This window comes from Amblyomma maculatum, chromosome 1 (assembly GCF_055883805.1).
Source record: "Amblyomma maculatum isolate TAMU_Amacu chromosome 1, ASM5588380v1, whole genome shotgun sequence".
Taxonomy (NCBI): domain Eukaryota; kingdom Metazoa; phylum Arthropoda; class Arachnida; order Ixodida; family Ixodidae; genus Amblyomma; species Amblyomma maculatum.
The window spans coordinates 229487460-229775817 of NC_139344.1; the positions used below are offsets into that span (position 1 = coordinate 229487460).

At 44.0% G+C, this 288358-nt stretch overlaps 7 protein-coding genes and 1 long non-coding RNA gene across 14 annotated transcripts; 5 read left to right on the plus strand and 3 right to left on the minus strand.

The window, feature by feature from the left end:
• The first annotated feature begins 1700 nt into the window (after nucleotides 1–1700).
• Pgi (glucose-6-phosphate isomerase) lies at nucleotides 1701–20815 on the plus strand. 2 transcript variants are annotated; one of them, XM_084590504.1, is made up of 15 exons: nucleotides 1701–1982; nucleotides 2653–2884; nucleotides 5016–5150; nucleotides 5352–5495; nucleotides 5574–5645; nucleotides 5745–5843; nucleotides 6776–6836; nucleotides 9938–10017; nucleotides 10290–10373; nucleotides 14533–14695; nucleotides 16729–16805; nucleotides 16947–17075; nucleotides 19742–19817; nucleotides 19889–19955; nucleotides 20056–20815. In XM_084590504.1, exons 1-15 carry the CDS (start codon nucleotides 1843–1845, stop codon nucleotides 20174–20176), a joined length of 1680 nt encoding a protein of 559 aa, XP_084446630.1. In that variant the 5' UTR covers nucleotides 1701–1842; the 3' UTR covers nucleotides 20177–20815. The 2 variants fall into 2 exon arrangements, with proteins under 2 accessions (XP_084446630.1, XP_084446631.1); XM_084590505.1 differs by lacking the exon at nucleotides 1701–1982 and adding an exon at nucleotides 2292–2420.
• A 1456-nt stretch (nucleotides 20816–22271) lies between these two features.
• Nucleotides 22272–23352, minus strand: NHP2 (NHP2 ribonucleoprotein). Its single transcript, XM_084590506.1, has one exon. The coding sequence runs from the start codon at nucleotides 23239–23241 to the stop codon at nucleotides 22675–22677; it is 567 nt and encodes a 188-aa protein (XP_084446632.1). The 5' UTR covers nucleotides 23242–23352; the 3' UTR covers nucleotides 22272–22674.
• A 908-nt stretch (nucleotides 23353–24260) lies between these two features.
• Nucleotides 24261–29643, plus strand: LOC146205857 (uncharacterized). Its single transcript, XR_014704265.1, has 3 exons — nucleotides 24261–24486; nucleotides 24915–24979; nucleotides 25877–29643. It is a non-coding gene; the product is annotated as an uncharacterized LOC146205857 (long non-coding RNA).
• A 21972-nt stretch (nucleotides 29644–51615) lies between these two features.
• Nucleotides 51616–117476, plus strand: LOC146205858 (terminal nucleotidyltransferase 4B-like). 2 transcript variants are annotated; one of them, XM_084590507.1, is made up of 9 exons: nucleotides 51616–52171; nucleotides 99164–99287; nucleotides 102101–102147; nucleotides 103493–103613; nucleotides 104588–104683; nucleotides 106359–106710; nucleotides 108493–108616; nucleotides 114246–114407; nucleotides 115433–117476. In XM_084590507.1, exons 1-9 carry the CDS (start codon nucleotides 51813–51815, stop codon nucleotides 115848–115850), a joined length of 1803 nt encoding a protein of 600 aa, XP_084446633.1. In that variant the 5' UTR covers nucleotides 51616–51812; the 3' UTR covers nucleotides 115851–117476. The 2 variants fall into 2 exon arrangements, with proteins under 2 accessions (XP_084446633.1, XP_084446634.1); XM_084590508.1 differs by lacking the exon at nucleotides 51616–52171 and adding an exon at nucleotides 80463–81321.
• A 5691-nt stretch (nucleotides 117477–123167) lies between these two features.
• Nucleotides 123168–145013, minus strand: LOC146205859 (malonate--CoA ligase ACSF3, mitochondrial-like). Of its 3 annotated transcripts, XM_084590511.1 has the most exons (8): nucleotides 144442–144856; nucleotides 143901–144171; nucleotides 143607–143690; nucleotides 141217–141471; nucleotides 138371–138537; nucleotides 138150–138295; nucleotides 131099–131332; nucleotides 123168–123601 (listed from the first exon to the last, which is right to left on the minus strand). In XM_084590511.1, the coding sequence occupies exons 2-8, from the start codon at nucleotides 144156–144158 to the stop codon at nucleotides 123225–123227; spliced, it is 1521 nt and encodes a 506-aa protein (XP_084446637.1). In that variant the 5' UTR covers nucleotides 144159–144171; nucleotides 144442–144856; the 3' UTR covers nucleotides 123168–123224. The 3 variants fall into 3 exon arrangements, with proteins under 3 accessions (XP_084446637.1, XP_084446636.1, XP_084446635.1); XM_084590510.1 differs by lacking the exon at nucleotides 144442–144856 and adding an exon at nucleotides 144993–145013 and having other exon boundaries at nucleotides 143607–144171; XM_084590509.1 differs by having other exon boundaries at nucleotides 143607–144171; nucleotides 144442–144849.
• Nucleotides 145014–145588: 575 nt separating this feature from the next.
• Nucleotides 145589–184130, plus strand: Tango10 (transport and golgi organization 10). 3 transcript variants are annotated; one of them, XM_084590512.1, is made up of 6 exons: nucleotides 145589–145724; nucleotides 146462–146597; nucleotides 150614–150848; nucleotides 162049–162297; nucleotides 166898–167085; nucleotides 177858–184130. In XM_084590512.1, exons 3-6 carry the CDS (start codon nucleotides 150666–150668, stop codon nucleotides 178636–178638), a joined length of 1401 nt encoding a protein of 466 aa, XP_084446638.1. In that variant the 5' UTR covers nucleotides 145589–145724; nucleotides 146462–146597; nucleotides 150614–150665; the 3' UTR covers nucleotides 178639–184130. The 3 variants fall into 3 exon arrangements, with proteins under 3 accessions (XP_084446638.1, XP_084446639.1, XP_084446640.1); XM_084590513.1 differs by lacking the exon at nucleotides 146462–146597 and having other exon boundaries at nucleotides 145589–145720; XM_084590514.1 differs by lacking the exons at nucleotides 145589–145724; nucleotides 146462–146597 and adding an exon at nucleotides 145893–146067.
• Nucleotides 184131–206953: 22823 nt separating this feature from the next.
• Vps35 (Vacuolar protein sorting 35) lies at nucleotides 206954–254995 on the plus strand. The gene is made up of 17 exons (XM_084590515.1): nucleotides 206954–207182; nucleotides 207586–207784; nucleotides 207896–208019; nucleotides 213932–214117; nucleotides 218485–218541; nucleotides 218648–218864; nucleotides 224721–224914; nucleotides 228087–228183; nucleotides 229211–229359; nucleotides 234061–234268; nucleotides 238043–238198; nucleotides 238286–238408; nucleotides 238700–238879; nucleotides 240666–240905; nucleotides 242224–242367; nucleotides 251617–251823; nucleotides 253764–254995. Exons 1-16 carry the CDS (start codon nucleotides 207180–207182, stop codon nucleotides 251794–251796), a joined length of 2457 nt encoding a protein of 818 aa, XP_084446641.1. The 5' UTR covers nucleotides 206954–207179; the 3' UTR covers nucleotides 251797–251823; nucleotides 253764–254995.
• Nucleotides 254996–262846: 7851 nt separating this feature from the next.
• Pdp (pyruvate dehydrogenase [acetyl-transferring]-phosphatase 1-like protein, mitochondrial) lies at nucleotides 262847–269025 on the minus strand. The gene is made up of 2 exons (XM_084590516.1): nucleotides 268495–269025; nucleotides 262847–268257 (listed from the first exon to the last, which is right to left on the minus strand). The coding sequence occupies exons 1-2, from the start codon at nucleotides 268642–268644 to the stop codon at nucleotides 266980–266982; spliced, it is 1428 nt and encodes a 475-aa protein (XP_084446642.1). The 5' UTR covers nucleotides 268645–269025; the 3' UTR covers nucleotides 262847–266979.
• Nucleotides 269026–288358: the final 19333 nt, after the last annotated feature.

Genomic DNA, 288358 nt, shown 5'->3' on the forward strand with positions numbered 1-288358 from the left:
GCGCTTAACCCACTTTCAAATTCGTTCACCCTCTGAGCCTTCCGGTGTTTCGGCAGCTCGTACCATCTTCTGCCTTTCACGTTTTCCTTTCAGCTCTTCTTATTGTTTGGCCACATTGTCAGTATCAACCGCTTTGCTTTGATGTTTTGCATTGATAGACTGCCCAGAGTTTGGCAAAGTGTTTTATTAACGTCTTTATTTCAGGGCATGGAACTGGAGGCATATATACGTCATTGTGTCACAGTTCTGATACGAAAGAAGGGAAATCTGGCGCCACATGAAAACCCGTTAGTGATGCGCACGGGCCAATGGCGCGCAAGAAGCAGTAAGGGAGGGGGACCTGCTGTTGGTATCTGTTGTGCGTGCCGTCGTCCCACTCTCCGCTTCGGTGGCTCGACAGCGACTAGCATCACTGTGGCTATCAAACAAGTGTGAATACAGGGATGGCTGAAAAATGTTGTTGGTGTTGTTATCCTCATAACAGATGGCACATACTCACACAAAGGGATCGGCCAAGAATTGAGGTGCAAAGGAGGAGGAGAAAAGGAGAGCGGAATAGGCAGGGATGTTAACCAGAAATAATTCAGGTTGGCTACCCTGCACTGGGGAAGGGAGGGTAGAAGAGGAGAGGAGGTGAGAAAGTCACAGTCTGTCAATCAGGCTAGTTTCTCTTAAAAAGCGAAGTGCCTTGTAGGCTTTGAGCGCAGAGGACTTTTGTGGCCATGATCGCAAAGAGATTTTTTAAAAACGTATTGGGTGCAATATTTGGGATCACGAGCAATATCTTCCTCTTTCGCTGCCACAACCAACGTCGCCCTGCTCCTCTCGAGTAATCGCATCGCTCCCTTTCTCCCGCTTTCGGAGAGAAAAATAGAAAGGCAGTGCCAGAATGCCTTCCGGACGAATCCCAATCTGTATCCTTGCCTGAATGTTAGTGGTTGCATTTGTGTCTTGCGCGCTCCAAATCGAATGCTGCTTCATCATTACTATCATGTAAATCCCACTGACCGCCACTTCCCCCCCCTTTTTATTTTTTTAATTTGGTGCAGTAAAAATGAAATTCGGATATATTCCAGGAGTGCAGTATGAGGTGGGTAAGGACTGCCCAGATGGCGCTTTGGGTCTCCTCATGAGAAACTGCGTCCAATAGAATATTGTAGAAAAAAATGCTTATTTATGTAATATTCACACACCTTGGACCACTCCTATACTCACTTGAATGTTCACAAGAAGTGAAGAAACATGCAAAACAAGTGTGCAGGTAATTTCGTCAGAGAGCCCGAGACAGGCACCAGAGTCTAGGTACTATCGTTGTGCTATACTGTGCGCCAATTGGTGGAAAGGGTGTGCCATGCTGTGCCGAAAGAAGTTTCGCGAAATTTGCACACTTGGCTTGACGAGCATTGCTTTTTTGTGTGAACAGTTTCGCTGAACACTTTCCAAGTCTGTACCGCGCACATGCCGTCGAACATCGTCCTCGGCTTGTCGAAAAATAAAAACTGGTGCACCGGCTCAATTTCAACCATCGGTCTACTTTACACAGTATTCGACCACGCAGCTACGGCCCTCAATTCGACTTTTGTCTAATTTACGCGTTTGAACCTCCCTCCAAAGACGGCGCAACAGTAGTTGTGGGCGGAGTTAGCCCTTGCGCCGCTTTCGCTCTCCCCCTTGGCGTGCAAAAAAAACGCGCCGCTTTCTCGCCTCTCTCGTTTGTTTGACAGTTGGTTGGCTTGGCTGGCTGTCTGGCTTGGGTGAAGCGCCGGTCGTCGGGGTTGAGCAGTAGTGCAGAAGACGGCTGCATCGTCTGAAGGGCTTTCTCTTTGCCTTGAACTAATAGTCATGGCCACATTCGTTCAAGACCACTTTCTAGTTGAAGATCCTGCCTTCAAGAAGCTGCAAGAATATTACAACAGCAATGGGAAGAAGCTCAATATGCCAGAACTATTTAAGAAAGACCCGGAACGGTTCAAGAAATGCAGGTGAGACGTGTTTTTGCTTATTTTAGTTGCTGTAGTTAATGTTGATTCTAACATCCAAGGTCTTAATTTTTTTGTGTGTGTTCGTTACAATATCCTATGTATCTCCAGCTGGCTCTGCTTTGGACGCATACATCTTGTCCTTGTCTGACCTTGGGGTTTCCAGTGTACACTCAGGTTTATGCTACTTCCTTGACGCGAGGAAACAGGAACTCGACCGAAACCTCCGCTCGTCTTTCGGCCTTGTATGCTTGTATCGCGCGGATCACCTTCTCTCTTTCTCTTTGCTATTTTTTCCGTTTTTCGTGCGCACTCTTTCCCTCGCCTGTCGCGGTTGAAGCACATTCAAATGAAAGCAGTTTTCGGTTTACTGACTCCGGCAAACTCGCCTTGTGAGGTGCTCATTCCTTTCGGCACAAAACGGTTGCGAAGTTAAAGCAGGTTCGCTTTTTTCTCGTGCTTCTTCTACCAATCAAGTTTCTTTCTGTCAATTTATCGTGGAGTCGCTGCATTATTTATTCTTCATTCTAGCAATTGTAAATGAGAGCTGTCTCGACACTTCAGACGTGCTTTGTTTCGTTTTCCTGTCATATGTTCGATTACCTCATGTTCCACCTTGTGCATGTTATAGTGCTGTCATATTTGAATTTCCCCATATTTTCGCTTTTTTCAGCATTAAACTTGATACTCCTGACTCTGGAGTACTTTTGTTTGACTACTCCAAAAACCTCATCAATGAAGAAGTCTTGGCAAAACTGTTTGACCTCGTCAAGTCCCGTAAGGTCACACTCGCCCGTGATGCAATGTTTCGAGGGGAAAAGATCAACTTCACTGAAGGGAGGGCTGTACTTCACGTTGCATTGCGCAACCGCAGCAACACCCCCATTCTTGTCGATGGAAAGGATGTAAGTAATGGTTGTCCATTGCTCAGATCCGTAATTTGGTGTTGAAATCATGCTTGGACTTTAATTTTTTTTCTTTCTTGGTTTGAGCCATAAGCTTGACATATGAGAGTTATGTGTCTGTTGCTCTGAGTTGTTGCTGTCAAACTTTTTTTGTAATAATTGAGTGCTTCCTTGATTGGTACCAAACTCTGGTTGTAACTTTACTGAAATGTTTTCTCGTTCGTTTTTAGCCATAGCCAAAGCTCTTGCTTCTCTGATGAGTGAAACTTTGGAGAGAGGCTAGGGGATCATTCTTAGTTGGCATCTCCACAATTCACTTTGCTAAACTAACTGCTTAATTATAAACAGGAGATCTAGAACTTTCTGTTGTACGGGAAAGTTATCAAAACTACTATATACACTGCTGCATTCCAGTTCTGCTGCCGCTTCCATTGTGCTAGCACTATCACCAGGTGCACACAAACAGTTTGGTGAGTGGTATGCATGGTGACACACAGGGAGCCCTTATTGGAAAGGTCTATAAGTGCACTGCAGTCTATTCATTTTTTTTTTTTCTAGACATTGGGTATACTGACCGGGTAATAATCAGTCCCCATCGGCATCCACAAACTGTGCTTGTAGCACTTGCTGGGAAATTGCTTCTTCAGCCAATGGTTGGGCAAAGAGCATTGCAAAGGAAGCCAATTTCAGAATTGGGAAACTATCCTACTGATCGATGTTATTCAGAAGCTGCAGTGACTTGATTAAAAATTATCAAAATCCAATATGCCTACTGCACTAAACCAATAGCATTTCTTTTTGTCATCAGTATAAATGAAATTGAATTTTGCTCACATGACTCCAGACTAAAATCTGACGCAACTAAAGTCTGTAGTGACTGCCACACAGAATTCCTCCATGACAAGGAGTAGTATGCTTCTTCAAGGAGGAATGACCAAATGACTGCACATTTCATCATTCTTTTGGTTGGTGCCGTTTATTTTTCATCATGAAGAAGTATAGACACCCAATTTTTGGTTGCATGTTTTGCTCTTTTCAGTCATGACATTACTAAACACGAATCGCAAAGTGGCATTTGCCTATGTCTGCTAAATAATTTATAATCTAATTTATTCTCCAACTTTTTTCGGTTTAAACAGCCCAGCGATGGCTATTACTTCGGAAGTTTTGTGTAGGTCATGTAAGGGATAAAACAACCGCGATAAAAACTCTTCTTTTACGTTTAGATCCACTACAATGCTAAGCTGATAATGAAACAGGAGAGCAAAACTATAGATTGTTAAGCGGCTGTAGGCGAATAGCACTTAGTGGCCCATGTTCAGTAATGTCTTGTGCATCATTCATAAGAAGAAAACATGCATCTGAAATTTGGTGTCTATACTCTTTTATAGCTTTTATTGTTAACGAAACAAAAGGCTAACTGCCAAACTAACTTGTAAGCTCATTAATGTAGACACCTGTGGTCTGTTTAGAAAAGCGAACACCAAAAGCTGATTTTATTTACTGTTATGTCAGCGGATTAACACAGGACGCCTCACAAAACAAGAGCTGGTAACTATAGGTCATGGCCTATAGTTGCCAACTCTTGTTCTTTAATTTGTACCCTACCTTAATTAAAAATTGGTATGTAGCTTTTAGAAGCTGTGGTTACAGTGCTTTATTATTGTGATGCAGTCTGGTGTAGTTTGTGAATTGCTCTGTATCAATGTATTTATCTGTCTTATATTTTCACGCTGATGGTTGTGTGGTGAATAACCAGTGAAAGGTTAAATTTGCTTTGATTGCCTTTCCCATGCCTAACCTTTTTTTTTTTCTTTTTCAATTATTGAAAATTGTTTTTTGCGTATGAAACCTGGTTGATGTATTGAGCAGGCTGATGGTGATTTTGTGTTATTTTGATCGGGTGACATCACTTGACAAGTTTGTTTTGATGCTTAGTGTCAGAATGTCTTTTTCTTGGTAGTGAAATAACTATCAAGAATGATTTTTATGATGTAATCTCGATACTCTTCTGCTGTTTTTATCCTTTTTGGGGGGTTGGGCGGGGGTGGCAGGGGTGTCTTGCAAAGTGAATATTCTTCTGTTGCCTCAGCCTTCATGCCTAATGTGCAAGTAAAACATTTTTGTGCAGGTAATGCCCGGTGTCAATGCCGTGCTGAAGCACATGCGGGAATTCTCAGACTCTGTCCGCAAGGGTCAGTGGAAGGGCTATTCTGGGAAGTCCATCACTGATGTTGTTAATATCGGCATCGGAGGCTCTGACCTTGTGAGTTTTTGATAAAGTTCAGTAGGTGACAAATAACTCGCTACAAGACTAACACCTTGACTGATGGCTCTTGTTCTGTGGCTCAGTGTAATTTTATGTGTTTGTATCAAACTTGCAGTGTTTATACTGTAGGTTATTGTTGGCCATGTTCCCTTGGGAGGGACTCATGGGTGATATTGACGCTTACTGGTTATTGTACAGGGCCCACTCATGGTAACTGAGGCACTGCAGCCATACCAGTGCGGTCCAAATGTGCACTTTGTCTCCAACATTGACGGTACTCATCTTGCAAAGACTCTGAAGAAGCTGAGTGCAGAGACCACTTTGTTTATCATTGCATCAAAGGCAAGTTCTGTACAGCCTGCCTCCTTGACTGACAGCAACAGCATAGTGTGGTTAATCTTTCTTTTTCTCACTCCCTAGACGTTCACCACTCAAGAGACTATTACTAATGCTCAGTCAGCAAAAGAATGGCTGATGAATCATACGAAAAATGTAAGAAACTGTATTGTATGCAGCTGTGTTCATATGTACCCCTGAGCACTCTTTTGCATGGTGGGTTGATTTTAATATGTATTGGCATTGTTATTCCAGCCAGCTGATGTGGCTAAACACTTTGTGGCTCTTTCAACAAATGGGCCAAAGGTCAAGGAGTTTGGAATTGATGAAAAGAACATGTTCGAGTTCTGGGATGTAAGTATTAGCATATGTTGTCTTATCTGTTTCGTTTTCGGTTTCAACATATATTTTGTGCCAAGGGTTAGGAAATTAAATATTTGAGATAAGACAGGGAAACCAGTTGCATGCAGCTGCCAGCCACCTTGTGCACCACAGGCAATTTTTGTTCCTGAAATAATTAATTAATTAGGTTAGTTTTTTCAATTTACCTTATATTGACTTTAGGCAATAAATGTGATTTGCAGAGTTGGAGAGCACCTTCAGAAACTCCCATTTCATTTATTTGCAATATAGAAAATTACAGGTATGTCTTTTTTTCCGAGCTTCCAAAGAAAGCTCGCGAAATACAAAAACAATCATGTGGCAAGAACGTTCGCACGCCACGATTGTACTGCTCTCAACCATAGCTTGAGTGAACAAAATCAGCTGGGGCCGTGGCTGCATGGCCCCATTTGCAGCAACAGGCTGATACATCTGCGGTGGTTTCTTCGCCCGCGTGAGCCAGTCGGCGCATATGACTGTGCAAGTTGGAGTGACCGCTGCCAGCTGTATGAGCGGGTTGCAGCCATCTCCAACTTATCAGCCTAATGGTAGAACTGGGTCGTCGAGACATGGTCGCAGGTGATTTTGGTATCGTGGCGTGCGAACACACTTGCCATGTGATTGTTTTTGCATTCTTGCGGGCTTTCTTTGGAGCTCAGAAAAATGATATCCCTGCAACTTTCTATATCGCAAATAAATTGAATGGGTGTTTCTGAAGGTGCTCTCCAACTTTGCAAATCATTTATTGCCTAAAGTCAATATTAGGTCAACATTAATTATTTCCAAAACAAAAAATTGCCTATGGTGTGCAAGACAGCTGGCAGCTGTATGCAACTGGTTTCCCTGGCCTATCAAGTTAGCTGGGACACCTGGTATATCGCTTTAACATATTTTCTCTGTTTCAGTGGGTTGGTGGACGGTACTCTCTCTGGTCTGCTATTGGACTCTCTGTTGCTCTTTTTGTTGGTAAGAACATATACCTGTAAGAAAATAGTTCTTTTCGTGATTGTTCGAAATGGTTTTGGATTTAAAACTACTGCTGTGGTAGATTTGGAGCCTTTCGTAAAAACATATTCAAAGGGTAGATTAATCTGTTTATAATCAAGGCACCTAGTTGGCCACAAGTCCGTGAAAAAACTGATTTCAGCATTTTGCATGGAACTTGGTTAGTAGCCATATTTTATTTTTTTGATAATGTTGTGTTCACTTCAGACATTGATGATATTGTGCTCATTGACATCGGTAGGATTGATGGAAATTACATTATGTGAATTATCTGGAATCTCTTGAGAGGCGACAAGTCTGTCGATGATTTGACATGCTTTGCATCCCCATCTACTTTAGCAACCTGGCACACAAATCACTCCAGCTCTAGCAGAAATGTGCTTGGGACTCTAGCACCTGTCAGGATCAGTGCTACTGTTTTTGCAAAATCTTTAAATGAGCTGCTTCTGAAAACACCCAGAGCTAAAGTGGGAGCAAGGCTATGAATATAGTGCATTTGTTTAGATTGTAAGCTCTACTACTCGGCCTGCAATTTCATATTCCGCCTCTCGTCTGAATGACATGACCTGATTAGGTGTAGGTGTCCATCGAAAAGTGACAGATACCCACTTTCCTTTTCCCAAAAACCGACTTGAACAAAAAATATATTTAAAGAGCTATGAAATTAAAAGGCTGTATTAGAGACTTTATCGCATCTACTGTTAAGGCAAAGCTCCAGCGCCCCCCTAATTTACACCGTCAAACAGTGGGTACATTATATTTTCCAGTCTTGGGACTACTTGCTGACAGGTCTCTGCTGCCGCTCTGACAGGAAGCAGCGTGATGGTCACATGACCTTGCGAGCTCCCTCCATTTGCTCTTGGCCGCTCTTAGCAGACAATGCCAACCATCAGTCACCACACCTCAGTTCTTTCGCAGTCACGCCGTACACACGTTTATCTTTTGGCGCATATGTAATACTAAAGATAGATAACAGAGGCACGAATCAATCGGCGATCTTCGCGAACGGTGTGGGACATGCCTGTATGGAAGCGTTCTGCAGACCTCAGTTTGGCAGGGTTTTCTTGCCGTCACTGCTCACAAAGTTCTTCCAAGGGCCTACTTAGCTCACTGCGCTCAGAAGCAGAAGAAATTGTTTGCAAAAGCATTTGCAACAAGCGCTAGCTGCTTCAGCACAAAGCGGGTCGCTTGCGGCGCTTTAAGAAACTGCGCACTGAAAAGATCTCGAAACAGGTGAAAAACTCCTGGACAGCACAAAAAAGCAATCCATACTCGGGGCTCTGGACGCTTCCATGTGTAGTGAAATTCAAGACTAAAAGTGAAGCCAAAACATTCAAGCGTCTCACAGTTGCTTAGAGAGATTGTTTCATTGTTTAGTGCATGATATCATACTCAGGAACACGAAAAGTACTCTGAATGCACTCAGGGTCTAACTCAAAATGGCCGCCGGCTCAGGAGCTTTACTGGTGGACAGAGCTTCTGGGCTGTCCAAGGAAAATCGAAAGCCGGACAGCTGTCGGCAAGCAGTCCCGAAGAGTCCGGGACTGATAATCGAATGTACTCAGTGTGCGATGTTGCTAAACCATGCAAAACCATGTTTAACAGAGCATATAACTAGGTTCAAGCCCTGCTTAAACCCTCACCTATATATATATATATATATATATATATATATATATATATATATATATAATAATCTTTTTTTCTTTTTTTTTTTTTTTTTTCCATTGTTCTTTGAGATACTTGCAGAAAACTTTCCTACTAGGAACTTGAGTTGTGAGATAAAGCCAACTTCTATGCTAACCACAGTGGGGGCCGAGTGGTTTGGGCATCTTCTTCACTTGTGGGATGTGAAGGGTTTAATCCTGAATGCTGCTAGGAACCCCTGTGGGGATGCAGTGGGTACAAGCTTTATCCAGTCCTGGTACTTCACTTCTTGGGAAAAATTATCTTTGATGTATGCTTGATCAATTGACACACAAATAATGCACAAATGGCAGCGTCGAATTTGTTCCTGCTAGACTAAATGCTGCCACCTAAAGGAAAAGCAACAGTGGGGAAGCCATGGGACAAAAACCTTATTAGAGGTTTGGTTCTCAAAACTTGATTATGTTCTGATTACAGTCTGGTTTGAGCAACTAGGCCAGTCACTATATGTTCTGTATTCTGACAGCAGTGTTGGAACTGCTGCCCAACTATCATCAGCGTGGTTTTTCAATGCTGATGATTTGTTACACTTAAAAAATTTTGTTAGTGTCCTTACATGGTGTAGAAAAACCCAAGTAACAATGACGAAGGGAGTGATGATTCTGTGATTAAGATGCAAGCAGGTGATACGTTGTGGTGAAGTAGAGCCTCCGTCTGTCTGTAGTGTTGTGTGAGGTCGTGGGGCTTCATTTTTTTACTCTTGTGACTGAGTATAACCTCTTTCAAGTAGCAGCCATGCCAAGAGGTATTTTTGGTTATAACTGCAGTTAAAAAATATGTGCCTGACCTACTTCTATTTTTATTTTTTTGCTTAATGTCAAACACTCAACCTCTAAGTATCAGTTGCAGAAGGCAGGGCTTCATATGCAGGATACTGCAAAGGGGCCTTGCATGTTGCTAAGAACTTCTGTACAACTTACAGCATGTGTTTCAGTATAAATTTCACGACTTGATTTAGGCTTAATGCAGTGTGACTTGAATAGACCAAAACACATTCGAGTGTGTAACAGTTGTATTGACCTGGAGCACAGATTTATGGAAGCATTTGTATACAAGTTATTTGGTTTCTGGGTTTAGCAAGCTCTGTAAAAGAAATTAGGTATGCTATTTTTCGTTTTGGCTTTCACAAAGAGCTGCAGAAGTACTAGGAAGCAAATAAGTTTAAGCTTCTAAATAAGCCAATGGCTGGATGGTTTTGCACCGACGTTATCATTTGCAGCAGTTCGAACTACTTGAACCGTTCTTTTTGTGTGCAGTTTGGGCATGGACAATTGTTTTGAAAGGACACCTAACTTTACATGCACTATTACCATACACATGCATGTTATATTTTAAAGTTTGTTTTCTTTTTACAGGTATGGACAACTTTGAGCAGCTGCTTAGTGGTGCTCACTTTATGGACCAACACTTCTTGAAGGCACCAGTGGAGGCAAATGTAAGATCATAAGTTAGTGTACCTTTGGCACCCTGCATCAATAATTTTTAGGCAGTATACATTATTGCTAGGCTGCATGCCATTTATTTCTAGAGCACAAGGATGTCATTTCTTAGCTTTAAACTACACTGGCTGGTTTACACATGCAAAGGCTTAACTTGATGACAAATGCAAAGAAACTGGGAAATCTCTGCACATGGGTCTGCTGTTGCATAGTATGTGCTTAATTGAGCATTCATGTGCAGTGCAAGATTGCTTTCCACCGTTTGCAGGTACCAATTATTCTTGCTGTACTTGGGGTCTGGTACCACAACTTTTTTGGAGCAGAGAGCCACGCCCTTCTGCCTTATGATCAGGTGCCCATTAATTAGATTATTCCATCTTTTTGCTGTCTGTTTGGGTTAGCAGCAACTGCTGTGATAAGTCTGCCATACCATTTGCCTTCGTGTTCATTGTTCACATTTTTTTTTTTTCGGAGAAAGCTCTGTATCTGAAAATAGTACTTAAGTGTGTATTTAGCTTACTAGAATGTGCACTGTGAAATTCAGCTGTTCCTTGCAAGTAAGAGGCTCAACAATGCAGTCTCTGATGTATGTTTGGGCACTAAAACGTATAAATTATAAGTAAAGATTGTAGTTTTCAGTATAAAGTGCATTTTATGCCAAATTAATTTTTTGAAATTTGGTTTTAATGAAAAAAAGGTCAGTATCCTTCAGATGTGTGCATACCTTGCTGGCTAATGAGTACAAGTTATTGTTGGTCTCAAGGAGAGATTGCCAAAGTCCAGAAGCCAGGAGTGCAATGAGACGGTAGAATCACTGGAATGTAGTAGTGCTGTTGTCCTTTTGAGGCATTGCTTCCCATCTTTGGCAAATGCTAGCCCCGTTCACTCACTGACTGCCATGAACTGATTAGAGAATGGAAAAGCTAGATGCGGTAGTAACCTTCTAGCATAAGCGTGCCAGCTCTAACAATCAGCGCTGTGACCCACAACTTGCGGTGCGATAAGCTGCCACCATGGTGGGTTCAGGCCAAAAGGAGAAAATTTCAGTTGCATGCTTGAAGCAGCGCTTATTGCGACTGAGTAAATATGTACAATGGCAAGGCAACACTTAGAACAACCACTGTAACGATGGAACATCCCACCTGCTTACGGGGGTAGAATAAAACACAAAATGGGGAAGCATACGCAAAATTCGGAGAGGAATGTTCTGCTCACCTTTCGGGGCTTCGTGCTTACAGCCCACAACATTTAGTTGTGTACAATGGCTGGCCAATTTGGTGAAGACGGTGGTGTTTTTGGCTGAATGAATGAGGGCACTTAGGAGGAGAGAGCTCTTCTCGAGCTGTGCAGAGGAGGTCCCTCCGGTTGTACAAGGGGAAAGAGGGAAGGTCTTGGTGTCGTTATCGTGGCAGTATGAAAGGCAGTGGGGCGGCGGGTGTGCCCTCCCTTGCAAACCTTCTGAATGGAGTACATACAAGATTGTGTGATAATTATGTGTGGCCGTTGCAGTGGGACATGGGATTAGTTTGTGTCCCCGCAATTTACATGTAACCTAATTTTCATGCTGGGACTTTTTTTTTTGCAATGGTAGAATTTCGTATTCAAACCACTACTCTGAATGAAATCGTTGTGCGTAATATGTTGTACATAAAGTTCCCTAAGAATCGAAGTTAAGCTGTTCGTGACTTCTTGGCACACAGGGGTGCCGCATATATCGCCCCACCAAAAACAGTCCTTTTACAAAAAATATAGTTACTGAAAATAAAGGCACAAATTGCATTTTGAAAATATAGAAAGAAAGGTGTTCAGTTTTTATTGTTCTAAATTTGCCCAAGTCGAATCCCTTTCTATAAGTAAAATTAATTCAGGCAAATTCAATAACATTCTCATGTAGCAGTGCTAAAATGGTAGTTAGCCTCTTGCCGAGGCCAGTCCAGGTTTCCCATGTTTAATGTTTCAGTGCATGAAAGCAGGGTGCTACTATTGAAAAGGATTCGCCACTGGCTGTTCTCACTTTGTTAAAAGCGCTGAGAGAGTTGCCAAGTAGGACAGTTGAGAATCTTGACTAGACTATTTTGGCAGTTGTTATTCAAACAAGAGAATAATCACTGTTTAATGCACCTGAGTGCTGTCGTGCAGTCAGAGAGAATATGTATAGGTTTCTTAGGTTTTTGTACATTGTCAAAAAAAAATATATATATATATCTTAGCTTGAACCTGGTTTCACAATGACACTGACACAGCCATGCTACTAAGCTAACTAGGACTGCTAGTAGATGGCATAACCAAAACGGAAGTGATAAACTTGAAGTGATATCAGCCCAGTTGGCTTAGAGGAATTTTTAGGTAAATGCTAGACTTCATCTTAGATAATTCCTCAAAACCATTGGATTAATGGTTAGTTAATTGGAGTAATTGGTTTAATCTGCCGCAATTTTTCTGGTGTAACTCGAATTGATATTGTTCTTACGATTGGATCCGCCTCCAGATTGAAGAATGTCCTTGTGATAAAGAAAACTAAGGAAAATATCTATGGAGCGCTTCACAGCTAATAATCTCACCTCTAATTTCCGCCCTGTTATCTCTGGTGCTCTGCAGGGCAGCGTGCTCAATTCCTTATTATTTCTTATTTATATAAATGATCTATTTGGTATTATTTTTTCCGGTATTCTAATTTTTATGGGTGATTGCATTATCTACTGCCCTTTTAAATCTACTAATGACCACCTGGCACTGCATTCTGATCTTCATCTCAAATGACCCTTAACATATTGAAGTGCAAAGTCATCTCATTCAGCTGCAAACGTAACAATTCTAGCAGTACTTACTGTAATCAAGACGACTGTCTCTGTTATCTCATTACAAATACCTTGGTGTTAACCTGTCCTTTGATCTTTCATGGTCTTTTCATATTAAATTCATATGCGCCGTTGCCTGAGTCATTAAGGTACCTACACCGTAATGTCAGAAATGCTTCTGCTAATATTCAGGGAAGCTTACCTTACTTTTGTTCAACCACAACTTGATTATTGCTTCCTCAATTCGGTCTCCCTATCATAACAACATGATCACCACATTAGAATCCATCCAAAATAGGACAGCATGATTCATTTTATGAAACAACTACTGTTACACTCGGATTAAAATTGATCTTTCATTTACAATCTGTATCATGCTGTGATAGTGCTTTTCTAACACTATTTCACAAGTATGTACAGGACTGTCCTAAGTATGTGTGAACACGCGCGGAAGTGGTGCTCTCTTCAAAGTGCGATTGCGCCTGATCCGGCCATGCATTGAAGTAATGTGGCTGGACATGGGAAGCATCACCTCCAGGACCACCTGTGCCTACTCTACTTTGCTTCGATAAGCAGCCCCAGCTTTAAAAAGAGCAACCATCTACTCGTGTGTTAGCTCATATTTTGGACGGCTCTGCACATCTCAATAGAGCAGGTTTATTTCACCTCGATGTTTCATCCCGCACGTCCAAAAGATCGCTCAATCACCTCAGTTTTGCAAGAATATATGGTGACACGTTAGCTTTATATATTGATCGGCACTTCCATGAGCCATCATATTATCATTGTGGAATAACCTGCTGGACAACCCCACTTCTCCGTGTAATGCAGATGCATTTCATCAAAAACTCGTTGCACATCACACATTTCACTGAAGTTGTAGTGTTTTCTTTTATTCACTTTGCTGCAGCTGTTAAATGTTATTTTGGAGGATTTTTTTGCTTGTTTATCTGTTATGCTTTCAATTTTCTTTTTTTCCTCTGATCTCTGCCTTAACAGTGCCATATGAAACAGTGATAACATGTGCCACATGCATTTAATTTTTTGTTGTGCTTTAATCTGGTGGCATGTATTTCTTTTTGTTATTATTATTTGCATGTTATTTAATCTGCTCTGCTGCGCTGTGATCATGTTGTCATGTAGTAGCCTATGAATGCTTGCACTACTCAGCAGCACTCAATTTAAAGTCATCAAAGAAGCATATAGATAAACCGTCCAAAGGAAACTGGAACAGCCTGGAACAATGTGGAAGCAGTCCCATTTTGCTGCAATCGTTTGAGATAAATATGGGCACGTCTTGTGCTACAAAAAAAAGTGATAAAGCTGTGTCTCGTCGACACTGAGATTGAACAAAGAGCACAAGGTCGTTCTGTGCAATACAAGCGAAGTAAAAGGTCGTCTGCCAGTGGTTTTTGACGGCAACAAAGAAAGATTGCTATGATTCGCAGCAGTCTGGTCGTATTGTTTACTGTGTATTGTATATTTTTCCTTGTTAGAATTTTATGCCCTGCTTGCACAGAGCCCAACAGGCCTGTAAAGTATTTAAAAAATAATCAAAGGTAGGTTGACAGCCCTGCTCAAGATGTGTTGCAGCTGCTGTTAACTGTTCCTTTTTTTATTCATAGCTTGAATGTCTCTGTTATAGCTTTGGATTTGTTAAAGAAACTGTTATATTATACGAACTGCTAATTTAGACCACCTTGTTCTTGTCAGTATATGCACAGGTTCGCAGCCTACTTTCAGCAGGGTGACATGGAGTCTAATGGCAAATACATCACCAGAAGTGGGAAGAGAGTAGCATACACAACTGGTCCCATTGTGTGGGGTGAGCCTGGCACCAATGGGCAGCACGCGTTTTACCAGCTCATACATCAAGGTATGTAAATATATATCTTAAGAGAAAGTACAACCCTTCAGATGATACTGGCATCATGTTTTTGGAGAAAAAAAAAATTTGGGAGCACTGATTACAGTTAGCACCAGTGTGCTGGAGCTATAACTGGAAGGCTCAGAGTGACTTCATCATTTAGACATGTCAGTATACTGTAACTGGCGCAATCGAAGTTTTGCATTCTTTATGTTAAAGAAGGAGCAGCCGTTCAAGTCTGCATCGGTGTCATGACTCAATAATATAAAATTGTTAGTTCACATCTTTATATTGTCACAAGTGAAAATGGAGGAGCAGCCCGTTAGACAGCCTGCGATCACCAGCGCACTTTGGTCTCTTCCTTTTCCCACGAGGGGCTACACCAGTTCCACAATACATGTGGCATCAACTCCCTCCTCAAAAGAAGAATCATCCAGATTCTAAAAGGATAGAAGGGAAAAAAGAAAAGACTGTACATGTGGCAGTATGCCTTTTTCTGAAGGTACTTTTGCATGTTGCACTCTTTTAAATCTGCAATAATTAAGATTGTTTACACGAAGAAGAAAAATGATTGAGCTTTTGTCACTAAATCAGATGACTGCCGACTCTTTGGGTGCAGTATACACTGCTGTAGGTGCAGTGTTTGCTAGAGCCATTGTGTGCTGTCTAACCTACATGCGGTAGTAGGTATAGACTGAGCTCTTGAGCACACGTTTTGTGAAAACTTGTGAGTCACTCAAAAACTCACTCAGCCATGTCCACACTCTTGTGGTGTGACAGGGGTGGTTAGTGTTGAAATTGATGAGATTTAAGCGTATGCTAAGCATGCCTGCCTATGCTATGCACTGAGGATATGCTATTCTGTGATTCTGTGTACCATAGTAGATTGTGGCATTAGCATTTCTTGTTTAGAATTCAAATTGGTATATGGGCTTACTTTTGCTTGGGGTGCAATTTTCATATCACTGCAGTTAGATATCTAATGGTCATACTGCCAAGTAGTAGGTGCACCAAGTTTCTGACTGTCTTCATCGAAGCAGCTTTTTATTTATTTATTTATTTATTTATTTATTTATTTATTTATTTATTTATTTATTTATTTATTTATTACAGAGGCCTTCAGCGCCCGAAGGCACTATTGCAGAGGGGGAGATGACAAATAACATTGCTAAAAAGGCCAGAAATACAATAAAAATACATAAAAATGAAGAAAATAACACTACACAAGTGATAATGCAGAATGAAAAACATTCATCGAAAGGGGGCAACTGCGCGACGAATAAAGTGATGAAGAAAACACTCGCAAGAGAACTGCGCGCCATGTCACGCATCTGATAAAAAAGCCCGAAATAAATTAAAAAAGCCCGAAATAAATTTTCCATGCAGCACTCAGTGGTGCCAGCTGGCAGTCTGTTCCACTCATTGATCGTCGGAGGAAAGAACGAGGTTTTATATACATCTGTCCGGCCTTTTATTTCTCTGATCTTCCACTGATGCTGAAGTCGTCTAGATAAAAAGTGAGGTTGAAGCAGGTACCAGTCTTTGTCAATGTTGAGCTTTCCAAAATAAATGCGATACATGATCTGCAATCTGAAATGTTTTCTGCGGCGAGCTAAAGATTCCCAACCAAGATGGTGTTTAATAGACGTGACACTAGATGAAAAGTTATAATTGTTGCAACAGCCTTCTGGTGTTACCACCGGTGCAGCCACGGCACAAGGTGTTCATTTTGAAATTTCAGTTGTGTTGCTCTCTATCGTTCATTCGCATCAGCAGTATAAAATACCCCTTCAAATATGTGTCTGACTGTGTTTTAATATATAACTGTTAGTCTGTATCTGTAATTTGCAACTGTATACTTTTTCCAATTTTCACTGCACAATAAAAATGACTAAAGATGTATTTGTGCTTCGGCTGCCTATTCCTTGCCACTTTCAGAGGGGTTAAGTACTTCATCAATTCAGGCCAAAATTACTTTACTTGTTGGCTAAGCTTCTAGTTCTTATGGAAACAGGTGAATACTTGCTCTTTTCTTTCTTTAGGGACTCGCTTGATTCCTTGTGATTTCATTGCTCCAGTCAAGACACACAACCCAATCAGTCATGGAATTCATCATGAGGCAGGTGTCTCCAAATGCTGCATGCCATTCTTTAGAAAGTACAGTGAAGTAGCTGCAAGTGCCTTTGCTTTAACAATTGGCGGGGCCTATATATATATATATATATATATATATATATATATATATGTTTTTTTCTTTCAGATTTTGTTGGCTAACTTCCTTGCTCAGCCAGAGGCTCTCATGAAAGGCAAAACAAAAGAAGAAGCAAGAGCTGAACTGGAGAAGGCTGGGATGAGCACAGATGTCTTGGAAAAGATTCTTCCACATAAGGTCCCTTTTTGTGTGTCTTTGTACTGTAATTTGCTTGTGGAATTGTTCCTAAGGGTTGCTCCTCAGTGTATTTAAGCCTTTACACACAAACTAAGCCATGCATATTGCAGTAAGAGAGATTTCCATCTGTTGAGTGTGAAGTGAGAACTTCATTATCGGTCTTTATTTAAGCAAGATCAAAGCATAGAAGGCCAGTGTTATAAAATTATGGCTCCTCTTTCAACAGCAGATAGTTCATTTTCAATTTTATGTAAGTTTGTTGTTATAGGGGTGCATACTTGCACTTAAATTTTGTGGAACACAGCATATGCAGGATGTATGTAAGGCCCCTAGTTAATTGAGATTCTGTGCAAAATCGAGGATTTCAGCATTTTTTCTGCAATTATGCATTAGAAGCTGCACCCTCATTTTTAGAAGATATTGTGCCTGTGCTCATTATTGGGATTAAAATAGTGATGGAAGTTTAATTAACTTTATCATCTGAATTTTGTTGAAACATAGAATGTGGTGAAGAATGAAGTTACCTTTGCCTTGCTTACTCTTGCTAGTGTGTAAAGCACTGCGATTCTGCCCGCACACTTCTATGGGATGAGTTATATAATACTGGCATTTCTTGAAAGCAGTTTTACCACATTTGCTTGGATATAATGAGTTTTCTCCTTTTCACAACACATCTGCTTTAGCAAGCACCTCTCGTTATATTTGGAACCTAACTGCGAGCATACCGCAGATTTTTTTGCTGTTATAATACCCACAGAAACGCCACGACTGATTTTGCGAGATGCGAGGAAATGCCGCTTCTCAATGATTCTTTGTTGAGGCAAAGTGCCTGGCCTCTTCTGCTTTGAATGTCACGCGAGGTAACGTGCTAGAGGCGTCTTGCACAATATTGCCAATTTTTTGTTATTGCTTTGCGGAATTTAAAATGTTCTGCTGTAGAGGATTACGGGAGTAACCAGAAGCAACCTGGAAGCCAGAAAAAAAAAAATTTCTTTCACTGCAACTTGGTTTGCTTTGAATTGGGATAATGTATAATATAGCAATTATATCAACTCAAGCCAGAAATCGTTTCAGCACTCGTCTGTCCAGTGGCGGTACCTGAGGTCGAAATCATATGGTCTCATTTCTAAAGAGGAGCCCATATCTTAGTTCTGCGGTCTTGTGATGAGGTAGCTGCTCTGTTGTGTCATAGTTGCTTATAATTTGTTAACTACCTTTTAGAATTTTCCTAATAGATGTCCAGTACAGCTCCAGCAGAGATGCACATTTTTCCATGACTATTATCACCTTTTATGCACGCCTTTATTGTTATAATTCAGTTTAGCTTAATACACAGTAAATGCATTTTCTGATGCAAAATAAAGCAGCTGCTTCTATCCCGCAACTCATATATAAACAACTGTGAATTACTATGAATCTAATTCAAACTGTGCAGAGTTGCACAGTGCCACAGCGAGTATTGTCAGATTTACGACCGCGGCCGTGCATTATTGGTTTGTCATCCTTGCATGACAAGATGGAACACAACAGAGTGCAGGCCTGGGATATGTCTGTGGCACATGATTGGCTGTTGGCAGGGCAGAGTTGAGATTTTTTGAATCTAAGCATCCCCTCTCACATTGGGCATCGTGATTGTGAAAAAAGGGGTGCAGTATTTACTTTTTTATTAACAGTTACATGTAACTAGTGGTTGCTGGAGCCAGTAGTTGCTGGAACCAGCTGTCTAGTTAGCACCGGAATGTTATAACATTATTTATTTGTTTGGAAATATTCTTACAGTGTCCTTTTTTTAACCTTTCTGAAACTGTACAATCAAGCGTTAAATATTTTCTGTTGGATGTGCAAAAAATATTAATGTGTGCAAATTTCGCTAGAATATTAGTTGTCCTGCAGGGCGTGATATGCCAATGGAGAAACCACAACTTCAAACTGCACTGTGCATGTGATGACAAGAGGGACAATAGAGCATTGCAGTAGTACATACGACTAACTGAGCTCTATACACTGAATTTCAAATTGATACCATGGGTTCATGCTTATCTGCTCAATGTCCCAACGTGTACCAATATGAAACACACTACATCTCGTTGTTTTTATGCTTAAATGAAAAATGTTGTTAATTTTTTAGAAGGAGTCGTTTTATTGTTAAAGCGAAATTCAGATTTGGCTTGCTTTGCTGTAGAAACATTAATAGGAGTCTGTTCAAACCATTCTTAATTTATTTTTGCACACTATAACTGCACTGAAACTGGAGCACTTCTTCAAATCACCACAATAATGGTGTGCAGTGTTTTGCTCTACAACATGTAGGCACGTTGAAGCCAGGAATGAAAATGTATGCCTTTTCTTCATCTGCTGCATTCTCTGATATCCTTTAATTACACCCCTCACAGGTGAAATCGGTCCTGTGCACTCTGTGTGGCATTTCTCAAAGAGGGTATTTCTTGGGCTGCCAGTTATGAACATTACTGAATTATAACTACGTTTAGCAAGGGTACTCGGCAAAATTTGTGTTAATGTGTCTAGCAACTTTGTGAAACTGGCAGTGTCTTGCTTGATGCATGGCAGCATGGAGCAAGCTACCTTGTATATTCAGTTCATTTTTTCTGTTGTGCTTGACATGGTTTGAACATGCTATTTTCTTCTTTGCTATTGCTCTTTCGTAGGTTTTTGAAGGCAACCGACCAACTAATTCAATTGTTGTGGATAAGGTAACGCCATTCAACCTAGGAATGTTGATTGGTAGGTACAATGAGACATGAGGTAGTTGTGTTAACCATTTTTCACCTGCTTATTACCCACTTCTTTTCCAGCGATGTATGAGCACAAAATATTTACCCAAGGCATCATTTGGGATGTGAACTCCTTTGATCAGTGGGGGTACGTTTTGTTTTGCGTAGACTGCCTCATCATCTGTTTGTGTGATGCATTATCCACGTACTGAAAGTATGTAGTGCTTAAATCTTGTTTTATTTTCCAGTGTTGAACTCGGCAAACAGCTAGCCAAAGCGATTCAGCCAGAACTGAAGGGCAACAGTCAAGTATCCACTCACGACTCGTCCACAAACGGCTTGATCAACTTTATCAAGTCATTCAACTAATAACTTATCACTGGTGGCATGGTGACGCTGAATATACTAAGTAGTTTTCTTCAGTTTTTCCACCAGCACCTAACTTTTGTCAATAAAAGATGTGATGTGCAGTTTTGAATAGAGCCTTATGGGTGGACTTCAGTACTGCTAGTGAAAAAGTATGATTTCCCATACAGTGTGATGGCAGGAATAAGCAGCTGCACATTTCCCGGAGCATAGATTCTTTGCTGCAGTCTTGAAACTGACCAAAAAAAGCCTGCATATGTCAGAGATATGAAGTCTCAGTGAGCATGTTCTTACAGTCGGAGATGATCAGTGGGACAAATTAAGCCTTGAAAAACATTGGAAAGTGCTGCTTGGTACTGTTGGGAGAAGAGTTGTAGAACAATAAAGCAATTGCTCAGCCTTTGTTTTACATGACTTTTTTAGCGTCTACTTATGAAGATGGTAATTTTTGCAATAGAGGGCTGGTGTAAGAAAGAATAGGGCTTGTGTGAACAGTCTGTTTATGGTGAGTGCAGTGCAAGTCTGCCTGGCATATTTGATCTGTTCTGTTGGCAAACTTGAACAGTGGCTTTATCACTAGCGTGCTCATTATATTCCTCTCTATTGTAGCAACAGAAAAATAAAGTGTTGTGTCAAGCATACCATGCTGGCTTTCTTTGTTGAACTGACCAATTTTAACGTTGCACTGAATTTTCAATCCCAACATTATTAACTGCATGCTATAATGTAAGCTATAGAAGACATGATTAAACCAGTCAGCCAAGCTCTCAATTGCAAAATGCTGTTGTGGAAAAAATGACAGGCAGCATATTAAGTTCACTCGAGTATGCTGGCTTAGCTACTGATCCATGCCACTAGCCTAGTTAGCATGGCCATGTCAAAATAACGAGGCTGTCTGCAATATTACAAAAATTACCTAGAACTCCTTTGGCACAGAAATGTAGCTATCTATAGGTGGTGTATGGAGAAAAACGTTTTAATATGCATAAAAGTGGTAAATGCTTGCTTGAGACAGATCTGTCTCTGCTAGCATACAGATGATGTACAGCCTCGTCAACTTTTAGCTATAACACGATCACTGCTTTTAAAGCGCCATTACATTCAACCCTGACATGTAATAAAGTGAAGTGATAAGCCATCTGCATCGAATGCAGTGTTGATTGGAAAGTAGTGACCGTGTTATAGCTAGAAGTGGATTAACCTGTACAGTATTGTAATGCTCCTTCAAGCTTAATATGCAGCACTGAACACAATATAGTACAGCTGCTGCATTAACATTGCTTTGTATTTCTGCAACCAAGTTAGGTGTACATATTTTACCAGAATATGCAACGTGAACCGGGTATACCAGATGAGGGTAACCAAGCTTGTAAAAAAAAAAAAAAAGAAGACGTCCTAGCCCAGTGAAATTAAATAGGGCTGCGAGTGTGGAGTGGCCTATACACTGTTTCACAAGCTGTTTGCAGCACTACGAAATGCAAGGGTGATATGGCCCAATCGGGATGGGGCATACTATGATTGTTCTAGCACCCAGTAGCCCAGACACATAGTGGGCCCCACCCTCATTGACACAGATTGCCTTTACTTTTCATAGCGGCTGAAAACAGGTTCGAGCATAGACTGCAGTATTTTTTAATTATTCATTGCTGGTTTAAAAGTTTCCCCTGCGGTATAAATCCTTATTTACTGGCTTTAAAGGAAAGCTACCGTACAATTGCTGGTGCACTTCTCTTGCCCAGTACGCAAGCAAAGCAAAGCCTCTATCTACATGGACACTACTCTAGGATGAAATACATTTTACGAGACTCATCTTGGGATGCTAAAGTAGCGCTGCTGTTGCGTGCTAGTTTTAGAACTGTCGAGTTATTTTCTGAAGCCGGTAACAAAAGCTATGTTACATTAATGAAAATGTGGCGAAAGCGCATTTCAGTTGGCTCTTTCAAGGCAAACTTCTGTAAGTGTGCAGTGTTAGCCATAGAAGGTGTAGCCACACTGCAAGAACATTTAATGCATGTCAAGCAACACTTCACTGTAATAAAGCACAGGAGCTGAACTCCTTAGCCTATTATATGCAGATGGAATGGAAGCCTACAGCATGAGCAACATGGGAGCATTGCTGCAGTTTATTTGGGTGCTTTATGTACAGATACAAAACAGCTGAAGCAACAAATGGCTAATTTGGGAGTTGCACTGCTCACCACTACCAATATGAAGGTGCTGCCAACATGCAACATTTTCACACAGCATAGCTTTGCAACACTGCACATTTCTGGGAATGCTTTTCACAAAAACCTGCATAACAGCATCAATTATGACATTCAAAGCACACTTCTGAAACGTTATACATTCCTGAAAAGGTCATTATAGCAGCTTTCTTAGCAGTACAGATTTATGACAGTCAATATAAAGCAACTTGACACCGCCAACTACGACGTCGTCAAAGTGCGAGACGCAAATGAACGAGTTATTTTGTGAGTGTCCACAGAGCACGTACGTGAACTCTACACCATAACATATTCGTTCTGTATGACTTGAGCACACTCCGCCATCAGCTCCTTGTAATCGGCGTGTTCTTTTACCATGACTATGACCAGCGCTCGCTTCATACCCACTGCTGCAGCCATGTCACGTCGTGATGGCGTGAAGATGTAGGGCAGGCCTCTCTCTTCACAGATGCCAGGAATGTGACTGAATATGTCGATAGGATGGACATCACCAGCGAATACCACCAAACCAGTTTCTCCTTTGCGGATCTTCATTTGCACCTCTTTCAGGCCAGTCATGAGGTAGCCCTTATGTTTCCCCGCCTTTTTGATCAACTTGTACAACTTTTTCGTGAACTTCTTCGTAGCCATGGGCTTCGCAATAGAGTTGACAAATGCCAATTTTTCTTCATAAGTTAGAGAATCCTGCCCACCGTTTTCGACGGCACGTGTAGATTCCTCCAAGCCATCCTCCACATTTGCAGTCCCGTCATCTTCCACTTTTTCTCTCTTGATTTTCTTCGAAACCTTCATGACGGAATCTTCGTACGTATCATCAGTTCGCTCGCGTTTGATTTTTGGCATACTGAACAGGAGCAGCGAGTCTACTGTGCGCACTAAGCAACCAAGCCTCGTTGTCGTGATGAACCACGTTGCAGACGTGAAACAAAACACAAATGGCTGCTTGTGGCTGCAAATGCTATTGGATGGATGCGACTAGCCTTACTCTTTGTATCGGGTGGCAGCCTGCGCCACCTAGCCTATAGTCCTTTTTTCTGCCTTGTGAGTTACTAATTTTTTTTAATGTCCTGTTTTTGCTTTTGTATTCTTTCCTTTCACTTAAAACGACGCCCAGCCCATGTTCTATATGGACGCCCACAAACGGAGGTTAATCTGCCCACCCGTTTCACGTGTTCGCCATCACCGAATCCTGTCTACTAAAATGCAGCCCCGACTTTTCACCCTATGTTATACAGATCATAACAAGCTCCTGCAGCACATCCCGTTTGTCCGCCGGCATAACAATGTCGTCTAAGTACAGTCCTACTAAGTACAGTCCTACTAAGTACAGCCCTTCATTTGTCTCATGTGTATTATGAGCCCGAGTCTGCTTTTAATTTTTGCCGATTTTGTTGTTTCTCCCTCTCATGTTAATACTGCCTTAGAGTTAATACATTATTCGTCTACATGTTTTGTAGTTTCCCGCCAGATGAACATGAATACACTGTGCCGCTGCTTTATAAAAACAAAGATGTTTAAGTAAAAATAAATTAAGTATGTTGCAGTTGTTATAAAAAATTAAAAAAACAATAAAAGGGTCAAATGGTTTGTATACATTGGTACTGAAGACAAAAACCGGCCCTTGCCATAGAACTACATTTTTGGTCGGAGAAATAAAAAGGCGGACAGGGGAAGAATGCATTTCTTATAGTAGCATTTCTGACCTGAACTTGCAGAGAGCCGGCTCCGTGAACTGCGCATGCGCGCCCAGGACCAAAGTGGAAAGGAGAATATGTTGCTCTTCTGGACGGATGTGACGTCAAATAGCTTTTAGTGCTTGTTTTTTTCTAGAAGTAAGCCTCCAAACCCAGATGTTCACTGAGCCGCCCAAAGTATGGCCTAAAGAAGGAAGGCTGGCGCGCTTTTCAGACAACGAGCATTTGCGCTTTGCGAGCCCTCGGCACCCTAGGTTGTCTTTCATGCGTCGGTCTGCTGCAGTTTGCGGGGCATCATCCCGGTAGATGCAAACTCGGTGAAATGCGGATTCAGTTCGTGGATTATAGCCTTAAATTCAAGGGCGCAGCCCTCGGTGCAGTCCTACTGACTGCGGTGAGTCGTACATACATGCCCGCGAACTCTAAGTAAAGTATTTGTCGTCTTTCTGCCATCGCCTTCCTTGCAGCTTCTTTAACGAGTTTTTGCACGGCAGCGCAAGCATGCGTTATCCTCAATTATTGACGTGGCGTAATCGCGCGACAGTCTCCGGGCGAAGGCGTGAGGGGACTGCGTAATGGCGTCCACGATCTCGTTTCATTGCGCTTGGAACAACTTCCATTCCTGCTGCTGTGCACCGATCGGTCGCCGGTTGCTGTTGTCTTCCGGATGCACTGGAGTATTGGGACATATGAGGCGACTGAAAGATAACGTAAAACTATTTCTGAGTTCGCTTATATTTTTTTCGGCAGTATAAGGCATTTTTGCGTGCGCCAGCGTGAACGCGCTGGTTTATAATCGGGGTTTTATTGCCTTCCTCGCAGCTTCAACCGATGGAGCGGCTCGGCCCATAGAAAATGTCGGGCTTCTTTCGGAAAACTGTTGGAAGGTAAGTGGCACTCATCTGTACAGACCATACGTGGTAGTGCTGCAATACATGAGTAATATCTGCGGACTGCTAAAAGGGGGGTTGCTGGCCAGCTGAGAGATAGTTTAAACGTAAGTAGGCTCTGTGCGGACTGAGCCTCGAAGTGCAACAAGCCTACTGCACAGCGTGAAATGGCTACAAAAGTATGGTTATATACATGACCGAATTCATGTGCTTATTTGCTCAGACCTTCCACTGTCAAGTACACTTATTTCGGTGTATGCAGCAATGAGGGTGACTTCATTACTCCTCAGCTAGCATAGGTTCATGCCTGTGACAATATCTGTCCTTTTACTGCCGAAATAACCGCATTGGTGGAACTTACTGAGCTTGTTTATATAGATTTAACACTTTGGATGTATGTTGCTACCGCAGAGTTCCCTAATATATATACCTTTTGCCTGCTCCAACATAAATAGTTGGCAGTGCTTGGCTTCAAGCTGCTGCCAAGGCCATTGACAGCTTATTTGAAAAGAGAGCAATAATTAATCTGAGCTGGCATGTTTTGTGGGAGAGTGAGGCACCATTGAGAGTACCTCGTAATCCTGTCAAAGAGCTTGGCAGTTGCTGCTATAAGCACTCTCCATTGCAGTTACATGCAAGCCGCAGCATATTGGGCACTTACTGCACAAGTGATTTAACTTAGATTCTCTTTGTTGCTATTTCAGTGTTTTGTAAGTGTGCTAAATATTTGTATTTGTGCTAGCATTGACTGCCAGTCTCGTTGCTACCTTTTTCCTTCTGCAGCAGGCACTCTCACTTGCTTTACTCGAACCAAATTCTATTGTGAGTGAGTTTGCTGAATTTATGCAAACTAAATGTAATTCCAGTATTACTCTCATTTATTTACATCTGCAGAGGCAACGAATTCTTGGTGGCGACGAACGAGTTCCCTCTGCCAGTTCGATTACACCGCCACCTCAGTAGTGCAGTGAGCTGCGACTGGAGTGACCAAATGGATACTCTCACTGCTTCCACAGGTTTAGAGCGTGCTCCCAGTTAAGTTTAAAACACCTTGCTTGCAATGTATTTAATCTTGTTGTATATTGTCACCCTTGCATTTGCTGATATGGTATTATTTGAAAATCATTCTGGGTGGTTTGGAACACATGATTTGCAGTGGGGGGAGGTGGGAAGCACAAATGTGTGACTGCAATTTTTTGCCAGTCTAACTTCTAGCCTTGCGAATTAAAGTAACAGATTAATACCTGAACAGGCCTGACGTTTATTGGAGAGTTTGTCATATAGAAGAAAACTTGATCCCTTGTGGAGGTAACACAGCTGTGGTTCTCCGAGAAAAAGTTATCCGTGTGTGATGGTGTCTAAAACATGGCATTGTCTTAGGTAACTTGGCATGGAATCGGCCACTTCTTGTACTCTCTTGACAGCATCTATTGTACTACGTGCTAGGTGACATGCCTTCAGGGATAAGGGTAGATGGAGAATACCTCAGTAATCTGCAATTTGCTGATGACATTATCCTGAAGCAGTCAGGATGACGGTAGTAATGTGAGCAGGTTGTACGTCATGCTGGTCATGGAGGAAGTAAAAAAGCCTTAGAAGCAATGCAAAGGGGGAAATCGGCTGGTATGGGTAGGCAACTGCAGATCTTTGAAGAGTGGTAGGGAGATTGTGCTAGAAAAACTGCTTGCTTTGTGTGTGTAGTGCCTCACGACCTCAAGCGTATTAAAATCTTGGAAGGATCCTAACAGTACCATAATCTATAAAAAAGGGGCTGTCAAGCACTTGCAAACTTAAACTGATCGGGTTACTGTCCATTGCCTACAAGATAATAGAATTGGGAAAATCTTGGACTTTCTATCAGCTGAAAGAGCAGCTGGCTTTCGTAAGGGCTGCCATGTTTTTTAATGTGTCTGCTCTGCCGCTGTTGTGTGCTGGATTGTAGCCTACATCCACATCGGATAGGAGGCTGTGCAAACAAACTGCTCTTTACAGAAGGGACATAATTTGAACTGCCCATATCATACAATGCAGCAGCAGTAGTGAAAAGTGCTCCACAAGAAGTGACTTATTGTAGAATGGTTGCTTTATTGCGGTAGCGTAAAAGGCGTCACCCTTGAGAAAAATCGCAACCATGCCTTTGGCAGGTGACATGGCCACGCACTGATTGGTTGTCTGGTTCTGCGATGTCATGAGCCCACATGATATGGCCGAACTGGCTGGAGCTCATATTGTGGAAAAGCGCAAAAGAGACAAAGAATCGAGAAAAGAGAGGACGACGCTATCTGGAGCTGCTAACTCAGGCAGCTCCTTTGAGGTGAGAGGGTGAGGTGGAATAGAACCCTCAGAGACCCTTGGATCTAGTATCAGACATGCTACTCCACATTCATACAGCTTGGCTAAAACAGAGCTTTATACCCATGTTGGGTGGTCTTAAGCACAATGTGGTAGATTATGGTTGTATGCTGATGATTATGTGTGAGATAATACCGGCACAAATTAAGGGATTAGGGCTTATACCTTTCAGGACCGCTTTAAGCCAATCGTTCATATCTGAATGATGGTTCTCGCACACTGGCAGACGTAAATTTTCGTGTTTGGAACATGTAGCCCCATTTAGGCAGATAGTATGACAAAAGTAGTTATAGTAACTAGTTCACAGGGATGGAAAGGCACAGAATCTGTCACTTGATTCTGTGGGCACCTGAACTGTGTCGTAAGGGAAGGGAGGAGGGAGTCAAAGTGGAAAGACAGAAATGGGTGCCGTAGTGGAGGTCTATGGAGTAATTTTGACCACCCAGGGATCTTTAACGTGCGCTGACATCACATAGCACACGGGTGCCACTTCGTTTGCATCGAAAGCAGCCGCCAGCGATTGGGTTCGGACATGGGTACTCCGGCACAGTAATCTCGCATCTTAACCACTGCACTACCGCAGTGGGGCTATTGTGACAACCATAGTTTGTTTGTGTGCAGCTTGTTTATTTTTTTTTTATTTTATTTTTTGTTCTTTCTGGCACAGTGTGACATTAAAAGAATTATTCGAAATAAAGAGGTCTTTGGCGCCATTCACACAATTCTGCTGCTTCTACTATAGCTTTCTTTTTATGAGAGCAGTAGCGAAGTCTCTTGAAGACAATTTTACTAGCTCTCAGTTCAGCTCAGATGATGAATCAGTCAAATGCCATCCTCGAACTTCAGCTAGTGGCCAAGAAAAGCTTAGTTTCGATCTCTGATCACTCTTGGTCAGTTACACATGCTCATTTTGTGTTCCCACTGTCCTGTTTCCATTCGCTGGGTTTCAGCAGCAGTGAAAGCTTGGTACTACTTGATATGGCTTCTCCAGAACTTCAAGTGTGGAACTTCTTCAAGCAAATCGAGTGAAGTTTGAACACCGAGCTCCTATTACAGATTTTCAAATTTGATGGCAAACTCTCCCACCTTCTGGAAAACATAACCAAATAATCCAGTCATAAATCCTGAAAGGTTTGAAAATGCCACTGCTATAAACTGTAAAAATTAGTAGAGAAAGGCCGAGCTTAAAAATGGATGTTTTCAGCAACTTAGCTATATTTCTGAGAGAACAGCACACCTTCAAAATGAACTTCAGAACATAAATTATTACTTCTTTGGCAGTTGGGCTTCGCTGCATTTTGTTAGTGTGATTTGGAGAATAGGTACATGAGACTCTCAACTGCTGCAGGAAGTCAAGAATGACCACTGCTTCCGAACAGCACTACGAAAAAAAGAAATCTGCCGATAGGTGCACCATATCTTTACTAGTAATAAAAGAGGCAGTGTAGCATATTTTTAGTATTCTGAATTATTTTTCTTGCTGTCTTATTTTGATATTCATGCCCCCTTTTCTTTCACTTTTTGGATGTTTTCTGCAAATTGCGGAGAAAAAGGTTTTTATGTTATGTATAAAGCCAAACACATAACATAAAACTTAGGACATAACTTAGGACAGGTAGTAACCGCAGATCCGGACCACGAAAAGGAAATAACAAGAAGAATAAGATTGTGATGGAGCGCATTTGGCAAGCACTCGCAGATTATGACTAGCAGCTTACCGGTATCGCTCAAGAGGAAAGTATACAACAGTTGCATCTTGCCTGTACTCGCCTATGGGGCTGAAACGTGGAGGCTAACCAAGAGAGTTCTACTTAAGTTGAGGACAACCCAGAGGGCTATGGAACGAAAAATGGTTGGGGTAACATTAAGAGATAGAAAGCGTGCAGAGTGGGTCAGAGAAATAACTCAAGTTACCGACATTCTAGTGGAAATTAAGAAGAAGAAATGGACATGGGCAGGACATGTAGTGCGAAGAGAGGATAACCGATGGTCGCTGAGGGTAACAAACTGGATTCCAAGGGAAGGAAAGCGTAGCAGGGGGCGGCAGAAAGTTAGGTGGGCGGATGAGATTAAGAAGTTCGCAGGGGTCAAGTGGATGCAGCTAGCACAGAACCGGGTTAAGTGGAGAAATATGGGAGAGGCCTTCGCCCTGCAGTGGGTATAATCAGGCTGCTGCTGATGATGATGATGATAAAGCCAAAACAAAAACATGGGCATTTATTTAATTGAGGATCTAAATACCTGCATTTTAGTATTATCTAATAGCAAGATTGTGTAAATAATAAACAAATTACATGGTGCTGAAGGAGTTGAGGCAAAAAAAAAAACTTCATTTTCAAGCTGTAGTTTAAGAAATGAGCATTTTTCTGCCTTTTGTATATCCTCAAGATTTTATTACAATTTCTTGTTTTTATATTCATGTTTGACAATACTTTGTGAATATTTTACCCAGTGCTGAGAATTTATCTTATGTATTATGCTTATATTCACAATATTCACTTGTTTATAGGGCATTTAAATAGCTGTATTTTAATTGGCTCATGTGCATCATGTACAGAAAGTGTGATCAGAAATTGTCATCAAAAAACGTCCTTCATACTGGAACTTGCGTGTGAAGAGCTCTGGCAGGTGCGTGCTCTGTTGCCGTGTTGCAGAGAGGAGGAAAGGAGGCATCCTGGCTGTGCAAACCGCCGCAGAGAGGTGACAAAGAGGCTAATGGCAACCCCATGCATACTCGGGCCACTTATGCGCTTATACACAGGACCGCGGAGGATGGGCGTGTGGTATTCGATCTGTCATTTGACGTGTGTAACTAGAAGGCTGCATTCCCTGCACCGTACCTATTAGTCACATATTCTAATTCTGGTGCCGGGTTGTGTTCGCCTTAGCGATCTTAGAGCTCTTACGCACTTCCTACAATTTTTTTTTTTTTTGTAGGTTGCAGCAAAGTTCTTTAAAGACTTCATTTATAAAATAGCAAGGTGCATGTATGCGATCAAGGATCTTTGAGGGAAGCTACAGACGGGAGCTGTTGACGCTACCATGCTATACTCTTAAAGACAGATCTCAAGTGTCTCCTAAATTTTTATAACAAAACGAACATCCGCACAGTGTTTGCTGGAGATGCTTACAACCCTGCTATCCTGTCCGAAGACAGGGGTACATGCATTACTGCCCGCCATATGCAAGGCCAGCCACAATTAAACATTCGTTACCAGAGTAACATGATTGCCTGGCTTTTTTGTGTGTTCACTTCCTTAGCATACTGTAGCATAGTCATAGTAGTGTGCACCTTTCCAATAAGTGGTCACGGGGTGTCACCATATTACCTGCTGGACTGCTTTGTGCATTTGGTGCTAGCACAGTGGAAGCAGAGCCGGTTTGCAGCAGTCCAGAGAGGAGGAGCAAACAATATGGTGGCATCGAGTAACTTATTGGAAAGGTGTATATAGACTGCTTGTTCCTGCAAGATGCGAGTTAAACCGCTCTCATACGAACAGTTTCGATCCTCATTGAACTGGATCTACATTCAACTGATTGTAGATCGAGGTTGTCACACGGCAACTGTCAAGTGCAGTCGAGCTCGAGTCTGCTTGACTCAAGGTTGCTTCCTCAATCGCTCTCGAGATTTCAAGCACACTCAAAAGCGGTCATTGACACCCTCGTCATCAACGAGCTCTAAAACTTGAAAACGAATAAATGCAATAGAACTGCACATAATAACACATAAATGTATTAAAAGGCATGATAGAACATTCGTAGAACGGCTAATTTTATAATATTGACACCGTAGTCCACCGCCAGTGGAAGCTAAGGTGGCGTTCTCTTCGACTACGTCAGCGTGGAAACTGTGGAGCGGAAGAGAAACTGCACTGTAGCACTAGACCGCTGGGAAGATAGGTTAGATGACCTGAGGCGCCAAAAGCAGAATGCTGCTGTGCACACTGAAGTCGTGCTATCATTACCCCAATCTTAAATTTCTTTTTGAGACTCATTGCGACTGACAGCAGACGACGAACCACGTAGGAAATTTCTCAATGCTCACTGAAAACGCCCGTGTAGCACCGGATGCTTCAATCCTTCTTGAAAGCCTGAATGCAGATTGAGTTCAATGAGGATCGGAAGTGTTTGTGTGACAGAGGGATTAGTGTAGTGCAGCTAAAGCTTTATGTTAGCTGGTGTGCACAAGTTGGGTGGCCAAGCTGTGTTAAATGGTATTACAATGCATATTTAGAAAACAAAACAGGGCACCCCAAACGGTTTATTCAACTTCTCAGATTATTTGGCATTACACACATTGTCTTGAAAGCAGTCCACAATATGGCCAGCACAACTTATGTCCATGCTTATTTCAGATTGTTCATTTAAGAGAGCTAACATATTCAAAGGCTACTGACCAGGCTGACATTTTAACCAAGCCCGATAAGGCGTTGGACATGGTCTCTGCGAAATACTGCAGCGATGCACACACTGGAAAGCAACAAAATGCAAACCAAAGCTCTCATGGTCCTTTTCAGACAGCCAAACCTTCTCATCCTTTGCGCTGGCCATCGAACTTTGTCGATGAGGTACCAACAGATACTGCATCCATTGGTTTCTCTCTAACTGATGGGCGAGGGGTGTCACTTGGTCTGCTGATGTCACGCACTTTTTTGTCTTGCATTTCGTTTTCACTCATGCATACTCTCACACAAGAAAGAAGGCTTTTAGTTTCTTGCCCTTGTCTATGCATGCTTCAGAGTGTTCTGTGCACTGTGCTATTCATACACCAACGGCTGGACTCAAGTGGCAGCGGCGCGCACTTTCATACAGCCTGCGCATTCGCCGCAGATATAATGGCAGCTCTTCTAGGCAAGCAGTGCTCTCTTCCCCGTGAAGTGTGTGCAGGATTTACCCAACCCTGGTCACTCGCTTTTGTGGCGGCGCCCGGTGCGCCCCTGCGTTCGCGCCTTCAAGCGTTCAAGTGTTCAGTTTACGGAGTGAGCGAAATACTTAGAGAAATTATGTAGTCTCAATTTTGTGTGCGCAAAAGCGGTGCAGTGTAGGCTCAGGCAACAGTACTATTTAGCACATTTTGATCGTAGTAATACTTACTTTGTCTTATTTCTTACAGTGCACAACATGTGCTAATTACCATCTGAATACAACAGTGATTTGGGTTATCAGTCTGCAGTAAGGCAAGTAGCAGCATACTATTGTAAGGTCAGTCCCATTATGCTGCACAAAAGCTGATCTTTTTCTTCCTGCTGTAACTTTGTTTCCTTCATGATATGAGGGGAACTGTCAAAAATGCATTGACATGGCTACAGAAGCACAGAATTTATCACATGCGCATTTTTGGCCTCTCGGGCCTGTTCTGCCATGTCTGTTACAATTAGTGGCTGAGCACGGAGGATTACCTGTTTTGCCTACATGCATTATTTCAAATGATATGCCAGTGTGACGGCATCTTTTCGCTTTTGGGCACATTTCTGTCTGCTTCTGCACATGTACCAAAATTTCGGGCGCCTTCACGTGTCTGCAAGTCAGGCTGGTCGTTGACCTGTTTTAAGTTGTTAGTGCAAATTAAAAAAAAAGGGTAACCTGCTCTTATTGCACTTTTTGTGCACTTTGAACAGCGCATTCACTGTAACTGCTTTTCCTGTTCTGAGGCGTGCGCAACATCACCTCGAAATAACAGGAGACATTCATCACCATCCTCATATAAGGATAGTAGGAAAGCCTTCCGACCCTTGTCTTTGCCTGCCACCTATGTTGCTAAACTCTGCGGCTAGTTTGTAACGAAGCTAACTTCATGACAATAGTTGAGCTTCTCGGCCGCAGTGTACTTTTGGTATTTCCTTCGGTCCGGACCCATACGTATGTTTTCCGCCACACATTTGAACTTTATTTCCTCTGAACGACGTGCCCACGCCTGCAAGTTTGAAAAACTTGCGGTGTTTCCTTTCATCAATTTCCGAGTGATAGAGAACTCTGTTCCAATAATTTAGCTATTATTTTATGCGAGTTTTTCCCTGGTTTTGGCTCTTCGGCAAGATGCTGATACACAGCCAGAGCCTGTAAGGATGGCTCACGGCCGGCACACCTATCATCTATAACTCTCAGTACAGCGGCGAAAATCACTGCAGGTCGCTCTGAATGCTCAAGTTTATGACATCTCATTGGCAAGAATCACAACCGGGTGAAAGTGCAGGCTTGCAGCCGCAGGCTTGGCCAGCCTCCGCTTTTTTTTTTTCCAGCTTGTTGCACACCAAATGACGGCATCACTGAGTAGACGCGTCAATGCCACACAGTGCCATGATTTCGCAGCTGTAGCAGACAGGAAGCACCCTCCATGCGTAGGTCGTAAAGAGCGCACCGTCGCCACTCGAATCCAGCCATGGTACACCATGCATAACCATGAATACAGAAAACACAGAACATCCATACATGCGCAGGCTTGGTTTCCGAAGAAAGGCCAGAGGCCTCGCACCTATGCTTCGGCCACCCATTGAGCTCAGCCTCTCCCCCCCCTCCTCCTCCTTATTGGCATTGTAGCTGGATGAGCCAAAGCTCACTTCTCAACCTTCAAACAAAGGTCACTGGTGGTGCTTGGGTAGCAGAAAGCAAGCAAGAAAAAAAAAGCTGCGGCGGTAGCTTTTTGATGGAAGGCAAAAAGCAAGGCACCAGTGTTTGTGCAATGTCAGTGCACCTTAAAGAAAGAACTCCAGGTGGTCGGAATTGTCGGGGACCTTCACTATGGCGTCTCTCATACCTGAGTCATTTTTGGACGTTAAACCCCACAAACCAACCAGCAAGACAAAAAAAATGCCTGTAAAAGTCGGGGCCATAATGACTGCATTTGATGCGTTCTCGTAGCTGTTTTTACCCAGCACAGGGCAGCGTTTTCATTTTGTTGACCGAACCAACATGGCGGGCATAGTTTCTCAAAGCACTAAGAGATGGCGCTCCGCATTTCGCGTATTTAGGGAGCCTACATGTACCAGCCCTACGCGTATTGTCTCTTGTGGAGGCTAGTCAACCAGGGAGGAGGGAGAGACTCTTTGGTGATGGAAGGGAAGCAGAGAAACATACCGGTTTTGATGGTTGTAGCTCTGTTATTAACGAGTCTGCTGCAAAAGTATTTTTGGCCATCGCGCATTCTGAAGGCGCTGCCTCATAGACAGCAGGTTTGAACACATTTTCGAATTTAGGGTGGTTCATAAACAAGTTCAGTTTATGGAATGGCACCTGAAAACGAAAGGAATGACTGAAGCAGGAGAAATGATAGCACCTTAAAATAGAAACAAAAGGTGGATGGGTTTTAAGATGCTTTGCAGCTGTTTTCCACTTGCCCAAAGGCAGTGCAGAGTTTTGGCCGGTGTGCAATGAGCAGTTCGGCGCATGGTTTTGCTGATGGCATGGCAGCTGCGTGCTGGTTGGTGACATTTTATACACAAGGTCTTGTAGACTTTGCGTCTAGTTGGAAAAAAAGAGGATTGTAGCAAATGAGCATTTATGCTGAAATAATTTTGTGAGCAGCTTCAAAGAGCAGCCTTTTTTGAAAAATGGCTGCTTTCCATGAAAACATGGCATTAGATTTTTGCTTTTCTAGATGGGCTTTTAAATTTTGTTTTGATGGTTTCTTGCAATCTTTTGCTTGTTCTTCACGACAAATGTATTTACTTCATAGCTTGCAATAAAATGCTTCCATTGCGAATAAGCATTCCTTGTGTGTTGTGCTCTTTGGTCTCATTATTTTGAACTGTAGTAGCCATGACAATCGGAAAACATTTGGTAGAACAGCATTGCATCATGTCTACATTATATTCCTGTAGAAAAAGAGAACGGGCATTGCAGTTGATGTCGATGAGACTGAAATCAACATTTGTTTCAGCTAAACTGTTTCCTCGATTTCGAATCTGGTTTGGGCTATTGCATGTCTAAGGCCCCAGCCAAATATTGCCCACTGCCTCAATAACAGCACGTGCTCAAGGACCTAAAGAAACTACAAGATGAAAGTTTATTTTTCAACCCTTTGTGATGAGAGCAACACTTTACAACAGGTAGAGGTATTGACATGGCACACAGGGATCGGGAATGCCAAAACCTAATGCGGTCTATGAAAGACGGCAAGCATGGGAAAGAGCTAATTAATTTTGACTGCTTGGTGTCCTTTAATATGCACTGACATTGTATAGCCCACAGGTGTCTCTACATCATGCCTCTGCCGAAATGTAGCCATGTATTTAATCTTAAAACCTTAGGATTAGCAGTCGAATGCATAGCCACAAAGTCACTGCTGCACATAGGTAGGAAGGTTTCGGACGTAGGAAGGGAGTAATGTTTTTAAGCCAGGTAGTCACTCTGAATCTGAACCATGAGAAACATTTCCCCATGAGCAAAAAGAGGTGAATGTAAATTTGGAAGGTGCTGTACATATAATGTAATAAAAGGCAGCTTGCTATCATGTGATCATTTGAAAGGCTGAAAAGTGGATATTAAAGCATTAGTTTAAAATACCTAAGCAAAGGACAGTGCAGCAGGTTATAGAAAGTGAAATAATTTGGAAAACCTTCACAAACACAGATGTGGATTAAAGTACAGTTTCAAGGTAATCATAACAAGGAAGTAGTAATCAGCTATTATTGAAATGAGCAGGCCCTATTTGCCCTGGGCAGGTGGCGTCCTTGGTCCAAAAAGGTGAGGGCATAAGCAGGTCCTCATCTGATGGTTTGTGTGGGTGGTACTTCTATGCTGCCGCAACACCATACCATATGACACACAGTGCTCGGCATCTTGCAGTAGAGTACCTGCAGTTGAGATTGCAGCACATGGTGCACATCTTTGAGTATGAAGATGCAGAAAACTGAAAAGAAGCATTAGAGTGGGACATGTAATCCAGGAAATAGGGCTTTTCAGCTAATCGATTAGGTTTCGAGGGAGTGAAACAAGCAAGGGATACCAGACACTGGGATGAAGAGATAATGTCGGCAAATGAGCCAAGGTTGGCGGCTGCAGCTAACGCATCAAGCAGCGATGATTGCAGACCATTAATTCCCTTCAGCATACCTAATGCAGGCAGTGATGATGAATCAAAACTCTGTTGCCAATTTATGAAATAACTATAGATATGTAACTGCACTGTGGGAAGCCCACTTAGCTTCTTGATTTTTCTTCCAAGTTTTTGTTATGAATGGACAGAGTGAAAATGCGCAAAGGAAATAAATGCCAGACTAGGAGTAAGTGTAGTCCTTCATTGAATGGCTCTAGTGTCTCATTGCTGAACTGTGGTTTAAAAGTTACTTGTGGCGAGATAAATGAGTCATATAGCCTCTGGGAAACTTGCAGAGAGAGCTGAACTGAGAAGAGAGAACTCGAGAGAACTGCAGAGACTTGTGCGAGCACCGTACAACCAGCCGGTTCAAATGGCGCGCCGTTGCAACGGTTGAGTGACAGCGCTGCAGGTGGCGAAAACGTCCAATACCAACAAAAATTAATTCAGTAAAAGGAAACCTTTAGATAATTAAAATTCGCACTTGTAGTTTATGCGTCACCACTTCCGTTGTTTAACTGAAACTGTATAGTTTCATTTGCAACAATTTCAGATACGATGGTGCGTGCGCCATTATCATCATCATCGCCCCCTCCGCTAAATTATTTGAGTTGCGGCGCGTTACATGAAACGTTTTAAAAAAATGTTTGACGCGTTATTGACTCTGGTTATTCTCCTTCCAGTGCTTTACGGAGCCTGTGTTGCGCTTTATCTATTTGTTGCTAATGCTAACGAACCATAAAATGGCTCTCAGGCGACGCACTTCGCACGGTGAGCATCACTTTGGTAAGTCGAATAGAAAGCCAGCTGATTGCTTTTTGGAAGGAAATGAGTTAATATATTGATTTGTGGAACATTAACGTACTCGAGTGCCATGTTGGTAAGCATGGTGCCTGCGTTAGAGCCGCGATTCTTCCGCGAATCGCTGTGTGAAATTAGCTGGGAACGATTTGTTTCGGGACGTTTAACTGTGTATAACTTGCCCAACATTGCAGCAAGGTTACTTTCTTGCTGCACTTGAGGTTGTCTGAGCGAAGTTCTGAGCTTGCCTGCGCAGAACTAAATAAAGCGCTCCGCTGAAAGTGTTTAGGCATTGTGACTACAGAGACATCGAAGGCTTACGTTTGTGTCAGAAGTGCTTTGAATTAATTTTTAGTGTGAATGTGAGGCATGTAGCTTTCCCCTAGCAGTCGTAAGATCACCGAGGCCAACGTCAGTTTTGCACTTGCATCGGACGCACCTTTTCAGCACATGCTGCATGTATGCGCCTGTTGCTGCTTTTATGCATGAAGACTGTGGTAATAGTTTGCAGACTAGCTGTGTTTCAAGTGTGTTGACCGCTTCTTAATAGTGTGTAATGTTGATTTACTAGCTTCGCTTTTTTTTTTTTTTTTTTTGACAAATGATAAGGGCCTGACACGCTGTCCGTCAGTCCCGAGACGAGTGGTACGCTGAACAGCAAAGTAAATGTACTTCATTACCGAACGGGGTCACGTACTCGTTAGCTATGATTTTTATTTTTATAACTGTAGTGCACAACGTAGATGTAATGTGGGATCGCTTGGTTCTTTCCTAGTGTATTCTTGTAAAACAAATAAACTGGCCAGAACAGCATAGAGATGTGGCTTTAGGGAATGCATCGAAACAGGCTTGCCAAATGGCTTGCCTCTGTTCTCATTCTTGCTCAGATCCAAAGGCAGTACATTTCATTTATCAACTTAATTTTTTTGTAAGTTCAGTGTTTGACTTTACAGTAGTTGTCTGCATGTTAGGTAATCTGCCCAAGTATAGATGACTTGCAGCACTGTCACATTGTTGGTGGACCAGAGCCATGAACGAACCCTGTTTGCCTGCCTAGCCTGCTACTAGCTACCTGCCCCATGGAAGATACCTATACCTGATTTACTATCATGGAGTATGTGCAACAGCCACCTGATAGCTCGCAGCTGCAGCCATGTTGTTTTTATGTTCTACACCTGTGCACTGCAGCGTAACGCTCTATCACGCATTTTAAAAAGGACAGTATTTAATGGCTACATTTTCATCTACAATAATCTGTCACGGTTCCATCCACCAAGGCTGCACGACATTCATAGGTGCCCTAGTGAGGCTCAGAGGAGTTTTGAAAATTCTTGTGCAGTATTGTTGAATTATTACTTACAAAATATTGTCCAGTGAACCAGTTATAACTGTGAATGTATTTATTTTTTTCTAAATTACTATCCACGCAATGTTATTATGGCATTGCGAATGCACAAGATTGTTAGTCTGCTAGAGTTTCCAGTTTGTACAACCCATAGCCATTTAAACAAGAATTGCAATGGTGGCGCTGAATGGCAGCACTTATCTGCGAGAATGGCTGATGCATTGTGAGGGCACCAGACATTCCCCTCATCATCTGCGGAGACTGTCATCGATACTACGAAATCACAGTGGTTGCCAGTGTTCACGTGCGAACTGCTCGGGGTCGCAGTCGTCAACAATTTCAAGCCACTACAAAAAGTGTGAATTGCATTGATTACATCTTTGCATGACAGCCGATGTAACCAGCATGAACTATGTCTTATTACAGGTACCATATGCCGTTACTTGCTGTACTGTACGACAGCACAGAGCACATGTGTGATTAATGGGGTAAATAAAATAAATAAATCCTGTCTCCTCTGGGAATCAAACCTCCATCCCTTGTATTCCTCACATACTGTACTTTGTTTATGGCAACAGAACATGAGTCAGCACATATGCATTCTTGCAGTGGAATTATCTAGGCATAGCACTGCTAATTTTTGTTCTAATGTGGCACCTTTTATGGAGTTCACCGATTTTTTTTTTTGCATTGTTCATATAATAAACACATAAAAACTCTGCAGCACTATGAAAATTTACCCGGAGCATTCAACTCGTGCTACAGTATGTGCAGTAAAGCTACCTTTGTCTTTGTGTGCAAAATGAAAATTTTTACGAAAGATTTACATTTTGCATGTTGATTTGATCAGAATATATTGGTTTTGAACATGATTGGAAGAGGCTTTTCAATACCTGAGCTGTTTCATGTGCATGGTTAACTACCATGCTGAACTTTGTAGTCAAGTAAAATATGTGCATAGTGCCTATATGCGTACAATATATGCATAGAGGCAGGTAGAGTGATTGTTTAGGTGTACTGTAATTATCAGGCTGTGCTAGTATCGTTAAAGCTATGATATAAAAATTTGCATTAGGTTTGTAGAACTTGTATTGTGAACAGTGGTTATATGGTGTCTGTGTATTTTATTTTAGCATAGCCGTGATATTGGTGCAAGTTCTGTCAAGTTTGGTTTTGTTTTGATTTTAACAACTTTGTTTATTGCCACTTGTGGACAGCCTTATCACACAGCGCTATTCAGGTTCTACTAGTGTCAAGATCATTGATTTCACTTTCTTTAATAGACACTGAGGGTTCACTGATACATACACTACCAAATTTTTTTGTTTCAACTGCTTCAATTGTTTTCCTTCCCAGTGGTGTTGTACATTTTCACACAAAAATTTGCTTTCAAAGTGCAGTTGTCGACTTTCTTCCAAGTTGTGTGATATGCTGTGAAAAATGGCATGCGTGTCATAAAACTTGTTCCAGATTTTTTTATCGAATTCTGCATGTACGAGTTTTTTCAACCTTCTATGAATGCTTTGTCTCAAAAATATTAAGTATGCAGGCTAACGTAGGATTAGGCTGTATTCTGGGTTCTGTTGTGACGGGTAGCAGCTCAGCAGTCAGATTCTTTTACTGGACTTGCCTGAGGGTACGAGTTGTGTGAAGCCTGCACACAGACCCATATCATGCCATTTGACGTAAACTTTACGTTCGACCGCCTTCAGTTCAGAAAAGGACTGTATTGGTTTACTACGACAAACATTACCCCAGCTTGTTTTAGGCGGAAAAAAAAAAAAGTTTGTGCCATGGTCGCCATGTTGCATGTTCTCATACACTTTAATTTCAAATTTGTAAAATTTGTTGTTCTCATCGTAGTTGTTCCAATAATATCCCAAGTTTTCTAGAAGTAAAGGAACCCAAGAAAATTGTTTTGGAGATTAGACAATATAAGCCATGCCAGAATAAAATTCTCAAGTTTAGAAAATTTGCTTTTTGCAGCATTTACAGCTGTCAAATACAGAGTAAGGTTGTTCTAGTAAATGTATGACCTGTATTAAGAAAAAAGTACCACTCGGTGGCATTTATTTTGGGAAGTTAAATCACAGCACTCAGTTCCTTGCTCGTGTACAGCCGCCCAAATCTTCAACTAGACTGCACAACGCCCACTTTCAACAGTGATGCTGTTTAAGCTGGAGGTTGTTTCATCTATTGTGCGCAGCTTAATGTGTTCGCAGTAATGTCACCATTACCGGATGTGACATCATGACGTCACATCCAGTCATGTCTGATAACCAGAACTGAGGTCACCACATGACATCATGTCCAGTCATGACCGATGACTTCACCGTGCGATTCACGCATATATGAAGCTAGCCTTGCCAGGCATCCAATCCAGGCATCCGTGCTGCGCCTTTCATTTGTCGCTTCCTCAAACGCCGTACCACACAGGAATCAGCAGTGTTTTAAATTGGTTTACAGGAAAGAAAAGGCATAATATCTGTCACACTTGTCCGCCGACAACAGATAGCCACGATGAGTCTCAAAGTATAATCACGGATAACTTGAGGCAAACAGAAACAGCATTATTGTGTCATCAGTCTTATACACGACTGCAATCTGCCTTAATTTTTTTCTGTACCACTGTGCCTTGGCAGGGATCGAACTTGCAGAGAGGTAAAAATAAGGCAAGGCCTCGGTGAGCCTCTGGTTAGACTTAATCTTTACGCAAGTTAGCTCTTCTTTAATGAGCAGAAGAGAAAAGGCGGCCATCGTGCACATTAGTAAAGAGTTCGGCAGCTGTACATTCACTCTCCTAATCACTAATCCCTTACTTTGTACAATCTTTGCCAAAAGTAACCAGGCTGCATGTTTAGCTTTTAGCTTGTATCCTAAGGTCAACATGAATTCCTAAAGGATCACAACTTGAGAAGTGAGGACTGCAGCTTGCCTTTACTACTTTGCACAGATTTACAGTTTCAGAAGTGGTACGAATTATCTGCTACTTGACTGAAAATTGGAGCATGCAGCCTGGTTATTTTCGGCAAAGGTAGTACCTCCATTATCTTATACATACTCTTTAGCATAGAGTCATGAACTACCACATTATATGAAAGACTGCCTGACACAAATATAAAGCCTCCCTTAACCTAGCCGTATGAAGGGCCTTTGTGGCCTACGGGTAGCATGTCTGACTTGAAATGCAAGAGTCCTGGAGGGTTCGATTCCTTTCACCTACCCATCTGATTCAAGAAGCTTGAGTTGGCAGCTCCTGCCAAATCTGCCATATAATAAGATCAAGTGACTTTGCACAACCCTGCCACCAATCAATTCCCGGCTATCACCCACAATTTTTCATTCACAACCCTGATACCAAATTTTCTGGTGAATGGCAGCCTTTATCGCTGTCATATTAACATGTAACAAAAATTTGGTGTCCTTCAAGTGGTGGCTTTAGACAGCTTGTGTTGTTCGTCCCTTTGAGACCTTGATTGGCAGTTGGCAAAGTAGAGACAAGAGGGATGATGAAGAGAAGGTAGCAGGCAGAGGGTGGAGAATGGGTACAATGTGTCGCACTGTGATTGTAGATTAGGTGGCACAACCTGCTTGCATGGTCGCAACCCATCAGCGGCATTGAGAACAGCAATGCTAACTCCTAGCACATACTCCCCTGCACAGATCGTATTGATTGTCTATACTTTTTCTTGGACAAGTTCTTCTGAATATCTCGTAGGATGTCACTGCTAAGATTTTTGCACGGCCCCTGAAGGCTAGGTATTGCTGCAAAGCACCTTGTCCAGAAAACGGAAACATAGAATGACCAGCTTGTTCAGCTTGTTTCTGCAATGAGCACAAAACTGGACTCCATTCCACTCGTGAAATATGGAGGAGTCTCTATGACCGGTTATCATTGTACAGTAGAACCCTGCTATAGTAAAGTGAAACTGAAGTCCCATCATAGTAAAGGTGCTTTTGGTAAAACTAGGTTATACTAAACAACGTCTGGCCACGGCGTCGACTTCCCACGAAATGACATTGCTGCACACGCATTACTTAGAATCGTGAGGAAATTTTTTTCTTAAAAAAAATAAGTAGTGCATTTTTTTTTATGCTTTTACCGCTAGGCTCATCAGCACTGAGAAGAAGCCAACTTTAAGGCCTTGGAGCCGTGAGGGAAAGCATGCAGCGCGTAGGGGGAAAAATGTAAAGCTGACTACAAACACAAAAAGAAGACGGCCGGTCACTTAAAAATAGAGTAAAAGGGAAGCGAAGAAACGGCCGAACATTCACACAACACTGTTCAGCACGAAGGAGTAGTGGCAAGAATTGGAGGCGTGGCTTGTGCGGTTTTGCAGTGCTGGACTGTCGCGCATTTTTCATCTATTGCCTCTTAAAAGATGGAAACAGCGGAAGATGATGCCGCGCTCACGCAATGCTTTGGTTCTCAGGTGAAATCAAGCTCGGCTATATTCGTATCCATGTTGCATTCATGCTAAACAGGTACTTCTACAAGCGGTAAAAAAAAAAAAAATGAAAAAGGAAATGGCACAGAGACGATAAGAAAGACATGGAAGGCATTTTAGAGTGTTCTTTTCATAAAGCAACAAGATGTGCTTAGTAAGCAGACTTTAATTACAAGATAGTATCTTCAGGACCATGTCATCACTAACAACTGATATAGTAAGATTTTAGCCGGTCCCGGTGACTTTACTATAATGGGGTTCTACTGTACTTATCAGTTCGCAAAGAGCACTTCCTGGCAGAAGGGCAGCTCAACACTGTTAATGTGGAAAAGCACTCACCACTCTGCTCGTGCTCAAACTGAAACCCACATCTGAATTTGATTATGCTTCCTGCAGGAACGACCTTTAGTCTGCATCTCAAGTGAGCATGGGGGTATCATGATACTTATTTTTATTTTTTGTAACCACAACCTCGAGCAGACTAATTCGCCAAAGCTGGCAGCGCTGGTTATGTATACGTTCGCCGCTGGCTCAAGCCTGCACTGCAGTGAAGTGCAGGCACAGAGCAACGCTGGAGAAGAGCATAGGCGTTCAAATTGCAAAACTTTTCTTCCCGAGTCAAAAAGAATTCCATTTAAGATTCCGGGGGAAAAAAAAAATGCTACAATGGCCCTGCACAATATAATACCATTTACCATATACCAGCTAGTACCACATCACTACTCTCTACAGTGACTTTCTGTTAACTAGTGCCAAGTTACTGTATATCTGGCAGAACCACATGAATGGTTTGTGGGGTTTAACGTCCCAAAGCGACTCAGGCTATGAGAGACGCTGTAGTGGAGGACTCCGGAAATTTAGACCACCTGGGGTTCTTTAACGTGCACTGACATTCCACAGCACACGGTCGCCTTGCTTTTCGCCTCCATCGAAAAGCGGTTGCCGAGGCCAGGATTCGATCCCACATCCTTAGGAAGCGCCCTAACCACTGCGCCACCCCGGCGGGGTAACACATTAATGTGTCATGACAAACACAAAATAACATAAAAGGAACAGCCAAGGTCGTAATGAGCGACTGCAGGTGACAAATGCATCGGTCCCTGGTACTCGTGCTTTTTTAACATTACACTATGCAGCACTGAACTGAATGCTCATACGAGCAAAAAGTAAAAACTCTGGGGGCACTTTGGACCACTAAAGAGCAATGAGGTGAAGGCCTTTATTGCACGGTGGTCTGATGCCCTCCACTATGGCACCTCCTTCCTCGTTTTCCTCATGGCTCGATTCAGGTGTTCGTGGAGAAGTGTGAGATACTACGCCTTTTCTTTCCTGTAAACCAATTTGAAGTGCTGCTGATGCTTGCTGTACTGCGTCTGCCTTTGTATGCTGTGTCATGTGGCGTTTGAGCAAATGCCAAATGAAAGGCGCTGCACTGACGACTGGATCGGGTTAACCTTCACATGTGCTCGAGTCGCCTGGTAACGTCATGACTGAATGTGATGTAAGTTTCGGCCATGACATCATAGTAATCTCTGTCATTATCATCACTGTCACTATCATTATCAATCAGTATCTATCACTAAGTTCTTCACTGACAGATTTAAAGGTAAACAGCACAACCATGCAACTGCTCACAAGATTCGAATGACAGCTTTCGCATGTTCGAATGGGGACGGAGGAAAGCAGTGGCAATGTGAGTGGCAAGTATGTATTTCCTGGGGCGGCTGTGCTGGGCAGACAGAGCGGGAACATACGTGAAGACACAGGTGCCTTCACGGCCAGTCAAGCTCAAGCAGTGGTGGCATGACTGCACAATTTCCCAGGCAAGGTGTCTCTGGCCACCCTCCTCACACCTCTCATAACCATGTTGCGCGAACTGCAGCGGAGATGGTGGAGGCTGCTGCCACAGTTGCCCTATCAGTGCAATTGCAAAATGTTTTTTTCCAAAGTTTATGACTACGAGAAATAGGGGTTTGCTGTAAACATTCCCACGGTGATTTCACTTATATGTACTCCTTATTTTGGTTTCCACTCTTCTTCACGCAAAAATTTCACAGAACCAAGAAGTAAAACTGCAGACCTGTCGTAGTTAGGTTATAACTGGGTTTAAATGTATTCAATGTGGTAATCACCGATAGATTAAGAGGAAACCTAGACTTTAGTGAACAAAAAGGCCAGGCTGGATGTCAGGCACACCACTTGACCACAGCCGATGTTCACGGCATCAATCAGATGAAAGAGGAACCACAGAATATACCGTATTTACAGGTAAACAATTCCGTAATGAATATATGATGCGAGGGAAGAGTTTGTGTCGAGAATAAAAAAAAAAATTCTGTCACGATTCCAACACAAGCTCACGATTATAACATGAAATCGTAACATTAAAGGCAACCATAGATGGGGATGTGACAATAAAGGAGACTGCATTTAAAAATCCAAAGGAAAAGTATCCGAGTGGTTTATTCACTGTCACTACTCAGTTACTTATCGCTGTTCATGAACATGCCCCCACTCGTTTACCCCTTCTTGATTAGACACGATTTGCTAAGCACTACATGCTTTCTTCTCTCGCTTAGAATCCCGCATCGCTCCCTGCATGTTTTGCCCATTGACCATGATCTAATGATATTAAACAGGAGAATTCGAACCCTCAATAACTACACCTTTTTATTATTTTCTTTTTCACTTCCACCTTCTGGTCTTTCTCCATGGTTACCTTTTTTTTAACCTTGCCTCATTTTACAGCCTTGAAGTTGCCAGAAATTTGCCTTCTCCTCGCAACTGGCTTACCTGGTAGTAAAGCTATCTTGATGACCAGCAAAAAAAGAAAAGTGTTAAATTCAGATATTGCTTCTAAACATAGCATGAAGTGCTGTTTCAGTGATGCAATTTCTAAAAACGTAACTCGTGCTATAATCGTATAAATACGGTAAGCAACCCCTACATACAACCTGCTTATATTACAAGCATTTGATTCAGTCTATGCATCAATCATACATGCATTACATAACCATGGCATAGGAAAGGCATATGTAGAAACGCTGTTAATAGTATATGGAAACCGCACAGCAGCCACAAGTCTTCTGCAGAAAAAGCTAACCCTGATCAGGAATGGTGGTAGTTCCCCCCACCCCCCATAGTTCATCCTGTGTTTTGTGCACCCCTGATCCCACGAATTTAGCGGTGAGGGGGAGGGCAGAAGAGTTCAGGATTTCGTTACAGAATGTGTATTCAGCTCTAACGGAGGATGGCGACATTACCCTAGAAGCAAGGAACAATAATTTCAGAGATATCATTACTGAGTGCGCGTTAGAAGTAGGCGGTAGGATAAGAGAGGATACCGGTAAGCTGTCTAAGGAGACGAAAGATTTGATTAAGAAACGCCAGAGTATGAAAGCTTCCAATCCAACAGACCAGATCTAATTGGCTGAGATATCAAAGCTAATCAATAAGCGCAAGGTGGCCGATATAAGGAAGTATAACATGGAGAAAATTGGGCATGCTGTAAAGAACGGGGGAAGCCTTAAAGCGGTAAAGAAGAAATTGGGCATAGGCAAAAACCAAATGTATGCGATAAGGGACAAGGCGGGCAACGTCATCACGAATATGGACAAGATATTCAAAGTAGCCGAGGAGTTCTATACAGATCTCTACAGTAGCCAACGTAGTCAGGACCGTAATGAGATTGGTGGTAGGGAAAAACAGTCGGACGTTCCATCAGTGACGAAGGTCGAGGTCAAGAAAGCACTAAAAACTATGAAAAGGGGGAAATCGGCTAGAGAGGATCAGATAACTACAGATTTGCTGATGGACGGGGGGGGGGGGGGGGGGATATCGTGCTAGAAAAACTGGCCACCCTGTATACGCAGTGCCTGGTGTCATCGACGGTACCGGAACCATGGAAGAATGCAAACATTATCCTCATTCATAAGAAAGGGGAAGGACCTTAAAAATTACGGACCAATCAGCTTTCTGTCTGTTACGTATAAGGTGTTTACTAAGGTAATCGCTAATAGAATCAGGGCAACCTTGGACTGCAATCAAGCAAAGGATCAAGCAGGGTTTCGGAAACGGTACTCTACTATCGATCATATCCATACCATCAATCAGGTGATAGAAAAATGCTCCGAATATAACCAGCCCTTGTACATAGCATTCATTGATTACGAAAAAGCATTTGACTCAGTTAAAACCTCGGCGGTGATGCAGGCATTGCGATATCAGGGGGTAAACGAGCCGTACGTGAAAGTGCTGGAAGATATAGTGGCTGCACAGCAATCATAGTTCTGCATAAAGTAACAAAATTCCAATAAAGATAGGTGTTAGGCAAGGAGACACAATCTCCCCAGTACTATTCACAGCTTGCTTAGAGGAAGTATTCAGAGATTTGGAATGGGAGCAGTTATGGATAAGGGTAGATGGAGAATACCTCAGTAATCTGCGATTTGCTGATGACATTGCCTTGCTAAGCAACTCTGGGATGAACTGCAAATAATGATGACCTAGACAGGAAAAGTAGAAAGGTAAGCTTGAAAATCAATATGTAGAAGACTCCCAAGTGCAGCTGCCGACTATAGCTGTTAACAATGTTGAGTCATACGCTTAAACGCAGAGCTTATGTGTATCCCTGACATATATCGCACCAAGTAGTAACACACAAGCGATCTTTATCTGAAGAATGGTGGCAGCTTAGATGGAGAAATGTTCATGTCAGGCCGCACAACAAAAAAACACTGAAATTGTGAGATTCAGCAACTTCAGCTACAGAATTTTTTTATCGCACTAGCAGCAAAGAAGCCAGAAGAAGCTCTGATTTCAGCTTTTAGCGATTCAGGTACTACAATTACAGTGGCCAAAGGTGCACACAGTTTCCGTACCCACTTGCTTTTGAGTATGTACACATGATCGCTGCATGTTCTCAGTTTTATCTCTGTTTAGGAGGGTGTCCACAATCGTTAGCAACGATCTGCAGATACTGGCACACAAGCGTGTAGTTTTCACGTAGATAGGAACCTAGTGTATGTATACTTGAGTGAAGGCTCTCCAGTTTATGTATCAAACTATTTGTAAAAATAAAAATAAATATATGATTGTACAGGGATTTTGGGGAAACCCAACAGGTTGCTTGTTTTGATGGATGTTTGGAAGGAATGACTAAGTGAAATGCTCAAGTTCATAGGCCTCTTGTTCGTCTAACACGGGCATTATGAAACTTCACTGGCTGAAGCTGCATTGGAATGAGGGCAACATCTGCAGTGGTTTGCTTCCACCAGGAACAATGCTGTGAATCTGCTTCATAGCAGTGCTGGTGCTCCTCAAAGTGGCAGTCCTGTACAATGTAGGCCAGCTGCCACAAGTAAAGCGCCGGTACATCAATCAAGTGCGAAGACCTTGTGGTAGAGCATCCGCCTCGCATTCGGGAGGTACGGGGTTCGATCCCCAGTGCCGCCGGGTACCCACCGGTTTCCAATGGGTACAAGATTTCCCCCGGCCTGAAGCTCGGCTCTTCTGGGTTGAAATGCTTGGGAAAAGGGGCCATGAACCAGAATATTGGTTCAAGAAAAAAAAAATCACATGCAAATCCTGCCACATTAGGCAGGATTTGCATGTAGCTTCCCGAGAAGAGTTCAATAAGCAGATATTTAACCTTCGTGGCACACCAGCTCAAATTTTGTCACCCTCTGCAAAATGTGCCAACTATAAACCACAAAAAGTTGACAAATGCAAGAAATGAGTTGTGCTATGAGCAAAAGAAGACCGGGCTTAAAAATAATGTTTCTAGCAATTTGGCAAAGTTACGAGAATGGCAAGCCTTCACAATGAACCACATAACACATTGGTTCCTGGTATTTGGCTTCACTGCATTTTATTGGTGTAGTCGGGAGAATAGGAATTTCCAACTCGCAACAACCACCCCATCTTGATACATCAAGGCAACTGCTGGAGACATACAACAGATCCGAAGGCATATCGCCTAGCACACATTACAATAGATGCTGTCAAGAGAGTGCAAGAAGTGGCCGATTCCATGCCAAGTTACTTAAGACAATGCCATGTTTCGGACACCATCACATACAGAGAACTTTTGCTCAGATAACCACAGCTGTGTTATCCCCGCAAGGGTCAAGTGTTGTTGTATATGACAAACTCTTTAATCCATGCCAGGCCTGTTCACATATCAATCTGTTGCTTTAATTCTAAGGGCTGAAAACTAGAGAGGCAAAAAATTGCACACATTTGTGCTTCTCCACCTCCCGCCACAGCAAATCATGCGTCCAAAATCACTCTGAATGCTTTCCAAATAATAACATATCAGCAAATGCAAGGGTGACAATATTCCACAACAAGATTAAATACATTGCAAGCAAGGTATTTTAAACTTAACTAGGAGCACGCTCTAAACCAGTAGAAGGAGTGAGAGTATCCATTTGGTCACACCAGTTACAGCGCACTGCACTACCGAGGTAGCAGAGGAATCCAACTGGTGGAAGAAACTCGTACGTCGGCCCCGAGTATTCCTTGCCTCTGCAAATGTAAATAAATGAGAGCAATACTGCAATTACATTTAGTTTGCATAAATTCAGCAAACTCACTCACAGTAGAATTTGATTCGAGTAAAGCAAGTGAGAGTGCCTGCCGCAGAAGGAAAAAGGCAGCAACGAGACTGGCAGTCAATGCTAGCACAAATACAAATATTTAGCACACTTGCAAAACACTGAAATAGCAACAAAGAGACTAAGTTAAATCATGTGTGCAGTAAGTGCGGAATATGCTGCGGCTTGCATGGAATTGTAATGAAGTGTGCTTATAGCAGCAACTTACAAGCTCTTTGACAGGATTACGAGGTAGTACATGCAACGGTGCCTCACTCTCCTCAACAAAACATACCACCTCAGGTTAATTATTGCTTTGTTTTCAAATAAGCTGTCAATGGCCTTGACAGCAGCTTGAAGCGAAGCACTGCCCACTATTTATGGGGGCATTATTTCTGCTATCATTCCCAGTTTTCTCAAAGTGATGACGCTGTTGGAGCAGGCAAAAGATATATATTAGGGAACTCGGCGGTAGCGACATGCATTCGAAGTGTTAAGTCTATATAAACAAGCTCAGCGAGTTCTACCAATGCAGTTATTTTGGTAGTAAAAGGGCAGAGAACCTATGATAGCCGAAGTCACCCTCATTGCTGCATGCACCGATGTGAGTACTCGACAGTGGAACATGTGAGCATATAAGCACAATAAATTCGTGCGGGTATACGCCCGTATCTTGTAGCAATTTCATGCTGAGCAGTAGGCTCGTTTCACTCCGGGGCTCATTTCGCACTGGGCCAGTTTACATTTATACTATCTCAGCTAGCCAGCAATTCCCCTTGATTAGCACTTCGTCGACACTGCAAAGAAGCTGACCTCTTGCACTGCAGCACCACGTATGGGCCGCATGGATGAATACCTTACGAGTTTTTTGACAGAAGCACGACCGTTTCTATGGGCCCAGTCACTATCTGCTGAAGCTGCGAGGAAGGCAATAAAACCTCCTGATCATAAACCAGCGCGTTCACGCTGGCGCACACCAAAATGCCTGCTACTGCCCAAACAAACTAGGCCACAAACGAAGAATCTTTAAAAAAAAAAAAAAAAAAAAAAAAGCAAATTACAAACTTCCGTGACTGTCGACTCACAAGTAGTTTCACATCATCTGTAAGTCGCCGCGTACGTCCCAATACCCCAGTGCACCCCGAAGACAACAGCAACCGGCGACCGATCGGTGCACAGCAGCAGGTATGCAACGGTTGTTTCAAGCGCGAAGAAACGGGATCGACGCCATTATGCAGTCTCCACATGCCTTCGCGCCGAGACTGTCGCGTGATTACGCCGCGTCAGTAATTGTGACTACCGCATAGCTGCACTGCCGTGTAAAAACTCGTTAAAAAAGCTGCAAAACGGTAGCAGAACGCCGACAAGTGCTTTACCTAGAGCTCGCGGGCATGTACGAAACACCATCATTCGCGTACGACTCACCGTAGTCGGAGGCTGCAGACAGGCCAGGGACAGGACCGAAGGCTGCGCTGTTGAATTTAGGGCAACAATCCACGAACTGAATCAGATTTTCACCGAATTTGCATCTATCGGGATGATGCCCCGCAAACTACAACAAGCCGACGCATGAAAAGCGACCTAGGGCTCGCAAGGCGCGAGCACCCGTTGCCCGAAAAGCGCGCCAGCTTTTGTTCGGGTGGCTCGGGTATTAGCTCGGGCCTCGGGCGCTGTGAAACGGGGTAATTGGCATCTGAGTTTGAGGCTTATTTCCAGAAAAAAGCAAATACTAAAAATTATTTGACGTCACATCCGTCGAGAGAATCAACGCATCCTCCTTTCCACTTTGGTTCTGGGCGCGCATGCGCAATTCACGGAGCCGGCTCTCTGCAAGTTCAGGTGCATTTCTGGACGCTCAATCGCTCAATGTTGACATTACTTACACAAAAACATGGCTGAACACGACCTTGCTTTGCTACCAAATAATATCATGAGACTAAAAACATACATGGTTTTTATTACTGTTTCGAGCTTGAAATGAATATTTAGCCATGCGTTGAAGTTTAAAGGTGGTTGTGGCTACATGTACGCCCGCACGCATGCGCCGTTCGAGGGGGCTTGCCTCCCTTGCCTTCCTTGCCTTTGCAAACGGCGTGTGTATCGGTCGTGTCGCCTATCTGGTGCACCTCGGCGGACAACCGCAGGAAAGTTCCCCCCTTTTTTAATACTCCCTCCCTCGCTCTTCTCGTAGCTATCAGTGTTCGAGAAGCACGGGGTGGGAATCTCTGTACGTAGTGTGTGTTTGGTCCAGTGGATGGATCCTGGTATTGGCTGGTATCAGCCTGAACATTACGGGCCGGCTCTGCGACTGTGGAACTCCATCTGGGAAACGCAGCAAGGCTTAGAAACGATGGATCTCAACAACTCGAATTTTCGTGCTCCTGAGTATATTCCCATTAATAGTACTGCAGCAAGTGTCACAGAGTCGAAGAAAACCGTCAATGGACAGAGCGAACTGACAAGTGGCGCAGACAAGTTCTACAATCCTACGAAGCGGAAAAGAGAAAACCGTGCAAGCACGTATGCTCTCAATAGGAACCAACACTTGATCAGTCAATATGGCGGCACGCCGTGGAGAACTGAGGTGAAACACTTTCGTCCGGGAATTCTCGGGTAAGTGACAGCTTCTCACAAAAAATAGGACCATCTACATTTTAGATCCGTAGTGGTCATTGGTGGAAGTTTGACTGCACTTATTTGCTCGCACTTTCTGGTGCGCGTTGTGAATCACGTGATAACTGTGGCAAGGCTTGTCGAAAAGTGTGTACGCACAGTTTAGGATTGCCGGTGGTGAGATTTTGCCATCAGTGGCGAAACCGCTATCTCTTGCGCTTGCTAAACATGTAGCCTACGCTCCACTTCTTCGTTCGAGTGTACTGTATGGCTCGCACGCTGTTCTCCGCGACTCGGAGAAAACACGTGCGATCCTCCGAGTGCTTTCGATTATTGCCATCAGCTAGCCCTGTCAGCGCAGAGCTCACATATCAAAACAGGCTGCGTGTCTGTTTCGGCTTTTTTTTTTTTTCTGTAGCATGTGTGCGTGCGGTGTGCGTGGAGAAGGTTAACTGCTCGTTTGATTCTGTTATTTTTTTTTTTACGAGCCACACCTTCGATGACCTCCCAGGCTTTCATGAAACTTCTAGTTGTCGCGCCTGCTGTTGGCCACGCGGTTGTGTTCCGACGTGCTGATTAAGGCCTAATTCGCGAAGCGCCAATAACAACGAAGAAATGAGCAAAACAATGCGTTGTTTAGAGATGCGCTTGTATACAGAGGAAATTTCAAGGGATGCGAACTTTCGTACTTTTTGTACACGTGGTACCTTGATATCCAAGTTTTGTTCTTATTCTGTAAATTGCTGTAAAGTTAACTAGCAGGCGTTTCAAATAAGTTATCTTTCATTATTGGTAGTGTTTGCAGTGGCGTGTGAAGGCAAGCGCGTTTTCATATTCAAAGCGGTGCTCTACTAGAGCAAGGGGGAGAGCACTAGAGTAGGGGGGGGGGGGGGGGCATACATTACGGAACCAGTCCCGTGGCTTGCGTGCCTTTCATTTCTTGAGGCTAGCGGCGTGATGTCAGAGGTAAACGCGCGTGGCGTGTGTGCGGTTTTTGACTTGGAGAAATAGCCGATGCTATGTGTTGGTTGTCAATCTGGGGTGAAAGGCAAAACAGATATTGAGCACAGTGAAGCATGTGCTCAATGTCTGAAGTAAATGGCTGATCGTGATTAGGTACCTGCGACATAGTGACAATTTATAGCAACTGATTGAGTAGATATTGCCATTTACTTTTGTCTTAGTATACACTTCATCACTTGTCTTGACACTGATGTTAATGCTTGCTGAATGGGAAATAATTCAAGAATGTCGATATGCCATTTTCTATTATGATTTATACACTGGCTCAGACAGGAATTGGGCCCCGAGTTTTTTTTTTTTTTTTTTTTTCTTTTGTTATCATTGATCTTTCAAATGTAGGTGGTTTAATGGAAGAGCAGATGGAGCTGGATTGCACATCATTGACATGCATGGTTGTGCTTCTGGTTATGTTTTCTAACTTGCTGTTCTTGCCCTAGGTCTAATTGTGCTCAAATATTTTCATTCTAAGAATGCAACTCCTGCCTACTATGTCAGTTTGAGTAATGGAAGGCTGAAACATGGTTGGACAGATAAACACTTGCCATGCTTTCTTGTGTGTATGGTTACTGTAGCTATGAGAGTTTATTTCTTCCACACATTGAGCAGGAAATCCCTTGTTTCTTTATATATATATATATATATATATATATATATATATATATATATATATAGGATATAATATGTGTGCAGTGCCAAGAATTTTTCAGTGGGAGTTTCTTAAACCTGATGTCAACCTTTGTGTTTTTTTATTGTTCTTCTTCAAGGTGACAGAATCCTTCAGTTTCCTCCTGTGATCCTTCCCATAAAAAACATTCTGTGGTCATGTCAGATGCTGTCTGCGCTCGTAAGCTGCTGTTACAGTTTGTGAGGTTGTGAGCACAATGAAGCTGCTGGGCCATGTGATGGCTGTGAAAAGACCCTGTCATGAGACCTGAATGCATGCATTTTTGAATGCTGTTTTCCATTAGTGCATCTCAAGGGCAGGAGTCCATAGGGAAACATTATATACAACATGCATCTTTTGTCAGAAATGTGAATGATTGCCATGGCTCTGACATCAGAGGTGTTAGATTTGCTGATACAACATTTATTTTATTTACTGCTAACTGTGTGTGACGATAATTCACGGTGACACACATCGCACATTGAGCTGAGGGCTGCCACAGCACTGCCAAACATCACACTGCTGAGGTTCTGGTATTGAAGAAAATTTCACTCTTCACCTGGAAGCAGCTTGTGAGACCGATTGCAGACGTTTTTGTGAGCATGTAACTTTTGTTCGAGCGTTTTTTGCAAGTGAATTTTGTTTTCCTAGCACAGTTTCAGTGTAGAACCTGCAGATGCTCACTTCATATGCATGAGCATTGAGATAGTTTTGTGAAAGCTTTGTAGGAGTAAAAGGCAAGAAAGGTGGCTGTGGCTACATATTGTTAATCATTGAAAAGGGTGGGAGAAGTTGCTCTTTACAAGTCTCATCACTGCAGAGTGTGGTTTGACATCACTGTGCTATGCCCCTTGGAAATATGATGCATCAGCAGGATTTCCATTAGTGCTTTTACTGCTTTTTGTGCTGTTTAGTTTTAAAAATGGGTACTAGCATAATTATGCTTCCCTGATGGTGTCTGAGGTGACCGATTGACAAGGCGGCGCTAACAAACACTGAAAACATGCTGCTCTAATTGATAAGTCTAGTTTCTCCGTGCAGTGCGCCGTTATGCAAAAATATGCAACAGCGTCACCCAAGCGTGAATATCATTGCACAATGCATCGCCAATGAGCATCACCGCATGCGGTTATCTTCATATTCAGTGACATTTACTCAAAAAGACATGTTTGGATTGTTTTTGACATTCAGTGTGCTGTCTCAATGCACTTGTCTGGAGTTCATTATATAATCTGACATTTGATATAAGAGAAGAAAAATATTGAAATGCAGGTAATATAAAAACTTAAGTATGAATTCTTAGTTTATGAACACTGATTTCATAATACTTAAAAAAAGTTTTTGTGACACAGCCTTAATTAACCTGGCCCCCATGCTTACTCTCAATTCCATGTTGCTGCAACCTCCCTGCATGCCACTATCTGTTAATACTGTAGGCTGCATGTTCACTAAATAAATTCAGTTTCACCATGAAGATGGGTATTGTTTGGGGAATGAATCCCATTTTCCTTTTTGCAAAAAGGCCATTATATAGCACACTCTATGGTTTGGTGCATTGGCAACCAGCATTTTGTTTGCATTTTTGAGCTGCGGTGCTGTTATATTAGTCTTCGTCTTTCTAAATATTGTCACCGCTTGCCATGGTAGTTGGCAGCTTTCTTCAGTAAATATGCAGTTGTTGTGGGCTTTGTAGTGTTTGTTTTTTTTAAATGTCTTTACGCATTATAACAATTGCAATGAAATATTCTTCTAATTGTACACATTTGTTTCAAAGGGCACTGCATTGTCAGTACCATCCCTTGGAAGTGACAGTAATTTCTGTCAGCTGGCAGCACAAAAGAAAAGAGGTTAAGGCAGGCAGCTGTCATGGGATGAAAATGGCATTAAAGTTTTCTCATGACAGGGCCGTGTGCATTTAACATATTGTACATTTTTTTTTTTTACTGTTTACAGATCGTTTTTTTTTTAACCCTGAATACATTCGTGCAGTCTGTGCAGGTGGATTGTACAGAAAGATGGGCATTATGTATGGGATAGAGCTAAGTGATAACAATATGCTAGAAATAACTAATCAACTTTTTTGCTTTTCACGTTGGAGTCCAACATTATAGTAGGAAGTTGAAGACTGTCAGTGCTGTTCGAAATGCTAACGTCAAAAGTGCGCATTTTTTTTTAGCCAGTAAAGTTTGCTTCCTGCAGTGCATGTTTTAAAAATGGCATTGCTCGCATTTATAATACAGCAAATACGGAGGCTGTTCATCTAATTTTTGCTGTAGAAGCAGTTGCGTGATTTCCGCAACAATACTGTGCCCTATGATGCCGCCCAAAAAATGTGCATTGTGGTTTGTGAGCTAAAAAATTTGTTTTGATGTTAAATATTTCTAAATGCATTGCCGATACAGAAAGTTTATAAACTGGTCTTAGCTTATTGTTGGCAACTTTAAATTATTTTTTATTATGTTGGTACTTGAAATTAAAAGTAAAAATTTGATTAGTTTATTTTGAGCTCTGCCACATGCATAATGTCTGCCTTGCTGTACAATCCCCCTGTACAGTCCACGCTATCATATCTCTTGCAGAATTTAAAATAACAATCTCTTAAACAGCTAAAAAACACCTGATATGTTCAGGGCCAGTGTAGTCTGGCTTCATCTTAAAGTAGCGTGAAAGACCACGAGACGCAGTGGAAGACACAAGGGACAACAGAACGTGTTCGCAGCATAGAAGGTTATTAATATTGAATATCGTTGAGTCACTTTCTTGCTTGTTTGGTTTTTAGAAATAAGCTCATTATTTATTTGTCGACACCAGTGACCCCCACTGACACTGGAAGGCTTTTGTATTTATGTGAACATAATAGCGGCTACTGCTTTTTTAATCTATCTGATTAATGTTTCACATGATATCTACTCAAAACGTTTATTGCAAAAACTCGTAGATTTAACATAGTTATTGACAATTAAATTTTGCCCTGGCCTTGTGCTTGGGTAATGTGTCTGGTACCACCTTATCTAGACAAAAATACCTTTTACCGTGGTGATTAATGGCCAAAGCTGCCCTTGTGTCATAAAAATCATCATTGCATAACTAAAAAGTTGGAGTCACTTTTTATGCATGTTTTGTGCTAGAGCTTAGCGGAAACTGTGCTTACTGGCCTTGGCAGTGTTTTCCCTTTGTACAGTAAAAAGCCTTCCGTTTTTCTGGTTACAGGTAAATGTACTGAGCGGTTGTGCAAATTACATCATAGTTTTACGGGCCAATTGTTGATGTTGTATATTGTAACGAGTAGAAGGCGCCAACCTCTGAACGGATCAGTCTCACACACTCAGCTTCGTCCTCTTTTTTTCCTCGGTTCCGAGAGGCACGCGGCATTGCTTCATCCTCTTTTTCCTCGGTTCCGAGAGGCACGCGGCATTACCCCCCCTCTTCGAAAGCTGCGACTCGACACTGGGAGTGTCCTCAAACTAGATGCACACAGGAGAAGCAGGGAACACAAAGCTGCACACATGCAAAATATCACTCCATCTCATAATACGGTTTCATCCGCACTACGTGAACAGTTTCAGCACTTGAGCGCTGCTGTATTGAGAGTCGTTGACCCCGAGGAACAACTTCGTATGTCACGTTACTAAGACGCCGAATGACCTCGTATGGCCCAAAGTAACGGCGAAGTAGCTTCTCGGAAAGTCCTCGACGGCGTACTAGTGTCCACACCCATACAAGATCGCCAGGTTGGTGTCGGAGGCTGTACTGATTGGCATCGCGGTGTTGATGTTGAATACAGCACCGTGCGAGCTGGCGCGCTTCTTCGGCCCGCTGCAGAAATATGTCGACGTCCGCATAGTCATTGGTGGCATCGTCGCCGTGACTTATGGGTAGCATAGCGTCCAACATTGTGGTGACGGGACGACCGTAGCTGGAATGGCACAAGACGTGTCGTCTCCTGTTCAGCCGTATTGTATACAAAAGTTGCATACGGAAGAACTTCATCCCTTGTGCGATGCTCAACGTTGACGTACATGGAAATCATGTCTGCAAGTGTTCTATTGAGGCGTTCAGTCAGTCCATTTGTTTGCGGATGGTAAGCAGTAGTCCTACGATGACTTGTGCGGGTAAGGCTGAAGAGAGCCTGCATTAGTTCAGCCGTAAAGGCTGTACTGCGGTCAGTAATAATAACCGATGGGGCACCGTGGCGCAGTATGATGGTCTTGAGAAAAAACTGGGCTACTTCAGCAGCAGTTGCACGGGAAAGTGGCTGTCTCGGCATATCGCGTTAAGTAGTCAGTCGCCACTACTATCCATCTGTTCCCTGATGTGGACGGTGGGAAAGGGCCCAGAAGATCCATGCCCACATGCTGGAAAGGGGCTGTTGGCGGAGGTATCGGCTGAAGAAGCCCTGCAGGCTTCAGCGGAGGTGTCTTTCGCCGCTGGCAATCTCGGCATATTCTCACGTAGTGCTGGACTGAAGGCAGCAACTTAGGCCAATAATACTTTTGTTGAATGCGTGCTAATGTTCGCGTGACTCCTAAATGACCAGCCAAAGGCTCATAGGGGCATGCGTGCAAGATTTCTGGCCGGAGGTCGGACGGCACAACGAGAAGAAAGGTTTCCTTGTTGTGCTGAAAGTTTCTCTTATATAGGACGCGATTGCGAATGCTGTAGGAGGATAAACCCCATGCAAAAGCACGTGGGACAGCTACATCAAGGCCTTCGAGATGCTCAATAAGCGGGCTTAAACCGGGGTCAGCCCGTTGATGCTGGGCCATGTCAGTGGTCGTGACTACAGCAAGAAATGGGAAGTCGTGGTCTTCGCTGTCGGGAGGGGCAGCATCAACTGGTGCACGTGACAAGCAATCGGCGTCGTCGTGCTTACGGCCGCACTTGTATACAACAGTAATGTTGTACTCTTGGAGACTGAGGCTCCACCTTGCAAGCCGTCCAGAGGGGTCTTTGAGGTTGGCTAGCCAGCATAACGAATGGTGGTCGCTCACAGCCCTAAAAGGTCGGCCGTAAATATAGGGTTGGAGCTTAGTTATATCCCAAACTACCGCGAGACATTCCTTTTCCGTGGTTGAGTAGCTTGCCTCTGCTTTTGAAAGAGAACGACTCGCGTAAGCGATAACTTTCTCAGTGCCATTTTGCCACTGAATCAGAACGGCACCAAGTTCAAAATTACTGGCATTGGTATGAATATCCGTAGCAGCGTTTTCATCAAAATGGGCAAGTATGGGGCGGCCTGCAGTCGCTGGTGTAACTCGTTGAAGGCATCCTCTTGATCTTCTTGCCACGCAAAAGGAACATTGTCTTGGGTAAGAAGCGTAAGAGGCTCGGCAATCGTTGAAAAATTCTCGACGAAACGCCTGTAATAGGCACAAAGCCCCAAAAACCTTCTAACTGACTTTTTGTCGGATGGGCGCGGGAAGTTTTCCACAGCAGCAGTCTTGTCGGGATCTGGTTTCACGCCCTCAGCACTAATAACATGGCCAAGAAAGCGGAGCTCCTGGAATCCGAAATGGCATTTCTGTGGTTTTATCGTCAGTTGGGCTGAACGCAGCGCCAGTAGTACCATTCGCAGCCGGTTGAGGTGCTCCTCAAAACTAGACGCGAAAATGACGTCGTCGTCTAGATACACTAGGCACGCTTGCCACTTCAGTCCAGAGAGAACACGTGCATCATTCTTTGGAAGGTTGCTGGCGCAGAACAGAGACCAAAAGGAAGCACTTTAAATCCATAAAGGTCGTCGGGGGTGACGAACGCTGTTTTCTCTCTGTCCCTTTCGTCCACTTCTATCTGCCAGTAGCCATTCTTGAGGTCAAGCGACGAGAAATATTTGGCATTGCGTAACCGGTGCAATGCGTCGTCGAGACGCGGAAGCTGGTATACGTCCCGTTTCGTTACCTGATTTAATTTACGATAATCGACGCAGAAACGCAAGGTATTGTCTTTTTTCTTCAACACTACAGGCGAAGCCCAGGAGCTGGTAGACGGCAGCACAACGTCGTCTGTAAGCATTTCTTGTACCTGACTTCGAATAGCCTCACATTCCGTTGACGACACGCGGTATGGGTATTGTGAAATCGGCTTGGTCTCCGCATTAACCATAATGCAGTGTTTGGCTACTGGGGTGCGCCCAACTTTCGAAGACATTGCAAAGCATCCAGCAAAATGCCGAAGGAGCTCTAGGAGTCGCCGCCGCCCAACCACCGACAGATTGGGATTAATGTCCACAGTTGATAGGATGTTGGGTGCAACGCATCCGGCTGGCGACGGCGGCAGGGTACAGATGTTCGCTGGCTCAATAAAGTCGGCAACATACGCGATGACCGTTCCTTTAGCAATGTGCTGAAACTCTGTCCCGAAATTCATAATCCAGAGCTTCGCACAACCATCCCGCAAGTGAACAAGTCCTCTTACAGCCCAGACCCCTTTCCCAAGAAGCAGGCCCACGTTCCTCTCTGCCAGTACATCGCGGTCGCATGGTGAGTCGCTTTTTACCATGACCATAATGCTGCACCTTGGCGGGACCGTGACGTCAGCAGCTGTAATACGTAAGGCGGTTGATGAACTGTCGACGCTAGATCTCGCAATGGCTTGGCTCGGCGAAAACGTCACACGTGATTCTTGCAAATTAATTATCGCACCGTTAGCCTGTTAGAAGTCCAAGCCGAGTATGACGTCTCGCGAGCAGTGGGTAAGAACAACGAAGTCGCCAACATAAACAAATCAGTCAATTGCAACTCTCGCAACGCATCTTCCAGCCGGGGTGATAAGGCGTCCCCCTGCCGTGCGAATCTGAGGCTCAGTCCACTCTGTTAAAACTTTCTTCAATTTCCTGGCTAACCCACTGCTCATAACTGAATAGTCCGCCCCCGTATCAACTAACGTGGTAATGAGAAAATCGTCGATAGAAACCGTTATGTCCGAAGCTGCGCACTCAGGTTCATAGTTACATGACTCTGTCTGATAGCTGTTGTCTTGTAATAAACATGATGGAGGATGTTCGGCAGCGCTCGTCAGCGGCCTCACCTCCGCAGGTCGCTGTTCCTAGTTTTCCCGACGGCTCGAGGAGCGGGGGCTCGGCGAGCGGCCAGTGCGGTATGTAGAGGGACATGGACTTGGGGAACGATAACGGGAAGAGGTAATGACGCGGGACCCGTATTGTGGGACGTCTGGGAGATCCGTATGCGCCGACAGGTACTCCTCGATTTCGGGTGGTCGTTCACCACTCCGAGGACATCGTGCACGCGGATGAAAGCCACGAAGTCTGGTGCGGCGGTACGGACAGAACCTTAACATGTGACCGGCCTTGCCACAGTGGTAACAAAGGGGCCGCTGGTCAGGGGCACGCCAGACATCAGTCGAAACCGTGTCTCGGCTAGAAGAGGAGGATGATGCAGGCTTGGTTCAAGTGTAGGGGTGTCAACTCTGGCTCTAGGAGAGTCGTACCCACTATGGTGCTGGTTTGGATGAGGCGCAGTGGTGTTCGCTCTTGGAAAATCGCATAGGGTATTCTGCTGAAGCACGGATGCGTACGTAGGCACATTCGATGGCGATGGCTGCACAGCAGGGGCACAGACTGCTCCAGGACGACTTGCCTAACTTCCTCACGAACAACCTCCGCGAGTGACTGAAGCCTCGATGACGACGTTTGATCCTGTAGCTGAATGCGTCTCGGCTCTTTTCTGACCACGGATCGAACAAGCTCCCTTAAGGCGTCACCAGAACCGTTGAAGCCAGAAGCATAAGACGGCCGGTGACATGGCGGACACGTCACGGTTATGGTACTGTGGCCTGTGTTGAAGTGTTTGTTCCACCGTGGTGGCCTCCGCTAGAAAATCTGATGTCATGCCGGGTGGATTGCGCATGAGCCCAGCAAATAATTATTGGTTCACCCCACGCATTAGGTGGCGCACTTTCGTCTCCTCAGACATATTTGAATCAGCACGCCTAAAAAGGCGGATCATGTCCTCGTAATACATTCCAACTCTTTCGTTCGGGGCTTGGCAGCGAGATCGCAGTGCCGACTCCGCACGCTCCCTTCGGTCGTTGGCGGTGTAGGTCGCCAACAGCTGGCGACGACAGAGGTCCCATGATGGTAGCATCGTTTCGTGGTTGACGAACCACGTCCGCGCCGAATCTTCGAGAGCAAAGTACGCATTGTGCAACTTCCTTTGCTCGTCCCAGCCGTTGTAGTTGGCAACCCGTTCGAATTGGTCTAGCCAGTCAGCGTCCTCATAAAGCTCACCATGGAAGGATAGTGGCGTTCGAGACTGGAGGACAACGAACTGGGGTGAACTCTCTCCGTTAGCCATAATGTTCGTGTTCGATCTATGCATGGTGGTCACTGGCGTCCAGGACAAAGGCCCGAACTCTGGCGACTGACCTCGGAGGCGGCGGCTGGTACTGCGGTGGACCGGTGTCAAATCCGTGGTGACTCTCGGTTGCCCTTGAGGGATGGAACTCGGCAAAAGGGGAATCGTACCCGGCTGCTCCACCAGAAAATGTAACGAGTAGAAGGCGGCAACCTCTGAACGGATCAGTCTCACACACTTAGCTTTGTCTTCTTTTTTTCCTCGGTTCTGAGAGACACGCGGCAATATGTTGGACACATCACAACTTCACTTCACTTTAATACCTTAAAGACCCTTATTAGAGGGTGTTACATAAGGGGTGGGGCGCACAGAAATGAAAAATTGAGTAGGTAACATATATATGTAAGTAAGTTATACAAATACTGGATTTTCACTGAGCAAGTACACGCGCGATTCTTTCAAGAAATAAAGATGAGCATGTGATAGCAGCAAGTTCTCGGGGAAGGTCGTTCCAGTCGTTGGTAGTCCGGGGGAAGAATGATGAAGAAAATGTGGTGCAGGCGCGAGGTCGTGACATTTGCTGCTGATGACCGTTGCGGAGGGAGATACGTGGTGGGGGTGCGCAGATGTAAGGTTCCTGTCGTAGCTCGGAAAGCTCGGAATAAAAAAACTTGTGAAACAAGCATAAACTAGCAATGTAGCGACGATGAGGAAGGGTAGGTAGGTTGGACTGTGATTTTAATGATGATATGCTGATATCAAAGGAATACGATAAATGAATGAATCTAGTTGCTCTGTTTTAAACTGCTTCAATTGAATTATAAAGATATGCTTGTTTTGGAGACCAGATGAGAGATGCATATTCTAATTTTGATCTAACTAGCAATTTGCATGCGAGGAGCTTGACATGCTGAGGTGCAGAGCGAAGGTGACTCTTTAAAAATCCTAGTGTTTTGTTAGCGGATGATATGATGTTTGAGATATGCGTATTCCACGTAAGATCATGACAAAGATGAACAGCAAGGTATTTGTATGATTGGACAAGGTCGAGAGGAACGTTAGATATGCTGTAGACAGGAGGGGGCTAATGGCGACGATGAAACGACTTATATTTACATTTACTTGTGTTAAGTGTCATTAGCCATTCATTGCACCAGTCTTTCACATAAGTCAAATTATTTTGAAGGGATTGTTGTTCCAAAGTGTTAGTGACTATTTTGTAAACAACACAATCGTCAGCAAACATCCGAATATGGCAATCTAGGTTCTCAGGAAGGTCGTTAATATACATTAGAAACAAAAGTGGCCCAAGGATGGATCCTTGGGGCACGCCCGAGGAGACTGGTAGGAGGTTAGACATTTGATTATTGACAATGACTGATTGGAAGCGGTGAGTTAAGAATTCTTTTATCCATGCTAGTATATCGGGATACAAGTTTAGGCGAGAAAGTTTCAGAATAAGTGGTTATGAGGTACCTTGTCAGATGCCTTGGCGAAGTCGAGGAAAATTGCGTCAGTTTGGAGGTTAGCATGTAAGTCATGAGTGAAAAATGCTAGTTGACTTTCACAGGAGTATCCTTTGCGAAATCCGTGCTGCGAAGGATGAAAAAAATTATTTGAATCCAGAGAGTTCATCGTTAAAGAGTAAATAACGTGTTCCATGAGCTTACATGGTATGCTGGTGAGTGGTGTGGGCCGGTAATTAAGTGGTGAATCTTTGTTACCCGACTTGTGGACCGAATATTTTGAACCTTTGTGTTAATTTCGTCAAAGCCGGGGATGATGACAATTTTAGTTTATCAATAAGGCATGATATGCTGGTTTCCGAGAAAGTAATGGCTGGCATTGAAGTTCTTTGGTCGTTTGCTGTCGTGAGGGGAGGCAGCTCCTGTTCTTTAGTGAATACAGATGCGAAAGCAGAATTAAAGATGTTAGCACACTCACCATCAGAAACTGTTCAGTGTTGAACAGTTACCGGGGTGCCAGTTTGACCCAGTAGCTGAACTGCACTATATGTGAGCTCTCTCCAAAGCCTACTTTGCAGCCTTAAAGGGGGATGCAGGATTTTAGCTATGTGTGTTACCGCGGTGTCATCCTCCTTCAAAGCACCATGCTGTCAACACTTTAGGGTGAAATCATTTTCTTGTGCTTTAGTAGAAGTTGTTATAGCTGTCATGCATTTGTTACTGATGTAACAGAACATCATCTTGACAAACCAGCCTTTACAAAATACCACCTTAAAACAGTGGGAGCCTATAATATTTTTATTACCCATTGACGACCGGCTTCACTGCCAGTTTACTCGTAATTCAGTTTTGTGTATCCATAGATGTTGCTAAAGCAAGCTCTCTAAAATATTTCTAATCCCTTTGGCTGCTTCAGTAGTGCACTTTTTAGCCACAAGTTTTCGATCCATTATAGCCAGAATTACTCAGTGCTGCCCCTTCTTGGTTTGATTTTTTTTTTTTTTTTTTCTGTTTGAACTACTTTTGAAAAAAAAAAAAAAAAAGGAACTACTGCCTTTAATCACGCTGCTTTTCTCATTGTTGACTGATAGGGTTTTATAGTTTGAACTGCTAGTTAGAGTATTTATAGCACCAGAGAAAATTATGCATATCACAGCTATGTTGGTAGTACTTCACTGATTTATTTTGGGGTCTTGGGCTGGACTAATCGGGCTAGCTGGAACTCTCGGGCTAATTTCACGTCATGTTTAGAACTGCTGGAGACTGCTTAAGAATAACATATGCCACTTCATTAACTGATGAGAAGGGAATTGACGTTAATTATGGCACTTGTATGGAATGCATCCATTGTAGCCACAATCTAAGCATGGCCATCTGTGGCATTCAGATTCCCGGGATCCCGTTTTTAGTCTAGGTGACGTTTTCTGTTGCATACAAAGTTATTTAGCTGTGTGTGATGTGAAAGCGACAAAATTTTAAAAGATTTACTTGCCTACAAAAGATAGCACTGCAGGTTTACCAGTAGGAGCAGCGCGTGATGATGGCAAAGTGGGAGCCTAGGTTGATGTGCATTTCTGCACTTGTATCATCTTGGCAGCCCTATCGTTGTACCAAGTCATTTGTCTAACTTGAGGCATATTGGTTGAGAAGCACTTGCACAAATCCGTTCAGTACTATTTGCACTGCACTTTTTTTTCATTGGGGAAAATTGCAGTATTTGAGGCTTCTACACTAAACACTTTGCAAGCTGGGAGGGTTGCTTGCCTAAAACGTGAAAGGGATTTTGAATCTGATGCCAACGTTTCGGGAAAATCGTTCTTGAAACAAGCTCCGAGGTTCTGATTGAAAGAACCTAGGAGAGAGCGTCTGTCCTGATGTAGGCTAGGTACATTGGCGAAACGTTGGCTCCGGAATCCTGCTCACGTTTAGAGCAAGTCCCGTGCAAGTCTGATTCTGGTCGACTTGCGTGCACTGCATTCATGCATGCACAACATATTGGAGATTGTGCAGTGTAGCATTTGCTCTGGCCATTCTAAAGGCTTGAGTGTCCGATAAACCAAAGGTAGAGGAAGAGTCTTAAAGGACACCATGCCACTAGGCGACAAGTTTTGTACTGCTTCTTATTGGTGCCTACACGAATGTATTTGATTCAGTGCAAGCATTGTGCATGATGCTGAGCAAGCTCTCATTCACTCGACCACAGTGAAACAGCAGGTGTCGATCCTGCAAGCTTTGTGTGCAGTTCATCAAACTGCAAGGATTCTACATCAGCATAACAGTGTGATGCAGGCCAAGGCGAGTAAAAGAGACAAAAGAGACACAAAGGCTGTGTCAGTCAGTCCTAAGCTGGAATTTGTTTACCTAGTCTCTAGTTCCTCTGCCCTTGCAAAACCCAGCTTGCACATCCGGAAGCTCCCGATCCACATACTGCTGCAGCCTACCTTGGAGGATTTTCAACATAACCTTGCTAGCATGCGAAATAAGCGCGATCGTGCGGTAGTTGGACACTGCCTTTCTTTGGAATGGGGATGTAAACTGACCTCCTCCAATCCTGTGGCCACTGTAGGGTTGTAATGTTAACAGCGTCATGGTTGAGGTTTCGAAGCAACTCAGCTGGAATGCCATCAATTCCGCTAGCTTTGTTCTTAGCAAGGCTGGCTAAGGCCCATTCAACTTCACTCTTCAGGATGCACGGCTCAAGATCAGTAATCACAACCTTCTTATGTTCGGTTTGCACATTGGGGTCCTTCTTGTACAGTTCTTCTGTGTATTCCTGCCACCTCTTCTTTATCTCTGAGGCTTCAGTGAGGTCCTTGCCTCGTTTGTCCTTTATCACGCCCAGCTTAGCACAGAAGCTTCCTTTGATATCTTTGATTGTCTTATACAGAGCTCTTGTGTTCCTCAATTGGCTGTTGTCCTCAACTGCTTGGCACTGTACGTTCGGGAAGGCATTCTTATCTCTCCTTGCTATTTTCTGAATATCTGCATTGAGAACCTTGTATCTTTCTCTTTCCCCCATAACTTTTGCCATCCTCCTTTCCACAGCTATTTGCAAAGCCTCTTCAGATAACCAGTTTGCTTTCTTGCATTTCTTTTGCTTTGGAACTACCTTAGTAGCAACTTTTTGTATTATATCACGAACATCAGTCCACAGTCCACATCTCTTCAGGCTCTCTGTCTTCTAGATCTAATTCTTGAAATCGATTCCTCACTTCCACAGCATTTACTGATGGAATTTGATCCAGATAATACCTGAAAGGCCTTCTAGTTTTCTGCGTTTTCTTCAGTCGAAGTTGAATTTGGCAACAAGAAGCTGATGATCGGTGCCACAATCGGCCCCAGGCCTTGTTTCTACTGCTTGTATAGCGCTTCTCCATCTCTGCCGGCAAAGAATATAATCAATCTGATTCCTGTACAGACCGTCCGGTGAAGTCCGTGTGGACAGGCGCCTCTTGTGCTGTTGAAAATGAGTATTCGCTATGGTCAGGTTGTTTTCTTGACAAAACTCTACTAGCCTCTGCCCAGCTTCATTTGGCTCGCCAAGACCGAACTTGCCTGTAATTCCGGATATTTCTTCACTCCTCACCTTAGCATTCCAGTCGCCTATGAGAAAAAGGACGTCTGATGATGGAGTGCGGTCTAAAAGGCATTGCAGGTCAGCATAAAATCTCTCAACGTCAGCTTCTTCAGCAGTAGTGGTTGGTGCATAGACTTGGATAACTGTTATGTTGAAAGGGTGACCTTGGATTCGAAGTGAAATCATTTGGTCGTTTATGGGGTTGTACCCTAGCACTGCTTTGCCCATTCTTCTGTTTACTATGAGAGCGGCCCCATTCCTTCTCTTGGTTCTCTTGGATTCGTGCCCACAATAAGAGACATAATGGTCGTCGGAGTTAAATTCTCCCATTCCGGTCCACTTGAGTTCGCTGATACCCAAGATATCAATGTTCAATCTGTCCATTTCTCGCTTGACGACATCCAGTTTACCTTGCGTCATAGATCGTACATTCCATGTTGCTATGTGATATATCTTCTTGCAACATCGGACTTTCCGGTCGCTTCCCGACACATCCACAACTGAGCCGCTTCATTCGTCCTGGAGCTACTAGGAATCGCCCTTTGTTCATCCCATGGAGGAAGGAAACAACTTAGGAGAGGCCCTTGCCATTCCCAATGCATTGGAGAAAGTGTGGCGGAAGTGACGTCAAAATTTAGGGTTAGCCAAGTCGGGCCATTAGCAACGGCGACGCGTTGCTATGAAAATTCGGGCCACTAGCAACAGCGTTGCTAAGGGCCCTACCTACGTGAGCGTCGCGGAGAAAGGTTAAAGGTGGAGGAGAGACGTTGCAGCGCCCGGTCGCGGCGCGGCCGCGCCGGCTTCAAAAAAATGACGTCAGGGCCTCTCCTAAGCTTTCCTTCCTCCATGGTTCATCCCCAGTAACATGTGAGACTCCTTCCAACCTGGGGGGCTCATCTTCCGGCCCCCTATCATTAATGCTATTGTGACTGGCCATAGGGTTTTCTTGGCAGAAAATACTGGAGTGGGTTGCCATTACCTTCTCCAGTGAATCACATTTTGTCAGAACTCTCTGTCGTGACCTGTCTATCTTGGGGTGGCCCTACACAGCAGAGCTCACGACTTGATCGAGTTTCGCAAGCCCCTCCGTCACGACAAGGCATTGATGTATGAAGGGGCGGGTCGTATTCAAATACATCGATGAAATTTTACCTGTGTTAGCTGGTAATGCTGCTTTCCGAACCTAGCTAGACTTTAAGCCGTCGGAAATCCTAGCCGTCCACAAGTTGCACATACCCTTGCAATGCCTGTAGAGAATGAAATGCCGGAAGTGGAATTCCGCCCAAACACTGGTTTCTCTGTGAGATGTAATTTGCTTACTTCTCAGTTATTGGTTCCACCGTATTCTGCCATGAAAGTTCCGCATTTTATGATTACCCGCGGTACGATTTTTGCAGCCATACACTTTATTCTACAGGCATATCGGCAACGCTTGACTGGCATGGGCTGACATGACTGACTTAGATATTGCAGTTGGTTGAAACTTCCCTTGAACATTTCCGCAGTGTTTTACTCATTCACAAGAGGGCCTGTTTATCCAAATCTTTCCAAGAATGCTAGATAGCTTCATTTGCAGGAACCTTCAGAAAATTTATCTAACAATGTTCCCTTGCATACGCGCCACATGGCGTCGCTGAAGTGGCCGAGACATGTGGCGCCACCTAGTTGCCGACGGGAGCTAGCAGCGAGGCGGCCCACGAGCAGACGCCGTGTATGTTGCGGTCGCTGTGTTCCTTTCGCGTTCGCGTTTTTTTTTTTTTTATTCCATTGAGTGTGATTTACTCATTTAGTGGCTTCAGTGATCTCGTGCGATGCTTCGACTGCTACGGATGAGAACAAGAATAAAAATAAGCGCAGGGGATGTGAGAGACTACCACAATCGTGCAGGGGACCCAAGCGTACCGCAATTGCTGGAGAGACCCAGGGAAGTATGAGAGAAGAGGATAGTAGCTGTGAGAGAGTAAAATAACTTAAATTCATTGGGGGTCAGTGGCATACATACGCCAAGGGAAAATAAGACAATGGCCGGTTGAGCGGAGAAAATTGTATAAACTTCTGACTTATAGCCGCCGCACGCTGGTTGCAGCACTCTTCGCAGTGCGCGCGCCTCGCTGTAAAATTTGGCATGTACTGATATATGCTGCGCAGGATGGCATTGTCCGTCTTTTAAAGGACGTAACCTCCAGAAAAACAACGAAGTCGCGTAGCCACAGTATCGAATTCCAGCTGCATTTCATCGGAGGCAAAAAAAAAAAAAAAAATGCCCGTGGGCTCCTTGAACCGGACCTCTAACGCAGTGTCTATTCGGAATTTTACACCAAAAATACGCTCAAAACTTCTAAGTACAGCTTTGCACAAACATAATTATCTGTAATTAGTTCTTAAGGTGCTGAGCAAATCGAACTGCGATGTGTGGAGACCCGTGAGACCGTGTACGCGGAGCAGGACCTTCGTTCTATAGTTCCGCGCCGATTATTTCTTGCACCGACTGCTCAACCTGCTCAAGATTTTTTTTTTTTTTCTACTAGGCGATAGAGCGTTCCATCATTAGTATAGGAACTGTAAAAAATCATAACTTTAACGACTCCGCTCATGGAAGCTTTGTCATTGAGTGCCAGCTTTCCCGCCGGCCTTCCCCACGCTTGGGATACGGAGGTACAAAATCCTCGCCCGTTTTCGTTCATGACGCATGCTCCAACCGCATATAGTACTTACGATCGCCACGACATCCGTTGCGGGGACTGCACCTGCCTTCCTGCCTGCGCGGCCTTGTCGAAAACTGCGCACCACGAACAAAAGTGTTAATGATATAAAAAGCGAAACCGTGTGAAAATTATCATGCTGCTGTAATCAAAAGAGGACAAAAAAAAAAAAAAAAAAACACGTGATCAATCTCTTAATCTCTGCTTCTTTCTGCACTTTCAGTGTTTGGGTATGAGGTGTGAACGTAATAGAAAGCTCCGTTTAAGACTGAGTTGCATGTAAGCGAGAAAGCGACGCGACGAGGTGGCGCGGCGGCATTGTTCACTCCGTCGCGTACTGGGGAGATACATGCTCGCGACAGCGCGAACCCGCGAGACGGCGACGACGCTCTGTGTAGCTGGCGTAATACACCACAAAACTTCTTGCAAATGCAACAACATTCATAAAAATTGCAAGAACAAGTGTTTTGCTACAACATGCAAAAAAAAAAAAAGTATTTACAACACACCGCGTTGAATTTGAAGCGTTTAACATGTGGTAATTTGCGCTTACAAGTAATCACGTGACGTTTTATTTTTTGGTTGCAATTAGAAATTCATTGAGTCCTCGGCCATTCACCATTGTTGGCTCCGCGGTTCCAATCGCGGCGGCGTTGTGGTAGAGCATCCGCCTCGCATTCGGGAGGTACGGGGTTCGATCCCCAGTACCCACCGGTTTCCAATGCTACAAGATTTCCCCCGGCCTGGTGCTCGGCTCTTCTGGGGTGAAATGCTTGGGGAAAAGGGGCCATGAACCAAAATGTTGGTTCAAGAAGAAAAAAAAAAGGGCCACATAATGGGTTTTTGCCGCACAAGGCGGACTTATTGTTGCCCGATGAAAAAAAAAAAAAAAAAAAAAAAAACTGATTTCAGCGGCAGTGCGACCGAGCGAAATTTTCTGTTTCGGCATATCCGAGCGACGAGCCAAGCGACACATGCATTTCTGTTCGCAACGCTTGCCGCTATCGCGTTCGCGTCACTTTTCGCGTACATGCAGCTCAGCCTTTACTCGCGCGGTATTCAGCGTCGTGCGCGCAGTTCCGTCGCGAGCGGCGCGCACTTCGCTCGCGGTGACGTCGACTTCGTTCACGTTCTAAGCATCACCTTTCTCGAAATGGCTGTGGAAGTAGCTCTCAATACATTCGATGGCCTTAAAACCGCAGAAAATGAGAGCTGGCGTGTTCCCCGCCGCACAACGCGAACGCAACCCGACCGCGCCGGCCGCCTCAAATTACTCGGCGCCGCCGTTTGCGTCTGGCCACTGCAGGTTGCCCGAAAACGAAACTATACCTCGAGAGAGAGCGCACGGGCTGCTCTCTACTTAGGCACCTTCGCAGTTTTGCACAGAGGCTCATTTAAGACCCGTTTTTTTTTATTATTTATTTATTAATCCCACATGGGCCTGAAGTGCCTTTACAATAAATGCAGACTGCAAGGTGAAATAGTCGCTGCGAATACGCTGCCCGCCCAGCTGCTGTGCCCATCGTCGAGGTCGAAGAGGGCAGTGGTCACATTGTTCGTTAGCTTTCTCACTGCGTTCACGTGAGGCGAACTGCCGGCATCGTTGTGGCGCGAGGCGATGGCGACCCGGGCGGTGCTGCACTTTAATACCGCGACCCACGAGCGTCGAGTGGCCATGGGACGAATTCTATGCCACATGCTTGAGATAGCCATGCGATGAAAGCGTAGGTTCAGATAATGTTATGAGGTAGTAATCGCCGTTTAAAAACGTGGCCACAGGTTCTTCGCCTGGAGTTCAGGAGAGCAGGAACGGCCATTGTTTTTGGATGTTCATTTGTTCGTACGGAAACGCGCAGCACAGTTCAAATCAAAGAACAGACGCCATGTTCAAACTATTTTTCCACAACCCTACTTTATGTGGCGATAGTCGGAGAAGGTAGCAGCCAACAAGCAATAGAGCAATGGATGCCGATGATGACATAGGCAACAACCATGAGAGCAGACAGCGGCAGAGAAAATTGATTTCGAGAAATGTAAACGCTTATCAAGTTTCACTTAGCGGGTGCTTCGTCAACGACGTGAGGGAGGGATAGAGGAGGGCAGTGCTCCGGATTAATTGAAATCCATTTTTTTTTTTTTTTTTTTTTTTTTTTTTTTGCTGCCGTGGGCAATGCACTAAGCAAGCTGGGGCAGAGGGAGTAGAAAACACACCGTATCGGTATCAATGTCATAAGTGAATGACAGTGAAACAGGCGCTTGGGGTTAATTTTATCAGCGTGGTGTTCCTTGACAGGCGCTGACATCGAGCGGATGCGGAAAGAGCAGGGAGGTGCACCGAAGAGATGGTCGGGTCCTCAACGCGTGACCGCAGTGAGCAGGGAAATGCATTCGCCCACGATTGGCCAAGCATCGCGACTGTGTGGCGCTGTCGATCCGAGCAGGGCCTACGTGAGAGATGAAGCAGGCAGCTCCGATCAGAAATGATTCACCACACTTTCGACAGAGTGCCAAGGCAACAGGGTCTGTCTGCCGGTTCGAAGCGCTGGCTCGCCCGTAACCACGGCCGCTCAATGGAGTGCGCCTCCATTGAGCGGCCGTGCCGTAACAGCGACCCGTCTGTTTTTAGGAGAAACACGCGTTAATATGTTTCGCTATGCTCGGCCTTTGCAGTTGAAGGGCCCGCATAGAAAAAAAAAAAGTTACAGGAGCTCTTAATTATTATGCATGACTATGCATTGTCGTTAGGTCTCCTAGCTTCTAATTTCTTCCTTATACTTATTATTCTCTCCTTATATTTCCTATATACTTTTCCATGTATGTGCTCATTACAGGTTCTCATCCCAACTTTACTCTTTGCTGAGTTATAGTAGTTTTCATTAGTCGTTATCTACTTTAGCCATTTTGTTTGTCGGGGCTGGTTCTTCTTTTGACATCCTGTTAACACAAAGGGGCATAAGCTGGCATCGTCTTTTTCTCATGACGGGGCCTCTAATGCAAACGCCCCAATAATTGGTTAGGAGGAGAGGAAAGGCGCGGTAACTGCATCCCTCGCTGGAATCCCGAACCGCGCTTTCATTGTTCTTCCCTCCCTCGCTCCTTCCTTTCGTGGCGCGGTCGAGGTACCTGCAGAGACAGTCGCTGCGCCCTTTCTTTTTTTCCTCACAACCATAACTTTGAAAGCAGTGATCAGAGACAGGTCTCACACGGCTCTTTGTATGCATAAACTATATTTTTTGAACCTTGGTCCATTCCGAGGTAATGTGCAGAAAGGACGGACAACTCCAGAGCTACAAACCTTTTCCGGGATAAAGAACAAGGCCTGCGTAGTACAGAGAAAAAGTTTCAGTTGCAACTTATTGCATCGTGGCAGAATGTAGGGCCAAATATTGACAATTTTCAGTACAGGTGTTCAGTTCAGTTCAGTCGTGTCCGACTCTTCGTGACCCTATGGACCGTATCACGCCACGCTTTCCGGTCTCTCACTATCTTCCTAACATCACATAACTTCATCTGCAGTGCCTCGAGGATGCCATCTAACCATCGCGTTCGCTGCCTACCCCTTCTCCGGCGACCCTCAACCTTTCCCAACATCAAATCTTTCTCCAGCGACTCCTCTCTTCTCATCAGATGACCAAAGTAGCTGAGCTTTGTCTTTTTAATGTTCAGTTTAAGCCCAAACTTCTCACTCTAGTCTTGTACGCGCATCAGAAGTCTCTTGAGTTCCACTTCACTTTCTGCCATTAAAGTGCTATCATCGGCATATCTAAGGTTGTTGATATGTTTTCCAGCAATCTTCACTCCAGCTGAAGACTCGTCCAGACCGGCCTTCCTCATGATGCACTCAACATATAGGGGCAGGGCGACAGTATGCAGCCTTGCCTCACTCCTTTCTCAATCGGAAACCAATCAGTAAGATCATGCCCAGTTCTGACTGTGGCCTCTTGCCCTTCATACAGGTTCCTGAGGAGACAGATGAGGTGAATTGGAACTCCCATTTCTTGGAGAGCTTGCCACAATCTGCTGTGATCTACGCAGTCAAACGCTTTCGCATAATCAATAAAGCAGAAGTAGATGGGTTTCTGGAACTCTCTTGCTTTTTCCATGATCCAGCGAAGGTTGGCAATTTGGTCTCTAGTTCCTCTGCCCTTGCGAAACCCAGCTTGCACGTCCGGAAGCTCCCGATCCACATACTGCTGCAGCCTGCCTTGGAGGATTTTCAACATCACCTTGCTAGCATGCGAAATAAGCGCGATCGTGCGGTAGTTGGAACAATCTTTGGCACTGCCTTTCTTTGGAATGGGTATGTAAACTGACCTCCTCCAATCCTGTGGCCACTGCAGGGTTGTCCAAATCTTCTGACATAATGTATGCAAAATGTTAACAGCGTCATGGTTGAGGTTTTGAAGCAACTCAGCTGGAATGCCATCAATTCCGCTAGCTTTGTTCTTAGCAAGGCTGGCTAAGGCCCATTCAACTTCACTCTTCAGGATGCCCGGCTCGAGATCAGTAATCACAACTGTCTTATGTTGGGTTTCCACATTCGGGTCCTTGTACAGTTCTTCTGTGTGTTTCTGCCACCTCTTCTTTATCTCTGAGGCTTCAGTGAGGTCCTTGCCTCGTTTGTCCTTTATCACGCCCAGCTTAGCACAGAAGCTTCCTTTGATATCTTTGATTGTCTTATATAGAGCTCTTGTGTTCCTTAATTGGCGGTTGTCCTCAACTGCTTGGCACTGTATGTTCAGGAAGGCATTCTTTTCTCTCCTTGCTATCTTCTGAACATCCGCATTGAGAGCCTTGTATCTTTCTCTTTCCCCCATAACTTTTGCCATCCTCCTTTTCCTCAGCTATTTGCAAAGCCTCTTCAGATAACCAGTTTGCTTTCTTGCATTTCTTTTTCTTTGGAACTACCTTAGTAGCAACTTCTTGTATTATATCACGAACATCAGTCCACATCTCTTCGGGCTCTTTGTCTTCTAGATCTAATTCTTGAAATCGATTCCTCACTTTCACAGCATATTCTAATGGAATTTGATCCAGATCATACCTGAAAGGCCTTCTAGTTTTATGTGTTTTCCTCAATCGAAGCTTAATTTTGGCAACAAGAAGCTGATGATCGGTGCCACAATCGGCCCCAGGCCTTGTTTTTACTGCTTGTATAGCTCTTCTCCATCTCTGCCGGCAAATAATATAATCGATCTGATTCCTGTACAGACCGTCCGGTGAAGTCCATGTGGACAGGCGCCTCTTGTGCTGTTGAAAATGAGTATTCGCTATGGTCAGGTTGTTTTCTTGACAAAACTCTACTAGCCTCTGCCCAGCTTCATTTGGCTCACCAAGACCGAACTTGCCTGTAATTCCGGATATTTTCTCACTCCCGACCTTAGCATTCCAGTCTCCTATGAGAAAAACGACGTCTGATGAAGGGGTGCGGTCTAAAAGGCATTGTAGGTCCGCATAAAATCTCTCAACGTCAGCTTCTTCAGTAGTAGTGGTCGGTGCATAGACTTGGATAACTGTTAGGTTGAAAAGGTGACCTTGGATCCGAAGTGAAATCATTCGGTCGTTTTTGGGGTTGTACCCTAGCACTGCTTTGCCCATTCTTCTGTTTACTATGAGAGCGACCCCATTCCTTCTCTTGGATTCGTGCCCACAATAAGAGACATAATGGTCGCCGGAGTTAAATTCTCCCATTCCGGTCCACTTGAGCTCGCTGATACCCAAGATATCAATGTTCAATCTGTTCATTTCTCGCTTGACGACATCCAGTTTACCTTGCGTCATAGATCTTACATTCCATGTTGCTATGTGATATATCTCCTTGCAACATCGGACTTTCCGGTCGCTTCCCGACACATCCACAACTGAGCGTCCTTTTGGCTTTAGCCCAGCCGCTTCATTCGTCCTGGAGCTACTAGGAATCGCCCTTTGTTCATCCCCAGTAACATGTGGGACGCCTTCCAACCTGGGGGGCTCATCTTCCAGCGCCATATCATTAATGGTATTGTGACTGGCCATAGGATTTTCTTGGCAGGAAATACTGGAGTGGGTTGCCATTACCTTCTCCAGTGAATCACATTTTGTCAGAACTCTCTGCCGTGACCTGTCTATCTTGGGTGGCCCTACACAGCAGAGCTCACGACTTCATCGAGTTTCGCAAGCCCCTCCGCCACGACAAGGCAGTGAAGTTATAATTTATTTTTATAATATATAAACAATATATTGCAACACTCTTTTAGTTCCTAATATATTTCTGAGTTACTGAGGGTTGTGAAGGGAGTTTTTAATAAAAATCGAAGGTGATTTTTTTTTAATTGAAATCAAAGTTCTCTTTTTTGCTTTTTTCGAAATTTGGCCGAATATGATGGGTTGTGAATTAAAGACCTCCAGTTTTGCCCGAAATTAAGAACATAAGTGCGTAATAAAAACAAATGGTTTTAGTAACAATTTAATACTTCGTGCTATGTAAGTTTGAATATTGACTGTTTTTGCTGCGCGTCGCTCCTGGAGCAAAGTTCGCGATATTTTTACTAAAACAACTGCAACAAGAATAAATGCTTTAAATAATTCTCCTAAAAGTATAAGTTATATCGAATTATTGAGTAAAAGAATGCGCGACAAAGTTTTAGTGCGGGAGCAGCAGGGCTCCAAGTTTGCAACTTTTTGGAATCATTTGGCAAAAACGGCGTTTCCCATCTCTATAGCCTTATGCGATTTTTTTTTTTTCGAGAAACTTGCAAAACTAAGGTTCATTCCTTTGTGTCGAGACATTTGCCTACCACATATAAAAATTTAACTTAAAAAAAAAAATTAATGGGACCTCGGTTACCGTTCTTATTTGAAAACACGCACGCACGCACGCGCGCTTTTTTCCTTCCTCGGTGATATATAAAATACGAACCGACTTGAAGCTATTAATCACTACTGCTCATGTAGATGACATTGGTTGAAATCGGTGGAAAATTTTCTTTCTCGCCTCTTTATATTTCCTGTACATATAGACGTCGAAATATGCTGTTCTGAGAAAAATGCAGCATGAAACCTCAAAAAACTCCCACCTATCCGCTCAGTATTTCCACGAAAAAAGAGGGATTTTTGAAATCGCGAGTACCGAAGCGTAATATATTTTCTGAAAGCTAATTAAGTGCTTTATCAGAAAGCTAAAAAATATGTCAATGTGTTATATTATTTCGAAGATGTAAAACATTCAGATTAGTTTGAGCCTCTCCTGAAATGTATTCGCGCTGTATCGAGATTTTTTATCTTTTGTTATGAAAAGAGGGAGGGTGGTGTGAACGCCAAGCGCCCTGTGACCGCTTACCATACGCTTTTCTGCTCAGCTTGTGATGACAAGACGACTTTAAGTTGAGCGAATTTTTTCTGTGTCTTTTGGTAGAGCTTTTAGAACTATAGTATAGAAAACGAAAAAAAAAAAAGCATAAAAACACCAAAACGACGTATTCGTCAGTACTGTCGCTCGCGGTTGGTGCAATCGTGGCAGTTGATGTAACTTACGCTTGACGTCGAGAGTTCGAACACACGGGCGCGAAATACGAATTAGTCCATTTGTAGGCTTCTCGTTTGAAAAATTCTAGCAGTTCCTCTTCGGAAGGAATTGGTATGGGTATCGGTTGTGAAATGAGAGATAATTGGGTTAATTTTTCAAAGTTGTAGCGGTCTGGACACTTAGGGGAGCCCCACCGTGGTGGCGCAGTGGTTATGACACCCGACTGCTGACACCAAGGACATGGTTTCAGTCCCGACCTGGGCGAAGGCGTTTCGATTGAGGCAAAAAGGCGCCCGTGCACTGTGCGACGTCAGTGCACGTCAAAGAACCCCCAGGTAGTCGAAATTTCTGGAGCCCTCCAGTGGACTACTGCGTCCGTTATAGCTCGCGAACGCTTTGGGACGTTGATGAACCAAATCAACCAAACTGAGCTTTGGATCGGGCATCTGGATGTAAAACCGCAGCGTTTCTTGTAGCAGTCGCGCTCTGAACCATCGAGGGAGAGGGCCTATCAACTGGCACCAACTGGTACTCTGTCACTGCTGTGTACGGAGCAAGAGCAGGAAAATAATTTTCAGTCGATCGCTTCCCCGAGGGTAGAAGTAGGCATGAAATGAATTGGAGGAAAGGCGTACCGCTGTCCAAGGGAGTCTTCAAAGGTGGTAGTAGCTGCACTTGGAGTTTAAGGAGCCGCCAGTACTTCAGAGCACCCCGCGCGTCCTTCATCGCCACTTGTTATCTGTAGCGCCTGAACCCAGTACATCGAACTTGGGGTCTGCGTTTCCGAGCAGCACGTGCTGGATAAATCTTCTCCTCACATTTTCGCGGCGTGGTTGAGGTATATCCATCCGCCGGAGGTTGAGGCAAGGCTCGCCCGACCCCTCAATCCGTGGTTGATTATCGGTCTACGCTCCTGAGGCCAGCACGGATGGCACAGTAAGCGTATAAAATTGTTTTGCCTGCACTATCTTTTCAAGCGAAAGCTTTAATATCTCCACGCTAAAATCCGGTCGCCGGCTTGCGGACTCGATGGTACCCCAAGACGACTTCCGGTGTCCGCAGAAACAAGTGTGTCAGATATTGCGCCTTTCCCTTCATGTAAACCAATAAAAAGGAAAGCCTTTCTTGGCTCATGGTGAAAATCTCACGTCGGCGAGATTTGTCCGCGACATGTGTCAGCGATTCACAGATACTGCGCCTTTCCTTTACTGTAAACCAATTATAGAACGGCGGTGAACTTTGATGCGGAACGCTGGTTGTGTTCGACAAGGGGCACGCGATGTACCGCGTGCAGCAGCGACGTTCAGGCTTTCGCATGTCTCCACTGAACATTCTGCAGTGCTCTTGGAACTTTTTTTTTAATAGTCCACTGCTTTCCTTCTTGTGCTTTGCTTGTGTATGAGCATACAGCCAGCTTTTAGCGGCGCTGTTGTCCTTATTGTTGCACTTATTGCAAGCTAGTACAATCGTGGACAAAAGTTCGCAGGTTTCGCGAAAAGAAAAAAAAAAAACAGCTCTTTGGGGTCGAGTAAAGAAGCGATTCTAGAGACACTGGGCCGCAGTAGGCGGAGCCGCAAGTAGTTTAGTTTGCTGGTTGATGCTAACTTTCCGCAGCGGTAATTGAGGTCCCCTAAAATACTCCCGCCGCAGTAATGGCCGCGCGTGCGCAGATGTTCCCACCTAGCCTGGTGAACTAACATAGACACGGTAACGATATGCTATATCTTTCTATCGTTAACGCATACGCTCATCCGGCGGCTACGGGAGAGAGAAAGGTGGACAGGTAGACACCCTGGCCTGCTACCCCACACTGGGAAGGCAGGAAAAAGAAAGTAAAATGAGAGTTATGATGTGAATGGAGTGTGGCGGTGTCATAGTATTGTTAAATTCTTCGTGGTGATCCAGGTTAGTTATTGAGACCTCGCGCACACTTGGCGACACTTTCATACACGCCACTTATCACTCTATACACATCGGCACAGTTGCAGAGGAGAGCTCTGCACTTGAAGGCACAGACGCATAAACACGCACACCGTGCACTGCACCAGAAAACAGTTGCCACAGTTCCAGTTGTCACTGCGCACATACCGGCACTGTATACCGCACATATTTGCCGGCGGCTGCACATCACGTAGAGGGTTCAGTGTTCTACCGCTCCTGCGTCAAAGCCACCCGCGGTGCGCAAACAGGAGCTAAAAGCATTTTATGCTTAAATGATAGTGTACACAAGGCACTGTGCACCCGCCCAGGCGTGCTTGGGGCGCTGTGCCCTTCGACATCTGCAAGGCTGCGGCAGCTTGGAATTTTCGCGCATCCTGTGCCAAAGAGGGCGAATATTGTAATTGTACTGCTCAGTACAAATTTTACTATGGGGAGTGTCCCTGCGTGCTGCAGTCACATACCATCTTCGATCAGGAACAGGCGAGAACGCGTCTACGTTTGCTGCTGCGGTTGCATTTCGGTTTCAGCAGCGTGTAGTTAGTACTTACATATACGCTTTCGTCCAGACTTGCTTTAACCCGGTCGTTAGTCGTCCGAAGGGCGGTGTGTTTACATTAAATGTTTTTCGGGACAAATTAACGCTTTCCACCGAGTGCAAAGGATATGCTTTCTATCGAAATGAACTAGCGCAAAATGGATGGTTTTGGTTTATATCAGTTAATTGCCGTTGATTTAACTAATAGTGCTCATCGCATGCCATAAATGAAGATAAACAGCGCCGTTGGCCTGTTCGCATTGGCGAACAGAGGGTTTGCCGGCGACGCTCGGTGGATTTGGCGTTGCTTCTGATAAGAGTGCTAGCGAGCGTCTTCGCGTGTGACCGTCGGCAAAGCTGGCGAGTTTATTTTCTTCCACAAACATCTGCATTGTGAGTATCGCGGTGACGAAAGCATTCTTGCTTTATTCGGGAACCCCTCTCCCTCTTCCGTGCGCGCTTGTTTTTGCGGCCCTGCTAAATAATCAGCGCCCTGTAGTGTCCCATTATTGCTGCGTTCATCGTTTCAGGGGCGCGCATTGGTGATAGCATGCATGTTCGTTTCGCGACCCGAAGCTTCGTGCCGGCAGTCCTTTTTGAGATTTCTTCTGGGTAGCTGTGCGGCGGCTGGTCAGCGGCGACCTGTGCTCTGCGTCTGACCCAAAGCTGTGGCTCGCCCCCTCGAGCGGCCGCCTCTTGCCGCGCGATTTTCGGTGACACGGCGGCGCTGGCCAGCGCTCGCGTTCATTGTGTTTTGAACTCTGATTGCGAAAATCGAAGGCATGGGCGGTGCTTTTTGCGCAGCCTTGAAACTCGATTTTCTTAGTCGCTGTTGCGCGAGTTGGCGGGCACTTTTTCCGCCACAGGATCGGGTCTAGAACGCTTGCCATCTTCTGGCTGCGCCGAAGCTTACGCGCCCTGTCGTCCAGAAGCGTTGTCTTCTGCGACCCGACGGAAAGCCTGTCCTGGATGTATGTATACGCCTGTAAAGACGAACCACTGCTTTGACCTTCCCTACTGGCACACCTTCGAGTGCGGCGCAAATCTGAAACCTACGGCATCCGAGGTGGGGTGCGCAAATGGCAACGCCGAGTAGCCTCTTGTGGCCGACGAATGTTCGCTGAAGTGATTCGCGAGGCCCTTATCGGCATCGCCAGGGAAGAAGGCATCAGCGACTCGCTGCGCACACCACCTATCCGCGGTCAGCTGGAAAAGAGTGGGGCGGCGTGGTGTTGCAATCTGGCTCACCGTGCGCCACTGGTGAGGCGGCCCGATAGGGCGGTGATCTTGCTAACATTGCTGCCAGCGCTGCGGAAAGTGTGATGAGCCTGCTGCAGCTGCCGCGGTGTCGACAGCCGTGGAGCGGCCTCCTGACGTCGCCCGGCCTTCTGTTCTGGTGCGGAGACCCGCGCCAGGGTCTGCAGCGGTAAGCGCGTTTTTTCTCCCTTGGGCTGCGCTAGGCGCCGATAGTTTTGCATTATTCGCGACTTTGCTTCCTCCCCCCGAAAGTGCGCGGCGAAGGCGGCTTCGTTCGTTCGGACAGCACTCGTGTTTCCAGGTGATTCATTCTTCCCTCCTGGCGATCACGGCCGGACGTTTTCCGCGTTTCCCGCCTTCCCCTACCTTCGCTCGTAGCCACTTTGTATGCGTTAATCCCGGAACTTGGACCCAAATACCGTCTTCTTTGCACAGGCACGTGTGGCTGCTCACTGTCGCGCTTTCCGTGTTTCATCGTGCATTTGGTGGGTGTTATCGTGGAACCCTGAATAGCATGAAGCATAAAAACGACTGGGGGGAGGGTCAGTGCCCTGGTCGTATCCGCGCCGGGCCGGCTTTCGGTACAGCTCTTGGAAAGTGCCAGCGTGAACGAAGTAGGCCGGCTCTCCGAAATGCGGCATTGCAAACCATTCGTCTCCGCATGTTTGTCTGCTGTAACTTTCACTGAAGACCCGTGCTGCACGTCGTCACCGCTCCAAAACATGCCATTCGCGCTCTCTGGTTTTCGAGTAGTTTTTTTTTTTTTTAACTAAGCAATTAGGCTAGTTTTGGCACTATTAAAAATGCTTTGCTTTCCCTGCATCCTTTGCTCAGTTTGGGTAACTGCTCCTTGAAGTGGGCGGAGATTTACACTTGCTGATAAATGGTCTGACCGTGCTGTCATTACACGCGCCCAGTGTTGATGCTGTGACGTTTGTTTCGTGCCTGCTGAACCTTAGCGGAAATCTGCGCAGGTAGTTTTAATTAATTTCTCTGTGCTGCGCGTCGAACTTGAAAGCTTTACAAAAAAATTCGGACTCTTTGGCGACTAAAGTGGCGAAAGGCGAAAGCCTGAGTGCTGCATTCTGCCACGCGACTGTTGCGCATGTAGCGATGAATGCTGCTACGAGTAAAGCAAGCGACTACTCTCACATTCTGCGAGTGCATTTATTCAGTGAATTCTGCTGGGCAGCCACGAGATCGCGCTCCTTGTTCTGCGTTTACTGTTGTGGTTGACGTTACCGGGTGCGGACATTAATTAGTGATTAATTGTACAAATGACCCTAATCAGAGAGCAAAATATGATTAGTCATTAATTAGTAATTAATTATTGAGTCATTCTTTATTTATTAAATAATTATTTATTGATCATTGATTGGCATATGGTCATATAAGGCACGCATTCACGCATGCTGTAGTGATGCTCTGTGATTGGGCGATACCTCCATGACGTCATCCCGTCTCGACCAATCGAGCCGCCGCAAAAGCGTGACTTTTGCTGACAACGATGAGGCAATAAAGGCTTTCGCCTTAATAAAATTTCGTCGCAAAACTTGCGCACAACTCGCCTTTGGTGTACTGCCAGTCGTCCATTCATTGTTCCAGGTACTCAGGCTGGCCATCGCAATTTTCTGGTAGAAAGCTGCGTGTAGCGCGCACGTGTCTTCACTCTCGTGTGGGACAGCGTTGCCTGCTTTTCAAGGAGAGCTGTGGCTTTCGCGCTGTTTTGCAACCATAGCTGTGTGAGGGTTACATTGGGGAGCTAATGCCGATCGTTAGGTCTCCGCTGGAAAAAGTCGCATGCTTTACAAATCTCCACCTTCTGCTCGGTCGGAATCCGTGAGGGCCACCTAAAACTGCCGTGATACACGCGTGCACAGAGGGGAAAAAGTTCTTCCTGAGACATCTTTTGTCAGCCTCCTCGTTACGATTCTGCGATGCATGGCAGATGCGTTTTTTGACGCATGTTTGCGACTGCTACCGTTGTAGTTCGTTGCGCAGCGCGCGGTTGTCCGCTTTGCTGGCTCGCAGTTCTTAAAACCTTTCTCAGCACGCTTACAAATTCACAAATATCTCTGCTCTGGGTAACTTCCGAATCCCATGCGTCCGTAGACGTAACTTGGCGCTCTGAGGGCAGAATGCACGGCGGCTCCTCTTTTCGCATTAGTCTTTCTCGCGCGCCTGCAGTCGCACATGCCGAGAGGCGTGCGGCCAGGGCGATGAGTGCAGGTGGCGACGTGCAGATATCTGGGTTTGAATACAACGGCAAAAACAAACAAAACCGCGACTGTGGATGGTATTCGAATGTATAAAACAGGTATGTAGGAAACGATAATACAGGCGTTTAAACTGATATGACTGAGGTCACGTCAAGCGGGGAACGCTGAGTGGTATGCAGGAATTGTTTCCCGTCACAGGTTGATCAATCGCTCGCTGACGCACTTGTTTTCGTTATGTACGGCGGATGCTTAGATTTCGGCTCATGGCTTACCAGGAGTGTTTCGTGTATTCTTTTGGCATGCAGCAGTAAATGCATTGGGCAGGTGGCGCTAACACGCAGCGCCTTCAGAAATAAGGGCGTCTTGGGGCGGCCTTCCGGTACATTCTCCGTTCTCTTCAGGTTGTTAAATTGTCGCTGAGCAGTTAACGCCTCGCAGAGGTACCGGTCCATGATTTTTCAACGCAAAGGGACGCAAAGAAATGGGACGGCACTGACTTCAACTGCCCAGTTACTTTTCTGCGAGCCATGCTATTTGTGTTGTGACGGAAGCGGGGAGCTGCGATGATGTACTACAGTCAAGACGGGGACACATGTGCGTGTGCGATTAGATGTGGCGCGCCGCTGCGAACGTCGTCGCAACGGCAGATCGCAACCCTTCGCCTGCATCGACGGGCCGCGTGCGGCAATCGCAGCGATGAGCAGCGGCAGCCAATGGGAGCGCGAACAGCGGCAACGTCACGGTGACGTAGGAGGGCTGTGCGGTGGAGCACACTGGAATTTTGCAAAAGGACGGATCTCAGAGGAGGCCAAAAAGATTCTTCTCACAAATCCCATCACTAGAGCCATATCCATCATATGGATACCAGCACGCGAGTCTGTCCCTGGCAACGAAGCTGCGCACCTGCTGGCCCGAGATCTCTACCACCGGGCAGCGGTAGAACAGCCCGAATGCAAGGGAATTAAAGATTGCGCTATCACATACAATGAGATCACAGAATCTTACAAATTAGATCGAAAAGTATACCCTCCCCCAGATCGGTCTCTCACTAACAATGAAGCACGCATCTGGGCGTGATTACAAGCCGATAACTACATCTGCCCTGTCTGGGTTTTCTTAACACAGACCGGGGAGGAAGAAGATTCTAAATGTGAAAATTGCGGACAAATTAAGGCACGCTAGATCATATAATATGGCCATGCACCGATTCCCCAGGCGCCGGCATTAACATTGATAGTAGAGAAGCCTGGGAGGTTTGGCTGCGGAGCGGAGATCCCACCGTTCAGCGGCACGCGACCCGCCTGGCGGCTGAGGCCGTGAAGAGTGCTTGTAACCTCACCTGACCTCAGCCTGCGGGGCCCTCCTGACCCGCTCCCCGGCCTGCGTGCCGGGGGCGGGAGATGAAGGGCTCCTTTTCGGTGGAAATAGTTTTCATTCATTCATTCATTCATTCATTCACACCTCTCGGCTCTGCCGTGGAGGTGCTGCGCTGCCGAGCGGGCGACCGGTGCAAAGCCTTCTAGGAGGCTTTGCCCGGTGCCGCTGGCATCTGAAAAATGCTTTAGTATTGTTTCTTCGTGTAAATAAAGTCACTGGATGCAGGACTGTCAACGACGAGTAAATTGTGAAGATCACTGGCCAACACTTACGTGTGATAACTGCGACACAAGCGAGCTTTTTTTCACACAACCACCACTGCTGCTGCCCGGTCGATCGCCAAACGTCTGCTCGCTCCGCTACTGAATGCGCCGCGCAAAGCGCGCTTAGGTTAATTTTATAATTGATGGCCTTCCCTGTACATCGGTGATGAAATTCGCGGTCCACTGCCTCTGCGATGCGAAACTGGCTAGGCCTAGCGACGACGAGGGCAGGTATGGATCAGTGCAGTACAATCAGCAAAGCTGCTGCTGCTGCCAGCCAACAAAAGGCCCGAGCGCGCAAAAGCAGGAGCGAAAGCCTTGCATAAAACTTAAAGGCACCAGGAAAAATTGCTGAGCAGAAATTGAGCCTACTTAAAATTCGCACAATCTTCAGGTGGCCGAAATAGTTATTCTCGGTGCATTCGAGTCCGGAACCTGGGCTGGGACCAACGAAATAGCAGCACTGGAAGAATTTGAGACCAAATCTCGATGCCCAGCTGCTACCGTGAATGCGTCTTCCGCAGTGGGCGCATTTTAGATGTCAGTGCAAGAACATGGCCACTTCACATGCAACAAACCGTTGCGCGTTTCTTATCAGAAAACTAGGTATATAAGTAAAAATAAGGCAGGGGGCTGTGACTTGGCCCATATCGTTAGTTGGTGTGACGTAAAGGGTGGTACTGATCGTGCGCACGTTTTGCGTCGGCTGTTATAGTCCTGCTTGCTTCCTAGCTTTGTAGTACGGACGTTTGATAGAGCATATGCGGCAATCAGGTGTTTCCCAGTTCCATCGCATAACCTGGCGTCTTGAGCTTGATTGAATCCGAAACGCATAGCGGCATAACGCTTCGTGAACCTGTGGCATGGTGTTAACATTGGTAAATCGCTTACAGACCAACACCGATCTGTGACGTAAGCACGATGCGGTGGCGCTTCTATCGCCAGCGTGGGCCGACTGGGGGTGAAAAGTAGGCTTAGCGCCCATAGGAATACATGGAAGCGAAATATTCCAAAGCAGTTTTCTCATTTCACAAGGCACCTGAGATGTCTTTATTCGGTACAGAGCAACCATGAACGCCCTGGAACAGATCGTGGATGTGTGAAATCTTATTACCGAGACGAAGTATTCTTAAAACACCGCGAAACGTATGAGGGTGCGAGTTGAAAGGGCGATCCCATAGAAACACATGTAAACACAACTTACCGGAACATTTTGCTCGGTTCAGCAGCGTTGAACCCTTCTCATTTTTTGGTAAACGTCTTGTACGACGCCCAGACGTCATGTTGCATGACACACTACATTCCCTTGCAAGTAATGAAAGTCTGACGACTTGCGGAACCGCTCACAGCACGACAAACTGACCGCGCACAGCTGCAGACGACCATGCACCAACGGCGCTGTCGCTAGCAGACGCTCCGGAGCTGGAGGCGGCCGCGGTGGGTATCGCCAGCTGTGCTGTCGTCTGCTGCAATCCGCGAATCTCGTTCGGTCCATATTGTTGTATGACGGTTGACAACTGCTTTTTAAATGTAATTCTGTCTAGGACGTATCACTGGAGCGACTATTACAAGCTTATTTACCCTATGCGGCAGCATGTCAGACTGTAAGCAAAACTGCGCGATTCGCTACACCCAGCTTGCCTTTAGGAGGTGTCTGGATTCATAACACAAGTTATTCGGGGAGTTTTAAAAGTAGACTGCCTTCGTAATGACGCACCATACTTTATCACGCGGTTCTTCAAAGCGCTGGTCAACGTTTAACGACCGGCCACCACTTCTGATGCTCTGCGAAATGAGAAAAGTTCGGTAAGTTGTGTTTACATGTGTTTCTATGGGTCGCCCTCCCAACTGGCACCCCCATACGTTTCGCGGGGTTTTAAAAATACTTCGCCTCGCTAATGAGATTTTATATTTTCGCTATCTGTTCTAGGGTGTTCATGGTTGCTCGGTGTTGAATAACGATATCATAGATGCCCCGCGAAAAAAGAAAACTGCTTTGAAATCTTTCGGTTCCATGTATTCCTATGGGAGCTAACCCTACTTTTCACCCCCAGTCGGCTGCGGTGCCGCGAGTGGCCCCTTTGTTTGTAAACACGGTGTTGGTCACTATACAGCTCTGGTCAAGTGTGTTTAAAAAGGCGTTTATATGTATAAATTCGTGTTCGCAAGTTTCCTCTCATAACGACTGAGGTACTTAATTACCTGCCATCTGTTTCTCCAGAGTGACAGTGTGGGTTTTCAGAGGTGCCGCCCTTTTCGTAGTAGTATGTGGTTATTTTATTATATATCCAAAAGGAAGGAAAATGTTTGCCAGTCCCGGTCTGCTACCTGAAGCACCTGAACTAGGATGGCGGAAATAAAGGGGTTGTGAGGAAGCGGTAGAGGAAATCAAATGTGAGCGACGGGGAGAAAAGACAGTGTACTTAAGTAAAAATAGATACACTATGGTTACCTGAGGCCCGCAGATGTCTTGTCACTAACACTTCGCAGATCGGGCGGGCCTCCACAATAGCTCTTTTCGTTTATTATGCGTTCGTTCAGCACATTGCGCATCCATCAAGATTCGGTCGCCGCATCCGGGTTTCAATCCACGATCGACAGGATGATCTGATTTACGTGAACTTATTACGCGGGCGAAGTTACCAGCCAGAATAGGGCTTTCGGTAATGCCACCAGCGTGTCGGCTAATTGTACGCTATTACTGCATTCATAGCTGTCACCCCAACATTACTGATAACCGTGGAACTGCCCTTATTCTGGTGACCGTTACATCTACGGTGCCGACTTCGTGCACACAAGGGAAAAAACCGCGTCCTGTTGGGCCCGTGTGAGGATTTCTACGGATTACAATTGATAGCTCGTTGCAATAGCAGCACGCACCGCCGACATCTGAGCTTCCGTTTTTTATTGCGAAAGCACTTCTAGTTTAGCGCGATTGATTTCGCTGATTTCCGGTGTCCGTTCGCCTAACCGAATGTTGCTACGGCAGCAACCGAGCATAGCTTTGCTTTGCGCGGTTAACCAAGACTGGCTATATGAGTGAACAGTACTACCGTGGCCAAAGTCAGCATCAAATTTAAAGAGGCCTAATTAACACAATTAAGCCTCTTTTAAGCCAGGTTAGGAAATTAAGTTTGAACAGACATTGGCATAATTACGCCGAACTAAGCCAAATTGAGCGAGATCATATTACAGTAGTACGTTGCGGTTTGAATACAGTAGCCGTAATTCTACCTTCCTGGGCTTGCTTAAGCCTAGTGCGAAAGCTCTCCTAGCTTTCCCCCTTCTATTATTCGTCCGTCTGCGTAGGTTGAACGCACAGACGATAAGCTCATTTTGAGCTTGAAGAGCCCCGACTTCCGCTATCAGCCGCTTGCTAACCGGCGCCATGTTGAGAAATGCGAGACCTAGTTGGCCCAGAGCGGTGATTGGCCGGTCGTAAAGAACGTATCTCACCGAACGACCCAGTGTGAACATGCGCGGTCGCAAGCTACGTAAACGGGAGTTCCAGCCGCTATGCGCACTGCGATAAATACGATACTTACGAAGGATGCGCACGTAGCATGGAGGAAGGAAACAACTTAGGAGAGGCCATTCCCAATGCATTGGAGAAAGTGTGGCGGAAGTGACGTCAAAATTTAGGGTTAGCAAAGTCGGGCCATTAGCAACGGCGGCGCTGTTGCTATGGTGCCTGTTGCTATGAAAACTCGGGCCACTAGCAACAGCGTTGTATAGGTACAGTCGTGAGCAGCTTTGTCTAGAGCGCGCCGACGATACTCCGCGGAGCATGTCAGTGCCATCTAACGTTAGGCTCTGGGTTTGAGTTACGCGTCCCGTGCGCATGCGCGGCCAAAATAAAGCAGTGCCTGCTCGTGGGTTCTCGACCTCATTTCCATTCAGTGATTGCGCTTCATGCCGCCAGGCACGCGCTTAATGATACGTAACAGCAGCCTGAAAACCAACGCGTTTCGCGCAAATCATGAAGCGGCTAGGCAAGTGCAATGTTATATCGGGTTATCGCTGGGTTGAAAAGCAGTTGCAAGTGATAACGGATGATCGCGCTTTTCAAACAAATACCATAGCAAATAGTGCGAGAATTGGACCTAGTTGGCTGTTTGGGGTCTGTTTTCGTACTATATCCGTATAAGGTTACGACCACGCACCATGCGTTGGAGGCGTTTCGTTTGATGGCGTATTTTTGGGCCGGGTTATAACCTATAAGGGACATAGCATTTGGCACCCCTACAGATATAGGAATTTGAATTCCTATTCCTCCACGATAAAGTACAGAGGCGATGAGTGGTGCGTATGCAGGAACGCGCGTTAATCCGCTCTGAGTCGCGCTTGCTTGCCTGGCAGTCTCGTTACACTCGAGAAACACGGCATCATCGCGATGCTCTGGCGACCATCACCTCACAAATTAGGGTGCCTCGATGCTGAGAGCGGGAACGCATTGACGCACCCTATCACAAATGCAGGCTATGCGACCCTAGGGGCAAGAAAGGTACTAGCAAGGCAGGGGCTGGATGAGCAAGTGATGAGCAGGCATCCTTCTGATTTGCCGCGCATGCACACGGGACGCATAGCTCAAACCCAGAGTCTAGCGTTAGATGTCGCTGACTTGCTCCGCAAAACCCCGTCGGCGCGCTCTAGACAGGGCTGCTCACGACTGTACGTGAGCGTCGCGGAGAAAGAAAATGCGAAGGGTAAAGGAGGAGAGACGTTGCAGCGTCCGGTCGCGGCGCGGCCGCGCCGGCTTAAAAAAAAAATGACGTCAGGGCCTCTTCTAAGTTCTTTCCTTCCTCCATGGCACGTAGTCTGAACGCGGCTTTACTTTCTCCTTCAAACCAACTTTGCTTCAGAGACCAGACAGCATTTACCTTCTGCTATTTTGTCAAGAAGGGCATCACTGTCGTGATATATTGTCGAACAACGAAAGACGCCAGAATTTCAATCGCTATCACTGCAGTATGAGATGCGGCGGCGTGGGCTAGGTTGCTTATCCCTCGCCTCTCGTCGAGAGTCGCATTTGAACTCGCGAGGAGGCGCAGCTTGTCAACCCCTGATCTAGTGGGAGTGGAAAAAAAAAATGACAACGTTACGTTGTCATGTTAGGCTACATTGACAGAAACCTGTAGCGGTAGCGTTGCTTCTAATGCTGTCGCATTTTACTCTTGGGACGTGACTAGCGCCCTTATACATAATTTTGTAATGGCTCAATTGCGTGTTTGCGTCGATGGGATAGAACTTTTCCGCTGAACCTTTCTCGATGTTTGGTCAAATGTCAAGCAATTATTTCTTTCGCATTGGCTTGATCCGAGCAGACCTTTCTAGAAATCATTAATTTTTGCCTCGGTCAGGTGGTGCGCCCTGCGTAAAGGAGCGTAATGTCTGCTTTGGCTGTGCGAAGTGTTTTTGTGCACGTGTCGGCTAGTGACGTGACGTGGCACTTCCTGCAAATGCGCGTGCCGTGAAATGAGTTATGTGCCTTACAGGCACTGAATTTTTTTTTTGCTGCAGTGTGGCCTTTATTGACTGAGTTATCGATTAGAGGTATATTTTTTTTATGTAATATGATATTGAGTTATCGATTACTTAATTATACGGCGATCAGTGCCTTCTTTGAACGAGTGGGGTAGTCGGTCGATTAACAGTTCAGCAAAGCGCTGATTGCGTTTTTTGCCGCCTGACATGCTTGCCGACGCGGAGAGAGACAAACAGGCGTATTTGAGCGGCGAGGCGGGGCTGTTTTGTTTGTTTTTTAAAATGATGTCGGCGAGACGTGAGAAAATGGGAGTTCGTCGTGCGGAAACAGGTAGGCTCAGTCATGGTGCTGGCCCCTCTAATAGCTGCGCACTTTTTAGGCCGTAGTCATTTGGAATCTAACGAGTGGCAGTCGCTTCCGGTTAGTGGCGGCTGCATTTCTAGTTAGGTCGTACGTCGTCCGAGGAGCCTTTCCGTTCCACTCGTGTGCCACGGATGTTGGTGGTCGGAATCGCGGCTCCTTCTGGGAAGCAATCGTCATATGTCGAGCAGTTGCGCAAGAGGCTTCGGTAGACGAGAAACGTCAACACGGGGTCGGTCGAGGTTGTGCACGGCCAGCTGTGCTCTGCAATGCGAGAGGGAGGATTCCCGTTGTCGTTATACGCGTCAAATGTAACAGCTCTAATTGAACTTTAAGACGGTCTTGAAAACTCGCGCAGTTTCGACAAATTTGGCTGGAGGCTACGGCGACGTGGCTGTAACGGCGTGTCCGAGAGAGAAATTGTCGGTGGTGCCTTTATGCCGCTTTCAGCTGCTTTGCCTGTTCCTAGCGCGTACGCGCCGGTAATTTGACGGCATTCAGTTGCCAGAGATAAATCTAGGGGAAACTCCCACTTGTTGCGCTGGGTGGGCGCCCTCATTATAGCGTACTCGACGGTACACGTGCTGCGAGCACATCGCCGCTGCTGGAAACATTCACGGAGACGCCGCACACTCGCTTAAATGTGTAAAGTTAAGAACCGCCGTTCTTTTATTTTGCACGCATTACTGTACGGCCAAATTATGACTGTGTTCCGTACCAAGAAGCGCTGCTGCCCCGTAATTCTCGCAGTGCATGCGATGCGCCCAGTGGAGGGATTTTTAAGCATGGAACTATATGAAAGCAGTGGATTACCTTCCACGCTTGCCGAAAAGTAGTTCTTTGCAGAAGCAGAACCTAGCGTAAATGCCAGGTACCAGCGTCACCTCATCATGCACAATGAGCCTGCGACACCGAGATTACCAGCAATATTTCTATTTTAGTTTTAAGGGAAGGCAGCCGTAGTAAAGGTGGGCGAGCGAGATAGTGAAGGTTGCAGGCATAACGTGGCCGCAGCCGGCGAAGGAGAGGGTTAAATGTATGTGCCATGGCCATGCGCTGATTGGTTGGCAGTTTGTGTGGCTCTTCGGCTATGCACCAGGACCCTTGGATCTAGGGTGCCTCGGTAGCAGCGCCGCAAGAGACGCGGAACTACCAAGGCACCCTCCAGCCAGGCACGTACGCTACTCTTATCAGTTGCAGTTACGTTCGTACGATTTAAGTGGGGCATTATATCTAAGTAGTGTTCTCTTTCACAGAATGCTGTATATTACGACTCAAGCCTCTTGATACTGTGCCCTAGAAGAGGGCACTGTACCCTTGCTAAATTGGCCATTTTTGTAGCCGATGTTAGTTTCCGCAAAATGATTAACGCAATGGTGACTTACTGCACTGGCTCGGACTAGCCTGAAAGCCCCGGCCCGGCACGCTGGCTGGGCCATGAACTGTTCCGTCGCATTCGGGCCAGAGTGGGGCCTAGTGTTGCGGGCCCGGGCCGGGCTTGGGCCAGAGTGTCGATGTCCGGCTTTCAATTCACTGTTATGGATTGAATCAGCAGCAACGCGGGTAAAATAAAGCTGTGGTGCGCTCTGAGAAAAAGTTAAGGTTTATTGACTTATTTGCCTCGCTGCGGTAGCTTAGTTGCTGGACTATTGTATTCCGGGTCCGATCCTGACCGTGCTGGCCGCGTGCTGATAGAGGTATCCCCACGTGGTTGAAAGGATGTGGAGCCCTCACTACGGCTTCCCGCACAGCCTTTGACCGCACGCAACCCTTTTACTTTTCGTCGTTATTTAATGGTGACCAGTTCTTCCATGAATTCAACCCGTGAAATGCTGATTAAAAAAAAAAATCTAATTCTACTGGCTTCGAGGATGCTTTATTGGACATCGCGGGCCATAAAATATGACAAATGCAAATCTTAGGGAGCGCTGAGTACCTAATTACGGGTTTATGCTGTCTTTTTAATTTCCCTTGGAACTTCCCAATTTACCCTGTTGTCGCTGCACATCACATTTTTATCACTTTCTTTTGAGTTTGAGTTACTGTTATTTGCGTTTTTTTTTTTGTCGACCATTTTCTTGTGTGGGCAAAGGCTGCCTGCTCACAGTAGGCAATTTACTTAATTTACTTATGCGCGTTACTGTGAAGTCGGAGCTGGGCTCAGTAGAGCGACAGTTTAACAGGCCCGTGCCGGGCCCGGGCTTGAAGCTACGGTCCTGAGCTGGGCTCGGGCCTAAGATTGAGGCCCTTGCAGTGCTTTAGTGGGCTTGGCCTCGTGCAGCGCGTTTGCATCCAAGTGTTCACTCTGCTCAAGGCACTCTGACCCCGCATGCATGCAGCGTTGCGTGCAACACCTGTGTGCACGCAACCGGTTTTCCTGGGTGCCGCCACATGTCTTTCCTCTCCAGTGGCTTTGTCTATTGATTCCTACCGCTCTTCTCCGCTCTAGAGGAGCGTACAACTAGCGCTGGATCAACTGTGGCGAAATGGCGGCGGATTCGCTGGTGGCGTTTATGCAGCTACGGAAACAAGTTGTGCTGTTCTCTCGCGCTCACGGAACAGTGGCGTAGGATGGATCGCGCATCTGCTTCGTAGCTGCAGAGTGTTGTCCCGTTGGGACAAGTTAGCTTAAAGCTCGGGACGATTGCCGGCTCGATTCTGCCGTCACATGCCTGCTACAACTTGTCAAGCTCGTGGAAGCTTCGGATGCTGCATTGACTGACTGAAAAGCTTTATTGAGCAGAGATGAGGGAGGGGGATGTGTAGGTGGGGTCCCTAGTCCGGGGCTCCAGCGGTTGCCGCTGCATCATGGCTCTGTACGAGGAACGCCTACAGGGCCGCTGGAGGGGCGATGTTTCTTCGCGTGTGATAGCCATCCGGCGCACGTGACGGTGCAAGTTGTCTGCAACCATCGCCAAAATATCAACCTGCCGCTGCAGCGGGATTATGGAGTCACGGCCGCAGTTGATTTCACTCGCTCAAATCGCGATTGAGAGCAGCGTAATTAAGCGATTAAGACCCGTAATTAAAAACAAGCTTTGTGTTTACATGTTGCAGCACGTAGAAATGAGTGCAGCCACTCATAATAATAATAATAATAATAATAATAATAATAATAATAATAATAATAATAATAATAATAATAATAATAATAATAATAATAATATAATGATCAACGCGCACGTTTCGTTCGTCCAAACGCTGCTGGAAGCGCTGCACTGTGGTGGCGCATGAGCGCAGTCAGGCGATTTTTTTTTATATTTCGCTGGCTTTCTTCACACGCCGGGGAAAAAAAAGCTGCCATAGCGAGGTACATTGGTAGAAAAAAAAAAATGGGTAGGGAGTTTCCGGACCCCTTTAAAACTTTTATCACTTGGCCGTAAACTGAATGGTGAAGATTTTACATAATACTAGTTAACGGAGCAGAATGTACGAATACTCTGAGGAGCGCTGCATGACTGCAATCAGTATGCCATTGGTTTCACCCAGCTGTGCTGTACTGCTTTTTTTACTCATTGGTTGAAGTTACGTGAAACCCCTATATCCATAGATCAACGCTGATCTGTGGTGTAAGCAAGATGCAGGGGCGGAAGTGCTGCTCCATCTGCTCCACTCTGCTCCAAACAGCTTTCCTTTCTCCACCCTGCTCCAAAACGCAGTACTGCTCCAAACGCCCGGCTGCCTCGACGTTTTGCCATCGAATTTTGCTGAGAATAAGTTTTTGTTACATAGTGGGCCGTTAATGGCATTGCCTACAAAACAGTGTGACCTGACCCAATCAGATGTTCGCAAAGTAAATTTAAAACGAGACACAAGCATTTGAGAGAATTGTAAAAAAAAAATTACGGCCGATTTGCGTAGTTAATCAAATGCGAAGTAGGTGCGTAGCACTGCTTAGACACGGAGGTAAGCACAAGTTGCTTCACGGCGTGGTGAGCGGCTCGGAGCCGAGATTCAGGGAGCACCGCGTCTGCTGTCCATGAAGGCTGAGGAGTGACTGATGCGAGGGGAGATGCTGAAATTGAGGACGCGCGAGCGACACACGACTGCTCACTCTAAAGTAACACACGCTTGTGCAATGCTGCCCAGTGACAGCCGCCACATCCGCAACTGACACGCCCCTCACTGTTTTACCCTCTCGTTGGGTGCATCTAGCGGCCGCTCCACCCCCTCAGTGTTAAGTCGCATGATGCGGTCGTCGCCACTTCCCTTTCCTCCTCTTCAAGTTCAAGCAGAGACGGATGGGTAGAGAGAACGGCTTGTGCTGGGGGGTGCAGTTGTGCGGCCGCTCCGCATCCTCAATCCTGAGCCGCGCAACGCGCGCTTAGCCACCTTCTTTCTCCACTTCAAGCTCACAAAGAGAGAGAGAGTGAGCGGCTTCGGACAGACATCTGCGAAATCTGTGATTGCGGCTACTAGTGCTATGCACTAAAAGTTCTGCGCACATGACTAGCACCTTCTCCCAGCTTTTTGGATCACTGGTGGTGAGAAGCAAGAGCAGCAAGCAAAGCAGACACCGAAAACTGCACTAGGAAATTTGTTCGGCTGCAGAGAGCTACATGAATTGTTATAATTTAGCTGTGAAAACGAGCAGCTAAGTACATCACCATAGAGCCTCTTTGTTAATGACAAGTGTGTCAAGCCTTCAAAGGCATGCTTGATGTGTTATGCAGTTACGTCACAAAGGTGCCAATCACTAGAAATGTTCTCAAAAGTGTCTAACACACACAGGGCCTATTGCCAACATGTTAAAATTGAGGAAGCCCCAGTGTAGGTAAAAGGATACTGTGAAGAGTCACAGGCAGGAGACAGTAAAGAAGGTAACGGCGGAAAAAGACTATCCATTCAGCGCTGCCTATCCACCCTGAAGGCGCTATACTGACGAAGGCACAGAAATATTTCAGCACAGGCATAGGACAATGAAGGGTCTGCGAAAGGTAGCAGAAATATGCTGCTCATTAATGTGAACTCCAAATCAGTGGTGGTGCTTGAGCATATCAAAGTTGTAAGCTCCATCTTTGAATCTATCATGCCAAAATGGCCGCAAGCTTTTAGTCAGACTTGATGTCCAATTATGAAATGTACAAGCAAGCATTCCATTTGTTGATAGTCTGTCCCAAACTGTTGCTCATGTCAGCTGGCATTATGTTAAAAATCTATAAATATGTTGGCTGTTTGTCCTGTTGTGTTAGAGATGCCTGTGTAGTCAGCAGAACATTAAGCTTTGAAAAAAAAACAACAAAAAAAAAAAACAAATCAACTTTTTTTTATGTCAGGAGTAGAAAATTGCTATTATTGAAAGCATTAGATCCTAAAAAACATGCTCCAACCCTCTTTTTACTGCTCCAAAATACTCCAGCCTGCTTCCACCCCTGAAGATTTGGTGGCGCTACTTTCACCAGGCAGGGCCATTTGAGTGAGAAAAGTCTTAGCTTCCCTAGAAATACATGGAACCAAACGTTTTCAAAGTGGTTTTTCCAATTTCGTGGTGCAGAGGAAACATTAACATCCTAGAACATATTGTGAAAGTATGAGATGTCATTACAACTAAGTATTTTTAAAACACCGCGAAAGGTGCCCGAAGGTAGAGTGCTTTGAAAAAAAAAAACAAAAAAAAAAACGACAAAGCATGCTGCATCACTTTGAAATCGGTTCATGCGTCCCAATGTTTGTTGCGAAGCCGGACATAGCCCTGAAGTGCTAATCCGTTCGGTGCTTCCAATTGCACATGCTTGTCATGTAATCGGACATGCTGCTGTGTAGGCTACATTCACTGTTAAATACTGCTGCACAAACATTTACCCTGGAAACAGTCCTCATACAGCACAATAAACGGACCGTACTTACGCACACAGGTTGCATTTGCGGACACTAAAAAGGGTACGCTAAGGGTACGCTAAGGGTACCGCATCGAAAACACCTGGAATTCACTGTATTTGCGGCGCTCAACAACTTTCCTTTCACATCTCAGCATTTAGAGCAATATTTAAAAAGTGAACTATTTAATGCCAACTTATTATTCGAGTAGGCGGAATGAAAACATCAATGGTACTTTTACTCCTAACAGCACTCACTTGATTTCATTTAGGAAGGAAGCTTAGTTTTTTTTTTGTTTTTTTTTTTAAATTTTTAGTCCATCTTAGCTGGGACACCCTGTATATATGGATTCAGGAGTGATGACAATAGCACTTCTGTTCCATTTGCCAGTGGCAGAATTGAGCACCTCTGTGCATGGCCACAGTGGAGCGATTGCAGGGCGAGCACCACTGCAGTTCCTCCAGTTATCACCCTACCAGTGGGCCATGAAGTGCATGTAGATGGCACAGTGGGGACTCGTGACAATGGCTATGTGGTTACTCTGTTTGGCTGCTGAGCAGGACGGTGCGGTATCGGATCCCAGTCATGTTGATGAAATACAAAGAGCACACATTGTACACTAGTGTGCCTCTTTCTGTCATCCTTTTTAATTCTCTCCATCCCTTCCCTCAGGGTGTTAAGGCATCGGCAAAGACAGTTACTGCATCCTTCCTCAATTTATTTTGAGGCATTTTGGTTTTGGTGCACGTTAAGCATGAGGGCACGAGCTGAAATGGAGATGTTTTTATGAAGCAAAATGCAGGCAGTGCCTCCCTGCTGTATAATGTTGGTACACTTTTAAGGCTGGACAGATCGCCTTTCTCCGTCCTTCTGCTTTTGACCTACGCTTAAGATAATGGCGTGAACCTCCTTCCCCCTGCTAGCCTTTATAGCAGTTATATTCTCGTTGTTCCCTTGCTTGCGTAAAGGATGCAAGCTCATTTACACGTGCAGGATCGCACGTACGGTTGTCACTGTAGAGGAACAGGACTTTAAAAAATTGCACGATGACACGAATTTCCCTACTTCTGTCTATTGATCTTGCACTGCCTCCTGTGGAATATGTTCCATTTGAGCAAGTAGATGTTTGAGTGGTTTTCTGAACACATGAACTTGCAGAAGTATGCATAGTAGTCTTTGTAACGGTCAACCAGGTAAATTGTGCGAGGTGTTTGGTGGAGTTTATACGAGTGTTTTAAGTAATGCTCAAAGACCTTGATGGAGGCGAGGTCTTCTGCTTAGTGACCAGTTACTTCTCATAATTGTTACCTTTAAAATTGTAGCACATGACAGCAACAATCTTTATCTTAATCCCTTATGTGATGGAAGCAGTATTAATTCAGTATGAGCACATACAGGGATAATCTTGTCAGCCTTATATTCATATTCTTGTAGTCATAGGCCTTGTGAAATGAGGCTAGGTAATGAATGATTGTGGATTAGCTAGCCAGTGTAGGTATTGTATCCATTCACAATAAACAAGAATCAGTTTCTATAATCTTTGAATGAAAAGTTGCACATCTCTATGGCAGTGATGGTGCATATCTGTTCGTAGAATAAGCAGCAATAGGTTCTTTAGGCATTGTCAGTGAATTGTTTTGCTTTATGCTTTTATTTTGGAGTGCATTTTCCAACAAATCATTCCATTTCATAGTTGCATATATCCGTCATGATGGAAACAGTAGTAGGTAGGCATAGAATAGCCAGTCATAGCAGGTGTGTCTAATTTTTTCTCTTGCTGATTGAAGGGCTGTGCCGTGAAGTGTAGAATGAGTCATCCAAAAATTACATGCCCCGTGCAGAAATACTGAAGTGTTCAAAAACTTTACTCAGCCACATCCGCATAATATTCTGCCCAAGTATGCAACCCAGCTGAAAGTCCTGAAGTGTGTGGGACTGCTTGGCATAGCCGGCATGCACTGCGTGTCTGCGCTTCCACTCCAAGGAAGCAAGAGCACAAGATATAAGCACATGAGTTGGAAAGCCGCATTACAAACACTGCACTGACCCCCAGACCTCATTACAACCTGTAGCCCAGCCGCGACACTCAAAAGCTGGGCTGCATTTCATTGATATGTGTTGAAAGAATAATAAAAGGAGAGAAGCGTATCCAATCTGAGGTTTCTGCTGCTTTTACCTTGTAGTGTACATGTGCCAGCCATGATGGTTCAGTGGTAGTGGTGAGACTGAATCCTAGCCGCGGCAGCTGCATTTCAGTGAAGGTGGTATGCAAAATTGATGTTCTAAAATTTTGGCGCATATTGAAGAGCCTCACATAGGGGAAATAGAATTAAAGCCCACCACTTCAGTGAGCCTGTTTTATTTTGGCATGCAAGAATCTTTAATGCTTTCGATTTTTTTCCAGGCCTGATGTTTCGTGCTGTTTACTGTGTTTGCAACTGGCGCAGTTTGTCATTGCTGCATTTTTTTTTTTTTTGTTAAATGTTGCAGGCTTCACGATGAAATTGAAGAGTTCTACAGATACATGCAGCCAACTCCAGCTGAGCATCAGATGCGGTTGGGGGTCATCCAGAGGATAAAACACGTCATCCTTGGTCTTTGGCCACAAGCTGAGGTGCTTTGGAGTTTCATTCATTCATAATCTTATTTACCAATATACTGTGTGCCTTTAGCTATTCTGATCCTGAAAATCGAAGCAGCTGCACCTGCAGTGATGGTTTGGCTATGTGGGCAGTTAGCGCCAGGCTAATGCTTGTATGTTGTTCATCAGGTGAAGCGATAACTGTAGTTGTGGATTTGCTGTCTTCCTGTGCTCCATTGTATTAGACTTTAGAGCGCAACTCTTGTACGCCCATTCGGCGGTTGGGTCGTGTCACCGTTGACGCTATTGCCAGCATAATGGAACGAAGGAGAGTCATGAACTAAAGAGAATTTTTCAGAGAAGGAAGAGCCACTCACTCATGGATTTTCTTTCTCTTCTGAGAAATTATCATTGGCTCGTGAGAAAAATTGTGCTCTATAACTGCACGTACGTGCAAGCATCTCTTATTTTTTGCCTTAATACATTGCAAAAAATACTTAAGTACCTGTACTCAAATTTCACATTAGTGAGTATCGGAGTTGCCCTAGACTAGAATTTCTTGAGCTTGTGCCTTAACAATGTTCAGCTTACTCCAGTGCATGTGCTCTTGGCCATTTGGTGTTTGTTGTGAAGCTGTACTACTTTTTGTTCATGGATGCATCAGTGTTATGTGGGATGACACCATTTATGCTTCACGAGTGTATCGTCCTGTTCGATGCTGGCATTCAGTGTACCGGTTGTCATACCTTGTTTTCTAATTAGTTGGATTGAGTGCCAGTTTCATAGTGGTGCATTTCGTAGAAGCTGCTCATTGTAACCGTATAAAAAGGTACCGCAGTTATCTGCTGCCATTTTGATCAGCGGTCATAGTGCATATTTCATTTTGAGGGCGCATATATTTGCACGTCATATATAAACAAACGCAGTGTAGTGTAGTGTTGCCACTGTAGCTTAACTAGGAGAGCGCAGTAGGTCAAATGCAGGTTAAAGGGTTTTATTTTCTTGCACCTTTTGTTCGCACTAAGTTCTTAATTAGAGATTACTTGGAACACTGAATTTGTATTTGCATATTCTTGGGTACTATGATTTGACTTCCGGCATTTAGATGTCTTACTACCTTACCTTCTGGTCTCTGGCTGCACCTTACAGTAGACTGGCCTTTATTGGTGATCTTCTTTAGTGTCTCCTGTGTACAAGTTGCACCTCATTGTTTTGTTAGTGCTATAAAATTGTTCATAAATGTGAATATGTACTGCCATTACTAGTACTTTGGATATCTGTGCGAGACTGATTGCCTGGTCGTCATTCTTTTCGTCACCGAACCATTTGTGGTAGGTGCCACTGTGTTGTCTTGCAGAAATTTCATTCGAGGGAATTTATGCGTGCACGCACACACAAAAGGTGCTTTGAGAAGTCTATCATAACCGCTGCCAAGTCTGTCTGGCGAGGCTGGCCTTAGTTGTTTATGTGCCATAGGACTAGATATAGTTTACATTGTGCTGGGTAGTTAAATTAGCTCAGCCGTAAGAGCCGTTAAAAAGCCCATCTACAGGGAGGTCAAAATGTCGCAGAAAAATTTAAAAATCTAATAATTTAAAGCACAGTAGCTCCATATAGTTTTCACAGAAATGGTGCTTATTTTAATGGAAAATTTTATTTTCACATTTGTGACCTACAATTGGTGTTGTAGCCTACTCGACAAACTGAGGGATGAAAAAGCTGCTATTTAAAAGCTGCTCCTTCACTTGAGGTTCCGGTTCTTGGGTGAGATTGGCTGGTCCTGCCACGGTGGCTCTTAAGACTCTCAAATACTCAACCGGAGTACCCCGGTTCGAACCAGACTGTCATCGGCTGCGTTTTAGTGGAGGCGAAATGGAGAGGCATTCATGTGCTGTGGAATCTCAGTGCATGTTAAAAATCTCCAGGTGGTCGAAATTTTAGGAGCCGTCCACTACGGCACCTCTTTCTCTTTCCACTTTCACTCCCACCTTCCTCCCTTCCCTTAAGGCCTCGGTTTACATGTCCACAGAAAAAGTTTGACAAATGCTGTGGCTTTCTTTTCCTATAAACAAATTTTTTTCTTTAAAACAAGGCAGTCTTTAGACTTTCAGTGAATTAATACAACAAAGGAGTGCTTATATCACTTTTTTCATCTTGTGCGACCTAGACTTAACTTTGATGTTATAGCCATTGCTTGGCTGTTGAAATGAAAACAGGTCAGAAAACAAATTCCATTATAAACGATTTAGTGGCCATAGGCAAATAGGGCATGGTGATCAGCTTGTAATAATATGTAACTCAGAATTTTAAAGCATAAAAAAGTATTTCCTTAAAGCTGAAAATAAGAAAATGTACTCTCCCTGCCTCTTCTACACTGCCTCCTAGCAGAACCAGCACTTGGACAAGTCACTGCACTGGCCCACATGCTGTGGTAGGAAACAGAGGTGGAAGTTGTGTATCGCAGCGTATAAAGTCATGCTATTGACATGAAAAGTGTGGCATACGTCTGTCCAATAGACAGGCATTGATTGTTCCAGTGCCTTTTGTGAGGATATTTTTTTGATTGAGCTCACCTAATTATGCATTGCACATCCACTAGGCCATACTGATTCTAGTTGTAGTCACTCATGAAAATAGACTAAAGGCCGAATTCAGTATCTCTCATATTAGAGTATTATCCTCTTATACTAAGCGCACAAATCAGTGTCAGATTTTATTCCCGAGAGTTATTTGGGCCTGAAAGGGTTAAAATGTGTAGTGTTTGTATTTGCAAGTTTGTATGGCGATGCTTTCGGCTGAAAAGTGTGGGGAAAATTCACCTTTTGTATGGCGGAATATACTTCCAGGTGGAGATCTTTGGGAGCTTCCGGACTGGCCTTTATCTTCCTACCAGGTAAACAAAGCATGATCATGGCATTCCATTTTCCTGTCGCCAAAAATGTGTATTGAATCCCGATTGTTTTGTAGGTAAACCAATGGTAATTTGGAAATTAGTTGTTGGGTAATAGCTGCCATTGAATACTTATGAAGATGTATATTGCAGGAAGCTGGCGATGACTTTACGATATTTTGAGAACCGTACCATTTACTCACATAATTAAACCACAGTAGAGATGGCCTTCTTCTTAGTAGTCTTTGTGCCACCTCATAAGGCATGTTGATGCATTATGCTATGGCGTCTCAAAGCCTGAGTTGCTTCGAGACTTTAAACCCCCATAAACCAAACCAAACCAAGTTTACTGGCTTGCCTTTCTGCACTCGCTATAGTGCAGGCACCCAGAGGTGTAGGTATTAGCAGTATATAAAAAATTTCTAGCTTGAACTAATTCTTTTTACCCAAGCAAAAAGAAGAAAAAAGAAAAAAAAGTCGGGGTATCATGCGTTCAGAAGAAAACTGATTCATAAATGAAGAAAGGTGCTTCTTATTCATGTTTTGGGAGATATCATTGACCGTTTGCTGATTCAATGTCTCCCTTCGTGCTGCTTTTACTTCTGCATGCTTTTGAGTTTCAGCTGCTGGTAGTGGTGCAACATCATATTGCTGATTGTGCTTTTCTTCTGGATTTGAGAGCAAAGATAGTGAATAAACTCTTTGGCTTCAGCATTCTGGGAAATAGCACCATTTTTTACGCTTTGTCTCGTGTGGTGCTGTGTTGGTGTAATCGACTGCACCAACAGCGGTGGTCGAGGAATTGGTGCCAACGAAGAAGAGTCCCTGTGTTTCTGCTCTTCAATGTTTAGAAAGGCATTGCCCCAGAAGACGTTAGTGTCGGCATATTTTTAGCTGCTAAGAGTTTTCTTTAAGCCCTTAAATTGGTTTTTTATGCTAGGGCCTAGCAAACCTTGATGCAAAATGATCACCCAGGATATCTGGTATATCCTGCAAGAAATTTGTTTGTACCTATTTTGTTCATCTTTCTGCCACAGGGTTGACTATGCAATTAGTTGCCACGTATCACTTGGGCTAGCTCTTTTCTGGTGCATTTTATCACAAGTGGCTTCACTGTTGCTCCATTCCATTCACTGATTGTGATTAATGACATCTCTGATGTTATTTTGAAACTTTTGTGGGGGAATATTGAGCGTATTTGATCATATTCAGTCAACTGTTTTCGTGTCAGTTTGCGAAAATTGCTGGGAAAATGCCAATTTAAAGTGGTATATTGACAAAAAGGAATGTTAATTTGATTTTTTTTTTTTTTTTGCTTGTCCTCTGACATACTTTGTATTTCCTTTAGTGACATTGATGTTGTTGTCCTCGGCAAGTGGGAAACATTGCCTATGTGGACGCTAGAGAAGGCCTTGCTAAGTCATGGAATAGCCGAGCCACAGTCTATCAAGGTCCTTGACAAGGCTTCTGTAAGTTGTTTTCCTTACCAGACTGTTGTAAACATGATCCTCATGCTCACTGTATACCTGCATTGGTAGGTACTTCCACGAGGAAGGCTTGCTGCAGCACTAAGTGGCTTTGCCATTATGCTGCCAAACGTGGAATTGCATGCTTGTTTATTAGTTAGGATGGCCACATTTAACTCGATACCATTTCTAGAGGTGCTGATTTGTTTAGTTAAGAGCCATTAGAATAACTCAGTGTGAATGAAGAGCTGCAGCCTTCTGCATACCTTGCAAGTTATAGTTGATACTGTAGCACATTTTAGCATGCTGGTGACTGCTGGTACTGCTACTATGGGACACTGGCAATGTGCATGTACAATATGCATGTGCAGTCAGTTGAAGATGGTTTTCCAATGGGTGTAAGGTTTCCCCTAGGCCATGTGCTAATTTCCATGAGGTGAAATGCTTGGAAAAGTATGACTTTGGCACTGCCTCATGGAGACTAATAATGCGTTAGCCATGGCTATCTTTGGCCAAGCTACCCTTGCACCATTAAAATAAAATTGTCAATCAGCCGAAGAGTGTGGGGACAAATTGTGGTGGTAAAGTAGCAGTAGGCTGTAATGCTTAAAGGCGAGCCAAAGCTTATATTTATCTTTCGTGAAAGTGCTATTTTTCTTAATTTAGATTTTGGGACATGAATTTTTGGGTTGGATTTATTTGAAGTGACCCCCATAAGCAGGCCTTGCAGAATACTGTGGGCAGATTTTTACTCCAAATTTTCTATCAGCATTCACTTAAGAAGACTGCTTAAAGCCTGCAAGTTTTATTCTAGCTGAATTAACTGGATAAAAGCCAATATTTATTTGAATGGATAGTCATTTTCGTGGCTCAATTGCTCCAGAGTTCTATCCTTGCAATCTAACAGTTGCATATTGCTTAACGTTAGTCATTGAATACAGTGCAAGAGTTCAAAATGCATTCTTCAAATATTTCAGGTTCCAATTGTGAAGCTGACTGATGCAAAAACAACAGTCAAGGTTGATATCAGCTTCAACATGAACAATGGAGTCAAAAGTGCCTGCCTCATTCAGGTAATCCTTTTGCAGTTAAGATGACTGTAGCCCAGTTTTTCTTAATTTTTTTCATCATTGGGCACAGCTTGTTTGGCAGGTTGTGGTAAGCTGCAGTAGCTGAGACCCTTGATTTATTTCGTGAAAATAATGGTTTTAAACATATTTTTGCAGAACCACATTTGCAGCCGCATTTTTTTTTTTATGCTATTGGTGGTAATCAGACACCAGTAGGGATGACAGTACGATAAAAATTTGCATTTTACCTTATTTGGATGCGTACAACTTTAGGAAGAAGGCCTGAGAAAATTATAATGCAATTGCAAACTGTTGAAGCTAACTGTAGTTGAGGGCCCACCAAGAGAACTCGTAAACAGCACGCTAAAAATACAGAAGTAGCAGATAAGGCCTTATTATTTAAGAGGCAGCACTTCATATGTATGTCACAGTGGGGTGTAGTCAAATCTCCAATACTTTTCGCATGCAGCCTCCCATGCAGCAGCAGCTGCTGTCGCCACCCCAGTCCTGCACCAATCTGCCCTTATTTGCTTTCTCTACTCCACTAAACTCATTTTAGTGCCTTCTCTTTTTCAACAACCTGCACAGCCTTCTTTCTGTATCTATAACCGCATTCTCCTTTGCACTTGCATGCCATGCACTTTGCCCCAACGTCATTAAAATGTTTGCTTTTCCTAGCAGCTCTTTAGTAAAGGTTGCTTCAGCTGCCTTGAAAAGCTAAAAATTGCCGACACTGCTTGGTGTGTCACTGTTTTATTCCCATCACGCTGTTTTAATGTATACTTATATATGTTTCGCATACATCAATGTTTTGCTTCCAGTCACTCGCAGTTTCACCATACTGCGTGCTTCACTGGAATGCTTCGCCACGTAGACCGTGTGGTGAAGCATCCTCAAAATGCAGCATGGTCATTTTGTAGAGGCACCAGTACTACTGTGTCACACTGTAAAAAGGGTAACAGAGGCTTGAAGATTTTGGAGCAATTCTTCAGTGTTCCCAACGATGTGCGCAAAGTAAAACGCTTGATGAAACTGGAAAAAACTGTCTACTCGGGTTTAGTCTCTAATGTGGAGATTCATGCAGGTGTTCATCAGATAAAACTACTGCTATGCAGTATTTTGCAGGCTTTGAGGCCAATTTGATATTTTTTCATTCCCTTGGAGGCCGAATTTGTTTACTGTAGCTGTGAGGCAAAAAATGCGCCTAGTCGCATTTAATGCCATTGGTTTACTCCAGAGTGCTTCAAAATATCCCATAAATTGCTTAAAACCTGCTTAAAAATCTCTTTTGCTGCTCCCGTGCCTGCTCCAAAAAGCCACCGTACTTCAACCCCTGATAATGCAAAGTGCATTCTGAAGCATTATTTGATGTCTCTCACAGAATTTTTGTTCTTTGTTCTCGATCCGTGGAATTTCATATTTTCTTGTGCAGAAAGCTGGGTGTCTGAGCAATAGGCAAAAGGCATGGAAGCCGCTGTCAGCTTTTTGTGGACAGCAGTAATTTAGATTTCACTTTACCTATTAATAAAGTGCTATGTTCGGCATAGTGGTTCCTCATATTTTTCTTAGCCATTTCCTTTTTGTAGTAGTGCTTGAAGAGTCGGGAAAAGGCACTTGATGAGTGGTGTTGTTCACACATCACATGCCTGTAACCATAGTATTTTTCTTCCCTCTGCAGTCATTCAAGGAGAAGTTTCCTGCACTTCCCAAGCTGGTGCTGGTGCTGAAGCAATTTCTCCTGCAGCGGGACTTGAATGAAGTGTTCACTGGCGGCATCAGCTCCTACTCTTTGATATTGATGACTGTGAGCTTTCTGCAGCTGCATCCACGGGGCGGGGATGCTCCATCTCCAAACCTGGGCACATTGTTGCTAGAGTTTTTTGACCTCTATGGCAAGCACTTCAACTACTTTGTGACAGGAATTCGCATTAAAGATGGTGGTGCATATATACGAAAAGAAGAGATGCAGCGTGATGCAGGGGACTCGTACCGTCCATCTATTCTTTGCATCGAGGACCCTCTCACACCAGGTGAGCTTGCACATTCTTACATCTGTGTGCACGACCTTACACTACCTTTCAAAAAACTGTTAATTCGCATAGCTTGTGCTAGTATTATGTTGAGCTGACATAAACACCACACCTTATCACCTCAGTCACTTCTTATTGCAACAGACCAGAGTAGGGAGTGACCCAGCGATTTATTTTTAGCCTTCACGAGCCTGACTAAAGCTTAGCGTTCAGATCATATTAGTCACCAGTTAATAATGGCATGTATCTTGCGCCACTCATTTTTTCTATTGGCAAGGGCTTTGAAAATGTAGGTTTTTAGTGCGAAAAGTCAGTTTATCTTGGCCTTTTTTGCCCTTGCCGTTAGATGGTACACCCCTGGTATGCATCACTTAAACTGAATTTTGCTCATAGCATGTGGGGACATCCAGAGCCATATTAAAATGCAGTGCAATGAAACAAGGGTCATTATTCACAAACTGTCTGAACACAGTTAGTCACTGCCAACGGTCTACCATCAGCACCAACTATAAAATTATTTGTGTTTAGCTAGTGGGGATTGGGCCTTTTGAGGGACTGATCGCACAGCAAGCTTGCATTTTGTCAATATCTGCAGGGGAGCTTTTCTGAACACTGCTGTAAATCCTCCTCTCCTTCCTGCCTGCTTTGTCCTTGCATCCCCATTAGGTCTATGTGAGGTTCAAATGAATTAACAGGAGCTGTTGGCGGGCTAGTTGGTGAATGTCTACTGTAGTCATGGTGAAATTGCGCAACAAACACTTGTTTTGTGTCGTGTTTGTTGCGCAATTTCACCATGACTACAGTAGTTCAAATGAAGTTCAAATTATTGTAGTGCAAAAAAAATTGGTTGGCTACTCTACTCTAAAAACCTATTGCTACATCTGCTGTAGCTGCCATAGTAACAATGCAATGTGAACAGGGCTCTCGCATAGGAACTGGTAGCATTCCTACACAAGTAGTGTCTTTTACTCCATACCAGCATTTTGAGTCGCGTTTCGCATGAAAGGTTCAGCAATGGCTTGCCATCCAAAGCAGGACTATCCGCACTCCGTCAGTACTCGGCTGCCATGGAGTTCAGTGGCTTCCAGCACACTGCCCCATTTTATCTCCTCGATGCTTACAGGCAGTGTGAATTTCGATGATGCCGTTAAGGCAATTTTTGCAATTCTATGGCTGCTAAGACTTGACCATCTTCAGTCTCGCTTAAAGAAAGTCAAGGTGTATGGCGTTATATGATGTATGTTGCGCTTTCCGAACTGGTTTCTGGCAGAAAAATTACTTGGAAAGGCTTGATTTTGGTTTCTGTCTGACTGCAAGCTGTACTTTGTCAAAAGGGCACATTTTGTTGCTCGTATAAGGGCCATTGGCCACATTGGTGGTTCTCAAACTGAAAGTGGTGCCTGTATGAGGAGTGAGGCTGCATTCTTTGGTCAGCCTCTTCACCTACCACGTTGGGTTCGATGGTGCTCCGGCTAAGCAATGGCTTCGTTTTATCTTTGGTACTTCATCTTTGGAAGTCATGAAAAAGCCCCTCACCCTCGAGGGACCTCCAGGCAGTCGGTGTCTGCATCTGAAGACCTCATTTTGATATGTACAAAACACCCTGCTCGAGAGAGGTGGAATCCCCCTCCCCATTTGAACACCGCTTTAAAGAACCCTAGGTGGTTCAAATTTCTGGAGCCCTTCTCTACGACATTTCTCATAGCCAGAGTTACTTTGAGACATTAAACCCTGTAAACCAACCAGTTTCTTGGTATTGGCTGACCTTTTATTTTTTTCCAGGTAATGATATTGGACGTAGCTCATATGGAGCATTGACAGTCAAAAAGGCCTTCGAGTATGCTTTCATGGTACTCAATCAAGCAGTGCACACCTTTCATCCTGCCATGAGTGACCCTAAACAGAGGTAAGGATCCATTTTGACACTTTGTGGTCTAGTCTCTTCAGAACGCTGTGGTAATTATTATAGGCTGGGGAAATAGTTTGTCAGTGTCTGATGAGAAACTGTTTGCACTTTAACTGCCTCCGAAATAAGGTTCAGAAAGCGGCTATTAAATACTCGCAATAGTTTTAGTATAGTGGGCTTTGCATACTTGACAGAATAGTGAGCCCCGAGTTCATGTACACAGAATGGTAATGAAGAAATGGTGGTAGTGTGTGTGTGCAATTTTCAAAGTTAGTGCTGCGGCTTTTGCATATTTGGCATCAAAACATTGTGCTGTGCTTGGAACTGAGATTTCTATTTCAGCTGAATTAAGTAGTTGAAACCTAGGTTAACAGGTTTAGCAGTAACTCCTATTTTTGTTTGACCGACTTGCTTCAATGGCAAAGTGTACAGTGTAATTTAGCCCAGTTTTTAGTCTATTCTGGCACCCAAGCCTGAAAGAGTCACAAGCCATGCTGCAAGAATCTGCAACTGCTCAGTGTTACAGAAACAGGTTTTGGGGTTTGTCACTGTTTTGTGTATTGCAGTACATATCATATTGAAAGCATTCTTGATCACCGTGGAAAAATATTCTCCCACCGTGTTATCCGGGCACTAAAATGGGACCATCCAGGCATCGAACGAATTTAATGAGGAAAGTTTGCTCTCTGCTCACTAGATGACCGGCATAAAAATGCTAGGTGCTGCCCCAAACAAGTTATTACCTCACTGCATTTCAGTTTTAAGACATAATGCTGAAAGGTGCAAAATTATCCAATTTCTTGGACATAAGTATTTAGAGCTTTGGATAATGGATAACCTTAACTAGAATAAATCTAGATTGTCTTAACTAATGCTAACACAAAATTATTTTTTCTTCAAAGGCCAGTTAAACTTTCCACTCCTAGCATTCGGCTACTTGCATACAAGTCCATCGTACCTCCAATACTAGACTATGCTGCCATCATTTAGAACCCGTATACCGAAACTAATATCAGTAAAATTGAAAGTGTGCAAAGAAGGGCCGTTTGCTTTGTATATAACATCGTCTGCAAAGCATCTGCAAGTGCACATACTAACAAGAGCGGGTTTAGTTTCATTAGTTAACAGAAATTGTGTTGTCTTAAATTTCTGTATCAAGTAATTATCAGACATTACAACACAGGTTTTGCGGACATTATTTCATTTTCATCAGGGTTTTGCGCTGTTAGAACTCCTCCCATGAATTGTATGCTTTGTGTATTCTCATCCTGCTATAATCCCTGCACGGGATTGCAGTATGTATAAACAAAAATAAAATCAAAACCTGCCATGAATAGAGGCATGTGCCATAGCCAAAATGAAACGTCCTTGATCACAGTACGCCTTTTAGTCAACGCTTCTATCTCTGCCGCACTCACTGCATTGGCACAGCTCGGCCACCAGAGTTGTGTCACCGCCGTCAGTATGAACATGCAACCTCTAGTCTCTAACTGCATTTTCGAGCTTCGGTCCGCCGAGGTACATGGTTACATGGCAAAGCATTGTGCATAGCAAATGATGTCGCCGTCACAGCTGTTTAAGTTGAGCAGTGGAGTCATACACGACAGGACAGTCCTGGTAATAAACCCACTTCATGCTTGCATCTACTCAATTGCTGGAGGGACAGTGATTCTTTTTTCTGGCATGGTTTTTATGTGTCCATCATATGGTGTATGGTGTCACACTGTATGGCAGCTGAGTGGCTTCAGTGCCTCATACCAGACATTTAGTGGCACACAATTATTTGCTCAGTGTGTGTGTGAAAATGAGACTATTTGTGCGAACGAGTTTGAGCAAAAACTCGCCATTTCCACTGCTCAGTTTTGAGTTTTTGGCTATGGACGAGCCTGGAGGAAAGAACTGTAAGGTAATGAACTATATTGTTATGCATGCGCAGAGCACAGGATCATGTGCCGGCAAATGTTATGCCTCAGTGCCTCACTGTTTCCCCAGGAGAGTGCCCTTAGATCCCAAGAGGTACAGCTAAACAAAAGTTAGCTGAGGTGGGCTGGCTCATAATACCCAGAAATGTGGCGCAACAAACAAACACAAGCGAAGAGACACAATACACGCGCACACTACCAACTGTAATATGGATCTGAAAACACTTCCTCTTTGCCACTCCTCTTCTTCTACACTCAAGTACATCTAGTCTTCCTCTTCTTGGCTAAGGGGATATTTGCACTTTCTTCCCCGCAGAACATAAACATCTTCCAAGCATGGCAGTCACCAATTCTACACTCACTTGTTTCTCCACACCTCTGCTTTGCCCAGAAACTAATACCACGCTGGTCTGTCACAAAGACCACCACATAGTCACACACTAATAACCACCCCCACACATGTGCAGTAGGACATGTCCATCCACAACACATCACTTGTGAAGTCCCTATGTATTGAAAAACTATAACCTGCCAACATGTCCATCCAAAAAACATCACTTGTGAAGTCCCTGTGTATTGAAAAAACTAACCTGCCAACATGTCTACAAAGCAACGAAGTCCATGTACTTGAGGGAAAAATCTTTAAACTACCATGACCACAATAAGTGAGAGATGTCCAAGAATAACAGCTTTAGGCCCGATAATAAACTCGTTCTTTGCATTACTCAAGAAGATTGCTCAATAAAAGTAAATTCTTTTCTACGTAAACTCAACATGTTCCCTCAAGTACATGGACTTCGTTGCTTCGTAGACATGTTGGCAGGTTAGTTTTTTCAATACACAGGGACTTCACAAGTGATGTTTTTTGGATGGGCATGTTGGCAGGTTATAGTTTTTCAATACATAGGGACTTCACAAGTGATGTGTTGTGGATGGACATGTCCTACTGCACGTGTGGGGGTGGTTATTAGTGTGTGACTATGTGACTATGAGGTGGTCTTTGTGACTGTCCAGCGTGGTATTAGTTTCTGGGCAAAGCAGAGGTGTGGAGAAGCGAGTGAGTGTAGAATTGGTGACTGCCATGCTTCGAAGATATTTATGTTCTGCGGGGAAGAAAGTGCGAATATCCACATAGCAAAGAAGAGGAAGATGAGATGTACTTGAGTGTAGAAGAGGAGTGGTGAAGAGGAAGTGTTTTCAGATCCATATTACAGTTGGTAGTGTGCGCGTGTATTGTCTCTCTTCGCTTGTGTTTGTGTTTGTTGCGCCACATTTCTGGGTATTATGCAGCACCAAATAGCCCCTCAAGCCGTTATTGTAGGCTGGCTCATAGTGCTTTCATGGCCAGAGCATGGTATTTGCCTGTAATCATTAATTTTTATTGCTCAGACCTGTGTATGAGTTGGGAGGGATAAGTCACAGGCCATTTTTATTGCCAATATCTCTGCTGCTACACATGCGAGGTAGAAAATTATTGTAGAGGAATGATACTCTTCAGTATCTGTCTGGCTTTCCTTACCATTGGTGGACCACCTGTTCATGCCCCTTTAAGGGAGGACGCGGGCTTTGAAAGTCGAAAAATCGCGAAAAAGTCGGCTTTTCAAAAAGTACATATCTCGGTTGTATATGTTATAAACTACCTTTCCTATAATTATAAACGCCTAATTCATCGTGGAACTGCTTTAAATTAAATATACAACTGGGCGCGGCAGCCCCAGAGTCGCGAGCGAACGGCAAAAGTACCCGAACTTCGCGCGCGCAGCATTTCTCTGCCGCTGAACCGAGCGCTGCCATCTTGGTCTTGTTTTGTTTGTGAATGCTTGCCCTTTTCCATATTGCCTTCGCCGGCAGCGTCCGCGGCGTAGCAGAAGCATGGCTCGCTTGTGATTGGGGGCCTCACAGGGATTGTTGAACTTCCCGCGTCTCGAATTCGGGCTGTGATTGGACAAAGTGCGCGCTCCGTGAGAATGCGGGGGATCGCGCGACTGCTATTGGCTGCTGCGCGCGCTGACGCGATGGCCCCTCCCCGGCGCGTCGTCTGCTCCGGCTTGCTACTGAGCTGGCGTTCTTTGTACGCTCGCTGAATCGCTTCACGTTTCACCATTTTGAGATCGCCGTGATCATCGCTCGTTACGAATTCTGGTGGCGTGTTTTGAACAGTTATGTGCACTTTGTGGATTATTGCACGGTCGGCCACGATGCGCGCTAAGAAGTTCAAAACACTGCATACGTCGTCGTTCTGTGAATGCCGTCCGAATCGCGAAGTTAGCGAAAAGCGTTGTCAACGGGCGCAGAGACGCTTCTATTAGTGCTGCTTCTGCTACATCACTACTAGACCGACTGCGCTGCCACTTCCAACTGCGTATCTTTCGCGTCAATGTAAGGAGCCGGCGTTTGAAGCGTGCCTGCTGTACCGACCTTATCAACCTCGGCGATCTCGGCCTCCCGTATCGCGTCTGTCATCGCAAGCGATAACGCGTCGTCAGCGTCGTGCGCTGTTCGCATGAAAATGCACTTTCCGAGGGAATCGGGGAGGTGGAGGCACAACGTGCTGCAGTGAAAAACAAACTTTAGACTTGAAAAAGCTGTTTTAAACTTCAAGGGCCATTTTCTCGGAATGAATTTTTTTCATGGTATGGTAGCTTATTCCCGCAGTATTTCTGGAACCGCTAATCGGATTCCCACCTGGTTTTTTTTTTATTGTGTGCCTGAATAAATTTCCGAGGTCAAGACAAGCTCATTTTTTTTAAATTATTGAGTCTGGAATTTATAATAAACAATCAAAATTAGGCTAATGCAAGTCCAATTTGTGGCACTAACCTCAATGCACTGCTAAAATTTTTCGGTAGGGAAATTAAAAAAAAGGGCTCTGTCTTGCCCTGTGGTACCTATTCAGGAACCTTCATAATGAATTTCATAGTGCCAACACATTTTGCAAGTTCACCAGGCATGGAACAAGGAACCCATGCGAACCATTCTGATATACTTCTCTAATTTGAGTACCAATGTGAGCAGCTCCATGAAACTTTGCAGTTATTAAAATGGCTGTGCCATGAGTCTACCCTGAAAATTTCATTCAATTATCTCAAGAAACAACAAAGTTGGTATTCAAAGGTAGCCTCCCCCCTTAAATGGTGTATAGGGTGAAACCCAATTTTTCTTTTTACTGTTCTTCAAAAAGTTTGTTCTTCTAGGTTTAAACTTTTTTGTTCTAGGTTAAACTGCTGTCAAGGCATTACACAGAAGATAGTTTCCCGAAAGTATATATATATATATATTGAAATGGCCAAGCATTAGGACATTTAAGGCATCTAGGTAATAGTGCTTACTGCTTGTACTTGCCTTTCCTTCCTTTTTTTTTCTTTTGCTGCATATTTAGTCATTAGTATAGGCAACAGTTCCTTCTGCTGTTCGTAGGCCAGCACTGCCAGCTTCTGTAAATTTTCTGCCATAGGAGCAGTATGTTGCAATGCAGATGTTGCTGCCAACTCGCAATGCAAGTAACAGCATAAAGCCATGTGATTGCTACTGGTTTGGTTTGAATAGTATTTGGGTTTGACGGATGTTGCATAGAATTGTTCAGTCAAGATGGCCATGTGTTTGTGGTGTTCATACAATTCATGACTTGTGTTACTGGATGGTTGTGTACCTGTAAAGGCAAAAGTGATTATATTTTCATTACTTGCTTTTGTGTTCACCGTTTGCAGCATACTTGGCAGGATCATTCGAGTGACTGATGAGGTCATCCAGTACCGCCAGTGGATTCAAGAAAAGTTCCCTGTAGATAACAATGAGGAGCTTTCTGCACTTCCGCCTCCAGATTCTGAGTGTGCAAAGCAGGAAGCCAGCAATAGGTCTCATGGAAAGAGGTGAGTCTGTTGATGCCAATAAGTGTGTTCTTCCTAAAGGTTGCCTGTGCTTTTGTAAAAGTTTAGTTCCAGTAGCAGTAGTTGGAGAGGTTAAGAATTGTGGTGGGCTAGGCGGCAGTCAGGTCAGTCGTGGCCAGTTTCTATACTAGTCTCTGTAGACACTCAGATTTGTGTAAGCATGCATATGCTCACGTGAACACTCAGTTATGCGTACAGTCATGCACTCATGCGCACAAGCTTTTTAACAAAAAAATGGTGCAAAAAACAAAGGCCACCGAGAAAATTGACCAACACGGTTGTCCTTGTTTTCTTGCTCGTTTTTTCCTAAAATGAAACCATTCCCACTAGCCCAGTTCACAAGGCTAGCGGTGTCCTGTCTGTCATCCAGTGGTCGAAAATAATTAGAGCAACCTGAAAAAGGTTCCTGTAAGAAGGTTACTTGTCTGATGGCCTTGACTTCATAGTTATCGCACTGCTTCCACTCCATGCTAGGTCACGTTCTATGACACTTCGCGGTAACACAGGACGTTCGACATCCGCCGCTGTGTAGGTGGGCGGTGCTGGTGAACACTCTGAAGGATAGGTTACATGCAACATAAATACCTAGGCAAATAGAAGATGAAACAGCCACCGCCATAGCGGAGTGGTAGAGCACCGGATGTGAAGTAGAGAGGTTGTGGGTGTTGATCCCACTGGCGGCATATGGTAGTTTTTTTTCTTTCTGGTTAAGTATATCCGCATTTAATGAATACTTAACATTGATTAAAAAAAAAAACAAAGTCCTCTATATGCTCTCCTTTGTGTCAGTGGCTGTTTGCTCCCCTTTTCATTCCTGTGAGAAGGGGTAATTCGGAGTATCGAAATATTTAGTTTGTGAGGTGGTTGAAACCAGGCTCTCTGCATGTGAAACGGACATGCTATGTATAGGCCCCGGACGCTTGCTTATTCAAGTGTTAGTGAGAGTGTTACCTATGACCTCTTTTGTGTCCTTACTTTGGTCACCAAAGAAATTTTATTTGGCACAGGACGACCAATGAGGCCGACAGCGGCAGCTCGACGTCACCAAGTGGGCCTTCATTTGGGAGCAGTCCTCAGCACACCTCTGCAACGGGCAGTGATGGCGTGAGTGGGATCCGGAGTCAGGGGGCGTGCACCAACGGCGTGGCTGCTGTGTGGGCCCAGGACTCTGAGGGCACCTGCGAAGCCAATGAGCAGCTGACTGACGGTTGCCAGCTGACCACCAGCCGAACCTTTTTCCCCAAGCAGCGCAAGTTCTCAACGGGCACTCCCGAGGGAGCAGCCGAGCACAGCAACTGTCGGGGCTTCTCAAGCAGCAGCGCCAGACGGCGGCAGCGCAACTTGAGTCGGCCCAACCGTGAGACTGTGCTGGTGGCACAGGGCCTTGTGCACCGGGACATGTACACAGTGGCCTCCTTCAGGTAGTGCCAGGGACTACTACCTAGACTGTGTGGCTGAGGCAGCCACCATTCGCTGGGACCTTGTGCCATGTGCGCACCGTTGGTTTCACCTGTGCCCGTTTGCCGCCACCTCCTTTTCTTTTCTTTGCTATGGACTTTTGTTTTTACAAGTTGAGTGTAGTTATTTATTGATTTTTTTAAAGAGCGAGTGAGTTTGTCTTGTATGTATGCAAAAAAATTGAAAAAAAAAATAAAAATTTGAAAGTGGAGATGTAAAATTGCACCAAAAAAAAATGCATTTATGCAAGTTCAGGCCAGTGATGGTCTGCTATTCTTAGTTTGGCTAAGTAAGCATCTGTGCTAAATTAGTTTTTTCTTTTGCCTGTACGTGTCCTTAATCATTCGTTCGTAATGAGTGGGTGGTCAATTATACAGATGTTTTCAATTAATTGTATTTATTCTTATTTGTGGATGTAAGTACTGTGTCTGTATATAGTGATGTTGTATACATCTACAAATATATTGCCATGTATATTTTTAGTTTCATGAAAACAGTGTTCGTGAATGTGTAAATAGTGTGTGTATTATGTTCTGCACCGATGCAGATGGTCTACACATTTTAACATTTCTGTGCTAATCGGTCGAAACCTGTGAAACTAAAGCACATCACTCAATGATTTGAGTAAGTTTGTTGGTCATTTCACGCACTAGAACTGCAAGACTTTTTTTTTTAAGTGCTGCAGCACCTGCCTGCAGCTGAAGTAATGACTGTTCAGTGATGGCAAGAACAGTTTGTTCCTGAATTACAGCTTTTTTGGGGGGTCTTTTATTGGGCCTAGTGAAGTGCTGTGACATTAAGGTGTTTTTGTATCCTTGAGAGCCTGGTTAGAAACTTATTTTTAATTTCCTTGATTTAGTGCTGAGTTTAATGGCTCTCTACAAGTTTGTTGTGAAGTGCTCAAATTCTGGTGCTTCATGAAGGCCTTGCACAATGTTTGTGTCTCCAAGAAGAGGACTCTGTCCTCCTTTTTGTTTTAATGACCATGTTTCATCAAGAGTTTTTGAGTGGACTCTCATTCAGTGTTGTACATGTGAGAAGTGTGCCATTTCTGGGCAGAGCCACATTGTGCTCTCCTGGCTGTGGAGACATTTCCTGTGTGGAGTGGATGGTGGCAATTGTTAAAGGAGCTAGTCCATGTTTTGTGGTGTGCCAATAGGATACTGCCTACCAGGCTGCTCATGTGCAGTGTTTGTGTTTGCCTCCTCACAATCTCTTCTTCTTTTGCCAGGCAGTTCACATTTTGATTGTGCTCTGGTGTACAGAGGGGCAGGTTTCTGAATCTGCAGGTTTCTGAATGTAGTTTTCTGCATTCAAGATAATTAAATGGCACAGAGGCCACCTTGGGCGACTTTGCAAGACCTGACTTGTATGTTAAAAAGTGCATCTTGTGGTTTCCATTTATGTCAAGTCATCCTAGTCACAAGAATGAGTTTACAGTACATGTTGCCACTGTGTGTAAAAAAAAAGGTCAGTTGTGTTACTTAATACTCCCAGCAAAGGCATTCATAACTATGCACTGTAACTACATTTTGCTGGGAGGTCTCATCAACAAATGTTTCAAACGAATAAACAAAGCATCATCATGACAAATGCCTCAAGTGTTCATTTTATTACAAAATTTAAGTGCCTTATTCTACCCCACTCTATTTTGCAAATATGTGGTGAATTTCTTCCTCTTCCCCAAGGGCTGTCGCTAGCCTGGACTTTTTCAGTATAAAGAAAGGCCTTTCCATGGCCAAGGAAGCATACTTTTGGCCTGTGGGTAGAGCATGTGGGTGCTTCTATAATTTGGTGTTTGAAAGTGTTTCCTACAACTCAGTTTCTTGTATGGCAGTGCTCTTCAACCACTTAGTGAAAAGGGCACACAAGGTTACCAGAATTTGTAGTCTATATAGTATTTCTATTTTTCTTTCGTGAAATCTGACTGATGCACATTACTTTTTGCTAATGAATGATATGTGGGCACAAAGCCAAATCTGCCCTCTTTTTCAGTCATCCTGAAGGACTCTGTACAGTTGCCCTCTTTCAAGTAGTTTACATATAGTGTTCTGTAATCATATAGACTCTTTAAAACGCTTCTTTTGGCTAATTGAATCGTTGGAGCTCAAATTTTGCAGATAAGGTACAGTTGGTTAGCAGTATTGTTTCGTACCACATTCGTTTGGGGTACTTACCTCATTTAATGAGAATTAAAATATGCACGTCTGTCGGATGCAAAAAAAAAAGGGCAGCCGTCCCACTAGCAGCGTTGTGTAATGTGCAGAGTGCTCAAAAATTGCGCTTTGAAAATGAAATTCCTCAAATTTAGTTCAATTTTAGCCAGGGTAAGTTTTGGTGCCTGTTATTGCCAAAGCAGTTGAGCATTTGTCAAAGAAGCTTTGCCAGCCTGCCTTATCTCTGACAGTTTCTACAAGCAAAACGAGATGGTGCAGTCAGTACCAATGCTGGGACAGCAGTTTGTTCCATTTTGTCATTGCTAAAGACTATGCGAATGCAAGACTTATCGACTCAGGCTAGTACCCCCAAAAAAATGAGCTAGGAAACAAAACTGCTAACCAAATGCAATTTCTGCGTGAAATTCAAGCTCTTAACAATTAACCAGTTACAGTTAGCTAGAAGAATTATTCTACATTGTGTGTATGATTGCAGAACATTAAATGTTGCAACCATTACAATAAATTTGGTCTTTATGTATGTAAACATCACAAACCTGTCCAATGTGGTAGCTTAATGCTTAGTGGCTATGGCCACTATGCACGTTTGATTGCAGTACAGAATCCCGGGCTGCAGTGACCACATTTTGTTGAAGGTAGAATGCGAAACTTCGAAGTGCTGTGCAATGTCAGTGTACGGTAAAAAAATGTAGATGGTTGTACTCCATTATAGTGTCTTGGAGGTTATGTGCAGCTTTAGGAATTTAAAACTCGCATATCATATGTACGGTAAAAATGTACAGCTTCTCAAATATTTAACCGGTGTGCGTGACGGCTGCATTTTCTGTTATTCCGAGTGTTGCAGTGGAGCTAACCTGCGAAAAATCCAAGTATAAGCAAAGGCTCACCCAGTCCTTGCTTAATCCTCACCTCCAGGCAAGTTTTATTAGCCCTATGGCACAAGAACACAGAAAAGGTGGCCGTCACGCATTCCAGTTAAAGATTTGGGCGACTGTACACACTGAATATTCAAGGAGCAGAAGCTCATTAATTCAACCCCCTTTAAACTGGAAATCCGAATGATTTGAACTGCCCGTTCAGTCTCTGCCAGTGCCCATGCAGGTCTATGGCATCGGACGCTCTCCGATTCGGATGCTCGCCGATGCAGACGCTATGGGTCTCGCACTGCTAATTGTAATGGGGCACCTTGGGTGGCCATGTTTAGATATGGCCCACAGGGTAGGTACCGACGAAACAGCCCTGCTTAAAATCAGAGTTCATTACCACTGACTGATGTGTGGGCAACTGCAGGCATATTGCAACGAACGGCACTGTCTCGGAGAACAGTCTGACCACATAACTTCGGTTTCATTTTTCTCAGGTTTCACTTTTCTGTGGCAATAGCGGCCCAACACCCCAAGTTAACCTAGCTGAGCGCTCTTTTGGATGCTGATTGGCATTAGAGCTCATTAACATTACCAGTTGCAAAACTTCCCATAGAGTACATGTTTCAAAAAAGAGTGCTCCAAGTTGTCAGAATTCAACAAGTGTTTATGGATTGTGGCGACGTCTTTGGTTTGGGTTGAAGTTGCAAGTTTTAAGATTTTTGTTGAACACACAATAAAGTAGAAGAAAAATCAGTTGAAAAGATGCAGTATCAAAACTTCACAGCCATAACTGCTAAAAAGAGCTAAAAAGAGCTAAAAAGAGCTAAAAAGAGTTGAAATAAATGAGAAAAGTGATATAAAGTAGTTAATAGGGACATTGGGCAATCGTTTTTATTACTCACTTCTAGATAGCACCATCATCCAAAAACACTCGAAAAGTGCCTGCTAGAACACTGAAGCCCCCCCCCCCCCCCCCCCCCCCCCCCCCCCCCCCCCCCCCCCCCACATTTTTTTCTCGTCACTTTGGTGCTGCTGAGCTGTCACATTTGGTCTTGTTGGCACGGTTCTGTCTGTTCCTTCTTGCAGTGCGCAGAAACTGCATGCTCATTACATGACATTTGCTGTTTGTGAGGTAAAGGTTTTCACACACAGTCTATGCTGTGATTGATGTGTCACTGTAGTCGAAGCTTTACCAGATTGCATTGCGAAGGATGCAGGGGCCTTTACAATTTTGGAGCAGCTCTGCTTTAACACTCCCAATAGTAAGCATGCAACACAGCATTAAAGGAAATGTGAAAAATACTGTTTGCCATGCAGTTGCCACCTTAAAATCGGGTAACCATTCCCCATTCTTTCGTCAAATAAATTTATTGTCACACAAGCAATCGTTAGCAGTTTTTTCAGGGTAATTCAATTATTAGACCTTTCAAATAATTCAAAAATTTTTCTCAGCCACTTGGAGTGCTAATTAACGAGCTTTTACCATATTTTTAAAGGACTATAGACACCAAATTTTGGTGGCATTTTTCTTCTTGTCAATGATGCATAAGCCATTCCTGTAAATTGATCCGAGTGCAGTTCTTGCCTACGACCGCTAAATAAATTATAATTGAATTTTCTTTTCTCATCAGTTTCGGTTTCAGCAGCCGAGAGATGGCTGTGACGTCACAATCGAGTCTTGGCGCGCGGCATGATAAGCAGCGATAGAATCGTTGACTCTTCACTTTTTGTGATTCCTGTTCGTGAGGCACGCTGTCTTTAACATTGTAGTGAATTCAAACGCCACAGGAACGATTATATTGCTGTTTTCTTATCCCTCACATGACGTAGACTTGACTTTGACGTCACAGCCATCGATCGGCCGTTGAAGCCTTGACGCGCGGCATGATAAACAGCGATAGAGTCGGTGACTCATCGCTTTTTGTGATTCCTGTTCGTGAGACACTTTGGCTTTAACGTTGTAGTGTATTCAAATGCCAGAGGAACGATTATAGTATTGCTATTTTCTTATCCCTCACGTGACCTAGACTTGACTTTCGTCACAGCCATCAATCGGCCATTGAAACTGAAACCGAAACAGGTGAGAAAAGAAATTCCATCATAAATTATCCAGCAGCCGTAGGCAAATATGACTTAGCGATCAGTGTACAGTAAGTTGTCTTAGGCATCATTACAAAGGATAAAACACAAACTCAAAAATTAGGTGTCTATACTCCTTAAGGCATAGAGTAATAGCTTACAGATAGATAAATGTTGGATTCTCTGAGGTAAGTACTGTTTGATGAACTTTCATTACGAATTTTCACTACGGTGAATTTTTTTAATACCTTGGAGATATGAATGTAAGAGTTGTGTTGCTTTTTTTTTTAGTAGTAAACCTAGATGCCACTGCAGTCCTCAGATTAAATTTAAATTATGAAGGAATCAAAAGGCAAAACTCATTACCCCTACATTGTGCTAGCTAATGCACCCACATTCAAAAGTCCAATATTGCAGCTCCGCTGAAATATGATATTCTGGCATGTTGCCAAATAGCAACAGTTGATCATTCATTCCATTTTGTGCCACTAGTCTCAGCTGAACAAAGGGCTATCAAAGGCTTAGAGATAGACATTCTGATTTGAATACAACAGGTACTGAAATGTGTGAACATCACACTTAAGTGTTCAAGCTTCATGTAGTAATTAATGAGTTCATGGCATGCAAACTGTATGTCATGAATTTGTGACATTGAGCACTATAGGGGTAGTGCAGCGTGTACACCCTTTCCGGCTTTGAATATCACGCAAGCATCCTCATCGGTCCTCATTGCTTTCTTCTTTTTTGATTGTTTATCACGTGTACCAGTGGGTTTTCCAATATATTGCATGTAATGAGAATAAGATGGCTGGCCGCGTTCTTTGAACAATCAATACGTGAAAGTGAAAGGTACAGCGCCTCGTTTTTGGTCAACTACATTAACTCGTTGAATATTGAAGGGCTCTCAAAATGGGCAGAGTCAAGGCGTCGCAGCTGTGCGGTGCAAGAGATTGTGCAAAAATCCCACCTATGGTTCACTTTAACTTGTGCACTTTTTATATGCGTGTATCGGTAGACGTGGCGACATCCCCTTCCATCGCTAGCCCAGAAATTGCCTGGCTGCATAGCTGCGGTTTCTGAGCTTTGCCATCAGCCGGTGGCAACGCTGGCTATCTGTCCAGCACTCTCCAGTTATACTAACGTCACCACATGCTGCTTTGCGACACCTCCTGGCACTTCGTTAATAATTTCTTTTACTTTTTTAGAAGCAGTTACGCTGTTGTGATGCTCCCTTTGCTTATGTGCACCTGTCACCGGCTCTTCAATGTTCGTGCAATGGATATGAGACTTCACCACTTGGCATTCTTTTCTTTGAAGGGAGGAGGGGGGCGAGTTTGTATATCTTGATCTTCTGATCATTCCAGCACTTCTTCCAGTCACTGTAGACCGAATCGATGGCCGAATGGTCATGCCACTTTTTGTTTCCAATTGTTAAAATTCATACATTTCATAATGTCACTCATTTTAAAAGCCCAAGTTACAGACTGCATACTCTTATGTCATATATAATGAAGCAGCACTATACATTTCTGTGCAGTCTGTGCTAAATCAGTCTAATTTGGTTTCAAGGTCCATGCACTACTTGGGGGGGAAAAAAAGGACAACAAAATTTTTATTTTTCCCTTTCTGAAATTTTTTATCAATCAAACAGATATTTGACAGTGAATTCAATACTAAAAGGCATTTTTTCTTCATATTCATATTTGGTTCACATTTGAAAATTTAAATATTCATATCCCACTATTTTCTTTTCTGTACTTGAGGTATGTGCATCCTTGAGATACAAAATGGTTCCATTATCCCATTGTGTAGCTGTCCTAGTGTTTTCCTATTACAGTTTCCAAAACAGTTTTGTAATTTTGTATGTTTGTGTAAAAAACTAAATATTGGTGGTTTCCATCGCAAAACATGAATTTGCTTTCTTAAGGCCTGGATATGCTACTTACACTGATAAATATGCCTTGAATCAAAATGGTGAAACCTGAAAGGGTTAAACAACCTGCTAGTATACACAGCTCTCCAGTCTGCTAGTTTCATTGGCACCATAACATAGTTTTCCTATGCAGTCAGTTTTTCACTAATCTAGACAAGGCTGTCTTGAGTCGAAGGTTCTGATGAAAGGTATGTGAGCACAACAGTGCCACTTCATCACAGGTACACAATTTTAGGTTTCATTATTTTATTCCAAAATCTCTGGTCATATCAGTAGACATAGCAGATTAGGGCTTTGGGGCAGGCCACATTTTTTTGACAAGTTCCTTTTTGTTAACTTTGCCAAGAAAATTGCGTTCCAGAGCAGGCACACAATGTAAGATACTGGGCACATTATATGATGGCATGCGTTCTTTACACCAGCTTCGAAGGGCTTCAAGTTCCAATGTGCTCGTTGGATCATGCAATACGACCACAGCAGCAACTCGCTCACCCCACGTGGCATCAGGGGCTCCCACCACTGTGCATTCTTTGATGGACGGGTGGGCCAGCAAGTGGCGCTCTACATCCAGTGCACTGACCTTGTAGCCACCTGTCTTAATGATGTCAGCTGACGTACGACCAAGTATCTTGAAGACACCATCAATGCAGGCGGCACTGTCACCTGGAATGGGCACACAAGGCAGTTTTTGAACATCACTGTCATGCTTCCGCGTGCAGTACCTGCCATCAAGAGGCACTGCACATTTTCTCAGGACAGGACATTGGTCTTACAACTTTTGTGGAAAAAAAGAGCTGCAGTGTTGTCGTTTTTTTTTTCTTCGCACATCAACCAACAAAACTATTGCATGCCGTGGTGACAACGCAGTAGAAGAAAAATGAACAGAACGGTTTTGCACTGAAATGAACTCTTCATTGGGCTGACTTGTGCCTAGAAAGCACTAAGCAATTCGGCGCTGGCAATAGCAACAAGAATGCTCAGTGTGGTCAAATTTAAAGCTGGCTCAGAAACTTTGAGATAAGGTGCCACAAAACAACTACAACAATCTGGAAAAATGTAGAAGCAGTTGTTTGTGGTTAAATTCTAGGCGCATCATGCATCACAAAGGAAGTGATAAGGCAGCGTGCCAGTGGCTCTGAGCGCCAACAAACAGCTAAAAGCTTTGCAGCATTATAGTTGCCCCAGTTCACCTTCTCACGCTGGTTTAAAGCGCAATCAATTTTACTATAGGTAAATCATTGTAGTAGACAAGTGAAAACTTTTTTTTAATGCTAGTGAATAAGAGACTTTCACACTAAATTATTTGCACAAGATTATATTGGTTGTAAGTACCACATAATGTGAGCTGGGCATGTAATAAAGGGCAGCTTGCTATAAATTGAACTCCAGCATTATTGTTGGAAATTTTAGAGCAGACAGGTGTAGGTTTTAATCCACACCAATATAAACAGTTGAAGTAAATAATTCAAGAAGTTTTAGTAAATTGTAGAACGCCAAAAGAAACTATCAGTGATTTTTCCTGTACTGCAAGTGCTTTCCATATAGTACTTCTGAGAGAAATATGAAAAGGAAAGTGCGCAGGCCTGTCGACTGGCTGCAGTCAGGCCACAATCACCACATCGTGCAAATAGAAAAGTGAAAGAATCAAAATTAAGAGAAACAGACAGAGCAGGGTGCTCTGAACAAAAAGTGCGAAACAGGATATCACGGCAGAGGTGCTCGCTCTGGGGTGAGTCATTTTTATTCGGTGCCACATTAAGCATCAAGAAATTCGATTCTTCAGCTTGCTGCACAGGTGAAAGTTGGTCAGCCAATCAAAGCAACTCCAAGCAAGCATCCCAGATACACGTTAGAGGATGATGGAAGCAGAGGGATTGAAGGGTGACGAGGCAGTGGCAGAGGTAGAGTTCTAAGGTGGCATAAAGGTGGGGAAGTTAGGAGAATAAGAGTTGGAAAAAGGAAGATTGGTTTTGGTTTTGTGAGGTTTAACGTCCCAAAGCAACTCGGGCTATGAGAGATGCCGTAGTGGAGGACTTCGGAAATTTTGACCACCTGGGGTTCTTTAATGTGCGCTGACATCGCACAGCACACGGGCACCTTGCTTTTCGCCTCCACCGAAAAGCGGCCACCGAGGTCGAGATTTGATCCCGCGTAATTGGGAATACTAGTCGAGCACCGTAACCACTGTGCCACCCCGGCGAGGTGGAAAAATTCGGGCTGAAGAGAGGGGTGTGTTAAATGGCATTTTATGAAGTGTGAGGCAGTGAATAATGAAAACACTTGAGTGGTGGGGACGGGAAGTGTTTGGAGGGAGTTAAGTGCATGAGAATAGGGTAGCAAAAATTGTGTCTTGTAGAAGAGGGTTGCACGATCGGTGCATGAACTTGAACAGAAGATCACAGGTGCCAGAGTCAAGTGTTGGGCCAGACTATTCCTGTAATCTCAGTATGGTCAGATATCCACTCAAAGGGAAACTGAGCGAGAAATGAAGTCGACCCATTATTGATAAGACACACGGGATATTAACAACAAAGAGACAATTCTCATCGAAAAAGGAAATTTCATAAGCCAGGAAATACAAACAAAAGATACAGGTGACGCCATTAATGGTTAATTTTTCAACTATAAAGTTGGAAACAGCATTGACACAGGACGAAAGGAAGGAACACAACACAAGTGCTGTGTTGTGTTCCTTCCTTTCACCCCTCCATGGTGGTGCAGTGGTTACGGCGCTCGACTTCTGTGGCCAAGGATGTGGGATTGACTCCCTGCCATGGTGGCCACTTTTTGATGGAGGCGAAAAGCAAGGTGCCTGTGTGCTGTGCAATGTCAGTATATGCTACAGAACCATAGTTGGTCGAAATTTCTGGAGCCCTCCACCACAGTGTCTCTCATAGTCTGAGTCGCTCTGGGACGTTCAACCCCATAAACCAACTAAACCAACTTTCCTTTCGTCCTATCTCAGCAATGTTTCCAATATGATCGTGAACCAACAAGCCCAACTCACCACTCTTTGCAAGTATATAAACTGCATGCATCAACACCAGATTTTTGAAGTGGATTTTAGTGGCTATGCTACACAGCCATTTACTTCCAAGCAACAGCAACCAGCCCTCCTCATTGTGAACTTGGCAAGTTTGAATCAAGGGACAGGAAAATGTTTAAATTAAATTTTCTCTGTGGGTTTTCGGCTGTCAGACAAATGTCAACATAGCCAGAAAGTGTCAGACAAACACTTTTTACCAAAAGCAATAATTAGATGGAGTTGTCCCCAGTGTTTCTTCAATGGTCCCTGAGGCTTGTCTAAGAAAGAGGAGGGCACAGACTGCAGCCATTGAGTTTGTGTATGCGACACAAGAGAATGAATTGCTAGAGGAGGGAGAGGGAGGAAGCTGAGTGAAGTAAATGATGGTATGAGCAACAGGTGGGAGCTCAAGAGTGGTAGTGGAGGAAGGGGTGGTGTGCTGCTTGCTTTGATGATGGTGGTACCCTTTCACTGTCCATTGCTGCCACTTGACAGGTCAGCGCATTTGCCTTATGTGCTGCATATGTAAGTGCCAAAAGTCTTCTTCTCACCATGGATCCTGAGTAGGTCACTCAATGTGAGGATAAGACATCTGCAATTGTACTATTGCACCATTGCAAAATTGTACCATTTGCAGAGCTGGATGGTGCTTGAGCTTAACATCCCAGGTAAACATCAGCTATGAGGGACTCCATAGTGAAGGGCTCTGGTAATTTTAACCACATGGATGTGATACTTCATGTGAAAAGCCAGCAGCAGATGTCAATGCAGGCAGTGGGAATGAGAATTTTCAGTTAGGCCCTTGATTCTAGTCCTGCTCATGAATAGGCATTAAGTGAAATCTGGAAAATTTTGTGTATAAAAAGGTGCATAAACCCCAAAAAATGTTTGACAAAAATGCTGTTACGGCCTCTGAAAAACTCCAACCTTTATGCTCAACACAACCATGAGGTCCTTTTTATTATAGACTGGGAAAAGCTATGTTGGTTGCATTAGCACACAGCACATTAAAATGAAGCTAAATACTTATACTATTTGCTAACATACATTTTAATCAGCAATATTAGGCATTAATGTGAAATTTTATTTCTTAAATTCACTTTGGTGAAAATCTGGTAAATACTCATGACATGAAATTTATATCGTGAATTTGTTGTTGTTTTTTTGTTTTTTTTTTTTTCAGAAATATATGAGACTTCTTGATGTGCTGTATTAGCACCAGGAAGTTTCAGTGCTTTTACAGATAAATACCTCAAGCTATGAAAAATGGTTCACTGCCTCATAGAAAGCAGCACTTTTTCGAGGTGTTGCACCATTTTCCCTCCAAATATATAAAAAAAAATTTTGAAAAATATGTGCAAATCATAAACATGACTGTGATATGGAATTATGTGCAATAACAGAACAACTGTGTAATTATAATCCACAAGAAAAATTTCAAGGTAAAATAATCTAGCTGCAGCATGATGTTTCGGGTTGCTTTTTATTGGTATTCATTGTAAAAACTAAAGCCAGATTATATGAAGCTATAGCCCTGAAAAAAGAACATACAAAATTTATGTGGTTTGCAAGTCGATCTAGATATTTGGGAGTTTTGCATGCTTGCTAAGGAAAGTTACGCCCTGTGCTCTTCAGCCTTGTACTAAAATTCAGCACTCTGTAGTAGAGTTGGAAGTGACTTCAAAACCCAAAGCTGACTTTTTGGACTATATACATTATTTATGTAAGATATCTATGCACTATCGTGCAATATCTATTAGTCATTGGTGACACATGCTCAATGAGCATGGTACAGACAGGGCTAAGTTTGCAGGACCTGCTTTTGAGCAGCATAGATAAGCATAGATATCCATTTTGGCCAAAGCAAAGGTAGCACCATATTTAAAAACTGAGAAGTTAGCAGAGCAAAAGAAGCAGCTTTCTCACTATAATTGAGGTACCTTTCAGGCTATATGCAGCTTTAATTGAAAGTCAATGTGTGTTCAGTTACTTAAAATGTTAACCTTCACTAAATAATCAGACCAGTGTGAAGTAAAAATGCATTTCTTTCACTACTGGCAACCGCTTTCAACACCACTAGAATTTTGTTTTCACAACTCACACTACTTTTTAATCAACCCTTTGCTGATGTAATTGGGAAAGACCCTGTAAGAGTCAATGTGTAAAGATTGTAGCTTAAAAGAATTTTCTTGTTAGGACAAGACTGAATCCGGAACTATTTCTCCAATGGTAATTAAATTTTTAGGGTTGATTTTCACTGTTGGTTGGATAGTGCACTGTCAACAGCAAAATTTTACGGGATCCCCAGCGTGTGGCAGAGTGACGCTAAACTATATGCCTGCGCCACTTGCTGCAATTGCTCCCGATGGCGAGACTAACGAAAACTGCATCTGAAGCACACTTTGCACACACCTGTCCTTCGCTATTTATTAAACATGTCTCGTTGCTTGCTTCCTCAGCATCCGCTTTTGATGCTCATAGCTGCCCTGAATTGCCATGTCACCATCGCTGCACAGGGCGCAGTGCAAAAGGCAATGGCAAACTCTGCCCATTGCAAACTGGCAGTGAAAATCACACAGCGCCTCAGCAGCTTCCGTGAGTCTGATAAGCGCATCACGGGGAAGTAAGCAACGAGGTATGCTTGATAGCGAACAAAAGACAGGCGTGCGAAAAGCGTGCTTTAGATGCAGTTTCCATTAACCTCGTCAATGGGAGCAATTGCAGCAGATGGCGCAGCAATGCAGGTTTCTGCCACTTTAGACCACTGCATGTTTTCCTGCCCTGTTGCAATACAGTCACCTCACTTTCCACACCCTCCTCTCCCAACGTGGCGGGCTTGGTTGGCCTCTGACCAGCTGAAAGACCAGTCAGCCTTGGTGACTCTGACCCACGACATTATCGATGCTTAATAGTGCGTTGAATAAAGTTGTTTCCTCCTCCTCCTTCTACTGCTCTGCCACGCGCTGGAGATCACGCAAAATTTTGCTGCTGACAGTGCTTTTCGCACCTTTGCACAGTTTCTAATCCGTCACTTAGTGAAAATGGTTGCACATGCTGGGAAACACACACACACACAAAGAAAAAAAAAAAAATAATAAGCATATACATTGTTCACAGCACGTTTTTCATTCTGCTCTCAGTTCAGTTAAAAACAAAGCAACAACAAAAAAAACACATATCCAACAAGCTCCTCTCTTTTTCCGGTGCTACTGTGCTTCAATAATTATGTTACCAGAACAAAGCCAGCAACTATTTCTAAAAATGGGTCCGCACAATTGCTTCTATTTAAATTCTGGACCAAAACATTGGCAGTGGCTTAGCTTAGTTAAGCCTGGTAATTGCCAAAGCAATAGCTATGGCTACGCCTAGGTTCAGCTGGTGGTGTAGCTGGTTGTGGTGCTTGTGGTTATATGCTTATGATTATGCAGTGTTTCACTCTGGCCACAGCATATGGTTCAACTATTGTTTATCGCGGGGTGCTACCTGGTTATTCTATGTATAACTAGTAGCGAGGCAAGGAGTGCCGTGGCTGCAACGATATACTTGGTTGTGGGTGAGGTTAAGGCGGAATGTACAACTGCCGCTCCGGCACTGGCTGCAACGGCATTCTTTACGCCAGCAGAAATGAAAGCATCCCTGGAGACTGCGTTGGTTCCACCTGTCGCTAGGCCATCTCCTATAGTATCCAACGTTGCACCCCTGGCGGTAGCTGCGGTAGGAGCAGGAGTTAGGCCGCGGTTGGTAGCTACCGCCTCGCGAGTTGACGGCGCGAGTTGGGTCCCCTGTTTTTGCGCAGCTGTGCTTGGCGGCGCGCCAAAGGTCACACTAAAGGTCAATGGTAGCTACAGCCTCGCCTGTGGCTGCAACGATATACTTGGTTGTGGGTGAGATTAATGCAGAATGTACAACTGCCGCTCCAGCACCGGCTGCAACTGCATTCTTTATGCCAGCAGAAATGAAAGCATCCCTGGAGACTGCGTTGGTTCCACCTGCCACTAGGCCACCTCCTATAGTATCCAACGTTGCACCCCCGGTGGTAGCTGCAGCTGCAGCCCCATAATTCTTGTTAGCTTTAGGAGCATATGGCACAACTGCAGCTCCGCCCAGCCGTAGATCAACGTTGGGCTTAACTCTCGGTGTGTAAGCAGTGCTTGACGGCGCGCCAAAGGTCACGCTAAAGGTCAATGGTAGCTACCGCTTCGCCACGCGAAGGGCTGAAAAGTGAAAGCAGTATTGCTTTTGCAATAAAATATCTTAAAATATAAGCCTTGATAGCAGCATATGACAACGATGGTTTTCCTATATATGTGGACCGGTATAAAAAATTTTAAGTAAAGAGACTGGAAGTTTTAAAGCAGAGTGATTGGGGAATCTACTATTGGAGCCCATTCTAGATGCCTCTTAATTACAGAAATGCAGCAAGTCAGCATTCTCAATGTGCACTTGCATTTTTTTTTTAGCCTTATCTTTATATTCACAACTCAACACAAGAGTTCTGACCTTATAGAGACACTGGCGTACTATTATTACAAGTTCTGCAGCAGCAGACGGGCATGCTTGCCTGTCAAGGATGCCGTGGCTTCTGTGGCCAACACTGTGACAGATATTAAAGGGTCACAAAGGTCAACAACATCTAATTTTTGCTCTCAGTAAAAATGGATGCTTTGGCTCTTTGCAAGTCTGTTGGTTAATTTGAGAGTCAACGGAGTATTTATTGCTGAAGATGCAATGTGTGACATATAACATCAACAGAATTCATGAACTTATAATCCCAGACTGGAAGAGGATGGTGGTACAGTCTAGCCTCAGGTATCTGCAAGCAACAAAAATACTTGATGCATAGCTGCTTCCTTACGAAAACAGCTTGTGGCAGTAACATCTATACATGTTCGACCTTTTTTAGCTTCTTTTCAGTGAAAGTGCCTATTTACCATCACAGTGCAGTTGTCCTCAGTGCCCCTCAAAGCTGTCATGTCAACAACAGCTCAAGAGCTTCATAAATGCCATGCAGGATTGCCTTCAAATCGCATGTGATGTGTACATGCATGGCTAATGTATAAGCACCCAATGAAAGCCATCACACATTTACCTGTACTGCCCTTACGGTAGTTAGAATAAGTGCAATAAAAACTTACCTGTCTTAAACCAGCCATCCTGAGTGAATGAGTCCTTCGTTACCTCTGGTCTCTGCCAATAGTACTTGAACACATTAGGGCCTCTGATGAGCAGTTCGCCACTAGCATTTTCTGGTCCTTCAAGAAACTTGGTCTCTTCTTCCGTGCTCAAAACCAAAGGCTTGTATCCTAACTGCGATTTATTAGCTTCAGCAATGCACACTTCAACACCTGCTGTAGGGTATCCGACACATCCTATAAATAAGAGAAGACATGAAATGGACACATTTTGATACAACATACACATGCAAAATGCAGGCAAAACCAAAACTAACAGTCATTTGAATCTACAGGTGAATTTGCACAGATACCATCCTGTGCAGTGAGTTACTGTATGGGGGGGGGGGGCACAAAGAAGACCAGCCCTCCTGTGGCATGGCTGCGAATATTGCAAAACCCCTCACGTGCTGAGACTTCAGCACACAACTAAAAACCTGTAGCAGGCACTTGTCAAGGCAGAAAAACAGGACAGTTGTGTGCTGCAGCCTATGCATATGTTGTCAGTGCATTAAAAACAAACAAACAAACAAACAAACACACACACACACACACACACACACACACACACACACACACACACACACACACGAAAAGTGCTGCGTTTCAACTGACACCAGTTGAAGTGTAGCATTTGCTCTGTGCCTGTGTCTCTTAATTTGCCCTGTATATAATTTTTCATGCACTAGCAATATGTGCACAAGCCCTCGCACACCTCTCTCACAACAGTGAAAAAATTCTCAAATTTATTTAGAAGAACCATCCAAGGTAATTTGGATTTCAATTCAGGGAGTAATTAATTACACACTACTTGGATGCTAATAAGCAATTAAATCTACTCCACCATGATAAGTTGACCAATTTGGTTTTATCCTGCTAACTCCTAATCATCCTTGTTAGCTTAGTTGGTAGAGCAACTGCCTCGAAGTAGGTGGGCTCAGGTTTAACCTCAAGCCAAAACAATTTTTTTTTTTTCAGCTGTGACGTTTCTCGGAAAGCTATGCCCAAAAACTAGTAAAATGTGCAATGAAAATGCAGGTGGCTGGCTGGAAGAGGGTACGACCACCTAGCCTATGTGCGATGCGCATTATTATTATGGATGTATATGTGCAGAGAGGTTTGTATCACTGGGTACAAACATCTGTGACACTAGCTAGTAGTATGTTGTCATCAGTAAGCTGTTCTAAGAGAAAGTCCAAAAGCCATTGTTTACTTTTGTAATTTTAACTAGCAAAGAAGTTCCACGAATTAAATACTGTTGCTCTAAATTTAAAAAAAAAAAAAAATATTCTCTACAAGCTGGTAAATAACCAAAATTCCAGTACTACTGGTACAATTCGGGTCACCTCACATAGCAGAGGAAAGTTATTGACTTTTTCATGTTCCATGAAACACACCCAGATGAAGACAAGTCCACTTGTCGAAACGTTGGCTAGGCTAGCGAACTGAGGCTCCTTTTCTACCCTTGATCAGTGCTCTTTCATATTGTGTAGCCATCTCCTTTCTCTAATTATACCCTAGATCATAAAACACACAAGGCATTCCAGCAACTATCCTAGCATATTAAAGCACAAAAGCCTTTTGGAGCACCACTTCAAATCAAAGGGCCACTTTACACCCTCTGGTCGAAAATATTTTCTTCCACGGTGACTGTGAGACTTCGCCCCAGAACGCAAGGCTGCAAAACGCTTTCGAAAAGAGTAATTAATAATGCAGTTACAGCCATCGTAATCACCCGATTCTGTCGTGTTTCTCTCCTCCCATTCCCTCGCAAAGGTTTCTCACTCTCCTGCCCGATCGTCTAGCCTCCGCAAGACAAATTCCCCTTCCTCCTCAGCGTTTGGCGGGAGGTGGGGCGTGGTACCCTGCGTGCGCGAAAAAAAACGGGCGAGGGAGCGCGCACCGCTGAATTCAGTCCGGCCGTGGCGAGGGAAAAGCGCGCAGCAAGCAGTGGACACAATTAGTGGTGTACGACCATCTTTCACCCGTCAGTCAGCGAGACAGACCAATGGATGTCACTTGCTAGTCCGACGTCAGCCTTGCGGCTCGACGGGCCAGCATAGAAAACGGGGAAGCTGGTTTTCCGAAGGGGAGGATGAGAGAGCTTTGATCTGCATTTTTGCTGCTTTGCGGCGTGCGTATCGCTGTAGCATTTTGCACAGACTATCTCCGATACCTGATCGAAGCACTGGGCTCCTTTGCTTAAAAAGTCATACCCTGAACAGTGGCCCTTTAAAGCGTATTTTTCTATGGTGGTAGGTGACAGAACAAGTTTCAGTGAATTCAAGGACATTTCAAATATTGAATGCTTCAATGAACGAGCTAAAATAAGAAACTTCCTCTACCACAATGAAGACAAGATGTCAAAGATCTCTGATGTTTTTATACAATAGTAGTTTTTACTGCATAGATAAAAAAGAGGACTCCATTGTAACAGGAGGGATTTTTATAAGGCTCATTATCACTTTTTCACAAGCTACTAAAGACTGCAAAAAATGTCTTTTTATCCATACAATAGTTTCGAACCCCGCCATGTTAAAGTACAAAGAAATTTTACTCAATGACCAATTTTTCTAGCACAATACCCCCATTGTTCATCAAATCTGCGGTTACCTGATCCTCCCCAGCTGTGTTGCTCCTTTTCATGGCTTCTAAAGCTTTCTTTACTTTGTTCTTCATTACTGGCGAAACATCTGATTGCTCTTCACAATTAGGATTTCCAATATCACCCTGATTACTTTAGCTACTGTATAGATCATTGTAAAGCTCCTCGGCTACCCTGTTTTATCCATATTGCTAATGACAATTGCCCCCCTTGTCTCTTAGTGCTTAAATCTGATTTTTGCCTATGCTTAGTTTCTTCTTGACTGCTTTTAGGCTGCTGCCATTCATTAGAGCATGCTCTATTAACTGTATGTTGTACTTCCTTATGCTGGACATTTTATGCTTTTTGATTAACTCTGGTTGCTCAGCCAGTTCTATTATGTCTGTTTGGAGAGGCTTTCATACCTTGATGTTTCTTAATCAGATTTTTTGCCTGCTTAGACAGTTTACCGGTATCCCCTTTAGCTATCCTACTGCCTACTTCTACTGCGCACTCAGTAATATTTCTGAACTATTGTTCATTGCTTCTACACTAAAGTAGTATCCCTCGGTTAAAGGTGAATATCAGTTCTGTACCGAGGTGCTGAATTCCTCTACTTTCCCTGTTACCGCTAATTTGTTGATGGGCTTATATAACCCTACTATTTTGTACTGTTCCCTCTTCAAATTTAGATTAATTTGAGACCTTACCATACTATGGTCACTGCATCGCACTTTTCAAATTACGTCTACACCCTGCACAACTCCAAGGTTATAGCACAATATGATGGGGCTTTTCCATGTCCATTTCTGGTTCTTTCGTTTGCTGAAGCAGGTATTTATGATTCGTAAATCACTGCAATCTGCAAACCCAACTAATAACTCCCCTCTGCTAGTTCTAGAGCCAATGCTTTATTCAGCCACTGCCTGGTCTCCACCCTGCTTCTTGCCTTCCATGACATTGAAGCTGCCCATTATTACAGTGTACTCCACTTTTACTTTATCCATTGCCGATTCCACGTCTTCATTTTTTCACTACTAGGTCATCATGACTACATGCTGGCATACAGGCCTACATTCAATTTATACCGCTTATTAAGTTTAATTACAATGCCTGCCACCTTCACATTAATGCTACAGAGTTACTCTACATTAACAATGATACGCTTATTGCCAAGAAACTCTACACCTAATTCTTGTCTGTCTGCTAAAGCTCAATAGCACAGTACATGCCTGCCCTTTAATATAGTATATGCCTCATTTGTCCTCATAACCTCACTGAGCCCTATGATATCCCATTTATTGCCCCCTAGTTCCTCGAACAGCATGGCTGGACTAGTCTCATTGGATAGGATTCCAGCCATAAATGTTGCCAAGTTCAGTTTCCAGTGGTGGCCTTTCCAGAGCCGGAGATTCTTCCGCCCGCCGCAGCGTTAAAGGTCTGACTGCGGCCGTGGTCAGTTGCTCCGCAGTCAGTGGGGGCTCTGGGCTGGGGGTTTATTCCAAGTATTCATATAGACTGTGTTAACACCGTGCTTACAAACAAAAGGGGCACTCATGGACACCACCCCAGAGTGGGGGTGAAACATAGGCTTAGCTCCCATAGGAATACATGTAAGCGGATGTTTTCAAATCGGTTTCCCATTTTCACAGTATGCTAATGATGTTGCCGTTTGGTTCAGAGCAACCATGCACGTCCTAGAACAGATTGTGGAAGTATGAAATTTCATTTTCAAACCAGAAATATTTTTAAAAACTGCGAAACACATGGGAGTATAAGTCGGGGCCACGACTCGTAGAAACAGACATAAGCAAAACTTACCAAAATATATTTCTCGTTTCATAGAGAACCTTTGGAGACAGTCAGTGAGTACAAGCTGGCGAACGCTTTGTAGGAGTCAGCGATAAAGTATGCATACGTCATTTAGAATGCAATCTGTATTTACATGCTGTAAGAAACTTGCATTGTGAAATGGCGTACCCCTGTAAGGCTCACATCCGCTGAGTGTTTCTTCGAATTACGCAAGTTTCTCACGTATTCTGGCATGCTGTCGTATGTGTTAATTTGCTTACCTTACTAACACTGTTGGTCAAACCGTACAGCTTATACTTCTTAAATGCCATAGAAAAGAACACAAAAGATTGGCGCACAATAGCAGACGGTGGAGCAGACGATACACTCGATTTAGTACAGACGGCTGCGGCGTCCATGAGTGCGACCTGTGTGTGTAAACATTGGGTACATCTTCTGCTACAGTGTGTGGTTTATTTATGGTGTTGTATGAGCACTGCCTTCAGTAAACATCTGTGTCGTTTGATTGGCAGCATCTGCGAGGGAATGTACCCTGTGTGGCAGCAATTTGGACCACACGAGAAGCTTACGCGATTCGGAGATGCGCCCAGCGGATAGTGAGCCTCTTATCGGTATGCCAGCCAAGTGCCAGCTTTACAAATAATATTTATTATCGGAACGTTTTAAAAAAAGGGTGCTTCAAAATGATATGTCATACTCTGCCACACTATTATTGAAAGCACTCGACAACTTTTGCCGACTGGCCGCCTCCGCTGGTGTTCTGCGAAATGAAAAAATTATATAGATAAATTTTGCTTACATTTTATCCTGTGGGTTGCACTCCCAACTCTTACCGCCCTGCATTTTGCGGCATCTTAAAAATGCTCTGCCTTCAAAATAACAATTCATACCTTAAAATCTGTTCTAGTATGTTTACAGTTGCTCTAAACTAAAGAACAGAATCACAGGCGCACTGTGAGATCAGAAAAGCAATTTGAAAACATTTGCTTTCATGTATTCCTATGTGTACTAAGCCTATTTTCACCCCCCAGTCGGCCCATTTGGGTAGCAGCAGCGCCACCACATCTTGTTTACGTCGGTGTTGGTCTATAGGAAGTGATAGTCAATTACTACACCAGGGCTAGGTCACACCCCAGACTTGGTCATGCAATCCCATCGACAGAAATTCTTTTTTTCTTTTTTTTTTAATAAGGTGGAAAATTGCCCGAAACCATGATTCAAACCACACCGTCCTCTAGCATGCGAGACATATGTTCTACCTATACAACACTGCTGCACCCATCGTTATACAATGTTAATCATGAATGCCTTATTACTTCAATTCACTTTTAGTTGGTCTATGATGTGGCTCAATTTAAAATATTAAAGTTGAATATAATGAACTTCAAATATATAGGCACTGAAACTTAGGGACCGATACTGAAGACAACTTCATTCAAGAGAAGACAACTTCTCTTTGTCAAAATCGATTGTATGATGCATCAATTATAGAAAATGGCGGTAGAACAGCAGCTACTAGTCCAACCCACAGCGAACTAAAGGTACATAAAGAATATGTTTCAGAATACCCGGACCCGCTTGTGATGGAACTCTATGCAATCCGCGATGCTATGGAGGCCATAAATAAAATAGATTCCATAACAGAAGCCCACATCTATACAAACTCCTTAGCCGCCATAAAACAACTGAAGAAAGTGACGAAGACGCTATGTATTACCCAGGAAATCCATGCACTAAATAAAAAAACAAAGATAAGCATCCAGATACATTGGACACAAGATTATGCTGAGAACGCTGAGCAGAGAAAAGTTGACCACCTCACACACGAAGTTCCAAACACTAATGCGCCCCCCCACCAGGCTCCCTTTCAATGCCTGCTCCGCTGTTTCCATCTTAGCATCCTCTTTAAGGAAAAGTACACGTGCTCTCATTCCCCCGTGTACTTTCCCCCTCCCTCATAACTTAACGAGATTGGAGGAAGTTTCCCTTAGAAGGATAAGAGCTGGGGCGGCCCTTACCCCGTCGGTAACATGCCGATGGGAATCTCACGCAGACATCGGACCAACCACATGCCCGAAGTGTTCCACACTAGCTGCAGAAGTGGATGTTCGCCACCTGCTATGGACTTGTGCAGGGACAAGGGCATCAAGGACACAGATTCTGCGCGAAGTGGGACTAACCACAACAAGGGAAGAGGACTTTTCTAAATGGCTCACAGACAACCTCTTTGGCTATGCTATGTTTGTCCAGGATAAAAGACACATTTGTTGTCAAGCAAAATTGGGTTTAAAAGTAGAACTTTTTTTCCTCGCCACTTAAGTCAGACTCGAAGCATAAAGAGAAACGAAACAACAGTGCAGCCTAGTCTCCGGGATCTGCTAACACGAAACTGTCTTGACACACTGCCTCTTGCTAGTAAAAATAGCCACTGGCGGCGACACCTGCATTTCACTTTTTCTTTTCTAGTTTATAAGGCTCCATTTCCAGTGAAAGTAGTGTCTTCATCAATAGAATGCAATAATCTATCGATAAAGACCGAATTCAATCCGTCCTTAGTGTCCCTTTAATAAGAAAGTTCTAGCAGGATACAACAAAAAAATTATAACCAAAATGAATTACCAGGATGCCTTTTCCCATGTAGAGGATTCGACAGTGGTACGCCAACCTCAGTCATTCCATATCTTTCCAGTATAGTCATGCCAGTAATGTCCTGAAACTTTTCAAATATGGGCTGCGGCAGAGATGCTGAGCCGCTTATGACGAACCTGCAGCAAGTTCGAAAGAGAAAAACTTTATTTCTGCATTGCCACTGGGGTAACCTGCTGGTATCAAATGCCTACCTGATATTTTTTGCAAATGTTTCTTGGACCACCTCCGGTGCTGTCTCTTTGCAATGTTTCAGGTGCTGTTCATAGTGCTCAATCAACTTCACATACATGGTAGGAACAGCCATAAAAACCGACACTGCTGGCTTGCTTTTATCCAGGTGCAGCAAATGTTTCCAAACCTTTTGTATGAAGGTGCACACACACACAAAAAAATCAAACACAGCAGTTGCACTTTGCCAATTCCATCTAGCAAAAGGAAAGCCCACAGGCTCATGCAAAGTTGCAGTGAGCACAAGCCAAAAAAGCAGTCATGACCAGGACTTACAAGACCATTCCTGAAAACCTATTATGTTAATTTCTATAAATTGTGTGTACCACAATCCGCTAACCTGCTCCCCAGCAAAATTTATGAAAGGTTATTTGCCTATTGGCAACTAATAGGCAATTAGTCTCATAACAAATTCATCAAGAAGAAACTTTGAAAGGCTATAACGATCCCCTTTCACTGGGAGGTAGCATTCACAGAGCTATCACTGTGATGAGGTCTCCATTGGATGCATGCAATGATGTGGGGTCACTGTGGCATATGAACATGCAAAAGCATACATCCTCTACACTTACCATATATAAATAAGCAGCTTTCATTGGGCATTCATTGCCCCCCTGCACTAATGGCAAGTTGCTGATCAGCAAAGCTATCTACTATCATGACCAGATATTTAAGTGCTGTACAAAACTAGGCAGCTTTGCCTGCAGCATTCTGTTAACTTCAGACCATGTTAAATTGCTGTTGTCAAGGAAGCTAGTGCAGCTCTTGTTCCAAATTGTACAAGTTGCTCCTTCCTAGACTGATATGAACTCGTCTGAGACTAATAGGAGACCTATATATTTTTATATGTATTCATAAGGCTTATGATCAGGTGCATCATTACAAGCTAATTAGTAAGCTCAAACCTTTTGGTATTAACCCTACTGTTAGCATAACTTAGCATAAAAAAAAAGTAGATTCTGACTACTGGGAAGTTTTTAGCGCTACCACAAAGGTCTGTTTTAGGTCCCTCCCTCCCTTTTTTCAGTATATATGAACAACACTTACATTTGGGTAGCTCGCAGAGTAAACATATAATTGTTAACATTTAGAAAAGGGAGAATTTTTGTTTCACACACAATATTAGCAAATTAACATTAGCAACAATGATAGTCAAATATATGTGTTTAACATTTACAAGTAAGATAAAATTAAACATAAATATTACTAATATATACTCAAAAACCTACAGACAATTGGGGTTTCCAAGTAGAAAAATTTTATCAACACCACTCAATGTCAAGCTACAGTATATAAATACCTTATACAACTGATTCTAGGATATGCTAGTTTTGTGAGGAATTTTGATATTCGCACCTCATTGATAAATTACAAAAAAAAAGAATAGAGTGCATTGTTTTTATTTAATGTACTAGAAATACTCAAGGCATGACAGTAAAATACCCATGCCAAACACACACGCAAATAATAACAGTAAATTCTTCATGCCTGAAATATAATAATGCAATTATTTTTGGAGTTAGAGCTACACCTCCAGATTTAATCTATACTACAGTGATAGCCCCTCCAAGCCAGTAAAAAATTTTACCCAATTATAAACAGAGATCATGAGCACAAACTTCATCAATGCTGCCTAAACTAATATTAACATTATTTTGCACATAATGCTACTGTTTCTTGATTAAAAAGTCGAAAAAGTTTCCATAAAACTGTATGTCAGCACACAAGTCAAGAGTATCTGTCAGAATTACCTGTAAAAACCATACCATTTGCTTCGAAAATGCAGCAGAGGTGCATCACTTGGCTAAACATTATGAAAAAAAAAAAAAAAAAAAAAAAAAAATTGCTACTAGATAGAAGTTGCTACTAACAAAGCCGCATGCTTTTCTGCATGTGGAATGGGCAAGAAAGTAACAATTCATGGATGAAATACATATGGCAAACTCAAAAAGCTGTGAGTGTGTAAAACTAATTCCATTAAATTTCCATGAGTAGCAACATATGTATGCCATTAAAATTTAAGACCGTAAGCACTTACTAGCATTAAATTTGTCTGCGAGGCATGGGAATTAGTGACATGTGCATCTGTGGTGGCATCTAGTCACTCTCAACGTGTGCCTCTGAAATATCTTTTGATATTTCTTTTTTCTTCTGCACCAAAGTCATATCAACATAAATAAAGCCACACATTTTAAATGCGTCATCATCCTCGCACAGGACTAATCCCAAAAGGTGTGTCAAACCGTTTGAACCCCACTGTGATGCATACGAATATTCATTCTTTTTCCATTAACTATTGAAGAGTGAAAAGGTTGTCACATGAATATGTTGACATGGGGATACGAAGTGCTTGGTCAAAACATTTAGAGTACACAACTAGTGAGAACGATCCCTCTTAAAATGTTTACTAAACCTCCTGTTCGTTGTTCAAAGCAATTTGAGCAGTGTATTATGCCTGATCTTGACAGTTTTAGAGATGTGTGCATTGTCCACATCTACTATTTAGACTGCGGCTGTGCTATGTCACACTATCGAGCACTGTCAACCCTTTGCATCCCACTCCTGCATGAGCCTGAAATTTGGCCTTATAGTATGTGAAAATAATTACAGCAAATACAAAAATGCACATACAGTATTAAATTTTTTGCTAGGGCTATCTACATGCAAAACTCCCACAATGCCAATCAAAAGGCTCATGTTAAGGCATGTAAAGTAAGTGCACTCTCTTTCCTGATACTGCTAATGGACCAATAAAAGCAGAGTTCAAGAGAAAATGGTTTCTTCCTATGCATTAGACTGGATGACGCACCTCTGCAGGGCTGAACTTGGGTAGCATCAGGCAAGCAGCACGAGAGTACAACGGAGTAAGCAGACCACTTATAATTCCATGAGTGTGATGAAGCGGCAGTGCATGCAGCATCACATCAGCAGATGTCCACTGCCATGCTCTCCTGATCTGAGCCACTTGGAAATGCACATTGCGAAACGAAAGGGCAACTCCTTTCGGAGGTCCCGTTGTTCCACTGGTATACATCATCAGAGCATCTTCTTCTTTCAAGCTCTCCTGTAACAGGTCACAATGAAAAGGCAGTAAAATGCAGTGCAAGCAGATAACACACGTCTGTCCATCCGAGTTGTTCCCCACCGCTCAGTCCTGGTTGAACGATGGTCCTTGGTTATTTGAAGCATGCAAACACTGAAGCTTATGAATACAACAGTACACCATGATTTTGGCTAGTGCTTATTTTCACATGCAGTTTTTGTTCTGCAGCTGGCTGACTGTATACTAGTTCATTTCATTCGATACCTGCTACACTTACGAAAAGCCTGTGTTCTCAGCTGCATAAGCAGTATTGAAAGAACGGCAGAAGATCCAACAGTCACCTGTCCAACTTTAGACAGGTGCTGTCCAAAGTAAATAAAGGCAACTCTGTTGAAAAGACTTAATTGTTCCGAATCCCAGCTGCAGTGGTAAAAATTTATCGGTTCACTTGTTAAGTCGTACAATTATACTTAAGCTGCATATGTATATTGAAGGATGCACAGAACAAGGAAGATGAAATAAATTTTTTCGCCAATAGCCTTCCATTTACTTTTGACAGCACCTGTACATCCAGCTCCTTTATTCTATGCCCTTTTCTTCTTGCCCATATTCTGCATTGCACTTCAGCATGTAATATAGTGAAAGCTAACATGTAGTGAAAGCTAAATATACCAAGCAATGATGTGTTTTGTGTGTTCAATAATTATGTCTTCCAAAACTACCATTATTGGTTTATGTCAAAGAAACACATCATACACATCAAACTAGCAGGGTGTTTATTTTTTGCAAGCTTAATAAAAGCGGGCTTTAGAACTGTACTGAGAAATTAAATCAAAGTGCACATCCTGACCTATTTTCTGCAAAAGAAAAAAAGAAAGAAAAAATGCAATAAGACAGGGCACAGAAAATCAGGAAGATGCTTTACATCCAATGTTATCAATGACTATGTTATCAAACCATACATCTGTTTGACCAGCTGAGATACGTTTCATTAAAGAAATAAAGCTCTAAAACGACGAAATATGCACAAAGTGTTGGAAAGAAATGAAGAAAGTGCCGTTTGGTCATATTAAAGACAGCACAGCACTTTTGCTGTTTTCATCTTTCATTTCACGTTTTTTGCACAGTTGTTTTTTGCACCCCTAGCAGCCTTGGACGAGCCAGGCTTGCTGCAAGCAGACAGTCATTTCTGGATCCTATTGAGTACTGCTAGTTAAGCATTTTTTGTTACTCTGTGTCTGGTTTGCAACAAGCAAGGTTCTTCCAAAACCAATATTGTTCAGTCGCCAAATTGTGGTGCAAGTGCTAAAAGATCATTCAGGCTAAAATTTCGTACATATACATCTTAACCAACTTAGCCTTGACAGCACTTCCTTTTCTTCTAGCAATTTAGTGAAGCTCAATTATATCTCCAGATGAACCTCCCAAATGAAACAAAACTGCCAGCTCTTCCCTGCAAGGCTATTCTTCAAATTACATTTCAGCATGCCTCTCGCAGCTTGCACACAGTAACATTGTACATTACTATTTCACTAAGATGTTGCAAGCAATGACTAGGTGAAGTATTCTGAACACTACAGCTTCCTTATGCATAGCCCCACCATCTTATGCACCTGCAAATGATAATGTGTTGCAAATGTACTGCTTGTACATTTTCCAACACATAGTGGTAACTAAGCTCGAAAAAGGGAGGTTTAAAATTCTAAATAGACATATGGGCTATAAGGGATGCCATTGCAGAAACCTCAGGATTAATCTTTTGTCTTTATCGAAACTTCGTTTACATGTGTTGGTTCTCGTCTTATGGAGCTGTGGCTAGCACATCACAGAGGCACCGTTCCCATTTCTTTGTTAAAATAAAATCACAGGTTATAAGTGTTTTGCAAAGCCACATGAGACATTTTCAGCAACAAATAAGCTTGCATTTATTATGTTTCATTTTTACCAAACATCAACGTGAATTAAAATAAAAATTACGCATATAATTCACTAGGATGAATGCACTCAAAAGAACGACATAGCATGCATGGCAGTAGATAACTCCTCTGAACATACTGGGCACACTACATGCATGTCACACAGCATTCACAGGCAATCGTGATGGACTAGCAAAGCTTGTTGACGGCTTTAGTAAACATGAACCCAACAGTACTTACCCAATCTTTCTTTTCAACTTCTTCTGCTCTTTCATTGTCTGGTCCGTCAATTACAATGGCAGGCAGGGAGAGACGTTCTGCAAGCTTTACAATTCGTTCCTTATATTCATGGGTAGTGAGTAAGATTGATGACTGCGAATCTTTAATATAGTATTCCAGCATTGAATCTGGATGTTGATGATACAGAGGTACAGCTACATTGCCACCCAACCAGCACGCCCACTGTGTTGCAACGTAACGAACATCACTAGGGCACAAATATGAAATTCGTATTTGATCATGGAGCTTCGTCACCTTGGATATTTGTTCCTGAATGTGCTGGCTAAAGCCAAGCAGCTGACCATAGGTGTGTGAGCCAAGTGCATCAACCACAGCCAGCTTGTTCAAATGTTCTTCAATGCCTCCATACACTGGGGAGAATGGGGGTGGGAAGTTCACAACAGCCGAGGATGCACATTTTACAGAAGAAGCACATCCAAGTTTCAGTTTTTGAAGGCTCAACAAGTTCTTCAGTAAGGTACCTCGCAACCTTGCAAAAAATATAGGTGGCATTTTGCTTCAAATCCTGAAAAAGAGAATTACACGAAACGATCAATTTCCAAAGGCTAAATTTGCATTGTCATTGCACAGTGAACCGCATTATCAGGCGTCCAAGAACCGCAGTCCTAACTTATCCCAAGTAAAAATCATCGCAAGGCACGTTTGCTGCACCCACCAACAAACATGTTTATCTGGTTTAACTGGATTTTTGTTCGTTTAATTTGACTACCATCCTATTACTTGTTCTTTATTCTTGCTGCTATTGCCGTGACGTACAATAATTTATGCGACTCACTTCATAAAAGTCCAATGAGACGAAGCCCCCCGACTCGGCGCTATCGTGGCCGCCTGAAGAGGACAGCAGAGTCGCAGAGTCGCAGAGTTCGAACACCTGTTGCCGTTCACCGCTTACCGCTTGATAACATATGGCATGTGACCACACCGACTACACGCTGCAGGAAATGCCCATGTACTACACTGTAAACTATAATCTGACAGCAAAACGTTAACAACAAAAACTGCCCCTTGTATTTACTGCTGAGCACGTTATACATGTGGTGTTTGGAAGTACTACGATTGTAATTTTAAGCGAAGCTATTTTCTCCCAAAAGTTACATTCCTTTTCTCCTTGATTTTCGCTGCGTGATGTACCAAAGTGAGCTTGGTATGATTTGGTTCGTTTGGTTTCGTAGCTGCTGTAGCTACCACTTCGCTACGCAACAGGTTTGTTTATTTTGGGCAAACATTCCTCCTCATAAGTCAGCCCTTTAGCTGTCTGTAGAGTTCTCAACTTGCTAATGTTTTTGTTCTAATCGAGAAGTTTTAAGCCTCAAAAGCAAATCATACTTGACTTCAGTAGAGCGGAGAGTTGGGCCAGTTGGTACATATTGGTAAGGATTAAAACCAGCGGAAATACGCAGATAAAGAGAGAAGCACACAACTACCAATGTTGTGTTGTGTGCTCCTCTCTTTGTCTGCGTCTTTCAGCTGGGTTTTATCCTTGCCATACTTGACTTGCTGGAGGTAGTGCGATATTGAATCACAGGTAGAAAACAAGTAGCTTATCAACACAAAAACTGCCGCTGTAGAGAACTCCTCTCAAGTTGGAAATGGCCTCCACGCAAAGAGAAAGGAGCTACTCAACAGCAAAATATCTAATCTCGTATTTATCCCCTGGCGTGCCCGTACTGCCCGTACTGCCCGTACCGCCATTCATGAACGTCGTCTGCTAGCAAAGTACGGTAGTGATGGTAGTAGTTTTTTTGTTTTTCTAAGCAATAATAACTTACTTTTTACAATCTCTTTTAAGCCTTTAGCTAACATTGTTTGCTGTTGTTTTGTATTTTTTCAAAAGCATGCGCTAATGTTTGTGTCTTGTTAAGTTTGCTGTCCACTTTTTGAATCTGAGGCCTGGCAACTCTGTGACCGTCCTGTTTCGGCTGTTCGTCAGGTGAGCCAGCGCATGAGCATAACGTATTTCGTTTCGTTTACTCTGTGATGTGTCGTGGAAAGAAAACAGCCAGTGGTTACCCATTCCTGCTGTGAGGCGTATCTCTTGAACGGGATTTTCGCAGGCATGTCAAAATGACGATGTCGGTTTTTTTTCGATTGCGGATTAACCTGTGTTCGTTTCCTTCCGCGCGCTCAATGAAACTGAACGAAATCGGCTGTGTTCTTTTTCTCAGCCGAGAATTATTTTTGCACTTCCACATTTTTTTTTTTTTATCGGCAGCAGCTTTTCATGCTCTGATTTCACTTTGCCAATTTGTTTTATATTATTTGCAGCCGATACAACGCGGCCGTTTTGCTTCCTTCTTTCGTGGCCCAAGCACCTTCTAGTTGGTTTAAATGGACTTTACAGTGGCCCTGTATAGACCTGTGGCTTTGCATTTGTTTGTGCAGCGCTGTTTCGTGCCACTCGGTATGAGCGCATTATCTTAGCATTTTTTTCTTCTTTTTACTAGTGCTGAGAGGTTGCGACGAGTAACTCACGACGTGCATTAGCTCTCGTCGTGTGTACTTGTGCATTTATCGCATGATCACGCTCGAGCATTTTCGTCTGTTTTTGACAGGCATTCAGCCCACTGTACTATTGTGTTCTTTTAACTGACAAATGACTCGCTAACAGCAGCAGCCTAGGAGTGCCGGAACATACTCAATGCCGCGATATACTTTCCACATACATGGTGCTCTAGTTTCGCTCTGGTTATCAGGATGATAGGAGTGGCTGTACAGGACGAAAATCGTCCAATCATACATTTTGAACTGTGTGCCACTTTCTGCGCAACTGATATTTTCGTTTGCTTTTCAGTGAGTTACACTGGCTTTTATCTACAAAGAGGACTTCATGCCTGCACCTAAGTTGCTTCGTTAAACTGACCGAGTTTGAAAGTCATTGGCATGCACTGTAGGATATGATGGCACCAGAGGCATACTTTGGCGTCTGACCAGGTGCGATAATTTTGTTAGCAGTATAAAGTGATGAGTGTGGTTGAAACTCTATGCAGGGAAATTTTGTAGACTACTACTTACATTTGTAACTAATTGCTGTATGTTGGTTTTTGACGGTATTCTGAATTTTACAAGCAGCAACAAGCTGCTACAATACACCACATCTTGTAAGCCATGTCAGTTCAGTTGAGTCGTTCAGTCGTGTTCGACTCTTCGTGAGCCTATGGACCATGTCACGCCACGCTTGCAGTTATTCAATTGTCAAACTGAGCTTTCATGGATAGCAACTTTAGCTTTTTGTGCTAGTAATGCTCATAGTGTCTCTGTGGGAGCGAAGTCCATAATGCGGATTGTAAGAAGCTAGGTTTAAAAAACAAAACAAAAAAAACAAGCGGAATTTGTTTTCTGTGACATGACTTTTCAGAAGGCTTTACTGTAACTGGCTTCTCAGATAGAACAGGGGATTCTGCACTATTTATACAATAGCTTGTTTTGCATACAAGAAGTGAAGTTGAATGTTCACTGAGGCTGTAGAAGAATGGCCAATTGAGCTAGTTGGTAGAAATCAATTTTGTGTGGGACTGCACGAGAACAGTATATATATTTCATCTTTCCTTGCACTTCACACAAAATTATTCACTAAGTTTGGTGGCTATTCCAGCTAAAGGAGCATAATTTTGTGATGACATGTGCTCTTTGGATGCATTCTAATTCTGTTCAGTGGTGTGCAGAAACTGTGAAAACATACAGAATTCTTTTTCGTGTCAGTTTGTCTCATTTGAACCTTCCTTGACGTGAGAGACAAAAAGGGCATGATATCCACAGTATTGACTTTGCAGCACTCTTGTGGAAATTCTAGCACCAAATGAATCCAAACAAAATTATTTTGTTGGGAATACTAGACTTCATTGAGAGTAAGGGGCAAAAATGGTCAGAGAAAGCCACCAAGCACAAGGAAGCCAAAGGGTTGCAACACTTAATTGCAGTTGGTGTTGTGTGAACTTACATAAAGTAGTTTTTATGCACTTCCTGTTGTGAGTAAGCATTCATCAAGCTGCACAGCTTATTGAAGAAAACTAGCAATTTCATGCCTTATCTTGCTCCCAAAACTAGTAGAGCGAAAGGTTGTGTGGTCACAACTGATCTTGTGGCATGCTATAAATGCAAAGCTAACCGTACCAGTTGCCAACATCTGAGTTAATTGAGCTCAACTCAGACTTTGGAAGAATGCGGCCCTTTGCACTACTTTTTTTTCCGAAAGGAAAGATGCCCTTATGGGGCATTTGACTTCTGTTTATTTTTTACCTATTTATGCCCCAAAAGCCATTTGAAGTAATCAAGAGTTGAAATTGGCGATGCAATCAATATTGCCGGCAAACTGAACCGTTGTTCACAAACTAAATCAGGGTGAGATTGCGGGGGTCAGTACTTAAATAAGCTTAGAAGTAGGCTAGCAACTCTGGACCAATGAGTGGCCAGGTAAAGGCTTGCTGGTGTTGTTTTTGCTTGTGAAGAATTGTCAAATTTGCAGTTCTCTTTTTTGAGTTATGGCTAATTGCAGTTCCTCGATATTTTTGTCAAGTTGTCTGTGCATGCGGCAAGCAGTATGCTAACAGTCTTCCCATTAAAAGTATGCTTTCTACATTGGTGCAAGCCATGTAGTTGTAACAAAAAAAAAAAAAAAAAACTCATTTATCATCACCTCTAGCATTTTGAGCTTGCGCATCAACAACTCTGTCTTGTCCGGGTTAGATATTTTTCATTGCGCGTGGATCTCTCTCTCACCATTGACCTAATCTTCAAGACGGTATCTTCCCTTGCGCACAAAGCAAAAATAAGCTACACTAATAGTTTTCTTCAAAAAAAAAGAACAAATGTGTAACAACTAATTATCATCCCATTGCTATTTCTTCCTTCTTTAGCAAAGTCACAGAATGAAAAATTGTTTGTCCGTCTGACGAATTATCTTAAAAAACTTATCGGTTTAGCTTCCGGCCTGGTTTTTCTACTGAATGGGCCTTAATTTTATAACAGGTAAAATTAAAGAAGCTATTGATTGCTGTAATTTTACTGGCACATTGTTCATTTATCTCACAAAGGCATTTGACTCAATTTATCACAACATGCTTTTTTGGCAAAATTAAACACCCTTTGTGTGTTTGGTCCTGCACTAAAATTTATTTGCAGCTACTTATTTAAATGGATTCAAGCAGTTTCCATTTCTGTTACTTACTCTGTACCAAAGACAACTAACTTTGGCATTCCTCAGGGTTCCATCCTTGGACCACTTCTTTTCCTAATATGCATTAATCATGTGCCATCTTGCCTTACCTCTTCTGAGTGTATATTATATGTCAATGATACTACCATATTAGTATCTGACAAGAGCATAGATTCTTTAACACATAAATTGAATGCCAATGTTGTAAGCTTAGCAAACTAGTGTTGAAACAATGTGCTGACTGTTAATGCCTCTAAATCTGGCTTTGCCATCTTCTCATCTCTTCATAAGACTATTCTTGAATTTCCACATATTTCCCTCGACCCTTGTGATATTCCTTGGAACAGAACTTGATTTCCACTTAAATTTCACTGACGTATAAACTGCCTGATGTATAAACAAAAGCAGCATATGGCATAAGGGTACTCATTAAGGTACACACACTCATTTCACTCTACTACACTTTCATCCGTAGCTATATTAACTATTGTATTTCTTCTTGTCGTACACCTGCGGAACATACATATCACCACTACAACACATAAAGAATCAAGCCATAAGCGTTATCATGTTCAATAGCTATTTATGCTCTGCTGCACTCTTACTGCAGGCTCATAACATTCTGGAGTCTCATCTATAGTTCATTATTCTCTTGGCTTTATTATTTTTTAGTTCACGAAAGGATCATTTCTCATTCTGATATTAAAAATAGTTTTTTCGCCGATGTTTCACTTGCTTATGATGCCGAAATAATTTCTTACTGTAGCCTTGAACTAATTGTGGTAAATTCACTGTTAATTTCTCTGCCTCATTTTTGTGAGATTCCTTACCATTTAGTATAAAACAATAATCTGACATGTTTTCAAGCTCAGTTTTCGTACTTTTCTTCAATCGTGCTAAATAACATTTTTCTTTTTTCATTGATAATAGCACACTCAGTTAAATTGTTTTCTTCTATTTATGCATATATAGCATTTACCCAAATTATGTTTCATTTATAGTTGCACCATTTTGTTTTTCTGCATGTTTTAAAATTGCTTTATGTAACAGTTTGTTTTATTTGCTGTTATTAGTACGTTGTTTTTGTTGCACACTTGTGGCAGGAGGTCCTCTGTACAGCCATTGGCTTTGGTAGCTTGTCTTACATTATCCGATATGTGTACAGGGTGATTGATCGTTTATAATGAAATGGAGGAGGAGGAAAAGGTCTGATTTTGATTCTGAAATAGTGAGCTTCTTTCTCTGCAGAAAAGCCTACGCACCTAGTGGGACTTTTGAGAAAGGTTGCATTTTATAAAAAGCCAAATCACAATCATAGAAGAGAGATCATGAGAAACAATCTGCTCTTTGTCATAGTCTTTCAAGTGCACTATGAAGCTTTCATTTTTCCTTTCTTATCCTACAATTCCAGGTGCTCATGCATATAAGAATTGTTTTCTATATCGACTGAAGTTAATTGAGAGTTGGCGTCTGCATTTTCATTCAATGTCTCCCATCCTCGTCTTTTCCATGCTATTTTTCACCATGAATCATTATCAACTTGCTTAACTCACCCTACTACTTTTCTCATAGCAATACTGTGCCTGACAAAACAGGCAAAAATGAGAATGAAGTATTTTCCTTTTCATGATTCACCCAGGTATCATGTAGCAGGTTCTATCACAATTTACATGAAATTTCACCATCAGCACATTGCTCGGAAGCAAGGAAAACAGGAAAAAAAGATTTGTCTGAAATTTTTATTTGGTTGATAGAGAGATATAGGAACATTTAGTGTGCATGTTTCTTCTTGCAGTTTCTAAGCAGTGGAGATTGGAGAAGCTGCGTGACTGGCATGCAGGACGACAATGGCACATCGCAAAGATTGCACCAGCGATCATGAGCAGCAGTTCGACAACCCTTGCTCTGTCTTGGAGAAAATTGCTGGCATATATGCAGAACGTCTGCTCAGCGACATCACCTTGGAAGTTGGCGGAAAGCAGTATGCTGCACACCGGCTTATTCTTTGTGCTTCTAGTGATGTGTTTCAGGTAAGCCGCAGTCTTTAATTGTTCATAAGCAGCTTGGTAGCAAGTATCACACCATGGTGTCATTTCATAATAGGTGGAATTTAAATGTATCAGGACATTTGATTTTTCACTGTAAGGGGAAGAATGCCATAATTCTTAAGTGTATGGGTTAGTACATGTTCACTCAAAATAGCAAAATGGCATGTGTGGCAAAGAAAATCTGGTAAATGATCCTCAGGATTTGTATATCCTCGTTAGACTTAAGGAAAGTTTCTATCATTGGAGTTAATTGGGATAAATTTCTTCAGCATAGGCGATCCCACAAATGCACGCAAAAAAAAAAAAATTGCTGCTGTGAGTCCAACAGTCTTTCCCGTTGGAGTTGCTCTCTTCTACAGGTCCTTGTGTCTTCAGATTCATGCACATCATCATGTGACACATTTTTAGTTAAATACTTGCATGTTGGAATGCATATATGAATGTAAATTACAAATAATTTCATTGTAAAGCATCCGAAACTTGAGCACTACTGAACTGTCGGGAGCAGAAGTCCGATTCAGAAAGAGCAACCAGCTTGCAAGGCTACCAAAAGAGCACTCATTTTCTATCACAGCACATGAAAAACTGACTATATGGTAGCATATTGCTACTTTCTGACTTCCAGTAGCACTTAGGCTGCAGAAGTAATGCATTATTAAAAAATTCAGCAAAATAGGAATGTACAGCCTTTGTCAAAAGTGTAGAGCTCAGGGGGTCCGCTTCTGAGCTGTGTAGTGGCACTAATTTAGCATTAGTGGAGGTCATTCCTGTTGGAGAGTGTAGGGCATAAAAACCTTCTTACCACCAAGAGATTCGGAAACGCAGGAAATGCATTACAAGCCGCAGGAAGTGGCTCAGAAGCAGACCCCCCGGGCTCTACACTTTTGACAAAGACTGTACATTATGTGTACGCTGTCTGACAAAGATATATCATTGTCTTTGCATTTTTACTGTCCCCAGTAAGGAAACATAGTAAAGAGCAAAATGTTTTGTAAGGCATGCTCTTTCCTGCTTGGTTTCAGCTATTAGCATATCTCTGCACTCTTTGGGATAGTCGTAACTTTTGCTTTCAACAAGCCCAGTGATTTCATGCAAAGAAAGTGGGGTAGCTCATAATGGTGTGTATCTTGCTAATGTGGACAAATAATGTAACTATTTTGTTGCCCTTATTCTATTCCCGCCAGCTTAGTCTTCCTTAGCTGACATATTGTTTCATGCATTGTGTGTATAAATAAGCCTCTACACAGGTTAATACTGATCTTAAGGTCAATGTTTCTTCATATCTTTTATTATATTTTTGTGATAACCATCCATCATTTCCCAGTGGTGCACCCACAACATACAATGTATTTATACAAGGAGGTTACTCAAATTCGGTAAAATCGCTAGTGCTTTTTCAGTTTCGATTTATTTTATTGTATTCAAACTTGGTACATGTGAGATTACTACGCAAGTCCCACAGTTTACACTAATTGGGAGGCCTGCTGTTGACAAAGGCATTAAAAAATTGCACAGTTATTTGGCAGCAGAGGTATCATATTTTCTGGTTTATAAGACTCGCTTCTGTATAAGACACACCCTCTACATTTATATAAGACGCACCCTAGTATAAGACACACAATTCAATTTATTCAGGTTAGGGCAATAGGACTTGACTATATATGCTTGCTTGACCATTGCGTGCTTTGTGCCTGAAAGAAAATTTGTTACATGCGCGTGTTAATAATAGAAAAAAAGAGACAACACTTACGCAAGGAAAAACTCCCTTTTAGTGAGAGCAGGAACACTTTATTATTACTCAAAGTCTTCATCTTGGTACGCAGTCGGCGATTTCTCGTGGCAGCGCTCAGGTGTCCTCTTTGCGTTCACAATTACTGCTCTGATCATCGCTGCGCGCAGTAACACACATGCAGTAACCACCAAAAAATGCAGTAAATCATAACTACAGTGTACTAGAATATCGTAACTAGAAAAAAAAGTCTGCTCGATCTCGCTTGTCATGGCAGCGTGGAAAGGGCGAGAAGCATGGACGTCGCCACCTTTTGGCATTCTGCCAATGAGGCAATTCTAGAACACTATAACGACTGCAAATATTGTAATTGCAGGCGTTGCTACTGTTACCATTTCACAATAAAGTTTGCCTATGAAGATTGCACAAAACAAAAAACAAAAAAAACACATAAGATGCACCATTGTATAGGACGCACTACCGAAAGCTTTGTAAAAAAACGTGTCTTATACATCGGAAAATACAGTAATGAAAAATATTAGAAAAAAGAGGCATGTACGCAACATGAATATATTTTAAACATAAGTAAAAAAAAAAAAAATAGCTGTATGACACGTCACAGTACAGCAGTGTTTTGTAAAAAGAGGACCCAAGTGCTAAGTATTATATGAGACCGATGGTAGTAAGGTAATCAACAGATGACACTAAAGAAAAAGGAAGGAATCGATGTAGCAGAAATTACAGCTGGCATTGCAAATCATTTGCGCTCCTATGCAAAGCATTGACAGATACCATCGAAAAGCACAAATTAAGGAGAGAAATAGGTATGTGCCAACATATTCAAGGTATATCTTAAGTGTGCTCTGAAATGATGTAGTACATGACATGACTTGATATGCAAGCAGGTAATGAGTTCCAGATTGATATTCCTGAGAGTATAACGATTTGTTTTCCATAGTTAATGTGGGAGTTTGGTAAAAGCATGTTATTTTGCTCAAGAAATCTGATGTTTTAGTATTAACCAAATTGAGATCAGGAATGCTATTATTTGTTATGTTTTTACACTAAGCAAGAAAAATAAAGCTGCACAATTTGACGGGTCTCACTAACTACTGGAAATATACTAGATCATAGAAGACACCAGAGGTTGGCGATGTGTATTGCCTGAATATTAAGTAAAGTGCCTGATTATGTGGGGGATGGAGACATAAAAGGTAGGTGTTTTATGAAAGTAAAACCTTTTCTGATATACAGTAGATTAGGTGACTATGAATAAAGTAAAATGAAGATAATTTGGTTTGGTTTATTGGGTTTACTGTCCCAAAGAGACTCAAAGCTATGAGACACGCCGTAGTGGAGGACTCAGAAAATTTTGACCATCTGGGGTTCTTTAAAGTGCACTGACATCGCACAGCACAAAGGTACCTTGTTTTTCACATCCGTTGAAAAGCGGCCGCTGCACCCAGGATGTAAAAATAAAGAGAACGAGTACTAACAGCATAAGTGTTATGCTGCATGAGATTAATTGAAAAATGTGGTCCTGGGCTTGGAAAGAACTACACTATGGCAGATATGCCTTTGAACAAACTGAATCCCTCTGTAGTAAAGTCACTCGGACTGGACAAAACATTTTTACTATATATCAGTTGTTGTTGATGACTCCGCCCTGAAGATGCTATCTGGCGATTAAATGGCTACCAACTAAACACATCTTGTTGCTTTATGAAAAAAAAGAAAAAAAAATTACAAGGGTTCAATGGTGTTGGACCAAATATTGAGCGAAAGCATTAGCTGCGAGTGACCCAGCGTTCTTTTTCTCTTTTTCTTCTTCCTCAGCCCACATATAAAGCCCTGCTTTAACTAAGCCATATGAACATGCCTTAGTGGCCTATAGGAGTAACGTGAATGCCAGGGTCCTAGCAGGCTGATTCTGACATAACCGTCCCATGTGAAATGAGAGACCCAAGTTGGCAGCTCCTGCCAGCCCATCTCTCGCTTTTGTGTCACGTGGGGTGTGACATCGTGTGCTGCGCCGTGGTTGCGTCCATGGTACACCGACCTCTTGAGTTGGTAGCCCGGCTCTAATCCTAGTGTCACGTGGGGTGTGACGTCACAGCGTCACGTGGGTGCGGCTACGCCACGCTTAAGGCTAGAAACCTGGAATAGTATTGCTTTCACAATAAGAAAACCCTCCAAAATACCTTTCATCCTACTCTTATTGTCACTATGCTATTGTCTTTCAGGTATAAGATTTTTCGTTTATATCTTCAAGTGCGACAAAACCACACATGTTGCGCCTCCAATTTTTGCCACCACTGCTTAGTGCTTCGTACTGCACAGTGCTCTGAATGTTCGGCCATTTGTTCCCTTCCCTACTTCTCACTGCACTTTTGCATTTTGAAGGGACCGCACCACCTCCTTTCCACATTCATAGCCAGCTTACCTTTTTTTCCTACGTACTGTGGGCTTTGTCTCATGGCTCCAAGGCCCCTGCAAAGTTGTCTGGTGGGTAAAGCCATTAAAAAAAAGAGAGAGAGAGCTGTTTTATTTATTTATTTTTTTAAAGGATAATTTGCCTCGCGATTCTCGACTGCGCATGCAGTGATGTTGTTTTCTGTGAAGTATGTCGCTGTGGCCAGACGCACTTAACCGATTTTTAACAAAAACGTTTTTGCTATGAAAGGGAAAAAATGTACAGTAGTCTGTGGAAGACAAATTCGAGTTTACCATAGCGAGGTTCTATAAAATATTTTACCTGTGTACTTTCAGTTGCCCTGTAAAACTAGCCTGACTCATGTTTCTTTGTAAAGGGTCTATCGAAGTACATATTCATAAAGTGATTGTAAAGTAGTATCTCACTGCAAAGCAGCAAAGTAGCGTCTGCGTGTTTGTGTTTCAGTTTGTGTTTGTTTGACCTGGTATACATTTTCAAGCATGACTTCAGTATGAAACATACACGCTAAATTGCTTTTCCATGCTTTGCTTTAGTTTGCAGCTTTCGAACTATAAAAGGCTGTAAGACACGTCAAGAAATCCTACACACCATCAGTTTGTTAGAGTTGCATTATTGAGAAAAATTTTCACAAATGTTTTGATAAGTGTGTGAGAAAATATATTTTTGCGGCAAAAAAAAATCCACATTTGAAAAATGTGCACCTTTGTGCATGGTACTGGACATTTACATCGATGGCTGCAAGTTTGGGTTCTTCCGCTGTTCAGTGCATTTAATTCAGTGCATTCCATAGTATAGACAGCCACTGTTTAGCTACCTTTTGGGAAATCTTGCCACTGTGCAACATTTTAAAGTAAAAGTTGTTTGTAAACCCTATTCTAGATCAGTCTGTACTATTCAGTTCAGTGGTCATTCAGTGGTCACCATTCAGTGATCACCATTCAGTGGTCACCATTCAGTTCCTGTGGCAGTTGTTGCGAGTCAGACGTACCCATTTTCCCAACTGTATGAAAAAAACAAAAAATGCAGTGAAGCCCAATTACTGGGGAAGTAATATGGTATGTGCCAAATTAGCACGTCCTGGGTCAGTATTCTGAGTTTGCGTCGTTATCGAAAGTGCCGCTATCTCCCTGACCTCGAGTCATCTGATTGGTGGAAACGCTGGAACATGATGTTACCCCCTCTTCCGGTTCCGTAGTGGCAACACCCGGTTCCGGCATTTCGACCAATCAGATGGCTCGAGGTCACGTGAGATAGTGACACTGATGCAAACTTGATGCCATTTTTGTTGACACTTGAGACAACCTCGCTCTGTGCACTTATTCCTTCTATGCTGTTGCCCGTCAATAAAAAAAAGTGAATTATACGGAAACAGAAACTAAGGTTATACTAGATGCATACAGGAAAGAGCCCCTGACACCAAGGAAAACATAGGGGATTTTTTTATGTTAATCAATGTAAAATTATTTGTGCAGTATGTCATCTTTAACGTAATGGCACCATTTGTTTGTCCTCTGCACTTATAACTCCGACCTGCCTAGTCCTTCCACTATGGTTATTTAAACAGTAACATGAATGTGCTGTAGGTTCATGATTTGCTTATCATCACTAGTGTTACTATGTCAGACGCTTTTAGGGCTGGTCTAATGAGCTTTTGTAAAACTTATGGCAGTCAGAAGCTGCCGAACTAATTGAATGTGTGCCTTCCTCTGGTGCCTGGAAATATAAAATCGATTTAAAACATTTTTGGTCTGGCACCTTTCCTTTCCATTTTTTGGTGCCGATTTGCAACAGTGGCTGCATGCTACCAAGGTGGTGAGGAGCATAGCAGTATATGAGATGTGTAGGTAGTTACTGAGCTATGCATAGTGTCAAGCACTAACAGAACCCTGAAGAAACTACCACTAAAATAGTCATGCTTATCAAGGATATCTACAACCCTGTTTTGTTAGTATTTTGTGTGAAAGTGCTTTCAGGACTGATGTTAACTATGTGGTCTGCCTTTTCTAGGTGTTTTAAAGGGGAACAAAATAAAAGCCCCCTTCATGGATCACTGCCTTGTCGTGGCGGAGGGGCTTGCGAAACTCGATGAAGTCGTGAGCTCTGCTGTGTAGGGCCACCCAAGATAGACAGGTCACGGCAGAGAGTTCTGACAAAATGTGATTCACTGGAGAAGGTAATGGCAACCCACTCCAATATTTCCTGCCAAGAAAACCCTATGGCCAGTCACAATACCATTAAAGATATGGCGCCGGAAGATGAGCCCCCCAGGTTGGAAGGCGTCCCACATGTTACTGGGGATGAAGAAAGGGCGATTCCTAGTAACTCCAGGACGAATGAAGCGGCTGGGCTAAAGCCAAAAGGACGCTCAGTTGTGGATGTGTCGGGAAGCGACCGGAAAGTCCGATGTTGCAAGGAGATATATCACATAGCAACATGGAATGTAAGATCTATGACGCAAGGTAAACTGGATATCGTCAAGCGAGAAATGGACAGATTGAACATTGATATCTTGGGTATCAGCGAGCTCAAGTGGACCGGAATGGAAGAATTTAACTCCGGCGACCATTATGTCTTTTATTGTGGGCACGAATCCAAGAGAAGGAATGGGGTCGCTCTCATAGTAAACAGAAGAATGGGCAAAGCAGTGCTAGGGTACAACCCCAAAAACGACCGAATGATTTGACTTCGGATCCAAGGTCACCCTTTCAACATAACAGTTATCCAAGTCTATGCACCGACCACTGCTGCTGAAGAAGCTGACGTTGAGAGATTTTATGCGGACCTACAATGCCTTTTAGACCGCACCCCATCATCAGACGTCGTTTTTCTCATAGGAGACTGGAATGCTAAGGTCGGGAGTGAAGAAATATCCGGAATTACAGGCAAGTTCGGTCTTGGTGAGCCAAATGAAGCTGGGCAGAGGCTAGTAGAGTTCTGTCAAGAAAACAACCTGACCATAGCGAATACTCATTTTCAACAGCACAAGAGGCGCCTGTACACATGGATTTCACCGGACGGTCTGTACAGGAATCAGATCGATTATATTATTTGCCGGCAGAGATGAAGAAGCGCTATACAAGCAGTAAAAACAAGGCCTGGGGCCGATTGTGGCACCGATCATCAGCTTCTTGTTGCCAAAATTAAGCTTCGATTGAGGAAAACGCAGAAAACTAGAAGGCCTTTCAGGTATGATCTGGATCAGATTCCATTAGAATATGCTGTGGAAGTGAGGAATCGATTTCAAGAATTAGATCTAGAAGACAAAGAGCCCGAAGAGATGTGGACTGATGTTCGTGATATAATACAAGAAGTTGCTACTAAGGTAGTTCCAAAGCAAAAGAAATGCAAAAAAGCAAACTGGTTATCCGAAGAGGCTTTGCAAATAGCTGAGGAAAGGAGGATGGCAAAAGGTATGGGGGAAAGAGAAAGATACAAGGTTCTCAATGCGGATTTTCAGAAAATAGCAAGGAGAGATAAGAATGCCTTCCTGAACATACAGTGTCAAGCAGTTGAGGACAACAGCCAATTAAGAAACACAAGAGCTCTGTATAAGACAATCAAAGATATCAAAGGAAGCTTCTGTGCTAAGCTGGGTGTGATAAAGGACAAACGAGGCAAGGACCTCACTGAAGCCTCAGAGATAAAGAAGAGGTGGCAGGAATACACAGAAGAACTGTACAAGAAGGACCCGGATGTGCAATCCCAACATAGGACGGTTGTGATTACTGATCTCGAGCCGGGCATCCTGAAGAGTGAAGTTGAATGGGCCTTAGCCAGCCTTGCTAAGAACAAAGCAAGCGGAATTGATGGTATTCCAGCTGAGTTGCTTCAAAACCTCAACCACGACGCTGTTAACACACTGCATACATTATGTCAAAAGATTTGGACAACCCTGCAGTGGCCACAGGATTGGAGGAGGTCAGTTTACATCCCCATTCCAAAGAAAGGCAGTGCCAAAGATTGTTCCAACTACCGCACGATCGCGCTTATTTCGCATGCTAGCAAGGTGATGTTGAAAATCCTCCAAGGTAGGCTGCAGCAGTATGTGGATCGGGAGCTTCCGGACGTGCAAGCTGGGTTTCGCAAGGGCAGAGGAACTAGAGACCAAATTGCCAACCTTCGCTGGATCATGGAAAAAGCAAGAGAGTTCCAGAAACCCATTTACTTCTGCTTTATTGATTATGCGAAAGCGTTTGACTGCGTAGATCACAGCAGATTGTGGCAAGCTCTCCGAGAGATGGGAGTTCCAATTCACCTCATCTGTCTCCTCAGGAACCTTTATGAAGGGCAAGAGGCCACAGTCAGAACTGGGCATGGTCTTGCTGATTGGTTTCCGATTGAGAAAGGGGTGAGGCAAGGCTGCATACTGTCGCCCTGCCTATTTAACCTATATGCAGAGTGCATCATGAGGAAGGCCGGTCTGGACGAGTCTTCAGCTGGAGTGAAGATTGCTGGAAAACGTATCAACAACCTTAGATATGCGGATGATACCACTTTAATGGCAGAAAGTGAAGTGGAACTCAAGAGACTTCTGATGCGCGTACAAGAAGAGAGTGAGAAGTTTGGGCTTAAACTGAACATTAAAAAGACGAAGATCATGGCGTCTTGCCCTATCAAGTCCTGGAGCATCAATGGACAAGAAGTGGAAGCTGTGACAGATTTTCTGTTCTTGGGCGCCAAGATTACCTCGGAAGGAGACTGCAGCCATGAAATTAGGAGACGCCTGCTTCTGGGAAAGAGAGCAATGGTTAGCCTTGACCGCCTAGTAAAGAGCAGAGACATTAGTCTGCCAACCAAGATCCGTATAACCCGTGCTATGGTCTTTCCAGTTGTGATGTATGGATGCGAGAGTTGGACTGTGAAAAAGGCTGACCGCCGAAGAATTGACGCGTTTGAATTGTGGTGCTGGCGAAGACTCTTAAGAGTTCCTTGGACTGCCAGAAGATCAAATCAGTCGATATTGTCGACCATAAACCCTGACTGCTCATTGGAGGGTCAAATTCTAAAGTTAAAGCTCAGCTACTTTGGTCATCTGATGAGAAGAGAGGAGTCGCTGGAGAAAGATTTGATGTTGGGAAAGGTTGAGGGTCGCCGGAGAAGGGGTAGGCAGTGAACGCGATGGTTAGATGGCATTCTCGAGGCATTGCAGATGAAGCTATGTGATGTTAAGAAGATAGTGAGAGACCGGAAAGCGTGGCGTGACATGGTCCATAGGGTCACGAAGAGTCGGACACGACTGAACGCCTGAACTGAACTGAACTGAAAATAAAAGCAGCATTAAACTTTACATACAAGACACTGTGACTAATTGCAGCAGAAAAAAAAGTGAGGTGTTAATGTTTACAGTCATGCCTTGTTAATATGATCCGCATTGACGTGGGTGACTCAGAACTGTGGACAGTTTTTCTAGGGACTAAAATTGTAAATGTATTTATGCCTTGTTAATATAGAAACTCACTTTCCAGACAGTGGACAAGAGGGAAACGCACAGAGCCCATTGGGGCCCGTGTATCATTGTCTTGTTAATATGGTGTCACCCGTTAATAATTAGGGGGATTATTAACGATGCGCCTTAACGGTGCGCACACTCCCTGACACCCTTAGAGTGAGTGGGGGTAGCTGTTCCAGTCGCAAAGGAGATGCCCTCGACCTGCGTGCCAAGTTCAGCCGGAATTCAACTACCTTGTAGTGACAGTAGGGGGTGGCCGTTTGGTGCCCAGCTGTCGCCGGTTCAAGTCAGAGTAAGGGTTGGAGTCAGAAGTAACAAACAAAACAAACTTTATACACAGCAAGAGACGATACAGAGGAATACACAAACACTAAAATTGCACAGACAAGAGGTTCACAGAATAACAAACACTAAGCATGCAATTACAGAGGTATTCAATAATACAGAGGCTTTACAACACATTAAATACGAGAGAGTCACAAACACAAACACCAATTTGTTATCGGGCACTGTTGCAGTTAGACGCCTCGAGAGTCACGATGTGGCCGCCATGCAAGACAAGCGCCGCTCCCTCACAGGTCCGTGGGCTTGCCAGCAGCAGGTGATCCCCGGGAGTCCAGTCGAAGCACTGGCGAACACGCCGCAGCCACTGACTGACTGACTGACTGACTCAACAAGCGGCGCGGTCTCTTTAAATAGGGCGCACCGCGTCTGTCTGTTAACATGCGCCAAAGCTAGCGCGCACACACACACTTAGCTTCGCTGTTTAGAGCGCGCTCTCTTCCTGTCGTCGAGCCGCGCGTCGTCATTGGCTACGACCCGTAGAACATTCTGGAACTTTCTGGCGTATTCCAGACTGATGAATCACCGTCATCCCCGGGCAATGGGAAAGAGGGTGACGGCGACGCGTACAAAGCTATGCGCTCTCTCGCGCGGGGAAGGAGGCTTTTTCTCTAACTTTGTGGAACCGTCCATGAGGCGGCGCGGGGGCCTCGAGCCGCGCCGGCTTGATGAAAATGTGCGCCTATTTCGTGACATATGGGAAGTGATGAGAGCTTAATCTCTACTGCCCCATGCTGATGTTTTATTTCCTGTGCTACTAAAAAGTGTAGATGGCTGAAGTGATTACCATTTTTGTTTTTTGTGTGTGGTTTCATTCTTTACAGCGCGAAGTTGCTGAGTCGATGCACCTTACCATTTTTCATATTGCATGAATGGCTGGGGAGAAAACCCTCTATCGATCTTGTGCAGAGTGGAAAGCTAATATCAGTCCCTTTCAACCGATATCTCTATCGATCTTGTGCAGAGTGGAAAGCTAATATCAGTCCCTTTCAACCGATATATGTGAACAGTTGTAGAAGTTAACTCATTTGTTCACAATACGTCATTAAGTTATCTTAGACCACTAGGCACATCAAGTTGTACCACAATAGTTGAGTCATAATAATAATAATAACAATGCGGTGAATGGACTTTTTCGTAGCAGTGCATGCCTTGTAGGCACTCTGACGCACACCTCTAATCATGAAATATGATCCCTGTGTGCCAGGTGATGTTGATGGATCCGAAGTGGAGCTCCAGCAGGACTTCACACATTGAGCTTAAAGAAGAGCCACTCTGTGAAACAGTCTTTGGGGATTTTCTGGGCTACCTGTACACTGGCCGCATGCGTGTTGACCATCTACGTGTACTACCCCTAGTAGTCTTGGCAGATAAGTACAACGTCAAGGACTTGATGCGGCTCTGTGTCAACTATATGGCTCATCACATAGTATCTGCTGCCTATCACAACCAGCTGGTGAGTTTTATGTCCAGCGTCTGCAGATGTCACTCAGTTTGTTTGCTCTGCTTCGGTTTTCTCCCGTATCTAATCGTGGTTGTGCTGCGGAAATAACTTTCTGTGGATCTCAAGCAATGTACAGGGTTGGAAGTGCTGCTCTATTTGCTTCATTCTGCTCCAAACTGCTTTTCCTGCTCCATCCTGCTCCAAATGCAATATATCTCTAAAACTGCTCCAAACTGGCTGCCTCAATGTTGTGCCATCAAATTAAGTCCAAAACAGTTTGCCACAAAGTGGGCCTACAAAAAATGCGCTATGATGCAGTTTGATTATATGACCCTGAGAAGCATAGAAGGGCTATGGCAGATTGTGAGTGAGTTGCATGTTATATGGGGGCTGTCATAGTCAAAACGATGGCAGAGGTATATAACATTAACAGCTCATGCTGAGCCTAATACATATAAAATTTTCATAATCTAGAAAAGCATGGAGCATAATGAATGTTTGTTCGCAGATAAATTTAAAACAAGCCACAAGTGATTAAAGGAATTAATTGCAAAGGAATGCTCTGTGTGTACATGATATAGTGTTTTCTTCCAGCCTTTTCAATCATAAGTAGTAAGGGAACCGAGACCAGCGAGCAAAGTAGACACTGAAAACTACCACGAGCCAATAAAAAACTTGTCCAGTTACAAAGAACTGCATCGGTCGTTTAATGGTTCTACTGTGAAACCAAGCAGGTACACCACTGAGTCTGTCATGCCTACGCCAGACAAAAGCATACTTAAACTGTTATGGGGGTGATGCCACTTAAGTACCAGTCGCTAAATGTGTTCTCAGAAGTGTTAGAAAGCTGTACAGGGCTTATTGCCAGTGTGCTGAATTAAAGGAAGCCCCATCGTGGCTCAAGCGATGATGTAAGCAGCCGCTGGCAGAAGACCACGAAGTAATTAATCTAAAGGACGATGAGGCTGCCCTCAGTGCCGTCTATCCTCCCTGAAAGCACTATACTGACCAGTGCTCAGAAATTTATGAGCACGGGCATAGGATCAAAAAGGATATGCACAAGGTAGATAGCAGAAATGGGCTGCTCATCGATGTTTTTAGTGGAGGTGCTTTAGTGCATCAAAGTGGTAGACTCCACATTTGAATCTGTCAAGTTAAAAGAATGAAAAGCTTTTAATTGTTCAGTTATAAGTATTATAAGCAAGCATTCTATTTGCTGGTAGTCGGTTCCAAATTGTTGCTCAGATCAGTTGTGTTATTTTAAGAATCCGTACGTTTTATCTGTCATGTCTTGTATTCAGCAAAGCATCGAACGTGGAATAAAAAGAAATCAGATCTGGTTTTCATGTGTCAGGAAGCAAAATTGCCATTAAAGAAACTGTTTGGGCCTAGAAACAAACCAGCTCCAAAACAATTCGAGCACTCCAAATCTCTGGTTTTACTGCTCCAAAGCTGATCCAAAATGGCTTTATTACTGCTCCCTGAGCTGCTCCAAAATGCTCAAACCTGCTTCCACCCCTGAATGTAATGCTATTGCCATGAAAATTTTAACAAGTTCTGTGTTGCATGGGTTTCCGGTGGGTCGCGTCAGTTACTTATGCTGTGTGGCCACAAATACTGGGTCACACAATTTGAAGTTGAACAGCCTTATTGTGAGGTCCTCACATTTCTGGGTGCCATGGCGGGTATACTTTATGTTAAAGAGGTCGTGTAATTAAAAATTTTTGTTGTCTTCAGCAACATATCTTATGAGGTAAAATACAGGGGTATGTATTTAAGTACTGTGCTTAAAGCATTTTCAGCTATTTATAATTCCTGCGATGTGCTCTCCAATACTTCTGTGTTTCAATTGGTCCTTTGCTGATGAACCCTACAGAATCTGCTATTTTTTTGTCATTACTGAGGAAACAACACAAATAAAACTAGTTATCGGACATCCTTAGTGGAAGCCGGCAACAGCTGATAGGGCCCCTTTCTATGAAGAGGCTCATCTACTTTGTAATATCATAAAGGGTATGCAACATTTACGAAGTGGTTAATTTCTCAAACGTTCCATTCATTGATGGTGCATCACGGTGTATTGTGCCTATTAGTGCAGTGGTAAATAACAGGTCTGTTCCTTTGTAAAATGAAAGGTGTTAGATAAGTGTAGAGTGTGCAAATGAAAATTTAAGATATTTTTTGCCATTTGTTAAAAATTCAGACCTTGATATTCAAAGAATGGTACACAAGACAGCAAAAGAAGCCGGAACAGTAATTATTAAATGGCTAATGATATTTGTGTGCCCTTTGTTGACTATCTTGCGGGAGAACCTTTTGTTTTCCTATCGTTACGAATTCAAGCTCACTACAACTTTGATTGCAGTTATGTTGTGATGTCCTTCAAGTTTCCAATCCTTGTCGCGGTTTCGAAGGTCATGTGTCGTCCTGCTGCAGCTAAAGATAACCTTGCCTCTGTGTAAAATTTTGTTCACCATGTTGCTGGACAGTTGTATGAAGATAGTTGTTAATCAAATTTTCAGTTATGAATAATTGTTGATTCTTTTGGATATTATGTTAGGTGCCAGGATAGTGTGCAATTTAAGTGACTTTTACTGAAATTGGAGAGGCAAGCTGTAGACAAGGTAAAAAAAAAGGAATGTAAACTGCCGACATGTGCAGGTTAAATATTTTGTCATCATTTTCCTGGCAGTGCCTGTCTACACTTGTAAGTTTTGTTCTTCATTTTACATGTGAGCTATGAAGTATGGGATCTTCATGCTTTGAACAGGTGCTTATCTTAAAACATGTATTTGCGATGTTATCTTTTTTTATTCTGTGCATGTGGTTTGTGCTACAAAACAGAAGGTGCACCAAAATTAGTTTTTGCCGGCTCTGAAGCTGGCTATGGAATGCTTGTGGCTTTTCTCACCATTTTCACTGGCCGTGCTTATCGTGATGATATTGCTGAAATTGTCGTTCATTGCTACAGTTCTGTTCAGAAGTGTGCAAATTCAAAAATTCAGCTAATGAATTTTGTGTATTTTGTGGGCTGTGCTTTACACAGTAAAACCCGGATATATCGAATTTTGGTTATATCGAACTCACAGAATATCCCCTTGAAAATCCCATGTAAAAGTATAGGAAAGCCGCGTCATATATCAAACTCAATTTCACCGGTCGTTCGATATATCGAACTCCGCACCACGCATTGGAAAGTGTGCCTTTCCCAAAGACGATCGCATCACCCTCGGCCGTTTGCCACGTGACGTTTTCAAGTCACACGCGGAAGGAATGAGGGGGGACAATTCGGCTAGGGCAGCGCCGCGCCCATTCCCCAAAGGCAAGCGCCTCTGCGGTTGTTATCGTTTCCCGCGCGCCAGCACGTGACGTTTGCAAGATGTGCGTCAATGAACCAGAGAGAACCGGTGGGAACGCGAGGGGAAAAACGCGATAGAGCGAAGCGCAAGGGTGTGCCCATTCTTTTGCCTATCCTCTTTCCCGGCCTTCGTTCGCAGTAGTAGAGTGAACTAAAGACCCTTCTAGTACACTCTAGCAGTAGCATGCGTTACGCATACGCCAAGCCAGCTCAGCCCGTTTTCAGACAGAGCGTCGGACGCTTTCTCCGGCGTGTATTGCGAACCCTCTGCGCGCGGCGGCGACGTGGCTATGGCGCCTGCAGAAGTTAGGAAACGGCAGATTTTTTTATTTATTTATTTTTTTTTTTTTTGCGAGATCGTCTATTTTTATCGTTGCGCTGTACGCGCGGCATAGCGTAAGATAAAGCGTTGCGAAGCTGCATTTTTTTTTTTTTTTTTTTTTTTGCGAGAGTCGTTTATCCTTGCACGTATGAATCAACGAGAGCACGCGGTCAGCTGCAATCATGACACTGGCTTTTAGCGTTTTTCGCTTCAAACAGCATTTGCAGCAACTGTATCACGCTTTTCAATGGTTTTGTGGCAGTGGACTACGCCCGCCCCAGGCGCAGGCACGGCATGATAAATCGAACCAGGCTTGTGCAATCAAGCCATCACGGGCAGTCTGCCAAGTTCGCTCCGCGCCACCGCAGGAGCTATCAAAAAATAAACACGCAGCGACGTTATCATCGCTGCGCAGAATCTTGGCACGCTGCCAAGAAATGAGCTGTGGATGAGACGACCGAAACTGAGTGCGACAAGCAAGCGAAAACGCTGGTGATTTCCGCTGCGACGACACAGAAACCTTGTTTTGAGCTGCCAGGGACGCAGTTCCAACAAGTTGTAAATTTTTTGCTCTGTCGCTCCCAGTCGTCGCTGAGATCGCTTGCATGTAAGCGAGCTGGCCTTAACGCTTTTTTTTTTTTTTCAAAAATTCTCGAGTGCAAAAGCGGAGGGTGGGTTCATTATGAGAGTGAGTTGATTACGCGGCAAATACGGTATCATTTTTTCGCATCGTAAGTGCCGTCCCGAGCCGATTTCTGTATATCAAACTATTTCGCGATCGCCTTCGAGTTCGATATATCCGGGTTCGACTGTAACTGTTTGTGGTGGCATTTATGATGGTCCCACAATGGAAAAAAAATTGGATTTTTCTTGCTCATTACTTTGGCCGCATATAGACGTTATACTGGCCATTTGTGGTCTCCCATTTCAAGGTCTCCTGGTATCGGTACACCTTAAATTGTGGCACCAATGCTGTTCACATGGCATTCAGCAATTTTATTGCCTGGAATTTCGATCTCGTGGCGAGCACTGAAGACTTCGGGAACATCGACTTGGACGTGCTGACCTCTTTCTTGCGAAGATCAGACTTGGTCATCGCCAGTGAGTTCCAGTTGTTCAAGTAAGTGTTTTCCGTAAGGTTTTGGTGCATGTGTCAGGAAATAAGGCAGTATGTGAGGTGATTGGCAAAGTGACACATACCAGCCTGAATCATTGCATGGTTATAACCACCCTTGCCTTCAAGAAGACAAGGGAAATCAAAAGAGTTATGCGACCTGAAATTGTCTCTTACATGCATAGTTTCTCACAACCTGACGAAAGTCACAAGCAGGTATGGAGTATTGGCCCAAGGGATATGGGTTTTTTAGTATGGGTCTCATCAGGCTTGCCAAACTATTCCATCATACCTCTGGCAAGGAAAACAGAAGAAATGCCTCTGGGAAAAACTTACCAGGCCCTCTGTGAAATGCAAATCATTTGTAGTCTCTGAGGTACCCCTCTTGTATGTCAAAACTCATGTCGACCAAATAGACTGATGTACAAGTGATGAGATGAGGAAGCACATCTAAAATTGTAAAACAATTACTGGCGCGCACTTATTCAATCTTTGTGGAATTTGCATTAATTGTGAGGCAAATTTTAACAATGCTGTCATTTGCGGCAAAAGTACAAAATACTGCCTATTCGCATAGTTAATCAAATGTGAAGTAGGTGTGTAGCACTCCTTATCCCTGCTATACTTTTCATGCATTTTACACTTTGTAATGAAGTTCTTGTGCCGTTTAGCTGCAATATCAGAATTAGTAGAGTGACGTTCCCACTGGGGGGGGGGGGTCTTCGTCACCGTTGTACTTCAGCCCGTCGAACCTGCGCCGCAGTGCCAGACGGCCAGGCGTCATCCATTGTGACATGAAGCAAACACGCGGCGCAGCTGCATCCTCAGCTTTCCTTGCACCATCTTCAGAAATGAGCGAAAACAGTCACAATGTACCCCTTTACAATGCACTGCTGTGCGGCTGAAAGGTCTGGGGTGGGATCATTGGGGGAGAGAAGACAGAGGGAAACGCGCTTGAAGGCAAGCGCCAGTTAAGGCGTGGAGAGAGAGAGACAACTTTATTTGCCCCAGATGTTGTGAATTAGGGCAGATGGGTCCTGTGTGGCCCCCAGGTGGGGGCGACATCCTGGGCCCACGAAATGAGTGAAAGTTGTGTGTTCCTGTCTGGCTTGGTAAGGAGTTGGTGCCAGCTTTCCGCAGAGGGAGCTGGCAGGAGGGCCCTTGGAGGCGGGTTATTTACGCATCCCCAGAGGATGTGCGCCTGAGTGGCAGGTTCTCCGTTGTTACAATTTGGACATGCGGGGTCGTATTCCCCGTTAGTAATTAGTGATAGCCAGGAGTGACTAAGAAATGAGTGTGTCTGTAATCTGCGCAGCAGGGTGGCTTGTGCTCGGTCGAGGTCGGGGTGGGGAGGCGGGAAAAGGCGTCGCGTCTCTTTGTGTAAATTGGTAATTTCGGCGAAAGTCTGCGGGGCTTCAGCGAGTGCGTCTAGATGCGTGAGACCGACCGCCCGGATTGTTAATCCTTGGGCAAGTTGGTCGGCCCCATCATTTCCAGAGTTGCCCGCGTGGGCGGGTACCCAGACTAGGTTAATTTTGTGGTCGGGAGTGCAGCCGCGCAGGATGCGTGCAGCAGGAAGGCAGATGTAGCCTGCCGAGAAATTTAGAATTGCTCTTTTTGAGTCACTAAGGACTGTACGCGTACGCGGGTCAGCGATGGCCAGCGCTATAGCTGTTTCTTCCGCTGCGGTGGGGGAGGAGGCACGCACCGTGGCGGCGGAGATAAGTGTAGATTGCGGCGTGGTAGCACAGGCCACATATGTTGTTGCATCTTGCCTTGCCGCGTCCACGTATGTTGCGTGTTCATCGGTATGGTAGGTTTCATCGAGTGCCCTGGCTTTGTGTTGACGACGCGCGTCGTGTCGGCCAGGGAGCATGTTTTTTGGTAGTGGTTTGACAATGAGGCGGGAGGGGGGCTGGGTTGACGTTTAACCAGTCAAGGATGAGACGGCCGTGATTTGTTCTGGAGAGGCGATGAATTTGGGCTGTCTTGTGTGCCTCTATAAGTTAGGAAAGAGTGTTGTAAATCCCCAGTTGGAGGAGGTGTCGTGTGCTAGCGTATTGTGGCAACCCTAGGGCAGCTTTGTACACCGAGCGGATGATGCTGTTAACTGCCTCCTCATCTTTTCGGCGAAGGTGATAGTAGGGATAGGAGTATACTATCCTGCTAACGAGGAATGCCTGTGTTAGCCGGCAGAGGTCATCCTCCATCATGCCTCTACGACGTGTGGAGATGCGGCGAATAAGGCCAATTATTTGGTGAGCTGTGGTGCGGAGGCGTTGTATTGCTTCGGAGTTCTGTGTATTGTTCTGTATTAGCATGCCCAGGACACGAATGGTCTGGACGGAAGGTATAGGGTGTGTGTCGATGTGGAGCGTGATGAGCTCAAGCGCTGCGGGAGCCGGTCTGCGCACTCTCCTGTCGCGGATGACAAGCAGCTCCGATTTTGTTGGGGAGCATGTGAGGCCGTTCGCCTGTACATACGTGTAGACAGTGTCAATGGCTGTCTGGAGGGAACTCTGGATGTCCCTGTCTGAACCAGAGTTGGTCCAGAGGGTGATATCGTCGGCGTATAGGGAGTGTTTTACGTGAGGTATGGCGTTTAAAATTGGGGGAAGGCCCGTCATGGTGACATTAAAGAGGAAAGGGGAGAGGACTGCACCTTGTGGGGTTCCTCTGGTGCCCAGGGTAATCTTGTCACTGTTGAGTTCGCCAATGTGGAGTTCTGCGGTGCGGTTGTGTAGGAAGTTCATGATGTAATTGTAGGTACGGGTGCCTACATTCATCTGAGTGAGATTTGTCAAAATGGAGGCGTGTGATACGTTGTCAAACGCCTTGCTAATATCGAGGCCGAGAATCGTCCGTGTGGCCCGGATGGGACCTGGGTCGAGTATGTCATGTTGTATTTGCCACATGATGTCTTGAGTGGAGAGTCCAGCTCTGAACCCAATCATAGTGGGCGTAAGGAGATCTTCTTTTTCTGCGTGGTTTTTAAGCCTGTTAAGGATAACATGTTCCATCACTTTACCGAGACAAGATGTAAGGGAAATAGGTCGGAGATTGCCCAGCTCAAGTTTTTTGCCCGGTTTAGGTATAAAGATCACTTTGGCATGCTTCCAGGTATCCGGAAGGCGACCATCATGCCAATGGGTGTTGAAAAGTTCCGTGAGTGCTTCGATGGACTGGTCATCGAGGTTACGGAGCATTTTGTTAGTTATATGATCGTTACCTGCGGCGGCGGTGGTCTTGATGTGATTGAGGGCTGCATGAACTTCGGCTGTTGTGATGTCCCTGTCCATGTCGGTATTTGGAAGTCCCGTGTATGCCGCGGGGATGGGGATTTCGGTCGAGGTGTTAATGTACTTGTCTGTCAAAGTGTCGAGCAGTTCCTCATTTGTGCCCTGAAAAGCGTGTATTACTCGGGCGAGGTTCTTGTGGGATGTGGCCTTAGTGTGGGTCGGATCAAGGAGATGTTTAAGCAGATACCATGAGTTTTTACAGCCTAGCTGTCCGTTTAGGCGGTCGCATGTTTGATGCCATTGTTCCCGGCTAAGCTTGGTGGCGTAAGTTTCGATTTCTCGCTCAAGGCGTGTGAGGCGAAGTTTGAGAGGGCGGTTATGTTTGCGTCGGAGCCAGCGAGCGTGAAGGCTACGCTGTGCTTCCCACATGTGGATGAGTTTGGCATCAGGGTTGGGGCCATCCTCCTCTTGTGTAGTCATGGAGGTGGCATTTTCTGCATCCTGGAGTAGTGAGGCTGTCCAGGTGTCCAGGTCCTCAATGGGGATCGGTGCACGTTTAGTACGTACGTATCTGAACGCGTCCCAGTTGGTGTGCTTGACTGTGCGGCGAGGGGCTTTGCTGTGTGTGGCTGTGAATGTCGTGCTGAGAACATAATGGTCGCTGCCTATGTTCATGCCGAGATTTTCCCATCGCGCATCTGTGATGTTTCGAGCAAAAGTGAGGTCAGGACAGCTGTCCCGTGTGATGCTGTTACCTATGCGGGTGGGTCTGTCGGGGTCGGTGAGTAGTGTAAGTCCCAAGGTCTGGGCGGTTTCCCATACTTCAGCTCCTTTACGGCCGCATGTTCTGTGGGGATAGCCCCACTGCTCGTGCGGCGCGTTAAAGTCACCAAGTATGAGGAGCATTCCTGTGCTTGCGACCATGCAGGCCTTGCGAATAAGGGTGGCTACTCGTGTGGTCTTGTCGCTGGGGGGGGCTGTAGACATTTAGGATATGAATAGGGGCTTGTGATCGGGTATTCGGGAGGACCTGTATGAAGGTGTGCAGGACTCCAGCGTAGTTCAAATCCAGTTGATTAGCGGTTAGATTTCTATGGACCAGTATCGCGGTGTTGGGTCTTTGGCTTTGGGTTTCTTGCTGGTTGTATGCGGCGTAACTGACAAGTTTAGTGTCTGTGTATGTTTCTTGGAGTGCTATTATGTGAGGGGTACGCGGCTGGGCCTGCAGGGAGTACTCCAAGGCCCGCCGCTTTGCCTTGAAGCCCCTGCAGTTCCATTGCCAGACTATGATGGGGGAATTAGCCATTGCGTTTGGCGTATGGTTCGGGGCGCTGCGAGAGCGCCATTGGTGATTTTAAAATACCTCCTGCACGGGTGCACGAGGCTGCACTTTCCGACGTGGTGACAATAACGGATGGTGGATAGGTAGCGGGATTTGGAGGGGTTGCAGATTTCGGAGGGGTGGTGGGCTGTAGTGGGCTGGTGATGGCATCGAGGCGGGCCGTAAGGGCTTGAATATTTGCTGCCATTGTAGCGTAGCTCTCTGCGAGCCGGTCGATCATGGGAGTGAGTTGCAGTAGGGTGTCCTCAAATTCGGACATACGCGCAGCGGAGGCCTCAAAATTGGCATCTATGTCTGCTAATGAAGAGGGGGGGAGACGCTTTACGTTTTGGGCGCTTAGGTTCGTTGGTATCCATGTTTGGATCACTGACTGCGTCACAGGTAGGGGCGCGAGCCACCTGCTGCGGTTGCAACCTAGCGTTCATTTGCGCAGATTCTAATGTTTGTATTTTCGCATTCGCTTGAGCTAGTTGGAGTCGTAGTTTCTTTACCATGTCTGCCAGCTCCCTTACCTGCAAGTCGGGAGACGTGGCAGTGAGTTGTGTGGGGGGTTTCCAGGCGACCTGCTTCGCTGTCTTGGCCTGTTCAGTCTGGGGTCTGGCCCGGGGGCTTCGTGAGGCGGAGACAGAACGGCTCCGGCTGGAACGGCTGTCACTGCCGAGTGGGGGGAAGGATTGATCCCGAGGAGGCTGGTGGCGACTCTGGGTACGGTCGCGGGGCCGAGACTGGCGTCCAGGGTTTGTCTCGTCCGCGTCGCTGTCAGTGTCGGTGGTTGGTGAAGAGGACTTGGCTGGAGTGGATTGTATGAAGCGGTATTTACAGCTTCTGCTGCCTGTAGGGCGGCCTCCCTTACAGCCAATACACGACGCCTGGCATGTCGGTGGTTGGCCGTCCGGGGGAGGATCGTGCGCAGTGCCGCAGCGGCGGCAGGTTGACCTGGGCATACATCCGCTCTGTGGCCCAGCTTTCGGCAGTTAAAGCACGCCTCCGGGCGGCTTTTGTACGGAAAAACTTCGAAAGTAAAGCCAAGGTACCGCATGTATCGGGGTAACTTGGCACCGGCGATTGTGATCACGAAGTGGCGTGTGCGGCCCATGCGGCGCGCGGCTACCACTGTGAGGTCCGGGTTCCTGGCTTTGAGCTCAGCCTGAATCTCTGCGTCGGTCTCGTGGCTGTGGGCTCTGTAGATTATCCCCTTCACCGAGTTGTCAGGGGCTGGGGCGTACGTGGCGACCGGGATGGCGACATTGTCTAGGGTGATTGTTTGGACCTTGGCGTAGAGGAGAGCGCGATCCTTGTCCGGAGTACTGACCGTGACGGTGTTGTTGCTCGGGTGGATTCTAACTTGGTCGGCGGTGATGGCCACGCAGCCGTCGATCTGAGCAGTGTCATAAATAGATATGGCCAGTTTGGCGAGGCCAACGGCATTCAGGTCGACTGTACCTTGAGGGCAAGCCCGTTATACTAAGTGGCACGGGCCGAGGCTCTTTATTTTTCTTTCCTTTTCTGCCTCAACATAACATATGTACCTTGAGGGCGAAGGACGATTTTGTAGTCATCCGTCGGCAGGCGAGGGAGTGGTCGTTTTTTCGCAGGTGGCGGTGGGCGGCTGCGGAGACGCTGGCTTGAGTGAGCTGTAGTGGCATCAGACGCTGGAGCATTGGCCGGCGGCGTATCCGCTGGTGTCGGTCGGCGGTATCGGCGTTGCATTTCAAGCGCGGTCCATGTGCCATCGGCTAGGTCTGCAGGCGAAATGTCCGTGCCGGTAACGGAATACGGCATCTCTGAGCTTGAGGGTGTGGAGGCGAGTCAAAGTGAGGCGGCTGCAGCCGCCACAGCTGGGAGCGGGCACGCCCTAAGCATGCGCAGCCATTAGGCCTACCTCCCTCGGTCAGATTTGGCCGCAGGAAATTGATCGTAGAGACAACAAATCTCGCCTAAAATCGTTGAAATTTGCACCGTCCACGCCGGATAGGTAGCGAAGGGTCCGGCGCAAATTCGGGGGTAGTCGGTGGCGAAAAACGGGCGAAAATGCTCGAAGAACGCGGAACACATGCAGAATGCGACCGCTAGCGTCCGTGCCAGAGAGAAGAATCTGTTAAGGCGTGGAGGTGAGCACAAGCTACTTCACAATGCGGCGATCAGCTCGGAGCCGAGATCCAAGGAGCACCACGCATGAACATCTGCTATCTGTGAAGGCTGAGGAGTGACTGATGCAAGGGGAGAGATGCTGAAGTTGAGGACGCGCAAGGGACATGACTGCTCACTCTGGAGTAACACACACTTGTGCAACACTGCCGCCACGTCCGTGACATGCCCCTCTCTCACTGTCTTACTCTCTCACTGGGTGCATCTATGCGGCCGCTCCACCCCCTCAGTTTTAAGGCTCGTGATGCGAGCTTCGCCACTTTCCCTTCCGCCTCTTCAATGCTGAGCCACGCGATGCGCACGTCGCCACCTTCTCTTTCTCTACTTAAGTTCACGAAAAGAGAGAGAGTGAGCAGCTTCGGACAGACATCGACGAAATCCGTGATTGCGGCTAGTAGTGCTACACACTAAAACCAAACGAAACATCAATTGGCAGCTATAGACTATGGCCTGCTTAATTACTGTGCTTACTATTAACAGCATTAAATGAAACCAATATTTCAGTGTTTTGCTTTGTTCGGGAAGTCAGAGGTATCAGAATTGTCATGACCATAATTTTCTCCTGTGATTAGCTTTTTGTAACAGGAAAAGCTTTTACAATGGGCAATTTTTTTTCACAGAGAAAAGATGCGTGGTGTCATAAATATGGGTAGAGGCTGACTGCAGACTAGGGTTGTGTCCAACTATAGAAGCTTTTGAAATAAAGAAAAGGGACTCTGAGTGTGTAAGTGGAGCCTGGATTGTGATACATAAACCAAATTTCGATTTTCTTTTCGATGCATGATTAGATGCATTTTCACTATGTGTATTGGACCAAGTGTTGGCTTTGCATGAGTCTATTCGTCCTTGGTTTCATTTTAAGCTTAGTCGGCAGCTTTTCGATGGAGGCGAAAAGCAAGGCGCCCGTGTGCTGTGCGTTGTCAGTGCACGTTAAAGAACCCCAGGTGGTCGAAATTTCCGGAGTCCTCCACTGCGGCGTCTCTCATAGCCCGAGTTGCTTTGGGACGTTAAACCCCACAAACCAAACCAAACCAATTTTAAGCTTAGTTTTGTGTGCACATGTGCAATTTAGGGTATACATTTAAGCGTTTCTTGTATCTTAAACTGTTCTGAGTGTAGCGCCCATCCGTGCTTGTCTCATTTCTTGTGAAAGGGTTCCTTTTTGCTGCAGTTATGTCATAAGCAGTAGCAGGGATATAATTTAAGTGATTTTCAATTCAACCATAACACACTGCTGAATATGAAAGTGTTTAGAAGCAAAACTAGCATATTCTTGTGTCTTTCAAAATTTTTACTCTGGCAATATATTACATTTTCATCTAAGTCTGGAATCTTCTTAGGCTTCTCTTCAAGGATTTTAGCTTGTGTGGGGGTATTGTTGCGAATTTGTTCGCTCAAAGATTCAGCATCTTTATTGCTGACTGGGTATAGGCAAGAGGAAAAGGGGCCACTGCAGCACTACTTAATTTGCACGCTGTCATCCGACACTATACTAATGCAAAGTGAGAAGTTGCTTATAGGAGTGACTATATGTAAAAGATGATGGGTGGCCAAGTGGACATGTCACTGCATAGGCGGCACCAGGCACCAAGAATAAGCGGGCTGGCAATGAAGCGAAAACCCAGACACATGCACGTATGTGGGAGATATAGGATGTGAGTGAAGGTAGTTGGCTTACTCATCCAGGTGCTCTAAAAACTTCTATTCGCTGCTTATGCATTCCTAAAGCATAAACTACATGCACCAGTAAATGCTACAGGTGTATTGATGCCCTGCAGCTTTCTTACAATGATTGTGGTAAGTTGCGATATACGGTGCACACACTCGGGTAGCTAAGGCCTGAAGAGATATGTAGCTCGCCGCTCTGCTTTCAGGAAGGCAACTAAGCTGCACATGACCAGCTTAGTTGCAAGCAGGGCAAAAAAAAGAGGGGCAAGGTGCAGGTGCTGTGGGGCGCTTTGCTCATTCCTAGTGAGAGAGAGGAGAAGTTCCTTGCTAAGGTTAGGGAATGCATAAGCAGACTGCTTAAGCTAGCTCCTTTAGTACTGTCAGGATGAGAAGCCAAATTTATTGGGTGCATCTGGTCACCAATGTTAGCTGTTGTGTGATGTTACCGTTCAAAGAAGTTGCAGCCCCCCAGGGAGCGCACTGGGCTTCTAAACTAGCTACATGTAAGCAGGGAATTGGGTTTTGAAGCATCCTCGTGCGTTACACCAGTCTTCTGACCTGTGTACAACCAATTCAGCTCAACACAGAGGTCGTCCTCAAAGTTCAAAGATAAGCTTATGTGGTGTTTTATGCTTGGCAATACCCTCCGGAAGCACTGCTTCATTGAGGTAACACATTATTTTGTCATACTAGTCAGTGCATAAAAAATGAGCTCTCCTTTTAATGAGGAGTACAAATTTGTTTTCATGCATCCTAAGGCTCAGACTCAAATTTGACTGAAGTCAACTTATTCTGAGCTGTTAGTCTTCTCGTCACAAGCACAGGTGTCCAAGTTTAAAATGTAGAAATGCTGCCGTACAATAATATTATGCACGTGTGTCCTTCTTACTTTGGAAATGAGCTTAATCATTTGGGGCTTTATTTTCTTATGATAGCAATAATAAGAACCTTTATTTATTCAGAAAGGAGTGGTAAGCGTTCCATAGTCCAGAACCTTAATTGATGTCTGTGGATTCGCTTGATATTATATCCACAGAAAAGGCACCAGTGTGCAAACCGCACTGGAAATAGCAGAGGGAGGAGGTGTGCTTCTATGGTGTAGGGGCAGAAAGTAACAGCGCCAGCCATGTCGCGACATGACTAGCACTGTCACTTTCTGCCCCTACACCACTCTTAGAAAAGCCTTATTTTTTCACTGAGATTGGTTTCTCTTCTAAAACTCCGAGTTATCTATGACAAGCTGTCGGAGAGTGTAGATACCTAGTTTAAAAAGTGATAATACAAAACTGAGCTGAATTGCTGCCAAACTATTGAGAGTACTGTTTTACCGCACACATTCAGTACAGCATACATTTACAGACATTATCCCAATTGCGCTGAGCATGTGGTATGCAGGTGATGATAGCAATGACAGAGTTCTCCATTTTTGCAATCTACAAGTCACTGACCCTGCAAGCGTACTCTTCAAACAGTATTGTAAAGGTCCTAGTTGTGCTGGAAACAGCGACTAACGCTATCCTTAGGGCTTCCAAACAGCCGGAGATGCAGCGTTGGGTGTGACTGCTTCTGTGTTGAAATCAGATGTAGTTATTGCTTCAGTAGTTATGTTTGTCAACTTGCATGCTCTTGAGATTTTAGCTATTGCTTACAAAACAATAGATAGCTGCCATTTATGCCAGGTAAGCTTGTACAGAAGGCTCTGTGTCAGAAGGCAGACAGCATCGATTATGCCAGCCCAATGATCTGCAAATCGTAGGTGATAGAAAGAGTTTGACAAGTATTTGATAGATGGCATCATGTAAATATATTCACACGATAACCTGGCCTGCAGGTGCTTTCCACGAACATGTTTTTTGAGCTTGTGGCAGACTGCCTTCTTTGACTTTTGAGGTTCAGTGATCACTTTTCTTCTCACCTTTTGGGTCTTTCTGCCACTTGCAAACCTATTGACTGAAAATGTTAGCATACTGTTGTAATATTGTCAATAGTAGTTTTACATTGTCTATAGTCGACTTATTATTGATAGTCAATTTACCAATAGTCTCACATCAATAGCAAGGAGGCATCTCAATGTGGCAGGCATCATCAACGTTAGACAGGCTAGGCACGGACTTGTGTCCATATGTAACTTGTTAGTGAGGATGTGTCTCCAGGCGCTGCAGTTTCACCAGAAATTTTCGCAGGACAAAAACAAGGATGCTTTTATTACACAAGTAGGGAAAAAAATTGCACTTATTGTCTGTGAGATCAGTGGCGACATTTATTATGTGTCACTATGCAAGATCCTCAATTATACAGCGTCATTGTTGCATAGTCAGGGTTCTGGTATAATTAGTGAAGCAGCAGTACTGAGACAAATTATTGATGTCCGGACTTGGCAGCCATGCTGCCCGGTGGTTGTCATTGCAGGAACCGTGGTTCCATTGTTCTCAGCCAACCAGTGATGAAGCATTTGGGCAGCTGGTGGGACAAGTGATGGCGCATGTGCGGTTTCCCATGCTGACCGTGGATGAACTGAAACAGGTGCTGTCGCACCCTCTTGGCATGCACTTCAAGAGAGGCATTTTGAAGCGTTTGAAGGTAGCTTTGGAGTTCCAGACATTTGGAGTTACTAACGGGTTTCGGTGGGATTGGCCTGAGCGCATGGTTCCCCGCATTTACACGTCTGATACGTGGTCAGCTTCTGTGTGCATTGACAACTACCCACGCCAGACAAGGTTTGGCTGTCACACACTCATCTTCATGACACCTAGCAGCACATCGTGGGCCCTTGCGAACAAGGTCCTCGAATGGACAGTTGACGTGTACCCCAAAGGGGTGCTTTTTCACCGGTTCCTGCTGATTGCGCTTCGTGAAACACTAGAGGGTCCCGAATCACAGACTAAGACTGTGCGTTTGTCACTCACCTCAAGTCGTTCCAATGAGGATGCCACAGTGGTAGTGAGCGTTCTGGTGAGTGGAATGCAGGATGGTGTAGAGCATGTGCGCAAAGTGGTGCAGCGGGAGCACACTTTTACCCAGGAGTCACGCATGCTCAACCTTGACGACCTCGTGCCCTATACAGAGCTCAACGACGTGGCAGCCTCATCTTTTCTTGTGGGGCCGCACTGTGACAGGTTTCGGCTGCGCATCACCATCATGCCCCTGTGCTCCAGGAACTAGGCGTGCACTGCCGCCACTCCTTGGGTCCTTGTGTGCCTTTATCAGACGTAGGGCCTCCCTGCCCAGGACTAGTTGCTGTGTTTGTGGCATTTAGTGGGATGGAATACTTGCCACTTGCTCTAGGTGTGCTCAATAAACTCGCAAACAAGGATGATCCTTAATGCTTTCAAGGTCCATGATGCCCAAGTCCAGTGAGCACACTGACCGCATTCACCTGTGGGCCCATAGAAAAGGAGCTCCAGTTGTGGACAGTAGAAGTGCTGCACAAGGCATGTTCATGGTCAAGTGATATTGGCTAACCTGCCAGCTGTACATTCACTTGGCTGCTTCAGTCAAGATACCTGTGTTTGTCACTGTGTTTGCATCATCTTCCAGTGAAACTATTTTGTGTGCAGCTTCACTGGTTCTGTTTGTTCTCTGGCAGTCTGTATAACTAGTTCACAGTCAGCTGTTTGTTGCCAACAGTGTGCTGTAATTTGTCACTTGCTGGTGGAGTTATGTTCACTTGCATCATTTTCATCCTGCAAATGCATTTGCCTGGCCAAGGATGAAATTACAGACTGATATAGCTTTAATCAAATCATTCATTGCATGTCAAATGGGTTTTCTCAGTCAATGAAAACTGTATACATTTGAATTTGATAGGGCATATGTGAAATCCTGTAGGCATGTGTTAGGTTGCTTTGAAAGCATATATTCAAAAGAGTGTGCATTTAAAAAGAAAAAGAAAAGGACTCATAGTTCTACATATAGCCAAGCATTCTTTTCATCTTCCCACGCACACTTGTTATCTCTCCAGTCCGCTGTTCTAGGCATGCAGCACAAGTGCTGCTGAGTCTCTGTTTGGTTGGCACATTTTGCAGCTGCAGCCTCAAATGAGTGTGCCACATTTCTCTGCTCTTGCCATATTCTCCCTCCTCCTTCCACAGTAACCTCTCTTTGGATGGTTCTTGTGGTCTCCGCCCTCACATTCAGCTTTCCCACCATGTCTTTCTCTTTCAGTAGGAACCACTTGGCATTCCTATTCTCTTGCCATACCCTGCTTATTCTGCAGTAGCTGCTCTGTAAATGATTCTGCGCGACGCAGTGTGATGCAATGGGAGTGGTGCTTTTTTTTTAAACTGCCCCATGGTGTCTGCACAGAATGTATGGTGAAGTATCCTCAAAATGCGATGTTTTAGTGCACTCGAAGAGCCGAGGAAGCACATAGATGCAAAAGAGAGAAATGGGCATAAGGTGTTAAAACAGCATGATGCCATATCACCAAAAATGAAACTAAAAGACCAGTGATGTTTGGAGCAGTGTCCAAGGCGGCACTACCACCCGATGTGTGCTCTTGATGACAGTGGCAGGATAGCATAAATTTAGGAGAAATGAAACTCGAACTATGCTGCTGGACAGTCTGCCGACCAGTCGGTTCCCAACTTGTCACCTGCGAACTACCACCTGCCAGAATACGTTCGTGATTCTTCACTCCACATGAACAATGCTGATGCCAAATTATCCGTAGGGCAATGCCCTTAACATTGTTTCATTAATACAGGGGTTCTCAAACTGGGTTCCGAGGAACGAGCTGCTTTTGTGGGTTCCGCAAGCTCTCACGGGACAGCCCCCCTACTTGAAAGCTTTATGTGGAGCCGATACTTTTCAAATAATTTAAAAAAATGGTCCTGGCGACTGCTTTCAGCAGATTTGGGCGACACATTGCCGCGCACAAGCCTCCCCACTCTCACCTCGTGTGTGGGCAAATTGATCTTCTGGAGACGATAATGCAGGATTGGCTGTCTGAGTACCTTGAACAACACAACACCTTCGCGGACACCATGTTCGAATTTCGGCCACACAGATCCATCTGCACAGTATGTTCTGCTCCAACTCAACCGCGAAATACTGAACCCCATAACGTATACAAGAAATGATAAAATCTTCCTCGCCCTGGATCTCAAAGGAATATTCGACAGCGTAACTCACGAGGTCGTACTCACACGCTTCAGCTAAATGCACTGTGGTACTAACACTTTTAACTACATCAATTTCTTACAGACAGACTGTCTTACATCCGAATACAGGACCAAGAGCACGGACTATTTTTACTCGGCACGAGGGGCACTCCGCAAGACGCAGTGCTGTTCCCTCTGTTATTCAACATTGCCATGATGTGCTTACCTGCTCCGTTGGGTGCGGTCGAAGGGGTACAGCACGCATTGTTCGCCAACGACATCACCCTTTGGGCCACGCAAAGGCGTCTGAGGGACATGGTGACCAGCCTGCAAATGATTGCCAGCATAGCGGACTGCTATGCCCGTAACTCTGGTCTTCAATGTTTACTACAGAAATTGGAATTCGTGCATCTGCGCCCCTTGCGCACATGCTGGGCCCAAATCAATGTCTCCTTGGAAAGCGGTCTCTTTCGAGCATTTATAGCAGTCAGAGTCCTCAGACTCTTCATACACGACCAGCGACTGTGCGGCACAACACTCTCCAAGCTCCAGTAGGTGGCAGACTAGGTGGGCCGCATGGTCCGCCGAGTTTCCAAGAAGCGCGGTGGGTTACGATGCAAGGATGCCTTGCGGCTGGCGAAAGCATTTGTGACCAGTCGAATCTTCTCTTAGGCTCCCTACCTACACCTGCGGAAACAGGAGGGTACCCTCAAAGTCATCCTCCGTAAAATCATGAAGCGAGCACTGGACCTCCCGGCCTTTACCTCTACCAGCCGCCTCATGGTGCTGTCTGTGGTGAATACCTTCAGGGAGCTTCGGGAAGCCCTTTTCACCAACCAGTATACACGTCTGACAAAGACAGAACCAGTTGCTGCCTTCTAGCCCGACTTCACATCCAACACACCCAACTCACAGAGGAGAGATGTCACATTCCCGAAAAATGGAGACGCGCCCCTCTCCCTGTCAACATGCCCAAAGATGGCCATAATGGTCGACGGTTGGCGTGGGCGGAAGCCTTGGACCACCATTATGGAAACAAACCAGGAATTTTCTACGTCGACGCCTCTGGCCCGAACCCTAGGGGGTGGTACACAACCACAGTTATCCACAGGGGTAAAACAGTAGATGGCCTTACATTCAAGGCCTAGCCACCAGCCCACGCAGAAGAGGTTGCCATCATCCTCACAGCCTCTGACTCCTGCAAATACATAATAACCGACTCGCGAGGGGCTTTTCAGAACGTCTAGCAAGGGTGGACTGCTCGCCTAGCTTACCGCATCTATCAGAATTGTAGTCGAGATTCAGATCCCGTGTACTGATCTCTCCTTTGGGCTCCAGGTCACCAAGATCTCCATAGGAATGAAGCAGCTGACGCCGACGCCTGCACGCTTTCTCTTCAGGCATTTCCCACGGGACCCGATGTGGACAAGGATTACGATTTTAGTCCAGCTTACACATTTAAGGATGAGTATCACAAATCCACTCACCAAACTCTCCCCATCCCGTGCAAAGGGCTGGAGAAGGCTAACAAGCGGGTGCTCCTGCGCTTGCTCACCAATACGTGTTGTTCCCTGCAACTCTTAAACATTTTGATCCCCAATTTGACAGGTGATGCTCTCACTGTGGGTAAGTGTCTGATATCTACCACATGGTGTGGGCCTGTCGGAAGGTCCCGTCCCTACCCCTATCCCCAACCCCACCTGAGAGAACTGGGAGGCAACCCTATCTGGCTGCTGAACCCTCAAGGCCCAAAAGTCCTTAACGCAGCATGCCCGGTCTGCGGCAAACGACAATGGAGTGCCTGTCTAGGCATCCCTATACCTAGTGGCCCGGGCAGAGGCATATTATTTTCTATTACTTTTGGGCAGCCTCACCTTAGTATATGTTTAGGCATCCCATCAAGTGACTGTAAAGGTGTGACCTTTCAGGTCACTACACTGCCTCTCTGTATATATAATATTGTTGCAAAGAAGAAGATCGGCACTGGCACGAGAGGAGCTCTCACGCTAGTCCAGCCATTAAATCATCATTCATCCTGTCGCCATGTTGGGCCGGCTTCTTTGCTTGTCACAATGTAACATTTTGGTTGGAGGTGCGGCATATGTCATCCCCATCCTCGCCTTGGAGCATCGACGCCATCTGTAAGCCAGGACCATCGATTGAGAGCCCTGGGACATCACCAAGCAGCTTTGCCCCAGCCCTTCCTGCCTAGACCCGACCAACTACCGCGGCCCAGCCCCTAGCCCGGATCTGAAGACAAGGAGAACAGACAGACCAACCAAAACCGAGACAAAAGACCCAAAGAACCCAAAGGAACCGGACATGTACACGCAACTTCCGCCCAGCCACCCGGCGCGACCTTGAGCCATCGGTCCCATGGACTCTGGTGACGGATGGTTGAACAGCTCCAGGGGAGGCTGATCACCCAAGCATAATTGTGTTCATTGTCATCGTGGTGGCAAGTGCATCATTCTCTTCTATCTTTTCTTGGACATCTACACCATCACGTCACCATCGACTTAAACGAACCGACCAGGACGATCGCAAGGTGGTCCTGGGAAGTGTTGCGAAGAAGATTGGCAGTGACACGAGAGGAGCCCTTGTGCTAGGCCAGCCATTAAATCATTGTTCATCCTGTCGCCATGTTGTGCAGTCTTCTTTGCTTGTCACCACGTAACAATATTAAATGTTTTCACCACCACCACTCCACCGACATCAGTGGGGCTGCTGGGCGCATTCGCTCATTGGAAGCTCCCAATTTAGTAGACGAGCGGGGCAAGGTGTGGTGGGGTGCCATCGCGACTTTTTTTTTTTATTGCGCGCCGCATGGGTTGAGTTGAGGAGGAAGAGGAGGAGGATCATTTTCGATCGCCCTTTGCACTGCAGTTTTGCACTGCAGAGAGGATTGATGGGATATCTACTGCTAGTGTGCATTTTATAATTATAGTAAATAGCTCTTTTTGGGCCCTTTAAGGCAGAAAAGTTTGAAATCCTCAACATTAATATATGAGAAGGTTGTTCTTCCAGAGAAACCAAAATGTTCTGCTTTATTAGTACAACTCCATGAGGCTATAGGATTATCTTTTTCTGAAGGCCTTAATGTCGACTCAGTTTTGTTGCCATCACTTTAGTGCAAGAGTTCTACTACTCCAGGTACAACTTGGGGCTCCACCTCGTTTTGCATGCTTGACCTTTAAGCCTGACCAAGATTAAACCAAGCACACACACCCCCAAGACTAACACTGTTTGTCTATTAATGTGAAAGCATTTTTCTTGGCTCATGAGTAGCTTAGACTGTAGACAGAGCCTGTATACAGAAATGTTGGCAGAAATGTCCGCATGAAATGACACTTGAAGGAAAGCGTGTCACCGCCAAGAATCGAATCAACATACCTCTGATCCTCAGCTGAGCGCTCAAACCACTGCTCTACAGCGGGCTCATACAAACGAGTTCCTAGTATTCCTTGTGTAGCGTAAGGATGCTGGAGGGCAGTGATGGAAAGAACAACGGTAGGAAGCAGAGGGCAGTAAAAAAAAAAAAAAGATAAAAATGGGGAAAAAAAAAAAAAAAAAACCTGCTCCCGAGTATACAGTTCTAGAGAGAGAGTGTAGGACACGGTAGCGTAAAAAGGGTCTTTCAAGATCCTAACGCTGTCGCTCACCAGACTCCCAGAGATGTCTGTATTCCAGATGACTATGGCAGGTTGCAGGTGGCTTAGCAGGATCTTGCACCCCAGGTTGGCCAGTGCCAACTGTGATACGATGGCCCACTGGGACGCCTTATAGCTTTTCACTGGTTACGCAGACAGCAACATCACTCAGGCCAAGAATCGGCACCTAAAGCTGCACTTTAAAAAAAAAGCTGCACTCACTCCAAAGAAGCCCTAAAACATTTACATTTAAAGAAAGACCATGGCACTCTTAGGGTCACACAGACTATACATGCTGCTTGTCACCGTTACCCAGACTATAATCATTCACTGGGTTCAAGACAACACAAATTTGAATACCATAGCAGCAGACGTGCTTCTTCATGCAGCAGATGTGTCACAACCTATTCATAATTCCTTGCCACCGGATCCACTTCTGACCCATTTGACATCACCAGCATCCCTCAGGCAGCATACACGTGCTCTAATTCCCCCGTGTACGTACCCCCTTCCCCCCAATCTAACAAGGGTGGAGGAGGTATCCTTGAGACGGCTGAGAGTCTGAGTGGCCCTTACACCCGCCGTTCGACACCAGTGGCAAAGTCCTACTATTCCAGTTCTGGACAAATGCCCACACTGCGAAGAACCCGCTTGCGACACCACTGTCCGGCATCTAATATGGAGATGCCCAGGAACTTCACGTATACGCAAGACCATTTTACAAAAAGCTGGACTTTCATCGACTAATGACTCTCATTTCCACTTAAGGATAACAAACAACATTTATGCATGCAGTTTATGTGACTTCTTGCACATGGCTGCACTCCACACATTTCTGCGACTCTTAATACCACCTTTTATGCCGCGTGGCAAACTCAGCGCCCATAAATAAATAAATAAAAAAATATCCTCCTCCTCATTCTCTTTTTTTTTTAATCTTTTGCCCACTATATTTGAAGTTTTATTGCGAAAGCAATACTACTCTAGGTTTTGAGCCTTCAGTGTAGCGCGGCTGGTAGCCATGTCTTACCCACGTGACTCTGTGATGTCACACCCCACGTGACACTAGGGTGAGAGCTAAGCTACCAACTCAAGCAGTCAGCATAGCGCGGTCGCAGTCACAGTGCAGCGCGTGACGTCACACCCCACGTGACACAAAAGCGAGAGATGGGCAGGAGCTGCCAACTTGGATCTCTCGTTTCACATGGGACGGTTATGTCAGAATCAGCCTGCTAGGACCCTGGCATTCACATTACCCCTATAAGTCACTAAGGCACGTTCATACGGCTTGATTTAAAGCGGGGCTTTATATGTGGGCTAAGGAAAAAGAAGAGAAAAAGAATGCTGGGTCACCCGCAGCTAATGCTTTCGCTCAATATTTGGTTCAGCAGCGTTGAACCCTTGTAATTTTTTTTTTATGATTGTGATTGTCAGACTGTAAGCACGGGCAGAGGCATATTATTTGCCATTACTTTTGGGTAGCCTCACTATAATATATGTCACTGTAAGATGGTGTCTTTAGTGCTGTAATGATGGTTGGATAAGCAGCCTCCACCACAGGTGTGATACTCAGCAGTGCCCTAAGTACTGCCGGTGTTTTTCTCTTTTGGCAAGGCTGGATGTGGCTTGTATTTGGCATGCGGGTTGACCCAAGGAGTGAAGGCTTCGCGGAGTGGCTTCACAAATTTCAAAAGGGTTTATTGACCCTTGACCCTCAAGTGAGAACTGCTGGACTGGAGGATCAGTGTGCGAGAGGCATTGGGAGCCAAACTTCGTTGACTTTCATTTTGATTCATTATTTTATAGTGTTTGAGTTATATATTATGCTCCAGTAATCTCCAGGTTTATTTTATAACTTCTTTTTCAAAATTAACAAACTGTTTTTATTGTTTTAAAAAGGCTTTTTTTCTTTCTTAATAAAAACCCTATAAAAATAACCCTGCTAATGCACCAATGAAATCGGAAGTTGCAAATCACCTCATCATTTTTTTCTGCATGGACTGTTTGATAATCTTGTTAGGAAGTGTCACTTGAGGTAGAGTGGGGGGGGGGGGGGGAGTTGGATTTCACATATGCCCTAATTTGTGCTTTTGAATGAATTTGTGTGCTTGTGTACTTTTGATCAGCAGCCTCCCACAATGTCAGTCGATGAATTGATTCTAATCCTGGTGAGTTTGCTTTCTGGAATGCCACTGACTGAGCTAGGGTGTCTTTCTTTCTAGTACTTTTATTGATGTGCTAATCCAGGTGCTTACAACCAGCATCATTCACCATGCTTAGCAAAGAGTCATTTTAGAAATTGGGAGTCTTTAAAGTCAAACAGAGGGTAGCAGCTCAGGAAAAGCTCTTTAATATTTAGTGTCTAGTGAAATTGCTGTTTTAAGCACTGTTATTCCTTGCATCTTTCTTGAGCAAAATCTTGAAAAGGCTGACCTCGGACAGTACAAGAGAATTGGGTTTTGCCCAAGCGAGCAAGCAGTGAGCAATATATACTGAAAATACTTTCTTCTGGTTGCATTTACTGTGACCAGCAGCCTGTTTCTAACTTGAGCTTCTGGTGAATGCAGTGCATTTCTAAAAAATGCTCAGTGAAGCAAAGTTTAATGACTTTGTAGGCACTTTTATTTATGTTTATACATGTAGGCTTTATAAAATTCTGCCAGTAAGTGGATTGGAAGGTATTTGATCATGTGTTCTCATTTCCCTCCATTCCAGCTATATGGCTTTTCTTCGTAAACTGCCTCTTCTGTACAGTAGTAGCATATTCAAATGTATATTTTCGAGAAATGATGTTGAGATGTTTAATTTATATTTAAATTTGTGAAGGACTTGCAGTTGTGATGTCACTTTCACATGCTTGTGCATTTGGCCACAGTTCCACATTGAAATGGCATGCTGTGGAACAGTTTTCTCTTCCGCCGTTTGCTCGTCATCAGGCGATGTCTTCAAAATCTTGTACATACTATGTTAAAGACATTTATACTCTGCTAACCCTTATGTACACTTTTCGTAAACACTTCAGCGCACTGGATGTGTCTTCTTAATTGCAAATTATGCACTAAAGGCTGGATTGCTGCTTTTTATTTTTATTACCACTTAGTGGTGCTGTGGCCTTGTTAGTGATGTGATGAATTAATGTTGTTGGTTTTTAGTATGTCTTTACATTAATGTTGTTGGCTTTTAGTATGTCTTTACATTAATGTTGTTGGTTTTCTAGTATGTCTTTATAGTATAAGCCTCCATGTTTTTTGTTGTAGTGTTGCTATGCAGGGGTGGCTCCAGGCCTTTTGTTAACAAGATGGGGTAGTGCTATGTTTTGATAGCAGTGCTGGAGGCAATGGGTTTCACCAATTCTCCTAGTCTGTTAGTGGCCTGTCAGTCCTAGCAGTGTGTGGACAGGAACAGGCAGGAACTTGGGAGGAGGTTCAGCTATTTTTTCACACCCCTTTAACCACTCACGTCGTTCTAGAAAGCTTTCCATTTACTTTGCTTTTATTGGTATTACTTCATTAACACACAAAAAAATATGTGCCCCATTTTCTTTTAATATAGGCTATCAGTCCCAGCAAGGGTGCTTAAATTTGAAACGGGTTTACCATAATTTCTGGTGTATAAGATGCAGTCTATTTACAAAATTTTCGGTAGTGCGTCCTATAGACCATTGGGCGAGGAGGCTGTTGAAACGCCTCCTCTCTAACTGTTGCAAACCGGTTCCGCTGCAGCTTCCACTGTGTTGACGTCAGGCGCAGCCCAACGAGAGATATGGTGCCACCCAGGAGGCCCTCGTTGCAAAGGTCTATACAACGGTGCGTCGTATATGTTTTTTTTTTTTTTTTTTTTTGCGCAGTATTCATAGGCAAACTTTATCGTGAAGCGGTAACGATAGTGACATTTGCGATTACAATATTTATTGTCAGCTATGTCACTGGCAAAACGTGAAAAGGTGGCGACATCCATGCTCCTCGCCCTTTCCACGCTGCCAAGATAAGCAAGATCGAGCCGATTTTCGTTTTCAGTTACAATTTACATCATTTTTTGGCGGCTATTGCATGTGTGTTTTCTCCTTCCTGCATGTGGTTTACCACGTGCGTCAGAGCGCCCGGACACAGCAACGATCAGTGCAGTGATTATGAGCGTAAAGAGGACGCCTGAGCATAAAGAGGACGCCTGAGCGCTGTCGCGAGAAATCAGCGTCCACATACCAAGATGAAGCTTTCTGCTCTTGTTGAGCGAGATTCGTGCATAAATGTTGCCTTTTTTTTTCTATCATTCGCATGCACACGTAACAAATTTCCTTTCAGGAACATAGCATGTGATGGTCGAGTAAGCATATGTAGTGAAGTCCTATTTTCCTAACCTGAATAAATTAAGTGCCTCTTATACAAGGGTACATCTTAAATACCAATTTTTTTGTTCACAGCCTCTAAATATGAGGGGTGCGTCTTATAAACCAGAAAATATGGTACATAATAACTCCCTGCTCTGCTTTTTATTTTTTAATTATGCGTGTCAAAAAGCATAGGGCTACTTGAAATTCCAGCTTGAATAATTTCGCATTATTACAGTGTATAGGCTATGCTCTTGTCTCTGATAATGTGCGTAGCTGCTTTGATGAAATTTGCATTTTGTTTATGACCTGCTGAAACTTGACTTATGTACATGTTTTGTGGCCTTGGCGCCTAAACCTTGGAAATAAGTACTAAGTTTTGAAATATGGTGCCTGGAATGCAGTCAGCCTTGTTGTGCTGTTTTTACTGAATGTTCTTGTGTACTTTTGACATTTTGTAGAAAGCAGCTAAGAATTGTCACAGCCTTGTTGTTGGTGGTCATCCAATGATGCAACTCAATCAGTATTTTTGCAGCTAAAATTAAGTTCCCATTTTATTTAATTTTTGTTAAAGCTTTCTTTCTTCTACTCAATTCTGTCTGGCACCATTGTGGCACACATTGTAGTTTCCATCTAAAAATATTGAGTGTCTGTTTTGTTGAGAAAGGGCGTACATACAGGTAAGGTGTGCCATGAACCATGAATTGGAACAGCTACATGCTGCAGAGACCTAGTACTAACAGGAGTACTTTTAATCCAGAATATTCTAATTTATACCAGTGTCACACGGGCACTGTAAAGGCATTTGAATAAAAAGACACCTTCCCAAAAAGAGTTTTATCCGCAGGCACACGACAGAGTTCAATTGTCGTTCCATAAGCGGTCTTTTCCATAAGCAGAGATCGCCGATCTCTCTTACAGCTGAAAAGGAGTAGCGTCTGGACCAGTAAACACCAGTGATTATCTTTTAATAAATAAAAGAAGCAAAAGTGAATTTTCATGTCAGGCTTATACATTATAAAGAAGAGTTTTACGCTTTGCAAAAGGTTAACTGGGCACAATAATGTAGTTTTCTGCAGCACTCTCATAGCCAATTCAAGATATCTCGTGGTGACGCAAACTGTCGATGCGTATGCGCGCCATCTTCTTTAATTTAATGTTTGTGAGCATACCGTAGCTAAATTTACTATACACAGCGCGTAATAACACTTATATTTGATTTATATATTTCGATACGTCGGTTTATTCTGAGTAGTTTTGTTTCAAGATTAGCGCCGCGTGTCTGCTATGCAACTCCTACTCCTTTTGAATAGAAGTCTTTCAACTTGCTAAAAGACCGCTTAGGTGAAAGAGTTTTTGCTTGCTCGTGTGACACGGGTATTAATTACTCAGCCATCCTTTGAAATGCTGAAGGTATGTTGGTCACTGCGTATTTCCTGGATGCTTGGTGTGTTTGTGACAAGGATAAAATCATACTAGTGTCCATCTCCACTCTCATGTAGCCATTGTTTGCCACAACCAATCTGAATTTCTTTTCTTTGTTCAAAACAGGGAGAGGGCTTTACTGTAAATGCATTGTTATAAAAGCTGCACCGTTTGGAGTTACCCTTGACAGTGCATATTTCTCAAACCTTCTAATAAGCATGCAGTGGTTCAAAAGTATGTAATTTTTAAGAAGTAATTATTTTAATACTAGGAAAGAAAAGAATGTGGTTGTAAGCCAAACTAACTCATGCATAAATTATGTGCGACCCAGGAATGGTTGGATTCCTTTGAGCGCTTTTTTGAGTTCCCAAAGTCGCTAAATTCATGCATGCTTCTGCCTACTTTTCCTTAACTCATTTACTCAGTTTAATTTAGCACAAATCACACTAAGTTCTTAGAGCAGTCTGTTTCACTACACAGCCAGTCACTGAAAATGGGCTTGGGCATTATCTAAGGGCCTGTGCATTTAAGGGGTATTCTTTGCATAGATAAGCAGGAAAGGATAGAAGCGAAGATGCACAGTATTCCTCAGCACCTGTTGAAAGCCATTGAAGCTTGTTGCAGCTGAAAAGGTTGAGAATGCCTGGTCTAGTGATTTGAGAGCCACTTGTCCACCATATGTGTGCATAGCTTTTGTTCTCAGTCGAGCTTGCCTTGTTTGGAAAGGCTTAATTACAATGTGTCACTGGCACTATGAGTTTACTTGATTGTATGACCTCACACATGCCCACTATTCTGTCAGTAAGCCACCTACGAGCTACTACCTGTGAAATGGCAGTTTTGTACCAGTCACATGCTAGAAATAATCTACAGCTCGAAAAAGCTGGGGCACCCAAAGCAACACAAAAGTGGTGATAGCACATACAGACACTATCAACTGGTTATTTTTCACAGAAAAAAAAAATGTATAACTAAGCACAAAGCCCAAGTATGTAAAACATTGCCAAATCGCTCCGCACCCAGCCAGCAGCACGATAACATTCGAACAAAAAAAAGAAAAACGCTAATCTTTTTCTTTTCTAGTAATCTCTGTTCATTTGAGAAAAAATGCGAGAAATATATAGCTTTTTTTACCTGCAACATTACTCCAATAGTATTTATTCACTTCTTTATCGCTAAGTTTTATAAGTAATACCTCGAAAGAGTTATGCTAGAGGAGCTACTGAGGCACTTATGCAAAGGCAAACACAAAACCTAGTTTGCACATTCTCAACCTTAAGTTATACTGTCAGGTCAAGAAAGGGCTTGGCAAGTCATACCTATCTAGCTGTTGGATGGCCAGAAACTAGTTGCCTTCCAAAGGTGTTGAAAAAGCGCATGCCTAAATTTCTCATTTGACCCCAAATGGGAATTATCATTTTGTACAACCCACACCACACTGCTGTCTTACTGGTTGCCATATAGCATGCATTGGCTGGTACAAATGCAATCATCACTTAGCATGGGCAGTTAATGTCATGCAGTTTAGAGGCTTTACTAAAAGTGGAGAATGAATGCTTTGTTAACAAAACTTGCTGTTGGGTGAATTGGGTGATTGTAAAATGGACAGAACAGTGCTACATAGACCATCACGGACAGGAAGACGCAGAAAAATTTTACACTGCCAATTAGCTTTATTAGGCATCTGACAGCACAGGTATGCTGTGACAGAAGCATTCACACATACTATATATCACGGTTAACTTTACAAAATGATTTGAGAAAGAAAACTTGCTTGCATGTAATAAAGCGGATACGTTACTGATGCAATTATTACCTTTTTTTTTTACACGTGCTCAAACCACCCAATACGGTATTGTTCATAGCTCGTGTGTCACTCTGAAATATTAAACACCATGTGCCATATCATACCACCCTTATGAAAAATTTCATGTGCAGCTACATTTTTGGTTGTGCTTAGAATCTTAACTTGAGGAAGTAATGGCTTATAACGAGGAGTGCAATGTGCAAGCAGATGTGCATCATTTCTTGGTAAATTTGCACTACGCTTCCCTGTCTGTTTCATTGTATACAGGCAAGTACGGCTAACAGTGCTAGTGGAAAATGTAACACTGTTCTCTTTTTTTCTCTTTATCCACGTAGTGCTGTTCTGCCTGTTTTACAAGGGACGCACAGAATTGAGGCCATTTTTCTTTTCAATTTGTGTCTCTTGTGTTTATCAGAAATGTTTATACTTACCAGTAAATCAGTCAGAATTTATATTAATATTTGCGCAATTAGCATTTCTTTTGATGGCTTTAAAGGAGCATCTATAGGTTTGCTATACTTATGTATTTATACATATTTATAATTGTTTTGTGCATGGCCTGCCTGGGCATACGAAATATTCATATGCCTACCTGTACACTTGAGCAACTGTGTAAAGATGTTATTAAAAATGTAGGCACCTGTTACTGGACATTTTCTAGACACATGGAAGGCACCTTTTTCTGGTTTGGGGCGTTTTTGACGTAAGCAGATGTTCTACAGCAAAAGTCTCAAGCACATATCCAGCTTGCTAGCCCTTATGATTTAAGCCTTTGTTCCTGTAGCATGTGTTTTAACATCTTGGTTTCATTTTCATCTTTGTCTCATCTTTCCACTGCTCTCCATAATTTGATACTGGCCGTTTATTCACCGCATATTATGTCCAGGTCCGGGGGCAGATTTAAAGGGGGGCTGGTGACCCTAAAACAATTTTGCATAGGAAAATTACGCTGAAGCTCATTTTTTCGACCAAAAAGGTCCAAGAAACACATGGACTGCCCCCTCCAAGAGCAGCCCATAAATCTTCTGTTGTCTACTTCAGTAGCTGAACAAATGGAAATAAAAGGGTAGGAAGTGCTTGGGATAGAACTATTAGGAACTTTAATTTTGTGAGAGCTGTAATGTTTAGATTGATGCATGGACTCAGTTAATGAAGAAGAACATGAATGGTTAAGCACAGTTAATTATACCAAGTCTTAATTCCGTTACAGTGGAAAAAGGAAACAAGAACATATGATGTACCGTTGCGGACAAAAATAAACGGAGCACGCTATTTTCTTGTAAAATTTTTCACGAGTGGCGTAATTGAAACTGGCAGCCGTAATATGTATGAACCGGTAGTAGACACCGGCGCCTTTTCACTTGGACAATTATTATTTTCTTACATCCAGTGCAGAAGGCGTGATTTTAATTTGAACGGAAAAGCATGCTCCGTTTACTTATGTCCGCACCTGTACATTTCATGATAAAAAAAAAGGCAACAGAGAAAACAAATACACTGTGCTGGTAGCAAAAAATAATAGCAACGGAAACAAAAATCGGAACAAAAATTTTAGGACTTTAGGTTACCCTTGAATTTAAGTTTGTGTTTGTCTTCTTTAACTGCGTTCATGTCAACCTTAAGTAACGCAGCTGTCGCGAAAATGGAAACTTGACACTGTCTCCAGCTATTGGTTGCAGCTTGACTTCTGTTATTGCTGTTAGGCTTTTGATATGTTCAAGGCATTGAATGACTTAAAATGGTCACGGGCCACATGAGGAGTGCACTTCCCACTTCCCTACCCTCTCCTTTCAGCTTCTGGCCCAAGGAGAACAAGAGTTTTTCAGTGTGGTCCATAGAGCGATATTAGATCGAGGCCTTTGTGGTGCAGGTTATCTGTGCCATCATCTGTTACGAGCCGCTTATACTGGCTTGCACAGAAAACCACCAGTTTGCATTGTGACAAAAAAAGAAAATCAGTTCAGTGATAATTAATATGTACCCTAAGTTACCAGAATATCATCATTCACAGCAATAATTTTCCTGCTCTCAATATTAAAGCTTGCATTTCAGCCTATGACCCCTAGGGCCTTTTGTGTGGCTGAAGCAAAAACTTTTATTAAGAACTAATGAAAGGGTCTCGAAGCACTTGTTTCACTTAGCTTTATGCCCATTTTCAATATGCGTCATCCTTTATTCCTATTAATGCAACGAATGGGGCTAGCTGGTTTTCGTTGATGTGATACAGTTGATAGTCTGCGCTTTGTCTGTTCTTTTAGTGTCTTCATAAGTGAACACACTCTGTATGAGAGCTTTCTCACGAGTGTAACTTCAGAAAGAAGAGAAAGAAGGGTATAGCACACTGGGGGAAAGGTGGCTGATTATTGCATGCATTACCCATGCTATGTTGGACCACCCTGTTTAGATTCCCCAGAGCAGCATAGTTGTAGGAAAATGAAAGCCTTAGAGACAGGGCATGCCTGCTGGTTTTGGAGGTCATTTCACACAGCTTCAATCCCAATTTTGGCCAGTACTTATTTGTCTCTTGGCAGAGCTGTTATGGCTAACCATTCACAAGAATATTGAAGGAGTACTGACACAGAATATAAGCTTTTCTTTTAAATGATCAAGCGCTTAATGTTAGCTTGGTAATCACGGTATGTGACATCACATCAATGCAATGAACAAATGTCGTTTACTTTGACCAGTTTTGATTTGATAGCCAAGAGCACCAATATTGTGTGATGTCAAGAAGCATCCGGCAGTGCTGCTTGCGATTGCTTGGACTCTGAAGTCTCTGATGCTTGCAATACTTGAATGTGGGATGTTCGCTCCTTTTAAGCATCTCAGACGATTCTGCTGGCAACAGACCAGTACTGGATATCGGCAACCTGGATGCTGTTTGGCAATCAAACATTTTCGGCTGCATTCATGTTTACATTGCATGGTGCTGCACTCATGAGTGAACCACTTGTGCTGTCATTAAAATATGTGCTAACCTCCACCCACTTGTACTCACAGAAATTGAACCGTTTACATATTTTGACCACAAGATTTTGTGTCAGTACTTCTTTGCTATGCACGTCGTAGACCAGGATGTTAAAAGGGACGGTGCATATCCAAACCTGAATGGCTATATTGCAGCAAGCTAGTGGTAGTCTTAGTGGTTCCTGTTCACTGTTTGACCAGTTGCTTACTGTGTCAAGTTGACTAGAGCTGCAACAAGTTGCTTTTCTTCATTCTCTGTGAAGGCAGCATTTATACTGTGTGTCTGTTTCATTCGTTGCAATCTTGTACTGAGTGCATTTTGTTTAGTATTAACAATGCAGAACGCCTAATGATATATGCCCAACTTAGGCATAAAACAAGAGAAGTCTAGTTTCCTGCTACTTTCATGTTATTGTTCATAACTGTTCAGTTGCTTCCACCGTGCTTATTATTGTTCCCTTTATCTATGACCTGTTTTACTCGCTGCAAATTTATATGGTATGCATTTTTTTTTAGCGCATTTTTAAATTTCAATGTTTTTGTGGCAAACATTTTAAGCCTGGGGAGCAGAACTAGTCAATATTCTACCTAGTCACCAGTTTGTTTCTAAACAGTTACACTGCTTCTATATTCAGGGTATAAATCAAAATTATGGCCTTATTCATGAAATGGACCTTTTGCACTACATTCTGCTGGAGAAACTTCAAGACAGAGTTGTTTACGCCGTCAGGTTTTTATTGTTGTTTTCTGAGCATATGTTTGTACGATGGCTCTGACACTGTGCTGAATTTTTTACAGCGATTGCATTGCACATTTTTTGCACCTAACCCCATGCTGTAGAGGCTGTTACAAACAGGGTATTGTCAGAAATAGATTCCGTCATGTCCTTGCCCTATTAGAATGGTGCAGTTTCGTTCCAAGGAATCAGGTGCGAAAGGAACAAGAACTTAAATTCTCTGATATAGTTGAAGCTTTATAAGAGACCACTGGGCTGCTTCCTAAGTACTGTCCTGTAGAGCTTTGCCACTAACACAGATGGAGATATCTAGGGGACAGACATCCACAAGCGCAAAACATTAATCAAGATGACACTTCCGTCTAGTTCTAATGTTCCATCTCCGACTCCCTTTGTGAATATGCTTGCCGGACTGAGGCTTCATCTTTGTCTGTTTAGTTTTAACAAATAACACTGGGTTCGGGTACTGCAAGAAAGTGCGCCCATTATGCTGATGGCCAGGTGTGGCGTTTTCATGGAGCTTGGAGGTTACTGCTGAAATGTTTGTGTTTTTCCCCCAACTGCTTTCACACATGGTGCAGTACCAACATGACGAGAAGAGACAGTGAAGGTGGTACAAAAGCCCTTGTCTCGTCATGGTCTGTCCACATCAAGTTGTTAGCACTGTGCCATTTGTGAAAAAGAATGCATACCAATCCAACCAACTAACCATCCTATTAAATGTATTCTAGGGTTCAGTCTGTGTGGTTGTTTGGAAAACTTCATTGAAGGTGAAAAACAATATGGGCATACTTTAAAAGCCCTTACAGTGATTTGTGAATACTATTACGGTGTTCCGACATAGTCTGGCTGGGGACAGTCTTGTGCAATGTAATGTACTGTTGACCGTATTTTTTTGTAGGCACTTACTCGTTAAATAAAGTATGTTGTGTTTCTTTTTGGGTGAGCATCAGTAATTAACATTAGGATTCAATAGCTCTACTTGACTGAACTAAATTGGCTGTGGTTGTGCAGAATGTGTAAAAAAAGTAATTTTGGGTAAGTTGCACGATACTCAGTGTTGTTCAATTAGAGTGCTTGAGAACCCTTTCACTCGCTGAAAGCGCTCCCACTGCTTCTGATTGCATGGTTCCATGTTTGAAGGTTATGATTTACAGTGCATGGCTTATTTTTTTTGTTATCGTCATCATTTCTGCATGGAACGTTGCGTATATAGACATGCATATTCAGACATTGTCTCGAAGCCGAGATAATGAGTGTAAATATGTTACTTTTGCCTGATAGGGGCTGTCGAACAGAAAAGGGTGTTGCAGGGCATACCTTTTTATTGCGATAGCAATACTGCACCAGGTTTCGAGCCGTCATGTGGTCCCGGCGGAGGCCACGCTTGACCTTGAACAGCCAAGGAGGAGGAGGAGTAGAAGAAGAAGAAGAAATGGAAGAAGACTGGTAACTTACGCTCTCGCGCCATACTCTTAAAGTACTGTAGCACCTTACGCTGATAGTGCGTGATAGGGGAATAATGTAGCAGGCAGAAGAAGCTTCCGCCGTTGCTATCGCAATTCAACTAGGGTTAACCAGAGTTAAGCCACAACTAATTTATTGTATGTTTTCTAAGTGGTTATAATGTTTTGATACTATTATATACTACTAAAAGGTTATAACTTCCATGCATCATGAGCTACATACATTTCTAACATGTATGCAAATGGTAAAGTTGAACTCGGAATGATTCTAGAAACTTGATGGCATCACTTTTAAGTTAGTTCGACCAGTGGTTTAGCAGAAAAAAAAAAAAGGGCTACAAACTGGTACGAGCAGTTTTGTAAATGACTTCAAATGTGGTAGTATGTATGCTTGTGCCTCGTCTTTATAGCATTTAAGAAAACCTGTGTAAGAATTGAAAATTGCTTCAAGAAGCATTATAAGGCAACTGATGAGGAAGTTGACAGATAGTAAAGGCTGATAGCCAAACAGTTTTTTTAAATTCGGTCATTTCGTCTCGAATGTCCCGAGTGTGATGTTGGACCATCTCCAATTCATCTGAAAAATTTATGGCATTTGTGCATGTAGAGAATAGTAATCTGCCTGAATATTTCTGTCAAAAAATCTTTTTTCATTGTTGAAGCATGTCATGAAATATAAGGCTTGTTGCAGTAAGGACCTGATAATTTTTTAAAATCATATAATGCATCACTGGATTTCCAATTTTTCCTACATTTTCATATTTTACTTCACACTCTGGTTTAATCCAGGAATGAAAAATTGTTTTTTTGTAAACTTTACTTTTATTTCAAGATCTAGAAAATGGTGTGATTTCATGAATTTATTTCAAAAGCAGTATTTCTAGTTGGGCTCAATAAAAATTTTTTTAAAATTATTAAAAAAAATTAGGTCATGATCTGTATTTATTTGCAGAACAAAATGGCAAACACGCAAAAAACACTAATCTTCCTCAACTTAAATTTACGTGCAGAATGTATGCATTGCTGGTCAACCAAAAAAATATACTAGACTCTGTTGATAGTCCAATCTATTGTCTTTTAGCGCGTGCAGTTTCCTTAAAACGATTTTTAAAAAAAGGTAATATTCTTTGAAGTTGAGCATTCACGACTCTGCAAAGGCACTTCTGTGCAGAGCTGTATGCTCAGTGCTCAGACAATACAGTTTGCTTGTTCATGCTGTAATCTGCTCAAAATGCGGTTTGGCCTGACATTGTAGTGGAAAAAAAAAAAAACATATTCAGGGTTTAACTCTTCGAACCAGTTAAGATGTGTGAAAATGCTGTTCATGGTTTGGCATGGTTTGGCATGGTTTTTCTTGGCGGCTTAGCATTGAGAGACTGCCACTGAGTTCAGCAAAATGCTGAATATGTTTAGTTAGTTTGGGCTTTTGGGAAAGGAAGGTGCAGTGTCTGTCTCACTTCTCAGTGGACACCCACCTGCACTTACAAGTGATGGCCTACAATTGGAGGTGCACATATCATGTTGATCGAATTTCTATCGCAAACTAGCCTCTGACTTGACTAGCGACTTGACGCTAAATAGGAAGCGAAATGGTGTGACACCACCCTGAACACTGCACAAACTATGGTTGCTTCGCAGTTTTGGTAGGATATCACATGGCATTTTTGGCATACTTCCTGCTGACATTTTCTGCTCACACTTCCTGCTCATGCCACTTATGAGACAAGTAAGGCACAGTAATTCTGTTACAAATTTTAGTCTCGGGCACACTCTTTATTGGGGCAAACAAACATTGGCAGCCTAGCATGAGAGATATTGCATGGGTTGCTTACAGGGTATTAGCAAAAAGATGGGAGGGATTTCTTTTTGCCATATGAGGCCAAACGACATATGTTGAGTGGATTGCACCATGATCAAGTGAATTACGGAGTCAATGCACTAAATAGTTATGCATTGAAGTGCCTGTGAGAAGTCATGCACTTTGCAGCAACTGCTCAACTTTAAAAATATTTTTCCCTTAAAACAATCATTGTTTCGAAGGAACTGCATGAGCTGCAGTCGGATACAACTTAAGTTTGCATCAGCCACCTTCGCATTTTTTCTCCATGACCGAAAGTAGTTCATTGTTAAAGCTTCTTGGCTTGTCTGAATAAAAAGATAACCATCAAGAAAAGTTACCTAAGCACAAGAATTTTGATGACATAACTTGTTTGGTGTGATTAGATGTCAAAAACTGATTTTGTTTGCTGCTCAATGGAGTAATGGAATACCATTTCCCATAGTTGGCAACTATTGTTTTTAAGTTGTATTCGACTATACAGCAGGCAATAGATTGCACTGTCAGAAGAGTCATGATTGATAAGTGGACGGCCTGTGCAATCTGCAGCCAAAGTTGAGGAAGGTTGGTATTTTTTGTCTGTTATTTTCTAACAAACAACTGCATGATGGGTCAAATCACTTGTCCTTTAGCATAAGCATCTTGCCAATTTTTAAAAAATTTCTTAACTGGGAAAACATTTTGACCTTGCAATAAATTTGCAAAACAGTGTCATTCTTCAGGTATTGAAATAAATTAAAATGTGCAGAAAACACTTGATTAATCTGGGGATTATACTGAAGTGTAAAGGAACATGTGAAGACTTAGGAAAAATCGACAATCCAGTGGCATGCAAAATTATTTTTTTTTTTAATTTCTGAACCCTGTAGTTCACACAGAAGCTTATAGTTCAAGATGTGTCTGATAATAAAGAATTTTTAACAGAAATAACTGGCAGATTAGCCACAACTACTATGGATTATTTTAGAGAAATCGGAGATGGTCAAACGCCACTCCTGGAACAGATGGAATGACAAAATTCATTTTTTCCCGCCAAAATACTGCATGTCAAATCAGTTGAACTGTACACTCCCACTTGTAGAAATCTACAAAACAGCAAGCAGGCGGCTATTTCTAGCTATTTTCTAAGGCTAGAAAACATGCACAAACAAGCAGCATATTCCATCAGTCATCTGTGCAGTGCAAACATTTTTTCATCTAACTTCATTGACACTGAAGATATGGGTGACAAAAATTAAATCGCTGCTGCACCCGCATTGAGGGATTGCGTAAGCATTCTTTATGGAAGAAAGAAGGGACGAAAGAGGTTTCCAGTTTGTGACGTCTCACTAGGACGTAATACCCCATGGAAGTTGGGTACGTACCATGCGATTCCTATTTGACACCCCTTTGGCTATTTCGATATCTGATTGACTTAGGAGCTCTAATTAACTAATTGCACTTCATGCACCTAATATTTTCTGCAGTGAGATTTTTTTTTTTTTTATCGTCTATCTAGTGCAACCATTCCTTTTCTTATAACTCGTTTCGTTAGAATGTCCTGTCAACAAACTTCTGGTGACACAACCTTGAAAGCATACCCGACGTTTGATTAACCTTATTGTCTAACTGATTACTCTGCATGCACCGAATTTTTTCCCCAGCGAGATTTTTTTATCCTCTGTCTAGTGCAACCATTCATTTTCTTATAACTCGTTTTGTTCGAACGTAATCCTGCCAACAAACTTCTGGTGACCCGACATGCCTGACGTACGTACGTCTGGTTGACTTGATTGGCCGTATAATTACTCTGCATACACCGAACGCTTTCCCCGGCGAGATTTTTTCGTTCTCTATCTAGTGCAACCATTCGTTTTCTTATCACTCGTTCCGATGTAATCCTGGGGATAAACTTAGGTAGGTAGGGGTCTTTGGGTTATTCTCGGGGGGGGGGGGGGGGGGGGGATACCGGACACGGGTTATGCCGGCCTTAATTCACGGCGGCTCTCTTGGTGTCCGGGGGGAAGGAGAGGTGGAATGTTGGGAGGGGGGGGGGGGGTCATCATCTTGGAGTCGCTCTCCTTGTCGTCCTCGTCATCGGCTCCGTCGTCAACGCTGTGGCCAGCAGGTCAGCAGGCCCGGTGGTAGGCTACAGTTGTGCAGCCAGGCCGGACTCCTCCAGGAAGGCCAGCAAGAGCCGGTGGGCTGCCAGGGGGCTCCTGGCCGGGAAGAGCACCTGGTCCTCTGTGGCAGCAGGGAGTCCGAGGGCCCGGTAGCCTGCCTCCATCTTGCGACGGTGGTGGGCGTGTGCTGGGCACACACAGAGGAGGTGCCCCAGCGTCCCTGCATCACCGCAGGAGGGGCATGCTGGGGAGGGGGCCCGGCCACGGACATACAGCTCCGTGGGCGTCCAGGAACCTCCGGTGCGGAGGCGTAGGAGGAGAGATAAACTTGGTGACACGACCTTAAAAACACATTAAAATGGTGCTCCTCCTCTCCCCTTTCAACTCTGCGCGAAAGTCGCGATGGCTGCATCCCCGCCCTGTTATGCCTGTGTCACTTCGGAGCGCCCAATGGGAGGGCCCACCCAGAAAGCCCAGTTGCCGTCAACGGGAAGAATTGGAGGCTGCATACGCGCGATGAGTCTCTAATCAGCGGCGAGCGGTCGCCAGAAGCACTTGTTAAAAATTTTGTAAAAATATAGGGCCCACGCAATGCTTTTAAATTTGATTCAAATACTCGCGAAGACCACCTACACGGATTCGTCGTATTTAATTACTATACCCACACAACCAGCAATATCCATAGGATCTTCACAAAAGGTCTCAATATCAAACGTCATTTTTGTACACCCATGCGATGTCCATGCGTCCATTATTAAAAGATCATCTTTTAGTGGATATCCTCATGACCTTACCTTTGTGTGGTCGTGAAGATATCACACAGTGTACGTAACTTCGATGTTATAATGTGACTTTCAGTGGACATGCATAGTTCAGCAGATTTCTGCTTTAAATTTTGATTCGGACTAAGTGGATAGGCAGACAGTGTCTTCAAGTAAAGCCCCTCAATTTCATCTTCAAAACCCTGTTGTCCCTTCTCTGCCTCTCCCCCCCCCCCCCCTCTTCGCGAGCGAGAAGACGCGGTCCGCAGATGACTCATGCCGTAGTGCATGATAAAAACGTGGGCAGCTCGTGTGCCGGAGAGGTTGAGGAGAACGTTGGAGAGGCTCGCTGCCTACATTCGCGATCAAGAAATAGTGCATTCTTTGTGGCGAGCGAAAAATATTAAATGCTTTGCCTGCAGGCTTGTTGTATGAAACATTTGTTATGAACATGAATAATGCGTTTATTGGGCGACGCGCTGTCACTTTCATGATATCTTCGGCAACTCTACCACAAAATTAGCGCGGAGTAGCACGCCTTTTTTTTTTTTCTTTGATGGCGTCCGCGGCGTTCGTCTCGTTCCCTTCCCTGCCTCCGCTGCGCAGCCACCACAACACAATAGCACAATGCACGTGTTGTCCCTGCGAGCGAGAAGACGCGGTCAATTGACGTGTGTCCACAGATGACTCATGCCGTAGTACATGCCTATTTCAATACACTCAGCGGGCAAGTGGCGTCGGCGTATTTTGGGAACGTCTGCTAATCTTGGCGCTTCCGAGTATTGCAGCTTGCGCTTGGTGTAAAGTTCTGCACCCTACCAGTACATTCCTGTACAACCGGAAGCGATCCCCGGAAGCCGGAAGTGTCATTGTGCTTGGCATGCATATGTTGCATAGCTGACACAAGCTCACATCGCCTCAACCGCTCTCCGAGTTGCTGGCAGCCGCATATCGTCGCACGCGCGTCACATGGCCACATCTTCGCTGACGAAGTTGACAGCAGCAGTCATTTCAAGTTGTTAATCTCCCTGTGCATTGCCTTGTTCATGGAGTACGTTTCTTCAAAGGTACGTACGTTTCAGCATCACCTAAGAGCATGACTTTTTCTGCTATGCCTAAAGCAAGAGCGAAGACATGGGCAGCACGCGCAGCTGCGAGGAATACTCGTGCCACGTTTTCTGCTCTTGGTGAACCCGACGAGTGTGCAGAAGTGCATAAACCAGAAATGGTAGTTGGAGAGCTAGCCTGCAATGACAGCCCGGAGCCCACCTCTGTCATGTTTGACCCAGAGTTTATTCCCGCCCAGCCCGGAGCCCACCTTTGTCATGTTTGACCCAGAGTTTATTCCCGCCCAGCCCGGAGCCCACCTCTGTCATGTTTGACCCAGAGTTTATTCCCGCCCAGCCCGGAGCCCACCTCTGTCATGTTTGACCCAGAGTTTATTCCCGCCCAGCCCGGAGCCCACCTTTGTCATGTTTGACCCAGAGTTTATTCCCGCCCAGCCCGGAGCCCACCTTTGTCATGTTTGACCCAGAGTTTATTCCCGCCCAGCCCGGAGCCCACCTTTGTCATGTTTGACCCAGAGTTTATTCCCGCCCAGCCCGGAGCCCACCTCTGTCATGTTTGACCCAGAGTTTATTCCCGCCCAGCCCGGAGCCCACCTTTGTCATGTTTGACCCAGAGTTTATTCCCGCCCAGCCCGGAGCCCACCTCTGTCATGTTTGACCCAGAGTTTATTCCCGCCCAGCCCGGAGCCCACCTTTGTCATGTTCGACCCAGAGTTTATTCCCGCCGCGCAAGGATCACCTGCGTCATCGGAACCTCTAGCTTTTTCTTTAATCTGCGAGCCATTTTGCGCGCGTCGCCTAGCAAATCTGCGAGCGACATTGCTGATATTGACATAAAGTCCATTTTGCGGGAGTGGATATAGAAGAGAACATTATGCAGAAGGCTGCGACCTCCCTGCTATATATATTTTTTTAACATCACTTTTTGCATGCCTTCATCGCACAATGGGTTGCTGCTTTGCCATTTTTTGTTCAAGTTTTTTTTTTTTTTGTGAAAAGCTAGGCTGGCTCTTATTAGATCACTTCAGAGAATAAGATTGTTGTCTTGCCATGCGTGCGGTGCCAGCTTGTTCACACTGTATATTTTTCTGGATATTATGAAGAGTGTATGAAACTCTTTTCCATTCTTGCTGTCATTACGCTCTACTTCTCCTTGTTTTCCCCTCCCTGTTCCTTTAATTCCACTGGCTGCAGCTCAGTACTCAGGTGCTTAAGTTATTAAATAGCAACTGCAGCGGCTGGTAACAATTTTTCCTTCTTTTTGGTATTTTAATAATGAACCACAGCTACTAAACTATTGTATTTGTTTCAGTGGCTGCAAGGTCAAACATGCGGTATGTTGCAACAGTGGATGATGTGCAAGCAGCTATAAAGAAATGGCTCCAACATGCTCCATGCAGTCTTAAACAGCAACAGGAAAGGCTTGCAAAACAAGGTATGAAAATTTAGCCACTATTTTGTACAAAACTGCATGGCTTGAACAAATTTAAATGAGCGAAAGCTCAACCGTGATTTTGCATGGTTTACCAAGGCTGTACACGGTTTGAATTAGGGGGGTGCTCAAGCTTCTCATTAAAAGTAGATGCGAGAGTGCCTTAACCCCACCTTTTCATTCCGCTATTTTTTTTTTAATTTTTTTAGTTGGTTTTTGGGGAAAGGAAGGCACGGTATATCTCACTTTTTAGTGGACACCTATGCTTAATTAGGTTGACGGCATTCAGTCCCAGCGAGTTGAAATCTGAAGTTGCAGCCTGAATAGTGCAGCTTACACTCTAAAACAACTTCCAACCTTAACTGAAAAAGTGAACACAAATTATTAACTATCCTTGTTACAGAGACAACAGGTTGGGAAATTTTTACATTCCTTTAACTACGGGCACGGTGGAACTACGGGCTACGGGCATGTTAATAGGCTTATTTTCTTCGCACTTAAAGGTTTTACACCCATTTTTTTTTCACTGTTATATAGCTGTAAGTTCTGTTGCCAGCTTTCAGACAAGTTTGGTTTGTGCATGCGGCCTTTTTTTGTGACTATTTTCTGTTACCTGTCAATTTCTTAATGCGCCACTTTATTGTTCACTTCATCTTTCATATTTTCCAGGAGGCACAAGCACGGACGCAAACTGAAACCCATGAAGAGAGGAAGGTGTTTGAAAGCTTGCAGTCTTTTTGTGAATAAAACTATAATTCACGCTATGTGTTTTGCTCAACAGCTATCGCTAGCTTTGCTAAAAGTGCATGCTTGTACATCTTGACAATGTTCATGCAATGTCCAGAGATTGATTTGGCAACGTCCTCTAGACATCATAATTAATGTCCATGTGGACGTCCACTGTGAGGCAATAGAGACATCTCTGGAATATCCACTGGACCAATTGTGGGTATTTATGGAGATCCTCTGAATATTAAATATTTTGAGGGGTACATTTTATGGACATCTCCTGGATCTGATATGGTTGTATGTATCAGGCAGGTACATAAGTCGGTTTTGGTATGGTTTTCTCTCAGTGAAGTTTGTCCACCCGTTCTTCCAATGTATGCACGAAGTGTATTAAAAATAGGTGGTGGTTACTTGGCGTATGTTATAGTTCGACATAACGGGGTTTCGTCTCGTGCTTGGTGGTGGTGCGTGACGCCGGTTTTCACCAAGTGACCTTTACAGATACTGCGCCTTTCCAAATTTCCTATAAACTAATTTACAATTGAAGCTAAACGTTCACTACGCTAGGTAAAGCCGGTCTTCGCGTGGTACTAAATTTGACCTTCAAGTGACCTTGACCACTGGATGTCCACCCGAAAACTAGTGCCGAAGTACTCGACTGCGTTTCGATGGAGGCGAAACGAAAGCGCGTGTGCTGTTGCGATGTCAGTGCATGTTGAAGATCCCCAGGTGGTCGAAATTACCCCGGAGATCTCTTCGGCACATCTTCCTCTCTCAGCTTTCGCTCCCACTTTCCTCCCTACCTTCACGGCGCAGTTCAGATTTTTTTTTATTGACCTTCGAAGTTTTCAAGGTCAAATTTGCTTCCATGCTGATGGCTTGAAAACCTACAGTAAAGCTTTCGACTCAAAAAAAAAAAAAAAAAAATGGGAGGACGCAACGCGATAGCGTTATTGCACCTCGTCGAGAAAACTTATTAAACGCAAGGGTATTGGGGCATCCTCGCACCGGAACCCGCGCGGCCCGAAGGGGAGAAGCGGGTGAGCGAAGATAGTGATCTAAAGAAAGGAAAGACGCTTGATTTTACAACCCGTGAGGGTGCACGGCGAAACTTCTTGCTTGAAAGTTGCTTTTTATTTATGAAGTGCATGCCGGGATTTATCGCTCACTGCCAACGACGCCGACGACACCGGCTTTTCTGCGACACGAGCTCCTTAACGCTACCGCGTTAAAAATAGGTGACGGCGACCAGCAAGCGTTATTTCCCATCGGTTGCCGTCACTGTCTCTTGTTTCATGATTTTTTTTTTTTTTTCTCGCTAGATGCTATGGCAGTCATCTTTGGCCCATGGTTGGAGACGCGCGAGCATCAATCGTCCACATGCGCACGTTCCCTTTCATATTGCTTGCATTTGCTTGATCATGTACACAGTGCGAAAAAAGAATCTTTTCACAGCTTGTGTGGGCAGCGTGGGACAGAGTGGCGCAGCAGCTGCCGCACAGATCGTAAAGTCGCCTCACCTCACATCTTAACCAGCGTGCACAGAATATGCGAGGATCGGGTCGCATGATATTATTGGGGTTCAGTCCAGCTCAATCGAAGGCAACGTTTTATACCATCAGAGGCCACAACTAGGAGCAGGGTGGCCGACGGTATGTCGCCAGAAAAAAAGAGTAAAGAAGAAAACGACGCCTTTTACTAGAAAGTAAGTGGCACTTTCTATTTTTTCGTTCCATTTGTTTTAGTGAACTACAGTATAAGCAGTTAAGTTCTTTACGCCTGCGTTTTATGAACCTATCTAAAAATTTGATCTACACTGCACGGAGTGCAAACGGAAGAGCTAGTAAGAACTAGTGGCAATTCGGTCCTTACTCGCTTACTCCACAACTCATCCACAAGCTACAGTGCTACAGTCATGCAGTCACTGTTACTGTGCTCTAGACACATGGAGGAAGGAAGCGCTCATGGCGCTCACGTCACGTGATGAGAAAATGTTCACCAAGCTAGTGGATTCTGACATTAGCCTTTCGTGCTTTGTCCGCTAGGGGGACTAAGGTCATGGCTTCAGCTAAAATAATTTCGGTACCTGCTGAATAGTGGCTCACCACTGCTCGACGTGAGAGTGCTCTTCATGGTGGGCGTCAATCGAAGTATTTTTAACGTGTTCACGGTGGCGTACAGCCTCAGCACTCAAGCTGGTTAAGTTTTAGGCTGCGTAAACGTTATATTATTGTATTAGAAAGTGATTGAGAGGCCTGATTACTGTCCCGAAGCATTGGCTGCAGACATCCAGAAATGGTACGTACTAGGTATACTTGCGTTCATAAATAATACTTTGAGGCATTGTTGACCGATTTATGAGACGAACACTCTCTTGTAGCTGGCTGTGGCCAGTCTCTCAATTTTATTCGCACCTCTCTAAGCGGTCACCAGTCCGCTTTAAACGTCGACCTGATATGATGTGCGATCACCTCGGCAGAGCTTCACTAAACTCGTGCCCGTGTCGTCGTAGTTGGGTTAAGTGGCTTGACGTGTCACCTTGTGATATAATACACAGCATTTTATGAAAATGACGTTTGAGAGTGAAATTTCTTGCCGGAAATTATGCAGAGTATGTTGAATAGTGTCGAGTCTCATCGTTCGCTACAGATGCCGCGCGGTTAGCTGCGTTAGTTCAAGCTTATACGTAATTTTGTTGCAGCCTCAGACGCCACAAGCATCTCCCCAAGAAGATCAAGAAAAGCTTCTTGATGATGCTGCCAGCATTGTCAAAGTCCAGGCATTTCACATGAAGCGCTGCCTTGATAAAGGAAAGCTTATGGAAGCTTTAAAACATGCTTCCAACATGCTTGGTGAACTTCGCACATCTCTCTTGAGTCCTAAAAGCTACTACGAATTGTGTATCCTTTCTTTTTGTAGTTCACGGTGCATTGTACACAATTGCGTGTATAAGTTTCAGAGTTGTGTGCATGAGACTTGTTTTTCGATTACTTCCTTAAGTTTTTGTACAGACATGGCAGTCACTGATGAACTGAGGCACCTAGAAATTCATCTTCTAGACGAAATTCAAAAAGGCCGCAAGATGTCTGATCTCTATGAGCTTGTGCAGTACGCCGGCAACATCATTCCTCGACTGTAAGTTTAATTTTAACTGTGACTCTGTTATCTTTTGTAAATTCTTTTGACATAGTGCCTTAGCATACTCCATATAATGTGCAACATGCAAGCTGTGACTGAACTGATATAATGGCCTGTTTGCTTTGTGGTACTAGAGCATGCAGTCGCACAAGGAAGGGTTACTTGCTGTAATGTTTCACAGTCGTGATGCTTCATGCTTACTGAAGTGCTTAGCTGCAGAACATAGCATGCTTGGCTATACTGCTAGTGAATGTGTGCCATTACCTCATATGTGGCAGCTCTTCAAACAGCTAGATAAATCTCACTTTCCTTTCTTGAATATGTTATCCATAACTAAATTCAGAACCTGTTGTAATCTTCTAGACTACTTACCCCTTGTGGCGTATTTGTTCAGTAGTTTTATTGCTGAGGGGTTTGAGGCATTGGTTTAGTTGTGCTGTCTTTACTGTTTACAAGCTTGGAAGTATACCTATGATGACCTGATATTGGACTTGGCAGTTTAGATGCCAAAATGTGCTTGTGATGGACAAGCTATGCGTTCTATGTGAAAGCAAGTAGTGAAAATTTGGGTGTACGTTTTGTCATAGGAAAACTGCCTAGTGGTGTCATTGATTTTTTAGCTGTTATTCACCTAACCATTGGGTCTGTGCTCGAGTGGGACAATAAGAAAGCTGCAGTATCCATCCTCTCATCTTGCAATCCCCTTGAGGGACTAGGTTTCAGTTTTTAAAGCAGTTTTCTGTTTATTTATGGGAACTTTACTTAGGTATCATAGAGTTAAAGAAAAAATGGGAAGTTTTCCACCTATTCCGTTACTTACTGCAGGGTTTAGTTGCCACCATGATATATTATAATTGATGCTTCTTTCCATGTAGTTTATTGAGCTTTTTCTGGGAACTATTTTAATTATTCAATCAAAAAGTTTTTCTTTAGGTGAACAGGAAGGCTATTTGGGAGGACTGCTACTTGGCAGCTGTCACAAACCAAGCTTTTTAAATCTATTGCTTTGCAGCATTGCACGATCGCTGACTTTTATCCTTCCATATTGAAACCAGCCTGGTAGCTCGAACTAGAAGGCTTGCTTCAATATAGAGAGGTAAACAACTGTCTTAGCTGAAGACTTCAGTTTCATACCTGAGGTGGCTGCCGTGAATAAGTTCAGAAAATTAATTTCTGTGGAATTAGGCTTTTATTACTGCATACTTGAGGGAAGTAAACATTCGAATACTTTAAGGAATTGCTCCATGTACTCCTTCCTGGGCTAGTAAAAATGAAGGATTCACTAATCCCCAGGCTGGTTGTGTGCATTTCCTTGCTGAGAAAGGTCAGCTTTGTGATTTCAGTGTGCGAAACATAAATGTTCTTCAGAAGTTACTGTCATCAGTACTCTTACCTTTTGTTCCTCACACATTCTCTTTGTTAAGCAAAAGCTCCAAAAGTGCTATTAAGTACTGAGACACATTGGCCCATAAATGCTTGTTTTATTTAGGCTGGCAGTTCCCAGGTAAGTATTCGGTTAATATTAGTCACTTCTAGTTATAAGAGTGGCAAGATACCAAAGGTAATCAGGTAACCTCTTGCCACATAGTGTTTCATATACAGTGCAGTGCATTCTTTTTTTGGCCTAAGTTATTCTGAACGGTAAGTGTCACAGAATGAGCTAGCTGTCTGACAGCCATGTACAAAGTAATTTGACCTTCATTTGAATGTACATGGAGGTAGCATTTTGTCATTGCAGAAATTTGACAGGTAGTGATTTCTTTAAATTTTACTGGAGGCACTGTTTAAAAACAAAAAAAGATATTGGGTCATAAAGGAGCTCTTGTGTTCTGTTGCAACATCTGTGATACGATAACCCTTCAGACTATACTCCGTTTCATACATCAAGTGCAGCATTGCCAAAGCTACAGCTCTTGTTCGCGCTCTCCGCATCCGCGATGAAAAATAGTGCCTGCTCTTGACGAAAGAAAATAATAGTTATTTTGTCTGCAAGCTTAATACATCTTACATTTGCCATCAACTTCATAAAGAGCACCTTTTTTAGGGAGAAAAGATCGGATTTGGTGAATTTGTATGTTTTTTATGTCGTTTTCGTTCGTGTCTCGTTTTCGCTGCTTCGCAACCTTACCAGCTGTGCCCTCCACGCTACGCATCTCTTTTCGGGAAAATGGTTCTTCGGTGCACATTTTTTCTATAAGATCCGCAATGCGAAGATGTCTAGGCATGCGAAGCAAGTTATTGCAAACATGTATGCTCGGAATAGGGCCTGTTTCCGCAGGAACCACTCGGCCACAAAACGAGCGCGTAGTGATACGCCTCCTTTTTTTCTTGCGGACTACTTGCGTAGCATTTGCTACGTTGCACCTGATGTATGAAACTGAGTATACATTATGTGAAAGGTATTTACTTGCATACTACACGTGATGCAGCATGCAGAGGTAATTTTGTCCTCTATGGCATTTCATAATTTCAGCAGCAGGAGATTTTTCCCACATACTTTTTTTAGTTTGAAAGATTAGTTGCCCCTCCTAATTAGTTATTCCTTCTAATTAAAGTGGGGATAGGACTCAACAGACACAGGAGAGGGGGTAGGCAGCGAATGCAATGGCTGGATGGCATCCTTGAGGCATTGCAGCATAATCTGTGTGATATTCGAAAGGTAGTGGGTGACCGGACGGCTTGGCATGGTATGGTTTATAAGGTCACAAAGTGTCAGACATGATTGAATGACTGAACTGAACTGAGGACTCAAGCACAATGTATTTCTTAACATAATGTAAAGTTGTATGCTGTGATTTGACCGGTGGCGTAGCAACGGTTCTAGTGCTGTACTGACTGCAGAGGATGACGACAGCAATCTCCGGTTGGAAGGAGGAAGAAAAAGTGTGGGGGACAAGAGATAAAGCCAGAACTATTGTGTAAAGGAAGGAGGGCAGCAGTAATCACTGTTCCTGAAGTAGCAATACCTAAAGATTGGTCAGCAGCTTAATAATAATAATTGGTTCACAGGAAAGGAAAGGCGCACTATCTGTCACACTTGTTCTGTGGGCACCTGAACCGTGCCGTAAGGGGAGGAAAGTGGGAGTGAAAGAGGAGCCATAGTGGAGGGCCACGGAATGAAGGTCAGCAGCTTAGTTTTTTTCTTTAGCAGCTTACAAATGAAAAAAAAAAAAAAAAAAATGTATTTAAAGGGATGCAGAATAAATTGCATCTGTCTAAAACAACAGATTGTTTACAATGGTTACACAGTAATGACAAAAGATGATGGAAGGCAAAGACAATGACAAATTTGCATGGGAAAAGCATAGTGCATTAAGAAAATGAACTACCTGTGTCAGCCGCACAAGATAATGCTTAGAGGAATATCAAATGAAAAAAAAATTAGCTATACGAAATACAGTGGTGGAACTGCTATTCTAGTTGTGCGGAACTGTGTCAACTGGAAAATTGTAATTGTTCTACATGCTGCTACAAAATAATGTGTGCTTGCTTTTGTACCACACCCGGGCCAAAAGGTAATTGAGAAACTTTGACAAAGCTGAAACCGAAGCTGGAACATTTACGTGTTCGCAGTATGCTTCTTCCATGACTGTTGTACAGTATTTTGCGTTTTTATCGTGAACACTTTAAAAAATTTTCCCACTTCAACCGCTGGCTCGTTTGTAGTGAAGCTGTGCACAGAGCTTGCATATAACGGTAACTTTTGTACCGTGCCAAGTTTTACAATGATACTTACTCGGTTGAGCCGTGCAAGATGCAAAACCGTAATCACCTGCATAGAAATCGATGAACTGAAACTCTCAAAAGCCATTTCCTAGCTGAAGAGCGTTGGTGGTGCCATCTCTTTTCTGCAGTGGAAAGCGTCACGATAGGGCGCCGAATAAAGGTTTATGAATGAATGAATGATGGAGCGCGTTGCAAGTTACACAGGCCATTTGAATACGCCGTTGCGTCATTTGCATGACCACTTTCATTTTCGTGACAGTGACCACTTTCACCCTGCAGGATTTTCATTTATTAGAAATGGTCTTTTAGGCCAATTCGTGAGTGCACGATCATGCAGGCACATCCAGTAGGGCACAGCCCATGCTTCAGTCACTTTTGGATACAACTTACACTCCTGTCAATAAGTTAAAGCATCACATATTTCCTGTAGAATTTCAACTGCGAAAGCTGGGCACTAAGCATGCTATGTCTTGCTGAGACAGAAGCATTTGGATGGAATTCCTCTGCTAGTGCTATTCATTTCCAGGCGTTGTTGCGGGAGTATGTGTTAGAAATGGTGCTGCTTGCATTGTAACCCCAGCCACCACTTCTCATTTCTTTCTGAACTGCTTCATTTCATTTCATCAACAGTGTATTTTGGGCACGTTCAGTTTCAAGGATGTCATCCTTGGATTTTGTGATTTTTTTTTTTTTCATGTATCTATTATTTCTTAGCCTCAATAAAAGTTACTGTGTTTAGTCAATCTTGATCATTTGCTAGTTTTTTTTTAAAGTATGCTTTAGTAAAAAATTAAATGTAAGGTTTGATTTCTTTACAGTGCACAGGGAAAATCTGAGCTTGCTAACTTCAAAAAGCAAAATTTTGCTACAACTGCCCCATCGCCTTTTTTAGTATGGTACTGGCAAAATTGTCTGACAAAATGTGTGTTGTTTTTTTCTGCTACAGAAGCTGCAACATTTTCTGTAAAATGCCATTTTCCCTGTCGCAAAGCATGAAATTTCTGCTTCAGATTGAAATTTTGTCTGTTGCAAAAGCTGCTACAAGAAGCTTCTTGTCAGTTGCACCACTTAACTATGGAATAAAAGCACTCATCAAGGCAGCCAACAAATGGCTCCGTTGGTGCCGCTGCCAGGATTTGTTTATAGTGGAATGAATGCACTGTATACCGCCCTTCTGTATTCGGGAATTAGTTTATACACCCGACCAGTTTCAAGGTGTTGAATTGAGAGAGCATAGCTGGAAATTCCAGAGGTTTAGAGGTGTCATAAGTGCTTAGTACCAAATTCTTATTTTTTAGATCCAATCTGGATAGATATCTCCAAAAATATCTTTAGGAAATCTCCATTCTATGATCTAGCATTATAATTTTAGTCCAATTAGGGCCTTTTAAATGCTATTTTATACTTTCACAAAAATGCCTCTAACTTCATGGTACTGTGTGCGTACGTGTGTGTTATTCTGCTAAAGGTTTGCTACCACATGGCTTTTCTGAGAACTCAGTTTGATATGGGTCTTGGCATCCTAAGTGGAGGTTACTGCAATTTTCTTGAATGAAAATAAAAATTCATGTTGTAACTTGTTTATAAATATTTTCAGAAACTAGCGAAGAACGTAATATCTCGGTTTGAGGCAAACTTGTATTTTTCGGTGTAGAAGATGTACCCCTTGTATTCCTTTTTTTGTCACATTAAAGCTGTGTCAAACAGATTTCAACAGCTTTTCTTGCGAAACGAAAATAAAGAACTTCTAAAACTTGCCATTGTATATGACACACAAGTAAAATTTTTGTGATAAAGATGAGTCTTATGAACCGAAAAATGTGGTAGTTCAGTGCAATTCAATTACTTCTTGTTTGAGCAATGCACCTATTGAAATTTAATTTTGCAATAAGGGTTAGCTTTTGTACCAAGGCTTCCTTCAGTCCAACACTGTCCTTTTGCATGCTATTGTCAGTATTAATAATATTGCCATCCTTTTGGATATCAGTGCACTCGGGATTGCAGGGTGGTGTGGAAAGTAACCTGTAGGGGCTGATTTTTTTTTATTGCCTTCGTCATGGTAATGTATGTTCCTACCATTCCCACTTTGCCTTACGTCTCAATTTTAAGTGCAATGTCCTTCCCTGTTTCTTTTTTTGCTTGCTTTTTGTGAAATATAATGGATTGGATATGCGCTTTTATAGGTACCTTCTTATCACTGTTGGATTGGTTTATATGAAATCGAATGAGCACTCTAAGAAGGACATCCTCAAGGATCTGGTGGAGATGTGTCGAGGGGTGCAGCACCCATTAAGAGGGCTCTTTCTTCGGAACTATCTGCTGCAGTGCACCCGGAACATTCTCCCTGACAATGAAGAGGACTTGGCCCTGTGAGAGCTGCTTGTGTTTTATTGGTAGTTTTTCCATGGCAGACGTGCCCTCTCTGTACTTATAAAACCCCACCTTTCACTCCCTCCTTTTTCACTCTTTATTAGTGAAAATGTGAAGAATAATGCGAACCTTGCACAGCATGAAACAGTTACCACACTACTATTCCAAAACTTTTAATCATTTTCAATTTCATTCCAGTCATTCTTTATACACCTTTTGCAGAAGATTTTTGCAAAAAAGGGCAGCAAGAAAAAAGGGCAGTTACCATGACAATAAGCCTCGCCACCTCTACAAAGGGCTACTTGTAACGGCTAAAATCATATAATTGCACACATATAGAAGTTCGGCATTTCACGAGTTGCTTAGTTATCACCGGATGCTCCTCTATCTTTAGCATTATTTATATCATACTGTGAGACTGTTACAGGCATCAGTATGAAAGCATATAAGGCATGAATAAGTTCAAAAAAGCCATAGCGTGATCAAAACATCAGAAGTGTTTTATTCTTGTGCATTGGGAGGGGGGGGGGGGGGTTCATATGATGCGTACAAGTGAAGTGTCAAGATGTTTATCTACAGCTGCTTGCCGCTTGTTGTTGTTGTATTCGCTGAGAGAGGGGCTTTGATGTAAGGCATATAGTGCACTGAGGTTTGGTTCCAATTGGGAGGGGGGGGGGTTCATATGATGCGTACAAGTGAAGTGTCAAGATGTTTATCTACAGCTGCTTGCCGCTTGTTGCTGTTGTATTCGCTGCTGAGAGAGGGGCTTTGATGTAAGGCATATAGTGCACTGAGGTTTGGTTCCATCCTCCTGCATGTTTTTTTTTTGTCCAGCAAATTGCTATTACGGCATATTTGCTCGAAAAAAGACGTCTTTAGTGGAATGATATGAAGTGCATGTAACTGATGAAAAGCCTGTCTCAGAGTTCTTTAGGAACAGGATTAAGTTCTATGCCTTTTCTTTTGGATAATGTAAGCAAGGTAGTAACTGCAGGAAAAGATATTTCAAACTTTTCAGATATTTTTTTTAATAAAATTTGAATATATAGAACCTGAATATTAGACATTTCATAAGCTGCTTAATTAGCACCAGATAGTCCTCTAGCATGGTTTATAGGAAACTGATGTATCATACGAGTCTGTACTGGGCATCAGTATACAATTGTAATCATTAAAAAGTAGTTTTATGTGTTTTAGTGACTGTTCACTTATGCTTTCATGGCCAGAAGGAAAGCTTTATAGCTGTGAGCTTCATATAATTGTTCCAGCTTTTACACTATTCATTTGATCTAACAGAGGTGCATGAATGAACCCATCTTTTTTTACTCTGAGGTGAAGGGCAGTTTATTATCAATTTTTAAGAATATGGGTCACAGGGATTATTATGGGATTAAACTTGTTTGGGTAAATGCACTATTATAGATTTTCTGTTGAATGCATAGTATGATTACTGTCTGTGACATAATTTAATTTTACATGGTGTTGTTTCTTCTGTCTTTGTTTTAGCACAGCAGATGTAACTAGCAATATTTCTCTTGAGCTCGGTGATCATTTGTTTGAAGAAGAGGGGACTTTAATATTATGGCATCTTAAGCAGCTGTCTTGTTTGATAATGCCTCACAGAGGAAATTTATGCCATTCATCCGCATTTTAAACTTCTCTCATTTCTACCAGTGGTTTTGTCCAGCTGGCGCTTTCATGTGCACAGAGTTGGTTCAAAACTGTCTAAGATATTGTGGAGGTTCTTCTACCCAGTTGAAATATATCTTTATAATCTTTTCTTTTTAAATTTGCCCAGAAACTACAGCTCAACGTTAGTTACTAAATTGGCACAGATATTCTCTTCAACCGTGGAAATGAAATCTCTTTAGAAACCTGGTGCTGTGTTGTTTGATTACCGCTGTTCATATGCAAATACATAACTCTGCCTTTTTTGAAGTGTCTCCTCATTTATGACTTGCTTTGAGAGCGATAGTGACAATTGGTTGCAGTATTTTAAGATTGGGCTTATTCACATTTTCGGGAGCTGCAAATGTCAACAAGGTAACAGCATAGCTGGAGGTGCACTGACAAAGCTTCTGTATGATTTTGCTTGAAACACCGTGTATGAAAAACTTCTGTGCTATTTGTGGGGAAATAAATTTTTCACTGAACTCGTCCAAATATGCATTTTGCACCTGCTAGGTCTTACTGATGCCAGTCATACTTGCGCATAATAAAGCCATACCTGTTTAATTGCAGCTGCTTTTATCAATTAGGTATGCATACTTGTCTTTAATTAACAGCCTAATTAAATATCAGATTTATTTGGACAATTGGTTTGATCATATATTAAAGGGATACTAAAGAGATACTAAAGAGAAAAATGAAGTGGGCTTGCATCGATAGAATGCCAGTTCCTGACTAAAAAAAAAAAAAAAAAAACTCTTGCTGATAACAGAGCTGTTATTAGGTAGTAAAGAGAAAGAACAGAAATACAGGTATCGCCGTCACAGCCGAAACGGCAGAGACTCGCAACTAGAAATATGTGACGCGCAAGGGATCCCGGAGGCTGTCAAATGCGAATTATGTTGCTCGTTTGAATGCGGTAGTTGGTTTTGTCTCGAACATAACATGTTTTTATCACACGTAAACGACGGCGAAACGACAACGTAAATGTTGCAAGGCAAATATAAAAATATACAGCGCCACAGGCAGCCGCTTCAGTTTCGGTTATGTTCCGGCTCAGGCACTTCGTGCGTGCTCTGATAGTTTCGTTTTGGACCCGCGGTGCTTGAAATATGAGCTCTGAGCAGCAGATGCGCCTACCCTAAGTGCTTATCGAAGGAAGATCATGAATCTGCACCATGGAGGAAGAAAAAAACTAGGAGGGAGCGCGCCCAGCCTCCGCAAGCCAACCTCCTTTGACGCCGCTCCCTTGTTATACTTTTCTTTCCTACGCGCAATGATTCGTAGGAATTTAGCCAACATAGTTGCCAGACTCAAAAGCAGCAGGGTACATGGTATTCTGTAGTGACTGTGGATGTCCCAGCGGAAAGTCTACCGAAGTGGACTACCGAAAGTTGCGCGTCTCGTCGTAACACATAAGTTACTTTGTTTACAAATGTTTCATTGTACTCGCAGGTTTATAGGCACACTGGTGCGAACCTCGGGTAGATTTTTCAACCACGGGTTCGTCAGGAAGGCTACGGATTTGAAATAATGTATGTTGCATGCTGGCAGCAGCAGTACATGCATTTGAAGTCTGCATTTCATAAATGAAGCAGACGAACATACCCTAACAAGCAAACGTCTCGTTTCTCTAGGAGTGCGCATAACAAGATACTCACAGTTAAAGTGACAGCCCCAGGCAGTATATCCTTCTAGCATCCCAGCACGCAGCATTTCATATGAATGCTTTTGTTGCTTAGCTAGTTGGTTTGATTCCATGCTTGTGAGACTCGGCGCGCAAAGGCGAAGCACAAGAACACAAAGGACAACTGGACAAACTTGTTCTTGACTTCGTGCGTCGAGCCCCGCACGTTTTGAAATGCACGTGTGTACTGTGGCAGTGGCAGCTCCTAGGGCATTGGCCCGTCTAAAGGTCCAAAGTTCCATTTATCGTCTGCGCTCAGCGCGCGCCTCAGATTTCTAGCCCAGGCATAGGTCGCGTAGTGAAGGCATTCCTCCAGAGCTGAGCGTGCGAAACCCCAACCGAAACTAGCTACCGTCTACCGCTTGCAGTGTCACATGACTGCTAAATTCCCATGATGCTTTCCATTATATTTTTTATGACTAGGCTTCCCTCTTAGCCCGCCGCACTCCCTTCTTCCTTCATGCTCTGCACGCACCTGCGAAGTATTCTCCGCTCCCTGCGCGCCAGCAATCACGGAGTCCCCTCTTGCGTCATAGTGTGCGTCATTCTACCCTACTACGTAGTAGGAAAGAACCAGTTTGAATTCGACTGGTGGGGAAAAAAAATACCCTCAACTTCTTATCGCAATATCTCTGCAATAATTCGATTTTTTGCTGCCGGATATGCGGCGAAAATGTCACGAAATGCTGTTTATTAGATTTTGATAGCATATTTAGGTGTCTTTAGTGTCCCTTTAAGAAAGCTCCCCTTCATTCAAACTCTGCGTAACATAACACGTTTCATCCCCTTTGAGTTTGAAATACTGATAGTTGACTGTATATTGCTTGATTAGACTGAGTATTGCTTGTTTTTCATATCATGGTAAATATATTGAAGGCAAAGACTGTACTAATATTGAGTGTGATGGAAGAGTATTTTTTTTGCTCATTGTTTCACTTTAGCTGACTTTGTGTGGCATGAATATGGATGGTACTCCTTTTGATAGCACATTTGTTTTTTCATGTTTTGTAGGAATGATGCGAACCTGAATGCTGATGGAGGAAAAGTTGAACTGCTGATGTATTCAAGGTAATCCTTTAGTCAAAGCTTCTAGTTTTAAGTGTTTTCATTTCAGTGAATAGTTTTATTGGACAGGTAACTCATGTGGCCATCTTGGCAATCTATTTTTCTATAGAGAAAGTGAAGTGAGTGGAACAGTGAAAGATTCTGTGGACTTTGTTCTCCTGAATTTCGGTGAAATGAACAAGTTGTGGGTGCGGATGCAACATCAAGGCCACTCTCGAGACCGAGATCGCCGGGAAAAAGAGCGTCAAGAGCTACGTCTGCTGGTTGGAACCAATTTGGTGCGCCTCTCTCAGCTTGATGCTGTCGACATGGATCGTTACAGAAAGGTGGGTTATATTTGTGTGTTCACCCTCTTTAAGAGCAGACTCGTTAAAATTGTAAAGTTCTGATCAACACCGCATGTTATCTGTGCTGTTTTTGCTCTTTAGAACGGGAACAACGTAGTGACAAGCATTGTGAGTCAAATGTCGATACTTTCCAATTAGTGTGCGGACTCGTAGAAAGAAAAATAGGTGGTGTATCTTTACTCAGGCTGCTGCATTAGACTGGAGGTCATGCGCGTCGGGCCTTTTATTTTCATGTGAAACCTGTTAGTATATTGTCTTGGTGTTTAAACCCCTTGATAAGTTCTATTGCATCAAGTTTAAAATGATTTTTTTTTCGTTTATTTCTTTACCCACAAGGTGTTTTATGCACTGAAAGTAATGAACAATTATGTCATTAAATCTTAATATGTAGGTGTAGGGCCCCATCATGCGTACATACAGTAGAATCTCGGTGATACGAATCTCGCGGGGTTGCAAAAAAATTTGTATCATCAAAACATTCGTATCATCAAAACAAACGAAAATAAGTATGCTGAAGCATGGGAAAGGCAGTCGCGCATATCTGTTTACGTCCAAGAAGGTTTATCACGGTCGCGCGGTCACAACTCGCCTCTCGCGGTGCACACAGCGTGACAGGTGATCTCGACGTCGGCGACGAGCGGGACGCGTGCTTCCGCGGACTCCTTTCGTCGCATACAGCATGACGAGATGGCGACATGCCAGCCGCGCGGCACCGCAGACTGCTCGCGATGCATACAGCTCTAGTAGCGGTCGCGAAGTCTACGATATGCGGCCCATGCGCGCCCGCCGCCACGTTCGCCGCCGACTACTACTCACGACCGCGCACCGCTGCAAACCTTTTGCGGCATGGAAAATGATCACGATGCCGGCAATCGCGGAGCCAACGATGTCCGGTCCGCCGCGTACACCGCCGCTAGCTACGGTGGTTGCAACGTCTGCGGTTTGTAGGCCATGCGCTGCTGAAAGCTTTTTGCGATGTGAGCCCGACAGAAAATTGCTATGTCGCTGAGGTGCGGACAACGCGTCACCGCAAACTGCTAGTGATATGCACATACAGTGCGGCTGGCAATCGCAGAATCAACGATGTGCGGGTGGTGTATAGTGCTCAAGGTTGCGGTCGCAGTTTGCACGTTCGTATCATGCGTTGTGGTGCGGGAGAGTGTTTGGACCATCCGAAATTTTGCACATTGTACACAATGAACACTGGCTGGGGAGTTTTGCGAATTCGTATCATCCCGAAATTCGTATCAACCGGATTCATATCACCGAGATTTTACTGTATATCACAGGGCAAAAAACCATCTGAATATTACATTCTTTATCTGTTATAACCCTAGCTGACACTGCCGTGCAAAGAAGCCTACATGCAGTCGTCGCTTTTCAGTGATTATGTTAGCTCAAATGCTAGCTCAAAAAGACTTAGTGTCCTTTTCCTGCAAGTTACACATTATATGCCCTTAAAGTATCGGAATCTTGGAAGAACTTGCTAATATTATCGTAATCCAAAAGGGGACGTCAAGGACTTGAAATCGGCCTGCTATCTGTTATACAAGGTATTTACTAAGGTGATTGCATATAGAATCAAGGTAACTTTAGACTTCATTCAACTAAAGATCGAACATGCTTTCATTTCCATAAAGGCTACTTTACTGTAGATCACATCCATATTACGAACCAAGTGACACAAAAATTTAACCAACCCCTATACATAGCATTCATTGATTATGAAAAAGCATTTGACTCAATCAAAACTTTAGCAGTCATTGCAAAATCAGGGTGTAGATGAGCCATATGTTGAGGTACGAGAAGATATCTATAGTGGTTGCACAGCAACCTTAGTCTTCCATAAAGAAATAAAATTCCAGTAAGGAAGGGTGTTAGATAAGGAGATACAATCTCTCTAGTACTATTCACCGCTTGCTTAGAGGAAGTATTCAGAGGGCTGGATGGGAAAATTTAGGGGCAAGAGTTATTGCACAATACTTCAGTAATTTGAGATTTGTTAACCCTTTTGCTGACACGAACGTACCGATACATTTTCGCGCTTCACTCCCACAGTGTTACTGACGTACCGGTACTTTATCGTGCGTTCAAAACTTCGCTCCTAGGCGCGAAGCTAGCGCGCTTGGACTGGCTGTGCCACCTGTCGAATCTTTCTACAAGTTTGTATTTTCGCCCCACGCTGTGTTGGTACATATATATTGAAGAGTATGGAGCGACTGCGCCCACCCCCGCCACCTTCTTTGCTGGGGTGCGCGGTCGCTCTGCGTGCGCTACTCTCTTGCGCTAAGCGATCATAGGGCGCGCGCCTGCGATTACGGGTTCAAGGGTTGTTCTGCCATCTGCCACAGCTTTGTAGGGTTTTACTTTTATTCTGTTGGCGTGTCTGCTACGATGCGTCAAGTTCAGGGGCGCACCGTTGCCTCTGTAATAAGTCAACACGACTCAATCGCTGCTTTCGCTCTCTCTCGCTGCACCCTTGCTTGCGACTAGCAGCAGCAAAGGAGATTGTTTTAGCCTCTTTCCATTTCCCATCTTGATTCCACAACATACCATTTCTCTCCGTTGTGCGGGCCACCGGAAGTGCGTCCTCCGTGCGCGTGGTTACTTTCGGATGGCTGACCGTGCGGGACCTTCGACTGCGGATTGGAGCGATGGCTCTTCTGATTATGAATCCGAGCAGAGCTCAGATTCGGACTCTCACGAAGTATCGAGCAGTGTTTTTTTCTTATAATATCCTCATTTGTCTCATTTATAGTCAGTCTGATGATAATGATGATGATAATTATTAACACCTGCAGAACACTGAAATGTGCACATTCCATTAACTATGCTATTTGTATAGCAATCATAATCAAAAATAAATCGCTATGCTCATTCCCTGAAACCAAGCCTACACAGGGGGTGTGTCACGGCCAGAAACACCTGACAGCGAAAGGGTTTATGATGTTGCCTTGATGAGTAGCTCAGGAGACAAATTGCAAAGAATGATTAATGATCTAGACAAGCAAAGTAAAACGATAAGCTTAAAAATTAATATGCAGAGGACTAAAGTAATGGTCAACAGCATTGGAAAGGAGCAGCAGTTTGCAATGGTAGCAAGGCCCTGGAAGTGTTAAGGGAATATGTCTACTTAGGTAATAACTGCAGATCTGGACCATCACAGAGAAATAACTGAAATAATCAGGTTGGACTGGAGCACATTCGACAACTACTAGGTAATAAATGGCAGGTTACCAATATTCCTCAAGAGGAAAGTATATAACAGCTGTTTCTTACCAGTACATACCTGTGAGGCAGAAATGTGAAGGCTAAAGAAGAGAGTTCAACTTGAATTGAGGATGGAACGAGAAATGGTAGGGGTAATGTTAAGAGGCAGGAAGTATGCCAAATGGGTAAGGGAACAAACTCTTGGTTAATGACATTCTAATAGAGATCAAGAAGAAATGGTCATGGGCAGGTCATGTAATGCAAAGGCAAGATGACCAGTGGTCTCTAAGGGTGACAGATGACTCCAAGGGAAGGCATGCATAGCAGGAGGAGGCAGAAAGTTAGGTTGGTGGATGAGGTTAAGAAGTTTGCTAGGAATCAAATGGATGTAGCTGACACAGGACAGGGTTGATTGGAGGGATATGGGACAGGCATTTGCACTGCAGTGGGTGTAGTTAGGCTGATGGTGGTGGTGATGAAGCTTGCCAGATTCCAAAACCTCTTCAGGAGCATGTTTGAGCACCTATCTTGGCTTAGAGAGGTGGTTAGTTCGAAGTCCACTGCAGGACAATCTCCGATAAAGATGGGCACACGTGTCCTTGACCTGGTGTATGGTTTTCTTGGTGGAGGCTTTGTAAACCCTGCTGCACCGTTGTAGGCCAAGCCATTTTTGAATGACCCCTCAACCTGTTGCACGAGGCACACATTGTTGGTTGTAGCCTTCTACCTGTCGCATCCGGAGGATCTGGCTTCAATCCTGCCCATAGCAGTCATGTTTCGATGGAGGCTAAACACAAAAGGCACCTGTAAGCTGTGCAATGTCAGTGTACATTAAGGAACCCTAGGTGGCCTAAATTCAGTTACTAATCCAGAGGCCTCTACTACCTTGTCTTTCCTAGTCCATGTGTTGTTTCAGCATGTTAAACCCTACAATTTTTAATATTTTCTTAGCTTTTGGGAGATCTAGTTGATGTTCCAGTAATTTCACATCCTGTTTTTGGGAGATGACTACAGCAAAGCTGTGCGTAGTTGACCTCTTTATTGAATGCACAAAAATAGGCGTTGGGCTTACTGTTTTGTCGAAGCTTTTTGCATAGTGTTGAATAGCTGAAGCTTTGTTCTTCTTTGATATTTTAGTAATTTTGAACCGAAGGTGTTTATTTAGTTTTTGTACACCTTGCACTGCTCGATTTACTCCCATGGATACTCTCATAAAATATATGGGGCCAAAAAAGCTTTTCTAGTTTTTGTTATGCTGTCACGTATTGTTGTGATAATAGGCTGATAGGCGAGTGATTGACTGTAAACAGATCATATGGCTTGCACACATTTTAGTGTGGCTGTGTGGTGCTTCTGCAGTGTACACCTGTAGTGTACAAACATGTGAACATAGTACTACTCGCTTTGACTGCTGAAAATATAAATCCTTAATGAAAAATTATAATGGGAATTGAAATCATAGAAGCGCTTTAAGAGCTTTGCTTTCATATTTTGGTTACGTTTAACACCATTTGGCACGTGCAGTTTCTGCTTGCAGCATCATTAAAGGCAGTTGCTAGCAAAAATGCAGATGCTATCAAGGTGACTACTATCCTGCTAAGTTAGTAGGCCCATGGACTGCCCCCAAGTTTTCTTTGAGCATGTTTGAAAGCACCACTGTCATGATTTTGAACTGACTAGTCGTATAAGATTAAGAAGATCAGACATGCCCTGCCGTTGTGGTGCAGTGGTTAGGGCACTCATCTGCCGTGCCCAAGGATGCGGGATTGAATCCCAGCTGCGGCGGCTGCAAAGAAAAGAGTAAGGTGCCATGTGCTGTGCAATGTGAGTGCACGTGAAAGAACCCCAGGTAGTCGAAATTTCCTGAGCTCTCCCCTACACACGTCTCTCATAGCTGGAGTTGCTTTGGGACTCTAAACTCTATAAAGCAACCAGTTGATGAGACATGCTTCGTGAAGGCTGGCACACTAGTAACTTACGCCGATAGTAATGTCATGTCTGTCCTCTCACGTCAAGGGCTCCTAAAGCACATTTATTTTTGCTGGAGGCACTTTCTAGGCACCATACAGAGAAAGCAACTCCTTTCTAGGATCGCCCCTGTTGGGATATTGTTCTTCTTCTTTTTTTTTTTTTTTTGTTTTGTTTTAGCACACTGGTGGGTTTGTACTTGTAGCTGCAGCAGTTTCATTTGTGTAGATCAGCATCTTCAGACCAGCTGAACATATGAACTCTGCCAGCATGTGTCAGATGTGTTTCTGCATTGGTGTCAAAGATTGTGGATTAATCCTCAGTATAAATCTGAGGGCTCCCTGAGGTTATAGTTGATCAATATCTCTGAGTGATCACGGCATTGTGCTTTGTCCGCTATGCTGATTCACTCTGGATGTCCAAAAGCTTGAGCAGAGAAAAAAGAATTGCATAAGACACAGATGAAGCACAGAGCGTTATGAAGTGTTTGAAAAACAATATGAGACGTGAATGTACCTAGTTGTCTCTCTAGAACTGTTTACACTGTGCTAGTTTCATTCTTGTTGAATGTGGTAGTGTAGCTCAAATTGCATGCAGCACCTTGTGTGATCGCTCTTTTGCACAGGTTACATGGTGTTACATCTTTACTTTCACCAGGTGGTCCTGCCGGGTATACTGGAACAGGTAGTAAGCTGCAGGGATGCCATAGCCCAGGAGTACCTCATGGAATGTATTATACAAGTCTTTCCTGATGAATTTCACTTGCAAACATTGAGCTGTTTCCTCAAGGCCTGTGCAGAACTTAGGCCGCAAGTGAATGTCAAAAACATCATCATCTCTCTTATTGACAGGTGACCATCAATTTTTTAAGTGTCATATCAGTAATGGTTTGTTACTTTTCTGTATAAACTTGTTTGGCAGCTAAGCTTGTCTTGTGCATGTAAAGGTACAAGACCCACCTGTGCACCTGTGCAAAAAGTTCCCACTGCAAGTAGTGGACTCGCTAAGGAGCTTAGCTTGTGAGCTGTGGGTTATGAATGTTATTGATACAGGAAATATATGTTTCCATGGCCAAGAGACATATCTTTCCTATGTTTCAGCAGGTAGTACACCAAATGCAGCATTTGAAGAACTGTAAAGCACTCTTTAAGAAGGCAGACTGGAATGAAAGTTGCCCAGCCCTTCAGCCCTTCGTTGTCCTGTGTCCTCTTCTTTCATCATTCTTTTTTTTTTTTTATTTTTTTTTTATGCCCTCTCAAATCACTGCAGTGGCTAGTGAAAGTTTTAAGGTACCGTGGAGACCACTTATAGCGTAACTGCTTATAGTGTAAGACCGGTTATAATGTGGGTTTTCTCAGCCACCAGTTAATTGCATAGGACTCAATGTAAGTCAGACCGCTTATTATGCAGTCGTGCGAATCGAAATACCTGTTAGAGTGCAGTTTTTAATTCCGCTCGGTGATAGCACGGAACAGCAAGTGCACTTTCCTGCGCTGCACCAGGCTTCTCTGCGTGGCATAGAACATTGCATCACGTGTTTAATGCGCGACATAAGCACGTGCAGCATGTGCGCTGCTCGTTTTTTCTCCTTCAGCCTCCACGCGTTGCTCTCATCTTGCACAAGATTGCACAATAGCTACTCTTTCCCCCCTGCCGTTGTCTCTCTTTTCTCCCTTCTATAAATTTGGGTTGCACCAAATTTTGCTGCCATGCCTTCACCGGCACATCACTCTTTTCGTAAGAGTTAGCGGGAAAAGCTCGTTCTAATTGCGTCTTTGTTAAAATTTGGTCGTGCAACGGCAGCACTGCATTTCTTGCGGGGCGGCAAGCTGTGAAACGTCTGTGCGCCACTGGAACAGATGCTCCGCTAGCTTTCTGTGACATGCGGCGAACGATTTGCATGAGGTGTTATTCGCAATGACAGAATAGTCCCGCTGAAGCAAAACGGAAGTATGATGTCATGGGCGGCCACAGCACTGCACTAAACACTAAATGAGGATTCCTTTGTCAGCCTCACTGCAAGCCTTGTTTTCCAACCAAAAGGCCTTGTTCCGAGACTCCTCGCATTCTTTGTAGGAACGAAAAGGGCCAAGGGATGAATTAGCCATACCGTGTGGAGTGTGACTGTGGAGGTTAGCATGACTGGGCGTGCGCTGATAAGTGCATATGTTGTTCTGCGGTGGCGGTCATGGTAATTTTTGTGGTTGTGCCACGTGCGGTATGCTGAAACTAATCTAAGCTTACAGCAGACTTAGTGGGTTGAATTTTGTCCACTGATTGATAAGGTGTTTTTGAAAGGGAAGCTACCCATTGCTAGTAAGTAGCATGTATTTTGACCTGAAAAAATGTTTTGGTTCTAGTGCGATACCGCTTATAGTGCAAATTTTCGTGGCCCCCGTGACCTACGCTATAAGTGGTCTGCACTACCATAGATATGTGTGTGTGTGTGTTTGTGTGTGTGTGTGTGGGGGGGGGGGGGGGCAGAGGAGGAGGGGTGAGGGGTTGCTTTACCTCTTGCAGTGCGTGTGCTTTCTCTCATAATGCTCAAGCTTTGCAGTGAAAACTACAAATGGCATTAAAACTGCAGAATGATGTGGTTATCGGTGCCTGTGTCGTATTGCTTTGCATGAGCAGAATGCAGCTGGCATTGCAAACGTAGAGATTTTTTACTGTTATTGTGTCATGCCTGGTTACACAATTGCCTCGCCATGCTCATGCTGACGATGGAGCCAACGTCATTGAAACAAGGCATCCAGATATATTACTATTATTGGTGTTGTAAAGAGGAATTCAATGATTTTAATGGAAAATTAGCTGCATCATTTTACTTAGGAGGCAACATTGCTGAAGGTTGAACAGATTGAAAAGACTGCACATCATGTGTAGAAGTCATGTTCAGTTCCCACTCTTGGCATGTAGTTTTCTTTTCATCAACTTTGTCTCAAATAATCTCCAAATAATCTTTAATCAAAGCCATGATAAAATAATCTGTCCCTGTGATTTTTTTAATATTAGTGCCTCTATGCTTCTTTTGTATGCATATGCTTATGAGTCCCCCATCCCCCTACCTTCGTTTGTTCATGCCCGAGCTTAGTATTCTTACGGTGACTGCAGTGTAAGAGAGGAGATGCATGAAACTTTACATTGCTTGCTAACTTTTCAGTGCCTTTTTACTCCCCATGGCTATAACAGCGCTGTGGGCAGCTAGGAATAACATTATTTACTTGTTGATTTACACTGCAGTTTTCTAGCTCAGGAGCCTTCTCTGCTGGGTAACACCAGTCTTGAGCTAAAACAGTTTAAATTCTAGTAGCGTTTTAATGCTGTTCGCAGCAGTATAATCTATTGCTTTATCTTTACTTCTTTGGGGCTGTTATGTCGTTGGAAATTGCTTGCCCTCTCCAAAATCCAAAGTCTTTACTCATCTTTCTGGGCAAAACTGAAATTGTATGGTGATGTACAGCCTTTGTTGAATGTTTAGAGCTCAGGAGGTTCATTTTAAGCCACATTATATGGCTCATATTGAATCTCCAGCCTTTCAAATCTCCTGAAGGCAAGATCTCTGGGCCTGCTCCCACCATTAAGGACTTCCGTGACTACTATAGGAGCGCCCCGTGCATGCTTAAGAGCCCATGGCTCTAAACTTTGGACAAAAAACTGTACCAAATTTACTCAAATGTAGCAAGTTTTCTTTTTTACTAATAATAGATGTGAAATATCACCCTCTCATTTTAATCTCATACTGTGCAATGACAGACATATCCCACATTTGCCCCCTTAGTGCTGGTTGACCCTCAACTTCGGAAAATTTAATTTTTTATGATGGTGATACTCATGTCATAGGTACAGAAGCATTCTACACTTTAATTATCACATCTGATAGGGTGCATTATTGTCTCTGCATTTGTCAAATCAAAGATTACATATAGTGATTCTGTTCCTGTGGTGATTAGATTTGTATCTGGAGGCCTCATGTGGTCTCTTTTTTGAGTTATTTGCCTTTTCTTGCTACCCACCTATCAGGTTAGCAGCATATGCGATGAAAGAAGATGGACCAGGCATTCCGAGTGACATTAAATTATTTGACATCTTTTCTGACCAAATAGCACAAGTTATACAGGTCAGTGGTTTTGATACATGTGTTAAGCTAAAAGGTGCATAGCTAACATGAGCACATTAAACACTGACACCGTGAAATTATGGGGACACGACAAGTGCTTACTTCAATGTTTTAATTCTAGGAAGCAAACACACAGAGCATTTTGCTAAGTAGTAGTTAAAAAGTTGAAAAGAGCGCTTGTTGCATCCCTATATTCTCTCTGTTCATGTTTAGCGTGCTCGCTTTGGCTATGTATTCTTACCAACTCGCCCCAATATTTGCGTTAAAATACGTGTTGTGTATATGCCATCAGTTTTCATGCTATAAGAAAGTTTCCTCTTTTTAGAGGCTCTATTTCTTTTTCGTGGGCTGCTAGCTGTAACAGTGCAATTTTTCAAAGTGTGGCTTTTTAGTTGCCTTTTTGAAGAAAAACATGTGCAAATAATTTGAGAAAACTTGGGAACACATGCATGCAGTGACCTCCCTGCAAGCTCTATCATCTGCAGTGATGGCAGACCTGAGCTAGACGAGTAGCTTCATTCCTCTATAAACAAGCATGAGAACAGCAATCTGCTGCTATATTTTGTTACTATCTCCAACTGGCACCTGGTGCATGTATGATTTAGTTTTTTTTGTGTGTGTGTGCATGATGCTGAGGCAGCTTTGTTTATTTCAGTTGCAGAGACCATACGGTATTCTGAAAAAAATTAAAATGAGGGCAACAATGTTTGCCTATTTATCTTAAATTTTTTTTATACTAAATGGATATTCACTATTCATAGGTATTATTTTCTTTGTCTTCAAAAATTTCAGTATTTGTTTGCACACCGTCAATAAAAATGTGAGGCAATTGTGAAATCTTGTTGAAGCACAATTTAAAAAAACAAAACACATCTACCCTTTTTTTTTTTGTCATGACTAAGTCATGTTTAATCTAAAGGCTGCTGCAGCCTTGCTGGGGAAATGTTGAGGTTGCACAGAAAAAGGAGTGTTTCTGGTCTTTCTGATAGCAAAAGGGACCAAAATGTGTGAAATCTTTTTATCTAAGATGAGGCAAGACATGCCAACAGAAGACATTGTGTCCTTGCAAGTCTCCTTAATTCACCTGGCCCTGAAGTGCTATCGAGAAAGAGTGGACTATGTGGACAAAGTTCTCCAAACAACTGAGGAAATCTTTACCAAGCTGGGCATAACCAGGTATGTTAGAAACAATGCTTGCTTTCATGTTCAGCTGAAATATGCTGTGCGGAATGGTGATGCAGTCAAAACCCGCTATAATGAAATTGGCATGGAAAGCGAAAAAATTCACTATTGTGAGAATTTCGTTACCATGAGAATGAGGCAAGACAGAAAAGATACGAAAACAGCCCGCAAAACGAAAATTTACTTCCTAAAGTCTGTTAGCTTGCCCTCCGAGCCTTTCCTTGCAACAGTTTCACTGGTGTTTTCACATTGCAAAAAGTGGTCCATTGCGATGTCATCGTCGTGCGCACCTAGGTATGAGCAAATAGTGTCAAAGGCATCCAAAATGTTTTGTGGGTTTGCCTTTTCTCAAGATCATCGTCTTCGCACATGCTGATGGTAGCTTCGTCGGTCATTTCTTCGTGGACAACTACATCGTCATCCGCTCGAAGAAACTCATCCACACTCAGGCCATCTGGGGTGTAATGTCGACGACACAAATTGCACCCCATGTTTTGGTCAGCGATTGAGGCACCGCGATGGCAGCAGTATCATTGTCAAGGGTTCCTTCGTGCAAATCTTCATCTGCACGCCGAATCTGAATCCGCATGTGATGCCTGAGTGCTAGCGAATCTTGCGTGTTTCAGTCAAGGCTGGAGACGTCGCAACCCATGCAGTGGTCAGCATCTCAGGGGCCATGACAACTCCACGTCGGTGGGACGCTTGAGGCTGAGGTTCAGTAGAAGACACTGGATAAGCTTCTCTCTGTAGGCACACTTAACACTCTGTACACTCTGTATGTTGCTTTGGTCAAGCGGCTGTAGAACGGAAGTGCGCAGTTTGGTGGGGGAAAAAACACCGCACATTTGTGAGCTCTATCTCCTCAATGTGATGGGTGCTACAGTTGTCTGAAAAAAGGCCTACTAACCTGCCTGCCTTTCACATGTCTGCATCGAAGGCCTAGAGCCAGCCGGAAATATAGATCGGGTCATCCAAGCCTTGTAGTTTGCAGTGTATGGATGGGCAGCATGCGGTTCCACTTGAAGCAGCGGGGCTTCTTGCTCCGGCCGATGAAAAGAAGTAGCCGTTTATCGGTGCTGTCCACATTCGAGAACAACAAAATTGTCACTCGCTGCTTGCTGTGCTTTCCTCCGTAGCATTTCTGGCCTTTCAAGTCCAGGGTCCTTGAAGGAAGCAATTGATAAAACAAGCCAGACTGTTCTGCATTGTCATGGCTGCTTACTAACAGAGGAATACTAGCTCAGTACAAGCCCTCTGACATCTACAATGTTGCCATCGGGTCAACGCCTGCTGTTTCTCCAGAAATTACCTTCGCCACAATGTCGTGGCGGGCTTTAAAGTGGCTCAACCAGTGTGTGCTAGCTCTAAACTGGTCATGTTCGAGTATACAAGCGAAGTCCAGTGCCTTCTGCTGAAGCACTTTGCCAGACAGTGGCAGTTTGTTCGCATGCGGTTTGCAAAACCAGGCAAAATCTGCCTTGTCGACATCCAGGAAGGCAGCAGCTGTTACTGTTTTGTTCTGCACACGAGCACCATTCTCGAGCGCTCAGAGAATAGCAGCCTTGCTTTTCAAAATGGTAGAAAGCGAGCTGCACAAAATTACAAACTCATCGGCGATAGGGATCTTTTCAGTCTAACAGAAACCTGTCGATTGCCACACACACGCACGCGCATACACACACATGCACTGCTCAAAGTTGCAGGGCGCCAATATTCGTATACAAAAATGGTGACAGCCACGCAAGCGTGCCGTGGCAGAAGTTCAAGTGTTTAAGCAATTTGAGTGCACAGAAAATGCATTTTAACATTTTTTTAACACTTTTAGTCTTAGTCTGGCAGATAACATGTGAACCGACGTTGCAGCCAATTTCGTTATTGCGGGATTGCTGTGCAAAAACATTTCATTGCCGAGAGATATAAAATGCATTAATTCTTATGGGCACTTGCCGGCGATTTGAAGATATTTCGTTGCGGCGAGAATTTCGTAGTCTTAGGATTTTATTATCGCGGGGGTTCGACTGTATAAATCTGATAGGGTCTTGTAAAATAGCTACCGCATCTGAATTATGTATTGTCAAGAAACAAAGTTCATATACAGGCGCAGGAAATACATTCGCAGGAAATATATTTCTAGCTGAAGGGAATTCTGAAGATGTAATCAGGGAGTTATGAATTCCCAAATATAATTTAATGAAGCCAGACACATTTGTGTGCATATGTATCCACTCAAGCTGGTTCAGTAACAAGAGTGCTCCCATCTCTTGGTTTTCACAGTACACAGTCCACAATTGGCAGCCAAGGCATTTGTGATGTGAATGTAGTGCTTAGTGCTCACAGGTGCGCACTGCATGTAAAAGAGGGGTGATAACAGGGCTTTTACAGTAAGAGTAGGGGCAGTTTTGCTTTTCTGAAAAACTAAAAACCTAGCTGAGTGAAAGCAACTGTAACCCAATCAAAACAAAAAGGCTCTCACTACTATGCACCACTGTTGACACTGTGTAGTGTATAGTAAAACCTCGTTGATATATACCCGAATAAAACGGTTTCTCGGTAACTATGTTAGAAATTTCAACGAATTGTGGACATATAATACGCTTTGCGATCAAAAGACATGTGCTGATGAGCTCTCACGACATGAAAAACTGATCAGCGGCGCACACCAATAGTGTGGCTCACCCGTCAAAGTTGCTTTTCTGCAGTCCCTGGGTGCAAAGGGGCAAAGCATCAAAGAAAGCCAACATATGAGGTGCTCATTACCGTGGAAGCACGACGTCATGAGGTTAAATGTGGTGGCTTTTTGCAGTGCCTTAGGGGCATAGGGGTGAACCATTTGATAACTACAACTATTCACTTGCATACAAGCAGGCCAGGTCTGGGGGGACGCAGCATGAGCAAAAATGCGGTGACTGTAAGCCATCATGTTAACAGGCTTTCCACATGTCTGTGATGTAAGGGTTGATGCAAGGGGAAACAACCAAGGAAGTTATTTTGGCTTGTCATTGCTTTCTACAAACCAGATACAGTAGAACCTCGGTGATACTAATCTCACGAAGTCTCGAAAAAATTTGTATCATCTGAACATTCGTATCATCAAAACAAAATAAAATAAATACATGCAGAAGCATGGGAAAGGCAGTCTCGCGGATCTGTTTATATGCGAGAAGGTTTATTATGGTCGCGTGGTCACAGCTGCCATTCGCAGCACACGCAGCGCGACAGGCGGCCCGTATCTCCGCAGATTTCTCGTGGCGCATATAGCACGACAAGAGAGCAGTCAGCTGCGCGGCGTCGCAGACTGCTCGCGATGCGTACAGCGTGACTAGGGGTTGCAAAGTCTACTATACGTGGCCCGTGCACGCGCACGTCATCGACTACTACTTACAGCCGCGCGCAGCTGCAAACATTTCTCTGCTTGGAAAACGATCGCGATGCCGGCAATGTGCAGTCTGCCCGCCTCCGCGTACTTCTCGCAGCGCGTACAGCATGATAGGAGATGGCGACATGCAAGCCACGTGGCGCCGCATACTGCTTGTGGATAGCGATCGCAGAATCAGCAACGCGCGAGTCCGTATGTGTCTGCCATGTACGCCGCTGCCAACTGTGCGGTTGCGATGTCTGCGGTTTGGGGGCCTTGCGCCACTGAAAGCTTTTCGTGACATGAGCCAACAGACAGTCGCGACGTCGGCGAGGTGCGGACCATTCGTCACTGCAAACTGCTCGTGATGCGTGCACACAGCGCGGCTAGCGATCGCGTAGTCAGCGATGTGCGGGCAGTGCATAGTGCTCGAGGTTGCCATCTCAGTTCGCATGTTTGTATCATCCGTAGTGGCGCGGGAGAGTGTTTGGAACATCCTAAATTTTTCGCATTGTACACAGTGCACTCTGGCCGGAGAATTTCGCGAATTCGTATCATCCCAAAATTTGTATCAACTGGATTCGTATCTCCTGAGATTTGCTGCATATTTCTAAATCTCCTCAGTGCTTAGACAACACAAACATGGACTGAATTCTGCAAGAGCTAAAGAAAGGAGTTGTGCATACTTGGTGTCTGTAAATTCTACACTTTTATGCAGGGAAAGCCTTAATTCTAAATGCCTTTGTACCTCATTCAGCCATTAAAATTTTCAAAATCGGGCAGTTCTGATCATACATTTTGCCGGATAATACTTTTTCCTGCCTTTATTAGGAAAAACCTATCAACGAGGTTTTACTGTATTTGTTTCTTGATTTAAAAAATGGCAGGGGGTACATGTAGCGTATGGCCAGCGCATGCAATAGTGGAAGATAATTCTCAGGTAGGATCCAGGAGGGCCTTTTTATCTGCAAAGTCAATAATTCTGCTCTAGCCTTCACTTGAAATAGTTTTATCATTACCTAAATGAACCTGTACACCTTTTCTGTTTTTTACGGAAGCAGCAGAGCACATCTCTTCCTACATACCTTTGCACACTCAGGCAAAATATGTCTACGTCATCACTAGGTACCTGTGAGGTGGATCTTAAATGCAGGAAGAGCACAACTTGTCACAGGGCATGTTTATATTATGATCCATTATCATGTAGAGTACTTGTTCATAGAAGTGCAAAGGTTAAAGCACGGGGTACACTATTGTGCGCGCTGAGCTTTTGTGTTAAATCTATTTGGCTCCAAGAATGAGAAAAGTTAAACGGTCACTTTTTTTTTCTTTTTTTCAAGGGTGGAGCTGTCTAAACCTGTTGGAAAAGAGCTGGTGCGGCTTCTCAAAATTCCTGTGCAGTCGTACAGTGATTTGCTGACAATTTTGCAACTCGGCCACTTCGGTAGCCTGCTGCAGCTTTGTGACTACCGTGGCCGCAAAGTGATGGCCAGTTTCCTGGTTAACAGTGCTCTCGAGAATGACACACTGATTCCAACACCAGAACAGGTATTTGCACTTTGCATGTTAACTCGTCGCCAGCGACTTCTGTCAAGCACAGGGTCCTGGTTTGATCCTGGCCATTGTAACTGCGTTTTCATAGAGCCAGAATGCCGAACATGTGGTCACACTTCGTTCATAGCTTCTGGCCTCTTAATACAAAAAGGCAGCGTGCTTTCAGGGCACCCAGTTTAAATTGATTGTGTTGTCCTATAGAAATCCCATAACTCAGACAATTACTGTAGTAGCTTTCAGGGCTTGAAATATACCTGTTGATTAGTTCTAATTCAGTTTCTCTTTCCTTACCATATGGACAGCTTTTTATAGGTTTTGGTAGTCTGTGTGCGTGTGTGCATGCATGCCTGGGACAGCTATTTAATTGAAAATTCTAAGCAACACACAAAATGGAAGTAAATGTGCTTTTTAGGTGTATTAGTTAGAACAACAAAATATATGTTGCAATGAAAATATTAATCACCAAAAACAAGATCTTACAAAAAAAAAAAAAATTGAGGTTGTGAAAATACACTTGTGCCTAAAAAAAAATTTTTTTTCTGAAATATACTATAGATGTTGAGTCTTTTATTGGCTGCTTTCTGTAAAAGAAACAAAATTTCTGTCTTGAACATTAATTTTCATACATAATAAATGGACACTCAAAACAAGGCCAGCAGTGAAAATGAAACTAACCAGCATGCAGTCGTCAGTGTTCTATGCTGGTTTGAGTCATCGCTATCATAAGAGATCTGATGGTAATGGCAACATTTTCAGACTCGCTGCTGCTGGGGTTGTCATAAAATCAACTGCAGACAAAGTAAAATTAGCATCGTTTTTGAGCTGGCTATTCTTGTTTTCATCTCTGATGTCATCTTTGATCTCATTTTCAGAGCATATTAAAGAAATGGTGTCTTGAGAGAAAAAAAGAAACCTGCAGTTGAATCTTGTTATAGCAAAATAGTTCAATATAGCCAAAATTTTGTAATACAGAATTTTGCAAGCAAAGTTTGGGAAAGCAGCCTGATTTAATCACTGAAGGGACGGAAACTTGGGTAATTCTTGCTAGGGATTGCCACTGTTTTCACCTCTGCGACAGCTGATATGAATGCATGATGGCTACAACTGTCCACGATGCTGTAGACTCACTTGAAAGGCATACTCATGCTGACCACCGGGTTAACAACCATCCATGCCACTGGCGGTATCTTCTTTGGCGGTGAGCCGCACCGCACCAGTGACTTGTGTACTGCAGCAAAGCCTGCCACCTGTGATCTGAGCGAGCATCACTTGACGCTGGGAGTGCGATGTGTTTCATGTCAAATCACATTCAATATTTAAAGTGAAAATAACATGGGTTGTTAAAAATATTCAAGAAAAGTTTGATGCGGAAGTAATTCATATAGCAGTGTTTGTTATATCGAGGTTTGTCTGTACATTGAAAACGAAACTTCAATTTTCTAATTGCAAGTCAGATGATGCAGTGTGTCCATATACAACATAGAAGGCTGAAAATTTGTTAGAGGGCTAACAATGCTTAGTAGGCAAGGTAAATAAAGAATTAATACTTATTATTTTAATACCTCTGTCACTCATGCCTTCCTGAATGTCCATAATTCTGTGGCTACAACTTTTTTGAAGGCCATTCACTCACGCTACTGCCTTGCATGGGAATCAGTGGTCATTGAATATTATGCAGGGTGCTGGACACTGTAAACTATTCAAACTGCGTTTATGAAAAGCACCTAGAGTGAAGCAGTAGGAAAATTAGAAGTCTCATATTAACCCTTTGAGTGTCGCACATTTTTGAAAAAAAAATTTACCCCCGGTGTCAAATTTTTTGTTGCCGATTTTAAGCAAACAAAATTGTGAAAATCTGGATAGATAAAAAATATATAGAGAGAGTATTAGTCATAGCATCAATAACACCAGCTGAACGGGAGAGCAATGACACCCCGTGAGTGTCGATAAGCTGAGAGAGCACCAACAAAGATAAAAAGACTTCACAGGCCTCCGCTAGCGTTGTGATCACGCGGAGGAACTGAAACCACGAGGGGCAAGTCACCGCAAACAGTGCGCAACACGACAGTCATAGTCAGTTTTCCTTTGCAAGATGGTAGCATAGACAATATTTAATACTTCTTGTAGATTCTAGAAGACGGCAGCACCTCCCTGTAAATGTCTATCTTCAGAAGGGTGCAAAATTTCACACCTTGCTGCCCACATTGCACTTCTTTTTACTCGTACATAGCTTAGATTTAAAGAATAATGTGATCAATTCTTTAGAAATATTATCTACCGCTTTAGAAGCATGAACAGAAATCATTATTGCTGTAAATGTTTTTGTTTGTTTTTTCTTTTTGCAGGAGAAACATGAAGGTACTTGAGGCATATGTTCAGGTTGAGTGTGCGGGTATTTACACAGTTTGCGAAGTGTGGGAATTCCTTAAAGCACGCTCTTTTATGGTGGTACCTAGAAGCAAATGTTTTTTATTAGCACAGATCTCATTGTATGTTTTGTTTCCGTGTTCATTTTGCCTTTCATTTGATGTTTTTACGTCACTTTCAGTTTGAGTTGGCAATGTCTCTTCATGCAGGACATTTTTAGGCCATACATAAACCTTCTGACATGACTACAGATCACTGTACCATGTGTCATAGTAGAGTTGGCAGTATGGCTTCAGCTCGCCTGCGTTGGTACGTCCTATGTATGGGAAGTTTATTTGGCTCTGTGCATTTTAATTTCTTTTTGAGTCAGAGAACCTATTACTTGAGAAACTAGTGGAACATTGCCACCTGTGAAATTCTTTTTCGGGGTAATAGTGATTTTCTGTTCAATTTAGTAGAGGGACATGTGCAGTGTAAAGGGGGGGAAAAAAAGCTTTATTTTCTGAACTGCACAACCTTGATTGTTGCTCATTCGCATATAAAGAAATCTGAGCCAGAAATTATTGGGAATTTATTAAAAAAAAAACTGTTAAAGTACTCGCTGTGGCTGTGAGAGGTGCAAATTTAATTTTCAAGCATCTGATGCTTCAAAGCATGGCGTTGCCTGCAGTAAAGCTTGTGCAAGCTGTTTATTTCTCTCCAGGGCACACTTTGCCATTTTACACTTTCAAGAAGTAATACTAATAGTAATAATAATAATAAAACAAAACATTTAACCACCAAAACAGAGCTTTTTCACTGAACCCTTTTGCAGTTTTCAAAAATTTTTCGTCACCTTATTTTGGGCCAAAGATGGCATTTGTGCACAAATTTAATGTAGTTTTTATTTGTCAGTATCAGATTTGGCCTGAACAATACTTATTGAGTGTGGAATGTGGCTTATAAAGGTTTTAATGCAGTCAGTAATATGTTTATTCAAACTTTTAAGCATGTTCAGGCACCAACCACAAAGAATGATGTAGGAGAAGGTTACATGCTGAGGGAATGACGTTACTTTGTTTTTCTTTTTGCACGAGAAACACAAAGGTACTTAAGGTATATACTCAGGTTGAGTGTGTGGGTAGTTACACAGTATGTGAAGTGTGCGAGTGTTAGTGGAGTGTTGGAGACAAAAACAATTTTGCACTGCTCTGTTAATGCTGACTTATATGTCCAGCAGCTGCACAAATGCTAAAACCATGTATGGAAATAGTGGAAATATAAGTGGTGCATTTTTCAGGGTGCATGTGCCCTGAAATTTAAGCATGAAAAAAGAGAGGTTAAGTCCAAGGAAGTGCAGGTTTATGTAGTTGACGCTGCCAAGTAGTAGTTAACCTCCGTGGCCTTGGTTGATTTTCCTAGGCAGACCAGGTGCTGACCTTGATAAGCCCACTGGTTCAGGACCAGCCAGATCAGCCAGACGAAGAGGAAGACCCAGAGGACTTCTTGGAAGAGCAGGTGCTGGTTGGGCGTTTTGCAAACCTGATGGTGTCAGACTCACCCGACCAACAGTACCTGGTGTGTACCATTGGCATTTGACGGAAAGGGCTTGCATATTGTGCATTATTTCAAAAGTGCCATTTTGTGTGCATCTTCTAATTTTAGATCGTGATGACTGCCAGGAAGCACTTTGGCAGTGGAGGCAACAAGCGCATTCGCTACACATTGCCTCCACTTGTCTTCCAGTCGTATCAGCTGGCTTTCAAGTACCGCTCCTTGAGTGACCAGGTATGACACGTACTGTGCATGTAAAATGGCTTGTGTATTAGTCCTGCTATTTTCAAGTGTAGGCCACCATCTTGCAGCTGGACTTCAAGAGGCATAGCAGTGCCATAAAACTTTTTTTTTTAATTTATGTAATGTATATAAATGGAAGCCATTACTGATGAGTAGGAAGTGCTTCTTTCAGGTGTTACATTTTGCTTGTTCTATATTAGGCATTAGGACTGATGCACGATTGATGATCAAGGAAAATCCACCCTGACCATCATTGTGTTGACTGCTTTTCTTCACATGCAGGATGACAAGTGGGAGAAGAAATGCAACAAGATTTTTCAGTTTTGTCATCAAACTATCAGTGCTCTTATTAAAGCAGAGCTTGCTGAGCTGCCTCTGCGCCTGTTCCTACAAGGGGCCCTAGTAGCTGGGCAGATCAAGTTTGAAAACTATGAAACTGTCGCCTATGAATTCATTTCACAGGTGATTGCATTTTACATGCTTGCCTTTATTTTGCTTTTTGCTCCGCCCTAAACGGAAGAGGCTGCTCCGGTTAGTTACGATGACCCAAGTGTTCAAGCAGTAAGCAGTAGCCTCACAGCTGTCATTACGGGGTCTGCCATAAAAGTTGGTGTTAGGATAGCTAGACAGGATACCGATAAGCTCTTTCAGGAGACGAAATATCTGATTAAGATACGCTTAAGTATTAAAGTCTGTAACACCACAGACAGGATAGAGCTAGCAAAGCTACCAAAGTTTCGCCTTTGTAGGAACACTGCCACATTTCTATGGAGGTAAAATGCGAGGTGCCTATGTACTGTGCGATGGCAGCACATGTTAAAGAACCTCAGCTGGCTGGAATTATCACAAGCTTTTCACTAAAGCTTCCCTTATAGCCTGATTAGCTTTGGAATGTTAAACCCCATAAGCCAAACTACACCAGAGCTGTCAGAGTCAGTTAGTGCAAGGTAACACATTAAAAAATATATATGAGAAAGTATAAAGAAAGAGAACGGTGGCCTAGTAGTAGAAGGTATCTATATTGGCAATGTAGCTACCATTGTCCTCTGTAAAGAATGCAATTGTTATTCACTGAGTGTTTACTAGAGGTATTTTGACTCATTGGCTGGGAAGAGTTGAGGATGAGTATTAATGGAGATTACTCGAGTATCTACCAAGGCGAAAGGGTATAACAGCTATCTTGCTGATACTTGCCTATCAGACAGAAACCTGGAGGCTGACGAAAATGATTCAACTTGAGTTGACAATTCGGTGAGCTATGGAAAGGAAAAATTATGGGGGACACTTAAAGGAGTATAGACACCAAAATTTGATGACATTTTTCTTATTTATGATGTGTAAGACATTCTTGTATATGGATCACCATGCAGTTTTTGCTCGCGACCACTAAATAATTTATAATTGAATTTTCTTTTCTCACCAGTTTTGGCTTCAGTAGCCAAAAGATGGCTGTGACGTCACAATCAAAGCCAAACAAACTGCGATATAATCTGACTCTTCACTTACTATGCTTCCTGTTCATGAGGCAGGCTGGCTTTAGCGTTGTAGTGAATTTGAACGAGAGTTGAACGATTATATCACTGTTTTTCATCTCTCACATGACCTAGACTTGAATTTGGCATCACAGTCATCGATCGGCTGTTGAAACCGAAAAGAAAATTCAGTTATAAACTATTTAGTGGTCGTAGGCAAATTTCAAATGGTGATCTGTGTACAATAATGCCTTGCGCAGGATTACAAAATATAGAACTCGAATCCGGATTTTTGGTGAATGGGGTCTTTAATGCTATTGCATTAAAATTATGGGTGTAATGTTAAGAGACAGGATGAGAGTAGATTTGGCCAGGAAACAAATGCTAATTAAGGGCATACTAGCCAAATCAAAAAGAAATGGGCATGGGCAGGGCATGTAGTGCAAAGACAAGTATCACTGAGGCTGACTGACCAGATTGTAAAGAAAGCATAGTGGGGGATGGCCCGGGAATTTGTAAACACTGAGAAGCCCCCCTCCCCTTCCCCAGAAGAAAGGGAAAAAAGGGACTTGGTGGTGTGCCACGCCCGGAGTCTGTATGAATGAGAATGCAAAAGTATAAGCTAAATCAATTTAAGTGTCATCCTTTTGGATTAACCTAAGAAACCACAGTTATGTACGCAAATGAAATGAACTTTGCAGGTTTTTTTTTTTTTTTGCCATAAACCAGAAACAAAAAAAAGGGTTCTCTTTTTTTCTCTTTGGCTATCTCTTTAGGCTTTCTCTCTTTACGAGGATGAGATCTCTGATAGCAAAGCTCAGCTGTCTGCAATAACTTTGATCATGGGCACAGTGGAACAGACCAGCTGCTTCTCTGAAGAAAACCACGAGCCTTTGCGCACACAGTGTGCACTGGCAGCATCCAAGCTGCTCAAAAAACCTGACCAGTGCCGTGGTGTGGGCCTGTGTTCGCATCTGTTCTGGTCAGGCAAGACCCAGGAGTCCGGTGGAGAAGAGGTTTGTGGTCAAGTGCTCACCTCAACTGGTTGCCTTTTTTTGCCATATATAATATAGCCTATATAGTAAAACCTTGTTGATGCATTCCTAGTTCATACAATTTCACGTTTCATGCGCTCAAAATCGAGGGGCAGTAAAAAATCTCCCGTACAGATGCACTATTTTTCTCCTGTTAATATATACCCAGGTAACACGATTTGCTGGTTACTACATTTGAAATTTCAACAAGTTGTGGTTGTACAATATGCTTTGCGATCAACCGGACAAGTGTTAACGAGCGCTCACAACGTGAAAAACTTACCATTGGCGCTCACCCGCTACAGTTGTTTTCTGCAATACCTGGGTAAAAAGGGGCAAAGAATCAAAGGCAGCCAACGAGCCAACATCCGAGGTGGCCGTTCCCGCGGAAACATGACTTTACGAGGAGAATTGTGGTGGCTTCTTTGCGGTTCCTTAATGGCATAGAGTTAAACCACTTGATGAGTACAACTTGATGAGCGGGCCAGGTATGGAGGACACAGCATGAGTGAAAACGCGGTGACTGTAAGCCAACATGTCACTGTTGTAAGGGGGCAAATCATCCAGAAAACCAAAGAAGCAATCTTGGTTCGTCATTGTCTTCTACGAACCTGATTTGTTACTAAATCTCTTCCACGCTTGGGGCAGTGCAAAAACGCACTGAATTCTATGAGAGCTAAAAAAGGACCAGTTCATGCTTGATGTCTGTAATTGATAATCTGCTTTTATGCTGTGAAAATCTCAATGGTAAATGCTTTTGTACCTCATTTAGCGGTTACATTTTTCAAAATCGGGCAGTTTGGATGTACGGTGTGCTGGATAAGTTTTTTGTGCATCAAAAAAAAATATATATCATCAATGAGGTTTTACTCTATCATGAAAAGCATCTGGATGAGAGATCAACTCCAACTTTTAACTCTTGGACCACCTCAGCACCTTTGGATGTAAATTTGAAAACATTATTGGGAACCGACTAGACATTTCAGCTGATCCTGCTTTTGAAACTGATGTGCCGCTCTTGGCACAATATTTTGTAGCTTTCTTGCAACAAAAGTATACTCTGAATGGCAATTTTTTTCGTTGCACTTAGAATTTCACATGCCACTTGTTACGAGAAGGCAGATATAGGTATTAGTTTTAAGCCATTGTGACATAGATTTGATGTGAATTTAACTTTTTTTTTTTTTTTTTTTTCCAACATCTTGGCAATCTTGCACCTTGAGTGCAGTGAATACCTGGAAATTGATACTATTTCTCATTCAGTTCTGCATAACTTAGTGAATGATTTGTTTACTTTCAGATGCATGATGGCAAACGAGTTGTTGAATGTCTCAAGAAAGGCCTTCGTATTGCTACACAATGTATGGATTCTTCAGTTCAGGTGCAGCTCTTTGTAGAGCTGCTGAATTACTATATTTACTTCTTTGAAAAAGGCAATGAACAGGTGAGTGCTGCTGAGCTCCTTCCCCTCTAAGTATAGAAACCAAGCCAGCTGAGATATTGAAGGCTGGTACATAATAAGGCTGTTTGGATTCCTTGAAGTGACTATGCTAACCAGGATTGCTAAAATAGGGCAAAGCTAGGCTGAATTGATCAGCTCATAGTGGGAACGGTGTTAGTCCAGTGGACGTTTAGGCGAATCTTCAATCTTGGAATTGTCAACTTGTCCCTTTATGTGCCTTCTTCTCAAGGCAAGCATTTTGTATGTTTGGAAAATTTGAGTGTGCTGGCACTAGAGCTCCCATTCATTGACTTCACCAATGTCTATCTGTTTGTGTCTGTCTGTCTGAAGCCTTTGGCAGGAGCTGCCAACTTGGGCAGCACTTTCGAGATGGAAATAGTACCCACCGTGACATGAATCCCAATTCAGACACGCTGCTCCTAGACCGTACAGGCACTCTCGTATGGCTTCGTTAAAGTAGGGCTGTATATCCAAGCCGGGGGGTCTTTCACATAATGCGGTAGGTTATGACTGTATGCTAATGAGTATGCAAGACTCAAAACTGAAACCGAAGAGCTAGCACACCTATTTGTTGCATTTGGCATAACCACACTAAATCAGCGGTCCTTTCTTTTTTTACCCATTCTTTAACTCATTAGGCTAGAAAAATAATTGCTAGCATGCCCAGAATTCCTACTGTACAGTCAGCCACTTTTTTAAAAGTATCACGTGAGTGTTGAATGGCCGGCGCTGCTGTGCCGGAAGACCTAGCAGAGCAGAAAGCATGCGAGAGCGAGGGCTGGAGTGAGTGCAGTCTGCTTGGCTGTCGTGATGAGTGAGAGTTAACCTCTGCTCGTAATCTCCTGTTACGCATCGAATTCGCAAGAAGCTACGACCAACTAGTTCTCATTTGCTGCGTATAGTAAGGGTGTTATCACTTAAGAGCACATAATTGTGTTAAACATCCTAGTGTGCCGAAGTAACCAGTTACATTTGTTACGAAAAAATGCAGAAGACCCTCCATATCAGTGTACTAATTTGGTTTAGTGCCATTGTGATTCTACCCGTAAACAAAATGGGCGCCAAGTGGCATGCTTGGAACTTTGTACGCTTGCACCAGTCAGAGTACAGTTACGAAGCAGATCGAACATGAAACATATGTTTTTCGCAACTTGGCCATTGATTTTGTTTTGTGTGGTTAGTTCACACGTCACAGAACAGTGAAGTAGACGACCCTGGCTGAAGCAGCATGATTGGTGCGCATATTTGTTCTCTCTCCCGATTCCCACCCTGCTTCGCCTCGGTGCCGCTATGCTGGAAGCAGACACTTGCACAGTACTTTTTATTAAAAAATTGACGGACTGTAGAGTTTTGGCTGTGTGATAGTACATGAGGTAAAATTGGGGTATTTCTGAGGGCTACTATTTGTGTCGGGAGCTGTGTTCTGGTTTTAGTGCATGTAAGTGTTGTATGCAGTACCACATATTGCACACCAATTAGCTAAAGCAGTGCAAACATTTTTGGAAGGTCTGCTGTTACAAAGAAAGTATGGTACTATCAACAAAAGCAGCGCAGTCTGCACTAGCAGTTTTTTGCCCATTCTTGAGGGCCTAGTGGTTCGTTGGTCTCAGATTATGGCTTGAGCAACTGTGGAATTCTTGAAGCCATGCTAACCAGCCTTGGGGAAATTTACTCCAATGCCTGAAGCCATGTTAATTTCAACCTGCATGTATGACTGGTGGGATCACTGCAGGGTCACTGCAGTTGGTTGAAGCTATGACTGCTCTGGAGGCTTTATAACTGTTCAGTGCTGTTTAGGAGGAAGTATTTAAAATGTCATTTCAGTTCGATGGGTAAGCTGATTTTGCTGCCTTCTGTATGTGGTTGAAATTCTACAAGCTCTAGTTTTTTGCCACTACATTTTTTCACCACTCTTATGGTCTTTGCCTGAAGACTCAGCTGAAAGGGGCAGTGAGAACAAATTTGAAGTTGTCCTTTATAGATAGGTAATTGCTTTCTAACAGTAGAGACCAAACAGCTCTTCTAAGCTAGTTTAGGTCATGAAACAAAATACAAGCACCTGCTTCATCACTGGGCAATTTTGCAAGTAACCGGCTTGCATTGACATCATTCCTGGAGTGCTACACTGCCATTGACGTCAAAATAGCAGCAAGTTGTCAGTTTGAATGTCGCGACTTAAAATCGAATGGTGGTAATATTCTCATTCAATTTTCTCTGCACTAATAAATGCCTTTGTTGCCACATAAATGTTAACATACACGAAGAGTCAGAGAATCAATTTTTACTGTCTTTTGCTGCCATATAAATGTTAACATACACGAAGAGTCAGAGAATCAATTTTTATTGAACAATAGTGGCATGGAATTGTCCTTTATATCTTTTTAATTAGTAAATCCTACATTGCAAAGGTAATAAGACAACTAGGGGTGTGTGAATATTGAAATTTTTGAATACGAATTCAATACGAGTATGGAGAAAAAGTGCCTTTAGATTTTGAATTGAATATTGAACATCTGATCAGTGAAAGAAAAATGAAAAATAGCAGTGTTCATTGTGTTTATTGACCGGAAAAATTAGCTGTTGTTTAGATCTGGTTAAACCTGGATGGAAGTGGAATCTTCTTTTGCCTGCTACTTTATTCTCCTATCACGTCCTTTCAGTCTATGGCGCTACATTATTGGGAACACTTCAGCTCAGTCTTTAAAGGTATGATGCGAGAGCGTAAGCTACCAGCTCACATATAGCCCACTTTTAAGGCTTTTTTAACCAGACTGTATGGACGTGCATGAGTGTCCTAGGGGTAACGTGAATGCAAAGGGCAGGCTGATTCTGATATCCTCCCATGTGAAAGGAGCGACCTGAGTTGGTAGCTCTTGCCTGTGGCATAGGGGTAACGTGAATTCAAATGTCATGGCAGGCCGATTCTAATGTCACTCTCCCACATGAAAGGAGAGGCCTGAATTGACGCTCTTTCAGGCACCCACCAACACTGACGCTGAAGGCTCGAGTTGGCTGCCGTAGTGAAGCTTCCGCTTAAAAAAAATGTTTGAATGAGCCAAAAGCTTTAGGCACACTGTCGGGACCATTGAAGAAAAAAGCCTCCACTACCAGATTGAAGGGTTTTGTAGCAGAGGACCCTCGTAAAGGCCTTCGCTACCCTTTTCGCAGTGTGATGCAGTTGCAGTGGTGCCTCTTCACGAAACGGCCCCATTGCGTTTTAACTTTCCTGCCCGCAGAAAAAGTGGGGGTTTTTGGGTGGTGTCATTAATATATTTTTCTTTAACAAAACTTGCTTGGTACAGGAGTGTCTAGTATCAAATTGTAGAGGAGGAATTCCTCTTCACAACAGTATTAGTGACAATCAATATATTAAGTGATAAAAAAAAAAAGCTGTCAGAAAGAAATTGTAGTTAAAAAAAAAAACAAAAGCATCAAAGTTTCTTGACACAAATAAAAGAAAACATTTAACATATACGTTTTTTAAAACAGCGACAAATGCAACATTGCAGCAAATTCTAGCTTCCTGTGTACAGTATTTGCCGAGTTGGGAAAGAAAACAGTAGTCAAGGTCGACTCCTGCCTGTCTTCTAGCGGAAAACGAGACTCTCTGCGCTGGCGGCATTTAGTAATCCCGCCTGAAAGATGTTGGCATCCTGCAGGTAACAGCTGTGACCTTCAGAACACTGATCTCTTTCAATCGGCGCTCAGCAAAACCGGAAGTTTTCGGGGGTGAAAGCGAAACTTAAACATGGCTGCTGATGTACCCGGTCGGTTTGACACAGTTTCGCTATCGGTGCTGAAGTCTGAGTAGCTGAATTCGCCTTCTGAGTCATCACTGCTGCTGTTTGCATCCAAAAACAAGCTCTCAGATGCGTCAAGTTTCGTGGAAACTTGCTGTTTCCGCGCAGCAGTAGCGCGTGACGTCGACGCCTTGATGTAAACAAGGAGCCCTGATCACCTGACTCCGGAGACCATCTAAAAAAAACCAAAAGCGAAGCTGAAAGAAGGATTCCTCTATTTCCCACTGAATGACTCCACTTGTCGAGGATCGTTTTGAAAGCTGGAAAATTCGAATCGTGAAACCATCGATAGCGGGCTATCGATGGGAATAGGCGCAAACAGGAAAGTGTTAAGGATGCTTCACGGCACAGTAAATGCGGTGAAGCCTCACTGGGAAGTGTGCAGTGTAGCAAAATTGCGAGTGACGAGCGCAAAGTTTCAGCGTACTGGAAGCAGCATGTAGGTGCATGCAAGGTATATATGTGTAAGCATTAGAATAGCATGACACCACCCCAAAATAAACAATGATGGTCCGTGCCTGCCATAGCATGCACGAATTGTGCGGCAACCACTGTTCCGTGAAATTCAGCTTTGGGGGGGTCTGTTGCGGTGATTTCTGGCTGTGCAGGTCCTATCTCTAACGCCCTAGTTCCAGGACTGCATATCTAGTTCGAATATTTCGAAATAAGGGGGTCGAATTAGCAGGATTTAATTATATCTGAGGACTTTAAAATATCTGACAGTGGTCGAATATTTGAAAATTTTCAAATCAGTTTTTCTAATCAATTGGAATCGAATAACAAACATTCGATTCGTATTCAAAATATCGATTATTTGTACACCCCCTAGATCACAAAAGCGAAGTGAAAACGCTTTTTGCCAGTTCTATCAAGGACTTTGCTTTGCACACACTGTCAGGAACGATAAGAGTTGCTTCAAAATCAAAAGGCCTCCTTTCCACACTGACGCAGAAGTAGTAGCACCCTCTTCACTAAACGCCGCCGTTGCATTTTGAGGATGCTTAACTGCATGATCAACACGGTGAAACGGGAAGGATGAGTGCTTAGTTTCAGTGTACTGGAAGCAGCGCATGCATGCATGCAAAGGATACATGTGTAAGCATTAGAACAGCATGACGCCATTGCAACTAAAAACAATGACTTGCTAAGCAGCTTACGAGAAGGTGCAGCTAGCTGATGCGCATGCCGGTTGCAGCTGCGGGATGACTGAAAGTTAAGGAAAGCGAACTCGAAACTATTTGGCTGAGCTTTATTTCAGAAACGAAGAACTTCCCATCATCGTCATGCCTGCCATAGCACCCACAAAGTGTAGGGGCACCACTTTTTCAAGCAATTTGTTTTGGCGATTACTGGCTGCACGGGGCATACCTTGATGCGATCTGTTGTCTGAATTATCCAGTACAAGCTAACTATCTTCGAATTGCATGGACATCGGCTGGAACCACGCAACTGGTTAGAATTTTCCTAATTACTGAGGGGTTGAATTAATGAGATCTTACTGTATGTGAAGACTAGAATATTTGGCAATGTTTGAATATTCGAAAGTTCTAGGTGTATTCAATCAAATTTTGAATATTTGGAAAACTCTATCAGTTTCTTGTACTGAATACAAATCAAATAGCAAAATTTATTTGGAATTCAAAATATTTTGCACACCCCTGAAGATAATTACATTCCAACAATTACAACATTTCTTTTGTTCCCTTAAATGTCAAGTAATGAGGTTTCGCAACCTAGCACTTTATATTACGTGAAACGTATACAGCTCGTTCAGTTGAAAAGCCTTCGTCATACCCCATTTTCTGCTTTGGTGTTGGGAGTGGTTGGAAGTGTTTGAATGTGGCAAGAAAAATGGAGGTCGTAGTTGTGTAGTAGGGCTAGGTAATGTATGGCAAGTGTTTTAGGTGATTGATGGCCAGTACTATAGCCATAATTGATGCAATTATCAATAATTAAATACGATGTAGCACTGTGCTCCCGATTTTTTCCCCACGACAGCGAGGCCGGATTTTCAGTGAACGGCCTTTAATGCCCGTTTTAACAAAAAAACAAAGGTTTGAGTCATTGCATCATAGCTCATAACTAAAAAAATTAAGTGGTAATCCATTGTGCCATAGTCTTTCATACTAAGTATGCTGAGTCACTGTGTCATACATAGTCCATCGTAGCTAAGAGAGTAGATTAAGCAAACGAATGTATGCTGTATCGTCTGCGTCTGCCCTTAAGTCGAAGCTTAAGTGTCCTAACCTTTTGTGCCACTCATGCCAATCATGTCTTTCACTTTGTTACTCATTTTATATGACTGCTCCCTTCCCCCCCACCCCTAAATTTCACATTGTCATGCGCTGCCAATTAGTCCTGCCATCGCCCTCACCCCTGCTTCACGACACTGCTTCCTTCTTTATTTTTGTTTTTCTCGTTCATGGTCGGTTCCCTTGCAGCAACTTGTTACACCCTCCCCCACCCATCCCCTGCGCCTGCGTCCAGCGGCGACGCTTCTTGAAAATTCTCCATAAATTTTTTTAACTTTTAGAGAAACCCAACATTTTCAAGCCAGCTTGACTCCTTATTCAAGGGTGACACAGGGCTTGTTGTATGCAGCTATAAGTAAATGAAAGGAGAAGGGAGAAGGAACAATATGCAGGAGGGGGGGAGGAGGAAAGGGAGTGCGTGTTGAAAATGGTCCGAAGATGGAATTTTCTGGCAATTGTTCCCGTTGTAGCGCCGCTTGCTTACTTTAGTGACTGCTTGTGTGAAGCAAAAGTACTAGTTCAAGCATTTCCGCACGATGTTGACGAGAAAACATGTCAGAGAAATTTGTCTGTGGTTGACTAAATTGGATGCTGCTGTGTCCGTGTCTGTTTAGCGCTATGTGGGAAGTGAACTGTCACCAACTCGCCCAAGCTTCCATTCTGCCATAGAACAGTCTTTGCCCGTGCACTGCACTGCTGATTACGACTGCCTTTTCTGAGAGATCTTTTTGAAGCGGAAGCTTCACTACGCCAGCCAGCTCGAGCCTTCAGTGTCAGTGTCTGTTTGCCCTTGAGCAACTTGAAGGTCAAGCCTTAGAGCGAAGTCACGTAGGCCATAGATGCAACTATGGTTGACCACATGATAGGTCAAAGGTCAACCAAAAGGCGAATGGTCAAGGGTCACCTACTAGGTTTGCGGCGCCGGGAACAAGGGTGGAACAATGGGCAGGACTACATTAACAGGTTGATGGATCGTGCCCCGATGTCATGATTGACGTCAGGAGCAGTATATAAGCGAGTAGGAAAGACGGCCAGGCAGAATCGCGAGCATGACGTTGGCAGGCAGTAGTTGGCAGCTGACATGGCCGAGCACTAACTGGACGTCGAGTTGCGAGACATTGGAGGTGCCAACTCGGTCTATATCCTTTCACATGGAAGAGTGATATCAGAATCGGCCAGCTGCCAGGACCCTTGCATTCACGGTATGCCTAGGCCATGCAGGCACGTTCATACGGCTTGGTTACAGCTGAGCTATGTGGGTTGGCAGCCTATGCTATCGCGTTATACCCTTAAAGGCGGAGCTTAAGTGTTCCCCATAATTTTGAAGCGGAAGCTTCACAAAACCTCAAATTAAACCACTGCTTAACCGTGTGATTAATCACAAGTTCGGCCACAGGCGTAGCGAGGCAAAAGAAGCTTACACTTTCGTCCAGGTTTAACGAGAGCTAAACCACAGCTAATTTTTCAAGACTTGGGTTACTTAGGAGCTATTTACACTCTATGATGAACGAAGACGACTTAGTCTGCTTGCCACTACTTTACGCCTATCGAGAAATAGCTGTAGCAGCTTTGGAAGTCATCGAGCATTTGAAAAGTGCCGTGGAGAGTAGGCTTTGTTCTTTAATAAAAGTTTTGATTTCATTGCTATGTGCAAAAATGCGACGCGTGGTATTATTTTCGAGTCAGCTGTCACCTCGCATAGAAACAAGCAGCTTTGCATGCGTTTCACAATGTACGTAAATCACGCGCAGATTCATATGCACATTGCAAATCTGAGAAATTTCAGCTTTTATCTGTTCATTCAGATACAGGCGCTATGGTTCATCTTTATCTATGCTTTGTCTTGCTAGCCTTAGCCCCTTGGACGAAACGAGGAAGCTGGTCAGACTAGCCTTTCTTGAGTCATATTTTTTCAAACTTTACAATCATCCCACTGATCGCCTGTATTTGTAAGAACATGCACCAATCCAGTTTTTTTTTCCGTGCACAAGATTGGAATGAAATATATATTACTAAAACTGATCGTTTTGTATCTGTTCTACTGTACATTTTTTCTTTATATTAAACTTATTGTAGTGATCTCCCCTGCTTGGGCATGGTATGCCCGCAATGTTTCCTGAATAAGAATAGATTTATACATTTTTTTATTTTACTAGTAAGCTCGCCCCCCCCCCCCCCCCCCCCCCCCCTCCTCCTCCTACAGGTATTGTTCTGAAGCCCCTTAAAAATTTTTTGCCTACGCCACTGGTGGAATCTGCTATTTTGTCTAATCAAAGAGTATACATTTCTGGGCATGACATGTTTTCCTTTGTGTTGCTGAGTCTGAGTCTATAAATTTTAAGTTGGAAAGACCATTAACTATTTTGAAGAAAAAAAAAATTTGCCTGCTTGTCTTCTACATTGAAATGTTATTCCATACTGAATGTATGTTCATTTTGATATTAGAAGGAATTTTTTTGTCTTATTCTTATTCAATTTGCACCCAGAAATTTCAATATTTGCATGCCTTTTTGTCACTTTAAATAATGGAACCGCCATTCATGGTAATCGAAGAGGATTTATAATGTTGGTTTTCCTAAGGTGTTGCTTGTCGGACTTTCTCCGTGGTTGCTTTGGTTTCTGTTGCCATGAATACTTTTAAAAGCCACATGTTTTTACAAGTGACTGTCCTGTTTTTGCAGATGTGCTGTTCAGTAACATGGCAATATGAAAATTGCCATTTGGTCTCATAGCTGTGGCGTTTTTTGTCCTCTACTGATATGGAATGCAGTGGAGGCCTAGAGCGTGTGAAAATTGTGGACACTGGGGCTTTAAGATGGTCGTTGTAGGATTGCTGTATGCCACCCTGCAGAGTAGTCATTACTTGCATGCATTCTGGCTTTAGTGCTGTTACCTTTGTTGTTTCTCGTATTTGGGAGCCTGAGATACCAATAAAACTTAGTAAAGAGGCATGTTTTAAATGATTACTCTTTGGCATATTCTTGTTATGGTTTGCAACTTTTGATCGGCTAGTTATTATGGTAGGGAAGAAAAGAACATGTTTTGGCATTTTTGTTACTTTTGCTCTATTCATACCAAGGTTGCAGCATTCTTGATAAGCTACATTGTCTGCGTGGTGTAGCCATTTATGGTTTCATTTGTGATGGTCACTGTGGGAACGTTTTTGTTACATTTTTTAGATCAAAACAGATACCATCAGCCAACTTATCGGAAAAATTAGGGAGGAGCTTCCCCAGCTTGAAGCCAATGAAGAGACTGATCAGATCAAGAAGCACTTCCAGAATACCTTGGATCACCTGCGGGCTCGTATGGAGTCTCCAGATGCAGATGGTCCATCTTACACAGGGCTGTCACTATGAATGGAAATCCAGCAAAGACTTCTTCAGGTGAGCTACTTGACATCAAGTTCTGCCCTTGACATCAAGGACATGTACTACATCTTACTCAAAAGGTTTCCAGGGTTGCAGCAGCTTGCTTCAGGACTGTTTAGGGAGGTTCTTAGCATTCCTTGTCACTCTAAAGCTCTGGAGAAGTGTGGAGGATGATAGTTCACCTAACTGTGCTGAGCTTGGAGCTGAATGGACCAGCTACAGCCTTGGCAACGTGAGGTGTTGTCACGTGTTGTGATGACAAACATGTGAATGAAATGATGATGACAACAGGCATGTTTATAGCATTTTAACCTGGGTTAACATGGATTTAACCCTAGACTGGGGCTGTGTGCGAAGGCAAAATGTCTGATCACTCAGGTGACAATACATAGTTTGTATGTTTTGGGCAGCAGCAGTACCATCTTAGCATTAAAATATTATAACGACATGCTTGTGTGCTAATTTACTTACGTATTGTAGTAAAATGATCCAAATTTGTGTGTTGCTTGTTTGTTCTGGACTGGCTTCTATTCATGGTACCGTTTGGAATCGTTTGCCATGGAGACAGAACTGTTGCCAATTTGTGATTTAAAATGCATTATATTCACTATTGCAGTTTTTTAATAGCTGCAAAAATTAACCACTGCATATGCTTAATAAATTCGCGGTTCATCACTGAACTCAAATCAGGTGCTGTCATATAAACTCATATAAGCTGCTCATTTTTTAAGTCGTGCAGCTTCTTTGTACAGTTTTTAATATTCAGAAATGGTGTTTCAACAGAAGCCCTGGTAAGCTTGTGTTGCCTTGCTAAGTAGATACCGTAATAACCCGCATATAATACAAGATTTTTTTCCTCAATTTTATTGTGTCAGGTTTCTGCCTCTTATTAAATGCGGACCCAAACAAATTTCAGCCTAAAATCGCAGTTCCGGCCTTGTTATCAATAATCAGCATCAGGCTTCCAGCGAGAGGAGGTGCTATCTAGAGGTGGTGTCAGCTGTCTGTTTCTGTGGTTTTGGTTTCGATGGTTTTGGTTTCACCACGCTGACCCTGCAGTTCTTGCGACTACAGTAACCGCGATGCACACGCGGCCGGAAGGAGGTCTATCATGCCTTGCACTTTGAAGGGATGGAGAAAGGATCACTTGGCATGTTGCATGGGTCCCTCACGGGCCTCTCCAGCCATGCTGGCCATGCCCTACAGCTGAGTTATGGATGCTTCACCAGTACTCCCAAGGAGCAAGTCAGTTGCGCTTTCGAGAAATGCGGGATACCGAACGCGTTTAGAGGTACCAAAGAGCAGTTTTTTTCTGATGTCTCCAGCAAGGGACTCTCAACAAACGATACATGTACCGGACGCTGACGAGACACGTATCGAACGCTTCCTGGGCGCTCATGCCGTGCGCCTGCATGCGGTGCTGACCTGGACAGGTGCAGCACATGATGGCCGGCAGCTCGTGCATTGCCATTCGGTGTTCTAGCTGGAAGTGGCCTATTAGTTTTAGATATTAGAACAACCAGAAGACTTTATGGCTTCCGCGATTGCGATGACCTGCTCTTCTCAAGGTGCGTGCAATTCTCCGACCAAGCGTGTCGGCACGAGTAGGGGAGCAAACCAGCACCGGCACATGAAGGATTGCGGCGCTATTTGACGCCAGTTGCTGGGTGCGTTGGGTGTGAAAACTGAGCACATACGCTTCGTGGGGCAACCGTGAAATGTAGTGCAATCAATACCTTGTTGACCTTTCTGCGCTTGCATTACATGGTGATGAATTTTTTTGCTATCTGAAATTGCACCTCTCATTACAAGCGGGTTCATATTATATGTGGGTTCTTACGGCAATTTAGCTTCAGTGTAATGACCATGATCAGCATTGTTGATTTTCTTTTTGGCGCCTTCCAGTTTTATGAAAGCGCTTTAAACTTGAATTTATTTCTTTGTTTCTTTTACAGCACAGTTCCTCTGATGTACCGTCACAGCATTCTTCTCTCAGAAGAGGTGCTTAGTATCCTACCTCAGAGGGCGTGTTCAGAGAGCTTTTTTTTAGCCGACGTTTAGTTTATAGAAGTTCTGTCCTCACTTCTAATATTCATAAGGGACTGCAGGACTTGCCTTATGTCCTTCTGAATACAGCAGACAATTGCATACGCACCTAGTACCATAAATCATAAGCGTTTCATTGCAAGAATATGCTATTTTTCACTGCAAAGTCTATGCTATACTGGAGGAGTGAGATGGTGTGGTTTCTTTCCCAGTTTCTACCATGTACTATACTTGTCTGTACAGTCATTTGTGTTGTAATGAACTCTGAATAAAAATGTGGTTTGTTAGTACTGAGATGTTCAGCATTTCTGGTATAATGAGGCTGTGTAAAAGGTTTGTGGGTTTTTGCCTTCAGGATTTTTTGAATACAAAGGAGAGTATTTTCCTGTCACTTTCAAGTGTAGCCACAACAGCACTTTTATTTGTTGATATGAATGCGTTTCGGAATCAGTTTGTGACATAGTTTTTTTCCTGTTGTACTCTGTGCACCTCATTTATATTTCGCTAAACCTGTTGGTAAATGCCTTTGTAGTTCCTGCACATGTTAATGGCAGGCTGTGCATCATGACACAGTTGCATCACTTGGTAGCTTGCTTTGCATGTAAGGTGCTTACAAAGCAAGGAACATTCAAGAGTCTTGACTTCCATGGGCTATTCATTGCAAGGCAGCATTTTTGAAGGATGTTTTGTTCAGGCAGAGCCATACTTAAAATTTATAGGTTAACCTAGTGTAGAAAGTAATGTAAAATGCTCTTTTTGGAACATGTTATACATTCCTACATTCTCAAAGTTTGTTGCATTCCATATCAAATTGCACTACTATAAAGGGAAATTTGTAGACTTGCTTGCTGTAATTTACTGCAGTTCTGTTACGGCTTGTACAACACAGAAGTAAAGCAGCTGGGTCCTATTTTGGACATGCTTTCTTCCCTTGTAAAAGTGCCATGATTTCTCAAAGCTTTTTTGTTGACTTTGTATCAGAAAGAAAACTTGTGAGGTGTGACTTCGCAGTGCTGTATTTTGAGGAGCGCACAATAGAGGCAGTGGACTTGTTTCACTACTTGCCTTGTAGCATCTGGTCACTAGAGGACGTCTGTAACATGGACTTGGCGTAAATAAACTTGTCACTTGCAACATGAAACAGTGAACAATGTGGAGAAAGAAGGTTGGCTTATTTTCCTGAGCACAATGTGTCTTGCTTTGCTGACATCCATGCATGCCACGATTGATACCCGTAGCAGGTAGCTGCTTCTGAGTGTTTATTAATTGCTCACTAACCCCTCTTTTCTGATTGGTTGAAGTAGGTTTTATTTGTTCTGCAAATTACTGCTAGCTTCTCAATTTCAGTAGGTTTTTTGGCACTTGCAGTATGAATTCAGAAGTGATACTGCAGCAGGAACTTATTTGGCGAGTGAATACTTCCAAGTGAATGTAGCGTTATGCATTCTTTAGCGGACGAAATTCTGAGGTCACTGAAATTCTAGAAGTGACATTCCACCCTTGTTTGTAATGAGGCAAATGACAGCTTTTGTAGTAGTGAGTTACATTTTTAACTACGGTGGAAGCTGTTATATGTAAAGTGTTCTCTGAACAATAATTCCAGGAGCCAGATTACATATTGTCAATACAAAACCAGTGTCAAAATGCTCTCAATCCCCCCCCCCCTCCTATTGGTTGGCTCTAACTGGTGGACAGAGCGACCAATAGGAGAGGGGGATTGTAAGCGTTTTGAGAGTGAGCTGTATGCAACCCGGCCCCAGGTGTGGTATGCTCTATGCTGTTGTCAATGTGAAAGCTCGTTAATTCGAACTACACTACATGGTTCGGCCAAGCTCTGAACCATGTATAAAAAAGCCCGTTAATTCGAACGCGAGTCGGTTTCGCTACGGATAATTCGAGCTACGCACCGCCGCGTCTGGGCGGGTTGGCGCACATCACGCGGGAAAAAAAAAGAAATGGCTGAGGCTTAGCTTGGTTAAGCCTGGTCAGATGCGAGCATATTGATTGCTAAACTCAGCTCTTCTGGGCTCTCTGCAGCACGCCGCAGCCTTCGCTTTTCATTCCACCGCTCGGCTGCACTCCCTGGAGGCATCGCCACCTTTTGTGAGGGTCTACTGGAGGCGAGCGCAATCGTCTCCCCTTTATATATAAACCTGCGCTATACCACGTGGTCCGCACAGCGTGCAACCCATGGAGGAAGGAAACAACTTAGGAGAGGCCCTTGCCATTCCCAATGCATTGGAGAAAGTGTGGCGGAAGTGACGTCAAAATTTAGGGTTAGCCAAGTCGGGCCATTAGCAACGGCGAAGCGTTGCTATGAAAACTCGGGCCACTAGCAACAGCGTTGCGAAGGGCGCTAGGTACGTGAGCGTCGCGGAGAAAGAGTAAAGGAGGAGGAGTGACGTTGCAGCGTCCGGTCGCGGCGCGGCCGCGCCGGTGGCGCCGGCTTCAAAAAAATGACGTCATGGCCTCTCCTAAGCTTTCCTTCCTCCATGGTGCAACCCCAGCCGACGGCGCGAGCCGGTCCCCGTCTCTCCTCTGTCGTGACGTAAGCGTATCACGTGGTGTGACGTCACCATACCACGTGGTCCGCACGGCGTGCAACCGCAGCCGACAGCGCGAGCCGGTCCCCCGTCTCTCCTCTGTCGTGACGTCAGCGTATCACGTGGTGGACGTCACCATACCACGTGGTCCGCACGGCGTGCAACCACAGCCGACGGCGCGAGCTGGACCCCGTCTCTCCTCTGTCGTGGCGTCAGCGTATCACGTGGTGTGACGTAGCATTTCACATTTGCACGGCGTGTAACCGTCACGAAGGGCTGTGGTTTACCTCTAGCAATATGCTTCGCATAAAAAAAAAACGCGATCGGTAGGCATAATTAGAGGCTGCGCACGTCCAAAACTGGGACAGAGAATGGAACCAGGTAAAACCATGGAAGAGCGGGTAAAACTTAAATGGCGCCATGACCGGCGGCGTTGGAGGGAGGAGACTGTGACCGCGGCAAGGTCAGTGCATGGCCGCGTGGCGGCGGCTGCCTGTTCTCTTTGCGCAATCTGCGTAGCTCGCAACTAAATACTCGGTAATTCCAACCCTGTTAATTTGGAAACAGGGATAAGTACTGTCGGCGCGGTCCCAGCCAACGTCCATAAAAGGCTATGATCTCGGACGGGCACTTTTTTTTTTTTTTTTTTTGCGATAGCCACCCATCAGTCGTCAACGGAAGCACGCGAGTCAGCCGCGATCATGACGCTGGCTTTTAGCACCGTTCTTTCCGATTATTGGAGTGGCAGTAGACGGCGCCGCCCGCCCCAGTCGCTCATAGCATGGTAAAGCGAACGTACTGAAAAGGAGGCTTGCACAACCGGAAGAGCGCTGGCACTTTGCAAAGTTCGCTTCCCTCCCCCCTGCCGGAGCTAAAGTCAAAAGATAAACACGCCGTTATCGCTGCGCAGCATCGTGGCGCACTGCCAAGAAATATGGACCGTGACAGCGCGAAACGGAGGGACGCGCTAACGACTGACGCCTTTTTTTTTTTCTTTTTTTTTCAGATTCGTAGGCACAAATCGGGGCTGGGTGGGTTCATTATGCGAGCGAGTTCGTTACGCGACTAACTACGGTACATTTACCGTAATACAAATGATTCTGGTCAGTTTTTTTGAGGCCATTCGATAATTCGAACATCGGATAATTCGAACTTTTTTCCCGGTCCCGTGAAGTTCAAATTACCGGGCTTTTACTTACCATGGTCTCATCCCAGTTTATCTCGTGGCCAGCTTTTTTTTTTTTTTTTCCCACATTGAAAAATGGGTCTTGTGGCTATGTATTGTTCTTTCGGGAAGCGACCGGAAAGTCCGATGTTGCAATCACATAGCAACATGAAATGTAAGATCTATGACGCAAGGTAAACTGGATGTCGTCAAGCGAGAAATGGACAGATCGAACATTGCTATCTTGGGTATCAGCGAGCTCAAGTGGACCGGAATGGGAGAATTTAACTCCGGCGACCATTATGTATTTTATTGTGGGCACGAATCCAAGAGAAGGAATGGGGTCGCTCTCATAGTAAACAGAAGAATGGGCAAAGCAGTGCTAGGGTACAACCCCAAAAACGACCGAATGATTTCACTTTGGATCCAAGGTCACCCTTTCAACATAACAGTTATCCAAGTCTGTGCACCAACCACTACTGCTGAAGAAGCTGGCATTGAGAGATTTTATGTGAACCTGCAATGCCTTTTAGACCGCACTCCATCATCAGACATCGTTTTTCTCATAGGAGACTGGAATGCTAAGGTCGGGAGTGAAGAAATATACTGCATTACAGGCAAGTTCGGTCTTGGTGAGCCAAATGAAGCTGGGCAGAGGCTAGTAGAGTTTTGTCAAGAAAACAACCTGACCATAGCGAATACTCATTTTAAACAGCACAAGAGGCGCCTGTACACATGGACTTCACCGGACGGTCTGTACAGGAATCAGATCGATTATATTCTTTGCCGGCAGAGATGGAGAAGCGCTATACAAGCAGTAAAAACAAGGCCCGGGGCCGACTGTGGCACTGATCATCAGCTTCTTGTTGCCAAAATTAAGCTTCGATTGAGGAAAGCGCAGAAAACTAGACGCCTTTCAGGTATGATCTGGATCAAATTCCATCAGAATATGCTGTGGAAGTGAGGAATCGATTTCAAGAATTAGATCTAGAAGACAGAGAGCCTGAAGAGATGTGGACTGATGTTTGTGATATACTACAAGAAGTTGCTACTAAGGTAGTTCCAAAGCAAAAGAAATGCAAGAAAGCAAACTGGTTATCTGAAGAGGCTTTGCAAATAGCTGAGGAAAGGAGGATGGCAAAAGTTATGGGGGAAACAGAAAGATACAAGGTTCTCAATGCGGATTTTCAGAAAATCGCAAGGAGAGAGAAGAATGCCTTCCTGAACATACAGTGCCAAGCAGTTAAGGACAACAGCCAATTAAGGAACACGAGCTCTGTATAAGACAATCAAAGATATCAAAGGAAGCTTCTGTGCTAAGGCAAGGACCTCACTGAAGCCTCAGAGATAAAGAAGAGGTGGCAGGAATACACAGAAGAACTGTACAAGAAGGACCCGGATGTGCAAATCCAACATAAGGCGGTTGTGATTACTGATCTCGAGCCGGGCATCCTGAAGAGTGAAGTTGAATGGGCCTTAGCCAGCCTTGCTAAGAACAAAGCTAGCGGAATTGATGGCATTCCAGCTGAGTTGCTTCAAAACCTCAACCATGACGCTGTTAACATTCCGCATACATTATGTCAGAAGATTTGGACAACCCTGCAGTGGCTACAGGATTGGAGGAGGTCAGTTTACATCCCCATTCCAAAGAAAGGCAGTGCCAAAGATTGTTCCAACTACCGCACGATCGCGCTTATTTCGCATGCTAGCAAGGTGATGCTGAAAATCCTCCAAGGTAGGCTGCAGCAGTATGTGGATCGGGAGCTTCCGGGCGTGCAAGCTGGGTTTCACAAGGGCAGAGGAACTAGAGACCAGATTGCCAACCTTCGCTGGATCATGGAAAAAGCAAGAGAGTTCCAGAAACCCATCTACTTCTGCTTTATTGATTATGCGAAAGCGTTTGACTGCGTAGATCACAGCAGATTGTGGCAAGCTCTCCAAGAGATGGGAGTTCCAATTCACCTCATCTGTCTCCTCAGGAACCTGTATGAAGGGCAAGAGGCCACAGTCAGAACTGGGCATGGTCTTACTGATTGGTTTCCGATTGAGAAAGGAGTGAGACAAGGCTGCATACTGTCGCCCTGCCTATTTAACCTATATGCAGAGTGCATCATGAGGAAGGCCGGTCTGGACGAGTCTTCAGCTGGAGTGAAGGTTGCTGGAAAACGTATCAACAACCTTAGACATGCGGATGATACCACTTTAGTGGCAGAAAGTGAAGTGGAACTCAAGAGACTTCTGATGCGCATACAAGAAGAGAGTGAGAGGTTTGGGCTTAAACTGAACATTAAAAAGACAAAGATCATGGCATCTTGCCCTTCAAGTCCTGGAGCATCAAGGGACAAGAAGTGGAAGCTGTGACAGATTTTCTCTTCTTGGGCTCCAAGATTACCCCGGAAGGAGACTGCAGCCACGAAATTAGGCGACGCCTGCTTCTGGGAAAGAGAGCCATGGTTAGCCTTGACCGCCTAGTAAAGAGCAGAGACATTAGTCTGCCAACCAAGATACGTATAATTCGTGCTATGGTCTTTCCAGTTGTGATGTATGGATGCGACAGTTGGACTGTGAAGAAGGCTGACCTCCGAAGAATTGACGCGTCTGAATTGTGGTGCTGGCGGAGACTCTTGAGAGTTCCTTGGACTGCCAGAAGATCAAATCAGTCGATATTGTCGGCCATAAACCCTGACTGCTCATTGGAGGGTCAAATTCTAAAGTTAAAGCTCAGCTACTTTAGTCATCTGATGAGAAGAGAGGAGTTGCTGGAGAAAAATTTGATGTTGGGAAAGGTTGAGGGTCGCCGGAGAAGGGGTAGGCAGCGAACGCGATGGTTAGATGGCATCCTCGAGGCGCTGCAGATGAAGTTATGTGATGTTAGGAAGATAGTGAGAGACCGGAAAGCGTGGCGTGACATGGTCCTTAGGGTCACGAAGAGTCTGACACGACTGAACGACTGAACTGAACTGATTGTTCTTTCACATAGTGTACTGGTGATGTTTCAAGGTATTTAAAAAAATAATTAGTCTGGTAAAAGACAACTGAAAACAACACAGGGAGCCGGTCTCTTATTTCCATGCTCTGTACATAGCTTGCTTGTTGGAGCATGCACAGTATGGATGCTGTATTTACTTATGTTTACTGCATGCATTCAGCGTAGAGAATGCAGCCATCTTAGTCAAAATGACTAATGTTATGCCATACAGCAGATCCTCATAACACCCTAAAGGATTTTTTCCTTGTGCAAAAATGCTACAACAATGGTCGTTCTTTTGTAATTTCAGCAAATTATAATATGCTTGACTTAAAGCTTGGCACACAAAAAGAATGCCATAGTTATGTGCAAATCTTAAAACTGCACTGGATGAGCCATACTTTCAACCGCACAGTGTGCCATAAGTGACATGAAGAACATGGACAACTGTTTGTGTTTTGGGCTAGAATTACTGTCCTCGGCAAGAGTAACTGAGCAGTCACACTGGCAGCCAGAGTGGGCTAGAAGCTGAGCAGCAAAGCTTTGATCTCTGGCGCTGATTTTGCTTCCTGGCTGTGAATGCAATCTGGCTGACTTAGGGCAGCTCCCTCGCCAAAGGTTCAAGATCGCATGACGCACATTCTACCAGCTTACATTCTTATCACGCAAGGGAAAGTGTGAGGGCAGATACTTAAATCTGCTACTTGACACTTTCAGGCAGGGAGCAGGGGCAGTGCCTCCGAGCATGCTCTGTCCACTGGCGTGGCTGCTCGGTTACTCTGGGCAAAGAAGGCACATCTGCCATTCTCTGAACCGTCTCGATGAAGTTCAACCATCAATTCCAACCTTGATTCTTAGCAACTTGTGTTCTAAATAGTCGTGCATTTCGTATTTACTAGAAGCATACTTCCTTCGGAAGATGGACTGTTCTTTCGCTAGCAGTTAGTCATGCCTTTGTTCAGCTGTCTCTTTATTAAGCATCTGTGCCAGAAGACCAACTGGCCCAAATGAAGCTAAATCAACCTCCAAAAACACAGCTCTAAATGGCAAGTTGAAAAGGGACAGCCTGCAAATGCACGACTACCAACAATAATTCAAAGCACATAGAAGAATGACACTGGAATGCCCTTTGAGAAGGATGGAAAGCACTTCAGGTGCAATGTAGCCAGGTTGAGACGGTGTCCCGTATGTAGAAGAAAATAATGCATTTGCACATTCTCCACAAGCATGGCATTCATAATATGCTTACATCATTAAGAAGCTACAGATTAAGTTCGTAAAAGTGAAAGACCAGCTGCTTCACGGCAAGGTGTCTGGCACCATTTACCTGACTACTTGCACCTAAGTGTGTGCAAGTGAAAAATTATTTTACAAGCATGTCTTTAGCTACAACAGTATGGCAAGTGAAATGGCAGTGTAGCCACAAAGACCACTGCCCAGCATGTGAAAGAAACTGGGATGGCGCAGAGATGTTTACAACGAAACAGTATCGGCATGACTTAAACAGGATTTTTATTCATTCAGACAATGCCTGACACTTTAGAGTTTGTTGGGTTTTATGGCACATTAGCAACTAAGGCCATGAAGCACCAAACACAGGATTAAGCCTGTTGTGTTAAAGTTCTACAAACATTTTTAAACATTTAAAATGATTGTTTCTTTTAAAAATGTGCTAACACATGGAAATAAAATGAGGGCAATTTCTCCCAGCAACAAGCTAGGGTGAAATGGGATCTGTCCATCAAAAAAGTTTTGTTTCTGAAGTTTTGTGTACGATTGTAGGATTTCCCGTATGCACAGTGTGATGTATATGGAAGGCATTTTCCATACTTAATGCATATATGTTTTGCCCTAAAAATAATTCATTCACGCAGCATGTCATAAATGCTAGCCAGATGTCCAAGCCAAATAGATGTGTGGAAAGGTGTTGATATAGTGAGATTTAAATGGAAAAAAGAAAGTTTTCAAAGTGTTGGAAACAGATAGAGGTATAAAAATGTTTTTCAATTCAGCTCATTATTGCAATAGGGTGTGCAATAATGTGTGACCACCTATGATTGTTTTAGGCACTGCCAATTTCCAAGAGCAGTAATTTGAACCATTAACACTGTAGCCCTATAGCCTTCCAAGTGATATTTCTTATATCGTGGCTGATAATAGCTGTTATGAAAAGTGTGCACTCTTCTACGGACAGCATTCTATGGAATTAGCAGCACGTTAGAGATGACTGTGTTGTGGCAAATATAAATATGCTCTGTTATGAAGTTTGCCTCTGCACGCATTTGCGCTTGCATGTGCCCCCCCCCCCAACCCACACACATTTATGGGTGTGTTCAGGTAAGAACGGTAATCGAGGTCCCATGACCATTTTTTGTTTTCAATTAAATTTTTATATGTGGTGGGCAAATGTCTCAATAAAATAAATGAACCTTAGTTTTGCAAGCTATGGCATAGCTTTCTGGGTAAAAAGATTGTATGTTGCAAGAGGTGAAAAAAACGTCTTTTTCCATTTTAAAAAGCAAGTTTGGAGACCTGCTGCTTCCACACTAAGACATTGTCATATATTATTTTGTACTCACTATTTCTATGCAACTTTTACATATAGAAAAACTATTAGAAACCCGTTTTATTGTTGCAGTTGATTTAATAAAAAATTGCAAACTTTGCTTCAGGAGCGACGCGCTGCACAAATGTTCGTTTTCAACCTTACATACTGGCGTGATGCCTTAAATGTTTTTAAATAAATCTTTTCTGTCACACTCTTAATTTTACATGAAATATGGAGTTGTAGGTTTCTTGGTGTGTTCTCCACAAGGCATCAAAATCGCCCAAAATTTGACGGCAAAAAGGTGCAACTTTGATTCCAGTTTAAAAAAAGAAACACCTTCGATTTTTATTAAAATCCCTCTCAAGAATCGGTTTGGTTTGGTTTGTGGGGTTTAACGTCCCAAAGCGACTGAGGCTATGAGAGACGCCGTAGTGGAGGACTCCGGAAATTTCGACCACCTGGGGTTCTTTAATGCAGAGCACACGGACGCCTCTTCGTTTCGCCTCCATCGAAACGCAGCCGCCAAGGTCGGGTTCGAACTCGGGTATTCCGGTCAGTGCATCAGAAATATTACAAATTAAAAAAGTTGTATTATATTAAATTATAAAAATAAATATAAAACTGAGGGCTCGTCCTGAAAGTTGACAATATTCAGCCCTACATTTTGGCAGGACTAAATAAAGTGTTACCACTGAAACTTTCTATATTATCTAGCCCTTGTTCTTTATTTATGGAAAAATTTGAAGCTCTATAGTTGTCCGTTCTTTTTCAATATTATTTTAAAATCGCCCAAAATTCAAAAATATAAAAAATGGACAACTTTGATTCTAATTTAAAAAACTACCGCGACTTCGATTTATATCGAAATCAACTAAAAACAATCCTAAGTTCTTTGTAAATATCAGGCACTAAAATGTATGCATTATTAAAATAAATATATATGCAGTTTGCCTGAACATATTTTTTTATTCTATATAAGTGCTTATGGCGTCACCTTAAGGAGTAGGCGTCAAAACTTCGGTTTATTATTTGCTGGATTTAGCTACATTTTATCTTGCGCAATATCCAAAGCCTTCTCAATGCGTATAAAGTCTTTATGCTTATTGGCTGGGTTTAAGATAGCTTAAAATGGAATAAATTCGCTATTTCTGGCAATTTCATGGGAGAACGCAAGGGATGGTTGAACTTTCTCTCTACCTGTAATCTCTTTTTTTGCAGGGTGCAGCGCTATTCAATTCAGTTCTTAGTATTTCATTTCTCTGTTATGAGAGAAATTGAGTTTACGTAGAAAGCGCGGAACATGAGTGTTTTTGTTTGTCACTATAGAAATGTGCCCACTGCAAATGGGCTCAAACTCGCTACCATGTGTTCAGTAGCTGTGGCTGGCTGGAAACTGTTATGCCTTTGTCAAAATTGTAGAGCCCAGGGGGTCTGCTTCCAAGCAGTGTAGTGGTGCTGATTTAGATTAGTGGAGGTCCTTCCCATTGCAGAGGGTAGAGCAAAAAATCTTACCATCAATAGATTTGGAACACTGGAAATGTATTACAAGCTGCACAAAGTGGCTTGGAAGCAGAACCCCTCCACACGTTTGACAAAGTCTGTACATGCTCTAGACAACTGAAGAGCAACCCACCAATGCAATGCATTTGCTGCAGCATTCAGCTACTGATTTGACATCGCCAGTTTGACACTGGCCACAGCGGCCAAATTTTTATGAAAACTAAGGTTTAAGTTCTACTCGTGGTCAAACTTCATCTGGAACTCTCTGCTAAAACCCTCCTTATTGCCCAAAGTGCTGCTTTGACTGGTGAGAATTTATTAGCCAATTTAGAAGAAAAGGGCTAGCAAGGTGGTGACCCATTCTTAAAACACCAACTAGGGAAGTAGAATGGTCAACAAAAAGACATGGATTCATACTCCTGTCAGTATTTTCTGTTATGCTCTCGTGATGCTCAGGAACCACAACTTTCAAGCAACAAAAGTTTCTGGAAATGCATGGTCTCAAAAAAATTTGATAATAGTGGAGGGTGAATGTGACTACTACAATTGGACACAACTGAAGAACAAAGCGGCGCATGCCTCTCAAAGGAGGTCCTCCAGCCAGTGGCAAAGACAGATTGTTGCAACATCGTGGTGGATCCAGTTGATGCGTTAATCTGTGCTTATACTCTTCTTGCAAGCCACCTGTCATGTCATGCAAGCAGGCACTAAGGGATTCATCAGGATGTTATGGCAATTGGTCAATGCCACTGGCTGGAGAGCCTCCTTTGAGGGGCACTGCTGTCAAGTTGATTTGTACCAGACAATGTATGGTAGGCCTGCCAAATAAGGTCACCACACCCATGATGACTCATTTTGCATTTTGTATGCAGTTTTGCAATCTTGAAAATCGCAATAAAGAGCAGTAATACCCAGGAATAAGGGAGTGTATCCCTGCTGTGGCCGCCACTTTCGGTGGAGGCGAAAAGCAAGGCAGCCATGTGCTGTGCGAGGTCAGCACACTTTAAAGAACCCTAGGTGGTTGCAATTGCCGGAGCCCTCCACTATGGCATCTCTCATAACCCGAGTTGCTTTGAGACGTTAAACCTGCTAAAACAAAACTAAAGTGCAGTCCACTTTGACTGGAGCAAACGCAATCAAAATATACATTTAAAGCTGTTTAGCAATTTTCATTTAAATATTTTTCTATTCTCAAACAGTTTAGTAATAAACTATTTTTCCCAGAACTGAAGGTGGCATATTTTCATCTTAAGCATGTACGCCTTTTTTCTCTCCAGTTAGGTAATGCTTAACCTTCTTCACTATATTTTTCAACACAGCGAGCCAAAGGTGCATAACATAATTCTTGCTGTTTTGACTGCTGTCTAGCAGAAAAGGCAGTCTCTTCTCCACAAAAGTTTTTCCCTAGACACAGGTTATCTTTCAAAAGAACATGTCCACTCAAGACCTCTTTTTCCTCCTCACACAAATTTGACCTTCCTCCCTTTTCCCAGGTCCAAGCCATAGTTGCTCTTGATATAAGGAAGGAATCTGATAACATTGCCCCATGGCCTACTCCTAAGCATCGCCTCTATGAGTTGCAGTCTTAAGATATACCTCTCCACCTTTCTACATTACTGTGTTGTCAGGTTCCATCTTCTATTCTCTCTATGATCCCTTTCCTATCAATTAGATAAGTCAGCAATAAGAAACCACCATTGTAACAACACACAGGCAGGCAAATAACAGGATGTTCAAGAAAAATTGACACATTGGGATGAGCAACAAAAAGCAGCAGGAATGCCCCGACTGGTCACTCCTGCTGCTTTAAACCCGCAATATTTCCATGTAATGATACACTACCTATGTAGGCACACATGCAGACATAACAGTAATGGCATCCTTGACACAAACAGATGAAGCAGCAGAAATGCGATAGTGGGGCTTTCTTGCTGCTTTACTGTTCATGGTGTTTACATATTAAGTCACACCAGCAGTTCTAGAAACCTGCTTGCTCCATAATTAAAAATCGGATGCCTCACAAATGATATTGCAACATTTTTCATGGGAAAGAAAAAAAATTCTCTGTGTGATGACAATGAACATAATTTATTAAAGTCGCTAAAGAAACTACATATGGTAGCGTCCAAAAAGACCTCCGACGCTCACTTATGTTTTACTTTTTTAGCAAGTTGTTGCTAAGCCTGTAACAGCTGGCACTATTCAGTCATTAAAATTTAATGTTTTGAAAGTAAACTGTGCGGAAAATTTTGCAGACTAGACAAGCATAAGCTTGTACTACCATACCTTATGGTAATGGCAGTTTTTCGTTTTGTGCGCAATAAATACTCCGACAAAAATATCACAATGGGAGGGCAAAGCAAACGGAGGAGGAGCAATAAATATTCTTTGTCCAGCACTACTAGCCTGCAGGTGAAAGCCGCAGAAAGTCGGAGTCAAAGTAGATGACTGCTATAGAGATGTCATCACGAAAGCTGCGAACCACTTCCTGTGGCAGTGCCAGCATGGCAGCTAGCTTGCTGTGCTCAATGCCATATTCTGTGCGCCCCAGTGCATTGCGGATAAGGTGTGTAGCTGCATTGGCATCTGTAGGCTTTTGGGCCAAGCCTTTTTGACGAGCGGTCAGGATACGTGCCACCTGGATGAGGCGCATGTGGGACTGGGGCAAGCGCAGCCGGTCCAAGGTCTGCCGGCCACTCATGTGCTGGCCCACCAGCTTGGCCACTCTGTGAGGTTGCAATTGCTCCCAAAGGCCATCTGAGGCGAGCACCAAGAATTTGTCATGGGGTCCAAGGTGGTGGTGAATCACTTCAGGTGCAGCAGTCAGGTAGGGTGGTGTGCAGTAGTGCGGTGGCAATGCATGTGGGCCCGCCAGTGGTACAAGGAGCTCAGCCACTTGGCTAGCAGACCACTTGTAGTTGAAGTCGCCCAGAGCTCTCAGTGGTGCTAGCTGGCCTAGCAGACGGTCTTGCCGGACAACCGTGTTGCGCTCCGACTCTGGGTGCTCAGCTAACACCCGACGCAGCTCCCCTATGTTGTCTGTGTTGTGCTCCAGACAAAGAGGCTTGGCTTGCCAACTAGAGTCTTCCGTGAGGCTGCCTAGAACAGCTCTGCAATCACCTGCCGATGCAACATGCAGATGCATGCCGTCTACATGTACTACACAGGCACAGGCACCCATAAGGGCATACCGCAGAGAGTCTCGCCATTTCTGCTCAGCCACCTCACGCGAGATGTCAGCATCAAGTTGCAAGAAGGCTTGGTGCAAGGCATCCTGCATTGAAAACGGTCTTCCGACGCTCGAAAGCAGTTCATGGGCAAAAGCATGGAGGCTGTCAAAGTGAGCTTGATTTTGCTCATCTGTCATTGTGTCAATACAATGTATCACTTCAACTAGATGCGTTCTTCTGTTTTGTTCTATGTACTCTTTAAGTAGGGCGTGAGGTAAGATAGACAAGGCTATGTAATCAAACAAGCGTTGGCTCACAAGCTGTGCAAAACCATGTCCGCCGTGTCCATCAAACACGCCAAACAAGTGTCCTGTGGTGAGTAAACAGCGGGCAATGACAAGGCGATCCTCCATCGGGTTGTTGGAGGGAAGCTGGTTGGTATCGAAGGACCGCAGGGACCGCGCTTGCACCTCCCTGGACGTTTCATTGGCACGCAGAATCTTTGACACCTGTGGGAATAAGCAGTTCCTCGTGAGGTCCAAGAAACCTTCCCTGCCTCTCACAAAAACTGGGTACGATAAATTGCTCTGTGCGTTTACGACATATTTAAAAGTAAAGCCAAATTCCAACCCCACAAGTTGACAGTGGGGCTTTCTGAATGCACTCTAGATTGGAACCACGGTCCATAATGCGGTAAAGGCTATGGAAAGGTTACTCAGTACGGGTAGGTGACTGAAGGACGTTACCTCCGGAGGCCCTAGTCGTGGCGCTCCAAAGAGGTCGCTCCGTGAGCGTGATAGCTGCTTGGAAGAGGTCAGGCAGACGCATAACGCAGGAGCGATTTTTTGCAGCCTTGGAAGAGCGAAGTGCCGAAGTCCAGTCAAGGTCGTTGCCATCGCTTTGGCCAAAACATTTGTGTTTTTGCGCAACCCGAGGCGCACCTCCACCCAGTAGCGTTCAAGTGCTTATTCTCACATACTTTGCCATTTTACTGATTATACGGGTTCATGCAAGATATAAATGATTCAGGCATTCCGCACATTACAGTTACTACGGTCACTTGACATCACAGCCGCAATCATGTGCGTCGCCATAAGTGTGGCCAGATGCCGTAGTCATTCTACCGCCGCTGTCTAGAAATAGAGTAGGTGAGGGCAATCGTGTAGTTTTAGACGCAACAAAAATGTCTCATAGTTAATCACATCATAAGGAAGCCCGTCTGACGCAATTTTACTTTAGACTGCCTGCAGAAACCGCCATACAGCATTTCTCCACCCTCCGTGATAGAAAAACAAAGTAGTTTCGCGGTTTCGCCAGTTTCGCTGTTTGCTTTTCGTGTTGCCTAAACAGCAAATGGTAAAAAAAAAAAAAAGAAAAGCATTCCTTTGCGTTATTTATAATCCCAGAAATCAAATCTATAATGAACTAGTAGAAAAGCGCGTAAGCTCATGCAGAGCTCAAAATTTGCGTCGCAACCATTCTTTTTTTTTTTTTTTTTCGTCTGGCAGGCGCACTTTTCAAAGCAACTATTTTTTCAATAACTTCTATTGCTTGACGACGTGTCATTGATATATTATCCCCTAATATCCATTAATGACGATGATCAGGGGTGTAATCTGCTACTGCAAGTTTGCGTCCTTTGTTGACGCATGTCTGTCTCCGCGTTCAGTTGGAGTCCAGTTTCGGAACGCTCAGTGATTGGTTGGAAGCACGCTGAACTGAACGCTTTTACTAGGGTCCCTAGAAGTATTGCTAGTCTGTCGTCCGCCGGCCGCGGCAGGGCCTGCCGCTGAATGATCGCCGCGGTGGCGCTGCGGTGAACCGGAGTGCGCCTCTTTATGAGTGCGCCACTGCTGACGGAGCAGACGACGCGCGCCCGTGCGCTTCGAAATGCATTCGTTGCATGCTCATTGTCAGGTGCCTTGTACATGCGATGCCGCTCTTTAGTTTTTGATTTCAGTTTAGTCGTAATATTGAATTCGCAGCCGAGTTGTTGGCATAACCACGGATGCGACTTTTTTTTTTTTTTCGTGAGCGAAGTTTTGCGCGCATGCCCCTGAGCCGATGTAGAAACGAAGCTGCTTTTTATACCCTATTATCCTGCTGAAGCTACCGCCGTGCCGTATTGTGATGAAGACTTCTGAGGATTTTGTGCAAACAATTGCGCTTGCATGGAGAACTATACTAGACGCCCATTCTAGGCTCCAAGGACCATGTGTGCGAGCAACGGAGCGCTGTCGCCGGCGTTTTCATTCACGCTATAGTTTCATCTTAACTTCTTCGGACGTTTAGCTAAGTTATAACACGTATGTAGAACTAGAAACTTTCGGATGCATGCACAATTAAAGCACGCAAGATGGGAACCCGAGCCCTTCAAATCGCACCGCGCTTCAGGCAAACTGCTGATAGGCATTCTTTGGTACTTAGGAAGCCTAGTAGCCACTCATCAGAATATGCCATCACTTTTGTTGACTTCCGTTTTGCAACCTCTAAAACATATTTTAACAGCCAGCTGTTAGTTGAGAGGAAGGGCACTAACACTTCTTTCAAACTCTGTCCTTGAAGGTGTTCATTTTCATTTTTCATTTCACCGAGAGCTTTTACCAGCTTTGCCACCTTGTCCTTCGTACGACAAACAGCTCGAGACATAAAAGTCTGTTTCTTAATTTTTTCTTCTTCTTGACAGGGTGTTCTGAGTTAACTTTCGCAAGTATTTGCAGGCTATATGCATGTTGCATCAGAAATAATGGTACAGTTCGTCGCAAATTAAGCAACGCCCATTGTAGGTGGGAAAGGTCTTGGTAATAGGCTTCAATCCGCTGCCAGGACACAAGCTGAGTTTCGCAATGTCCTGAATAAGATTAATTACCTCTTCTGTCGACTTTACAGCTATCTCCTTGACTTTGTTTCCTCGAATGCACACAGCAGCATTCATGGCAGCTTCACCACTGCGATGGAACAGAACTCGTCGATGGCAATTGCCTCCGGAGATTCGTCCTCGCTTGAGTGGCACTATGCGAATGTTCATTGTTCAACATCAGAAAGATCAACATTTGTCCCCAGTGGCGGTGGCATATATGCAGCTTTCTGCATTCCTGGAGCAGGCTCACGTCACACGATCCACCACCGCTGTATTCTTCAACTGGCTCCACTGATGCTTCAGGATCAGTGCACTTTTTTTCTTTCTCTGCAGGTCTCCCTGCTGATTGTTTTTGCTCGTACAAGTTGCGCTCCTTTCTCTTGAGAGGCAGGGATTTCAACAAGTATTTTGGAGTGTCAGGAAACAGCGTTGAGATGGCATCCTTCGTGAGTTGCGTAACATCCCGTGGAATCTCAATTACCTTTACCTGTCTTAAAACTTCGCTCAATAAAGCAGGGTTTGAAGTGTCGCTCACAAATGTCGACACTAGCTTATTCGTGTTACAGTAATGTGAGAGCAACCCTGATCCGGATCATCCGATAGTTATATATACCGATATTTATATCAACGTCCAGGATTTCCTGTCTGCAACTCACAAAATAACGAGGAAGATATTCACCACTTGTGGGTTTGCCCGCCACTGAAGCCGACAATATCGGCACCTGACGGCAGTGGGCCTTTCACCGAGCAACCCATCTTCGTACATTGCTTGCACGCAAGGGCCTTATCATCGTTCTCTCTTGAATTTTATTAGAACACAGCCAGTCTATTTTCCTTCATTTATTACGCCTTTTAATTTTCGTTTTGCATATTCCTTTATGCCCTAGCTCAGACAATAAACAAGGTTATTGCCTTTGCAGCCGCGCTTGATGTTGCGCTCCCACTCTTGCCTCTTCCCTGCGTCTTTCGGTGTCCTGAAGAGAGAACATTTCACCTTGCACGAGCGCTACCCGGTCTTGCATCCGGGCAAGAAACACGTGCTATCACGCTTACCCCGTTTTCTGGACATGACGCGATCACATATCCATAAAAAAGGCACACTTGCACACATGCTAGCTAATTTGCGCGCATTCCGGCTCGCGAGCGAAAAAAAAGTGCACGTGGTGCACGAGCCTTGTCACGGCACCAACGGATCAGCGCGGCGCAGATTCGCAGTACGGCACAACCGCCACAGCACCACGTACACAACGCGCCCACGCTCCGAATGCGTACAGCGCCCCCTGCGCTTTCATTTGGGAAGCGGCCAACCGGTTCCATAGGGAACCCCGCTCGGACGGCAGACTAGCAAATACTTCTAGGGACTCTACAGTGCTCTAGAATATTGGGCAGTGGGACGACCGGCGCCGGAGAGCGGGCCGCTTTTGCGATGACAGGAACCGACTCCCGCAAGAGGGCGCGACGTGCAACAGGGGTGCCATGGGGGTGCCACGTTCGCCGCTCGGCGCGTAGCGGCCGCGGGGATAGCGGGGGTACAGAGGAGGGGCGCGGTTCTCTTTGGAGCTATTTTGACACGCTACGCAAATGGTGCGATATTTAATAAAGGGGCTACTTATTACAAGTGCTTAAACTCATCCCTGCCATTCCATTACTTTAATCTGGAGACGCCGTGCTCGCTTGGGCAGTCCTACGGAGCAGCGCGCGATGTTTGAATCGCTATTTCAAACTCATTTCTTCCTGCGGACAGCTATAAATCGTCCAGATGAGCTTGTACTTAATGTTTTCAACGAAGCGTGGTGTTTTGCATTCGTTCTTCCAGTAATGGAATAAAGGCTACTGCCGAGGAGCGCTATTAACACGCGGAGAAAAACAGTATACATGCGAATCAAAGCTTGTGCTTCTCTTAGGAACAGCTTATTTTTTACGAACCTTATTTACGAACACCTGCTTACATTTTGCAGCTTGTGCTTATTAATACATAACAACGTTTATCTTAAATCGTCAGTAATCTGTAATATATCTCTTTAATAGGTGTTCTTTATGTGCCCTAATCACCGCTTATAGAAATTACAAATACAGTGTGCGAGCAAAACACATTTATTTATTACCGTTCTAACATAAAGCGCTGTTGTATTTAGCGGCAAAAAAAAAAAAAAAAAAGGAACATATACACGACTCAAGCATTTATTCTCTGTTCGTAATTAACAAATACATATATCGCGGACATTTGTTTACGTGCCGCTGACCAAAGGGTGAACCAGCTGTTTAGATTTAAAAAAATGTCAAGTACAGCTAGGGAAATACTTCAGATAAAATATGAAAAATTAAACCTGTCACATATGTATACGAGGGAATACGTTCATAGTGGGCACTTGAGAGCGGACGCTTTGCTGGCATCAAATGGTACAGAGCAAAAAAAAAAAAAAAAAAAAAAAAAAACACTTATAATTGCGGGTCGTATTGGCAGATATGATGCAGTTCTTGGCGCGCACCGCAAGAAAACGAAAAATGCGAAAACGGTGACGGGAACCAAAAATGAACATGCAATTAATATAAGGCCTAATTCAGATGCGGACACTAATGCGTGTTTATTCTTCGAGTGTGTGGTATGGAAATGTGAATAGTCGAATACTCGAGTAGATAGTCGAGTGTGTGGTATGGAAATGTGAATACTCGCCAACTACTGCTTGCCGGACTATAATCGGGCTACTTGCCGCGGGTACTCTTTGCAGAACTAATCAGGCTATAATTGTTAACAAGGTTGATATTACGCGTGGAATACTTCCAAGGGAATTCAATTATTTTCCCTTTGAGAACTCTTGTCGTGGTTCGCTTACTTCGCAAAGAGCGAAGCCGCAAAAACACATGAGATTTCATTACTTCAAGTGTGAGCTTTCTGGTGCTCTAAGTAGGTAAAATTTTTGAACCTCCACATTTTAGATGAAGGTTGCAAAATCTGAAGTGCGAAGGCGTCCAAAAGGATCGTACACCCGAGCCAAATTTTTGGGTAAATTGCGACTATAGCTTGGAGCCTATGGCGCAGTTTTTGTTCGTCGAAAAACCGCGCCGGCCTCACAACCTCTCTTTCGCTGAAGGATTATGTAGCGGAAGCGAATTAGGCGTACACTATAGCCTTTTCGTCCTCTATTTTCCATCGTTCTTTTTTTTTTTTTTTCATTTTATATGTGCACCAAAACAGGACTAGAGTGATCTTCTGGGGTCAATGACTTACATATTACCGGTTGCTTGAGCACGCAGAATAAAAACTACCTAGAATGAAAACATTTTCTGGAACATATATAGTCATTGTCAAACTATAATGCATTGAGATTAAATGTCTTGTTTGTTGGTTTGTTCTTATATTAGTGTACAGTTTTTCAAAGTTGACTTAAATTTCGACGCCTATATGTACGCGTTCGATTGCAGCCTTTTTGTGCACTGCTTTCTTCTTAATTCCCAGGCCTCCATTTGGTTCTTAAACTCGATTGTTCCCCCCCCCCCCCCCCTTTTTTTTTATTGCCTGTCATATTTCTCAATTTTTCTTCGTCTTTAGCTGTCTGCTTTCTTCTCCGTCGTGCGTTTGCCGTGCGTTACGAGAATTCCAAACCTTTGTTCACATTCGCGGTCGCTCTTTTTACGGCGCTGCGGGCCTCCTTTCTCCCTCCCTTGTAGGCGACACGTTTCTTTTCTTTTTTTTTTCTCTGCATCCTTTACTTCCCACTTATTCCACCTTTCCTGACCCACTGTGTTTAGTTATTTAGTAGCCATTTACCTGGTGTAGTGTCGTTCGTTCGTAGTGTAGTCTCTACCTTATGCGGGGTAGTCCATATTTAAATCAATCGAACTGAGTGCCAATACCATTCCATTTGTGAATATACCATTTTTGACTGTTTTGATAATGGGGTTACTGTGGCCAGCTTTAGTCAGCGCTCGAACGCACATGTTGCATGTTTGACTTCTTCATACATCCTGTCTCCGACACTGCCCTCTTTTCGAAACGAGCGCATTTCTGGACGTCAATTAGGTGCTTCAGGAATGCTAAAGCAAGCTGTACGGCGAGTGAAGCGTGGTGTGCGAGTCTGAATTTGTACGCCCTCTCCAAGCTGTTTTCTTCAGAGCCCAGCTCCTGTCATGTTGCTTCCGCGAGTTGTTGCCGACGGCCAAAAGGGAAAATAAATTAGGTGATTGCTAACAGTACTGAGCCCCATTAACCGGCATATTTATAAAATCTTGTCGCGAACAGCTCGAGACGACGCACAAGCAAACAAGAACGTACAATGTGCGCGCTATTCACCCTGCTGCACAGCGCGCATACGCGGGCGCCCGGACGGCTGACACACCAGTTGCTGGTGGCGCCCTCTGCGCTGCGGCGCCTCCGTCATCGCAAAAGCGGCCCCCCGCTCCCATGCATTTCGCAGCGCGGTCGACACACTGCCCAATCTTCCAGAGCACTATAACGTCACGGCAGGTTCTGAGAGGCTTTGAGCGGAAGTGCTTCCAACCAATCACAGAGCGTTCCGAACTGAACGCGAACTGAACGCAGTTCTGTAATACCGCCCCTGATACCTGCTGCGGACCAGTTAATTGTTATCCCGTGTTATTTTATAGTGACCTGGAATATATTCTAGTTCACTGTTGCTTCCTCGGTAGTTGTTGTGGGCACTCGATCGGCATTCCTTCCTGCCGTTGCCTTGTTGTGGCTGTAGGAAGAAGGAAAATAAAATGCACGGGCCTGCTACTGGCTCTGTAGCTGAGCCACCTCCGCTGCCTCGTGCGGACAGAAGAGAGAACGTAGAGAAGGAAACAAAAAGAAAAGGGAGAGAAAGACGCGCGCCGCAACAGCCTTCGTCCACTACCGAAGCGGTGGCGGGCGCAATGACGGCCTACAACAGATAAAACTTCGGTGGCAGGCTAGCCCCCGCCGCAAGCATGCGGTGACCTACCTATCCCAGCCCCATCAGGGCCAGGACCAGCCACCATACTCCCCTCCTGGCAGGCTATTTCGCAGATGGTGTTTGGGTGGGAGTTTTACCAGGTGTGAGCCGCAGGCGGGGACAGGGGCGCGCACCATGCAGAAACCCAGGGGGCAGCACTCGCGGCCAACGGGCAGCGCCACGAGTAAGCGTCGGAACATTTTCGTAGTGGCCCACGCGGCTGCTTGGGCAGGGCGCGCGCTTGAAAAATGCGGCCTGCGCAGCGAAATGGTGGCGATTTCAGCCAGCTGGAGCGACGTAGCGAAGCACAAACAATGCGAGAGCCACACGACACAAGACGGAGAGACGGGGACGAGCCCTGGCCGCCCGCTGGGCGTTTATTTCTTGGCTGGAAACACGCGTAACGGAAGACTACAGGAGAAGCGCGCGCAGTTGGAAAAGGCCGAGCAAAAAACGAAGGGAATGGAGAGGTGGGGGATGGGGGGGCGTAAAAAACGGTAAAAATGTAGAAAAATGCAAAAATACATTTGTGGCGAACACTCCTCCTCCCAAGTGTGGTCCAGCTTCACAAAGGGGGGCCTGGAACGCCCCAGCTGGGGTGGCTGAGAGAGAAAAAAAAAAGAAAGCTGCGGGGAATCTAGCGGTCGAGAAAGATGGAACGAGTATGAGAGAAGAGTAGGAATGAATGAAGATGAGTCGAACAAGAGAAAAAGCCTAATAAAAAAAGAAAAAGCGACAAGCCTGAAAACTCGAGAACGCGATTACCGGGGCCTGAAAATGCTGCAGGCACTTATATATTACGCAAACGGCTTTTGAAGAGTTTTAGCTGTTTTCTGGTGAGGCGGTTGCCATTTTTCTCGAAAGGAAAGGATGGCAGATGGCACGCGGTCGCTGATACAGTGACACAGCAACTCCCTTACACCACGGCACAACAAGCGATCTACGGTTTCTAATACACATACATGTCTTCCTCTCTGCCACATGTCAGAATTGTAGCATGCCTAATTTTCTCTTTCGTTGAAAGAACATCCTGCCTCAAATCCCGACTTGAATGCTAGTTTTCTTTCGTTGTTTTCTTTTTTTTTTTTAACGATCCTTATTGCCTCTTTAACGGTATATTCAAGTTCTCTGCCACAATATTAAGTTTTGACAGGGGAGGGTAACAGATGGCAGCCAGCCGCTCGACCACTCGTTTGCAGCAGGATGGCGTGTAATGAATGCAAGATCTGTTCAGAGCGTCCACGAATATTTTTTTTTTACTTATTTTTTACTATAGTCTCGATTGAGCAGTATGGCATGAGAAACAGGTCATCATTCGAGGTTCACCAGCTCAGGAGATATCGAAATGTCATTAACACAACTAAATGAATAAAGCGTAAATGCGCTCATACGAGTTTCCTCTGTGGTGAGGAGGTCGTGGCGAACTATGCGGCGTGCTGGTGTCGCTTAGGTTGCTAAAAAAAAAAAAAAAATTCGCCGCGAGCTTCTCATGAATGTAGTCCGACAATGACACATGGACAGGCACTTGCATATGTCGGGATCCCAAGGAAATATGGCTATCTAGTGGCGCGCAGCGGAAAACCATCTGGGCTAAGAAAACTAACAGGACAGGCAAAGAGAAAGTTTACAGTTAAAAGTGCTTACTTTAGTAGACGCGGGGGGGGGGGGGGGGGGAGCGAAGGATGGCGAGAGAAAAAAAACGTCAGGCTGGGGGACGGACAAAGGCAAACCGCCCAAGAGGAGAAGGAAAGTAGCGGCATAAGCGTGGAAGGAAAGCGTGTGGAAGGAAAAGAAAGAAAAAAAAAGGAACGAGTTGAGAGGGAGGAAAAAATAATGAAAGCAAGCAAGCAAGCAAAAAAAAAAAAAGCCAAATTCGCGAAAACGCAATATATTAAATGCGCAAATAAAATGCTCCATTCCCGTTGATTACTCTCTGCATTGTACTGGTGCTTATGCAAGCTATCGTAGACAGGGACCACAGGACAGCTTAAATAGAAACTATGCAATGAACAACTGCATCTACGAGCGCGGCCCACTGGGCGCGCACGGCGGTCCCAGTCACCATGCAGATAGCGATGATGCCTATGAGTTTCCCAATTTCTTTAAATATTTTTTTTTTCTGCGGGTTGAGAAAGGATGCTAATGCAGGGGAAGGTAGTGTGTCCTCTTTTAGGGAAAAATGCTTTGCGGTAAAATCTGCACGCGCAATACCCCGGCATGATTGCCAGCTTACTGCTCGTTGGACAGCAGCGATCCAAACTTAGCGTCGCTTCGCTTCGTAAAGCTTATTCGGTGTCGTGAAAAATGTTTATCATGTCAGTAAAAATGTGTGCAACAGCAGTAACCCAAGGACTGCAACATATCAATTCTTTTTGTGACCATAGAATGCCGCGAATCGAAAGAACGAACGGCGAATGCGCCCCACGCACAGCAGATCCGCCGCGTCTCCGCTACACGGCCTGGCGCACGTCAAAATTTAGGGTTAGCGGCATCGCTGTTGGTATGAAAACTCGGGCCACTAGCAACAGCAACAGCGTTGCTAAGGGCCCGAGGCACGTGAGCGTCGTGGAGAAAGAAAATGCGGAGGGTAAAGAAGGAGGAGAGACATCGCAGCGTCCGGTTATGGTGATCCGGTCGCGGCGCGGCCGCGCAGACATGCCGGCTTCAAAAAAGTGACGTCAGGGCCTCTCCTAAGTTTTTTCCTTCCTCTATGATATAGACCAACACCGATCTGGACCGCGGCCGGTCTCGAGGGATAGCACGAGAAGTACAGGTTTTCATTGTAGCGCTGTTTATCCGATTCCGACAAGCTTTTCACACAGTCCGACATTGCTGCAGCGCACACTAAATTCCTTTGCGAGTACTGGAAGTCTGCCGATTTACGGGACTATTAACAGCACGATAAACTGACCGCGCACAGCTGCAGACGACCATGCCACACCAGCGCCGTAGCTAGCAGACCAGTGAGCAGACGCTCCGGAGCTGGAGGCGGCCGCGGTGAGTATCGCGGGCTGCGCCGTCGTCTGCTGCTATGAGCGATTCTCGTTCGGTCCCTAATGTCGTATGACGTTTGACAACTGCTTTTTTAATGTAATTTTTTCTAGGATGTATCACTTGAGCGACAGTATTATCAAGCTAATTTACCCGATGCGGCAGCATATCAGACTGTAAACAAAACTGCGCGATTCGCTACATGAGCCTTTTGGGGGTGTCCGCAACATAGATTATTCGGGGAGTTTTTGAAGTAGGCTACCTCTGCAATGAAGCAGCATACTTTTTGTCACACACTTTCTTAAGGCGCTGCCCACCACTTCTGGTGCTCTGCGAAACAAGAAAAATGTTGTGGTAAGTTGTGTTTACATGTGTTTCCAAGGTCGCTGTCGTGACGCTGGGACTAAGTCGACCCGGCCTTCACTTGGTAGCGTGAGACTCCGGGTTGATGAAGGATTGAATCTTCGAAGTTGGTAAAATATATACAAGCAGGTTTAATGGCACTTTGAGAAAACTTATTTTCATGAAAAAAAGGGTATATCAGCAAAATGGCAAGCGTTAAGAGTTCATAGCGAGAAGCGTCTGGATGAGCCGTTTACCCAGGGCTCAGAGCGTCATTTCGTGCTCTGCAACGTCCTTAAATCCCCTATGTCCAGCCCCTCTCTGAATATGCTGACCAATCAGTTCCAGGGCACACCCCTCAGATATCGGCACATCACTGCACTGATGGTCTGATGCACTGACTGGTCCAGTATTGTTTCGTCGGGCGTGGTCACTTGTTGTCGGGTAGAGCTTGGGAACGGCGAGGAGATAAATTTCGATTCTTCTGCAAAGATCCGCTATGTTGGTTCCGGCAAGTGGATTTCCTTCTCAGAAACCCAAGTGTACATGCACGCCACGAATACTGCTCCCAGCATTGTCCCTTTCCGGCAATTGCAACTCTTTCCTCAATTCACGGGAAATCCTCTAATGGCCGTAATCCTCATGCTCCTTTCTTCTCCTGTACATCAGCGGACGTGTCACTCTGATCGTCTCCTTTGGACAATAGGCATTCCTCACTTGATAATAGCGCCTCTCGACGGGAAGGGTGAACAGTTGAACAAAAGCACTTCCCGCTATTTCTCACAGGGCGACGTTTCTTTGTATTTCTCTTGAGTTCCCTTGACAGGGCCAAGTTGGCAGTTGTAGGGTCACGACAAAGCAAAGCATGCTCACACAAAAAGATTCATGTGAACACGCTCACTTAGAGCCCTTGCACAAACAGCACATATCAATACCATGCCCACAGGCGCACAATAGTGCGCACAAGCGCGGACCATGCACGGTCACAACATCGCCCTCCCAACTCGCGCCCCGTACGGTTCGCGGTGTTTTAAAAATACTTCGCCTTGATAATGAGATTTCATATTTTCACGATCTGTTCTAGGATGCCCATGGTTGCTCTGTGCCGAACAACGACATCATAGGTGTCCCGTGAAATGAAAAAACTGCTTTGAAACCTTTCGGTTCCATGTATTCCTATGAGTTCTAACCTACTTTTCAACCCCAGTCGGCTGCGGCACCGCGAGCGCCTCCTTTGTAAACACGGTGTTGGTCTATAAGCTAAAATATCATAGATGAAGCGAATGAAATGCAACGCTGCCGTATATATCAACACCGTGTTTGCAAACAAAAGGGGCGCTCGCGACGCCATAGCAGACTGGGGGTGAAAAGTAGGCTTAGTACTCATACGATTACATGGAAGCGAAAGTTTTGAAAGTAGTTGTCTGATTTCACGGGGCATTCATGATGTCGTTTTTCGGTACAGAGCAACCATGAGCATCGTAGAACAGAACGCGAAAGTACTAAACGCCATTTCTAAATCGCAGTAGGTTTAAAGCTCCCCGAGACGTATGGGACTGCGAGCTGGGAAGGTCGACCCATTGGCTCCCAAAGCATCGTTGGGCGGCGCTGCGGCTCCTGATGGGCAACGCCATCTGTGGCAGAAAAACACAGACTGGGGCGCCGCCGGCTCGGCTCGCTGCCTTCGCGAGCTCACCGCCCAAAGGGCATTGGTGCAGCACGCATGCGAGGTAGCCAGGACCAGTGGAGCCCTGGAATGAGGGAACCACCCGTGCTAAGGAGACTCCAACGGTGACGAAGAAGCGGCTGCAGGAAGACTCTCCGAGACTAACCAAAAGACCTCAATAAAGTTTTTTCACTCACTCACTCACTCGCGATGTGCGCCGCGCGCTTTCTCTGGAATGAGCACGCGCCCTGACGCGCCCCCGCAGGCGCATCGCGACATGCCGCCTGCATTCCGTCTTGATGATTGGACAACCTGCTGCGTATTTCCATGGAGGAAACGTAATTATAGGCGAGAAAATTTTTATTCACGTCTGCACTGTAGAGCAGACGACAGACGGCGATGAGTAAATATTGATTGTGAATGCGTTTCCCACGTTAGCGAAAACGTAGGAAGTTTATTTCGAGGTAAGTCAGCTATGTAACTATACTGTCGTATATTGTCACGTAGCCGTTTAAGCCCGTAACCAGCAGGTTGGTTTTTAATAAGGGGTTGATCTAGCAGGCACAGGAGAGCAGGTCCAGAGAACCGAGTGACAGCAGCCGACTTCAGCAATTCTTCTCATCGAACGCCACGGGGCCACTTCCGAGTCCGCCACGAGACTCTCGATGAGCAGCCGCCTAGCGGTTGCTGTTGCACACGCTACATTATAATATATTTAAAAACTGCGGAAGTATTATCAGTACTCTGAAATAAAGCTGCTCGCTTGTTGATCATCGTTTTGGCCTGTAGCATGAGATCTATATACGGTTTTGTTTTTATTATTACAACGTTACTAAAGCAAATCTTGCAGAAGAAGAATAAGCCATAGTCCGAAGGAGGAGATGTTTTTTCAAAGGCACGAACGCTAGCAGTCTCAAAAGCGCATGCGTGCTCCGCGCGCTGCACGCGACATAACCGGCTCGCTGGCTCGGAAGGAAGGTGAAATCCAAGCTTGTACTACAATCGTGCTTCATTTCGGTTCTTACTAAATGGTTGTGCTTCATTTATATTTGGTTTGCATTTACGAAACCTGTGACGCGAATAGGGTGCTCCGTGCGAGTAGTGTCAATCGAGCCATAACTAGGATCGCTTTTGTATTACACTTCCAACATATTTTTGTTATGAATAATAATAATGTTGGTTCATTTATTGGCCAGTTTGCGGAAATCTGAAAAAGCGGCTCAGCCAAGCATGTTTTCCACCCCGCCCCCTTCCCCCCACACAAAAAAAGGCCTCTTTTCTAGATATTTTCCTGATCGTAGGGCACATTTACACATCATTGTCGATCGCGGACGTCGCACGCAGGATATCTGTTGATTTGGTTGCTTTCAGAGCACTCGCAAAGCAGGGAGAGAGCACAGAAAATCGGCAAATCAAGACACGCGCGGAGCGAAGAGCAGGATAATCCTCCACCCCCTTCACTTCGTATACATGGTGTAAAACCATTGTACTCTTTTGATGCCTCTCTAAGACGTCTTTGTCAACTGTCGAACATTTCTGAGTTTATGGAGAGGGGAAAATTGGCCCTTTTCGTTTCCACAAAGAACGCGAGACTTCTCAGAGTGCTGTCATGCGGTTGGAAAACAGGTCTTGTGGAAACGCTTGCAATGAAATCTGCAAAGTTCCACACGTGAGCCTCGTTTTTTGGCGCTTCGCCTACTATTGTGGCTACCCATGACACAATGCTACTTAGTACCTCCGTTTCGCATCAGCGGAAGCGTTTTTGTATCGCCAAATAACCGCCAGGCGCAACTCGATCGCCGCACGTGCACAGGAAGCTAGCGGAGCGTCTGCTCCGGCGACGTCCCATCGTTTCACATTTCGCCACCATGCCAGGAATGCGGCGCTGCCATCGCGCGGCGTAACTTGAGCTTGGGTTCCTTATAGAAACATATGTAAACACAACGTACCGCAATATTTATCTAGTTTCGTGGAACACCAGAGGCGGTCGGGTGTTAAACGTTGGCGAGCGATTTGAAGAAGTGTGTGACAAATTATGCTACGTCCTTCCGGAGGCCATCTATTTTTAAAACGCCCCTAAAAATGTCTTGTAAAGCCGCACATATGCAGACACACTATCCGCTGTGCGTTTCTCCGAACAGCGCGATCTTCTCGTGCAGCCTGATGATATGCTGCCACATGCACTTTGCTTACTAATAAGCACCCCGCGCATCTAACTCCGGATAAAATCCCTTGATACTTTGAAAGTTACGCCAACGATTGAACTTTGCCGCCGCCGCGCTACCTCCTCGCCTCCTCCTCGCCCCTTGCGCGCCCCTTCGCTGAAGGCCGGCTCTCCGCCCGATTTCTTGAGCGACGATTGGTCTCCCTGCCGTTGTCCTTGGAAACCAACGCGCGTCCGGCGTTTTCCTTGTGTTTTCTTTTTCCTTCGCGCCATTTTTCTCCTAGTCCCGGAGAGCGAATATTGCGCGCTGTACTTTTATTGCAGCGTGCAAGCTCTATGCCGTGCTGTTGCGCGTACAACTGCAGCAAGCGGCCTGAAGATGGTTATGCGGTACTCATGATACCTCAAGGCAAACGTGACGGCTTGCGCACGAGTCAATGGATTCACAAGATTAGTCGAAAGAAGTTTATTCGTAGAAAGAACAGAGTTGTTTGCGACGTAAGGTGCCTTTCTCACTCCCCGTAATAACGCGTCACCTGACGCTGCGTTTTTTATTCCTGCTTGCTCCTCAATATTTTTGCGGCGGCAACATGTCCATTGTATAAAAATAAGGTTGTCCTCTGCAGCATGCTGAATATTCTGCGAGGCTCCAAGGCTCCATCCTTTAACATGCTGTCGACTTCTGTACAGTCAGAAATAGGGCACTATAATCTGCTTTTTGCTGTCAGAGATAACTGGAAAATTGCAGTCTCACGATTGCATTTGTCGCGATTATGCTAGGATCCCTGACCTCCTTCACTAAAAATCAAAATTCGGGCTTGTAGAGGAGCTAGTCTTTCCAGCTTGTACTTGTAGTGTTTGTCGGTTACTCGGGAGCAATGAATGCTGGCCCTGAAAAACGGCAAGTAAACCCGAGGTATTGCGGGTAATCTGCACTAGTTAGGTCGTACGGCGTTTTTTTTTCAATTCTTGAATGTGTCTTGCCATGCTTCGACGCACGCGTGGGTTAAAAAGTATGCGTTCGTTTTATCAGGGATACAGCCAATGAGCAGGAGGTGTTCACATGATCACACACGCTTCACTTTAACCATGACTACTAGGCGTTGGCAGGTTACCTTCGCTTTGAAAGCTGGAGCTCTGAAACCGCGATTCCGCGTATTCATTTACTGAGAGAAAAGTTTTCCCATCGATGTCAAATCAGCCGGAATCATTGCATCAATTTTCTGTATTAACGAAATTTAAATAATCAATAATGATAATAGTTATGATGTAAAAAATAGGGGAACATTTTGCGAGCAACAATTATTAGCACTGTAACATATTACTCATTTCAATTGTATGCAAGAAGATTTTTTTTTTCACCTTGCCTGAGTGGTTAATTCATCGCTCTCTATGTTCTAGCTACATTTCACTGAAGACCAGTTTGAGTCGCCAATATTACACCAACTCGAAAAAAAAAAAAAAACTGAGGCCCAACGCAGTTCCATCAATTTTCTCGCACCGACCTGTCCTGAAGTAAAGGAAGCCTCCTTGACAGAGACATGAACCTCGCGCTGATAGTAGTCAGTTATTTCAGTGGCTTGCTCTTTTCCCACCTCCATTTATGAGAAAACAAGAAAGTATAAGAATTAAAAGTCAATATATAGTTGTCTCGTCAGATATTATGAGATAATAGAGATATGACTGACAACGTAAGTCAATGAAAATGGAAGTATATCAATGGGTCATGGGACGGCATCAGATTAAATAGTGATGTTTATGAATAGTGATAGGTAATGATGGTGGCTGTTACGGATAATAATTGTAAATGATAGTAATAGGCCCGGATAGTGTGTGATAGTGTTCATTGCGGATAGTGACAGTTACGATACGTCACTGGCATTAGTAGATATAGTGACAGATAGGATAGCGATAGTTAATGAATTGGCAGTTATATGCTTTCTCATTTCCGCACGTTGAAGACCTATGTGCACCCTGTAATTTTTTTATTTGATTGTTGCGTTCAATGAAATCACGCTCTTTTACATAGCGCATGAGGCCGCAGCATGCTTGCCCCAGAACTTCAGTGTGTCGGCAATAGGGCCCACCACTTCTCCCAGTGTACTCTGCTGTCTTTTAACCACACGCGAAGTCAGTGAGTGGCCGCGTACTCATAAAATTATTTAATTCCTACATCAGCATCATATCAAGACTGCCGTGGCAAACCTGTTCCTTACCTCGAAGCGGCAAGGAACAGCTCAAAATTTGGTTTTATACAAAATTAACTAATTAACGCAGATTATCGCGGATCGCTAACAAGCACAGTGCCATTACACTTGGCCTAAGCTTGCCAACGGTATACAGTTCGATGTTGCAGCTAAAATTTAGATTTTAATTGCAATTTACTAAATATCAATTAATTTGACCCAGTAATTGATCAAAATACATGTACAATTAACCAATAATCAAATCTCATGGTTAATCACGTGACATATACCATGCTTAGAGAGATAGCTTGACAGTAGCGAATTAGACTAAGTCCTGCTTTGACCTTCTCTGATCTTGAAGTTCAAAGCACCAGCCTGGATCGTTTTCCGAAGTTTTGCCGCGGTGAAAGATTTCACGCTCTAAAAAAAACGAAGTCAGAGGCAGTACTAGATTAGGTGCACAAAGTAAAGCCTTATCATGTGACTTAAAAAGTGTCTGCAGCACAGAACTCGCCCGAAAGCTTTATCAGTATTCCCCATTCAAACAGTTCAAAGAAGGAACCAATCAATTCATGAACTTTACTTTCGGCATTCTCAATGCTTTTCTCGCAATTTTTCAAAAATTTTGTGCACTCCTGGAGCGCAGACCTGGCCCAAAAGCTCGCGCTTCACTCACTGCTGCGGCCGGCCGGCGGGTGACAAGGAGAAAAAGCGTGTCGTGCGCAGCGCTTGCCGCCGCCACGCGAGGAGAATAGAGGAGGAAAGCGCGGCGCTGAGGAGAGTGTCGCTACTTTCAAATTATCAAGGGAAAAAAAAAACGTCGACAGGACACGCAGAAGTGACGTAGTAGCCCCACGTCACTTTTGTGTCACGTGATTGCGCGTTTACGATATGCAAAATACCCTCCCGTCCTGCCCGGGCTCCGGGTGGCGAATAACCAGAAGAACGGCCGGTCCCGAGGGAGAGAGCGCGCGCGCTCTCCCTCGAGACCGACCGTGCCAGAAGTGACATTGTACTCAGCCGCTGGCGATGGAGCACCGAGGACTGCTCTCGGCTGCTCCCGGGACCCCAAAAGCGCGCCTCCTCTGCCAATGGAACACAACGCTACTGCTCCTGTTCGACCACTGGTAGGCGCTGAAACTCGCGAGAGCACTTTTAGTGCAGCTAAACGTGCTCCTGTTTGCCCAATGGAAACCGGTATAAGTGTGTGTGCGCGCTAGCTTTGGCGCGTGTTAACAGACAGACGCGGCGCGCCCCATTTAAAGAGACCGCACTGCTTGTGTAGTCAGTCAGTCAGTCAGTGGTTGCGGCGTGCTCGCAAGTGCTTCGACTGGACTCCCGGGTATCACCTGCTGCTGGCAAGCCCACGGACCTGCGAGGGAGCGACGCTCGTCTTGCATGGCGGCCACATCGTGACTCTCGAGGCGTCGGACTGCAACAGTGCCCGGTGAACAAATTGGTGTTTGTTTTTGTGACTCTCTCGTGTTGGATCTGTTGTAAATCCTCTGTGTTATTGAATACCTCTGTAATTGCAGTCTTAGCGTTTGTTATTCTGTGAACCTCTCGTCTGTGCAATTTTAGTGTTTGTGTATTCCTCTGTATCGTCTCTTGCTGCATATAAAGTTTGTTTCGTTTGTTACTTCTGACTCCGAACCTTACTCTGGCTTGAACCGGCGACCGCTGGGCACCAAACGGCCACCCCCTTCTGTCACTACAAGGTAGTTGAATTCCGGCTGAGCTTGCCACGAAGGTCGAGGGCATCTCCTTTGCGACCGGAAAAGCTATCCCCACTCACTCTAACGACCCGTTCACACTTGCGACTAGCAGCGGTCGCGCGACCGTTTTGGTCGAAAAGCGACAGTCGCAAATGGTCGCATCGGTCGAAAAGCGACTGCCGCGGGCCGATCGGGCACTGCTCGAATTTCTAGTCGCGCGACTACTAGTCGCAAACCATTTCTCCAATCAGCGAGGTCCCGGAGTACTAGATCGAGCACCTTCTCAATGCAATTAAAGAATACCCCTACTTTTTCAACAAACGGCATCCGGAATTCAAAGGCAGGGAGAAGGATATGTCCTGGGAGGAGATTGGAAAGATATTCGGACTATCCGGTAAGTACTATGAACTTTTGAGAAATGGGTTTTTCACGCAGGCGCAACATTTTATATTGACACCGTCTATTCGTCGTCGGCATTCTCGCCTGAAAAAGCTGAAGTGTCTGGCAAGCGGCTGCTACCGACGTTCGCTGTCATCGCCCTGCAGCTTTCCTACTCCCAACTCGTTTTTCGAGAAGGCGACAGTCGCAAGTGTGAACATAGCTCCTCTCCTCTGGTCGCGCGACTGGTAGTCGCGCGACCTCATCTAGTCGCAAGTGTGAATAGACCTTCAGGGTGTCTGGGAGTGTGCGCACTGTTAAGGGCGCATCGTTAATAATAACCCCTAATTATTAACGGGTGACAATTATTCTGGCATCCGCGACAGGAAGTTTGGTGCATTCAAGCTCAGAGGACGGAGAACGAGTTGGAAGAGTTTACGAAAATGTCGTAAACAGTGTAGCAGCAGAGCGATAGTAAGAGGTTTTGCCGCGCGGAAGCGTTTAGGCGAGGTTCGGAAAGCAGAACTCAGGAGTAGAGGGAGGAGCGAGATACAATCGCGAATGAGAAGTATCATTACAACCAGAAAAGGAGCCAGGACACGCGTGAGAAAAGAAAGAAGCGCCAGTGCTTCGTAAGAAAGAGAACTGGCACGCTAGGTAGTTTGAGAAGAGCTCTCCTGTTCGAAGGAAGAGCCACAAACCGTTTTTGGAAATATAGGCGAAAGGAAGCTGAGGAAGAAAGAGAGAGAGCTCGAAAGGAGCGAGAAGAGGAATTTCAGCGGGAAAAGGAATTACTTATACTATGAAACTTCAGCTCCAAAACTCAGGGAACAACGGTTTTGCTGAAGTGCATAGCTCCAGTGAAGGACATAGCAGCTATCGGATAGACGCAAGTAAATTAATCCCGAAGTACGACGAGAGAAGAGACGATCTCGACGCATTCCTCTTGCGCTTCGAAAGGATCGCCATTAATGCAAATTGGACAGACAGTGAATGTGCTACATCTTGAGCACTTGTCTTAGCGGCGAAGCATTAAGCGTATTTGAAAGGTTGTTGGTTGTTGAAAGGCCAGCTATGCTCAGGTGCCGGATTCGTGTTGGTTTGAGTGCTGGGCAGTCCCACAGCAAGTGGTGGATATCGGCCTCGACACCTTCGTTTTTACAGATCGGGCATCCTGGGCGAGGATATAAGTGTTAGAAGTATGACCACATCCTACTGACAGCTGCTGTAAGGGCAACACCGACCCAGGTCCTCCTAAGCGCAACCTCGTCTGCACGGGTGAGACCGCGGGGAAGGGATATCGCACACGGAGGGATAAGTGCACGTGTGCGGCGCCGGAGGTACTCCTTTCTTGACAAAAGGAGGGTAGCGTCGTCC

What these genes read in the sequence shown, in the direction of transcription:
- Tango10 (XM_084590512.1), top strand. Translation starts at nt 150,666, where the DNA reads ATGGCACATCGCAAAGATTGCACCAGCGATCATGAGCAGCAGTTCGAC. An exon ending in CTTCTAGTGATGTGTTTCAG is followed by an intron (nt 150,849 to 162,048) that starts GTAAGCCGCAGT and finishes CCTGTGTGCCAG; the next exon opens with GTGATGTTGATGGATCCGAA. An exon ending in AGTGAGTTCCAGTTGTTCAA is followed by an intron (nt 167,086 to 177,857) that starts GTAAGTGTTTTC and finishes CGGACTTGGCAG; the next exon opens with CCATGCTGCCCGGTGGTTGT.
- Vps35 (XM_084590515.1), top strand. An exon ending in CCTATGAATTCATTTCACAG is followed by an intron (nt 238,880 to 240,665) that starts GTGATTGCATTT and finishes CTATCTCTTTAG; the next exon opens with GCTTTCTCTCTTTACGAGGA. An exon ending in AGGAGTCCGGTGGAGAAGAG is followed by an intron (nt 240,906 to 242,223) that starts GTTTGTGGTCAA and finishes GTTTACTTTCAG; the next exon opens with ATGCATGATGGCAAACGAGT.
- Pdp (XM_084590516.1), bottom strand. Translation starts at nt 268,644, where the DNA reads ATGGCAACGACCTTGACTGGACTTCGGCACTTCGCTCTTCCAAGGCTG. An exon ending in CACGACTAGGGCCTCCGGAG is followed by an intron (nt 268,258 to 268,494) that starts GTAACGTCCTTC and finishes TTATTCCCACAG; the next exon opens with GTGTCAAAGATTCTGCGTGC.
- LOC146205859 (XM_084590510.1), bottom strand. Translation starts at nt 144,158, where the DNA reads ATGCCACCTATATTTTTTGCAAGGTTGCGAGGTACCTTACTGAAGAAC. An exon ending in CCAAGTTCAGCCCTGCAGAG is followed by an intron (nt 138,538 to 141,216) that starts GTGCGTCATCCA and finishes TTCATACAAAAG; the next exon opens with GTTTGGAAACATTTGCTGCA. An exon ending in ACATGGGAAAAGGCATCCTG is followed by an intron (nt 131,333 to 138,149) that starts GTAATTCATTTT and finishes TCTTATTTATAG; the next exon opens with GATGTGTCGGATACCCTACA.
- LOC146205858 (XM_084590507.1), top strand. Translation starts at nt 51,813, where the DNA reads ATGGATCCTGGTATTGGCTGGTATCAGCCTGAACATTACGGGCCGGCT. An exon ending in GTCTTTGGCCACAAGCTGAG is followed by an intron (nt 99,288 to 102,100) that starts GTGCTTTGGAGT and finishes ATATACTTCCAG; the next exon opens with GTGGAGATCTTTGGGAGCTT. An exon ending in ATGAGTGACCCTAAACAGAG is followed by an intron (nt 108,617 to 114,245) that starts GTAAGGATCCAT and finishes CACCGTTTGCAG; the next exon opens with CATACTTGGCAGGATCATTC.
- Pgi (XM_084590504.1), top strand. Translation starts at nt 1,843, where the DNA reads ATGGCCACATTCGTTCAAGACCACTTTCTAGTTGAAGATCCTGCCTTC. An exon ending in TTACCAGCTCATACATCAAG is followed by an intron (nt 14,696 to 16,728) that starts GTATGTAAATAT and finishes TTCTTTCTTTAG; the next exon opens with GGACTCGCTTGATTCCTTGT. An exon ending in AACTCCTTTGATCAGTGGGG is followed by an intron (nt 19,956 to 20,055) that starts GTACGTTTTGTT and finishes TTTATTTTCCAG; the next exon opens with TGTTGAACTCGGCAAACAGC.
- NHP2 (XM_084590506.1), bottom strand. Translation starts at nt 23,241, where the DNA reads ATGCCAAAAATCAAACGCGAGCGAACTGATGATACGTACGAAGATTCC.